This window comes from Diabrotica undecimpunctata, chromosome 4, assembly GCF_040954645.1.
Source record: "Diabrotica undecimpunctata isolate CICGRU chromosome 4, icDiaUnde3, whole genome shotgun sequence".
Taxonomy (NCBI): domain Eukaryota; kingdom Metazoa; phylum Arthropoda; class Insecta; order Coleoptera; family Chrysomelidae; genus Diabrotica; species Diabrotica undecimpunctata.
The window spans coordinates 148,779,063-149,051,178 of NC_092806.1; the positions used below are offsets into that span (position 1 = coordinate 148,779,063).

At 31.9% G+C, this 272,116-nt stretch overlaps 3 protein-coding genes across 6 annotated transcripts; all 3 read right to left on the reverse strand.

Moving 5' to 3' along the window:
• Nucleotides 1-8,144: 8,144 nt before the first annotated feature.
• LOC140438999 (uncharacterized) lies at nucleotides 8,145-55,739 on the reverse strand. Its single transcript, XM_072528633.1, has 54 exons — nucleotides 55,645-55,739; nucleotides 52,711-52,720; nucleotides 48,526-48,663; nucleotides 48,331-48,468; nucleotides 48,197-48,268; nucleotides 48,066-48,146; nucleotides 47,871-48,008; nucleotides 47,669-47,806; nucleotides 47,474-47,611; nucleotides 47,279-47,416; nucleotides 47,084-47,221; nucleotides 46,889-47,026; nucleotides 46,694-46,831; nucleotides 46,499-46,636; nucleotides 46,304-46,441; nucleotides 46,109-46,246; nucleotides 45,914-46,051; nucleotides 45,719-45,856; nucleotides 45,517-45,654; nucleotides 45,321-45,458; nucleotides 45,136-45,264; nucleotides 43,980-44,045; nucleotides 43,853-43,924; nucleotides 43,730-43,801; nucleotides 43,577-43,672; nucleotides 43,450-43,521; nucleotides 43,319-43,390; nucleotides 43,169-43,264; nucleotides 43,042-43,113; nucleotides 42,905-42,976; nucleotides 39,383-39,478; nucleotides 39,261-39,326; nucleotides 37,509-37,580; nucleotides 37,382-37,453; nucleotides 36,941-37,012; nucleotides 36,810-36,881; nucleotides 35,030-35,101; nucleotides 34,898-34,969; nucleotides 34,062-34,136; nucleotides 33,774-33,929; nucleotides 33,642-33,722; nucleotides 33,507-33,587; nucleotides 33,371-33,451; nucleotides 33,233-33,313; nucleotides 33,106-33,177; nucleotides 32,970-33,050; nucleotides 32,842-32,913; nucleotides 32,086-32,178; nucleotides 31,863-31,934; nucleotides 31,760-31,810; nucleotides 27,675-27,728; nucleotides 18,799-18,867; nucleotides 14,776-14,856; nucleotides 8,145-11,426 (listed from the first exon to the last, which is right to left on the reverse strand). Exons 1-54 carry the CDS (start codon nucleotides 55,737-55,739, stop codon nucleotides 11,220-11,222), a joined length of 5,286 nt encoding a protein of 1,761 aa, XP_072384734.1. The 3' UTR covers nucleotides 8,145-11,219.
• Nucleotides 55,740-56,512: 773 nt separating this feature from the next.
• LOC140440170 (uncharacterized) lies at nucleotides 56,513-125,244 on the reverse strand. Of its 4 annotated transcripts, XM_072530488.1 has the most exons (58): nucleotides 125,081-125,244; nucleotides 118,970-119,017; nucleotides 105,046-105,237; nucleotides 91,689-91,745; nucleotides 91,581-91,634; nucleotides 87,082-87,141; nucleotides 86,982-87,023; nucleotides 86,874-86,918; nucleotides 86,779-86,820; nucleotides 81,760-81,966; nucleotides 81,627-81,701; nucleotides 81,492-81,575; nucleotides 77,563-77,673; nucleotides 77,405-77,509; nucleotides 77,245-77,349; nucleotides 74,926-75,030; nucleotides 74,662-74,871; nucleotides 74,501-74,605; nucleotides 74,338-74,442; nucleotides 74,174-74,278; nucleotides 68,708-68,812; nucleotides 68,477-68,653; nucleotides 68,214-68,423; nucleotides 68,055-68,159; nucleotides 67,896-68,000; nucleotides 66,574-66,678; nucleotides 66,414-66,518; nucleotides 66,255-66,359; nucleotides 65,089-65,193; nucleotides 64,919-65,023; nucleotides 64,755-64,859; nucleotides 64,593-64,697; nucleotides 64,433-64,537; nucleotides 64,269-64,373; nucleotides 64,107-64,211; nucleotides 63,950-64,054; nucleotides 62,853-62,957; nucleotides 62,695-62,799; nucleotides 62,540-62,644; nucleotides 62,381-62,485; nucleotides 62,218-62,322; nucleotides 62,060-62,164; nucleotides 61,903-62,007; nucleotides 61,650-61,847; nucleotides 61,024-61,161; nucleotides 60,845-60,970; nucleotides 60,663-60,788; nucleotides 60,483-60,608; nucleotides 60,299-60,424; nucleotides 59,646-59,771; nucleotides 59,466-59,591; nucleotides 59,273-59,410; nucleotides 59,129-59,221; nucleotides 58,972-59,076; nucleotides 58,812-58,913; nucleotides 57,041-57,145; nucleotides 56,907-56,981; nucleotides 56,566-56,845 (listed from the first exon to the last, which is right to left on the reverse strand). In XM_072530488.1, exons 1-58 carry the CDS (start codon nucleotides 125,117-125,119, stop codon nucleotides 56,663-56,665), a joined length of 6,381 nt encoding a protein of 2,126 aa, XP_072386589.1. In that variant the 5' UTR covers nucleotides 125,120-125,244; the 3' UTR covers nucleotides 56,566-56,662. The 4 variants fall into 4 exon arrangements, with proteins under 4 accessions (XP_072386590.1, XP_072386591.1, XP_072386589.1 ...); XM_072530489.1 differs by lacking the exons at nucleotides 105,046-105,237; nucleotides 118,970-119,017; nucleotides 125,081-125,244 and adding an exon at nucleotides 103,758-104,019 and having other exon boundaries at nucleotides 56,513-56,845; XM_072530490.1 differs by lacking the exons at nucleotides 105,046-105,237; nucleotides 118,970-119,017; nucleotides 125,081-125,244 and adding an exon at nucleotides 103,728-104,019 and having other exon boundaries at nucleotides 56,513-56,845.
• A 19,566-nt stretch (nucleotides 125,245-144,810) lies between these two features.
• Nucleotides 144,811-160,159, reverse strand: LOC140440171 (uncharacterized). Its single transcript, XM_072530492.1, has 4 exons — nucleotides 158,497-160,159; nucleotides 147,759-147,869; nucleotides 146,158-146,400; nucleotides 144,811-145,524 (listed from the first exon to the last, which is right to left on the reverse strand). The coding sequence occupies exons 1-4, from the start codon at nucleotides 160,075-160,077 to the stop codon at nucleotides 144,868-144,870; spliced, it is 2,592 nt and encodes an 863-aa protein (XP_072386593.1). The 5' UTR covers nucleotides 160,078-160,159; the 3' UTR covers nucleotides 144,811-144,867.
• Nucleotides 160,160-272,116: the final 111,957 nt, after the last annotated feature.

The following is a 272,116-nucleotide window of genomic DNA, read 5'->3' on the forward strand; positions in this document are numbered from 1 at the left end:
TCAATAACTTTTTTATAAGAGGAAAGGATGTAAAGAAATCATCAAAGGCTGTCAAACATTCCTTGTTTTTTAGATAGTTTGAAGGTTTATAATAACTGTTTCTCATAGGTTTTTTTGCTTCGAAAACGTCTGCTTGACTTTCCAGTGTAAATATGGAATTTGCATATATAGTGTGTAATTAACTCTGCCAAACACCATATTTTATAGGCTTGTTTGACAGACTTCATGGGCATGTATTGTTTAAGTAATGATCTACCCTTGAACGCTATCATCGATTCTCTGACAGCTAAGTGAGATGAGTGGTTATACGTAAGTTGGATTGTACTGTTTAGCTTTTCCACAAGTGGTCTCACCTTATGTAGTTTTTTCATATTCAGGATTTTCTCGAGGCACAGCATTTTCACTGTTGTCTAGATAGTTTTTTTTTGTATCTCTTAAATTCAAATATTTGCAAAACTGCTGATATGCCTAAATATGGATCAGTGAACCAGTAATTGAAAAGCTTAAGAAGCGTATGTATTCCCATTATAATAGTTACTTCAATTAGAGCCTACACTTCCTATAGATTTGTATCTTGCCAATTATTTGAAGAGCCGAGTTTATTTGGCTTCTAGGTCAATTCTGCTTTACATATAGATTAGTCTGATATACTATCATATCAAGAATATCTAAATAGAAAATTTCATCCTCATCATTTTTTCATCTTCACTCTTCCGATACAGATGGTTGAAAATGTAGCGGATGAGAATTTGAAGATACCAAACAGACTGTATTCACACCAAAAGAATCTGAACAGTTGTGTTCCAAATTTTTAAGTTTTTCGAAAGCAAAAAACAAAAACACAACTAAAATTAAATGTCATAAGAATCTATCGTAGCCAGAATGTGGGTCCAATTATTACATGTTGGTAGGTAAAGTAAAAAGAAATATCTACACAATTCCTCTATAATATAAGATTACCTACATAACTACGAACTGTAGATAAACTAGAAACATCAGGAGGGAAGTACCAGTTAGTGAAATAGTGCTTACACCAAGCAACAAGTAATACTTTATGTAATTTGGAAAAAAGTAGAAAAGTAAGTCCCGAAAGAAAGAAAAGAAACAAAAGAACAACTAAAAAATTCCAAGAAAAAGCCTCGATTAAGAACAAAACCTCCAGAAAACAGAAAAAACTATTTACAACTGAACCGATAAACCAAAAGAATGGTGTCACAAAAGAAAAACGAACTATTCTAGCGAGAGTGTAAAAATGTAAAGAGATATCTAGAAGACAGTAGAGTAAGTTAAGCCTAAAACAAAAAGAAAAATCAAAAGATTTCTACCTAGCGAAACCGAATTCAAATTTTTACCACTGTGTTGCCTAAAAATTGCGAAACAAACAGCTGGATAAATTACTCGGCAAGGGAATCTAAAATTGCATTCCACATGCCGTTCATCCAGGTAAAAATTCATAGTGAATTCAGTTTCTGGTACTCCAAACAAAGTAAGTAATAAAACATAATGACAGTATTAGACTTTTGTTTTGATACAGGGCAGCGACAACCGCTTATACGTATTTCGACCTCTTTAGGTCTCGTCAGAACGGTATAGCCACTGCTCTGAACCAAAACAAAAATCTCTCCCGTCCTAGACAATAGTTATCAAAATAACTATATACGGACGTAACTACGCCATCTAAAAACAAAAGAGAAATCAAGTAGAAATCAATAAGCGGTTGTCGCTGCCCTGTATCAAAACAAAAGTCTAATACCGTCATTATGTTTTATTACTTTTCGTTTGGAGTACCAGAAACTGAATTCACTACGAATTTTGACCAGGATGAACGGCATGTGGAATGCAATTTTAGATTCCCTTGCCGAGTAATTTATCCAGCTGTTTGTTTCGTAAGTTTTAGGAAACACAGTGGTAAAAATTTGAATTCGGTTTCGCTAAGTAGAAATCTTTTGATTTCTCTTTTTGTTTTTAGATGGCGTAGTTACGTCCGTATTTTGATAACTATTGTCTAGGACGGGAGAGATTTTTGTTTTGGTTCAGAGCAGTGGCTATACCGTTTTGACGAGACCTAAAGAGGTCGAAATACGTATAAGCGGTTGTCGCTGCCCTGTATCAAAACAGAAATCTAATACCGTCATTATGTTAAGCCTAAAAGTTAAAAAAAATGTACGAAAGGAAAGGAAGATTAGAGGAAATATACACCTAATCCAAACAAAAAGTGCAAGATTCATTACCAGCAGCTGCTGGTAGAAAACAGAAAAGAATTTTTGGAACAAATTTACGAAGTTAAGAGTCTTAACAACTAATTGACTTAAAAATAATTTTTTCACTGACATTTCCCTATATATTCATAATATTCTGGTGGCTAAAATAAAACAATTCCATCTATAATGGGCAGTACATGTAGGCTTATAGAAAATATGATAAAAATAATTACAAATGCGCAGCCCTTGTGTATAAGAAAAAGGAGAGCCAACAAAGCCAGATAGTCGTGGTGACTCAAGCTACTAAGAGGATTTGTGTGGAACACACAAGCAAAGAACGAAACGGTATCATGTAGGAAACTTTACAGAACTTTGCAGAAGGTTAAGTACTACTGAAGATGATACAGTACCACATCCACAAATTAGAAGAAACTCTATGTAGTCTATGTATTTGCCTCCAACCGAAAATAGAATCTATGGTTAAAAGACACTGCTAACATGAAAGAACGTGATGAAAAATAACTTATGTAGAAAGATCACTTCAAAAGGAAATAAATAAGTATCATCCCCAAAATATTTCAAATAGTAGAAGGCAAAGCAGTTATTTTAAAAATGATCTAGAACAAAACATAAATTAGTGAAACGGTTGTAGTTGTGTAAAAATATCAAAAGCCTCTTAAAAGAAACCAAATTTTAAGCTTAAAACACGAGAAATAGTGTTAACTGATTCATCAATAAATTTTAAATAAAAAGATATTACTCTCACGGTAAAAATAATGTATTAATATATAAAATCTGATAATTTGTATATTACAAGAGGAATAAGGGGAATGTAATATTATTTTATTATGACTTATTTAATTCCGATAGGAGTTCTGAAAGTTCAGGGGGAGCCTCCACTCCCAGTAACGCAGAAAGTTGATTTAAATCGGACAATATATTTGACAGATCAACAGATGAAGTCGATTCCGGTTGTGATTCTACAGACACTTCAAAAGAATTTGTTGGTGGAGTTGATTTTGTTAATAGAACTTCTTTAGATAATAACTGGGGTTCTATCGATGTAATTTCTGGTAACGGGCAATTTTCTAACGTTGACTTTTTTGACGATGTGGCACTTTCTGATGGCAAGATAGCATCAGAATTACTGTCTTCTGGTAAGTGCGAGGAGTACTGCAATCGACGGTGAACAGTTGGATTAGGCAAGGGTGTAAAAAGTTGTAAAGGTATTGCAGACATATTTTTATATAAATCTATTAAAAAATTATCAATAGCTATAACTATTGGGTCGTCGTCCAGACTAAGCAGTTTAGTGACGGAAATATGCCAAAGCCATAAATATGTTGGTATTAGAGGAATTATTTCGAATACGCTATGCTAAAAAGAACAATTGTTATTTTACTCTACCAGTATTTTATATGAAAATACTATGAACTTTTTTCTTATAAATTGTTATATTTTAGTATCACTTATAGAGAACTAATTTAAACTGAAGAAAATTAAATATGAATATAAACAGTAGTTTAATCGTAGTATTTTAACCAATATTAATTGGTACATAATAGATTAACAAATATATGCACTATACTGATCCACTCAGTATTCTACAAAGACCACATGATCCTATTTTAGTCCATTGAAAAGTTACATTTAGTTGCATTGCATTTAGAGTTGCATGTGCATGTGGGGGGAAAGTATAAGCTTAAGTTTAAGTTTGTGGAGCCACCACCCTTATCCTCCGCCCGCCATTTTGGAAAAAGGGTTCAAATTGTCCTCGCACTATATCTCATAAACTTGCAGCCCTAAGACAATATTTCTAGCAAATTAAATTGTCTATTACATTATTCTTATTACTTTTTATCGTAAAATGAAAAAAAATTAAAAACAAGCGAAAATTGTTTAACAAATTTTCTTTTGAGCGATATAATTTTTTCTGGTCATTTAACAATAGAATGATATCAAAACAATTATATAGAGAGTTGTTTAACAAATAATTTTCACACAAATTTGGTAAATTTTATTAATTTATCTGTGATTTACAAGACTCCGAAGTTGACTGGGGTCTTACTGGACTCATAAGAATACAATAAAATCGAACCAATAAACATAGTTTTCTATTATATATCATATATATATATATATATATATATATATATATATATATATATATATATATATATATATATTAGATCGCCCATAGTTTATTTGTATAGTTACTTTGGAAGTTATAAATTATTATCGCTCCATTGAAATAGGAATAAGATTGATAAGTTATATCAAAGGATCTTTCAACGACTTTCATTTCATCGCAAATCTAGTTCTTCTCGTTAGTGCAATGACAAGTACTATTAAATTCGATAAATCACCTGTCTTTATCAATCCCTTACTTTTATTTCAACGGTTATACATTTCAAGAAAAAGAATCGACGATATCAAACGATATCTGTCATACGGATCCGCACCTTTTCCATTGGCATTATTCGCTGAGGATAGCATAAGAAAAGGTACCAAGTCATCTTTGTTTAATGCCTTCACACCAGTAGAACGATTCTCTAATAACAGTCACAGGAGGAGGTATTTTGTTATCGATGGTGGCTTTTTGTTACATAAGGAGGTTTGGGATCAGAATTCGTCTTTGAACAACAGTCTTGAGAAGTATGTTGGGTATGTAAAAGAAGACTATGGACTATCTACAAATATAATATATACGTAGCACGAAAAAGCACCAATCGATAGAGATAAAGTTTCTTAAGAGCACCGTAACAACATTATCATAAGATAATTTTCTTGGTAAGAAAACAAAACAAACTTTATAGACCTTATCTAAACTGATCTCTTAGATGTGGGTTTTAGTGTCAATTAGGCTAAATAAAATGCCGATACAGTCATTATGCGTTATGCGCTTGCTGCATCTCAATATTAACATTCTATGACTATCGTAGCAGAGGACACTGCCATTTTTATCTTGCTCACTGCATTAGGAAGAAAGCAGTCCGATGTGTTATTTTAAAACCTTCAAAAGTGTATAAGTCAGATCAATTATACTGTTCTTTATATTTTATATGTATATGGCGACGTCATTGCATAGAATTTGCTGTTTCTCCATTCTTTATCACGATGCGACACAACATCAGCAGCTTACAAAATCGGCAAAAAAGTTATTATTGCCAATATGATCTCCATCTTTCGATAATCGGACAAGGTACTAAAAGAAGAAAAGAATAGTATAGCTCTTGAATTTGTAAATTTTTTAGTTATTTACTAATAGCTGAGTATTCAGTATTGTGTATTTACTGAGTATTGTGAACTTGATATTTTACCTAGCCAGTAAATTGACTTACCTCAATTTTCATCATCAACGGCGTGAGTATTTGCCGCATTTACTACCGCCTTCCATGTTTGTTGGTTATGTGCCACTATTTCCTATTTTATGACTCTCAGTTTCAACATCCTCCTAACCAACACTAAGCAGTTCTTAGGCAGTGGTTTCCAATAAACGCCTTATACCGCATATAGCGTCACGTAATACGTAGCATCTGAATACTTTATATAATAAATAATAGATATAGTCTCTTATTCTATGCTAAATGCAGTGTACAACTGCTGTAGAAGCATACAGATGCGACGTACGGCATAACGCTTTACGTAGGAACGAATTGACTATAGCCATATGGATTAAATAGTAAAAAATTCTGAACCACCATTTGGCAGATCTTCGACCAATGGAATATGTTTCGTGATATTAGTCGAACTTATTGACACCGCCCATTATCTGATTAAAAAAGCGTACAGCTTTAGAGAATGATACATTTGTTGTGAAGCCATCTTTATTATCACGACTGACAAAATCTGTATCTCGTGAAAAGACATCATCAAATGTTCAAAATGTTTTATTACCCATCCACTAAATTGCAGCTACCTTTTGTTTTGCGATAAAAACATAAATTCTCCATTTCCCACATCTTCGTTTTACTTTTATACAGATTTGGTTGTCTCTTTCTGTGTGATCTTATTGTACTAACAGCATAAATCTTATCACTCAATAACTTTTTTATAAGAGGAAAGGATGTAAAGAAATCATCAAAGGCTGTCAAACATTCCTTGTTTTTTAGATAGTTTGAAGGTTTATAATAACTGTTTCTCATAGGTTTTTTTGCTTCGAAAACGTCTGCTTGACTTTCCAGTGTAAATATGGAATTTGCATATATAGTGTGTAATTAACTCTGCCAAACACCATATTTTATAGGCTTGTTTGACAGACTTCATGGGCATGTATTGTTTAAGTAATGATCTACCCTTGAACGCTATCATCGATTCTCTGACAGCTAAGTGAGATGAGTGGTTATACGTAAGTTGGATTGTACTGTTTAGCTTTTCCACAAGTGGTCTCACCTTATGTAGTTTTTCATATTCAGGATTTTCTCGAGGCACAGCATTTTCACTGTTGTCTAGATAGTTTTTTTTTGTATCTCTTAAATTCAAATATTTGCAAAACTGCTGATATGCCTAAATATGGATCAGTGAACCAGTAATTGAAAAGCTTAAGAAGCGTATGTATTCCCATTATAATAGTTACTTCAATTAGAGCCTACACTTCCTATAGATTTGTATCTTGCCAATTATTTGAAGAGCCGAGTTTATTTGGCTTCTAGGTCAATTCTGCTTTACATATAGATTAGTCTGATATACTATCATATCAAGAATATCTAAATAGAAAATTTCATCCTCATCATTTTTTCATCTTCACTCTTCCGATACAGATGGTTGAAAATGTAGCGGATGAGAATTTGAAGATACCAAACAGACTGTATTCACACCAAAAGAATCTGAACAGTTGTGTTCCAAATTTTTAAGTTTTTCGAAAGCACCTTCATCTGCTTCCTCTTTTGAATGTTCCTCATTGTCAGATAAAGAACAGAAATAACGTAATGCAGCCTCAGCATCTCTGGGGTTATCTAGATCCCACATTTCTAAAATAAAATAATAAAAATAAACAACGAGGATGGATGATGGGAAGCATATAACCAACCCACTTACAAATATACATTGAGCATACGTCAAAATAATAGAAAAATAATAATTAAATGCTTAGCACTTACCTTAATTTTCGTGTAAACAATTATTTGTTTATAACTAGAACATAACCGCACAAAAAAAAACCGTCAAAACGTCGTATATTCAAACATAAGTATGAAAGGTAATGTAAATACCTGTACCTCAGCTTCAAAGTAATATTTTTTATGAATTTACTGATATCAATACTAGCAGCAGCCTTAAACAATGGGAAAATGAATGTACACTGTCTCTAGACTTGATTATATCGTGGGAATTATACTTCCCACTGCCTATGAAAGGATTAAAGTATTCCTAAGTGGTAAAGAATATGACCAACAAATTTGAAAACTAATTATTATAGGATTCTTTTAGTGGGAGGAAATCCCTCACGAAAATATCCAACCCTCAAGTCAATGATTTATTTAACTTAGAGAAATAATAATTTTGTTAAATATATAAGGATAATAAAAAAATCTTATTAAAAAAATTCGTTGTTTTTTGACATTGTAATACTGCAGATAACTGGAAATTACCAAAACTAATCTTGTTGTTGATATATCATGTTACTAACAGGAGAATGTGCGATATTTAATTACTCAAAATCAAAATATTAAATTAGCAGCCGTATGTTATTACAAGTTTAGACACTATTAATTAAAATTTTACAAACTGCACTTTCAATATTTAAATTATAAAAGTTTTTTATTTATTAAATACATTTTCAGCAAATTTTGTTCAAATCCATTAACTATTTATTATTTAGTTAGTTTTCGTACTGTAATTAATAATGAACTGAGGTTCAACAACACTCTTGTATTGTTTGTTTATTTTTTATATCCTTTTTGCTGCCAATATTAAACTTGAGTTGAGATAAATAAAATGCTGAAGTTGAGTCACAAAATTTATTAACAAATGTACATTATGAGTTGGTTTAACACAATATTTTATAATTACAAGTCACAAAAAAACATATTAAGCATTTATTTGAACTTTCTTAACTGCTTAATGGGATAAATTATGAATTTTATGTTTTAAATGAATATTTATGTAAATTATAGCTGTGTCATTATATTAAAACAGATACGGTAAGTTTATTTTATTTGTTTATAGAAAACATAATGCGAATCAAAACTGAAGAAAATTATCATACTTTAAAAATGTTATTAAATAGGTATAATAAATACAATTTTATTGATATCTAATAATTTAACCATGCTATTGATGCTTACAAGTGCACAAAACGGCATTTTTTGGTGCGATATCTTAAGATGCCCTAAATGACGTCTCAAGTTACCAGACTGTTCTTATAAATTGTAAAGGAAACGTCCAAATTTGACTCAGTATCGTCAATACCAGATATCCCTATCACTGTCCAAGAAGCGTTTGTTGCTACTAAGTAAAAAAAATTTATAAGTAGCAACTTTAGTCTACTGTAACAACATCTAAACAACAATGTTTCTTTCCTTTATTGACTTCTACTAGTGATAGCATACCGTTGTCATGTGTGGTCAGTAGCAAAGATGACGTTTATGGATCCATAACGACTGAATTTTACTTTATAAGAAGGTTGAATGGCACAGGAATATTCAAAATTAATAAAGTGGATATTTCAATTTCAAACCATTAAGCGAGAACAGGAGATGGAAGAATTACATAATATAAACGAGCCAACGAGATTTTTTGTATTGATCTTTTGATTTAATTTAAACATTCTAAACAGTCTAGTTCATTTTAAGATATTTTAATAAATTTTACTTATAAAAGCTCTATTATATTGAAAATATAAAAATATGAAAGTGAAATATTAATTAACATTATAACTTCCGTAAGTAATTAGATAAAAAATTGCAAGTCCAGGTTATACTATTTTGAGGAATTATTTTGCCATTTACGACTCTTAAACACTTTACTTATAGACAATACAGCTAGTTGAAAGTTTATATAAATCACAAAAAGCGCGGACAGGCATATTCTAAAAGCTTCGCAACCCTCTTTAATTAAATCAACCATGTGCATGAAAAAGGTTAATATTTTACTGGATATATGTATTTGGAAATATTAAATTTAAAACAAAACGAGCTTTTTTCTGTTAAGTTCATTTAAATTTTATTATCATATTTAAATTATTTAAATATAAATTCTATAAGGACATCATAGCAATCTTATAAAAATAATAATTGGAAAATTTTCTTCAGAATTGTCTTATTTAATTTGAACTATTTAAGGTACGTTTATTCCCATTTTCTATACGGTTAGGATTACCTATTGCTTTACTTTTAACAAAAAATGACTTGGTAAGCGTTTCGGTCGTCAAGCGGAAGAGATCAAGATCCAAACGTTAAATTCACGGCAGTGTTGTCAAGCATTTATATATTTCTTTAAAGCTGAAACGTGTGCATCTCAGAATGATACGCAAAAGTTCAATTAAATATAAATGTTTAGTATCCCAACCCCGAGAATTTATTTTAAATGTGTTCAAATTGACTACAGAATATACTGATTGAAACAGATTTTAATAGGTCAAAAAAAAGTACAAGATCATGTGACCATTTTAAAATGTAACTAAACAATAATATGATTTTATTATTAATAAATGCTACTTTTATTTTAAATAGAAAATGTTCGAACTCCATTTAATCAAGAGCTACTTATTTTATGCAGATGTGAGCTTAAAATCAGTTCAAAGGACAATAAAATTAAGGTTTAGGGACAGAAAATGGTAGCTCAACTAATAATAAATATTTATCTTCGACTTAAAAGGAAACAAAGGATATTCAAACTAAAAGTGGATCGATTCGAATAAAAGACTAATGCTTGATACGTCGGTCCAAATTTTGATTTCTTCCACAGTTAGAATACATGGTATTCTTTACAAAAACAAAGTGTGTAGGAGAAATCGGTTACACTGGAATCAGAAAAACTCTCCACAAAGAGACTCATAATTTAGGATTTATTTGGAGAAAAAATTAAAAATAGGTAAAATCTTAATGGAAAGTCACGATATACGCCAGTTACGACTTGGTTATCTCCAAAAATAATTTGGTGTGGAAAACCGAACGATTATGTTTACAGATGAGACATGATTGCAATCGAATTACGTAAAGAAATACAATTAAACAGACAACAGTTGTAATGATCTAAGGAAGCTAGATTCCATAGGACAAAGGTTAATTATTGTTGATGGTGGTAATACGAATAAATTTGTTGAGGATTCGTATTTGAGGTAGAAATCCCAATCTAAATCTGGCAATTACTAGGACGGTAAGAACTTCGAGAATTACTAGAATTGACTTCTAATAAATAAAATATGCTGTCTGGCCTGCAACAGTAGAGATACCTGGGAATATAGAAAAGAAATTAAAACTAATTTTAAAAAGCAAGAAGCTCTTTTAACGGCCTAAGGTTTTCCGCAACTTATCTTTAACTACTATCAATAAGAATAAAAGATGTACAACAGTTAAAGGCATTTAAAATATGGTGCTATTGACGTATGCTGAGGGTCTCATAGACACACTATACGACTAACATAATTATTCTGCAGAGGCTAAGAAAAGGTAAATAAATTATAAACAAGGCAAGATTGAGGTCAAGAGAGACTCTGGACATAGACGTACATCCTGGCTGGCTAATCTTAGGAAATAAGATGGGTCATGTGATTGCCAATATCACTTAAACATAGGCACCTTTAGAAGAAGAAGAATAATCGATTCCGAAGTGAAAATAATTTTTATTGCCTATTTTTATTAGAGTAAGATGTTTCTTTGACTATTTAAAAAATAATACGTAACTATCAATATTAAAAGAACAAAATTCATTAGGTAGGCTCTTTATTACATGGGCGACTAAGCACTAGGAAGCCTTAACCGCATAGAAAATGTAGACATGTCTAAAATACATAGTGTTTAAGTAAGATAATAACAATATATTAAGGAATAAAATATTTAAAAATATCGCTTATATATTTTATTTCTGTGTAAGTGCTTTCATTGGCCATTTGTTGTTTTCTACAATTGCCCTCGCTAGGATTTCTTTCAATTTGGCTTCAACTTGCTTCATAACTGCAGGCATTCCTTTTTCCTGAACGGTTTTTATTAAATTCTTAATCCACTCAATAATTGCTTCGACTAATTTTTTTCCTTCGCCTCCTTTTATTAGAGCGTTTAGGGTGGCCTGAAAATAAGAACGGAATTTACTATTTCCAGGTCGCTAATATTCGATCTACAAACATTTAGTGAACAAATTTTACTGCGCGTTTTGGTAAATAAATAAGCAATTTAATGTTTTCCTTCGAATATTTTTCTGAAAATATAGAATCAGAGACTTTAGAAATTCTCCTGTCTAATAAAAGCTATTCGTATATTATAATTAGAATTTATACCACCACTTACTTAGTAATAAGATACTTATTATATATATATATATATATATATATATATATATATATATATATATATATATATATATATATACATAGTATTGATTGATGATATTGATATTATTGTACATCTTTCCGAGTCAAGTTCAGTTCAAGTATGATTTTAATTAATTAATAACAGTCAACAAGAAGAGGCTTTTTATTTTAAACAATAATTAATCCTTATTTTTCAGGAAGATTTCTAATGTTTCTAATTTATTTCCTTTTATGATCCATCATCTCGCCGAAAAACCAAATCATCATTCTCTTTAACTTTATCCCTAAGCGAGTGATCGGTTTCCTTGATTACATTTTTCCACACGTTTTTGTTGTAGGTCATATCAATATCATTTCCATTTCTGTACCGATATTTTCTGCCTAAGCGTCTCCCCAGGTCTTCTTTGGTTTTTCCAAGAATTGTTCCAGTCCGAACAATCTTAACCTAGGCTTTTTCATCTTTTCATCAATTGACACACCTCTAGTCTTCCCCGATTATACTCATTCTTCTTTATATCTTTTTTTGTTACTGCATTAGTTGTTCTTGTTTCTTTTCAACTGCCAAATATTTGAATTCCGTACATCATGGCTGATTTTATGGCAGTTCTATAGAATATTCCTTTTAGTTTTATTAGAATTTTTCTGTCACACAACATAACCACTCTTTTTCTTTCACTCCATCCATTCCACTCTGATTCTACTGTATACATCTCTATCTACTATCCCATTTCTCTATACTATCGATCCTAAGTACTTAAAACCATTACTGTTTACAATCATTTCACCATCCAAAGTTATCATTTTATTTGTAATAACCTCATCAATCAATAAAAACTTCAAATACCTACTCTGATTTTACCCTACTAAGTTTTAAATCTTTTTACTCAAGAGCTTATCTCTACTGTTCTAGTTGTAATTTTAAATCCCTTTTAGTATTTCCTACTAATAATACATGATCAGCATACATTAAGCACCATGTAATGTTTTCCTGTAGTTCCGCTGATATCTGATCGAATACTAATGACAATATATTATTATGTCCTACCCCATATCAGTCACCCCATTTTATTCTATCTACAGCAATTCTGAGTTCTATTGTTGTTTTTGCACTCCACTGTTTTTTGTCCAAGTTTGTCAACCAGGACATGCGTGGCCTTCCCAGTATTCTTTTTTCTTTCACTTTTCCTTGTATAACAAGGAATTTTGTTCTTATTAAGGGAGTGAATGCAATAAGATCATTTATTTCTTTATACCTGTATTTTTTATCAGGTACCTTATAAAAAAATTGATATCACCAACGCACCATCAATGAAATTAAAGTGCAGTATTGCTCCATAACCGCTTACAGCTTTTTGGCACAGACCGTACCCTCTAACATGGATGAATTAGTCAGAGCATTAGATGCACTCAAGACATGTCCCCCAAACTAAACCAGATACCGCCCGAAGTGGTCGAGGACGCGCGAAACCTTTTCCGAGGCTTGAAACACATTAAGGTTGGTACTGCTTCCCAAAACTGGGGAGCCCCATATGCTGCCTCGTTTGCATCGAGAAGTTGTACGAGGGAATGCTGCGAGGACAGATCAACGACACGATTGAGAGATCAGAAGGCATAACCCCGAGAAAATTCGGATTTTGTAAGGTTAAGAGCATAATTGACGCAATTTTTGAGTGTAATCGAGACATTGCACAACATTAGGGGCGAACAAAGCTGGACGGCTCTGCTGCTTTTCAATGGTATAAGTGCATTCAAGACTTTGTAGTAGAAATAGTTAATGTAAGCGGAAGAGAGAACGTGTCATTAAAGTGCGTCAAATATCTGGGAGTGACGCTACACCAATATGGCGGATGAGGGTAGCATATACGGGTGGTAGCAGGCAAGGCAACGAAGAGTGCACCTGCGCTAGAGAGATTCAAAAATATACAAAATATATCTTTTGGAGAAGTTAAAAAGGAAAGTCACGAAGTTTTATTTAAAGTCATCAGAGTAGATTCCTTTAATACATTATGTTGGTTTTTGAGTTTGAATCCGAAGGTACCTTCCTTGTTTGAGGATGGGCAAGTAATTTGAAATCAAAACATACATCGATTGCTTCATATAATTTGAGTTACAGAAAAGGTTTATTTATTTAATTAATATTTAACTTAGAAGACCGGTTTTGAATACCACAATTTGCTCTGCATCCTCAGGTCTCCGGTACGGCAAAATTAAATGATGTCGATACAAGAAATATTCTTAAATGTATGAGAAATACTTAAAGCTGATGGCAAGCTGGAAAATAGTGTTCATAGACTTTACTGCAAATTGACAACTATTGGCAAAGTTATTGAGAAGAAGAGTAATATTAACAATGAGGATATTAAAGGAAACTATTTATGTAATTGTTTGTGGAAAAATAAGTGTGATGTTGTATTATTAAAAGTTTATTGCAGATATTATATATTTTTTAAATGCGAGTTAGTTAGTGTTAATATATATGTTAACCAAATAAAAATCAGATTTGGGTCTTTTAGTAGAAAAAAAATGATTGTGATGTCAGATGACAAAATAATAAATTTTAAATAGATTAAAAAACGTTTATGGGACCAAACAGAAGTTAATTAATACTCACAAGACAATAAAATTTAATTTAAAAAAGTTTGTAGGTAGTGTACTACATTACCTATCTGAAGGAGAAACTGGATAAAAGTGAATTATTTTTTGTCATTTAATTAATTTTTGAGCGGCAAATCTGAAAAATTGTCAATGTCAGATTTGCCATACATGACTTGAATAGTTATCACACCACTATTTATAAACAAAATTAATGTGAAAAACAAAATATAAGAAAAAAGTTCATAATATGTTCTTTTCATTTTGATTTGTCTTATATATATTCTTGCCCAAAGGTTAATTCTTATACTTTGTATGATATGTGAAAGATTTGATATTACTTAAAATATATTGAGTTAGAAAACCAACATAAAACTTAGAAAAAAAAGTTTTGCAAAAGAATTTGTATTAAATGTTTTAGTAAGTAAGACATTCTATTTCCTAATGGCATTGGTAAACTTTATAACTAATCAAATATTTAATGCACCCTAACAATTAAGTTAAGTTAATAGTTACCTGGACGTTTTGTTGTACAGTAGCAATCCAACCTCCAAGTCCCTTCTCTTTGAAAGCCTTTTGGGCTTCTTCTGCATTTTTCTAAAAAAAATTAATAAAATAAAATAAATATTTTCAAACATTTGGTATAATTGATTAGTGTATTAAAAACTATGTCGAAAAACTCGTTAAATGAGAAAAATATATAACTAAAGGCATAGAGTTAACTGACGAATTTTAGTTTGGCTTTAGAAGCGGTCTTTGTTTGAGAGAGGTACTTTTTACAAGTACTAACTCAAAGAACTAGCGATATGAACAGTAGCGTATTCGCTTCCGTATTGGACTTTAGAAAGGCATTTGACAGGGTAAACCACAGAAAACTCATAGATCTTTAAAAACAACGAGAACAGAAAAGCATCGTCAAAGAGAAAAAACATTTACTCAGCAATTTAGGATACTACGAGGAGTTAATTAGAGATATGTTTTTTCGCCGATATTATTCAAATTTACTCTGCGTGTTCCTTTAAAAACACTATTACTTTAAGTCTAAAACAGTGGAAACAATACTACTTTAAGTCTGAAAATCTACTCTTTTGTATGGTGTCGAAGGTTGGACTTTGATGGATACACTTCTCAAGAAACTGGAAGACTTTGAAATCTGGGTGTATCGGAGAATCCTACGAATAAATTGGGTGGATAGAGTTTGTAACGAAGTTGTTTTGCATCGGATGGGAAAAGTTACGGAAGTCGTCAAAACAGTTAAAAATCACAAACTTGAATCTTTTGGCCATGTTATGCGCCACCCAGAGAGATATAATAGATATGACTTGGAAACCTGAGAGATTGACCTGTTTAACAGATCCTCTGCATCTCTTTTCCGAGCTGCCGTCAACAGAATTACTATAGCCAATTTGATAGCCAACGCTCGATAATCGTGCTTGGCACATGAAGAAGAAAAAAAGTTCTTTTAGAGAAACTTTAAAGGACACTGAAGATGGATTATCAAAAAAAATTTTTAGGTATGCTGACGACAATGCCGACACTCCAGAACCTGTTAATTGATAAAGTAGACGCTCTTAGCAGATAGTATGGTTAAGTCTGACTAAATCCCTTTAGGACATCCATGAATGCGGTGGAGATGTAAGATATGACAAAATTTAAGAATAATTGGGTCACCCAATGACCCAACTATTATCGATAACCGTATGAGTGGCTAAGACACCCACTCCGGGTTTTAGCACTACTAGAATTTTACAAGTAAAAGGCAGATATCAAGCGCAGATTTTTATTAAATCTTCCCGAAGTACTTTTGCTCTCAGAGCATCTTCAGGGTCATCTAAAATAAGCCAAGCAACGTTTTTTCAAGTGAGAGAAAACCTAGTTAACTTCGAAAAAACTTGAAGTTAATGGTTGATAAAAAAATTTTTTAATAACATTTTAGACTTTCTTCGTCAAAAATGTTGGCTCTTCTGCACGTCAATGAATGTTACAAACATTAAATATATTTAGACAAAAACTAACACTAGACAAAGGACAAACAGTTTAAAAATTGTTTTAATGCTTCATTGTGGGCAACGGCAGGAGACATAATGGCTCTTGCTCTTAACAGAAATATTAAAGTGACATCTGACATAGGACAAATTAGATGTGTAGTCACAGTAATAGTGATCTGCACATTTCAAAAAATTCTATGGCAAACTGAACATTGACCAAAAGTCCAACTAACCACTAATATATAAAAAGCCAACTGACGAAATATGAAATTATTTTTTTTTCAAACGTTAAATAATGATGACATTACTTATCTAACTTGATCCTGTCAAAGTTTGATGTCTCCGCCGGCAGCAGTTTTTTTTTTCCCATTTCTTTACGGCGGAGGGAAAAATGTTGTCATGGCAACAATATGAAACATGTCACAAAGCAACAATACAAATGTCATTAACAACAATTAAACATCATTTTTATTTATAGTAATATTAAAAGTACAATTAGTTAATGAGGCATTTTCAAAATTGAAACAGTGCAAAAATGTTCCCACTCTTGATACGCATTGGTAATTGTTGATGATACTGATGGTCGAGAACAACTTTTAGGAATCATTCCCGATGTTGGCGAACCATGAGGGTTTAAAATTTTTTGAGCATTATCGTTCTTATTTCTTATTGAATCCTCTATATATCCTTCGGCAACCGTGCTTGATTTCCAGCCCCCATGTCGTTTAAGGCATTCTAGATTTCCGCCTCCATCAATTAAAAGTGTTGCTAAAGTTCGTCGTAAAGAGTGACCCGTGTATGCGCTTGCATCGTTTAAATTTAAATAACCAGCTACTTTTTGGGCTACTGCGCTGATCGAATGTATTCCCATGACGCTTCGGTAACACTTTCCATTTTGGTACTTGATAAAAAATCGGTTTTCTGTGAAATTTTCAAGCTGCAGTGATGCATACTTTTTATACAGTTTAATGTAGTTTTGACCAATTATCGTAAAAGATCTAATTTGTCGTGTTTTACTGTCTGGGATTTTGATAATTATTACATTTTCTTTATCCTCGATGTCCACAGTCTTCATTTTTACCATTTCGTCGCATCGACAGGAGCCGGTGACCCGAATTACCAAAACAATCTGAAATATTTTTATAATTTGGTAGAGTATACTACATGCTGCAATATAATTTTTTTACCTTTAATCCTAAATACAACTTATCTGGCGCTTCAAACAAAAATTTATCAAACTCGTCTTCAGTGAAAACTTTAGACTTCTTTGCAGTATATCCTTCGCTTGTTTTTTTCAGAAAGGCACGTAACTTTAAAAATTTGCTTATATCCACATTTTTTCTATTAACTAACTCGGATTTTATCATAGAGTATCGTGACCACATTGTAGAAGATTTCCATTTATTTTCATTTTCCATTATATTAAAATATGCCAGTAAAACGTCTTCGGTAACTTGCCGTACTCCTCTTGTATCGCACCACTCTTGGAAGTGCTTGTACGCTAACCGTTACTTTATTCCGGACTTGGAGGGCCCCAAACGTGCTACTGCATCATTAGCCGCGGACTCAATTTTGTTTAGGTTTTCCATTTTCCACTAAATTTGCGCTTGCGGTTGCAACAACAATAAGCTGTCTTTAATAATTGCAAACAACTGTCAAACAACTGTAACCAGGGAGACGCAAATCCCACCGATGACTTAATTATTTTAATTTTTAACATCTAGACGACTTTGATAGTTGTCACAGTTAATTTCGAGTAAAAATAGCGTATGAATTGTACTTTTTATGGTTAAAAATTGCTGCGTTTGAAGAAAAAATAGTATACTTTATTCAGCAAAGAAGCGACTTTTCTTGACTTGCCCTCTATTACGCGCCTCACTTCGTTCGGCGCGTAATATCGGGCGCGTCAAGAAAAGTCATGCTTCTCCGCCTCATAAAGTAATATACTATTAATTACTAAATGTAGACTGTATAATGCAGATCCCACATTAAAACGTCAGTGATAACTTAAGTGTTGGTTTGGGGGCAAATGTAGTGGACACAGAGTGTGAGTGTGAAAACTAGACTTATCGATGTGATAGAGAGTGGTTGGTGACTACACTAAAAAGATCTACCAGGCACTAGTTTGCAAACTGAAGTGTTATACCACTGGTTCAGTCAAACTTACAGTAAATGGGAAAACTATAACATTGAAAATGTCAAAGCATTACTCAAGCCATCTGATCAACAGTGGGAGATGTTAAAATATACAACTCTGGAAATAGTATATCTAAATTATGAAAAGATATAAAGAGTGTAATTAACGTCAACTGTAGATCAATTTATGTACAGTTGTCATTAACTATTAACTTTGAGTTTTTTCGAAGTGCTACTAAGTACTACTACTTTCGAACTACTTTTTTCTCACTTGAAAAAACGTTTTATGGCTTATTTCAGATGCCCCTCAAGATTTTCTAAGAGCAAAAGTACTTGGGCAAGATTTAATAAAAATCTGTGCTCGACATCTGCCTTCTATTTATAAAAAAAAGTAATTAAACTAATCAGTTCTTACCTTAAAGTTAAATAGATCATTGGCAGGGAACAATGGCTTAGGATCTTCTGTCTTTGCTCCTGCATCTGTCTAAAAATATAAGGATGACAAATTAGTTACTGTTTACACAAAATTGTTTTTTTGCACGTTATTCATAATTATTTAAGATAAAGAAGCAAAATAAATGTTTTACATTTTTTTTTTAATAAGATATTATTTTAATATTAAAAAAATTTACGCTAAATTATATTTAGAGTGAATTAGCCCTGTCGGGTTAGAAGAAAAAAAGGCCTAACCTTGCATGCCGAGCTACCTCAAATTTTATTATTCTGACCTTTAGGGGGGCTCAATAGTAATATTAATTTAAAATCGCAACTAAATCCAACCGTTGCTTTAGCTGCCATCTCGAATTTTAAAATAAAAAAAGAGAACCATTTTTGCTCAATATCTCCTTCATTTTCAACTTTTCGACAAAAATGGTACGAATTCAAAATATTGCAAATGCGATTTCCTACAATTTCTTCCTTTACAAATTTTTACGTGCAATCTGTATTTTTCGAGATGTTTCGATCAAGGGGGAAAATAGTGGAATGTGGGAAGGAAGCAAAATTTTCAAATTATCTCATTTATTGTACATAAATATGTACATAAACATTTTTCCACGATTTCAGTCTGTACTACTTTTGTCGAAAAGTGGAAAATGGCAGAGGTATTGAGCAAAAATCATCCTCCTTTAAAATGAAGACGAAAGAGAAAATTAACATTACCATTGACATCCCCTAAAGGTTAAAATATTTTGGGCAGCTTGCCCTGAAGGTCAAATGATATCTCGACTGAACTTAATCAATCGTGTCCATGATTTTAATGCTGTCAAGTTTTAGGTTTTAGAAGACTCATCAAAAATATCAGAAAACATTGCTTCTTCATCTCGTACTTTATGTACATATAAATTTACTAATATTTAAAAATAATTATTGCTGATATATTCAAAGATAGCAGTAATTATTTCTTTTAGAAGACTAAATTGTTAAATAGTAGTTACGTAAGTTAAACATGCCTTAAAGAGCTACGACAAATCATAAACTATCCACACACCAGACTAGCAAAAAAATGTGTTAGAATCTTATCCAAGCCTTCTTCATTAAGTCTAGCATTTTAACGACATTCTAAGTATCTAAGTAAAATCGGTAAAGTAGTCGCATGGTAATCTATGACATTTCAAAACAGTCTTTTGCATTCGACACCTCGATTTTAGCACTTAAAATAGTTTAGACAAAGTTAAACATTTTTATAGAATGTCTAAAGTGTAAAGGACCCGCAAAAATGATATTAATATAGTGAAATATCTATATTGGAACCAACAGGCTGTGGTAATATTGGATGGAAATAGCACGGATGCGCAACAGATAAGTAGAGGTGTGAGACAAGGCTATGTACTTTTACCATTACTATTTATTATATACCCCGAAAAGTTATTTACACAAGCACTGGAAAACTGTACAGAAGGAATCGAGATAAATGGTGAAAATATAAATAAGATTCATTAATTACTATTTAAATGGGAATAAGCCACAATTAAAGGTTAAAACACGTTTATTGACGTTTCAATTTCCACTTCGGAAATCGTTCTCAAAATACAAACATACAATTCATTATGCTGACGATACAGTCATTATCACTAAAAGGGAGAAAGACCTGCAGACGCTGTTAACACACAATTTTTGATAGTAAGAAACAGTTTTGTTTAACAATAAACATAAAGAAAACAAAAACGATGATTATCAGTAAGAGAGGTGAAGTCATAGCAAGGATCTAGAAAAAATATGAAGATATTGAAGAAGTAACCAAAGAGCAGTAACCTGCAAATCAGATATCGGATGATAAAATGTTATATCCACTCAGTATGAGTTTCTTCAGCTGATTATAAATGGTAATACTAAAGAAAAAAGGGTCCGGGTAGAGAAAATAAAATTAAAATAATAGACACTTCTAAAAAAAGCAGAAGATAGAGACTCGTTTGATGAAGAAGAAAATAGTAATCGAGACCTATCGCTACTTTTAGTTTTTCAGTTTTTATTTTGATTCTCTGTCTGCCGCTTTCTTCTGTTATAGTGATCATTGCTTTTTGAAATTTAGACCAATTTTGCATAATTTCCAACAGTAACTTTATAATTTTATGGATCTTGTCGATATTATTTTGAAATTTATTATATTAAAATTTAGCTTATTTTATTTATGTAACATTTAATAAAATTTCCTGTTAATGTTGAAAATTTGATTTTAATGTAATTTTTGAAGTGACGGGATAAATACGAAAGTGACTCTAGCAAAACATACGCGTTTCATTTAGTTTTTATAAGGTCAGTTAGTTTTTATAAGGTAGAACACATTCAATAAACTAAGACTTTTTTACACGAATAGAAAGGGAATGGAAAAAAATCATGGATGCGTTAATTTTCCGGCAACATACGTATCTATTCATGCGAAGGGAAAGAATTGACAAATGACATATTACACGATATGTTTAAAAATAATCACAAAATTCAATAAATATTGCCAAATATCTGGTGGACTCATTTGAGTGGCCAGCTCTGTATACATAGAAAAGTGGCTAACCTAAATTAGGTAAGGCGTCATAAAAAGAAGACTTTTTAGATTGACTGTTCCTTTTCGGTAAATATTTCAAGCCAGTTAAACTAATTTACTTATTTTAGTAAAGCAAGTCTATTTTTTAGGCACTTTTCATATTATTCTATTTTGTTCTTACTTACTTACGTAACTAAAATTTTTGTTATGCCCTATTATTAAAAACTGTATTGTTACTTATACTAAAAATTTAAGGTTCATATAATATATTCTTTCATAAAAGATTGTTCTTAAATAATAATTAAATACTTGAAGCTTTTTACCTATGAAATACATATTTATACCTTCAATAAAAGAATATTGTTTATAATATTTTTGGAATTATCAATAGGAATATAACTTTAAATGTAGAAGAATTAGGATTTTCTCTTACAATTATTTAACCAAAATATGATCGATTTTATGATTATCAAGCAAAATTATTCTGAGAAAAGTATGTTGAAAAGAAGGTGGCTTAAGTTTATTTACTTTTTTTAAACAAGCGAATGCTTATTTTTTATTTAAAAAACTAAAACGCTAATACTTTTATCCAAAATTACCTTAAAAAAAATATTTTTAGCTGATGAACTCTTTTAAAATATTTTTAATGGCGCAATCATAGTTTTATTTAAGAGAGCGAAAAGATTCTGATTTATATATTGTGGTCAAGTTTAATCGTATTGTGATTATTTATTTTTTTAGTTTTGGCTAATAAACTGGTAAATTGATCGTAGTTAAATACTAAACATATAAAAATAATAATGAAACCTGATAAAAAGGATGAAGGATCGACGTTATAGAAATGAAATTACTTGGATAGGAAAGTGGAGTGACAAAAATAATGCTCTAACCAAAATGAACGAGTATTATTTAAGGTACCGTCAATATGGAAATAATAATGGCACTTTACTAAGGAAGATACATGCAAAGAAATTTATTTCGATAATGATATTTAAAGTGATCTCTTCGTTGTAGCATATAACTAGTTAAAGCTTCTTAACAAAAAATTCTAGTGATCTTTTCGTTGTAGTAAGTTGAAGCTTTTTAACAAAAAATTGTAGCACATCGACTTTCTCTACAATAAAATGTATTCGTCAGTTCTGTTATCGAAATAATAGTTCTTTTTTATCCCTTTCATAAGATACCTTATCTTAAACTGAAAATGATGTATCATATTTTTTCAATCGATTAGTCCTAATGTCTATAATTCATATATATCCAAAATTTTCAAACTTTTTCCAAAATATTTGTTGTTTTTTTTTCTATTTTAGATCATGCACCAGTTTCTTAAATATGTACGAGAGTCTCAAGAGTTTATGATGTCCCACCATATATGAAATGGATTTTAAAATTAGATGAAAGTAATTGATCACAATAATACTTTCTTCCCAGATCTTCTGAAAAACGAGGCATTTTGCAACAACTGGCAACAGTGCGTTCCATAAGAGCTAATGTGTAAGGGAGAAAAATCTTTCAGTAGATTCTGGGAAAAATTGTGAAAGCATAATTATCTCCAAAAGTATTAACTTTAGGTATAGGGTGGCCTAATACTATTTAAAAGACAACTGGTTTTTTTATTCAGATTATAAAATACAATATTAGAAAATGAACTGTCCGAGATTTTCACAGTCGAAAAAGGAGTTAGACAGGGTCGCATATTGCCACTGGCATTATTTAACATATACAAAGAAAACATCTTTAAAGAGGCATTGGACGAATCAGAAGATGAGATTGCTGTAAATGTCCAACTTATAAACAATATTAGATATGCAGACGATACAGTGTTGCTGACAGATAGTGCGCAGGGGCTCCAAAGGATAATGGATAACGTTGTAGAAACATGTAACAAATACGGCCTAAAACTAAATAGCAAGACGACAAAAATAATAATCATTAGTAAGAACACCAACATAAACGCCCAAATTACAATAGGCGATACACTGTTAGATAGAGTGGAAAAAATATGTTATTTGGGCTGCAATCTTAAGGATACTTGGGATCACAGCTACGAAATAAAAACTGGTATTGAAAAAGCCAGAACCTCTTTTAATAGCCTTATGAAGGTTCTCTGCAACCTATCTTTAAGCAACAATAATCGCATACGAATTCTTAGATGTTACGTCTTTAGTTTCATACTCTATTTAGTAGAAAGCTGGAGCCTTACAGAAGATGCTATTAAACGAGTAGAGGCATTTGAAATGTGGTGGTATCGACGTATGTTGAGAGTCTCATATATACACCACACAAGTAATATAACTATTCAAAGAAATCATTAACACCGTAAAGAACAGAAAATTAGCTTGCGTCGGCCACATCATTCATAATAATAAATACCGACTTTTACAGTTGATTCTTCAAGGCAAGATTGAGGGTAAGAGAGGCCCTGGACGTAAACGTATATCCTGGCTGGCCAATCTTAGAAAATTGACTGGTCTAATGTCAACTGATCTATTTCAAGCTGCTGTGAATAGAATAAGATGGGTCAATGTGGTCGCCAACATCTGTAGTAGATAGGCACATTTAGAAGAAGAAGTAAATAAAGGCTGTTTTATTTAAAATTATTGACGGTAGTTTGAAGGTTAAATAAATGGGGTATCATTTGTGAGCACTATGTATTTAGAAATTGATTCGATTTAAATTACTAAAAGAACGTTTCCTATTTTTTGAGTGCAAATGTTTTCAAGATAATATGTTTATGTAACAATAAAACACTAAAAACTTTGTTTTCAAAACTTCCACAAAATTTATTTTAAATTCTTATCACTACAGCTGTTTCGGCTGATTGCCTTTGTCAAGTGATCTGTTTTTGGCATGGGTTTACACTTTATAGTCTCTAATGAAATAGGTTGAGGAGGGGAGAACTGTTTGTCTCAAGCTGATCATTCAGAATTATATCTGTGTTTTTTAATTTGTTGATTTCCATAGATTCTAACAAAGATAGCTTAAGGCCTTTATTTTGAATGTGTAGAATTTTAAATTTGTCATTAAAAGAATGATTATGATCTAGAAGGTGAAGTGCGTATGTAGAATCTGTTTTTCTATTATTGAAAGCTCTTTTATGTTCTGCTATGCGTTTATTAAAATTTCTACCTGTTTGACCAATTTAAGTTTTTGGGCAGTCGCCACATTTAAGTTTGTACACACCACTGCGTAAGTGTTTTTTATGTTGGCTCTTGTTGTTTTTAATATATTTGCCTAGGTTGTTATTTGTTCTGAAAGCTGGTGTTATTCCTTTCTTTTTATGTGTTTGGCTATTTTTGTTGATATTTTGCCTGTATATGTAATCGAGCAGAAGGTACTGGGTTTTTTCTCTGGTGGTGGAAATACTAAGTTCAGGGCTTTCTTGTGTAGTTTTTGATTTAACATTTTATTAATTGTTTGTTCGTTGTATCCATTGTTTACTGCTATTTGCTTAATGATATTTAATTCTGCCTCAAAATTGTATTATGACATTGAAATTTGTTTTAATCTATGTAACATACTATGATGCCAGTTTATGTTGGGTGGGATGGGATGATGAATTGTGAATAGTCGTGTCAGTATGGGTAGGTTTATGAAATATGGAGAAGTCATATCACAAATTAAAAAACACAGATATAATTCTGAATGACCAGCTTGAGACAAACAGTTCTCCCCTCCTCAACCTATTTCATTAGAGGTTATAAAGTGTAAACCAATGCCAAAAACAGATCACTTGAGAAAGGCAATCAGCCGAAACAGTTGTGATAAGACAGTAGTGATAAGAATTTAAAATTAATTTTGTGGAAGTTTTGAAAACAAAGTTTTCAGTGTTTTATTGTTACATAAAATGAATTTCCATCAAGTAACGGTCGAATCCATCAATTAATCTGTTTGTAATTATTGGTTGAGCTACTAACTTTAAAAAGTTTATCTTTATCTGTCCAAATTTTTGAAAAAAGATGAATATGGACTAAAATTAGTTGTATCTTCATTTTAAGAAATTAACACGCTGGGACGTGTCAACTTTAAAATTCAAACGAGCGCTTTTTAAACCTAAATTTAAATCTACAGGGTTATTTACACAAGTGTAGCATAGTACTGTTATAACATACATAGATCTGTTATAAATAGTAATGGTGAAATTTTTGAAATTTTGTATAATTTTTTCAAGACCTTACAAATTTTAAAGTTAATAATTTATCACGCTTTATATAATGGTATTTTTAATTCAATTCAATTATTAATATAATTTATAATATATTGAGATTTGTTAACATTTTTTATTATGAAAAGCTGAAAACTGTCTAGATTTAATGCCCATAATTAAACCAAATTCGTAAGTAATATGGATTTTTATCTGTCAGCTGTTAATGTGTTGACATTTTATCTTGAAATAGTAAATTACTAATTAAAAACTAATTTCTTACTGAACTAACAATGGGGCTAAACAAAATATTTAACTGGGGCTCACTGAATTGAGTTCTTAATAATGATGGATTACGGGATTTATTGCAGAAGGCAAGTTGAAATGGCAAAGTTATTCAATCAGAGGTATCTTTAGTTATCTAATATTTCGCAAGGTACTTAGTCTAAAATTCTAGCACTATTTAGAGAAATTGAACATGTCAAATCATTAAAAAGAAAACGTTTAAGATGATATGAAAGGAGTTATTTCGTGTCGCAGAGAATCCAGCACCAAAACATAAAATCACTCATCAAAATTATGTAAGACCTAAGGTTCTCAACTGTCCTAAGGTCCTAACTTCACATACAGAAAAACTTAATATAAACTGACTTTTATGCAGGAACTAAGAGAAAACCATCCAGATCCTAGAATAGATTTCTGCGAAAGAATGATTAATAAACTGAATAAAAATGAAATTGCTATTGGTACAATTCGTTTTTCAGACAAATTAACATTCACATTGATCAGAAACTAAATCGAAAAAAACTGTATATATTGGTCAGCGAAGACTCCTCGTTGAATTCGCGAGACACATACCCAGCATCCTCAAAAGATAAACGTCTTTGCAGATATTAAAGGTTATATTATTGGCCCTATATTTGTAGAGGGAGATTGGGCGAAATATAATTAAGCATGATTAGAAACGAAGTTGTTCCTACGTTGGCGTACTTATATCGCACCAATAGATCCGAACCTACCGAATGAAAATGTCTGGTCCCAGCAGGACGGAGTAGGATCCCAGTATACTTTAATGGTAAGAACTTACTTAAACGAAATCCTCCTCACTAAATCGATTAGACAAAGAGGTATTACTGAGTGGCCAGCTAAATCGCCAGACCTTACGCACTTTTTTTGGGGTTATCTCAAGAATAAAGTACCTACAATACAGGAAATTAGCATTGCATACCTCAAAAAACGGATAACTATAGAAATAAGGAATATTTTACTTTATGGAATCTCTCAAACTTTAAAGAAAGTTCGGGATAAGTTTTATACTAGACTGTTTTGTTGCCAATAACAAGGTGGGGCATTTATTTTAATGTCTTGAAAAAAATTATAAATAAATTCAAAATTTTACCTTGTAGTATTCATAATAGTTATATGATACATTTCATTGAGATTAAATTTTTTTATTTTATATATATATATATATATATATATATATATATATATATATATATATATATATATGTATAATTAAATATTTTAAAGGAAAAGATCATCCTAATATGGATACTTTAATCATACAAATCATGTAGTAAAGAAAACAAATACTGATCTCATATTGTCTTACTGGAATATGAGATCCTCTCAAGACATCAGTTTTTTAGCCAAATTGGATGTATTCGTAATTAAATGCCCTCGAATGAATAATGTTTAAACAGATTTTATATAATAAATTTAGATATAATTAGATATATGTAGATATAACTAATTACCTTCAATGCAGTATCACATAAGGTAAGTTAAACTCTAGTGATTGGACTCGTTTTAAAGATGAAAAATCATATAACTCTAAACATAAACCGAAAAAAATTAAAAAAAAAACAAATAGAAAAAACTTATAATAAAACCCACCTTTCAATTTATTTAAATGATATTTTTTGTTGTTGAAAATGCAGCGATATATTCACTCTGGTTTAGATTACAGAATATAGGTCGAGCTGCTTTTTGTGTTTTTACCACTCTCAACATACTTTTGAATAATATATATAAAACCAATCTGATCATTTTTCTTTTACATTTAAAGTATTTTAGACTAAATAACTGAATTAAAAAGTAAATATTGTTTGTGGAATAGCATAATCTACTATAAATATAATGAAGATTACATTATATATGTTACCTGATTGTGCGAGGCACCAGGCACTGCAATGTTTATTATCTGTCTACCTTTCTCCTGAAAATAGTATCTTTTTCTTATAAATTCATTATTTCCAATAAGTTAAGACCATAAATGGCTTTTGTGAAATATTTCATTCACCAGTTAAGATCAATAGTACAAAAATTAAAACCCAAACTTAAAAAAAAAACATTTCCCACCAGTTCAACTAAAAGTTTCAGTTCTGGTCAATCCTAAAGTTCTCATTTAATGTCAATTATGTATGACTTGCATACTAACATGCTCGACATTGACTTAAATGTCAAGTCTTAATTACCTATTGAAATGTTCTTGTTTCTTTTTGAGTCCTAAACTCATTAAAATGGTTTATAATCTTAAGGGAATGAATAAAGTTTATAAAAAAAATTATGGGTGATGGAATGGTTCCGAAAAGAATTACAGGTTTTTAAGATGGTGCTGTTCAAGAACAAAAGGGAAGATTACAAAAGTTAAAAAGGTAAAAAACTATACTTGTTTTCTTTGTCTTTCAACAATACTTGAGCAAAGCGAAATGTAGAATAAAAACCATACGCATAATGGAGATGAATATACATAAGTTTAATGAAAAATTAAGGTTAAAAAAGTTTGTGTTCTATACGCATTCTATAATAAAAGTTTATGAATATACTAATAAAATCCATAGATATTAAAAATAGGTCCGGGCCAATAATTTTTGCAACCAAAAGATAGTAGCAGGATGAAATTTATTCAAAAATGTAGAAAATATAACAACGATTAAAAAAACAACATAATTCAGAACCGATCTGAAGTTGGGAAGTAAAAGGCTTACATAACCTCAAAATTTATTCGAAAATTTAAATAATCGACTAAATAACCAAACCAGAAAAAAATTATTTGTTTCACGAAATTTATGTAATTTTAATTTTAATAAACAATGTATTTTTTTTATTTAAAATATATATTTTCCCCCTGATTTCGATTGAATATTGAATAAGTGTACTTATTTTCAACCGAAAATTCTCACGTCAAAATATATGCTTTTTAAAAAAGTCGGTATGCTTTTTGTTCACTTCAAATTTTAAATTTCTGATTAGTAATAAATGAATTATATTACTATGACAAATTTTTTGAGAAATTAAAAGAAAAGGAAAAAATTCGAAACCGAAAATTTTTGTAAAATTCATCATCATTAAAAATATTATTGAGTTTGCGCTTTAATTAGCAACATTTATAAAATAAGGAAAATTTTATCGTATTTCATATTATAAGAGAAAAATTTTTCGACTGGTATGAGAGTTTGTTGCCTGGTAATTTCCGCGAATTAAATTTTGACAGTTAAATCACGAGACGCCAGTTGAGTGGTTTTGTAAAAATTAAAAAAAACTTTTTTTGTGCTCCATCGGGGATTTCCTCGTCCTAGCTTTGGATGGTTTTTAATAGTTGTTCGGTGAATAATGCTTTTAAACTGAGTTTTCTTATTTTTTTGACTACTTTGAAGCCGCCTCTGCTTGGTATCTCTGGTCATTCTTGCACATTTGAAAGATATGTCTGTGAAAGGGTCGACTTTTATGCCAAATTCCGTAAAACTTTTTCTTGTACCTTTTTTGCTGTAGTATTCAACATTGACTTTACACATGACCCTTTATAGTCTTCGCCATTGCCTGTTTCATGTTAAAGGCATAATTCTGAAAAATGTTTGCTAGTTTCGTTATGGTAGTACATTTCTCACCCGTAGAAACTCCAAAAATTGGGTCCAAATAGAGCTTCTGGACATCTGCGTGTTTAATGGACATTTTCCGAAACCAATTTTTTTATTTTTCACCTGACTGACATCCAAATCTTGATTTTTCGTCAAACTGACAAGAATAGAATTACCAGACACTTTCCTGAGAGATCTGTCATAATTTTGTCGCTGTGAAATCATGGGCAGAAAGGAATTTTTCAGTAGGAAACGTGGCGTTACTATGACGTTTTATCAGTTAAAAATAGTGTAGTGAAATAGTGTAGTGAAATAGTCTAAAAAATATGACTGCCGCAGTTTCTTTTAGTAAAAAAGTTAATTTAATAAATTTTAATTATATTTATATCATAGAGAATTACAGAATATAATAAATACGCATGTATTTCAATTCAAAAAATGTATGCTTGAAATCGTACAATCAAATTTAAATACTTTATACTAATTACGTTGTCCATTACAATAATTTTAAATGCATAAATTGTATTATATATATAAATACATTATCTTGTAATGCAACTTCTTATTCATTAGTTTTTGTTTCTTTGATGGCATATTTTTATTGTTAGACATCATCGTCTTCGTTTCCTATATTTTTCCAGTTATATGTTGGTTCTTCATTCACAATTTTGTCGACAATTTGGGAATAAATTTGTGCTTTAAAAAATATTTTCGGCAGCCTCATTTTAGACTGTTACATCCATTTTACAACTGCAGCAAAAAGAGTTGAGCAATATTTGCGGTTAATTTGGAAATAATGCCACGTTAATGTTGTTCCCAACCCCAATCTGTTGCTGTCAGTTCGTTACCCAGCCAAGTTTGAAGTTGATAATACCTATGCCCTGTAACAATGTTGTTCTGCCACAACTTCGGTTTGTGGGAGATTTTTATCATTAGATAAAAGAAAATTTAATTTTTGCCAATTATTATTTTCAGAATCTTAATTGATTCAGTGTTATACTGTTTTTTAATCTATAAATCGATTAGAATAATAGTTCCTTTTTTTTCACTAACTTCTTTGTTTGCTTTTTTTATAAAAAAATATCGGCCAAATTTGGTAAATTTTTATATTGTTTATTAATGAATTAACGATGCTTTTTAATTTTACGTATCCACGTTTGCCGATCTCTTTAAATGATAGAACGTTTTTTAATCTTGAACTAATTTTCTTTGAAATAACACTAGACACAGAAGTAAGAGCATGAAAAGTATTCTTGCCATCAATCGTAAAAGTATTATGAACTGCGTTGTCATAAATAAATTGATTGTATGAATCTGGAGAAAGCGGATAATTGGCAGAATACTTAATAACCGATGGTTCAAAAAAGTTTTCTTATATGATGAAGGTAAACATAATAAGACAATCAGTCAATCAATCTTTAAGAAACGTATTTTTTTTGTGAATCATTGACCACAAACCAAGCAAAATTGAAGATAAAAATAAATAAGTCAATTAAAAATTTTACGTAATGATTAAAAAAAAATTTCAAATTCGAGTTTTTTCTTTTATTTTTATTTTCAAAGGATAGCAAAGGCGATTGGCCATAGTAATGTATATTTTTTAACACCATCAGAGAGTAGAGATTTCAGCGTATTTTATCGATATTAAATCAAAATAAGGGAAAAAATGTTTAAATTTCGAATTTAAATCAAAAAAATTTCAGTGTATTTCAGACATAAAAGCGTAAGTTTTCACCAAATTTTTAAAAATTTTTTTTTTTTGTGAAAGATAAAAATAAAAAACCAAAAACTTGGATATTTGAATTTTTCGCATAAATTTTAAGGTTATGTGAGAAAAGTGTAAACACAAAAGTTGTAGATCTTTTATTACCTACAACTTTTCCATTTAACTTTTTTCCATAGGACTTATAATTTTGCTGGAAATCATGATAAACTAGTTTTTGCCAACAAAAATCGGTTCTACTTCCCAACCTCAGATCGCCAGTAAATTATTTTTCCTTTTATTTTTGTCCTATTTTTTTTTTCTTTTGAATAGTTGTCATCCTAATAGTATTTTTTTTTTCATCTTTTACCATTTTCACCCTGACCAAAAGACCATAATTGTGTAAAAACTTTCATACAGAAAATATTGTGAAATATATTTGTTAAAAATATGTTGAAAATATAAAAATTTATATATATATATATATATATATATATATATATATATATATATATATATAAATATATATATATATATATATATATATATATATATATATATATATCTATATATATATATATATATAAATATATATATATATATATATATATATAGATATATATATATATATATATATATATTATATATTTGTTAAAATTATGATGATTGTTACGCGGTAAATATTACCTTAATTTTGTTTGGATCTGATATTGTATTTAGTATATCTTGCGATTTATCCTAAAAATAGGTTTTATTTGTATAAATTTGTAAACGATTAATTAAAAGTTACCTTAAGATGTAACGGATCTGGAATAATGTTAGGCATATTACCAATTATACCTGCAAGTCTCTTAGGTTTTTCCTAAAAACATTATAGGAAAATAAAATCTCTGCTAATAACAAATATAAATAAAAGAAACTATTTACTCATATCAGCAACATAATTTTTAAAATTATTTTAACTTTCTTCATAAGAAATAATTCTAGCTAATAGTAAATTGTTTAAATTATACCTTTAGGTGTAACGGATCTGGCAAAACGTTAATAAAATCCGTAGTATGATCGACAACATCGCCAAGTTTGCCTGCAAGTGCTTTCGATTTTTCCTGAAAGATTCAGGAAGGTTAAAAGTAGGTTGACAAAGCGGAAAAGAAACAAAATAACCTGACGCCAATATTTTCAAATTAAAAATATTAATAAAAAATATAATACTGGAAGGACTAAGTTGTATTAGACTCCATTGGGACTTTTTAAGGCCTTCAAAGTACTTTCTATCGTCCAGTCCGTGCAGAAGATTGAATCCGAACTATCAAGCTTTCTAGGGGAGCTTGTAACCCTAACCAGTACGTCTGTCAGATTTAGAAGACTTGCTGTAATTTTGTTTTTAATAAACTAAAAAGTCTATTTCTAAGTAGATTCGTAGTAGTTTTCATAGGCTCTCAACTCTTGTCTATAATATGCAACATTTTTAAATAATTTCGCAGTTTTTTAGCTCTTTTATTAATATTTCAGTTTTGTTGACATAAAAAATAGTAGGCATAAAACTGTTGTGCCTACTAATGATGTACCTACTAATGATGTTATTCAAGTAGTTCCATCAAATCTAGATGCCTATTAGAATTTCCAAAATATTCACAGGTCCCCGTATGGTTTAAATTATTGATTAAATCGAATTAAGTAACAGATATTGTTTCACAGTCAACGAAAACTATTTATTGCCCGATAATATTGATATAAAATTATTTTGTTTCCTTTTGTGACTTAAGTACCTTAAGGTTTAAAGGATCGGGGAGATTATCGATAATATTATGGGTATTTTCAACTGCACCAGATATTTTTTCCTAAAATTTGTTTAAATTAGACTTATTTTAGTGTATTGTTAGTTATTGTCTAGTACCTTTAGGTTAAGAGGATCTAGAATGTTGCCTAGAACCTTTCCGGGATCGTGTCTATTTTCTATTATATCTTTAGCCTTATCCTAAAATAAAAAGGCAAAAATAGTACGTAATTAACACTATGTAATGAAGTATTACCTTAAGGTTTAAAGGATCTGGTAGAATACCGATAATATTGTGAGTATTTTCTACTGCACCAGATATTTTGTCCTAAAATTTGTTTAAATTATGATTTTGTTAAGCAAGCATTTATGTTGAATGGTACCTTTAAGTTGAGGGGATCTATTATGTTACCTAAAACCTTTCCTGGCTCGGATTTATGCTCTATTATATCTATAGCCTTATCCTAAAATAGATAAAGGCAAATATAGTACCTAGTTAACACTGTATAACTAAGTAGTACCTTTAGGTGTAACGGATCTAGTATGTTACCTAAAACTGAACCCTGCTCTGATTTATTTTCTATCAGATCCTTAGCTTTATCCTAAAATGTAAAAAAGCTTACTACTTTATTCATATTTATATATTTTAACTAGTACCTTCAGATGTAATGGATCCAGTATATTACCTAAGACTTTACCAGGATCGGACGTGTTATCTATAAGGTCTTTAGCTTTGTCCTAAAATATGCTTAATAGTACTACCCTAATTTTAAGTAAACAATTTTAAAGTACCTTTAGATGAAGAGGATCTAATATATTACCCAAAACCGAACTGTCACCATCTTTATTATCTATTATTTCCTTGGCTTTATCCTAAAATATAGTTACAACTAATACGTTATCTATATGGACGAAGAGTACTACCTTAAGATGCAGCGGGTCTAATAGACCCAATAGATCTCCAGAACTGGACGTTATGTCATTTTCTTTTGATTTTAGAGGATCGGTAACGTTTTCTACGATGTTATGTGCATTTTCAGCAACATCTACTATTTTTTCTGTAAGATCTTTAGCTTTATCCTAAAATATTTTAAATACTAAATTATATCTAGAATATATATATATATATATATATATATATATATATATATATATATATATATATATATATATATATATATATATATATATATATACAGAGTAGAGTAGTACCTTTAAATGCAGGGGATCTAGAATATTACCCAAAAGACTTGAGCCTGGTTTGTCCTCCGATGAGTTGAGTTTATCCTAAAATTTTTAGTGAATGTTAAACCATTAGTTTTTGTCACAAAGACAGTGTCATTAAGGAAAATATAAAAGAGTATTTAGAATTTGCTGTTGTACACATAATTGAGGTTTTAATTTTTGGGCAAGATAGAGTATTTTTTCAAGTTTTGATTGGAATTTGAGGACTAAAAAATATGTTTTAGTTTTAATACCAAAAAATCTTCAAAAAAAGGGTACTTGTTAGACAAACTATGAGTATACAGAAGGTAATTTACCAAAATAAGTATACTATTGGAAGTAGTTTGGCTTGTCAAATAAAAAAATGTTTGAAACAAGTAGCTTTTGATTCAAGGAATTTTTATCCTATGATATTTTAGTTTTGGTTTCGATTTAATCCTCTTTAGTTCTGGTAATAGTAAATCGTACCTTTAATTGTAATAGATCTAGTAAATTTTCAAGCAACTAACTGTTAATATGCTTTTTTGAATTTTTGAATTGTAAATTTTTTATATAAATATAAAAAAACATAAAATACCTAACTCAAAAGGGAAATATCGAACTGTATTGTAGAAGATAAATCGTAGAAAAATGTATGATCAAGTTAATACAAGACAAAATAATATACATGTATAAGTATATTAGTACTAATAATATTAGCAGGTATTAGCAGTATATTATAGCATGTATTGTATCGTACTTTTTAAAGCTTTCGATGTTTGTATTGTTGGTTGCATCAATTTGTATTTTATTATAATTAGTGTGAAGTAATGTGTGTTATGTACCTTTAAATTAAGCGGATCTGTAATATTTTCTACAGCACCAGCAACTTTTTCGTGTAAATCTTTTGCTTTATCCTAAAATAATAGGAAATTGTTATAAGTATCATTATCAGTATTTGGCAAACAAAGTAGTACCTTAAGATGTAGAGGATCTAGTAGATTACCAAGAATATGTTGCGGATTTTCAGTTGTATCATTAGATTTGTCCTAAAATTTTATTTCACAACTATTTTAGCATTATTTTTCTGTAGACAAATACGGAACTTTATTAAATTTGTTATTATGACTTTCATTTACTATGAGGTATTATGATGATTAACTAGAGAAAGATTGAATATTTTTGAATGTTTTAAATCTTTCTAATGCAATATCGTATTTATACTATTTGCAGTAAAGAAAATGTTATTACTCTTCAAACACTTAACAATACTTAACTATAGTCTGGCAAATATTAAGTGAAACTATAAATCAGAAATGACGGGCCGTAAGTGGTCAAATGTAGCTAAAATCACGTGCTCATTAGGAATTTTAGCAAATATTGAATTCGATCATTGGCGGAGCGTAAGAAATATGTTTCCTTGCAGTAACTAACAGTAGAAAAATAATACATTAGGTCTAGTTTATAAAATAAGTTCCTATTAACATTAATAATGTGTCGAATGATCGGATGAGCAAAAGTCGACTATATTCCTAAAGAATACTAGCAACCGCAGATGCTTGTTTGGTCTGTATTTGCATAATATCTTTTATAATCACGTTAAGAATTTATACATCGAAATGTGAAGTTCATGAATGATATTGTTACAATTACATTCTTCTCTACAATTGATTCTACGTATTGCATTGACGGCAGTAAACAGAACAGAACGAAACCAAGTTTATTTCTACGAAAAATTAAATTCTCTTGAATGTCAAATAACCGAGTTAGTCTATTTATTAGCGGAATTAATCAATGACTTGACATTATGTCGAAATGTATTTACACAGCTAAATAAAGATACAACAGATGAATCAACAGCTGACTCAGCAAATAACTCCCACACTCGTTTTTCGACCTTTCGTACAAGGGAACTAGCATTATGTTATGGTAATGGCGTAATCTCATTAAAAGCATTATTTAGCAGACGCTTCACATCTTCAATTTTATAAGTTACATTATGACGTGCCTTTATTTGTACACAGATTAGTCATATGGTGGCAGTTTTAAAACAGTAACACCACGAGCACAAGCCATTCCATCCACTACGTAAGTGATATGATTAGGGCGATGTTGTTTGATTAAACACATCAACTCTACGCTAATTGCATTCTCATAGTACGGAATATTTTTCCAAAGCCATTTTTGCAGTTTAGCCTTTCAGCTGTTTGAGTATGAATTTATTTACTCCGGCGATTATGGTATGATGCATTCTCTATAACGATGACACAGTTATCTTCAACATGTTGCAAAATACATTGAAACCAGTGTTCGAAACGATCTGCGTTCATGTCATTAAGGTAATCACCGGTTTGTATTCTGTTAAAAAAATTAAACCTCTGACTTAAAAAGCCGCTGTCACTTTCAATATGGTTCACTATGAGTCTACTTTACCTGTCGGTCCTCGGAATCCGTGAGATAGACTATTAACAAAAGCCTGCCGATACAATATTATCAGTCCACATATTTTTAACAGTATGTCCAACATTGACCCAAGTTTTGTCTAAATAATAGATTACGTTATGTAATGATTTCAGGTTTCTCTATCAACGCTGCATTATTGTTGTACTTAGAATAAATAAATTCCAATTTATATAACTGATCACGCTTATGAGTAATTTCACTTATTATTTGCCAGACTCATAACTCATTCTGTATTATTTATTGTATGATTTCATTTTTTTATTATAATTAATGTAAAAATTTTGTACTATGTACCTTTAAATTAAGTGGATCTACAATATTGTCCACAGCACCCGCAACTTTTTCGTGTAAATCTTTTGCTTTATCCTAAAATATTAAGAATTTGTTATAAGTACCGTTATCAATATTTGAAAATAAAATAATACCTTAAGATGTAGAGGATCTAGTAGATTACCAAGAATATGTTGCGGGTTTTCAGTAGAATCATTACTCTTTTCCTAAAAATTATTTAAAAACTATTTTTCTGTAGAGAAAACATAACAAAAGTTAGTAATTTGGTTAAATTTCTCAATATTTTTTTATTTACCATCAGAATTAAATTACGAATGATATTACTAAAGAAAGAATGATCAATGTTTTATAGTGCAACATCGTATTTATACCATCAGGAGTGCAGGAGATGGTACTACTCTTCGACCACTTAACAATTCATAACTGTTATAATAATTAAATAGTATTATAATTTCTCAGAAAAATTCATTCATTATTTTGTACTTTAACAATTTTCAAATCACCCACTACTGATATTATTGATAACGCGAATTCACTTTGTATTATATTTGATGAAATGTTATTGTGGTATATACCTTTAAATTAAGTGGATCTGTAATGTTTTCCACAGCACCTGCAACTTTTTCGTGTAAATCTTTTGCTTTGTCCTAAAATACAAGAAATGTTTGTAAACATCGTTGACAATCTTTGACAAAGTAGTACCTTTAGATGTAATGGATCTAGTAGATTGCCCAGTATATGGCGTGGTTTTTCAGCTGAATCATTAGTTTTTTCCTAAAATTATGTAAAAATATATTTTAAAATTTTTTTTTCTGTAAAGAAAACATATGTATCATGCAGATTATTGCTATTATATCTGGATGAAGAATGTTTTTTTTTTAAATTTTTTAAATATTTCCAGTGTTATATTATATTTATAAAATCAGAAGCGAATAAGACAGTACTCTTCGACTACTTTTCTATTCAATAATTTTTGATTAACGATATTTTATCGATGACATCAGATCCAGACAATACTATAAGAAATACGTGAGATCTAGATTCGATAAAAGGATCACAGAAACTGTAACATCAAATACTTTCCCGAAAGGGTGCTCATAATATAAGAAGATTCTTATATAATACTTACAAATTGACTATGTGACACAAAAATATTCGAGATATCCACTACTTTTTATTCAGAAACATATTTGATCAATTGAAATACGACTAAAATATTTATGTCTTCAACCTTCAATTAAGAGTCCATTTCAAACTTTTCATACAGACTGAAGGCCCTATAGTAAAATGTAGAAAAAAATATGAAAGAAAATAGCACAGCATTTCACTGATAAATGATCTATTTAAACAATCTAAATGACGATGAAAGATACCATCAAAGATTATTATCGATTTTAAATTAAAATATTTTTCCGTCGACCGTCCATTTATGATCAATTTTAACACCATCAAAACCATTGATTAATGACCCCTATTAATGAATGATTTTCTATTAATGAACGATTTCATTATAGGCAACACAACATACATTGCTTACATAAATTAATTAAACGGTCTGTGATTGGCAGTGACCTGTGGTGTAGGCAACCAAACATATACCTATTTATATTCCCACTAAAAAATTTAAAATTATTTTTTATAAAAATAACTAATGTTCCACACAGCCAGTTGGCATAAATACGTTTTCCAAAACCTTCCGTTATTGCTAAATTCTTAAAATTATAGCACCCGCATCTCTACACTGGGCATTGTTTTAGACGTTCCGTTTCCTCAATACTGTATGACAGTGGTGCAGACTTTTCAGCTATTAAAAGACTAGGTGGCTGGAAATCGACTGCTGTAGCAGAAGGGTATAATTCTATGTAGAATAAACTTTAGACGGCTGAAAAACTCTTGGGACAAAATACCACTAAATCTTGTCAAAGTGCTTCCTTCAACACCACCGCTTCTTTTTCTATCACAGAATTTACAGAGGTCCAAGAAGATTTTAATATAAATTTGTCAAAATGCTATACAGCAGATAATCATTTATCAGTACCTTCCTTTAATGTCATTAATTGTACTATTTCTAATATTAACGTTTACAACAATAAAACTACCAGTAAGGAAAATTAAACTTTGGATAAAGTTAATGAAAGCTGAAAAAATTGTTGTTTATCGGTAAGTTCATTAAAATTTAAACTAAGATATCTTTATTTCTGAAAAGTACGCTCGACGGAAAAGGTGTGTACCGAACTCGTGAATTAAAATGGCTATTAACATTCTCTAACATTAACGCGCTCGCTCCGCTCACTAGTTAAAATATCTCAATTGTTAATCGTCCTTATTATCACACTTATTAGTTAAATAACTATTATACTAAGATACCTGTTAATACACAGTTGTTATTTTAATATACTTCTTTGTGTAATTTTATAGCAGATTAATAAGTAGATATAATTCAAAAGACGATACCTTTAAAGGATCAGCTATATTTTCTACAGCATCAGCCACTTTTTCTTTCACTTCTTTTGCTTTATCCTGTAAGAATACAGAATTATTCGCGAGTTTATGATTAGCGGTAGATGCAGTCGTACCTTCAGATTAAGTGGATCTAGAATATTGCCCAAGAGATCAACTGGTTTAGGTTTACTTTGCTGTGATAGTGTATCAGTCAGTTCTTTTGCTTTATTCTGGATAAAAAAATATTAAAATCTAATTCTAAAAGATCTAGCCATCAAAATCATAATTGGTAGTGCAATGTGACATTTATTTTTCATTGATTGTAAACGATGTATGTCATATCAAAATTGTACCACAATGTTAAAGAGACTAAACATAAACAAATAATTTTCTACAATCTAGTTAAAATTTTACATTTGCGGTGATTTGTTGACATTTTTACGTCACCTTTATGTTGTGCGATATTTTAGTTCTATCAGATTGTATAGTAACTATGAATATACCCGCCTTTTGTTATAAGATCCTCATTGAATTACAACATTAAATTATTTCAGTTTCATAAACTAGACACATTACTTTTATTGATATTTGTGTTTCTGAATCAACGTAAATCAATTAGAGCATCGAGTCTAAGGATAAAGAAATATCAGGTAATTGCTTTCGCTAACTATGTTATATAGATCAAGCGAATTATGCAATATATTTGAAAGTACAGCAAGAAGAATGAACTAGTAGAAGATCTACGAAATCAAAACAAAATTCGACAGTTTTACGGAAGTCTAAACAAAATGAGCAAAGAGTTTAAGCCAAGAATAAGAGCTGTAAGGATAGAAAGGTTAATATCCTAATCAATATGGCCCTTATTTGAAACTCATAAATCTTAAATTTTTTGGCAAAATTTATTGGTCATCTTAACGAAAAAGCAGATAACATTAGCAGATCCAAATTGAAGTCTATTCAATCAAAAAAAGCCCACCTACCATTAGCGATATTTCCCAATCCATTAAAAAGCTTAAGAATAATAAATCACCAGGAAGTGATTAAATTTACAGTGAACTCTACGAGAATGGTGGCGATGCCCTTTTTATTTCTTTTGTTTATATTAATTTTTATTTAGTCATCATCTCTTTTAGGAAGGTACTATTATGTTTATGTATTTTCTTCTTTACGCACCGTCTCTTTTAAGGAGGTTGTTTATCAGTAAGGCCACTGTGCTCTTACTGGAGCTGTGAGTAGTTCTACGGAATTGCATTTATATCACTTTCTTAGATTATTTAGACAGTTCTTCAATACTCCTATTTTCCTTAATTTTTTCTTGTATCATTATCTGAAATAGCAAATACATATCTCCTTCCATCACTTACCTTTAATATTGTAACTTTCTTTGCGATTTTTAAATTATTTCTTCTTAGGATAATATAATTTTACCAAACATCTAAATACCCACTACGATGTTAAAATGAAATTGATGGGAAAATACTAAAGCAGGAAGCAAGGTTTAGATATCTGGAAATAGATATAACTAGGATATGTTGAAGAAAAAGTACGACAACAAAGTTTGAAAGCAAGTAAAGCGGCAACCTGGAAGAACAAACACCTAAGACAAGACAAAAACAAGAGTCTATAAAGCAGCAATTATGCCTATATTTACATACACGGCGGAGACAAGACCTGACACATCTAAAACGAGACGACTACTAGAAACAACAGAGATGCAAATACTCCGACGAATATCAGAAAAAAGTCTGTTGGATAGAAAGAGAAGCAAAAACATAAGAAGAGCATGCAATATAGAAGACATAAATGGATGGGTGACAAAACGGAAACAGGAGTGGAACGAACTTATTGGTAGAATGGCAGAGGATAGGATAGTACGAATAGCACGAGATAAGTCACCAAATAAACAAAAAAGTATTGGCAGACCAAGAAAAAGATGGTACGATAATTTAAACAATTTACAAGGCTAATATTGAAGAAGAAGCAGGCTTTAAAGCCTACATAGAAGAAGGAAGAAGAAGAATAACCTGAGACATTCTGATGCTGGCAGTCTGATTAAAATACAGATGAAATATTATTCTGATTTCTTTCATCTATACTCTTATTTTCAAGCAGTTGGATGGAGGTGATTATGGCAGAGCTATCAAAGGCCATATTGAAGTCCATTTATTAAATATAGAGTGGTTTATTAACATCCTTACATTTTTGAAGGTATACTTCTATACGCACGGTCGGCGTTAGAAATTTGCATGAGAGTGAATCTGTGAAACCATTACATATGTAAGATAATGAGTCAGAGAGAGGCAGAAGATATATTTTCTCTCTCTTCCACTCTCGAGAATAAAAATGTTCCTTTTGTATATATATTTAATATAATATTGTATATATATATATATATATATATATATAATATATATATATATATATATATATATATATATATATAATATAATATGTATTAATATTATTATTTATGTGATGTTTTGTATTATTTAAAATTAAACGTTTATAATTAATAATGACTGTTTTACCGAGAACTGTCAATTTTGAAATCCGTTATTGTCATGTCTAATTGGCAAACCCTTTACATGTTTGGTTCATACGCTGGTGGTTGCGAGTTCGAATCCCAATTATGAATTTCCTTTTTTATTTTTGAAATATTTAAAAACCTCACGTTAATCCTATTAAATATATGTAATATACGCAAAAAACTTAAATTTTAAAATAAAATTTACAACATAATCCGAGTTGTTTTTTTTTATTTTTGTCTTCGTAAAGTAAGTTATGTATATTGGCAGTTTTAAATACTTATGAATGAATATTACATATTTTAATTTATATTGTATTATTTTATTGAATTATGTTGCAGTGTATTTATTGTATTGTAATTTTTATATTAATAACAAAATAAACAATGAATTTTACTGTAGAGTATGTGTAATTTTTTTTGCATTCAACTTCTTTTATACATATATAAAAATAAAAATATATATTTTCATTAAAATATTGATACAATCCTTAATTTACTATACTCCTATTACAGGTAGTTTATATACAGCAAACGATGCACCATATACCTATATAACTAATTCTTTTTCTCTTTCTGCTCTCTCTTACCTATAGCATTAAATATGTAATGATTGTGCAGATTGACTCCCACATAAATTTTTAACGGCGAACGCGTGTATAGAAGTATAACTTCTACCGGCAGTCCCACTGGACTGCCACACCCGTTTTATTTAGTATAAAAAATCCGAATATTGTCCTTGTGTACCAAATATTTTCAAAAAAGAAATAAATGTATGAATACCGAAAATTTGGGAAAAGAATTTTTGAAATAATTAAAGGAAAGGAAATATATAGCATAAGAAGCAATGTAGACCTAAGATCAGATAAAGAGCTTATGGTGGCTCAAGTACACAACTAGAAAGTTTAAGATGATTGTAACCATAAGAAGGGATGACTAAAGAAAAAAGCTAACAAAAATATTGATAAAAGGACACTGTTGATAAAAAAGACAATAAATCGGAGAAAGCAAAAAAAATCCAAAAACTAGGGACTTTAAAGAGTGAAATATAGAGTCTCTTACAATTATCTCTAACAATTATCTTAGTCAATTATAATTTTCCCAATGACTTGTTATTTGAACTGAGGTGTACCTTTAACTGTAACGGATCCAATATATTCCCAAATAAGTTAAGTTTGTCTTTGGTCGGAGCATTAGCGACTTCCTAAAATTTATAAAAATAATATTTAACGACAAACCATACCATAAGTTCATTATTAGAAGAATTACCTTTAAATTTAGGGGGTCAGGAATTTTTTCTACTACATCCGAAACAGTGTCACTTAGATCTTCAAATTTGTCCTAGAACTCAATAGTTTACTAATTTTAAATTTGCAGAATCGTAGCTAAATAGTACCTTTAACTTAAGCGGGTCTAAAATATTGCCCAAGAGATCATCAGGATTTCGTGTATCGATTGTAGAAAATTTATCATTTAGTTCTTTTACTTTATCCTGCAAGTATAAGAAAAGCCTGTAGGTAAGTTATCATAAATTTTTGAGATTTACCTTCAATTGTAATGGATCTAATATATTCCCCAACAAGTTTGAGTTATCCTTAGTTGAATTGTTAATTTTATCCTAAAATATTTTATTATTTTAGAAAATACTGGTACTAGTTTACTGGCGAAATAAATTACCTTTAAGTTTAAAGGATCAGAAATATTCTCTACTACACTAGAAACAGTATTAGTTAGATCTTTAGTTTTTTCCTATAAAAGACAGGTTTAGTAATTATGGAATTGGAGAATTATATCAAAAGAGTACCTTTAAATTGAGCGGATCTAAAATATTGGCCAAGAGGTCATCCGGATTGTTCGTACTTTCTGTCGAAATTTTTTCATTAAGTTCTTTTACTTTATCCTACAAATATAAGAAAACGTACAACCACGTTGACATAATTTTTGTGAAGAAATGTACCTTTAAGTGTAATGGATCTAATAGATTTCCAAATAAATCCGGTTTACCTTTCGCAGAATCATTAATTTTTTCCTATAATTAAACGATATTTTAGATAATATTATATTTATTTAAATATTATACCTTTAAATTTAAGGGATCAATAATATTTTCTACTACATCAAAAACTTTTACCGCTATGTGATGAGCTTTATCCTAAAAGACAATGTTTTAGTAATGGAAGTATAGTGAGATGATAGCTAGGGAGTACCTTTAAATTTAAAGGATCTAATAAGTTGCCAAAAATATCTGGTTTACTGTCTGCTAAATCTTTCTCCTAAAAATATTTTAAACCTAATTATTTTGGTAATATATAAACAATCAAGAAGTACTTTAAATTTTAATGGATCTATAATTTGATCAACTACATTAGATGCTTTTTCTATTAAACCTTTGGCTTGGTTCTAAAAAATTTCTAACACAAGATAGAAAAAAAAATATTAAACAAGTCCTTTTAGTTGAAACGGATCTAGTGAAATTACCTTATAGGGTATTTGGAGAGGGATTTTCGTCTGAGGAGTTTTTTTGGTTTGAAGTTTGCAATATTTTCTACTGTATCAGAAACTTTTTCAGTTGAACCTTTAACTTTATCTCAAAAGTTATTAATAAACATTAACTGCTCGCGTAATAGTTTAAAAGAGTTAAGTAGTACCTTTACCTTTAGACTTTACTGACCTATACTGACCCTAACGAAGCTGGCAATGAGATAAAACAGAAAGATTTTCTGAGTCCTCTTTTATTCAACCTGATTGTGGATGATATAATAAAAATAGGAAAAGCTAAAAAAGTATACCAAATGGGACAAAAACAACTTAAAATATTCCGCTATGCAGACGATGTGATACTACTCTCTCAAAGTGAAGAGGATTTACAAAGCATGCTGCAGAAAATTTTAACATGTAAATTTCCTCAGAAAATATCAAATGCATGGTTATAACAGCAAATTTACACAACAATCAAGCGATTAATAATTACATACGCGGAAGAAACACGACCTGACACAGAGAGGATAAAAAAAATGTTTGAAATAGCAGAGAAATTAATGATAAAACACTATGGAACAGAGCTAAAAGTACAGATATACGGCGTAGATGTAAGGTGAGGAACATTAAGTACTGGGTAAGAAATAGAAAAATAGAATGGAACGATCATATAAGCCAAATAACAACAAATAGAGTAGTAAAAACGGCAAGAGATGGTTCCCCAACCGGAAGACAATCAGTAGAACGACCACGAAAACGATGTAACGACAACTTACTGGAGGGACATTAAAAAACAGAGTCTTGTCTATATAAAAAGAAGAAGATTTTGTTTGCTGTCTTTAGGTTTTTTCTAAATTATGATAAAATAAAAAGTTACAGAATTACCTTTAGATGCAATGGATCTAGTATATTACCAAGAATATTCAACGGAGGTGGTTTATTTTCCGATTGTTTGGGATCTGTAATGTTTCCTATGGTATCAGAAATCTTATCAGAAATCTCTTTGGTTTTATCCTAGAATTTTATTAAATATTTATTTGCCCATACTTTGTACTGTTTTAAGTTAGTACCTTTAAGTTTAGAGGATCTAATAAGTTACCCAAAAGTTTCTCTGGATCGGGTTTTTCTTCATACGAAATTTTAGCTTGGTGTTCTGCAGTATCTTGTATCGCGTCGGAAATTTTATCAGTAATGTGTTTAGCTTTGTCCTAGAATAATACCAAGTATTTATATTTGATATTTTTTATCGCGTTTTATAGATCATACCTTTAAATGCAATGGATCTAATAAATTATCTAAAAGATTAAGCTGAGCAGGTTTTTCTTCCGAACAAGGTTTTTGGTTGGGGTCTGTAACATTTTTTACTGTATTGGAAACGACATCAATGATCTTGTTGGTTTTATCCTGGAATATGAATATATAAACAATTATGTCGTTAGACAATTATGTACAGTTTATATGGCAGTACCTTTAAATGTAGAGGATCTAACAGATTACCCAAAAGATTAACCGGAGCAGGTTTTTCTTCTGAAGAACTTTTAGTTTCGGATTCTGCTATAGTTTCTACTGCATCAGAAACCTTATCAGCGATTTCTTTAGCTTTATCCTATAATAATATTACATAATTATAACTGCGTACTTAATATCTTTTTTATCACGTTACCTTTAAATGCAAGGGATCTAAAAGATTGCCCAGAAGATTAACCGGGGCAGGTTTTTCTTCCGAAGAACTTTTAGTTTCGGGTACTGCAATAGCTTCTACTGCATCAGAAACCTTATCAGTGATTCCTTTGGCTTTATCCTATAATAATATTACATAATTATAACCGCCTACCTAATATCTATTTTATCACGTTACCTTTAAATGCAAGGGATCTAAAAGATTGCCCAGAAGATTAACCGGGGCAGGTTTTTCTTCCGAAGAACTTTTAGTTTCGGGTTCTGCTATAGTTTCGACTGCATCAGAAACCTTATCCGTGATTTCTTTGGCTTTATCCTATAATAATATTACATAATTATAACCGCCTACTTAATATCTCTTTTATCACGTTACCTTTAAATGCAAGGGATCTAAAAGATTGCCCAGAAGATTAACCGGGGCAGGTTTTTCTTCCGAAGAACTTTTAGTTTCGGGTTCTGCTATAGTTTCGATTGCATCAGAAACCTTATCCGTGATTTCTTTGGCTTTATCCTATAATAATATTACATAATTATAACCGCCTACTTAATATCTCTTTTATCACGTTACCTTTAAATGCAAGGGATCTAAAAGATTGCCCAGAAGATTAACCGGGGCAGATTTTTCTTTCGAAGAACTTTTAGTTTCGGGTTCTGCTATAGTTTCGACTGCATCAGAAACCTTATCCGTGATTTCTTTGGCTTTATCCTATAATAATATTACATAATTATAACCGCCTACTTAATATCTCTTTTATCACGTTACCTTTAAATGCAAGGGATCTAAAAGATTGCCCAGAAGATTAACCGGGGCAGGTTTTTCTTCCGAAGAACTTTTAGTTTCGGGTTCTGCAATAGCTTCTACTGCATCAGAAACCTTATCAGTGATTTCTTTGGCTTTATCCTATAATAATATTACATAATTATAACCGCCTACTTAATATCTTTTTTATCACGTTACCTTTAAATGCAAAGGATCTAAAAGATTGCCCAGAAGATTAACCGGGGCAGGTTTTTCTTCCGAAGAACTTTTAGTTTCGGGTTCTGCAATAGCTTCTACTGCATCAGAAACCTTATCAGTGATTTCTTTGGCTTTATCCTATAATAATATTACATAATTATAACCCCCTACTTAATATCTCTTTTATCACGTTACCTTTAAATGCAAGGGATCTAAAAGATTGCCCAGAAGATTAACCGGGGCAGGTTTTTCTTCCGAAGAACTTTTAGTTTCGGGTTCTGCTATAGTTTCGACTGCATCAGAAACCCTATCTGTGATTTCTTTGGCTTTATCCTATAATAATATCACATAATTATAACCGCCTACTTAATATCTTTTTTATCACAATACCTTTAAATGCAAAGGATCTAAAAGATTACCCAAAAGATTAACCGAACCAGGTTTTTCTTCAGAAGAACTTTCAGTTTCGGAGTCTGCAATAGTTTCTACTGTATCAGAAACACTATCAGTGATTTCTTTGGCTTTATCCTATAATAATATCACATAATTATAACCACCTACTTAATATCTTTTTTATCACGTTACCTTTAAATGGAATGGATCTAACAGATTGCCCAGAGGATTAATTGGGGCAGATTTTTCTTCCGAAGAACTTTTAGTTTCGGGGACTGCAATAGTATCAATGGCAACGGAAACCTTATCAGTGATCTCTTTGGCCTTATCCTATAATATTATTACTTAATTATAACTGCATGCTTAATATCGTTTTTATGAAGTTACCTTTAAATGCAATGGATCTAATAGATTGCCCAAGAGATTAATCGGAGCAGGTTTTACTTCCGAAGGGCTTTTAGTTTCAGGTTCTGCAATATTTTCTCTTGCATCAGAGACTTTATCAGTGATATCTTTAGCTTTATCCTAGAATATTATTTTATAATTAGAGATGAACACACTTTACGGTTTTGAGTTTTTGAGTTCGTACCTTCACATGTAATGGATCTAATAGATTACCCAGAAGATTACCCGAAGCAGGTTTTTCTTCCAAAGAACTTTTAATATCCGGCTCTGCATAATTTTCTATTGAATCGGAAACCTTATCAGTGATATTTTTGGCTTTATCCTAGAATGTAATTAAATAATTTTATTTTCAAAAATGGTACCGTATTTAAGATAGTACCTTTAAATGTAGAGGATCTAGTAAATTTCCTAGGAGATTAGGAGGGCTTGATTTTTTTTCATCTATAACTTCAGTTTTTTCCTAAAATACTTATATTAGAACATAACACTTTTAAAAGTTCAAAAAAGTACCTCCGTTTCTATTGGGTTTGTGACATTGTCCACTTTTTCGATTACTTTCTCAGCGACATCTTTAGCTTTATCCTAAAATGTTTTACTTGAGATTTTATTACATTTGTAGAAAGTATCAAAGAATTAGTTAGTACCTTTAGATGCAAGGGATCTAGAAGATTACCAAGAAGATTTACTGGAGCAGGTTTCTCTTCCGAAGAATTTTTAGATTTGCCATCAGCACTATGTTCTACTGCTTCAGAAACTTTTTCAGTTAAATCTTTTGCTTTGTCCTAAAATACGAAAGACAAATCTGGATTCAATAAACTCGGGGCAATAATAAATATTACCTTAAGATGTAATGGGTCAAAAATATTGCCCAAGATATTTGGAGGTTTATCGTCTTTGTTATCCTTTGCTTTGTCCTTCAAATGAAGGGGATCAAAAATATTAAATCCTGGAGGTTTCTTTTCGGTGGTATCTTTATCCTGTGAATTATCTATTTTTGTTATATGTATATAATATTGCATATTATTGGTCTTTTATTGATAGAAATTTTTTTAGGAAAGCGTAAAAGCCAAAAAGATGTAAAAGTACACCTGACATCGATATTTAAAAAATAATACAAAATTGTAAGGCATTAATGTACATATGTGAAAGTTAATTTTGATGTAATTAGTTTAATTTATTAGTATACAATATTGAATTGTTTTAGAACAACATTTTTATGGCTTTTATAAACAAGCTTATATTTATTATGAAAAAAAAACTAGCTCTTAGTTCTTTCACCTAATAGATTTAAATCATTAGAAGTATAATAAAGACAAAAATAAAAAAAAATTCTTTGCTTCTAACTTCTGGATAAATAAAAGCAAATTTTAGGAAATTTTTTTAAATCTCAAAATTTTAAGGACTATGCCAAAAATTCTTGCTCTCTCACTAATCCATGTAGAATACTAAAAAAAATAGACTCACTTAAAATTGGCAGATAGAACGAATAGCCAAGATGTAAACTTTCATAAAAAAGATTAAAACTAGTATCACAAATAACGCATCCAGAACATCATTGTAACATGATGAAAAATTGATTTTTGGCTCTGTCACGTATGAAAAATATATGCTCAATTGCTATTTGAAGACCAGAGAGAGGCTAGACATACAACCTGTTAACTGGGAAAATATACTGGTCCAGAAATTCTTGAATCTGAGATTCAACAAGCTCCAAGAGAAATGAAGAATGAAAAAAGTATCCGGGTCATTATAATATGCAAGGTATTAAAATATTTTACCCTTAACATCTCACTTATTTGTGTAACTGAATATATGATTTAAGAAAAATTTCAAGTGGTTGGTTTAAATCAACTTTGTAATATTTTCGAAAAAACTACACCATAAAGACTTTAGCGACTATAGACGCATAAGTCTAATTTTTCATGCTTCAAGAGATTTGTTTGAGTTAGACACTCTCTAATATACTCAAAATGTGAATAAAATAGTGGAGTAACATTTGGTTTCTTTGAAGAGCTGGTACAAGAAAGACAGTTTTCAACTGATACAAACTGATGATTTAAAAGTGTTATGCTCAACGACAAGATGTTTTTGTATGTTTCATAGATTATCAGTAAACCTTTGATATAACATCAAACATATAAATATCCTACTAAACAGGCTCCTCGAGATAGGAACAGACCCAAGTCATCTTCTTCTTCTTCTTGTGCTCTGCCGATTATCGTGCCTTGGCTATCAAATGTGCTGTACTAATTTTGTTGACGGCAGCTCCGAAAAGGATGCAGAGGATCTGTTAAACCATTTTCTCAGGTTTTGGAGGATGTTTGTCTTTGACTTAGCTCTCTTTTTTCATCTATTTTGCCTTGGATGAATGAATAAAGTATATTATTTTTCTCTGGGTGACGTATAATACCGCCAAAATGTCCCAGTTTGCAATTTTTGACTGTTTTGACCACTTTAAAAAACTTTTCTCGTCAGCTGCATAACAACCTCGGTACCAATTCTATCTACCCAGATTGATCGCATATTTCTCTGATACACCCAGATTTTAAAAGCTTTAAGTTTTCTTAAAAGTGTATCTGTTAAATTACAACCTTCGATACTTTCTTTGCTCATGTCCAAGTTCTCTCTTGAATTATAACCAAGATAAGTGATACTGTTGTTCTTTTCAGTTGTTCTCCATAAATTGTTATCACTTCTGGTTTTATTGTCGTTTTACTGACAACCATTACGTTTGTCTTTGTGGTGTTTAGCTTCTGGTTACCAAAGTCATACAAGCATCTAAAATCCTCAAAAGAGATCTATCCACGGATACCTTTAATGTATGTAAAGCAGTACGTCAGGTTTGCATACTTTTGCTGGTACTTTTAAATGTAACTTAATGTACTTAAAGAAGATACTAGAAATGGCTCTTAAAGAAGAAGGTACCGGCTTAAAAATTAACGGAATTCTAATAGAAAATATACAATAGGCTTATGATACAAACACCAAACTGCAGAGGATCTGCAGCATATGTTAGCCACTGGTACAGGTTTTGAGATTAAGATCAACGCTACTTAGATCAAATTTATGGCAATACGTCCAGAGCCTATAATAAATCGATAACATCGATAAACATACTATAAAGTAAACATTACGATTTAATTATCTGGACATAAAGGTTAACAAAAAATAGGATTGCGATGAAGAAGTTTGCTTCTTTCGTATAGCTTGCTTTCTTTCGCAGTTTCCCGTTTGCCCTTAGACGCATTATAAAGTGCTATAGATGGTCCATTTTACTTTATTGCGCAGTGACGTGGTCCTTGAAGGTAAACGTTGTATCACTGAATCGCAGAGAAGCATTTGGAATGTGAATTTGAAGCATTCGCAGAGACTCTTAGTTGTGCCATGGACCACGAATAAAGCAATTTTAAAAACCGTAGATGGTATTCAAGAATTTCTCAGCATAGTTACGAAAAGAAAAATGTCCTACCTTAGTCATATCCTTAAGAGAAACAAATACTATATTCCCAAACTAATCTTACAAGGAAAGATACTTTGATGCCGAAGCACTGGAAAAAAACAACATGCATGGTCAAGAAACATTCAAAAGAGCCGAAAACGGCACTTTACAAATAGTTTAAAGCTTACGTACAACGTGCCAATTATGGCCAAGTACATGGCACACAAAGAAGAAGACGATGTCATACTTTTAAACCTTTTAACGGCTTTTGTTTAGTGATACCAACATTGCAATATTATTATAACAAAAGACCAATATTCCGCAATTATTTATCTATAATTATAAATTTTCCATTTTATAATTTTCTGTTTTTTTTTAATTATTCTTTTTTAATATTCGTTAATTATTATATAAAGTTTTTAATCAAAAGTAGTTTGTTTATATGATATATACCGAACAATATTAATTTATTATTATAAAACCTGGTCATCAGTGAACACGAAGACGTTTTTTAAGGAACTACAATGAAGTACCTCCGATAGGCAAATCATTAGTTCTTTGCTTAATTGGTTTATAAGTTATGGATCTTTTGTACAATTTAATAGCTTTTTTAGTATCACACGAGTATCTTTAGACCTTGTACCTACACATGAGGGCCATAAACGCCGCGTTTGCCTAAGTGTGCGTTCATAACGAGGCGCCGAACCTCGATCGGACCATAGGATGGTATTATATTATCATCGCCACGTAAAATAAATGCATTATTTTAAATGAGAGCGTTCTGTCAGTGCTATGCTCTAGGCGAGGATACCATGCTATGATCTCCGTAATGAACGCACCCTAACGCCGCGTTTCAAGTACCAAGGCACAAATGGTATAGTTTACATGCAAACGCGCGTTTAAGACCAACGTCGTCAAAGCGGGGCCCTCATCTAATACACTTTAAACGCCCCATTTGCAGCACACTTCCAGATGCTAGGAGAGGCATGTGATCGTACACATTTTCACATTCAAACGCGCGCTATTGTTCTGTTGACATCGCTGTGACAAAAGAACCCATGGTCATTCTATCATTAATTAATGATGAGTACATGACAATAATCATCATGTACTCATCATGTTTTTTGTCGTCTTTGCCTTGCTCTAAATCTACGGTGTGCCAACCAAATACATGCTAACTTCTCTAACTCCATAACTGTACTGGCTGTCGACATTCTTGTAAACCGCAACGCAAAGCGCTGTCGTGTGTACTATACCACTTTTTTCTAACGTGCGATCAACGCGGCGTCTACGCCCTCATGTTTGTATTGTTTCTCTCTAACGGAAACGGAACATTACGAGACATTAGGAAAAAATAATTAGAGGGTAGGCCTATAAACCTTGAAACAGTGTAATGTTATAGAACAGTAGTTTCAAATTGTTAAGAGTTTGGGATTAAAACAATGATTAGAACATGAAATAATGTATTAAAATTCATTTAAGCTCTTTTTAATATTTGAAAACAATAATCATATAGCTTTTTTGTAAATATTATCTTTCGAGGTACTTATTAAGAAAAAACTTGAAAACGTGCATCTACACTTACCAGAGCTATTCTGCTTTTTCAAATGTTATATCCATATTCAGGCTTTTTCTATATTAGTCTCTAGCAACGCAAAAGAAGTATCCAAATCTTCGGTCTAGCTTAGCTACGACGATCAATTTTCATGGTATGATTATTGTGGAACATTCTAAAAAACTTTTTTGCCTCTTTCACTGCACATAAAAACCCATAGGAATAGCAACGCTTCGGATAAATGCCAGGTGGGAACAAAACAGAATAAGCATTACCTAACCTGTTTGTGCGTCATAACAGAGACAGCGAAACTGTTGGTATTTTTTCGGTACATTCTACTAATTATGGAAATATAAATTTCAGCTGTAAATATTCTAAAGGCAATAAATTTTCTATAATTTTGTTTGTAAAGTCAGTCAGACTTTGCAGTCACCTAATTTCAAATTTGATTTTGGTATAAAATGGTCTAAGAGATGTTTTAAGTGTAATGATTACATTTAAATTTATCAAAAGATAACCAACTTTGTTCTTATTTAAAATGTTCTAGTAGTATTTTTAACCAACTGCTAGAAAGAAGATATAAACTACTTTTATCATGCCGCGCATATCACCAACCTCTAGTTTTCCTAGATATCAGGAGATTTGGGTGGCCTTTAAGGAATTCGTGACTGAAAATGGAGCATCAAGGCTGAAATTTCTTAAATAATCATGTGTTAACATTTGATGTGTCCGGCGCTTCATTACGAACATCAAGAAAAAATTTGTCGACGCATTCTTATTAGGCCAACATTAAAAAAGTATAAAATCATCTCACGAAAATTTCAATTTTTGCACGACATTGATTAACTTAAAAATATGTTGCTACTAAACCACACAATAGATTTTTAATCTGTTAATGTTGTTTACCACAAGAAATATCAAAGTTTATAAAAATTATGTCTACGAAGTCGAGTAACTTCCGGTAGATGGCTCTGTGCAAAACTTTTGGCGTATACCTCGTAAAAAGTAAAGATCCCTTATGTTACGGCTCAGTGCTTTAGTGGCTAGGCAAACGTTAATTAAAACTAATACCAAGAGTGTTAATATAAGTTTTAAATGTACTGACAACTTTTTACATTTTATGGTTGCCTGCCGTTAATAACAGCTTTTAGATTTTTCTCTCTAAAATTTAAAAGCCATTTAGAACTAACAAGGTAATTACATTTTCAAATGACAATTACTTTAACGTTAATTTCCGTGTTGTCTATCCCTTTACATTATGATGAAAAGGCTGTTACGAGCTGCCAAAAACAAAAAGTTTTTTAATTTATCATTATACTGAAAGTGTTACACTTTAATGCTTAAAAGAGGTTAAAGCTTTTTGTTATACAATTTTATTAAACATAATTGGGGTCAGACGTAAGCTAAACGAAATCTTCTTGTATAGTACTGCAATATAGATATAAGGGTGGGAATATAGACTAAAATCGCTTGAAATGTGAACATATTCACTTAAGACATTATACAATTATTTGTAGTTATTATTTGTAGGTAAGCTAAATTAAGAGGACATAAAGCAACGCTTTCAATGGAAGGCACATAGGCGGAGAGAGATTTTGTTTTTCGTAGCGTTAATATCCATATTCTAGTATTCCTTATTTCTACTATTTATGTTAATAGGGTGTATTTTTGATATTAATAGAGTCTCTGTACATCCTTAGATAGTAGTTATACCATGTACAAGCTGTGTTTCTTCTAGTACAATTTGGTGATTGCTTTATTTGATCATGTTTACCGTCTTATTACACCAAATATTCGAAGAAACGTCGGTGCCTACTAACATATTACACTCTTATTCACAGATGACTAGGGAGGTTACCAAAATTCAAAATCATCCCACTCACTTGAATCATAAAAAAGATCATTTGTATGCAAAGAATATATGTATATATCAGCTCTATGAAATTCTTCTAGTTCCATGACCGTTATCGATTATTGGATATCATGTTTTCTACCATATTCTACCATAATATGTCAATGAATTACTGTTCTTCTTACTATATTTATCTCTGATCTTTTATGTGTGTTGAAGTGCAAAATTTTATATTTTTCGGGTACTGTTTACTCATATCTAAAAAGATTTCAAGTATTAAAGCATGTTTTCACTTACAGTCCAAGGCTTTCTCTCATCTGGTAGTAATAAAAAAATATAACAATACGTTATTCTCAACGAACGTCAATATAAAGATCATGGCTGCAAAAAACTTTCTTATTCTAATTATGTTTAACTTAGAGACTTAGACGGTGGTTGTATCCCCGATCTTATCGATATGACTGACAAGATACACGAGTTTCTCTACTATGTCTAATACTGTACTTTCATATCTAATAGCATCATCTAGTATCTTATTATATTTGTTATCATATATCTACTTATTTTTTTTAACTTAACTTAATTTTCTTAACGTTGAGTTTTAATCCATACGGATCACTAGTCTAGTTTATTCGGTGCCTTACATAGTGAATGTTCTCACTGGAATTAGCTAGTACGAAGATATCGTTGGCATTTCTAATGTTGATCACGGTTAAACCATCTAGTATAATACCTTGTGTTGTCTGCATCAAAGCTTATTTTAATAACTCCTCTAAATACAAGTCGAAGAGTATTCATTCTACAATTCTTGTTCAACTATTATTCTTATCACTTGATGCCACAATAAATTTGTATCTAGTGGTAAGTCTTTATCAAGGTATTCAACTCTTTTAATGTTTTTTTAATTGTCTCAAAAACATTTTTAAATCAACTGTGGAGAACTATACATTTTGATACCTATCTCTGTATTTCAATCAATACTTAGATACTCACAGCAGGTAAATTGACAAGGGTATCGACATATAAATTTAAAAAATAAAGAGTAATATTATATGTGAAAAATAATCAAGAGGACCATATAATAATATAACAAAGACAACAAACATATTTACGGCAGATAATCTGGTTTACTGGAGATAACAAAATTTCGAGACACAGAAGCTTGTTCTATAAATCCAGGTTTATACGTATCCAGTCTACATGTCATGTCAGGGCTACCGTGTCAGTGCAATCGGCGCCAGTTACTGAATACGTGTAAACCTTCCTTTACTTATTAGAAAGAATAAGTGATCAAGCATTTAAAAAATTTAAGTTTATATGAATTTCCATTTATAGTACGAATAAAATTAGATATTAAGTATACGAGAATAAGTGTACGATACTTAAAAGGCCCTTTTTATGTTCTCTCAAGCTAGAATAAGTACAGGGATAGTTTATATCGCAACCAGATTTATTTTATTTCAATATTGGAACAAACATGCAAATATAATACACAACATATGGGAAAATTTGTAATTGCAATAATATTACGATTTACTGAGATATTAATAGTTTTATAAAACTTTTATTACAAATACAAAGCTCCGCAGTTTTAAAATCTGAGGATATCGAGAAGACCCCTTTGAGTTTTGGGATACAAAGATTATATTTTAAAAACGTCTGTTACAACTCTTAAAAAGATCTTAAAACTTCTTTTGAGACAACTTTTACGACCTAAGTGCCAAGCTTTAGCACCTCATAGCACATAACAACATCGGCGTATATTTCCGACGAAACAGACGGAAAGACGGGGTTCATGTTTAATTCAAACATTCCAGTTCGGAAACATTCTTTAGAAGTACACTGTAAAATGATTTGTCGACTAGCATCATTTTGTCTTTTGTACATAAATATTTCTTGGATTTAGGTTGTATATATATGTATATATATATATATATATATATATATATATATATATATATATATATATATATATATATATATATATATATATATATATATCTCAGCAGTATACTATATAACACCTTTTAAGTATAGATGAGTACATAGAGCTGAACATGATTTTTTACGTATTTAAGAAATTTTTTGTGTAGGCGTACAATTTCTTAATTTTTGTGTGTTATTATTTTTTTAGTTTAACAAGAACTTGCAGGCATTTGGTATATTTGCTAAAAATACAATATCAGATCCATATAAAATTACTAGCAGTATATTTATATATTTACGCAATTTAGTCATATGCTTAGTGATATCGGTTACCTCTAGTCTGGCTAAAATTTTATTTGATAGTTCTGTTGACTTAGCGGACGTATCCTACAATAAATAGAATAAAATTGCCAATGAATCATAGTTTAGCAAAAGTTTAACAATTTACCTCCAATTTTTCTATTATTTCATTAGATTTTTCGGTCGCATCTGATAAACTATCTACCATTTGAGTAGACTTTTCCTAAAAATTATCAGTCTATGATCTATTATATTCGCAAGATAATATATGTTTTAATTTACCAATACTCTTATCAGATCAGGCATTACGCTTTTTATGTCTGTTAATACTTTGTTGCAGTTATCTGTCGCCTTTGTAATGGTGTCTACCATCTGCTGAGACTTCCTCTAAATATAAATTAATAAATGGGACAAAATCATCAGTAGAAAGTAAGACACTTAAGCGAACTTTCACCTGTGATCTCCGCTTGACATAATACGTGACATTTGACATAAAACGTGACATTTGACATAAAATGTGACATTTGACAAAACGTGACATGATAAGTGACATTTAACGTGAAGGTGATAAAAATTTACAATCAGGAAATAAAAATAAGAATAGAAAAGGCTAGAGCAAATTTCAACAAAATGAGAAGAGTTCTATGTACCAGGGATTTAAAACTAGAACTAAGAGTTAGGTTGGCGAGGTGCTATGTTTTTTCGACTTTATTTTATGGAATGGAATCTTGGACCTTGAATACGACATCAATGAAATAACTGGAATAATTTGAGCTGTGGGTGTACAGAAGAATTCTGAAAATATCATGGACAGAACACGTCACAAACAAAGAGGTTCTGGGAAGGACGAACAAAGAAATGGAAATTTTAAATTCAAATAAAAACAAGAAAATTAGAATATCTCGGACATATTACACGTGGAGAGAAATCTACCTTGCTCCAACTGATTATGCAGGGAAAGATCCAAGGAAAGAGAAGCATAGGGAGGCGTAGAATGTCATGGCTGCGCAACCTGAGAGAGTGGTACGGATGTACATCAAATGAACTTTTCAGAGCAGCCGTCTCAAAAGTCCAAATAGCTATGATGATTGCCGACCTCCGCCGCCGAGATGGCACTTGAAGAAGAAGAACGTGAAGGTGACATTATATGTGACAAAATACGTGACATTTGACATAAAATGTCACGTGTATAAATACGTTTTAAGTCAAACGTCACGTTTTATGTCAAATGTTATGTATTATATCATGTTTTATGTCAATGGTCACGTATTACTTCACGTTTTAATGTCAAATGTTTATGTCAAGAGAAGTTTAAGGGTCAAAGTGCGCTCAAGTATCTTACCTTCTACTATCATCTTGTAAATTATAAAAAATGCTTAAGTTACTTTTCTAGCCTAATGCACAAGAACCTTGGTAAAACATCAAGTTTCAGATCGGGTTTTCAAAAACAAAAGACAAAATTCTGTAAATAAATAACCCTACAAGGTAAAAATCTATTCAAAAGACATTTGCCCCAGAATATATTTAAGAATTATTTTATTTTAAAGAAAAGGAATCGGTGTGGCAAAAAACTTTTTCAAGATAATATTTAAAATAATTTAAAAAAGACTATAATAATCACTAATAATATAAAATGAATAATTAAAAATGGTATTTTAATGTTTTGTTCTGGCTAAAAGAAAATGTAGAATCAAGAGACCACATAAGGAAACAAATTATTGCCGTTGTAATAAGCAAAACGTTTCAGATGGGTAACAGATACAGTGTAGTGGCAAAAATTCAGTGCATACTCGGTAGCTCAGAGAGTTGACAGATCTACCGTGTTGTTACTAGATTAAATAGTTTTAAGATAGTTAGTTTCGTCAATAAATTGTGTCCGATGGATAAGTAAAAAAGTACCAGAAAAACAAGTAACTTTAAAGGAAATGTTTGTAATATTGAAAAATGCCAAGACAGTTTTACGACACTTCACTAAAATTATTATGAATAATTGATTATTGCCCAAAGTTCTTTGCATTAGATATTAAATTATTTTATTTTTGAATACGACTACCTGAAAGTCCAAGTCTATATCTATGTTAATAGTGTTTTTAGGATGTTCTTCAGAAGAACTCGCGTTATTTGTTAGCATGTCGCCAATACTACTGGTTTTAGCCTAAAATAACAAACCAATAAATCCCACTATTAAGCCCCATTAATATTAAATTATATACCTGTATTTTTGTGAATTCCGGCAAAAGATATTTAATATTGTCAAATGCTTTATAAGTATCTTCAATTGTAGATTTTAGTAATGCAGTAATATCTTTAGATTTCTCCTAAAACAGTTTCTATTAAATAAAATAAAACCATGCGTGTTATTTGATTTACTTGTATGATTCCGGGATCTGGTATAGAGTTTTCCAAGTTTTCTAAAGCTTTCGTAGTGTTTTCAGCTGTGCTTTTAATACCAGCCGCAACTTGCTAAAATATTAACCTTTAAGTATGCTAATTTTGATCAGGAAAAAATTTTACCTGTATTTTGATTGGGTCTGGTAAAGACGTTTGAATGCTCTCGAATACTTGTGGTAAAACAGTCTTAATATTTTCCAAATCCATGTTTGAATTTTTGGAACCAGAAGCTAGTGCTTCAATAATCTCTTTTGACTTTGTCTAAAAGATCAATTGTAATAATTACAATAAATACGAAAATTGGAATTTTATGTACCTGTATATCCAATAAATCTGGTACGGAAGTTTGTATGTTATCAAACAATTTTGGCAAACTAGTATTTAAATCGTCTAGTTTCTTTCGCGTTACTTCGAGCTCTGCAACTACTTTATCACTTATTTGCTACAAAAGCAATATCGTTAAGTTTTTTATAAACTTTGATATTATATATTATACCTGTATTTTTTGGGAATCTGGTATAGCTGTTTGGAGTTGATCAAAAATTTTAGGTAAAGCTACGCTAAGTTTTTCAATTGACTCGGTTGATTTTGTAGCTTCAGTTGCTAGTACTTTAGATAGTTGCTGGAATAAAAGTATTTTCGAAAAAAAATATTCTAACCAAAAATAACAAGAACTCTTTAACTAGAAGAGAGGGAAAGAAAAAAACCTAAACCGAAATGCATAATTGGGAAATAAGCAAGAAGTATATCCTAAGAATTTTATTTGTTTTGAATATAAAAGTAGTCAAATACTATATCAGAATAGGCTACAGAACATACTACAATAAACGAAGCAAAAATATACAGATAATTATATCACAGTGGTGGACAAAGCATTACTCAAAATTATTGCAGGAGAATAGGCCGAAGTATGTCTTACAAGACTTTGATTTTAGGAATTTAGGATTTTACAAGTCATTTCTAGTTTTAACAAATTGTACCATGAAAAGCCATCACCGGAGGGTTAAAAAAATCAGAAGAAACAAGTATATACATCACGATGAGTTGGAGAGGATAACAGCATACACTCTTCTGGTATTCGGATACAATGACAAAAAGTAAAAAGTTCTTGTTATTTTTTTGCAACACACTTATTTTCAACAATTTTACCTCTATTTTTGTAGAATCTGGTATAGCACTCTGAATATTTCCAAACGACTTTGGTACAACCTTCACCATTTCATCGATTTCCTTATTCGACTTTTCAGATTCCTCAACAATTTGTTTCACTAGTTTCTACAATAGAGTTAGTTTAAGATCACTAGTGAATAATTATAGTGCATACAATTTGTACCTGTAATTGTACAGAATTAGGTATAACTTTCTGTATTTGGTCAAAAATGTCTGGTAAGCTACTGCCCAAATTTTCTATTGCTTCGGTAGATAGTTTTGACTTTTCTGCTACTGTGTTGGCCATTTGCTACAATTTGTTTACACCTTATTAAAAATATACCACAAATGATTGAAATTATACCTGTATTTTATCTTGTTGTGGAAGAGAATTTTGAATGTTATCAAAAACAGTTGGTATAAATTTAGTTAGACTATCAATGGCTTTGCTTGAATTTGTAGCGTTACTTACTAACTTTTCAGATAGTTCCTATAATATAATATAATCAATTAAACTATGTTACCAACATGCTGGTGTTCTATTACCTGTATTTTCTTTTCATCTGGTATAGACTTTTGAATACAATCAAAAATCAGTGGCAACCTTTCGTTAACTTGTTCAATAGCACTTTTTGACTTTTCAGCTTCAGTTGCTATTTGATTGGCAACTTTCTAAAAACTACAAGCTAAACTTTGCACTACGTTAGTATGAGTGAGAATATTACCTCAATTGTGGAAACATCCGGCATAGACTTATTTATCTTGTTAAACGCAGCTGGTATTACAGAATTAATACTTTCAATTGCGTTGTTGGAGCTTTCAGTTGATTTTGTAATTGTGTCTATAATATCTTTTGATTTGATCTAGAATGTATGGTTAAACAACTGTCTTGGAAGATGCGATATTTTCAAATGCACTTGAAAATAACTTTAGGTCATTACTTTGATATAATAGCTTTAAAATTGGAACAACTTACACCAGAGCATGTAATAATTTTGTGGAAATTACTGTCATGACTTTCAAACGAAATTATAACTGGTTTCTGTAGGGGAGTTATTGCAAACCTATTAAGGAGCCAGATTAAACCTTGGCTTGTTTTTATGAATTTAGACCTAGCTCTAAAATATTCGTTAGAATGTCATTTATAAGATAATATTTTTGTTGTTAATGCACTAAATTTGTACCAATTTCTGGTAGATGGAATGGTGACTGTATTCATTTGTGGAAGTTCTGACAACTCTTATATTGAGAGACATAGACTAATATAATCAAAAACTCAAGTTATATTTAAGTGGTATTCAAGTCATTTTCAAGTTCATTTTAAAGATTTTAACTTACTATAAATTGTTACCTGCAAATCTGGCTGGTCTTTTAAAACCTTAAAGACGTTTTCAATTGCCTTACTTGACTCTGTATTTATTTTAACAATTTCATCTTCAACCTGTTGAATTTTTGATGAATCTGGGACAGAATTTTTGATACTTTTTAAAGCATTGTTGTAGTAATCAACTGTTTTAGTTAACAAATCCAAGATTTTTTGTGATTTTTCCTACAAGTAATAAACATTTTGTTTAAATACGTTTATATTTATTGGTTCATTTTACCTGTAGTTCTATAGGGTCAGCTACATTCGCTTTTATATTTTCAAAAGCGGTATTTGAGCTTTTTGTTACATTCGCCAATATTTCTACAATTTTATTTGTCTCTTTCTAAAATCAGATATGTTAGGCCAAAAGGGTTGTTTGAATTTTATTCTACTACCTCTATTTCATTCGAATCTGGTAACATACTTTGAATTCCTTCAAAGGCTTGTTGGGATTTTCTGTTTGCTAAAGATAGTGAAGCTGTAATATTTGTATAATGATCCTAAAATTTACTTCAATTATTATTATAAAATTACTGTTATATAGCACAAATACCTCGATCTTTTTCGGATCTGGTAAACAGTTTTTTATATCCACAAAAGCTTTATCTGTAGTTTCGGTAACATCTTTAATTGACTCTGATAATTTCTTTGACGTGTTCTAAAATTTTATCCAATATATTATTTGAGTAGATATAAGAAATATAAATTGTGTATACCTGTATTGTAATAGTGTCTGGTAAAACGCTTTCTATATTTTGAAATGCCTTATTGTAGTTCTCTTCGATATTTCCTATTGAATTAATTATTTCTTTGGATTTGCTCTAGAAGTTTAATTGATTTACTGTATATAGAATATTTAATACTTGATGTACTACCTGTAATCCATCTGGTTTTGGTATTATATCATTAATTCTTTCAAACGCTTTATTTGATTCCTCACTTACATCGACCAAAGCTTTTGCAATAGTTTGTGATTTTTCCTACAAAATTAACTCTGTACTACAATAAAAAATAAATTCTAAAGTTATACCTGTATTTTTGTTGTATCTGGTAGAAGATTTGTAATGCTATCAAATGATGTGCTGGACAATTCGTTTGCCTTATTTAAGGCATCGACGATTTGGTCAGATTTTTTCTAAAATATATGTATCTTTAGCAGTAGGTTATATACAAATATGTAGTTAATACCTTTAGATTTAGAGGATCTGGTAATGAAGAATTGATTGCTTCCAAAGCTTTAGTAGAGATTGCGGTCGCTGCTGTTAAAGCTTCCGTTATTTCTTTTGACTTGTTCTATAATGTTAGGAATGCTAAGTATAGTGTTTTTAAATATTTGTTTATCAGCTACTGTATATAAAATATAAAAAATAAGAGATAGGAGATCTGAAGACGTCGTCTTCTTTTAGAAAGTGCGATAAAACATCTAGGTACAATTTACATAATAGGAGACTTAATTGATCAAAAAGGCAAATTTCTAATTTCGAACAGATTTAAGATACAATAAATATCTCACAAAGATATATGGGTATTAACCAGTCTCTATACGTCTGTTTCCTTAAATACAAAAAGACATTTGATAAAGTTCAACATAATTGCCTTCTTCAACTACTTCGGAATAAAAATCTGGAAATAAAAGACGTAAAAATGATATTGAGTACAAGTTGCTTCTATATAGTGGTAAATGAGCTATTGGATGAAATAGTGATACAACAAGGGGTAACTCAAAAGTACTTACTTAATCTGCTGCTTTTTAACATGTAAACAGAAGAGATAGTTTAAAAAGGACTTATTGAAAAATCATCACAGGAACTGTGTTCCTATCGCTATTACATGCATGATTTTGCAGTAATTAAATAAGTTTTAATTTAGATTCCAGGTTTAGGATGCAAGTGGATCCAAATTTTATAAAACAAATATTTCGATAAGTAGTACCACCGATGGATCGTAGTAATGAAATGTAACTTTCATTAAAATTATTGATTAAAACGTCAACAGAATGAAATTGTCATGCCACTGCTTGTTTAACTACTAAGGTAGAGAAGTACAGTATGGAAGTTTGGTCAGGAAGTACCGGGTAATCATTGTGACCTATAAAATATTAATACTGAACACACTTCTACTATAAAATTACGCTAAAGAAAATCAGATTGATCAAAAATTACTAAATTATTCTAAAAACAAAGATAACTCAAGAAAAATTGTAGCCGATAAAAAAAATTGACTTTTAACATGATTACAAAAAGATTTTTTTGTTATCATATACGTAGAAAATAAAATATAAGTACTTGAAATATTAACGGATCTGGTAAACCACTCTGAACATTATCGAAAGCTTTGGTAGATTCTTCCTTAATTTTAAGAAGCCCCTGTGTAATACGATCCGACTGTTCCTACAATAAATGTAATTGTGATTACTGTGTAATGTTGATAGATATATTGTACCTTTATTTTGTTAGTATCAGGCAGCGTACTTAATACTCCATCAAAAGCTTTCGTTGATATATCAGCAGCATTAACTAGGGCATCACAGATCTCTTTGGATTTGTTCTAAAATTATGGTTCCAAAAATAAATATCATCTAAATGATTACCGTTAATAATTTACCTGTATTTGTAAAGTATTCGGTAAAACACTTTTAATATTATCGAACACTTTAGCAAATTTATCATTAGTTTCTGTCAAAGCGTCCGTAATCTTAGTCGAATTTTTCTAAAATATAAACATTGATAACTTTTATATAGATATATGTTTCATGTATATAAATATACCTGTATTGCCAGTACATCGGGTACTGCTTTCTGGATGCTTTCAAAGGCTTCGCTCGACTTTTGTACTGTGTCAGCTAGTGCTTTAGTAATCAGCTGAGATTCGTTCTAAAGAATGTATAAATTTATAATTAATTATACAATTACTTGACAATTTATATACCTGTATTTTTACTGGGTCTGGTAGTACTGTTTTAATATCTTCTAAAGCTTTACTTGAATTTTTTTCTACATCTTGTAGCATTTCTGTAATTTTTTTGACGCTTGTCTAAAATATTAGTAAAAACTATTACAATATTCGTTTTTTATATTATGTGATAGCTACCTGTATTTTTATTGGATCGGGAATCCCACCCTCAATAGTACCAAAGGCTTTTAAAGTATTGTCAGCTGTATTTGTTAAAAGCTCTGTTATTTCTTTCGTTTTCGACTGCAATGTTTTTAAAATTTTGTACAAGTAAGTATTTTGTATTAAAAACTAGTTTTTACCTGTATCTCTAAGGGATCTGGTAAAGCTTTGTGAATTCCTTCCAAAGCTTTATTAGAATTTTCTGCTAAATCGATAATTGAATCAGCAATTTGCTTTGACTTATTCTATAATAAGAGGGAAATTTAGATAGCAATCATTATACCATTTATTAAACAAAATTTGCTATTACCTGAAGAACTTGAGGATCTGGTAAAGTACTACTAATGTTTTCGAATGCTTTACTCGAGATTTCAGCAGATTTCGTTAGAGCGTTTGTAATTTCTTTAGTTTTTTCCTAAAATTGTTTGTGTATGTTTTGTTTTTAAAACAGTTTTGCAACTGAAATATGCCTTTTGATAAAAAAATGTTGTCTTAGTTTTTCTGTGCTAATGTTTCTTATTGTTGTTAAAAAGAATTGAAACCTACCTTGAAAACAAACAGATAGATAGGATAGATAAAGATTCTGATAAACCGATTACCAGTTTGGTTTTCCTCTCAAATGTACCACTATGGAATGATCTAAATAATAAACGATACTGTTTCAAAACCTTCCTGGATATAAGTCAGGCTTTAACTAACAGATAGTTAGATGGATTTTTCAGCAATACACTCAACAACAGTAGGTATATTCGCAGATGATACTGTAATATTATCATCACAATAAAATGCAGACACTGCTACGAAAAATCTATAAAATTGTCTTAACAATATCAAACTTTGACTAAACACATAAAAAATAAAAGCAAATGAAGACAAATCCAAACACGTAACCATCAAAAAGCAACATCAACGTTATATCACGTGAAAAAAAAAGAAGAAGATAGGGAACAACAGATGGATCAAACGCAAGGAAAATCATCAAATTAAAAGAAGTATACTTGGCAATCTATTTCCAATAAAAAGTACTGCAATAAAGAGGTACTCCCAAATAAAGAAGTCTTGAACCATTAGAACTATATTTAAAGTCCTTTAACTTTGTAACGGTTGGTTTCTTGGCTATGTATATATATATATTTTCGGATTGCTTTAGAACAAGAATAATTAAGACTTCTTTCCATGTTTATTTTAAACCAATTTATTGATATGATATGTGGCAAATAGTCCACTGAACAATATTTCTCTTAGCCTCTTCATTTTCATTCAAAAGTGTCTATTGTTTCCTATTTTTGTGAGCATATTTTTTACGTTAGAAATTTAAAAATAATTATTTTGATTCAATTTCGAAAATGATTAAAATGTATGTATAAATTGATTTTATTATTTTTATATTTTGGTTTATCATAGTCCATATAACAGTTGCAAAATTGTTAAAGGAGTACTAGCTTAAAACACATGAAATATTATTTCCAAATGTACCTGTATTTTTAAAGGATCTGGCAAAGAACTCTCAATACTTTTAAATGCAGTTAAAGATTCCTCAGCTACACTGCTTATTGCTTCTGTTATTTTTTTAGAAGATTCCTAAAAGTAGGAATTACTTAGTAAATGATTTCCTAAGATATAGGATATCCATACCTGTATTTTTGTTGGATCCGGTATAGTACTGTAAATACTGTCAAAAGCCTTGTTTGACTTTTCCGCGATATCTACTAGAGCATTACTAACTTTTTTGGATTGCTTCTAAAATTGAGATACATAAAACACTTATCTTTTAAGTTTATTATCATTATATTACCTCAAGTTTGGTAGGATCTGGTAATGCAGTTTGAATACTAGCAAATGCTTTGATAGTATTTTCAGCTGTAGATGCTAAGGCTTCAGTAATTTGTTGGGATTTATTCTAAAAGGTCTTAGTATTTTTGAATATGATAAAGTTATACCAATTTGACAATTAAAGAGTCTTACACGTAGTGTTATCCTCAAGTACACGAAATTTTTATTTGAATTTATGTGTTGCTTTTTAAACTTGTTAGAGAAAAGTACCTAAATTCAGACCCCGGCCTCAAAACGGACCTCGAGCCTTCCTGATTCTTTAACGTGCTGCACTCTGTTGGTAATACCACTAAGCATTAATTTATGCTTTCGCTGCTCTGTATTGAAGCGCTTGCGTCACTCGGTCAGACTGTCGCACAATGAAATGACAACAACAGTTTCAAGCGCCATCAAACAATTAAGACCGACTATTGTTTGATTGTTACTGACAAGATTTTGGAAGGTAAGTGCTAATATCTATATACATTCTTTAACTGGGAGGATTGGAGATCATATTTATATCCAAATTATTTTACTTTGACGTATTTTTATTGTAGAAATGTCAGTTTCCATCGCATAAAACGTATTCTTTTGATTTTCTTTTGATTCGTTTTAGAATGCCTGAGCCAAAGCTAAAGCAGAAGGGGTGAAATCTATCAAAAATTAAAGGATAAAAGTTATAGGCAAGAAAAACTACAACAGCAATATAGGAGAGGCAATACTTATTTTTAAACGTGGAAAACATGCAATCAGATTTAGGTTTTGAGATTCAGGAAGGTGTGACAGTAAATCCATTACTGTATTATCAGGTTGTCTAATTTTCGTAGTTCTAGTAAAACGTTTTACGTGAATTGTGAAATATTACTTAAGTGGGGCGAGTTTTGGAATGAAACTCCTAAATTATATAATATCTGCAAACGAACAAGACTGTAGGGATAAGTATAGGTTCATAATTTAGTATAGTGAATATAGACATACTATAACAAACGGAGAGATCACGACAATAGAATATACCTAAGAAGAACATCATAGTAGCTAAAAATATATAGAAAAACAATGTATCACACAAACGTTAGAAAAACAGTTATATTCAGACTATTTTTCGCAATAGCACAGAAAAAAAAATTTTAAAAAATGTGTTCGTTTACTGGAGGAAAAATCTCAAGTAACGTGTTCGAATTCCACCTAAAAATAACTTAATTTTGTATTTACTATCTTTAATTTGAAAGCTGTAGCTTCAGCCGCGATAATTGTCAAATTGGTAAACTTTCAAATTTATTTTCAATAATACTGATTCAACAATACCTGAAAAGTGGCAGGATCAGGTAATGCTGTTTTTATGCTGTCAAAAGCTTTATTTGACTTTTCAATTGTATCCGCTATCGTGCTTGATATTTGAGTGGACTTTAGCTAAAACCAAGCTAGTAATAATAAAATTCTGGATAGTATTAACTTTTTTTATACCTGTAGATCTGAAGCATTAGGTATCGCCTTTTGAATATTTTCCAACCCAACACTGGTGGCTTCTCCTAGCGTTTTCACATTAGTGGCAAGTTTAACAAAATGTTCCTGGAATATAACCACTTGTTAATACTAAACACGTGAGCCATAAATCTTATTTACCTGAAATTTGCGAGGATCGGGAACCATATTATTTATAGCTAAGAGTGCCTTCACTGTAGCTTCGGAGGAAACTTTTAAATCATCTGTAATCTTAGACGCCGCAGTCTGTAGTTGAGCAGGGTCAACTACAGCTTTATTGATATCGTCAAAGGCTTTGGTAGAACTGTCAGCTACACTTTTAAGGGCAGCGGTTACTTTAGTACACTTATCCTAATAAAATTTTATTTTAGATTACTCCTGCTGCTTTTATAAATATGTTTTACCTTTATTTCTGCTGGATCCGGTATTGAGCCAGTTATCTCTTCCAAACTTTTAGTAGAACTTTCTGCTAAAGATTTTATTCCTTCAAGTATTTTCTTCGATTTTTCCTGAAACTCCAATGGATCAGGAATACTGCTGCTGATATCACCGAGTGTTGTTGCTATTTTTTTGGATGTTTCCTAAAATGCTATATTTTGCAGTTTGTCCGCAACACTTTTTAGTTTTATAAATACCTGTATTTTTAAAGGATCAGGTAGAGAAGCTGTGATCGACTCTAAAGCTTTATCAGAGTTCTCAGCGACTTTTTTTATACTGCTCACTATATTGTTAGATTTTTCCTACAATGTAATTAACAATCCGAAGTGCAATTAGTATATTTAAGTTTCTAGCAAGACAGGTGAAGTTGAAAATATAAAGTTACTAGATTTAGCCAACATTATGTTTTTAAAAAAAATGTAAATTACAAGTTTAAATATTTTATTCACTTTATTATCTTTATTAATAAATAGAAAATTTACCCACCACAAAAGATACAGAACAAAATTTTACTATTTATTGTTATATTTATTTATAGAGAATAATTAAAAGTTCTATAAAAATATTAACTGAATAAATGGCATAAATAATTAGAAAAGACTATTTAATAGAATAATTAATTTGTTTTAGCCTTAAAATCACTACTAAAATACGCGGGAGAATGAAAAGGCTGCAAATTTTGGGAAATACTAAACAAATTGTAAAATCAACTGTTTACGACTAACGTTCTAATGGATAATATAGATAAAAAAAAAAATATTCAAATAATATTCTTCTTGCTGTAGTACATATCCGTACGTGCCTATTCATTAAAAGTTGGTGATCATTAAATATTGGTGATCATTCTGGCTCCTATAAGGTTGTTTATACAGTGGCTCCGAACAATTGAAGCATTTATTTGAAAAACAACACATGTCCATTATTTGCAAATTTGACTTTATATGTAGTAGTAGTTTCTTGTCGATCTCATTCAGTTGTGTAAAAATACCAGATACCCGGAGTAAACTACCTAGGAAAATCGGATAGTTGAAATGTTCTACGAAGATTTGATAACAGCATTAGAAGAAAATAATACAAAGTATACCATCATTATAAGAGATTTCAATGCAAAATTAGGTAAAACTGAAGAAAATACTGAAACTAAAATAGGGATGCATGGTTATGGCACATGAAATGAAAGAAGAGAAAAATTATATAACTTTTTAGAACAACAAAATTTATATACCATGAACACAAACTTGTGGATATCTCCCGATAAAAAGACGAAAAACGAGATCGATTAGTTCTTGTGTGGGAACAAAGACATTTTTGAAGATATAACTGCTCTCAATCGATTCACAACTGGCAGCGATCATCACCTTTTAAGAGCAAGGATTTATATTAAACAGGCGAAAACTAGTAGAAACAGACCACATAATTGTTGTAATCAGATAGATCAAACTAAAATATGACATAACGAAGATGAGTACAGAGAAGTATTAAGAAAAGAATTTGTAGAACATTATCAACAAGGAATACTTCGACATGAACACAATTAATAAAGAAATGCAACGAAAGCTCTTGAAAGCAGGACTGAATGTTGCAAAGAAAACGAGAAATAAAGAAGACAGAATAAGTGACAAAACAAAACCGTTAATGGAAAAGAGACGCAGATTTCTAAGCCAAGGAAAGCGAAACACCAATGGTTTCAAAAAATTGAATAAACAAATAAAGAAGGGAGTAAAGCAAGATTTAAGGATCTATAATGAAAACAAGGTAGAAAAAATAACAGAAAAGAACCGAGGCCTGAGATGCCTAAGATAAAACTTAGGACGGCCTATAATAATCTCATTGAAGGATAAAGATGGAAAGGAAATAAGAAAAAAAAATCCTAAAAGTTACTCAAACATTTTACAGTCCGAGTACAGGACAGTACCTCTAATATTAATAATACCATTTGTGAAATTTAAACTACAGATCAACCACGAAAACAGAAAGGAAGAGTTTATCGAAGGGAAACCATAAAGGAAGCGAAAATATATGGAGTTGCTCACAAAACGCCTAAAGGTGATAAGGATATTTTAGCACGAACAACAGAAGATGACTGTAGGTAAGTTTTTCAATAATAACAAGTCATTTTCTCAATGCTTATGACTTCAATCTTTAGTAGATATAAACGTTACCGATGCTTCTATGTAGTAGCACAGGAACATCGTTCTGACTTACTAAATATGTTTAATAATATGAAGACCAAAGATAAACAGGATTCATATTTATCAAGCCTAATTAACGTTATTTCTATCCAGAGACGACGCAGTCTTATTCCACAAACTGCTCTACCTAACCACAGTACTACTAGTGACAGTGGAAATTAAGATACAAACAAAGCTCGACATCAACAAGGTCCACCACATGTGTCTTCTTTTATGTAGGTATAAAATTTGACTACCCGGGAACGACACAAGTATTTGTGCCAAAGCTCTTTATAGTATTTTTGAAATGCAGATCCGTCGAATTAGAAATAGTTTAGCAATGAGTGGATGTTCTTCAAAAGAATCCCGGGGCAAGCATACAAATAGGACTAAGAAGACACACTCTACTAATATAATAAACATAATAGCTTACAATTCTTCATTCAAAGGCCGCCAAAATCATTATACACGGGGACTGGATAAAAAGAAAATTTATCTGCCATCAGTGTTAAATGTAAAAAATATGTACAGAGCTTTTAAAGAACTTCACCCATAGTACAAGGTTTCTTACTTTATTTAATATAGCATATTTTAAACTCGCTTTAACATATCTTTTTCTTACCCCAGATTTAACACTTGTATATTATGTGATGAAGATGAAACCCAAATCAAACTACCGAATATCGATAAATCAACAAAAAATAAACTGATTTAAGTGAGAAACCTTCATCACGCTAAAGCAAAGGCATTTTATGATATAAAACAAAAAATTTAACATAAATGTCAGCATAGGATGTCAGCACAAGAATAATATTAATATTACGTTTTCCACAACAGACAACTTTGGTACTATGTGTGTACTTTGTATACTATTTGGTGTACACGACATTGGAGACAATATATATACCTATTACGAAGAAATGTCTTAAAGTGGCCAAAATGAAGTAACTTCCATGATATTTTATTATCTACAAGATCATAATACTCAGTAAAATGGTTTTTTTTTTGATGGTTGCCCGGTCAGAACAAAAACTGTGCTGAAATGTACTGAAATTAGCATCAGAGATAAAATACATAAACCTAATACGAGGGCATTCATACCTACCTTGCGACCGTGGCTTTAGTCTCATTTCTCCATTTAAAGTGGTTAAAGTGGTTAATACTGGGGAAAAACTGATTGGGTTCTTATAAATGAAAGTTATAACGATTTATTTTTTAAGAATCCAAAACCAAAAATTTCATTAAAACCAGCATAAATGTACCGGGTACCTGAGAAGTATCCTAAACAAGTTTTAATATATACATCAAAGTTATCACGGCCGATGGACGTTCCACACCATTACTGAAAAAAACAACACCAAAACAAATACCTCTGTAACCAAATAAAGCGAAAAATAAAATAAGTCAACCAAAGTTTCGCCATTTAATGGAGGTAACTAAATATCTCAAGAATCCTCTTAATGAAGAATTTTATCTTAATCTAGAACCAGAATCCGGTGAAACTAAGGACCATACTTCAGTCGTAGAACTGTCTTGTTAAGTTTCTACCGATTTTTGTTTAAAATATCAATAAAAACATGAAATCAACTCGTAAAATTATTTTGATATTCGTATTCCTTCCTATGAATATCTTAGTAAAAGTAAGATTTAAAATAAATTGAAGCTTGGCAGCTTTTCTTGATTTGCCAAAATTTTAATTTTTGGACAAGTGTTGTTTTAGGTTCAAAGAAAAATATTTTAAGAGTAGGAGAAACATATCATAACAATTTACTCTTACAACTGGAATACTATTTTCACCAGCAACGTCAACGCCAATGCACCCTCAGACTGAGAGTTTTGTCTACGCTGATGACCTTGGTATAGCCGTAAAGGGGAAAACACTCACACAAGTAGAGTCGACAATGGAAGAGGCTTTAAACATGATGTCAACTTACTACAAACAAAACTCATTAAAGCCAAACCCTACTAAAACCCAAGTAAGTGCATTCCATCTTAACAACCAACTGGCGCATGTAAAACTGAATGTCTCTTGGGAGGGACAACGCTTGAAACATACTGATAGGTCCAAATATCTTGGAGTAGTACTAGACCGGTCACTAACGTATAAATTCCACTGTCAGAGCACAAGACAAAAGGTTTCTACGAGAAACAACCTTCTCCGGAAACTTGCGGGGAGCAAGTGGGATGCAAACCCCCAGGTCTTGAAGACAACAGCTAAGGCCTTATGTTTCTTAACAGGGGAATATGCTTGTCCCGTCTGGGGTAGATCTAGACACGCCCAACAAGTCACCACAACGTTAAATGAAACATATAGAATAATTACCGGTTGTATGAAGTCTACCCCCCTATCCCTACTGTACCGGGTAGCTGGATTCGCATCACTAGACGACCGTAGATGCGCCTCACAATATGTGGAGAAGTTCAGGCAAACTTTCGATGAAAGTCACCAATTATACGGGTTTGACGAACCGCCAGGAATTAGCCGACTTAAATCAAGGAAAAGGTTTATGAGAAATGTCAGCGTCGAACCACCCGAACTGTTTCCCTACATCCAGAACGACCTAATGGAATGAACCTAGACTGGAGAACCTGGCGGACACTCAATTGCATACGCACAGGCGTTGCCCCTGTAAAACATAACCTCATTAAATAAGGCTTCAAGACAGACAGCGACGCACTTTGTGAATGTGGGGAAATACAGAACCTGGAGCACCTGAGAGTATGCAGACTTTGTCCATCACAGTGCACCCTCGATGATTTATGGCTCGCAAATACAAAGGGTGTAGACGTAGCCCGATATTGGGCAGAAAAACTGTAGTCGGATCCAGACACGAAAAAGTGAAGTACCAACAACGTAAAAACTAAAGTTGTGGCATTTAGTTGTAGCTGTTCTATGAGGATATTTGACAGTTGAAGAAGAAGAACTCAAAAACTTTTTCAGTGTTGAATTTTATTGGTAAATGATATTTAACAAAATTTTGTATACAGTTGGTAAAAAATAAAATGACATTGTAGGAAAAGAAACCTAAACCAATTGTGACCCAAATAAGTAACAATATTTATATTAAACATAAAAATCAGAAAATCAATAACCTTCAAGAACCATAAATTGAATAAAAATTTTTTAAGAAATTACGAAAATAAAAGTATTGAATAAAAAACAAAACAATATTATGGAATGAAGGAAAATCAGAAGATTATTAGAAAAGAAGAATTTAAAGAATTTATATAAGGGTCTATTGTAGTTACGACTACAGCGACGAAGTGAAAAAAACTTTTTATTGTACTGTAAAAGTCACCAATCACGTAAAAATAGATCTGCAGTTTATTCGTATTAAATTTAGCTAATCAGGATAAAATATTTTTTTAATAAAATAAATTTTATTTTATTTAAAAAGTAATAATAATTGGCCAACTTCTAGCAATTAAATATTTTCCTATAATTTTATTAATATGCATATATTTCGATAATATTTGCTATATATCAGTTACCTCCAATTTAAAGGAATCAGAAATATTATTCTGAATCTCATCAAGTATTTTATGCGATGCTTCGGTGGCATTTTTAATTGTAGCAGCAATTTCACTCGATTTTTCCTGGAATTTTTTAACAAAAGTTATTACCATATATTGTAATTTTTTAGTTGTTACAATACCTGTAACTTTAAAGGATCGGGAAGCACTTCATTTATAGATTCAAGGGCTTTTTGAGAGTTTTCTGCTACATTTTTTATAGAATCAGAAATCTGTTTTGACTTTTCCTAAAATTACATTAAGTTAAACGACAATTCTCTTACGTAAATTGTTCTAAAACTATACCTGTAAATGTAAAGGATCTGGGATACTACTAGTAACATCGTCAAGAGCTTTTATAGAGTTTTGTGAAGCAGACTCAATAGCTTGCGAAATCGCTTTAGATTTATCCTACGAAGAAAACAAAATAAAGTTTCTACAAGATACTTAACCATTGATGTACTTACAGTCAATTTTGAAGGATCTGGTAAAACTTTTGAAATGTTTTCAAATGATTCTATGGAAGCTTTTTCTGCATTTTTTAGTGCATCTGAAATAGCTTGCGACTTTTCCTGAAATTTTACTGGATTCGGAATAAAACCTTCAATATTTTCAATCGCTTTTAGAGACTCTTCTGCTGTTTTTTCCAGCGCAACTTTTATTTGATTTGATTTTTCCTACAAATTAGCTTTAAAGGTATTTTCCCTTACTTTATGTAATCAAATTTTTACCTGGAGTTGTGCTGGATTAGGAATAACATTTTGGATATTGTCTATGGCTTTGTTAAAATTCTCAGCTGCCTCAGACATTGCAACTGATATATCTTTGGTTTGTTCCTAAAACTACTAACTTAAAAATTTGCTATATAAGGATACGAGCCCCTGTGATTAAAATTAAAATATTTTTAAAAGAGACTAAAATAACTTAAATAATAGGATACTATAAAAAGCTCCAGATATTTTGCTAGTATATACTATATTCTTCTTCTCTGAGATTAATCTCTTCAATACTCAGCACGGACAGTCCAGGCGAGGAATTTCCTTTCTCAACTGGAAGCATTAAGGAAATTAAAAAATAGAAAATCACCATGAGAGGACCGAGTACTGAACGAACTCCTAAAGTACGGAGGACCAGATCTGACCAAACAACCACCAAAACTAATACAAAAAATAATAGAACAAAACAGAATTCCTCAAGAATGGAAATCAAGCATATCGATACTTCTCTTCAAAAAGGGAGACAAATCGGACCCGACAAATTAGAGAGGAATTAATTTATTAAACACAACACTAAAATTAACAACCAAAATGATAACAAATAAACTGAATGAAATTATAATACTAGCAGAAGAACAACAAGGTTTTAGGTCGGGAAGACCATGCACCAACTCTATATTTATAATGAGGCAAGTGAAAGAGAAATCATTAGAATACAACAAACCGGCATATCTAAATTTCGTGGACCTTAAGAAGGTATTTGACCGGGTCAACTTAAAAGACGTTAACCACTTACTGTACGTAAGAGAGATACCTCTAGGAATAATCAAAACGATCGGAAATATCTACCAAAACAACACAATAAAAGTAAAAATAGAAGAAGAACTAACCGACCCTATTGAACCTGACAATGGGATAAGACAGGGAGATTCCCTGAGTCCTCTATTGTTCAACCTGATTGTAGTAGAAGATGTTACCCCGAAGATGTAAATTGGAGCTGGAAGGTCAGATAATAGAACAAGTGATGGAGTTTAAATATCTAGGCATCACATAATCTAGCTAAGGAAAGCTTAAAACTGAAGTGGAAGATCAAGTGAATACAGCAAATAAAGCCGCAGGTTGCCTGAATAAAACAATATGGAGAAATAAAAATATCAGGAAAGAAATGAAAGGCAGAATTTACAAAACAGTCATCAGACCAATAATGACATACGCGGCAGAAACACGACATGATATACACAGGACCAAAAGGATCTTAGAAACAGCAGAGACGAAAACACTGAATAATGTATGGCAAGACACTATGGGAGAGAGCTAGAAGTACAGATATACGACGTAGATTCAAGGTAGAGAACATCCAGAATTGGGTAAGAAATAGAAGAGTAGAATAAAGCGATCATATAAGCTGAATAACAACAAATAGATTAATAAAGACAGTAAGAGACGGTTCGCCAATAGGAAGACGATCAGTAGGAAGACCACGAAAACGATGGAACGATATCTTACTGAATGCACATTAAAAAATAGACAGAGTCGTGTCCTTATAAACACAAGAAGAAGAGAGGCAGAAGAACTGCGCTTTTAAATCTCGATACATTCAACATCGTGCCCTGGAGATGCATAATAGAGAAAAGGAAAAGTTTTTTGTACCTATTCCTCATGATGGTGAATGAACTGTTACCTGAGCATTGTCCTAGAAATTTGTAGATGTATGGGAGGTTATAGCTTTGGCATGCTATGGAAACACCGCATTTCTTGACAGCATTACGTCTCAACTCAGCAAAATAGGATTCTACATGCTAATCTTTAACACAGTAAGTCAGTTTATGAAGAAACTACTGTTACAATTAGAAGGTTTTATCTCACCTTAATGGAAGAGTCCTAAGTAAACCCCAGCGTCAGCTAAAATGTCTAGTCAGGTGTGAAGAGCTTACATACTAAGCATTTGCTGAAGTCTTGAAGGCTTATACATAATAGATGATATCTATAGAACAGTCAGATTTTAAAGTACAGAGGAAAATCTTCTGAATTTCTTCCTTCAATACCTTAACACCTTACCTGCAGCTGGTCGAAAAGTTTTATTATCGTTTTAGTTCTGCTACATGTAGTTTATATTCCCTTTGTCTGTTTATATACAAAAGTAAGGTTCGTTAACAAGTTGTTGAAAGATATAAATAGTAAGGGTTATTACCATTTTCGGTACAGGCATAAACTATATTAAATATAGATTTATACAGTTTAAAAATAGCCGTTATTGTCCTAATTAGTTTTTGTATATAAAAATTAAATAATCACATTACAAGGAGCTCGTATTTGAGTATTTTCCGAAATTACCTGTATTTTTACCGGATCTGGTAAGAGTTTTTTAATATCCGTAAGAGCCTTTTCAGAATTTTCGATAGTATTTTTTACAGCATCTGCTAACGTATCTGATTTTTCCTACAATATGTCTACATTAAATAAAAACTGTTGTTACATTCTGGCTAAATGTTACCTTTAGTTTTAAGGGATCAGGAAGTTTGCTCGATATGCTGTCAAACGCCGCGTTAGCATCATCAGCGGCATTCTTAAGAGAATCGATTATTTGTTTGGTTTTTTCCTATAAGAACATATCTTAATATTGTTGTCTATAATACATCAACCTGATTTTACCTGTAAGTTTAGAGGATCTGGTAGAGATGGAATATTTATTATTGGATTCGAAGGTTCTACTTTAGAATCAACTGCCTTTGAGGCCTGTTCTTCTTTTTGTCTAGCTTTTTCCTATAATATTTATTTCGAACTATATTTTATTTAAGTGAGTCATAAATTTGCTGTCTGAATAAATATAACGGAGACTAACAAAGATGGTTACTTTAAATAAATAAAAAACTGTATAAAAATCAAACAAATTCATTAATCTAAAAAGTTTTTAATTGACGTAAATTGACGGATCTATAAAATAATATCGATTTTGAATTAAAAAATTTTAAACAGTTTTTTTTTCAAACGGAGTAAACAACTAATAAGGCCCAAAAGTTTAAGCCATTTACATATTAATTATCTGTGATTAATATGATATAAATTATACATTGTAAAAAGATTCAAAGTAAAGGAACTGAAAATCTGAAGCAAAGAAAGGATTTTCATAAAATTTTGCTAACAAACGAGAGAATTAGTCAATTGTGACCATGGAAACCTTAGATTTCAGTTTAAACTTGAAATTCTGTACCTTTTTGGCCTCTAAATTAAGTGAAAGAATTGTACAATACACAGAGGATGGTACAGTATTTACTTTTGGTAAAGAAGCTTTAACCAGCATCTTCTTTTATACTAGTCCTTATACCTATTTTGCTTGTACTGTAGGAATCTTATTTATACCATACTGGTTGGAACAGAATAGATCAAATTATTATAATATAATAAACGGGACATCCCAAGTGAATTGAAGGGTGGCCGAGCTAAGTGGTCTAAGTGAAAAAAAATTAATTTTTGTTTTGTTTTCAATCAATATGATCCTTGTTCCGATGCCAATATCCCCCTAAGAGATCTATGTGCCAACTTCACTCTAGTGGTTTCAAACGAAGCTCAAAGATGGAGCATCCGGCATCATGTATTTTGCTAATTGATCTACGTGCTAGTATGTAGGTTAACGTGTTGTCAATAGTATCGATTATTATTATGTATTTATTTGTAATGTTAGCTGCACAAACCTGGAAAAGCCGTTCCAAAACATGAGGTTAGTACGAGAATTTTAACAGATATTTCGCTTGAAATTTTAAGCCGTACGATCCGTATCTCATGGGCTATTGCAAGTTTTACCAGTTCAACGTAGCGACCATGGTAATTATGATGATTCATCAGACAGTAGACGATGGTGTACCGTAGCTTTTGCAGTTTCAGATGGGCTAGGTAACGTTAAAAGAGTTTGTAAAAAATGTTTTTGGAAATATTTACTATAATAGAGCTCTTAGCCTTTCCTGGTGTTCAGTAAATACACGAAAGTAAGAAAAAAAGACCTATGCACCATGCTACAATTCATTAACCAGGAAAATAAAGCATTTTTCACCTATATTTTAGATTTTTAATCATGTTTTATTTCTGTGGACTTGGACCATTTCCACTTTTTCTTCATTTATTATGAATTACTAAGTTTCTTCAGTGTATTAACACCAAAAATGTTATATATGTTATTTCTGTACTTCTTAATAAAGTGGAATTTCGATAAATAATTATACATTTGTTTTATTTTTTGGATGTTCAAGTTATTTTTGATTTCTGGCAAATTTTAATTTTGGCACTTAAATTACTTAACTCGACCATTCTTCAATTATTTGTACCGCAAAAATATCGCCACCAAAAATCAATATTAGAGTATAGTTCGTAAAGAAAACGTCGAGAAATTTGTGGCAGCTCGACAATGCTTATAAAAAGCTCAAATATTTAAAGAGTAAGACTATTAATACTACCGAACTTTCCGCTAAGCGAACTGCGTCTATTATGAGAACTTCCTACGAGAAAATTAGAAAAAAAAATCTCTCCAAAAGAATGTGATGGTAAAATTAAACAAAAATTGATCAAATGGTGATCCAGATGCCAGTAGTTCTCTTAAGATTTTAAAATGATTCTTAAGATCACGACAAAATGGTGTCAATCAAGTACAGATATAAATGAGTTTTCATTAAAAATTCCCAAATAAAGCTTAGCCATGAAGGTTTTTACTGGAAAGAAATTAAACACATGGACAGGTATTTTGAATTAAAAAATAATTGTTTTAAGATTCAAAAGCATTTAAAAAAAAGAGAGTAGAAAGTTGTTAAGACTTAATAACTTCCTAAACTCAAGTATGTTCTGACGTAGTTTTTAAAAGTATAGATCTAAATGCTACATTAACACGTCTTGGTGAACAAAATAAAGAATTTAGCACACAGAGTTATCTAATTTTGGGCTTCAAGCGGAACGATATATTGTATGTATGTCTCCGTGTTGACAAGGAGTCTGAAGCCGAATATAACAAGCTATACCAGAAGTTCGGTAGAAGGAGAAGAAGGAATAAGATCGAAGTCTTCGAAATGTGGTTCAATTGAAGAGTTATTCGCTTGTCCTAGACAGAACATAGAACCAATCTGTCAATTTGGGAAGAGACATTATAAAAGACAAACTATTAAAAAAAAAGTAAAACGAGCATATTTCATTTACTTCGGCCACATAGCTAGAAAAACGGAGACCATGGAAATATTGGTAGTAGAAGGAAAGGTGGAGGGCCGAAAAACAAGAGAAAGATCTTAAACACGATTGGCAGACCAAATGAAAACTCTGGTGGGAAAATCTCTACATGATTCCGTCCATACGGCACATGATCGCAGCCAATGGAGGCAGCAAGCGAATAATATTTAGAGTACCACCACCTCCTGACAAGGCTTAAGGAATGAGAGGAGGACCAGAAGTTCTATTACGAACACCATCATACTAGTTTTGTATAGCCAAATAGAAAGAAATTTACCGAAACCAACTTATTTAATGAAAGGATGCAATAAATACTGCCATGCAAGAGACTGAAGAGGAATCGAAGGAGGTGAGGGAAACTCCATAGAATCTGTGTATTATGGAATTCCATGCAAAAAATGCAGCCTTTGCTACAAAGGCATCACCACTAAATTTCAGACACGATACTAGTAATGTCTTAGATTAGGATAACGAAGGTGAAACAGAAGTATTGTCAAATCACTCACACAGAGAAGATTCTGACTTATTAGATAATTTTTTTGATGAATGAAAGATGAATCTCTAAGCTAAGGGCTAAGTCTCAATAGATCTAGTCTACTGGCCAGGATCGATCCCACCGTAAACCAATAATCACAATGGAAATAGGGGCCCTTGCGACATCGTAGCAAACTACGATTGCCTAGTAAAGTTACATTGTTTTGAGCCTTTCTTGGAACTCCAAGAAATGTCATTGCCACCTTTGACTAGAAAGAATACGGCCTTAAAGTCGTTCAGGCATAATCCTATGGATGATAGCTTCGCACCATTACCCCCTCGAGTAAGTGAGTCAACCAAATGTCCGAACTTGCGGTTCCTCTCGTACTAAGCAGGATTACTATTGCAACGACGAGTTGTCAGTAGGGTAAAAATAACCTGTCTCACAACGGTCTATGAAAGATTGGCCGCTACAAGCCAGTTATCCATGTGGTAACTTTTCTCACACCTCTTGCTGAAAACTCTTCAAGACAAGCCTTTAAGTTGACGCTCAAAACGAAGCACACAAACGCTAGCCAGGGATCCGAAAGGCAAGCCCTATGGGAACTATGAAACCGACGAACGGCACAGCGCAACGAAACGTCATTAAGTGCTCTTGGCTCAAGAATACCGTGACAGTTGCCGCGTCATGAGTGAACGACGTATGCGTTTCGCCTTACCGAGTAAATAAAGAAACAATAAAACGACGAAACTTGCTTGAAAAAATAATTTAAAATTATTAATATGGATGCTAGTTCTAATAATATGGATTATAAAATATCAATTTTATGTCTCCGTTACCTTTAAACATTAAGCAATATTTGTATTTGTTAAAGAATTAATTTTATTAACCATTTATATACCTTTAAACCAAATGGATCTGATATGAAATCGTGTATATTTTGTTTCGTTTTGTCGATGTTTTCTTGCACTTGTTTAGATTTATCCTAAAATACAATTAGTTATTTTTGAAAACTTAACATTCGATATAAATTTACCAATAGGCCTAAGGGATCTGGTATTGCCTTAGTAGTATCGGTAGCATTACTAGTTGTGGCTTTTGCAGCATTATCCTAAAAATTTTAATTTTTTAGGTTTGATTTTTTCTTTGTAAAAAACTATTTGGATTACCTTTAGGTGGAATGGATCAGGAAGTAAACCGAATTCCACAGATTTTACTTGTTTCGCCGACATAATTTCTTCCTCCACTGGTTCCGGAGAAGAAGGGAATGAATAAGAATGTCCGTTTAAATCGAACATATCTGATAGAGAGTCGTCGGGAGGTGGTTTTGATGGTTTTAAATGAAACATGTCAAATGGCTGACTATCTAGTGATTCCTAAAAATAAATCTTTTTGTATCAACTAAAGGTAATGTTTTACTGTAACCGTCTTGTATCTTGGTATATTGGTTTTTTACTACATTTTCATAAAATCTTTGGTAAATATGTGTCCGCATGATTATATTGTTGGAGCAATTTCAAAGATATACGCAATGACTCAATGTCATAATATTATCACTGATAATAAGCAGAGTGAGTATTAAGTATATGAAAATTCTCAATTATTTCAAGAACATCTTTTAAGAAGTATATAGATTTTGGTTTGTAATACATTAAGATGTTGAATAAACACATTTAATTTGAGTAATTTTTATTAATTTATATCCTGACAGATATGCAAGGTCTGTTAATAGTACATTACTAAAAAATTAACGAAATTAGTATACTATTTATAAAGTCCGTTGAAACATTTTTCTCCGACGCGATTTATAAGAGCAGTTCAAGATCACATTTACCGGTAAAATTAAGTTATAACTAAAGCTCGGATTATAGAATATGCCTTTTTTGCCTATTTTGCCTATTATAACTGTTTTCTGCACTTTTTGCCTTTTTTCGTAAATTCCGCCTATTTGTGCCCTTTTTAAAATTTCATGGTACTACCCATGATATTATTCTATTACTTAACCATTCTATAATAAAATTTTGGGTCAATAATAAAATATCAATGGTTTGTTTCTATAACAGATTTCTAGGAAAATGTACCTGATCGAGACTTGAGGGTTAACTATTTGGAAATCCCTAAGCTTTATTAGTTTATTATCAGTTGTAGAGTCGGTTACTGTATCATAGTTTACTCACAAATTGCTATATCCTAGTTTAGTTTTGTTGCGTATACCGAAAAACAAAGAACACGTTTTAAAACGTTTTAGACATTTGTGTGAAAAGATGACATCTAAATTAAGGCTATGGATCGCACCTTATTCGGAACTTTCTGTAGAAGGAGATGGAGCATTTTGTAAACCATGCGGCAAATCGGTAAGTTTTATTTTTTCTCTTTTTTTCTCGTCCCACAACATAACTAAATTCTAAAGCGGTTTTAGAATTCTAATTATCTTTTTTTAAATTCTCAGATTTCAAGTAGAAAAAAGTACTTTATTGACCAGCATTGTGGAACCCCACTTCATAAACGTAATTTGGAAAAATTAAATTCCTCTAAGTTAGCCCAAATATCTCTGCGGGATAGTTTCGGCAGTTCAAAAAAAAAGGCGGAAGACGCATTTAAATTTGATTTATGCCCAATGATGATTGCATCCAATATTCCTCTATATAAAGTTAATAACCCTAGTTTTAAATGCTTTTTCGAAAAATATCTTAATAACTTACCGGACGAGAGAACATTGAGAAAACATACTGTGGAAAAATGTTATGTGGAATGTATTTCAAAAATTAAGCGGGAGTTAGAGGGCAATTTTTTGTATATTATCGTGGATGAAACGACAGATGTATGCGGCAGGTATATAGCTAATTTAATGATTGGAATTTTGAACGAAAACTTTGCGAGAATACCTTATTTAGTTGCCGTTAAAGAATTGGAAAAAACAAACAATTTAACAATAAGCCGATTTATAGAAGATAGTTTAACAAACCTCTTTTTACCCAACGCTATACCAGTGAATAAAATAGTTTTAATGCTTTCAGAGTCTGCGGCATATATGTTAAAAGCTGCTGTTAATTTAAAAAAATTTTATCCTAATTTAATTCATTGCACGGGGTAAATAGAATTGCTGAAGAAATAAGAAATTTGTTTCCGTTGGTAAATAATTTTATAAATTTTATGAAAAAAGTTGTGGTGCAAGTAGCAAGGTGCAAAAGGGTGCAAGTATCTAAAGAAAGACTTCCCGGTGTCCCTTTGCCGCCTAAACCAGTAATTACAAGGTGGGGAACCTGGCTCGAAGCAGTTTTTTTCCTTTGAACACTGCAATGAAATAGAATTAGTTATGTCAGAATTTGATGATGATATTTCCGAAGCCATTCGAGAAGCAAAAAAATGTTATAAAATCCCAAATTAAAACAGGAACTCGCTTATATCAATGACAATTATTAATTAATAGTTACCACAATTACCTTATTAGAAAAACAAGAGATACATTTATGTGAGTAAGTAAAATTAATAGATAATTTAAAGACGAAAATTAAATCGGCACCTGGAAGTAACGGTCAATTAATTAGGGCTTAATAGGACATTGATATATTATTCAAAATCACCAATATTTTATATGCTACTTGGACGTTTGCTACCTCCGCACCGACGAGGATGAACAGATAAGAAACGCTGTTGACTCATACCAGTGCTGAACAGTTACAATAAATGTTTGTTTAGTGTTTTAGGATTTTTAAATCATTATACTGTCAATATAGCCATAGCCCTTTGGCAACCATTTGAAAATGAGGTAAATATTAACACAGAATCGAATTGTGTTGAAAGTAGTTTGGAGTTTAAAAACAACGTCTACATGTGCAGTGCCAACGTATTGTTTTGAACATAATGAGTGGTTCTGACAGAACTATTGTGAATAGAATAAGTCAACTTACAAAACTATAACTATCGACAATTTATTGCTTTGTAAGGGAAAAAAATGTTTTAAACCACTATTTAAAACGGAAACTAATGAATTAAAAATTCAGAAAAATAGACGAATTCGATAAGAATGTTATTCGAAAGATAATTTCTACATGGAAAACAAGGTACCTACAATACATATGTATTGTACGAAATATGTAAGATACAAGGACATACTATCTTACGTTTGCCACCTTATTACTGTATTTTTAATCCCGCAGAAATGATTTGGGGAATAATAAAGAGGAGCTTAAAGAAATGCAACCAGTCACCGACGTTGAGCGCAGTGCTGCTAGACAACAGGCGCCAAGCAGTCAACTAGTTCGATAGTGTATTTGGAATAATTGTCCATGTTATCAACAAATAAAATGAATACAACATAATGAATCTTACAATCGCCTCAATTGTTATTTCAGCATAGTTTGGACACTAACTCCAGTTCTGATGATTATAATTCTGATTAAATGTATAGATGTAAAACTTTTATAGTCTGGTTAATTGCTCAGTTCGTTAAATGATTTCGGAACAGAACTTTGTCAACTATACAAAAACGTAAGCAACAATAATAATTTGTAAGTAATTTGTGTAATATAAAGAATATATTGGAATTATAATTTAAATTTTTTTATATTTCAACATAAACTATTATAATAACTATTTTAATGGGAATAAGCCACAATTGAAGATTAAAGTAAGTTTATTGACGTTTCAATTTCCACTTTGGAAATCGTTCTCAAAATACAAACATTACTAAATTAAACGAATTTTGTTTTTTGTTACTTGGTGAAGAATCCTTCTAATAAATTAATTTTATCTGACTCATTTATACTGACAATTCCGACATATTATTATACATTTTAAAGTAGACGACTCTAAAATGAAATTGCCAATATTGCTGAGTTACGTTCCTGGGACGACTTTATTGAAAGATAGTTCATTCGATTACATGAAATCAACTTTAACTTGAGAATAGCTTTCAGAAAAAATTATAGCATGTAATTTGTCGTTAAAAAGACAACCGCATGCCATAAGGACATAATAGAATAAAAGAGATGAGTGCATACGGTTACCTTCGACTTATAGACCTCTCATAAGAAAAATATACTCCACTCCACCCATAAATCAAAATTCTACTGTCAGAAATGTTCGCGCCAACCCGAGCGCTAATCCCCGCACCAATTCCCACACTAACCCCCACACCAACCTCCACCTAAGCTTGGTATAAATGATCCCCGTACTCTATTATCAGTACCAGTAATGCATTGATTAGTAATCAGTGTTGTAATGTCTGGGATTTCGGGAGCCTAAGACCTCGAAAGTCCTGAAGAAGACATCGAAGAGGATGTCGAAAGCTCGGCGCAATGAAAATCGACGCGGTTCAACCCGGAAGATTGTTGACTTTAATATTAATTCCTGTAATAATGTTAGTATACGGCTAATAGATGCTATTTTGGGCTTAATCTCCTTTTTAAATCTACAGTTATATCAAGAAATACAAAAGTAAAACTCTACAAAACAATAATACGCCCAGTCCTAACATATGGTTCAGAAACCTGGACTTTAACAAAAAGTAATGAAAACATGTTAGGATGTTTCGAAAGAAAAATACTAAGGCGCATCTATGGAGCGGTAAATGAAAATGGTGTCTGGAGAAGACGATACAACTTCGAACTCTATAGGATATACCAGGAACCAGATATCGTAAAACACATAAAGATAGGACGTCTAAGGTGGGTAGGCCATGTTATGCGGATGGAGCAAACCGACCCAGCTAGAAAAACGCTCCTTGATAGACCTATTGGTCAAAGAAGAAGAGGAAGACCCAGAACAAGATTCCTAGATAACATCGATGAAGACATGAGAAATATGGAAATACGTGCTTGGCGGAGGAAGGCGATGGATAGGGACGACTGGAGAAAAATTCTTGGGGAGGCTAGGACCCACACAGGGTTGTAAAGCCAAAATGATGATGATGAATAATGTTAGTATTGGCTCTAAGTGTTGAATGTTGATTTTTTTAATTTAATAGTATATTTACCTGAGATGTTTGAATTTTATTTTAGTGTAATATTTACTTTTTAATTCAGATATGATTTTCTCAACTTATATTAAACCTAATTATAATTCTAATAGAACCCACATGTATAGTTTACCTTCCTAACTAACACAAAATCTGAGTTAACACTAACACTCTAAAATAAATATACACTTATTAGAAAGTTTCAAAAATACGGTAAAATCTATGTTACCTTTCTTGCCGCTTGTACAGCATGAGACACAGTTTTTTTGTCCTAAAAAATGTATCATTAATTTTCGATAATTTGTCTTTAAGGTTAATAAGTACCTTTGTTAACACATTTTCCTGAGAATTGTTCTGTTTCGGTTTAGTCTGAAAATCATTTCATTTTTGTGAGTTTGTTTTACGGTGATTAGATTGATTATTATTTGTTACCTGTTTTGTTTTAATTTTGTGATGCACTGGTGTTTTGTCATCCTACAAATGCACAAATTCAGTTATTTAATATTATTTTATCAACTAGAGTATTTTTTACCTTGTAGCCTTTAATAAGATCATCTAGATCTAATACAATATTGTCCGTATTAGGATTGTCCTAGAAACCACATAGTTTTATATAAAAAATGTTGTCTAAAGAAATATATTAAAATTTATTTTCTTGAAAATTATATAGAAATTGAGAAACAATTGAAGAGGTGGATTTCAAAAGGGATTAAGTCATTTTTTTCACATTTTGAGGTTTTAGTTGGGTCTTATCCTAGAGCATCATTTCTAACATTAGAAAAACAATTCATGCCATAACAGCTTAACTCAAGTATACTATATAGATTACAAATCAGTATTATTTTCCAGAAGCGCTTTAGTCATGCCTTGTTCTTTTCCAAACAGGCTTAAGTCAGCTGTTGAGTGTTTGCGCATGCACGATTCCAGCTGTGATCATATATTTTCTGTGAGTTTTTGATTATGTTAACTGTTTGAGGTAAAACAAGTGAGTAATCGAAAAAGTGTAATAAGTATAAAATGAGTTTATATTTTTTAACAAGTGATTTTTCAGTATTTGTAAACGACATTAATAGTACCAAGAAGAGGAAGCGAGAGAAAAAAAGGCCTGTGTTACAAAAATCTCAAGAAATTCGTAAGAAATAGTAAAGAAGCTCATCCAAATCCTCGCATTATTTGTGCTTATAAAGGTGATGTTTGTAAGGCATATCTATTGACTACTAATGATGTAAGTATCTTTTATCATAAAATCCACATAAGACTGCTGCTGATCAGGACAACTTCGTATTCAAATACCTTCTAAATCAAAAGTTTAAGCAACATAGGCCTAAAAATAAAACAAATCCACGATCTCAAACAGTTAAAAAGACCTCATACTACAGACAAATGGTGTTTTATTAAGTGTGTGTAATTCCACATGCCTGTTCATCACACAATTTTCATCAAAAAGATTAAATCGATTAGCTTAAGCTTTATAAGAGTCAGGAAAACGTGCTCGTAAAAGTGAAGATAGGATAAAACCCACAGATTTAAGTACAGCCCAATCAATGACTGATTTTATAAAATCATTAAAGGGCTGTGAAAGTCATTATGGTCGGGGTAAGAGCGTCCGCGGTTACCTTAGCCCTGAGTTATCTATTAAAATTTGTGGCATAATTGGAAACAGACTCAAAAAGTACAGAAGAAGTCACTTGCATCTTACTTAAAATTCTTCGAGACAAAATTCAATTTAACTGTTGGCAGTCCAAAGATAGACGTTTGTTCATTTTGTGATCTAACAAAAAGTGAAATAAATGTATGTAAAGACCTTTAAGAAAAAGTTTCCCTTATTACTTAGTACAGATTGCACAAGTTACGAGCTAAGAAATTTTATGAACTGCTTAAAATAACAGAAGCTAATATAGTTAGGGTATCGGTTGACATGGAACAAAACCAGCCTCTTTCAAAACTAAGAGTTGGTGAGGTATTTTATTCTCGACAAATTTGGGTTTATAACCTTACTTTTGAATTGATTGAAGATACACAAGATTCTACTAAAACTCTTGTGTACACATGTACTAAAAACCACAGTGGGCGAGGCTCCAATGAAGTAGTTATAGGTCTGTATAACTTCTTGGGTATTTTGGAAGACAGAGCGTTTAGTAATATTCAGAATTGCTTTCCAATCAGAGGACATTATGCCATAACAGCTATATCTCTCCTAATACAGTATTTATACGTTTTAAAAAAATATTTAGAAGAAAAGAAACAATATATAATTGAACCAAAGGAGTACTACAAAATGCTTGCATCTGCAGCTATTGTTTAAGTTTTAGGAAAAGACTGAGAACTTTTTGATTTTATGGATGCTGCAAAACGAGTTTTATTGAAGAAGCTTCCTTTAATTGATGCGTGAATAACGAGTTTTTTCATTTTCAAATAAAAGTAATAAAGACATTGAAGCTAAAAATACCTATTGTAGTGATTCTAGTACTTTTAAAGTTATAAAAAAAGGATGCAATTTGGTGGGAGTGTACAGTACAGTGAAGTATAAACCATTAGGGAATCATGTAAGTGAAAAGAAGAAAAAAGGTGTGGAAAACCTTCTCAACTTTATTTCATTATCTGAAAGTTCAAAGGACTTTTATAATACTGCACTTTCCAATGTGCAAAATGGTTCCAAAGATAATAACACTGTAGTGTATGATGAACTAGAGCCCTTTATTTGAATAATTCTTCAACTTTACTTTTCAAATTTTGACGAAAATGTGAATAATTGATTTTGATCAATAAAAATTAATTTTTAATTATGTACTCTGATTATCAATAAACTTACAAATGAATAATAATATGAAATTGTTTCCCAGATGAATTTTCCAAAAGTGATAAGTCACTTACTTAAGGTCGTTTAAAAAAAACCAAATGTTTAATTTCTTAAAAGCCATGATTTTGTGTTCAAATCTTACTTTCAATTGTCTTGAAAAAAGAATTTGAACCTGCAAATTACATAACTGATTCTATTCCAAAGTAACATTTAATGATATTTTTAAACATAGAAAAAATTCGTTCCTAAACAATTTACTTTTTTTACTTAAGACCATTTGGAATCCACCTCTTCAATTAGATTTAAGAAGAATATATGCATAATCCAGACATATACTAGATATTTACAAATGTATTTTTACCACTAACTAAAAGAACTGTGTAAAAGAAGATAGGAAATGATACATCTTGCAACTGACATAGGTGGTGTTTATTTTTAACATATACGCTGGTTATATAATGCAAAAGTCTAATGATAAATGAAGAATGGAACAGTAATAAATGAAGAATATACAATAATTTTTGCTAACTTTGAAACTGAATTCAACCCACTACTAAAAAATATATGTAAGTTTCAAAATAAATAGGAAAGTATTCTAACAATTCGAATAAATACGTAAGCACCGATAAAACAAACAGAGCAAAGATCAGTCAATAGTAGTCAAGAGAATTTTTGGTGTTTTCTGTTTGCTTCTATATACTCGTATAAAAATATTGATTAATTATTGACGCTGACAAAAAGCCCATCAATTATTTGGGGGTTGTATTATTTCGGGATTTTATAATATATTATTTATTATTTCGGGATTTTACAATTTTTTATTTATTATATCAGGACAAATATATCAATATTTAAGCAGCTGTAAATGCAAATAAAAAGATATACCTGACAAAAATTTAATTTTAATATGATTTTTAAAACAATATCTCTAAAAAACTTAAAAGGAAGAGAAATGTAAATTTCTCGAAACGACTAAGTAAAGATGTTTTAAAATAAATTACACACATATCATACACGCCAATAAAGAGAAAGTTTTCACTCGGAAAGTCATACCACTCGGCATATTATATATTATATGTTTTTTTCAAGGCGGAGTATTTGTAAGATTTTCCAGATTTATAAATAGGTACGAGATGACTAGCAGATTTGCCGAAAAGAGCCTTAGATAATAAAATGCAGGGCGCAAGACTAAAAGGAAGGCCACGGAAAAGATGGGAGGATGAAGTGGCAGAGAAGATCGGCGCGGGACCGAAAAGGTTAGAAGCATAGTTTGGAGGAGGCCAAGGCCTGATTTGGGCTGTAGGACCATTGGAGAGAGGAGAGATTCCCACAAATCTTCCACATTTCCAGCAATATTTCTGGTCGTTATTTAACCAGATTAATGAAAATATTTTATTGCTTCGGAGATTTGTCTTTGTTCATTCCTCTTAATATTAATTTAACTTTATCTACCAATACTTTTTCCACTTCTTCTTCCATTGATCTAGTTTCGATTTATTAATAGGACTTTGCAGTGTTCTTCTCATTCGTTACTACTTATTAATTCCATATTTTCTTCATCCTTTGTAACTTTCTTAGATTCTTTATGGTCTTCCACGCCTGTGAAACCCTTGTTTCTCCTAGACATCTTCCTATCTCCCTATTTTAACGTTTTTTTTTAATCTTACATATATTTATCTATTTTTTGGAGTTTTTAGTATTTAGCCCCATCTTGTAAACTGTCTTTTTCATCCTACTACTTCTTATTTTATAAGATCATGATTCTGGATTGTTACTTTGATATAACTCTTTATTTATCATTGCCGCTTGTTGAATGCAGTCTTTAATTGATTCGTACTTTATTTTCAACAACAATCACGACATTTAAAAAATATATCATTATTTCATTTAACACAAAAGATGTATTTATTTACGTAATACTTCAATTGTCTCGAAGATATCGCAATAAATAAATGCTTAACGTGCAACATAAGAAGAAACATAGAGTAAAAATTGGAAAGACAACTTTCCAAAGAATTTGGAAAATGACAACTAAATAGTTGGTAAATAAAAATAAAAGCGTAATGGAAGGAAAAACACAGCTACTTGGACCATTCTATCGAAATAGAGGCCAGGAATATTTTAAAACTACTTAATAATGTTCTCCATACATAACTCTCAAGAAAATGAATTACAATAATTATCAAAATTTAGACAATTTTAACATATTCTTAGTAATATTGCTTCTATACCTTTTTGGTTTGTTTCGTAGTCGGCTCTTGTGGCACTTTAGGGATGACTTGTTCCTAAAAATATCAAGGTATACTCTAGTGTTCTTTCATAAGCTTTTGATAACTTACATCAATTTTAACGTTCGTAATATCATCCAAGAAACTTGCCATATCATAGGCTTTTTCCTAAAAGTTAAAATTTCTTTTATTTATGACTAGATACGTAATAATAATAAGATTTCAGGTGTTGTAGTATCAGACAAAAGTAAAACCTCAGTATTAATAACCACACAGAAACAAAACTGAGAGTCGGTTTCTTTTATGTAAGGACCAAGATATTTGACCTTGTGCAGGTGCATCACTTACAAAATTATACACTGAGAAACAAGTATTTTTATTTTACGAAGAACGTGTAAATGTAAGTAAAGATACTTGTTTCTCAGTGTATATTTCTGTAAGTGGTGTACAAGGTCTAATATCTTGGTCTATACAACATTAAGGAGTTTCGCTTTTGTGTGGTCATTAATTATGTGGTAAAACTATAATAGATATAAACTTTAAAATATTTTTGTTGTAAAAATTGTGGAGTATTTTAAAATAAGTATTTCGATTTTATATATCCTTATTTCAGTCACTAATTCACTTTACTATGAATGATTTAGTGGGTCAAAGATTAAAACCCCAGCTAAAAAACAAAAAGGCTAACTTGATCGTATAAAATCTGAATGGATTTTGCTACTTGACTAAAACACGCTTGTAAATAGGATTAATTTATGGATGAGCAAGTAATACGGAATAAATGGGGCTTGCGGCTCGGTGGTACTCACTCTTTAGGTTTCTACAAGATAAACGTTTACGTAGCTTAAAAAACCAGAATATAAATTTCTGCTCAATTGTTGCGTTAGAAACCATAATAACACTGAGAGTGTTATTATGGTATATAACACTCTTGTAGTGTCTCCTAAAATTTAGTGTAATTAATTTGAAGTAACTTGTTTGTTTTCTTCTTTTCAACATTTTTATCTTTTGACCTTTTGCTCTACCTCTCTTTACTTTATAAATAATAAAATTAGAGAAAAATCATCATTAGAGACGAAAATGCCACAAAGCTTCTAAAAACCATATAAACAGGCTAACTTTTTCTGAGAATGTTATTTGGAAACTCTAAAATAGACGCATAAACGTTAACTGCTTTTTTCCTCCCAGCTTCCCCCTGAAACCTCCCTCGGTAGGGAGAAAAAAACAGACAATATCATACGCACGTGAAATCAATTTTAAATAAAATTTATATCAACTCGACTGTAAAAGTTCGATATCTTTTGATCAAAGTGTCCTATTGAAACAAAATCAATTGCGTTTTAAAGTTGAAAATGGCAGCATTCATATACAATTTTTGTATTATGCCGCAAATGACGACTGTTTCTATAAAGGTGTTAATAAACGTTAGTGATTTTTACCATTTCTTTTTTCATTATTAGATACCAATACATATAGCCTGAAATTGTTTTGAGTTTTAACAATAAATGTGAGGCATTTGAAATATGCCCAAAAACGCTAAATTTAATATTTAACATTACACGATCTAAAACATTTAAAACTGCTTCGTTTTGATTGCTTCTTCTTCTTTTTGCCTGTCTGGCTTTGTCCTTCCATTCCCGATCTCTCTTGGGCCCTTCTCGTCCATTGTCTTATACTCATGGTTTCATGGTTTTTTCAGGTTGTCTTTTACGCCATCCAACCACCTCGTTCTGGGCCTTGCTTTTTTCAGTCTTCCTACCTGCTTCCACTGTAACATCTTCTTTGTCGTTTTCATGTCTTCGTGTCGCTGAACATATTTCAGCCATGACAGTCTATGACTTTTCACAAATCTTACAATGTCATAGCCTTTATTAAATTCATTAGCCCAGTCGTTTTTCCTAATTTTCCATGTGCCGTCTCCCTCTTGCATTAGACCATATACTTTTCTCAGTATCTTTCTCTCGAATGTCCTGAGTTGGGCATCCTCTTTTTCTTCATTGCCCAGGTTTCATAACCATAGGTTACTACGGGTCTAATCAAAGTTCTGTAAATAGTCATTTTGGTTCTTTTCTCTAATAATTTCGATGTCATCAATAGTTTATTAGCATGGTATGTACTTAGTTTTTTTTCGTGTATTTTAAGCCCTCTTTTTTGTGCTTTAGGATCAATTTTTTTGAACTTATCCATTAGTCGTGTATTAATTTTACTAGTAATGGGGACATCGTCTGCATATACAGTAATTTGTACTGTTTTGGAGTTTATATGGCCGGTTACATTGGTTTTTCTGATGACTGCTTCAAGAACTAGGTTGAACAACATGGTTGAAAGTGCTTCTCCCTGTCTCACTCCCATGTTGATGTCAAATAGAGGAGACAGTTCTACTCTAACTGCTACTTTTAAACCCTGCAACGTCATTTATATGAGGCTGATATATTTTTTTGGTATACCTAGATTTCGGAGGTCTTCCAGTATTTTGTCTCTTTTCACAATATCAAATGCTTGTTTAAAGTCTATATACATATTATATAGTTCTATTTCGTATTCATAAGCTTTTTCTTGTATTGTTCTAAGTATGAATACGTTGTCTGTAGTGGCACTATTTGGTCTGAATCCATTTTTGTAATCACCAATTATATTTTCGGAGTATTCTGATAATCTAGTGTAGATAATGCTAGAAACGATTTTGTATATTTCACATAGCAATGTAATCGGTCTGTAATTCTAGCATTCCCTCTTATCTACTTTTTTATATATTGGCTGTATAAGACCAACTGCCATTCATCCGGCATTTGCTCCTTGGTTCATACCAACTTTATCAGGTATTGGACTCTTCTCCAGAGTTCGGGTCCTCCATATTTCAACAATTCTGCCGAAACTCCGTAAGTTCCTTGCGCTTTACTTTTTTTCAGTTTCTTTATTATTTAAACTACTTCTTAACTCCGCAAAATATATTGTCTCGTTTTGATCATTTCCATTGTCTGCATTTAGGTTTTCCTCAAAGTATTCTTTTCATCTTATTACAATTTTTAATTTCTTTGTTAGTAGTTCTTCGTCCTTGTTTTTTCGTATTGTTAATTTTGGTCTTAATGACAGTGTGCTTTCTTTTATTCTTTTATGGAATTTTCTGCTCTCATGTCTGTTGTTATGTTCTAGGATTTCTTGTACTTGTTTTTACAAAGCCTTTTTTTTTTCTTCTGCATATTCTAGTCGCTTATATTCTATTTTCGTTATAGTTGTTAGGTTAAGCCTAGCTTAACCTAGCATTTCTTTGCCTTTTGGCTTTTCCAACAGTTTCCTCCGCAGATTCCGTATTAGTACTTTTTGTCTCCATTTTGCCTCTGCAGTATCTTCCTGTCTGATTCCGTTAGTTTTATTTGGAGAGTATTTTAATATTCTTGTGTCTTTGTTAAACTTTTAAGTCTTTCAACATTCCATTTTTTAATTTGGCTATTTTTTCCTTTTGCCACTGTCGCGAGTTTCTTCCGGAATTTTGTACCACAAGATAGTGATCTGTCTTTTGGATTACACAAGTAAGTTTTTCGAAATTTCACAAGTTTAATTACAAATTCCACCTAATACCGTTTTCGTAGAACACATATAACTGACTCCATTTGCGGAAAATATCAAAAATGTTATAAGAAATCTGCACTTTTCACCTTTAAAACTCATTTCGAGTTTTGTCGATAGAACACTCTGATTAAAGATATTTAATTTTTACAGTCGAGTTGATAAAAATTTTATTTAAAATTAATATTGCACACGTGGACACTGAAAATCACCGGTCGCTTCAAGCGTTGCTTTTACATTCTACAGAAAAGTACTGGAAAACATTTTTGTTCAAAATTATGTCAGATACATTTTTTATTAGAAACATTTGTTTCTACCGGCGTAAAGATTCTTGGCAAATCGATTTTTTTTTTGTTTTTTTCCCTCTACGGAGGAGGGAGGGTTTGGGGAGAAGTGGGGGGTAAAAGTGGTAAACTTATTTGCATCTTTTTAGTGTCCCAAAGTTTTTTTTGTACGATTTTTAGAGGTCAAATAACTGACGACTGGACTATGATGGATGTTTGCCAAGTTTGTTAGTTTGAATCTAGTTCTACCAACAAATAGTTGATAATAGTTTTTATCATATCGTATATATATATTCGGTTTTTTATAACGTCTTACGACGTTGTCCGACTCCCAAACGCCACTGTATTCTGTCTTGAGTTAGGTCTTCGTCCAGATTTCGAGCGCTAATCGCTTTCCTAACTCCCAGGGTTCAGCTCTGTGGTGGTCTTCCCTCGTTTCCTCTTCTCTGGGGGTTGCCACATCATCGTTTTTTAGGCAATCTTTCGTCCCCCATTCGGCTCACATACCCATACCATATGAGCTGTTTTCTCTCAATATCCTCAACTATAGTGCCCTCTATACCCATTTGTTGTTTTATCACTTCATTCCGTATTCTGTCGGCTTCGACAGATCCAGGAAAATGCAGGAGAAAAGCTTCAGGAAATGGCATCCATTTCCGTGGCTTCGACCTTTTTCTTATATTTTTCGGTTATTCTCCATGTCTCAGCTCCATAAAGTAGGCTAGTTTTAACCATTGTCTCATAGATGTTCCATTTTCTTTTCTTTGATATTTCTTTACTCCATAGAATTCGTTTCAAACATGCTATAGCTCTTCGTGCTTGTACAATTCGATGTTCTATTTCTCGTCCGTCTTTTCCACTACGGTCGAAGATGACGCCCAGGTATTTATACTCGTTGCATGGATTTATTTTTTGATTGTCATCGATATCGAGTTGTTCTGCTTCAGCTCCAATTGAGAGGTATTTTGTCTTTTCTAAATTGATATTTAATCCCCATTTCTGCTATTCTTGAATTAGTTTTCTAAGGATGTATTTCATGTCATCTTTGTCATTTGAGATTACCACCTGATCATCTGCAAACTGCAAAGTATATATGTAATCCTGAGCGTTCAATTGTATACCCATTCCTTTGACTTTCCTTTTTCATTGTTTCTTAAATAAAGTCGGAGAGATACAACATCCTTGTCTGAGACCCTTAGTAACTGCAAATTTTTCAGCTAAGAGGTTTCCGAATTTCATTTGGGAGTTTGAACCATAATATAGATCTTTGAGAGCACTAACTACTGTTTGATGTATGTTTGATGTGCCCAGGACTTCCCATAGTTTATTTAGCGGGACTGTATCATATGCCTTCTCAAGATCTACAAAAGTCATATGTAACTCTCTATTTGTCACAATTTTCTTTTCTATAATTTGTTTAAGACAGAAGATGTTATCTGTACATGAACGACCTTTTATCATATCAACCCATGTTATTTATTTTTCTTTGTATCACGTAGCTATAAGCTTTCTTTTAGCCAATAGATTGAGTAGAGTCTTAAGCAAGCACGAATCCGAAAAATACTAGAATTTATATTAATATATAAATCTCATGACCTATGAGGTTTTTGGCTATAATAATAACCATTGCTTTCCCCACTATGCTATCGAGGACTACCCATTTACTACTCTCTTTGGTCATATACCAGAAGAAGATATAGATTTATAAATATTTAAGAAATGACGAATTTATGCCTAGTAAAACAATTAAACTCATCTATTCTATGAAGTTTTAAATGCGTGATCAAAGCTATGAATACTATTGTCGAAGTTTGAGCAGACTGTTAAACAATATATATTAAATTACACCTAAGTTAACGGTAATTAGTACCTATATATAATATTTATCTTAAAATTCTGTCTGTAAAATATTACCAAGGAAAAATAAAACGAAAAATATTAGACAGAGACAATTGAAGAATCAGTACGGCCCTGTCTTGGAAACGAGCCAATAAAAAGTATAAAAAAATTGAGTATTAAAGATGGAAATAACATTAAAAATTTAACACTAGAAAAGTTGCACACTAAGATGAATACGTTAATAGAATAAATAGGAAAATATACAAGACAAGCTGTGGAAGAGATAGATCTTTATCAAAATGTCCTGGAGAACACAAAAGATCCAATAGAAAAATGAAGACATTAAAAGAAAATTGCACATATTTATTCAAAAACTAAAAACAACTCGCGGAATACTAAGTCAACGATAAATAGCATTAATCCCGCGGATAGAGGATTCCGTACTATAAATTTGGGGTTAGTTGCTCGGCTGTGATTATAAATCTGCTGCTACGACGATCCGTGGATTTAAATCGCTTCTGTTACCGGTATCGGTTAAATTAACGGTGAAATTCGTAATAGGAAATATAACTTACCCACTTTCAACTGCTTGTTTTGCTCTGATTTATTTTTCTGTGTTGCACAATTTTTTTTAATTTAGAGGTAAGCTTGTTTCAATTTGAAATAAATAATGGAGGCTGTACTTTTATACAATATAACAATTGTTTTTCATGTTGTTTAGGATTAGACATTTGATAGAAAGGAGATGTATTATGATGCTCTATCTCTCCTCGCCTCGTTGGTATCCTCTTATAGTCTAAAAAGACCAAGTCTTACGCTACACTTAATAAGTATGCTATAGATTTACAGAGGTTTCTGTATGTCTTTTAAGTGATTGCTGTTTTTTGCTTTATTTCTTAATTATAGCTCTATTTCGTTTAAATCTACTATTGCAAAATTCTATCTTTTTTTATCTGTTGTAACAAAGCGTACCCCCAATGACGACGCATATGAAGTGTACGATGATCTAATATCGTCAAACCGCTACCTTGCAACATAAAAGTAGTTAGGCGAGGAATGCCTGTGATAATATGCTGCGCGAATCTTCAAGGTGCCAAGAATGTTGCTGAAACGGCGTGTAATGGACAAAAATAAAGTAGCTAGAGAAAAAGTCACTTGATAGCTGCCACCAAGAACAAAATGTCATTTTCGTCAGAACAAAAACCACAACTAGTAAGGCATATCCTAGATATTGAAATTAGAATGTATGGGCTAACCTTGCGTGATTTGCGACAATTAGAGTATCAGCTTGCTAAAAAAAACTGCCTCGCAAGTTTTCCCTTATCGAAAAGCTGCTGATAAAATTGGTTGAATGGATTTAGAAGAAGACAACCAGTAATCTTCTTGAGATGTCCTGAAACGGCCTCAGCTGCTAGGTAGCTAAGGTATCAAAGAAGCAAAAGGAAAGGCAATTAAAAAATAAAATGAAAATAATAAGAAGACACTCAAAACAAAGGAACCAAAACAACAAAAGAATATAAAAGCAAGTCTATTCAGATTTTTAGACTTGACCAACTTTTAGAGATCTTGGAAGCTAAATAGTTAGACACTCGCGATATAAGAATAATATCTACTCTGTATTATAATCAGAAGGCAGTCGCATCTAAAATAGAACAACAAATAAAATTAAAATCAAAAAAGGAGTTAGACAAGGATGTGTGCTGTCACCAATGCTATTTAATCTCTATTCGGAAGAAATTATGAAGAAAGCATTGGAGGAAGAAGAGATGGGGATAAAAGTTAACGGCCAACCAATTAATAATATTATGTATGCAGATGATACGGTTTTAATGGCGGAGGCCAGAGAAGACCTGCAAGCCATTTTAAACAAGGTAGTCACAGCTAGTAAAGAGAAAGGGTTAACAATGAACGTCAAGAAGACGAAATTTATGATTATTTCAAAAAACAAAGATTCAGTACAAACCTGTACATTCACAATAACGAAATCAAACGGGTGCACAAATATAAATATTTGGGAACAAGCGTTAATAACAACAATGACATCACAGAAGAAATAAAAACTAGAATTGGAAAGGCTCGAGCTGCTTTTGTTAATATGAAGGACATTCTGGGAAGTCATGACATTAACTTAAACCTGAAAATGAGATTGATTAGATGCTACATCTTCTCGATACTATTGTATGGAGTAGAGACTTGGACTTTAAACAAGAGCAATACCGATAAACTAGAGGCCTTCGAAATGTGGATATACAGAAGAATTTTGAAAATAACTTGGACAGACAAAATAACAAATAGTGTAGTTCTTCGAAGAATGAACAAAGAACGGGAGCTGTTAATTACCATTAAGAAAAGAAAGTTGGAATATCTTGGTTATGTGATGAGAGGGAAAAAGTACCGATTGCTCCAGGATTCAGGGCAAACGAAGCGTGGGGAGATGACGTATACCTTGGCTGCGCAATTTAAGAGACTGGTATCAATGCACATCTAACCAATTATTTAGAGCAACAGCTTCAAAGATACGAATAGCAATGATGATTGATAAACTCCGTAGCGGAGAGGGCACTTGAAGAAGAAGTAGAAATTCATATTTAGAAGACAGCCAGAGACATGCAACTTGTTTCTACTGCTACGAAGAGTGTTTTACTTAAATTGACAGATGGATTCAATGCCGAAAGTATTTGGAATGAGCTCACAAATTGTGTGCGTAAGTTAAAGAAGACGAAGATGAATTCCTTTGTGAACATTGCTACGATGCCAGAGTTTCGAGAAAGATTAGCATTTTTCTCTTGGTATAATTTTTGTTGTTTGTAAAAGGAATTGTCCCGTTGCACCAATTTTTTTATTTTGTCTATTTTTAAAAACTGAATAAAGATTTTTTCAAAAAAAATTCGTGTTCTGTTACGATAAATCACTCTTCTAGGTTTTATCCTATTGAAATACTATTGTAAAAATATTTTGCTATTTTAAAGAAGTTTTTTTCTTATGGGGATCATTTTATCCCCTCTCCCTATGTATTTTCTTCTTACTACTTTCTGCAATGTAGCAAAAAAGACTACATTTATCATGTGCTTCTAGCTGACTTGTTATTTATTTATATAGTTGTTTTTTGTTGTCTTTAATTTTCTAATATGATTAACGACAAATGGAGAAGTGAAGGATATAGAGAAATGATGGTAGTTGTCACATAATCGTTCCAACATCGGTTTTTCAATTACTGTCATCGGACGATACAAATAACGAACGTGACCATCAAAACACTACAAGCAGTTTCGTGACGATTTCTGGGCCGTACAAAAATTGCATGTTGGAGCAAACGTTATGAAGTGGCAATTAATTTTTCATGTTTATAATGTTAAAAATTTTCACGATTAAATTTTTTAATTACAGATTATTTGTTATATTAAAACCAAGAGGTTTTTAGCGATTCTTTAAGATGATAATTAAATTATACTCGGTGATTAATTTCACCTATCATATTTTGTAGCGAAAATATCTGGTTTTTGAGTTTCAAGTTATCATACTGGAGGTACTTAATTAATATTCCTTGAAAAACGTCTTTATATAAAAGTCAAAAAGTTTGGTCAAATACTTAAAAATGTCTAATTTGGCGACCGAATTTTGGGATGAAATTATTCAGTAGAGATTAATTTAATGAATCAAATAGTTTGTGTTTTAAATACTTTAAAGTTTAATGGCTAAATAATATTTTATAAGAAAAGTGTGCAAAAATAACAAAATGGAGGAAAAGCTGGAAGATACGATCAAGTGAAACAAAAAGAATGCATGTCAATTTTAGTAATAAGAATCTAGTTAATTAAATATCAGAACCAATGAAGAATTGGTATTGAAAAAACAGATATGCTTCTTCACATCGGAGAAAAATTGAATGGTTTTACTAATTTTCGCGATTTTTGGCTTTCACTTACATCTAAAGAACTTTTATACCGTTTTTGTTCAAAATAATAGTCCAAAAGTTCGACAAAATAAGGCACTGTAAAATCAAGGCAAGAATTTAATAAATGCGGTTGACCTATTCATCTTAGCTCGTTGCAAATTTAGAATGGAAATGTTAGAAATCTAAATATGACTTAATTTGGAGCATATAAAATAAATAACTAAGGAAGCAGTGATTATTTTAATGGTAGCCATATGCACTGTATCTACATCAGTGGTAAGATGTCAAAGTTTCAGCAAAAAAGTACCACATGCTTGTCTTGGAAGCAAAAATACTTTGAGTAGTACACTAGTATAAGCTATGGACTAGAACCGGTCATGATATATAGGATTTACAGCGTGTTTATAAAACCAGCAAATACGTCTACATCAGTGGTATGGTGTTCATAGTTGCAGCAAAAAAAAACATGCTTCTCTTAGACATACAGAAGTTTATAGAGATACACCAGCTCAACAGCCTCAGATACCCTGGACCTTCGTCCTGTTCACATTGTCATAAGCAAAATTAAAAAGGGAATTAAATTATATAGACCGCTAGAAAATCTTAGTAACCTCATGGTTATAAATTATACAGCAATATCATAAATGTAATTAAGGTTTTGGCAGTTTGACATCTACCAACGTGAGGGATGGTGCAAAAATATTATAAAACCCAGGCTATAGATGCATCTGGTAGATATACAGGTCATCAACTGTAAAAGAGTGTACTTTTTACAGTAGTGGTGGAAATGGTTGTCTCTCTAGCCCGATTTATATAGTCTTGAATTGTACAGGTTATGGTTACACAATGTGGAAAAAAGAAATCCAAATATTAACATATAAAACCGAGCTCCAAAGATTAGAGAATACCAGTAAAAAAACACCAAATGTATGAAAATAATAAAGCAGGAAGTAAGGCTTAGATATAGGGGAATAGATATAACTAGTTACGGATATGTTGAAGAAGAAGTACAACAACAAAGCTTAAAAGCACCTCAAAGAACAAACACCTAAGACAAGACACAAAAACAAGACGGAGACAAGCGGAGACAAGACCTGACACATCTAAAACGAGACGACTACTAGAAGAAACAGAGATGAAAATATTCCGACGAATATCAAGGAAAAGTCTGTTGGATGGAGAGAGAAGCGAAAACATAAGAAAAGCATGCAATATAGAAGACATAAATGGGTGGGTGACAAAACCAAAACAGGATTGGAACGAACACATTAGTAAAATGGCAGAGGATAAAATAGTACGAATAGCATAAGATAAGTCACCAAATGGACGAAGAAGTATTGGCAGACCGATAAAAAGATGGTGCAATAATTTAAATAATTTAAAAGGCTAATATTAAAAAAGAAACATGCTTTAACGTCTACATACAAGAAGGAAGAAGAACAAGAATTGTACAGAAGAAGGCGAGTGGTGAGTTGACTGGCAGAAATATTTGAACATTTACAGGAGAAAAATACTTAATCCATGGTAATGCATAACTATGTAGATATAGATAAGTGGAGTGACACACAATGATAAAATTTAAAATAAAGATGTTACAAATTACAGACAAAATAAGTAAACGTAAGTTAAGATAGTTAACGTATAGTGAACACCAAAATGGTAATCACTAAGTAGAATTTCTGAATTGTAATCTCCTGGAAGTAAAGGGAGGAAGACCAAAGATGACCTGGTGGGCGATTCTTATGCAAGACATGTCTGTCACGGCAATTCCGCTTGCTCCGAAGCGACGACAATGAAAAAAAATATTACGACTCATTTATTTTAATAACTTATACACACAGGCTAACCTGACATATAGGTTTTAATTTCTATGAGCGGTCATGCAAAATAATAAATGAATAAATTTTTTTTCCAGTAATGGAGTCTAGATGTCGCTACACGAACTAATCTCATAAATAGACTGTTATAACTTCAAGAGAAACTAGTTTTTTGTATTGTAAATAATCTCTATAAAATGATATATCTTGTAATTTATATATTTACTACATATTCAGTAATTATTTAAAAATAAAAACTGAATGAATTTCATCCCAAATTTGGAGTGTAGCTTTTAAACGTGTTTAATTAGGGTTCTATGACTAAAAAATATAAAAAGCTTTATGATTTTATAAAATCCTGTAGAAATTGACTAAGCTTTTTGAATAAGAATCAGGAACTACAGTCATGAAAAGTTCTGTTTCTTCGATCTTTTTTATCTAAGTTGTAGAAAGTTAAACAATTTGTAATGGTGAATATTAAAATTTTGATCATATATGTATTTTTGTTATTTGGAAAAAATAGTTCATAATTAATAGTTGCAATGTATGTTTTATACACTATAAGTAATCATTTGATTAAATGATTTGATTTAAAAGAAAACGTAGATTATACTAGTCCACAAAATGTAAAATTGCTGAAAAAAATATTAAAACTATGATAAAAGAATGTAGTATTTTTCACTTTAAACGTTAAATGAGATTTTATATGCATCATCAAAATTAGACACTACTTTTAAATGAATCTTACCATGTAGGATATATACAAAAATTAACTAACATGAATAAACTCCCACTGATTATCCATGACACTACATTTCCCTTAATCGCAATGGCATTAGAAAATTGTATAGATGTAAACACATTAACACTTTGCCAAAACACTTTTTATGACACAATCTACACTTTTTAGAAACTACATTCTCTTATTATTATACCAATGGTGTGCATTTTGAAAATATGGCGTTCGATGAACAAATATAAAAACCTGTGTACTTTTACTGTGCCAAAAGCTAAATTTTTATCATGTACATTATTTCCTTGTGAAGAAATATAAAAGTTTAAACATATTCTTGATATTTTTATTTCCTAACGTTATCTTAACGAATAAACAAGATTTTAATCTTTGCTAATTAATTGACTGATAAAGTAGGATAACGTTTTTTATATTTTTCCAGGAAGGAAATAAGTGTTATTTTTAACTTGAGTACAATGTACAGTTTATTTTTGTTTCCAATGTTGGCCCAATGCATATTAAAAGTCGCTAGGTCATAGTTTTGAATGTAGGACCTTTTTGAAGACTTGAGGATTTTTTGTGGTAGTTTGTGAAGAGACAAATTTAAATCAGACTGAATCAAGAAATTGCAAATATTTGCGAAGAAGATTTTTGTGAAAGACAAAAAGAAGTTTCTTAAAAGATCAGGAGGGAAAAATGGACATAGATATATTGGAAAAAGATTGGTGAAATAGTAGAATACGATTAAAATAAACACCTATCGGGGGATAAAACATTGCTTGACATAATATGGGTTAAGATCTTGGAAATGAATACCACAAAAAGAAATTGAATGCAGCTATTTTAATACATATACAGCACAAAACTTACAGAAGAAAATTAGCATTAGAGGAAATTGAAACTACTTTAATCCCATGAACAAATCACTCTATTATAGATACGACTCCATCTATCAAGTCTTAAAAAATATGAAAGCGACTAGCTTGAAACTCATGCATCATTTATGCAAACACATTTGGTTAACATCAAAATAGTCTGTTGACTAGAAAGCCTCGTAAATCTAGGACAAATAATCGATGTTATGTGAAAGCACCTGGTCTACCTATTTAAAAAAAGGGAAAAAATCTAAGTTAAAACGGAGAAAAAAAATTACTAATAGATAGTAAATTATTTTGTCAGCCAATATTAAAAATAAACAAACAATTAAGTTATATAAATTATTGTTGTAATTGGGTTACCGTTATGGCACATATTTGTTTTATATATATTTTTTAAAACGCCATATTAATAACTTTACACACCATAACTAACCATACTAGCATTAAGCTCTTACCTTTGGCTTAAACACGTCGAATATGTTGGGTTTAGCCTCTGCAGGTTTGGTTGCATCTGCACCTGCAGCAGCATCTGCGGGTTTGTCTTCTGGTTTTTCTCCATCTTTGGCTGCGTCCTTTGCTGCGTCATCTTTGGGTTTGAAGATGTCAAATATGTTTCCAGGTGGTGCGGCCTCCACGCTTTTTACGCTCTTAATTTTAAGCAAACGTTAGCTATTTTTGTATTTTGAATAAATTTTAAATGTTTATTTAGAATTTAAATTTGGGGTTAAATAAATTTGTTTATAGAAAAAAAAAGATATTATTTGTTTAGGTCAAGTGAAAAGTATTTTGGTATTATTTCAAGTCAATAATGATACGATCGAAAGATATATCGAAAAATATACATATGGTGCGTCGGACATATGGTGAGTGAAAACGTAACCATTTCGAGAGGGGTTAGACAGGGCTGTATTCTTTCGCCTTTTCTTTTCAACCTGTACATCGAACAAATATTTCTAGAGGCTAGTGATAATCTATGGACTATGGGATAGAAACTTAAACTCTAAATAAAAAAAAAAGATTTTTTTATCTACTGAGCCGGTAAGAAGCAGGGCAATATTTATTAAAATTAAATAACTACTCTAAGAGCCACGATACCTGGAGTCGTATTTTCGAATTAAATCGAATTTTTTCGTATAAAAGTTAACCTGAATGAAAAATTTCGTATATAAATCTGAATGTGTATTTTTGAAAGTCCCTCGAAATGTTATAAGTATACGAGAAGAATTTGCACCGGCAACACTGAAAATTCGAACAACCAAAACTTAAATAAAACAAAAAGAAGAATAATTGGCAGTTTTACTTAACCTATTTTACGGTGATTTTGTCATCTTAAACAATTCGTTTCTTGTAAATTAGCAGAAAGGAGTAAGAAAGGGCAGGAAATATGGTGGTTCAGTGTCGGTCGAACAAAAAAAGAGTCATTTTAGTCTATCAACTCCATTGTGAGCAGTTTTGTTAATTTGTACACTTTTTAAAATTGTACAAGTAAATAGTATTGAAAAGTCTAGAGGATTAAGAAAAAAACGGTAAATTCTACCTCTTCTAGAATATTTTTTCTAAAGGCTACTAGAAACGGCAGAGATGAGAGTACTAAAAAGAATTACAGAAAATACGCTGAGAGATCAAAAGAGAAGTGAAGACAGTGTATAAATGAATCTACACAAAATAGAAAAAAAAAATGGAATAACCACATAAGAAAAATGGAGGAGACCCGTGTCGTAAAAATAGCAACAGATAAGTCACCAATCGGCAGAAGAAGTATCGGACGACCGCGTAGAAGATGGAGTATGAACAAACAGAATTGCTTATAAAGAGGAAAAATATGAAGCAGAAAAAATAATTTAAACCAGTCATTTAAAACAAAGTTTAATGTAAAAATATTGTATTAATGTAAATTTTATTGTATTGTTCAATGTAAAACAAGGATTAAAAACTATCAGCTGAAAGCTTATTTGATATTGACGTGCCCAGTGACAACTGAAATGACAACAATTACTTTGATTGTAAACTAGCATGGAAATTCAAATGGTTCAAACCCATTCGAGTCCCGAGAAAATATGATCTCTGGGAAGCTTTTGCTTGGTCGTATTCGCTAATTATCTGAGGTAAGCATGGCCGATTGGAAGCGTTAACAACTTAACTGTTTCATATGACAAACCAAGCCTAGACAAAAATTTCTAAAAAATGGGCAATGTTTTTTTTAAACATTTTTCCTTGGAACATAACATGAAGACATGATTCCTTAGAATATTTTTGGCAAGATTCTAATACCAAAATAAGTATTGTTAGTTTTTAAATGTTCGAATACAAATAATATCATTTTTTTTATAATTTTAACCCCTATTTTGTTTTTAATATTTCTGTTAGATATATTAATTAAATCAACAAAATGATCAAATATTTTACACTTGATATATATATATATATATATATATATATATATATATATATATATATATTAATTTTTGAGCATAAAAATATACTGGAATTACATTTCATCGAAATAACTAAAACAGTTTTCCTAATAGGACTTAGCTAGAAATTAGTTTTAGCAAAAAATGGTGCAGCCATCAACAATATTTGATCAGAAGATGATCAGTGTCCTAATATCTAAATTATTGTAAAGTCTACAACAAATAATTCACAGATTAGAACAAAGAAGGTCCAAAAGTATAAATATCTGAATATATTTATTAATAAAAATGTGAGTTTATTAAAAATATTAGTGTAAGAATTGGACCAATAAAAAAGCATTAAAAAAAATGGAAAGGATATTGTGTAGTAGACATCCCATTGACTCTAAACATAAGACTACTTGGAAGCTATGTGTTCTTCGTTTTATATATCTATTTAAAACCATTCAACTAGCGATCTTCAGATTACCGAAAATACTCTGCGTAGATCTAGTCACAAATATTGAGAATTAAAGAAAGATGGGCAAAAACAAGAAAGTTTCAAACAGAGTTGAAACAATTGAACATAAGCAAGTTAATAACAATTTATGTAATGTAAATCTGAGGATTTTATTGGTCAGAAATATTATTAATATCAGATGGCGGATGTAGAGCTAGGTTATTTCACTGAACTGCTCTATCTTTTCGCGATGTTCTTGAATCGCAGGCGAAGGATCACACGAGTATTTCGGACTAAAGATTTTGAAATTAAAAGGGAAGTGAAATGATAAAGTAATACCTAGGATATAAGGTTTTAATCAATATAAATTATACACATAATGTTAACAAAAACAATAGAAATTAATATGAGAGTGACAGTGACCTCTGTCGAACACTGACAGCATAAAGTTGCCTACAATATTCCAAGTCCACAGCCAAAGCAATACCAAGAAACTTAATATCACATTATTCTCCAACACTATAATCTTCCAAATACCATGGTAAATGACGAATTTTTTCAGATCTTCTAGGTAGTGCTGAAGGAGGTGATAAGCTGTGTTCAGAACTCATTGGGGGTTCTTCAAGAAGTAATGAATCCGGTGGAGGGGAAGATGGAGATGTATCTGCCAGAGCTGCATAGAGCTGCAGGAGCTGCATGTTTTGCGTGGTTGTATTGGATAAGGAATCATTAAGACTCGAATTTGGGTCTTCTACGAACACTGATTCTTGACCTGGTATATCTAGTATTTCCCATTCACCTCGTCCACTCGGAGTCAGATGACGATTAGACACTGTGGTCTCCCGTCCGTCTTTTCAGTTTAACAAAAGAGTATTTAGGATTTGCCTCTATTACCTCTACTTCCTCTACGATAGACTGGTACTTGTTTTTCCATCGAACCTTTTCATCAAAATATGTCCAAACTCTTAGCAGATACATGTTCATAGCAGATTAATTTGGAAAGGGAGATTAGAAAGACAGTATCTAGCTGTAGACTGGAAAGCACAGTTATGTAATATCAAATTGTAATAAATAATCCACTAGTAGAATTATAAAAAATAGATTTAGAAACTCTAACATTACAACTAAAATTCTCATTTTACATATCAAAATAATTTAAAATTGTCAACATTGTCAGAGACAACGTCTAATATGTCTCTGACAGATATTGTCAGAATAAATAAATTTCAGAACCAGAGAGAAGAATCGTCGCAGAACAACGAACAAAGAAAAAATAATAAACAGTGATTATCTGAACTACATAGAAAAATGCTCCAAACAACTCGTACCCGTGATGGTGAAAGTGTAAAAAGTAAGAGAAGAATATCTCTCATCAATATTTGTGACAAAACACAACCAAATGTAAAGGATACTGAATATTTCACGTATGTGAATATAATTATTTATTATATTCACTTTGTGAATATAAAAAATTTGATATAATTTATTATGTATGTCATTTAATAGAAATATAACGACGACAAATGCATGTTTAGTGATTTTAAAAATGCCTTCAAAAAACTGCATCGTTAAATCGATAAAGAAGAAGAATATACCTATACAGAAGTGAAACAGAAAATGTTCAAACTTAAAAACGGAAAAACATCGGGAAAAGACGGGATATGTGCAGAAATTATAAAATACAGTGGGGAGACACTATAAAGACAGATTTATGAACTAATACAGAATATATGGAGCAAAGAAATAATGCACGAAAGAAGGGAATCATAGTGATAATCCCAAAACAAGGAGACCATAGGATATGCAAAAACTACCGAGCAATTAATTTACTGAATGTAACATATAAAGTAATGAATGGTATAATTAGAGACAGACTAACAATATATACAAAACAAAGCATATTAGAGTACTAGTACAATTTTAGAAAAAAAGGATCCACGATGAAAGCTATACGCTAAAACAAGTAATAGAGAAAACATTCGAGTACGATGGAGAAACACATACTTTTCTTAGACTTTAAACAGGCGTTTGACAAACTAAACAGAAGATAAATGATTCAAGACTTACAACGGAGAAATATACCAAATAAAATTATAAGGCATTAAAAATAAAACCTTCCAAGAGATACATGAACGTAAGCAAGATAAAGAAGACACAAATGACAGAACTGACAAGAGATGTACAAAGTCTCGAAGAGGTTGAAACATTCAAATATTTGTGAGTACTAGTCAAGAGAAGAAATGAAAGTGTAGATATGAGAAGAAGAATTCAAGCGGGAAATACAGCGTTTTAAAAAAATAGATAAAATGTTAAGAGATAAGAATATAAGCCGAAACACAAAAATAAAAATCTACAAAACGATCGTAAGACCAATAGAAGTATATGCTGCACAAACATTTACATTAACATCAAGAGAAGAAGAGTAATTAAAAGTTTTTAAAAGGAAGATTATCAGAAAAATACTGGGAGCAAGGAGGGAAAACGAAGAGGGCGCAAGACAATGGATTAATCACGAAATACAAGAATGTATGGGTCCTAGGTGGGGATGAAGGAGTCAAGAGAACATAGTTAGAGCCATAAAAGCACAAAGACTTCGATGCTATGGACACATAATGAAAAAAAAAGAAGAGCAATCCGTTAAGAGTTATAATGGAATGGATACCACCAGGTAAAAGAACCAGAGGCAGACCTAGACTGAGATGGAAACAACAAGTGGAAGAAGACTTAAGGAGTGTGGAAATTAGAAATATAGAAAGGACAATTAAAGAGAGAGAATAAAGGAGAAACATAGTGGAAACAGAAAACTCACACAAGAAACTGTAAAACCAAACCTGGAATGTGATGATCTCCCACACAAAAGGGATCTTTAACTATAAACAGCTTCAGCTTCTTTGGGGAAGTATAGCTTGTATATACATAGGTACGAACAGGGATTAATAATAATCAAGATGATCGCCAACCTTTCCTTGTTTCAACGGTGTTACATAAAACTTAATTAACTATATGAAATTATTGTGTTAACGTTCTACGCCAATAACATCAAAAGTGTAAGATCATATTCAATCGAGCAGGTCGGAAAAAGAATGAATGATGAAGAATGAATGTGAAATAAAACATCTTCAAATAGGAAACACTAAAAGATAAAATTATTATTTCACAGGAAATTATAAAACGAAAGACTGATAAACAACAGAATCGTGAGTAATTATAACTAGACATGAATCTACAAATAAAAGAAGGATGACAAGAAAACGATAGTGCGAAATACGAAAGAATAATAATTGGAAAATTGCTGGAAACTCAGTTAAGACTAAGGAAACACAATCTCAACGTGGTTGGTAATTATTTAGAGTTGTATCTTCTCTTCTTCAAGTGTCATCTCCACGGAGGTCGGCAATGATCATAGCTATTTGGACTTTTGAGACGGCTTAGAGTTGTATGAAAAATTATTTAATACAAACAAGACTTATGAAATGTAAAGTATAATTAAGTATAAAATCATTGGACAATATGGGGAAGAAACATTAAATAGAAATGGAATTAAAATGCTGGAATTCTGCCAAACCAATGACCTAATAATAGGAAACACATTCAGTGAATAAACCATTAACGACAAATATACATTTGTGGCTGAAGGGAGAAATGCGAAAAGCTTAATCGACTATATAGTCTATACGAGAAACCTAGAACAAAATATAAAAAACATCTTAACGGAAAAGGAACCCGAACTGTCTACACAACACAGGATGGTCACTGCAAAACTGGAGGATGAAAAAATGGAGGAAGTGGAAAGAAAAGAGTACAAGAAAGTAAATGTAAACAAACTAAAGATAAAAAGTGTGCGAGAATTTTACACGGAGGAAACTAACAAAAGACTGAGACAAATAGAGCGCCAAAAAGAAACATGGACAATGGAAGAAAGATGGAATACATACAGTGAAGTATTAAAGACAACAGCAACTGAAGTGTGTGGAATCAAAAAATATAATAAACAGTTAAAAAGGACAAGGTGGTGGAATAAAGAAGTGAAGACAGAAATAAAAAAGAAGAAAATAGCATGGAAAAAATACCTCGATACGGGATTAGAAGAAGATAAAGAAAAATACTATAGGCAGAGACGATTGACAAAAAAGACAGTCACACAAGCAAAAACAAAAACATGGAAAGAATTTGGAGAAGAACTTCAGGAAGAATATATAACAAATAATAGAAACTTTTGGACGACAATACGACACATAAGGCAGGGAAAACGAAAGGAAATAAACGCAGTAAGAGATACTTCAAACCAAATACAAATAAGCCCAGAACAAATAGCTAGGGTATGGAAAGAATATTATGAGAAAAAATTTGATACCGAAGTGATAAAGGAAGACAATATAATCAATGAAGGCGAAGAGAACACAGAGCCAGAGCAAATAAGTAGAGAAGAAGTAATAGAAGGATTATCAAATATAAAAATAGGCAAGGCAGGTGGAGATGATGAAATTGAACCGGAAATGGTAAAATACATGGGAGAAGAAGGAATAAACTGGCTATGGAAAATATATAAAGAGGCGTGGGAAAAACAAACAATCCCTAAAGACTGGCAGAACAATATCATCGTGCCAATATACAAAAAAGGAGAACATGTAAACTGCGACAACTATAGGGCAATATGTCTGTGATCGGTGTGCTTTAAAATATATACGAAAATAATAGAGAAGAGACTGAGACAAGAAGTAGAAATGGTATTGGGAGAAGAACAAATGGCATTTAGACCGGGAAGACAGACAAATGACAACATATATATCATTAGAAACCTAATAGAAAGAAGCATAGATACGGGGAAAAAACTAGTATTAGCATTCATAGACCTAAGAGCAGCATTTGACACGATAGAAAGACATATTATAGGGAAATGCTTGAGGAAAATTAACGTACCTAATGCATTGATAAAAATTATAGAAAGTACTTACAAAGAGGTAAAAGGAAGGGTACAAATAACAGGGGAAAGATCGGAAGCATTTAATTGGAAGAGAGGTATTAAACAAGGAGATAGTCTCAGCCCTTTGCTATTCATAATAGTAATGAACGAATTGATAAGAAACACTAGAGTCAGAACTAATCAACTACAGACAATAATAGGTTACCGCAGATTACAACCGGTAACAATAGAGTCCTTAATGTATGCAGACGACATAGTACTAATAGCAGATTCCGAGAATAAAATGCAGAAACTAATGGATATATGGGTAGAACAAATAGAAGAACTTAAAATGGAGATAAACGAGGAAAAAAGTAAGATAATGATAATCAGCGGCAAAGGAGATAACGAAGATAATCAAATAAAGATAAAATGTAAAAACTCAGAATTGGAAATAGTAACAACTTACGAATACCTGGGAAGTATAATAACTAATGATGGAAAAATAGACTGGGAAATAACAAATAGAGCAAAGAAATCAAACAAGTTATATTATGCGTTAGCCCCAATAATGGGAAAAAGAGAACTTGCACGAGAAACAAGAATAAAAATATATAACACAATAGTGATACCGACTGTGCTCTATGCAAGTGAAAACTGGACAATTCTGGAAAAACATAAGAGCAGGATAAACGCAATGGAGATGAGACATCTAAGAAGGATAGTTGGAAAGACAAAATGGGATAGATTAAGCAACGAGACTATTAGGAGAATGGCCAACCAGGAACCGATAATGAACAAAATAGCAAAGAGACAAATGAACTGGTATGGGCATCTGATGAGATTGCAATCCAATAGAATAACAAGAAAAATTTATGAAGCAAAAAACATCGGAAAAAGAAAAAGAGGCAGACCAAGAAAAAAATAGATACAGCAAGTAGTAGAGGCGGGAAAACTTAAACAAAAATCACTCGAGGAATTGAAAATAACGGCAGGAAACAGAAAAGAATGGAAGAGCTGGGTAAATGGAAATTAAAATAGCTAGCCCAAATCCGACACCCTGTTAGGGTAAAAGGAAGGGGAGAAATAAAGAAAGAAAGAAAGAAATGTAAAGTATAATTAAGTATAAAATCAGTCTTATATTTAATCTAAAATATTTGACCATTTCATTTCAAAAATTTCTTATGATTTTGATTACTAAAGTATATTAATCTATTTACTTTTTATTCGAACTTTTGATTACTTAGTTAATTAAAAAGTATATCTATTTTAATTTTCAACTCCAACTAACGTTTTTGAATACTGATACTAAAATTGCGAATTTTTTAATTAAAAAATAAATTTATTCTATTCTAAACTAGTGGTTCCTTGCTTCTTATATCTGTAATCTGCAGATAAGAATAAAAGCAATTCTGCACAAGCGTTATTAAAATAGATACTGATTTTCACCTTTAAAAATTACTTTCAACGAAGTGTGTTTTTGTATTTTTAAAAATGAAAAATGTATCTTCCATATAATTTGGAATAACTTTTAAATACTTTTTTATACTGATATTGGGTGTTATATCATAAAAGATTGGTGTTATTACAAATACCGACAGCTAATTTCTAAAATAAAACTAGGAATATGAAGTAGGTGAATACGGTGGAGAATATTCGTCAACCTATTACCCCAGGCCCATTAAGAAGATAATATCAATTGACTAATTATCCACGTAATTATGTTCAATATTATATGATAATCATCAATCTCATTACATAATATATGGCTTTCATTAGTAATTCAAAAGTTTCTACAATCATTTTTCGTGTTTATAATCAAATCTGTTAAGAAACTAATAAGAAGAAGTCACCCAACACCTTAGGGTAGAAGGGTTATTGATTATATATATAATAAGAAGAAATGGGGAATTTAGAAATGCAGGGGATACAGTGCTAATAGATGACATAAAGGAGTACCCAATTTAGCTGAATTGTATACATAAAGTAGAAAAGGAAATATTTTCTTCCTTTTTATAAGCAATTCTGCTTGTTCATTGGCAGAATAATACTTCTATAAAGGGTTGTCACTCCATTTTTTACGCAGTCGTCTCATACTTCTTTTGCCGATTGGTGACTTATCTCTTACTATGTTACGACGACACGGGTATCCGCCATTCTGCTTATATGATTATTCCATTCTTTTTTTCTATTTTGAGTCCATTCTGTTATTCACTGTACGTTACATTTTCTTCTAATGCCTTTACTTCTCTTTCGATCTCCCAGCGTATTTCCTGTAATTCTTCACAGTACTCTCATCTCTGCCGTTTCCAGTAGCCTTTGCGTTGTGGCTGCGCCGGGTCTTGTTTCTGAGGTATACGTCATTATTGGTCTTACACTAGCTTTATAAATTCTTAACTCTATCTCATTGTTTTTGTGTCTGGTTCGATATAGTGTTATTAAGGCTTCTTGTCAGTATATTTGATATTTGTACTCGATCTCTCACTTCTTTCTCCAAGCTGGACAGTGTTATTTCCAGGTATTATATTTTCATTACTTATTTATTACTAAGCATTCGACAATTGATCAGGTGCATAGAATAACTGCTATAATTGAAAGATCATTAGAGAAAAGAAAAGTCTGTTCTGCAACCTTCCTAGATGTGGCACAGGCGTTTGATAAAGTCTGGCATAAGGGTTTGATACATAAACTTAAATCATTCATGCCTAAACAATATTCAAATATATTACAATCATATCTAGCGAACAGACATTTTAGAGTTAAACAAGAAGATGCATACACTGATCTCAAGGATATTGAAGCAGGTGTTCCACAAAGGAGTGTATTGGGTCCAGTCCTATATCTAATATACACGTGTGATATACCTGAACTAGAAGACGACACCATAGCTACCTTCGCAGATGACACTGCTGTCTTTGCGATAAGTGACACCGTCGAAGAAGCTACAGAAAAACTACAAAATTCAATAAATAAAATCCATGAATGGACCAATAAATGGAAAATTAAACTGAATGAGAATAAATCAGTCCATATAAATTTTACCAATAAGAGAATTAATAATATTCCTATTAGAATAAATGATGTCCAAGTGCCTATTGCAACATCAGCAAAGTACTTGGGGATCACTCTTGATGCGAAACTTCGCTGGAAAGCTCACGTGAAGAAGAAAAGAGAAGAACTAGGCATCTGCTACAAGAAAATGTATTGGTTAATGGAAAGACATTCCTCTCTATCCATAAATAATAAACTCCTAATCTATAAACAAATACTGAGACCAGTATGGACCTATGGCTGCCAACTCTGGGGCTGTGCCAAGCCTAGTTACATCAAATTAATCCAGATATTCCAGAATAAAGTACTGAGGAACATCGTAGATGCGCCTTGGTACGTTAGGAACAACGAGCTTCACCGGAACCTCAAGATGCAAGACGTCAATCAGATAATCAAGAAATTTGCAGGGAGCCATGAACAACGATTCCATCATCATGTAAACGTCGAGGCTATCCAGCTCCTCGACAATAGAAACCTAGAAAGAAGGCTCAAAAGAACAAAGCCTTTTAAACTGGTATAATGAGTGAGTGAAAAGCAGAGTAAAGTGTTGTGCGAGTATGCATGCTAAATTTAATGCTAGTTATTAGAAATAATAGGAAAGATACTAGTGAGTAGACACCTAATTTTAAGATTTCATTAGTAATTTAAGTTTTTCATCTGGTTGGTTCTTTGCTATCTAGTATTGTTTTAGTTTCCTGAGATGTCAGGAATATTGTCATATTAAAGTCTTTTGCTCTTATGTTAAATTTGTGGACCAGTCTTTGCAGACTATCCTTATCTTGGGCTATCAATATTGCGTCGTCTGCGTAACAGAGTATTTTTATTTCTTTGTTTTCCTTTCTGTATCGTCTTTCTTTGTTAACGCTTGTAATGATTTCATCCATGATTAAATTAAAGAGCATTGGGCTCAATGAGTCTCCTTGTCTTATTCCGCTACCTATAGGTTCTGTCAGTTGTCCATCTATTCTGACTTTTATTTTGTTGTTGTAGTAGAAGTTTTCGATAGTTTTTATAATATTTAGTGGAACTTCTTTATTATACGCAAGATGAATTACATTTTAGAGTCTTACTCTGTCAAATGCTTTCTTTGGGCCAATCAGACACAGAAATGATCTACTATATTCTATTAATTTTTCAGTAATTTGCTTTACAGTGAATATTGCATCTGTACATGATCTCCCAATACAAAAACCCTGTTGTTCATCTGCTAACTTATCCTCTGATTTATTAGTACTTTTAGGGTAGTATTCAACAAGTTTGTAGCTCTGTAGTTTTCTGGCTGTTTTTTATCTCCTTTTTTGAATTGTGTATTGCGTTTTAGAATTGTATTAATTAATTTTCTTAATTGTTCTGTCATTGCTGCTTCCCAATATTTCAGTAGTTAATTTATTATCCCGTCTTTACTTGCTGCCATTTTTGTTTTTCAGCTTTTGAACGAACTTTTTGTACATTTATATTAAGTTCTTAGTTTGCGGTAATTTCTAGTGTTTCCGGTTCTAGCGTCGTTTGTTCTTCTTCTGCATACCAACCGTAAAAATCATGTTCCATTTCTTTCAAAAAGCGTTCCCAGTGATAATTTCTTATTTTTCTTAAAGTGCATGTGTTTCGTTTCTAATTGTCTTGTGATTATGGCCTCTTTTGTTTTGGTTGACGTTGATGTATTTCAGGTAAGCTTTATTCTTTTCTTTATATTTTTTCTTTATTTCTGTACAAAAACATGGAGTTCTTCGCCTTGTGAACGATTTATTTTTATTTATATTTCTTTCACCGAGATATTTGACTTTAAAACGATTTCTAATTTCACATAGTTAGAAATTATTATAACAAATCAACTGAACCCAGACATAGAAATAAATTTTAAATTACTACTACCTCCTGACCTAATGTCAACCCATTCCAATAAGTTTCGCAGCCCAGAGAACTTCTTTCGTCAGATGCCTCGTCTTCCTTCGATCTAAAAGCTACTAAAATAAGCTACTTATCTTCGCTAAACTGTTATCAATGGTTCTTTATATGTATGCATTTTTTCCATCACTTGATCATTTGAAGATGTAAACTTTTATACATTTTGTGTAGAGAAAGGAACCAAAAACTTTATTAGAAAGTTGTTTTCGTTCATGACCAACAAAGTAAATGGCACCTTTGTACGCATACCACCTGCATGGAAAACAGTTACCAGATATTTGTTGATCTACCGTGTTTGAATTTTCATTCAGCACCGCGTTTGATGAAGCCATGAGAGAGCAAAATGACGTCATAACGCGGTGTTATTTTTTAAAAGAGTACAAGACATTACAACATTTAATAGACATAGAAATAAAGATGTAAAAGAACTCGAACAATAAGAATACAAATGAAAATAATATAAACCAAATGTGTAAAGATCGACTAACTAAACAAATATTTATTTTTAAACCGAAGAAAAGAAGAAATGTAGGTCGCTTTATGAAAAAGGAGAATAAAGTTAGAGCACTAGAATCTAGAAGGATAAAAAGATATTTATACCCCAATAACCCGAATGAACATAATTCTTCGTGTGTAGCTATTTTCCATTTTATGAATGCTTAGTCGATTTTTTGACCACCATAAGCGACATTTTTCCACACTACCCGAGCATAGGATTTTCAGTTCTCCTCTGATATTAGTCTTAACTTATTTACTTCATCTACATAGTTTTTCTTCTATGTATCTAACCGAAAAGACTATGACGCATATCAGCGTCTAGACAAAAACGCTGTCAGCGAAGCTAAAAACAAAATTCTGGAAGAACAGTGTATAGAAATCGAGATATTGGAACGCAAACACGATTGGTTAAATTTTAACAAAAAGATCGAAGAAACAGCAGGTTTCTATAAATCAAAAAGACGGAGACACTTACCAAACTCTCAAGAAGAAAATTCAATGGTTGATATTGAATAAATAAAAACAACATGGATAAACGATGTAACAACAATATTTGAATCAAATAGGTGTGTCACTATCACACAAAATAAAAATGGGGATATTGGAATATCGTTTCTCATCTCATCTACTTTTATAATTCTTTTATTGTATGAGTAGAACCTGCTGTAAACAGCATTATGAAGTAAAAAACCTCAGGGCTAGATGACTAAGTAGAATTTTTAAAAATTATGGACAAAGACGCAGTAAAAAGACTTATCTTGGTCTTCAACAATATATACCAAAGTGAAAAAATACTAGTGCTTTAGACCAACTTTCATAACAATATTTAACAATACTTAAACAATCTAATGCGAAAAGATGTGAAGACCATCAAATAATAAGCCTTATGAGCCACCTAGTAAACTTTTTTTAATTTATACATAAAAGAATAAATGTGTAAGGCTCATATGACATACATAATTCGTCTTTAGGAATTCATTGGGCACCTGAAACGCACTTTTTGCAATAAAAGTTCTCTTTTAACGATGTAGAGACGTAAATTATGATATTTATGTATTTTTGTTAATTAGGAGAAAGCGTTCGATAGAATAACAAATTGTCACCTTGTTTCGTCAGACTTTCCTGGTATTTAAAAGTTATTCCAATGAGTAATTTGAATAAGCACCTACCTTGACTGGAGCAATAGTTTCTTCTACAATTTCTACAATTTCTTCGTCCTGAAAAAAATTTCTTTATTATAATACTTTCTAAATGTTTTATATCAAAATAGTCTAAAAATATTTAGGTAACTCGTCTCTACGGGATACGAAGTAAGACCGTGGTAATGTAAAAGGATAAAAATATTGACTACTGGGAGGCGAGGAAAGAAAAACAGGAGGACAAACCAAAAAAACAAATATCTCTTCTTTTTAAAGACAAACCAAAGAAAACAAATATTTCTTCTTAGATGTCCTCCAGTAAATTGTCGTGCCATCGTTTTCGTGGTCTTCCTACTGATCGTCTTCCCATTGGGGAACCGTCTCTTGCTATCTTTACTACTTTATTTGTTGTCATTCGGCTTATATAATCATTAATGTTAACCGTGGTAACAAGCAATCTTACTACGTGACGCGTTTTCTATTTTCTGTCGACAACAACAGGATTAGGCAGTTGCCACCGAGTGAGCTAGTTGGATACCTAGGTCGAAGGTATAATGAACTCGGGCAGACTAAGGTAGCCTTTACCGAGCTGTAGACCCAGCTTGATCGTATTCAACGAGCTGGGCTGAAATCAGCGCAAAAGCTGTTTGTCCTGAAGACTTACCTGCTGCCAAGATATGTTGACAAGCTTTAGAGTCCTGCAAAGTAGTATTGCTTGGTCCGTCGTTTGCCAAGTGTAATTGAATAAAGTGTTAGCGTTTACTTGAGTCTTCCAAATCTCTCGTAACCTCCTTCAGTTATATTTTCTTCTGGATGAACGTCGTGTTTCACCTTATTACAAAAAAATCGTCCTAGTACAAACTTCCTAGTTGGTAGAGCTGTGAATCCTTATTCGTTGGATCAGTAATAAGGGCACTTTTTAGAGTACGTACTCTGAATGGGCAAATAGTGATTGCTGATTGTACCTGATCAAAAGTGTGTGCCATATTCGAGCTTCTCTTTCTTACTTCGGAACTCTTGAGTCGCACCCCAGTGCTGTTACTATTCTTTCAAGTTTCTAACTTTTATGAGACTGTACAGCCTTCCAGTTTCCTGGGAGCTAAGGTTTTAGAATTAGCTTAGAATTAGCTTAGAAACTAGATCTTAAAATTTCTAAGTGGTGAGTAATGTATTGTTTTCTACTCATGCATCTTTCCAATACCATCGAACGAGATGGTCGTTTGCAATACCATCTGTTCTCTTTGACCTTTGATCATTCTACATATTTCTTTTTGTGTTCCGTAGAAATTGTGTTCCATCTGTTTTGAGAAGCTCTTCCAGTGTTTCCTTTTTATTTGTCTAACTAAAGTATTCATTTCATTTCTAATTGGTATATAGTGATTATATGCCTGCTGTGTTTGTTGTGTATTGTAAAAGGGCTTTCTTCTTTTCTTTACATTTTGTCTACACTTTCTCACTAAAACTTCTTTTTTGATATGTTAGTGTTCGTTACTTTTATCCCTACAAATGATTCTGTTGCTGCGTTAGTTCTGTATTTTTGAGTTTTTCCCAGATATCATCGATATTATTGTTTTCTAATATTTCATTCCCAGCAATGTTCTATGATATTCTTTTTCTGCATAAGTATTCCGTGGATTCCGTATTTAGTCCTTCGACTCTGATTTTTGTTTGTGTTGTCGCCGCTCTCTTGGGTGTACAGTATTTTATGATGATTGTTCTTTTACATAATACTAGGCTATCGTCGCTACCTACATCGGCTGTCAGGGCTAGAAAACTAATCAATATCCTAAAAACATCGGGAAATGATGGTGAGGATATAAGACTAATCTTAAACTTATTTCTCGAGATCGTCACAGTCGGTAAAGGATTTCGACATGGTTGCATACTGTCACCAATACTATTTAACATATACTATGAAAACATCTTTAGAGATGAGTTTGACGAATCAGAAGATCGTATTTAAGTAAGTGACCAACTTTTAAACAATATTAGAAAGATTGGAGAAAATATGCTACTTGGACTGCATTACCAAAGATACCTGGGATCGTAGCTACGAAATAAAAACTCATAAAAAAAGCCAGTAGCTTATTTGACGGTCTTGGGAAGATTCCCTGCAATTTTTCTTATACCCTTCTCTCTATGGAGTAGAAAATTAAAGTTTTACAAAACATACCATATAATAGTTAGAGGTATTTAAAATGTGGTGCTACTGACGTATATTAAGGGTCTCATATATACACCATTTTACTAATATAGCTAGTCTTCAGAAGAGAATACTCGCTAAACTATACGTAATAATAAATATCAACTTTTACAGTTCATATTACAAGGCAAGATTGAGGGCAAGAGAGGCACTTGACGCAGATGTGTAACCTGGCTTTCCAATCTTAGGAAATAAACTCCCCTTACAGCCACTAATATTTTTTAAGATGCTGAGAATAGGATAAGATGAGCCAATATGGTCGCCAACATCACAAGAAGCAGGCACCTTTAGAAGAAGCAGATCCATTCAGATTTTACACTATTACGTTATCATTTTTGTTTTCTGACAAGGGTTTAAACCATAGATCCACTAGATCATTGGCAGTGAACTGATTGCGATAATAAGTGAATTTACTATTACTAGAGAGATTCTCTAGATAGAGATTCTCTTGTACTCAGCAAGGCTGATAAGGGTAATTGTGTTGTAATCTTAGAACAAACTCAATACATAGAGAAAGTAGAATCTTTTCTTTCAGATAACAGTTTTGTAGTTTTGGAAAAAAATCCACTTAACACCTTTATTAATAAAACAAAAGCAATGGTCAAATTGTTTAATGATACTATTACTAAATATAACAACAGAAAGTTAATTGTATCTAATCCTATAACACCTAGGTTATATGGACTTCCTAAAATCCATAAACACAATTGTCCCATAAGGCCGGTAGTAAGTTTTTGTAATACTCCAGTTTCTATTTTATCAGAGTTTATTTACAACACAATTCAGTCTATCACTAATTTTAAACCTAAGTTCTCCATCAAAAATTCTTTAGATCTAATAGAACGGTTAAATAACATTAGGATAGAAGAGGGTTTTTATTTAGTTTCTTTTGATGTTTCCAATCTGTTTACTTCTGTACCAAGAGATGAAACATTACCTTTAGTACACAATCTTCTAGACAATTGCAACATATCAGCAAAAGACAAAGATGCTATCTTAACTATACTTAAATTCTGTCTGGATCAGGACTTCTTTCAATTCAATCAAAAAATATACAAACAACCAACAGGTTTAGCAATGGGATCTCCACTATCACCTTTTCTGGCTGACATTTTCTTAGACAGCTTAGAACAGAAGTTTGTTAACAACAACAACAAAATAGTTTTTTGGTCAAGGTATGTTGATGATTGTATAGCTCTCATACAGGGAACCCAAGATGATGCTTTACAGATTCTGGATGATCTTAATAACCTCCATCCCAACATCTCTTTTACTCTGGAACCAGAATCTGATAAAAAGTTGAACTTCTTGGATATGACTATTTCCCGTAATAAAGATTCTTTAGAGTACAATATTTACAGAAAACCTACCCAAACAGATCATGTTATACATGATACATCTAATCATCCAACCCAACATAAAATGGCTGCTTTCAACAGTTACATTCATAGGTTACTCAAATTTCCACTTTCTAATGATAATTTTAATTCAGAACTTAACACTCTTAAACAAATTGCTTTCAATAATGGTTATGATCCTAACATTATCTATAAGCTTCTAAATAGAGCTAAACTAAAAATTGCAGAAAAGCTTGCATATTCATCACAATGTTTTCTTCAACCTACTGCTTCTAATAACACCAGATATTTCTCCTTCACCTACATTAGCAGCATTTCCAATAAAATATCTAAACTTTTTACTTCTACAATCGATAACATCAAAATTTCCTTCAAGTCACACAACACCTTAGGTTCCTTCTTAATCAACACCAAAGATAGGATGAACACACTTGACAAAAGTGGTATTTACAAATTAAAATGTGATGATTGTGATGCCTCTTATGTAGGTAGAACCATTAGAAAGTTATCCACTAGAGTTTCAGAACATTTGAAAAGACCAAACTCTTCAAGTTTTGGTCAACACTTATTATCCAGTAAACACAATTTTAACATCAACACTGGTTCATCTATCTTACATGACATTAGTAGAAAGAAAAACTATATGGAGTTGGATTTATTGGAAGATTTGGAAATTACAAGGGAAACGAATGAAAACTCTCAATGTCTTAATACTCAAATTAATTTAAATTGTACTAAATTTAAACCTATTTTTAAAAACTTTATTACAGCTTCACCTCGTAGGGGACCCAGCTCGACTGTTTAGACTTCCTGCACTGAGCACATCCATAGTAATTTTATAGTTATACCATTGACTGTGGGTTCAACTGAACTACTTGGATTACACCCCATTTATATATTTTGCTTTCCATTTTGATTTTCAATTATTAGTATTTTAATTACATAGTCAGATCTCTTCCTTTCTATATTACAGATAGTGCTTGGTAGACCATTTTATTGTAGTCAACCACCCACTGTTTAACATATTGTTTAGTCCGCTTCTTGCATTCTTACTTTTCGTCTATTTCAGTTGCTCTCAAACTAACACCTTAATTATTACAGACATGTTTGAGTGTGAGATCTGGATTATTCAATTTACTTAAAAATATTCTATATAATTTTATATTTCATCAGTGATCTCCTATAGTAGTGTCAGTTGGACTTTTGGTCAATACTTAGTTTCATAGAATTGTAAAAGGTGCAGATCACATATCTATGATTGTGACTGCTCATCCAAGTTGTCATTTGTCACATGTCACCCCAACATTTCCGTTAGATCAGGAGCCATTCTGTCTCCGACTTCTTCAAGCAATGTAGCCTCCCTTAAATTATTTTAAAGTGTTTGTTTGTCTATTTGTAGTGTAGTGTAATGTACAATTTTATGTTTATGACATCTTGTTCTTGCCGGATAGGCCACAATTGACGAAGTAAGTCTATAAACGTTAATCATATAAAAAACCTTTTTTCAACCATAAAACTTCGAGTTTTTATCGAAGGTATTCAATTTCTTTGGTTATAAAAAAACGTTTCTTGGCTTATTTCAGATGCCCCTGAAGATGATCTAGGGATCGAAAGTACTTGGGCAAGATTTAATTAAACTGTGCTCGATATATGCCTTTTATCTGATCAAAGTTAATTTACTATTATACTGGTACTCTATTCATCAGGTAGCTTTATACATACAGCTATTGTTAGAGGTACATTCAATAATGAGTCTTCTCCTTCCTATGTCAGCTCAGATGATATTATCAGTTGGAATTATACCGGTACCTTACTTTACTTTAACTACTAAAATAGTTGTTGAATAAAACAATTTTAAACGTAAATTAGATGTAAAGGCACTAAAAATTGAATGAAAATGGAATACTTACAATATTTTAAAAATATAACAATTTTCAAGTAAGTGTTAGCCAAGATTCTTTAAAAAAAGGAGAGACAAGAGGTAGTGATAATTAAATACAATATATACAATGTCGTGCTCTCTTTTCTAGAAGAAAAATTTAGAAGTTAAAATAGATAGTTTTTTTTATTTGGTTCCCGAAAGTCAACTTTCTTCTGCTGATTCTTATTATCAAAAATTATTGACAATTACTGCGACAGATTATCAGACAACCGATGGACAAAAAGTATTGTCGAGTCGAGACCAAGACAAGAAGTACTACGGAGCAGAGTATGGACCCACCCACCAACTAAATGGACAAACACAAAACAAAATTAAAAAGAAAAATAGAATAAAAATTGAAGAAATAAAGAGTCTGGAGATTTATCGAAAGTTAACTAGGTCTTTAAGGTCAAAATACGTCTCTGAATTATTATTAAAGCTGTTGGCAACCCAAAACGGAGCAAGAGAGCCATCCTGTTTCGCGTTTTAACATAGAACACAAATTGCTGCAAAATACAGTTAGTTATCTTAACACGCATTGAAATATCAGTTTGACTGGAAAAATGATAAAATCATAATAATTAAACTGATTTTAGTTTAAATGGTAAAAAGTTTAAATTGCTTTCATAAAAATATTACAAACTTATAGTTTTACGTACTTGTTGGACTTCTTCTAAAGCTACTTCAACTTCAGCCATTTTCACTTGTTTTTGAGAGAAGATTCGAAACGAGTTAATAGTTCGAGTTCACAAGAACGACTAATTAGGCAGTTGGTATAAAAAATCTTTATCGAAATCAATTTCCGGACCTAAAGGTTAGCGATATTCGATATTTTAATCTAATTTCCTTGAAAGCTCCGCGATTTTTGGCTAGATACTAGATTTTATGCGTGATATTGATATAAGTTATATGTGATCATGATTTTTACGTATTATTAGGTTTATTTCATCTTTAGACATATTATTTTCGCTACTGTTTTACCTTCAGATTACTCGCATAGCAACTTGTTATATGGGCGGTCGCGTGGGATATACGTGTGTCCCAGGATAAATCAGGTCTAAAATATACATTCAATTGCCGTTTTAATATAAAACTAAGTTTGTTTTTATAAAGTATTTTTTAGACAACCTTATATTTTGTTATAAGTGAATAAATACATTTTATAAATTAATGTTTGATGAAATAATAACCAGATCATTTATCTTCTTCTGTTGAGCATTTTAAGTAGATGCATGACCAGTGATTCTTTCTGATGTTCTTTGCAAATCCAGTTATTGCGCAGGGAACAAATTTTTCGAGGACATATCTAGCATCGACCATTTCCTGTTTTGGCCCTCGGAAGAAGTCATAGCTTTCTCCGACTGTTCTTAGGTTCCAAGTAAAAATCCGCATTTTTCCCTCAATTGTTACCCTCAAACATTAGGAATTTAAAATATCTTTGTAATCTACGGCATCATTAGGTCCAAAGCTAAGCTGCGTAAAAAATCGCGCCATACAACTCACAGGTTCAAGTTATACATTTAGAAGAGTACTAAGGCACTCATTCCCGCAAAAATCCGCATTTTTCTTGCAATTGTTTCTCTCAAACATTAAAAATACAAAATCTCTTTCTAAGCTGCGTAAAAAATCGCGCCGTGCAACACTAAGGTTCAAATAATATATTTAGAAGAGTACTAAGGTATTTATTCCTGCAAAAATCAGCATTTTTTCCGCAATTGTTTCCCTTAAACATTAGGAATGCAAAATCTCTTTCTAAGCTGCATAAAAAATCGAGCCGTACAACACTTAGGTTCAAATTATGCATTTGGAAGAGTACTAAGGCATTTATTCCTTCAAAAATCCGCATTTTTTCCGCATTTGTTTCCCTCAAACATTAGGAATGCAAAATATCTTTCTAAGCTGTGTAAAAAATCGCGCCGTACAACACTTAGGTTCAAATTATACATTTGAAAGTTTACTAAAGCATTTATTCCTGTAAAAATCTGCATTTTTTTTGCAATTGTTTCTCTCAAACATTAGAAATGCAAAATCTATTTCTAATCTGCTACAGGTCTTATCAGTTCCAAAGCTAAGCTGCGTTAAAAATTGCGCCGTACAACACTCAGGTTCAAGTTATAGATTTGGAAGAGTATTAAGGCATTTATTCCTGCCATATTCATAATGTCAAAGAAAACAGTTAAGGGCCATCTCCTGATATTTCTGGCGACATTATAAAAACCAAACATTCCATCTACAACATCGACCCTGAACTTGCCAGGTTTGAAAGTATCCTTGTCCATGCTGTTATCTGTATGGGACAAGAATATTTTTCTTCTTCCTTAGGACAAAAGATACAAGCGTGAATTCTTTATAACATGCAAACTGACTACTGACTACTGAACCATCGTCTTTCGGTGGTTTTTATAAATTCTAGTATCTCTAAAGTATCTCTCGCTTATTTTTTTTTACTGTTCCGAACATAGTTAGCTTCAATTCATTCTCTGGTTGTATTCCTAGTAGGAAGCTATAGAACTTACAAGTCGCTTAACAACATTCGATGGGATATTTGATATTCAAAAGGAGCTTTCTGGTTAAGTTCCTGCGTTTATTTTGAGGTTTACAGTAAAGATGTTACTGCCAACTAATGTGAAGACCTTGATACTATATTTAGCAGGCTTTGAAAATATGTACTATCTTAAGGGACATCGACCTCTAAAACTTACAAGTTATTCGTAAGTTGTAAGATCAAGTCTAGGTATTACTGATTTCTGGCAGTTTCTTATAAATATCTCAAAGATATCTGTATACATATTTTTTGACGGTCCTACTGAGATCGAATCAGTAAGGCCAATTCAATGTAACAAACTACCATTCCTAAAGCATTTAACCCCTTCTGAGGCAAGATCTTTTAAACAATTTACTAATATAAAAACTTGTTAAATATAATGTATTAGAAAACTGACAACTGTTTTCAAAAGTGAAAGACAAGACTCTAACTCTTTATAAAACTAATGTTATCTACAAGTTGCCTCGTCCGGTTTGTCAGAGTTGTTATGTTGGTCAAACTTCACAATGACTTAAACAGAAAATAACATAACACGAAAGTTACCACCATTTAAAAACTGGGCACTATTTTGACTACCGAAATGTCAGGGTTTTAAGGGAAGAAAATAGTGACAAAAAAAGATTGTTTTTGGAAATGTGCCACATCAATAAAGAAAAAGAGTTAATAAATTACAAGGCAGACATGAATAATTTTTACGAAATCGACAAAATTATTAAACTATGAGGAATAAAGACAATAGTTACCCCTAAACAAAAACTTTCATGTCTTGTTCGATCAATCAAACAACATTCCAAATGAACAACACGTTTTTTAAGAAATTCCTTGTGCAGACTGCCTCCGATCTTATATAGGCTAAACAAATCATAGAATCCAAAATAGTATTTATGAAAATTCCATTTCTGTTCGCAATTCCGATTTATTTTCATCCCTCCCATTAGCTGCTATAAATCAAGAATTATCCGAGAAGCCATTAAAATTGAAAAATGCCAATTTGCCTCAATAAAAGAGGTGACTGTATCCGGTTACCTTTGACATGGAGACCTCTCATAAGGAAAATATCATCCGCTTGATCCTCCAATTAAAATTCCAACGTCAGAAATGTTCGTGCCCCCACGCCAATCTCCACCCAAACCACGTCACCATCGACGGTATAAATAAATCGTCTGCTGTTTCCAGTAGTAGTAATGCATTGATTTAAAGTAAACTTTACCATTGGTAAAGGGGGGTACTGGGGCTTTACCATTGATGGTAAAGCCCCAGGTCCAGATGAAATACCAACGGAAATCCTTAAACTAATAGAAAAAGACTCGATTCACATTTTGGTTAAACTTTTCAATAGCATTTATACATCAGGAAAAATACCACAAGAATGGCTTTTATCCACCTTTGTTACTATACCAAAAAAGATAAATGCCAAACAATGCAGTGATTACCGTACAATCAGTCCTGAGAATATCATGGACCGAGAGAGTCACAAATGTCGAGGTCTTGAGAAGAATGAATAAAGAAAAGGAAGTCATATTTACGATCAAAAAACGAAAACTGCAATACTTGGGACACATTACAAGAGGCGAAAGATATGAACTGCTTCGAATAATTATGCAAGGGAAAATAGCAGGAAAAAGGTCCATAGGAAGAAGACGAAACTCCTGGCTAAAGAATCTACGGGAATGGTATAGCTGTAGCAGCAACGAATTGTTTCGGTCAGCAGTTTCGAAAATACGTATAGCCCTGATGATCGCCAACCCTCGGAACGAAGATGGCACTTGAAGAAGAAGATTGATTAGTGATCAGTGTAGTAGAAGTGTCTGTGGTCTCGGGAGACTGAGACCTCGGAAGCCCTGAAAAAGACCTGTCTGCTGTTCCCAGTGGCAGTAATGCATTGATTAGTGATCAGTGTAGTAGTGTCTGGAGACTTGGGAGTCTGAGACCTCGGAAGACGCGAAAAAGACCTTAAAGCGAATGTCGAAAGCTCGGCGCAGTAAGAATCGACGCGGTTCTTAATTCTTTTAATAGTATTATGCTTAGCTTTATATTTGATGAAAGTCCATTTTTCGATCACTGTTTCCAATATTTGTCGCTGTATATCGGCAATAATAACGCGGCGAATGTTGTCCTCCAAGTGGTTAATTGTTTAATGTTTATCGGCGTAGACTAGCACCTTCACATATCCCCACATATAATAGTCTAGAAATGTTTAATCTTACGATATTGGAGGCCAATTTACGCTCCAAAACGTGAAACCATGCGGTTACCAGACGTTTTCTTCAATAAATCAATTGTGGTATGAGCTGTGAGACGTTTTGTGTCGTCTTATTGAAACCAAAACTCGTGCACATCATGGTTATTCGATTGGGGAATGAAAAAGGTAGTAATCATGGCTCTATAGCGGTCACCATTGACTGTAACGTTCTGACCAGCATCGTTTTTGAAGAAGTAAAATGATTTCACCAGACTATAGAGCACACCAAACAGTCAGTTTTTCTGACATAATCACAACATAAATCACTTGACAGCTTTTAAAATGGCCGACAATTAAAAAAGTATTACCAACTTACATTTCTATACCTTTAAAAAATACCCTTTACTATACAATTCTATACAATTGTTTGATTGTATCGTATGTTTTTGGCATTTTTTAATCTAGGAATTCTTGTAAAAGTCTCTTATAGATTATTCATGAAGTAGTCCTATAATTTAGTCGTTTTCAGTTTCGTGTATGTGTATTTATGTCTTTTTATTTTGCGGTAGGATATGTCTTGTTATAAGGCTATAATCGTATTTCTTTATCTGTTGTCGGTGAGAAACGATACGATCCACGTTCTCTTCCCTTTCGTCTTCTCATAATATTTCTTGATTTATTTTTTGGTACTATTGTCTAGTCTATTATTGTTTTATCTTTCTTGTTTCTTAGGTCTGTATATACTTGGGCTTTTTTTTTGTCCATAAAATTCGTTTTTAGTCTGTTAATGTTAAATTTATATGTTCGTGGCTTTCGTGTTGTAAGTTGCTATAAACATTTATTGTCGACCATATCCCCATGTCGTTAAAATTGACATTTTTTTAACTTATCAATAGATTTTTGCGGATTTTAACTAACTCCATATTGAAAGCCGAACTTGCCAAAGACAGCTGCAAAATAAATGGAGTTCCTTATCCCGAATAAAACAAATTTATGACCCATTCATAAGCTTTTATAGAAAACCTAAATATTTTGATCTCGATGTGCTATCAATTTTTCTAAGCACGTCAGTTCTTTTAATAGAGTTATAAAATGCCGTGATATATTAAGTCATAAAAATCTCGCTTCTTATAAAAGTCCCTCGGTCTTCAATATCGATGTATCGTGATTTATTGAAAGTCTTTTCGATGGTATTATCTCGACAAAAAGTTTATATAAAAACTTCTGAAATAAAAAGTCTGATTCATTTTTATTTCGCATGAGATATTTTGAATTCTCGGTTTTAAGTCAATAGTTAAAACCGAATTTTATTGACATTTTTGCTCTTTGCCTGGAGGCTTTCACTTTGTGAACTTAACGTTTTTTATTTTCGTTGATTATGCTGTATTATTGGAAGTAAGATTCGGAAAAAAGATCTGAGTTTTGTAAAGTTTATCAAGAAAAATGACAAGAAGTAATGGGAATGATATACAGCTTTAATACTTTATTAAAACGCCCTAATATGGTTTTGAAGCTATTTTATTGTGCAGTTGTTTTTTTTACCTGTTACATTTTTTATATTAAAAATTAATTAGTCACAAATATAAATTAATCACAAATATAAAAAATATAATCAGAAATTTTTAAAATACACAATTAACGCTCCGGCGGGCGCACTATGGGTACTTTATGAGACAATTTTACTATGTTTCAAGATGCCGTAAAGTAGAGGTTCTCAAAGTGGGTGACGCGGCACCCTGGGATGCCACAAGCATTTGCCAAGCGTGACGTGGAACATTTAAGAAAAGTGATACTGATGATGATTTGGGAACACCCTATATATTTGGCATAGTACACAAATTAATAATGTATCTAAACTTTCTTATTATTTAATTTAGCCTTATTTTAATCATAAAATAAACTTTTTGTAGCTGCCATTCTTGCCAAGATACTCTTTTTAAAGAGAACCGAAAAATAAAACAGACAAAAAAATAATGCACCCTTGGCTGCACAATACCAGCGATAGCTTGTGTTTTTGGAAAGACACCAAGTAAATCGGCAGTCCCAGTTGGAAAATGGATCTGCGATAGAGATTTCATTCAAGTGTCATAAAGTATGCACTGATGCATATAGATTCAAGTGTAAGAGGCACATTTTGGGCATGCAGTCCCAAAATTCGCTAGGGAATATGACAAGATTGAAATGTCGCTTGCCATCAGCGAATATTGAAATAACCAGAAAAGGGTTATCGACATGGTCGGCGTATAGAAAAAATTGTTAAAATAATGGTATAAAAGAAGCGGTATTATTGTTTTATTATCTTATATTATTATATAGATGAACTTCTTAATTCGTTTATACAACTGATCTATATTTCTGGTGAAAGTCATATAGATAAAACACAAACTCTACATAAAAGAAATTCATTACCATAGAGACACGCAGACGTATTGAAAAATGTGAAATATATCTGGAAGTAATGCCTATAAAAGGGATCCATTCCTATGCAAAAATAAACAGATAGTAACATCTAATAACGATATAGCAGATTGATTAGCAAAATATTTTAAAACTCTAGCTAGAACAACTTTTCCAAAAAGTTTATTAATACTAAGATGATTTCAGAAAATCAGTTAATAGATTTTAATTGCATTGAAGATAATCCTCTTAATATAGCATTTACAATGAAGGAGCTTATTTATTTTTCAAGTAAAAGCAAAAAATCGGCGCTGGGACCAGACGATATTCCTGATAGTTTTTTACAAAATCCACCAGATAATGGAAAAAAATATCTTCTTAACCTATACAGCAGAATTTGGACTAATATTGAGTTCCCCACAAAATGCAGGCAAGGCAATAATACTTCCATTACTAAAGCCAAATAAATTACGAATTGATCCTGATTTCTATAGCCAATTTCTATTACTAATACAATGTGCAAAATCTTGCAAAAAAAGGTGAATTATAGACTAAGGTGGTTTTGGAAAACATTAAATTATTAATCAACGAACAAAGCGGCTTTCGCAGGAACAGATTTACCATCTTCTTCAAGTGCCATCTCCGTGGCGGAGGTCGGCAATCATCATAGCTATTCGAACTTTTGAGACGGCTGCTCTGAAAAGTTCATTTAATGTACATTTGTACCACTCTCTCAGGTTGCGCAGCCATGACATTTTACGCCTCCCTATGCTTCTCTTTCCTTGGATCTTTCCCTGTATAATCAGTTGGAGCAAGGTGTATTTCTCTCCAAGTGTAATATGTCAGAGATATTCCAATTTTCTTGTTTTAATAATATTTAATTTTACCTTTTACTTTAAATTTAGATTTACCATAGATAATTTAATAGACCTAGAGTCCGAAATACATTGACCATTTGCAATTGGACAGAAATATCTTGCTATATTTTTCAATATAAGGAAAACGTTTGATATGGCTTGGAGATACGACATTTTTAACACACTGAGTAATCGGGGTATTAAAAGTAACATTTGATATTTTGTTCATTATTTTCTTAACATTAGACAACTTAAAGTTAAAATAAATGGTACAGTATCCAGAACGAAAGACCAAACAAATAGAACATCTCAAGGATCTATTGTTAGTTTAACACTATTCTTAGAAACGATAAACAAAATCTTTTTTTTCAAAAAGATTTTGTTTCATATAAATAAAATTATTCATATAAATAACAAATGACGAACCCTTCCTTTTACGAGAGAATCAGAATATATCTCTCTCCATAATAATCAATTCCCAAAGTTTTTGATCAGACAAATATAGTCACGCGTCCCCCTTGGATCTTTCCACCTGCAGTATGTGATCTAACTGTTTCTAAACACAATACGCTTTAAACATACTTACTTTTTTTCCAGATCATTGTCATATCTGTACGATTTCATCCAAAAATTGATGATGCTAGCCGTTATAGCTCCGTATATTGCATTCTAGTTTAAATTGTCTTCCTATTGTAATATTTACTCTGGAGAACTATATTTAATTCTGCAAGCCCTCATTCATATACGTACCCAAAAAAATTCCAAATTCTGTCATAATTACCCACTCTTTTAGTGCATTATATATGAAAGAACAGTTATATACCAGTAATTATATAGGTATTTTAATAAAAGAACAATTGCATTTACTAAACAACGTAAGGCAGCAAGTACGAATTATGGGTTCCATCACATATTGGACTTCAAGGAAACAAAAAAGTAGATTTTTACGCCAGAGAAGCAATACATAGTGCCTCTTCAGTGTTAGTGAACTTAGTGTCGGTTTCCGACTACAAATTGTTTCTTAAAGAAAAACTGACAAATGAATGGAAAACTAGTGGAATATTTCACGATCAACTCTTCACATCGTAAAGCTCCAAATCAAATCTTGGTGCGGGATAAACTTAAATCGCCAGCTGTTTGTTAACCTAAAATATTTGCATATAGTAATAGATTATAACAGTAAACTGTGATATTAATGTAACACATGTCTTAATAGAGATAATATCCTAAATATATTAGTGTAAGACAAAAACACTCAATACCTAACAATATAAAAGCAGTCTTAGGATCACGTTGTAAATTCACAAATATGGTTAATTACTTAAAAGATATTAGTACATAGTACAGCTTATAACCCAAAGTGGTTGATGCTGTTATCAATACAATAAAAAGAACGTGTCTTATTAAGTGGACTTAATAGGGCACGATAAGAACAAGAAAGATTTATTACCCTGAAATTCAAATAAAATATACATTAAAAATAATTTACATGAATGAAGAAATATATAAAAAAATTCTCATTAGTTATTCCTTAACTCAGTGTTTCTTATTTATTTCGGTATCAAGATATTGCTTTAATGCAAGTAATTTCCTAAAGTAATTTGTGTTTCCCGTAGATTAAAATAATCTTAAAATGATAAGAGAAAAGAGTATGATATCTATATGCGAAAAAAAACTGGCTGGATTACAGAGAAACAATGACTATTTTAATAAAAAGTAATTGTTTATACAAATACATTTTCCTTCTCATTCTTATAAATAGGAAAAATGCTTGTTCAATCTTCGGTAACTTCTAAACAGGCATTCCAGCGTTTTTTAGATCGTCCAATACTTCTTCGACATTTGTCTTGAAATATTCTTACTATTCCTTTTTGTGCCATTCTAGTAATCTGTTTATTCCATTTTATTCTTTTTTGAAGTTATACTTCTATACGCGCATTCGAAGTTGGAAATTTGTACGGGAGTGAATCGGCAAAATCATTACATATGTAAGATATAGGTTAGAGAAAGATACAAGATATATTTTCTCTCTCTTTCTCTCTCGAGAATAAAAATGTTCCTTTTGTAAATATATTTAATATTTATTAATATTATTATTATTTGTTTATTAATAATATTATCATGGTAAATTAAACATATGCGTAAGTTATGAATATTGCATTTTAATTTGTATTGTATTATTATGTTCTAGTTTATTGTATTGTATTTTTATATTAAGAGCGTAGGCGTAAAATTTCGGGCCAATGCTTTTTAAATGCATTCTTTTTTTTCGAATCCTGAGAAAACTAATAAATATTTTTGAAAAATTTAAAGGCAGAATGAAAGAATACGTTATTACCGAGGGCCGAATATCCCTGAAAACTTCTATAATGTTTATTTTAATAAGTTACAGGGGTAAAAAAAAGAGAAAATTTAGTGTGATTTTTAATTTCAAATATCTCATTCAAAAAAACTTTGTGTTTATTCTAAGGGACTTTTGGCCCTCGTTAATAATGTAATCTTTCATTCTGCGCTTTTTTCAGGATTCGAAAAAAATTAGTGTTTTAAAAAGCATTGGCCTAAAATTTTGCGTCTACACTCTTAATAAAAAAATAAACAATGAATTTTACTGCAGTGTATGTGTAAAAATTTTTTTTGCATTCAACTCCTTTCATACATATATGAAAAAAAATATATACATTTTCATCAAAATATTGATTCAATCTTTCATTTACTATACTCCTATTACAGGTCAAATGTTGTTTATATCCAGCAAACGATGCACCATATACCTATATACCTAATTCTGTTTCTCTTTCTGCTCTTTCTTACCTATAGCATTACATATGTAATGATTGTGCAGATTGACTCCCATATAAATTTGTAACGGCGAACGCGTGTATAGAGGTATAACTTCTACCGGCCACAACCGTTTTTTTTTATAATCACATGTTAAATGAAACTATTTTGTAATATCTTAGAATGTCTTGACTTCTTTCGCTATCCTATAAAGTTTTGCCGATTATCTTTCTGAGTATGTTCATCTTTGTTGTTTCCATTATTCGTTTTATTTTACTTCTGTAAGGCTTTATTTTTTTAGAGTTTGTTATAATGGGGCGTATTGTAGTCTTGTACACCATAGTTCTCATTTCTATATCGAGATGTTTATTTCTCCATATAATGTCATGTTACAGCCTGCTACTTTATTAACTTTTGCCACTTGGAGTCTTACTTTACTTTCAGTACTGCTCAAATTTGGCATCTCTATTCTTAGTTAATTAAAACTAAATTAAATTAAAACAATGTATCAGTTCTTTACAGTTGGTCAGGCATTTTGTTTTTCAGTTGCTACTCTTGTATTTAGACTTTTCCATTTTGTGTTAAAACAACTACATGTGCATAGGGGAAGTTAAAAACGATGAACCTAACTTAGAATATAAAAAAGATAACAATCATCAGGTATCGAATATATTTGGCTTAATTAACTCATCTTCAGCGGTTCGCATCTCAGAAGCCATGAGGACCACTCCTACAGCGACTCTCGAGGCTCTGCTAAATTTACCTCCTCGGCATCTTATTGTAAATCACGATGCCATGATAGCTGCTCATTGTCTTAACTGCTCTGGATACTGGTTGGGAATGAATGGGCGGATGTGCCAGTTTGACATTTGGAGACAGGTCCTCGATTGTTCTCCTGTGTTCTCTATGGTACAGGACAGCATGGCCCCCAATTTGAATTCTCATCCTTCTTTGTCGTTTAATTTCCTGTATGGGATGAGTGGGTGAAACCAAAGCCTGCACTGATCAGTCTAAGTACGCTCACCTAGTTCAAGGATGAGTCCAAAATAGACGAGCGGGTAGATACTGAAGTAGACTTGGACTTGCTTAGGCAGGACCATCTCTATTTGCTCTGGCAGTCACGCAGCGCTAAGGGCTATGGAACTACCGACAGTGAGCTCTAAGGGTACAAGAGAACACTTGCTAATATTGCACTGATCCAAGGGGTTAACTTAGTATGGGTACCGGGATACACAGATATGGAAAAAATGACAGGCAAGACCTTGGCCAGACAGGGCTCATCCACTCTGCCTGTGGGTCCCGAATCTGTGATTTAAGTGCCCTTCAGTACTGGTCAGAGAAGTCTCAAAAAGCTTCCTCTGCGTAGATTTCAGGACTTTTGGGCCAGTTGTGGAGATATAAGGATGGCTCATTTAAAATTCTTACAGCCCAACTTCTCCTTCTAGATCGTACAAGATGCTCTATGGTGGTCAGTATGCTTACTGGTCACTACAGCGGATGGCCCACGGTGCCGTCTGTGTAATTAAGAAGACGAAACCTTCTTACATGTCCTAAGGAAGTGCTCAGCACTGGCCTATCAGAAATGGCAGATCGTGGATTCAGCCCTTATGCAACCAAGTAAAATGAGGGCGTGACATTAAAAGAGACATGTAGCCTCGTGTGAGGCCACAACGTAACTTAAGGATTATACATTTGGAATGGCAGGAAGAACTCAAATTTGGAGCCCCTGCTGATTATAACAGATATGAGAACCTGAAGTTAGACAACCATATCTACGAATATGCCTCTACCTTTCCTTACCTAGGCTTAATAATAAATGACAGCAACAACGTCAGTCAAGAATTACAAGCACAAATTCTTAGCGGTAATAAGTACTTTTATACTTACAAACACTAAATAAAAAGTCACTGAATCGCGAGTATAAGATTCGAATCTACAAAACAGTAATTAGACCAGTGGCCATATATGGATGTAAAGCGTGGACCCTTTCAAAAACTAATGAAAATGAATTAAGAACATCTGAACGCAAAATATTAAAAAAGATATTTGGACCTACCCATTTTAACGATGATTGGTGTAGAATAAAAATGAACTATTAGCTAAATGAATTATTGCAAAGCGAATATCGGCCCTGGCCGGCAAGGTACGGTTAAGTTGTACTGATAACGTACTCCTAGTTTTTAATAAAAACAAGTGGTTTTATTAAATAGTTTTTTAAAATTAAAGTGTTTATCTACTAGATACTACTACGTAAGTCATCTATACGTAATTATTATTTTATTATTGTGAAAAGAAAACGTCAAATAATAAATATACACCACCGTACAATCATTTTGTGAGGTTAGCTGCTTTAAGTAGCTTATAGTAGCATGCGATTGGTTTTTCATTTACCAGAGTCGGAGTAAGGCCTTCGCCACCGCAGCTTAAAATGACTTCACACAATGTAAACACACCTTCCGATCTAACCAGTCCAGTAAATCAACGTTCGAATATCACAAACAGCTATGCTTCAGCCGCTTCACATTCTTTTCCGAGTAAGAACCAAGCAATTGTATTTAGTTGTATCGATAATGCTAAACTGCAGGATTATCTCATTCCTTTGGGTACAATCATCAACCCAAAAAGTATTATTTTTTCATCTAGATTATCTTATAATAGAATCTGCATGTATTTGGCAAACAAAACCGTAGTAGATAACTTCATGACACAACATGGCTCTATAGAAGTACTCGGCGAAGTTGTAACAGCACGAAGACTTGTCTCTCCAGCAGAAAGACTAGTCTTGTCTGAAGTCTGCCCGTCAATTCCTCATCAAGTATTAGTTGAAGAATTACAGAATATCGGTTTAAAGCTTATTTCCCCAATAACATTTCTGAAAATTAGCTCGACTCTTCCCGAATATAGTCACATATTGAGCTTTCGGAGGCAAGTTTATATAAGCCCTATAACATCACCAATTCCAGATTCTATTCTAATAAATTTCGACCAAACACCTTACCGCATATTTTTGTCTCAAGGTACACTCACCTGCTTTATTTGCAAAAATACAGGACACATATCATCTCAATGCAAAACCAGTTCAGTAACGGAATCAACTCATATTGAGTCAAACAATAAAGTACCAAATCAAACAGCTTCAACAAGTATACTACACAAGGTACCAAACACCCAGCAGTCATTTAGTTATCCATTATCAAATCCGAGCATATCACCTACACCTACAAATCTCCACAACAAAGAAACTACTAATACTCCTACTCATAGCAACACTTTTAATCAACCTCATTCAGCGGCAATACCGTTTTCACAAACTTCGGAAGCAATATTTTTCAATCTATCAGCTCCTTTTCCATTAGATACAACTGCAGAAAATTCTAATAAAACTGATACATCACCACAATTTTTTGAAACAACCAATTCAGTACCTCCAGTACTTCCAAATGTAATAAAGCCACATCATCTAAGTGAAAACTCTAATAGCAATTGCGAAAACGCAAGTTCTTCCATAAAACGCAGTATTGGTGAGATCGACACGCCTCCCTCAGATTCAGCAATTTCATCAGAAAATCTGTTTGCAAAACCCAAACTCTCTAAACCAAAAAAACCGCGCTCATCTAAAGTACAATCTACACGGGAAACTCTTGAAAATTTCATTGATAATCATACCCCACCATTCGTTTTCAATTGCCACCAATTGTCCTTACTGATTGATAATGTCCAAGGCTCCCCCGACACTATTAGCGTCGTTAAAGAATTTACAACTGATATGGTTGGTTTACTCCGTCTTTTACAAAGCAGCTATTAATATGCAAATGATAGATCTACAAAAAGCAAGTTTACAAAACTTCAAAATAAACTATACACCCACTTAGGGAAAGAGATTTCTGACTTAGATAGTAACTCTTCTGTAGACAATCGTTCAGTATCATCTAACTCCGAATCTGTTAACAACATTCAACTCGATACTTCAATGCAACATTGATGGATTCTTCCATCGTCTCCCTATGCTACAGCTTCTTTTATCTGAATATTCTCTAGATATTATTTGTCTACAGGAGACAAACTTAAAGACCAATCAGTTGTACAATTCAAAAAATTTTACTTGTTTCCGCAAAGACCGTACAGATGCAAGTCGTGCAAGCGGTGGTGTAGCAATACTAGTAAACAAATCCATCGAGGCGATACAAATTCCAATAGTCAGTGATTTGGAGGCCGTTGCTATCAGAATCATATCTACCAGTTTAGTATCTATTTGCAATGATTACCTTCTTTGTGACAAACAAGTAAGTTCTGATAGCCTTTGCAGGTTATTTGAGCAACTGCCACGTCTCTCTACATTCATTAAAACACATTTTTCCGAAACATCCTTTTGAAAAGTTGCTAAAATACCAGCTTTCCCAAGCTCATGAACATGGAAGAAGCGTCCAGTTTTTATGGGTTCCCTCACACGTCGGAATAACAGAAAATGAAGAAGCTGACAGGATTGCACGAGAGGCAATTTTAAGTGATTTGTCGGAGCCGATAGACAAGTGTGTTTCCAGTGACTTAAAAGCTTATTTTAAAAATAAAGTGTTGTGTTTGTGGCGAAATGAGTGGTCTCAAACTAATTCCAATTTAAATAAAATCAAAAATAATGTGTCGCAGTGGTTTCCATCGTCGCGCAATAGACGAGAACAAATTGCGGTTGCGCGTTTACGTCTAGGACATATCAGATTAACGCACTCCTACCTCTTCACAAAGAAAAATCCACCTATATGTGATCAGTGTAACGTCCGATTAACAGTCGAACACTTTTTAACAATTTGTAGTAAATATGACCAAGAAAGACAGCGCTACAAGATCCCAAACGCTCTACCACAGGCTCTAGGTCAAAACTGTTCCTGTGACAATATAGTGAATTATCTCAGATCCATAAACATTTTCTATAATCTGTAGGTGTTTAACTTTGTTATTTATATTTTGTTCCGTCGCTAATAACCTTTTGGTGGATGCGACATCTTTTTCTAATAAAAAAAAAATTAATGCAAAGCGCAGATACCGTTAGATTTTTAAAGTCCGAAAGACTAAACTGGCTTAGCCACTTCGAATAAATCTCAGGTAATTGAGCTGTAAAGCTAGTCCAGAAATGGAAACCAAAAGGAAATAGGATAGGATGAAAGCCCCATAAAAGGTGGATAGACGATTTAGAGGAAAATCTTAAAACAGTGAACATCAAGCAGTAGCAAGGAAAAATATCCGAAGAATGGAAAGTCAGAATGAAAGAACGTTGTTAAACAGGCCAAGACCCACAAAATAAGAAGATGACTCTTTTGTGATGCTTTTTTGGCCCAATTGAGGATTTGGATCCCCCAAGATTCATGTTTTATATTTTTGATTACTATTTTACTTTTTCTTTTAATTCTATTCTTATCTAAAACTTAAAGCACCGCCACCACTGTGAAATCCCCAGGAATATCGAAACATTTTCCGAATAGGAGGATATCCGACACAGTCGCGATATCACCAGCCACGCTAACGTCGACACCGGCACAGCCCCGGTGTTACATGAGCAATTCGTGTAATTTCATGGAAGAGATATGAAAACTTCAAAGTACGAAAGCTGGAAATATAGGGAAACGAAGAATATTGGAACATATTTCAGTCTATCAGGAATTCATTAAGGACTCGTCTGCTTCTACTTCCAATACACTTCCATATTTATGTCGGTCTAAGTGATTGATGGTTTACGTGTCTATTGAACGACTACATACTTTATTGAATACGGTGTTTTAGTTTTAATTTATACGAAGTTAATCTGTAACTTGGTATTTTTTGCTGCAGATGCACTTATCCTAGTTTCCTCTACAATAAAACTTCTTAAAGGGAGTGAATAAAATGTCATCAAATGTTTCCCAATTCGAGAGATGGCTGCGTTATATGGATACAAATTATGGATAAGTGTCAAAGAAATAAAAGTTTACTATTTAATATAAGTTTATTCATAGTTTTCTCATTTCTACACGATAAAACTGAAAATTAAAATTTCTAAATATTTTGTTAAAAAATTGTTTTTTGGAGTTTTTGATAGTTTATCCTTACATTTTGTTAACAAAGTTAAGAAAAATGTTGACTTCCACCATTTGCTAATACGAGAAATGTGGTATGTGTCTGACAACTCAACAGTGTCAACTCTTATACGAGATTGTCATATGTCATATTGCGTAGCATCTCCTGTTAATGGATCAATTGTAACATCATGATTAAATGTTGAAAGTAAAAGAATATTTTTGTTTTTCTTTGGAATATAAAACACTAGGGTTGTATTTTATTGGAAACCAAAAATTTTTGATTACTCTTCACGATTTTTGGTATTTTTCATATTGGAAAGAATTTGCTTTTTATTTTTTCAGAGAGACCTCACAGATGTTACCTGGTGTTCTACAAGCAACTGTTGCATCAATGGATCACCATTAGTTAACAAAAATCAATTTTTTGTGACATAAATAGTACATGTCGTTCATTTAATATTATACTATTAGGAAACCGAAATAAACTTGAACTTCTTCTACACACTTTATTTATTACGAAGAATTGTATATTGAGGTCCAGCAGTAATCGCTTAGCAGACTAGGACTCCACTTACCTCGGTAACACTTTTCCATGCCCAGAAAATTTTAGTAGAAGCATTCTCCATGTTCATCACTTACAGCACCTAAAGTTTTTGGAAAGAAATTCAGATGATTATCTAGTAAGTAAATTTTTAGAGAGATGTAATAAAATTTTTCTGGCTGCTCCTGGTATACCAGAATCTTTACCTGCACATCTATATACGTTAGTTGCCAGTTGACAAATTGTTCCGGTTTTGGCTAAGGTTCATGTTTTGACTAAGCTCTGTCGGTAATGCAGATCCAACGGTTATTGACACTGGCGCCAGTGATGTCAGAATTGGATTTTAGCAGTCTGGATCAAGTGTCCCATACGCTACTACAATTCCTCTCTAGACGCGTAATAGTTGCGTCACAATATCTTTGTAATTGTTTGCTTTGACATTGCCAATAAAATTGGACACAACTATTTTACTCTCTATGCTGTTTCTAAACTTTATTTTGCAAGTTGTCCAATTCAACATCTTTCATTACTCGTACTTATAAATCCTCTTTAATTTTTGCCTCACTAACTTTTGAAAATATCTTTTAATATACAAGACGCTCGTCCGGTACGATCTAGTCCTTAAAAAAAATTTTCATTAAGCCTAGCTTTATATATAGTGGTTAGTAGTCAACCAATGGTTCATTGGTAAGATTTTTTAGATTCGAAGTTGGTGCTTAACGTAGTGGTCATTCCTTCTGTAGGCAGTAATGACGTATACTCCAGTCGTCGTATAAAAGAGATATTTATATAGTACTTATAATATTTATACATAAAGACCGTGACCATAAACGGTGAAGAGGGAGATAGGCAAAGACTAATTGTTTTCAGCCCAAAAAATTATCTATCTCTGGATTATGATCTAAGTTTATGTCTGCATCGGAATATATCTTATAAAGTTATTTTATATATATATATATATATATATATATATATATATATATATATATATATATATATATATATAAACATCGGTTTAGAACGTCTTTCGACGTTGTCCGATATCTAAACACCATCTCTTCCTATCTTCGCAGTCGTTGGTTGTTAAATTTCTTTTGCTCATGGACTTGTTTCCGCCGTGTTGCCATTCTAATCTGGGTCTTCCTCTTTTCCATCGACCTATCGGTTGCCATTCTACTACTTTTTTGTGGAGTCTTGTTGCTGGCATCCGTTGAACATGCCCATACCACCTTAATTGTTTCTTCTCTATATCTTGAGTTATATTTCCTTCTATTCCCATACGTTGTTTTATTACATCATTTCTGATTCGGTCTCGTCTGGAAATACCTAAAGATCTTCTCATTGTATTCATCTCTACTGCTTCTTTTCGCTTTCTGTTTTTTTCACTAATTTCACTAATAAAAAGAAGAGTAGTTTTAATCATGGTCTCATATATATTAAATTTTCTTCTTTACGTTATCTCTTTACTCCACAGTATAACATTGAGACATCCTAAGACTTTCTTTGCTTGAGTGATTCGTTTTTCTATTTGTCGTGTATCAGTTCCTGTATTGTCAAAGGCAACACCCAAGTAGTCATAGCTCTGACAGCAGGAAATATGTTGTCCGTTTTCGAGGTCTATGTTATCTGACTCGTTTCCAATACAAAGATATTTGGTATTTGTTGTATTGACATTCATTCCCCAGTCGTTATATTCTTCTATCAGTTTTCTAAGCATGTACTGCATGTCTTCCCTGTCGGTGGCTAATACTACCTGGTCATCAGCAAACTGGAGTGTATGTACATATATATTCATTACTAAGCTCTATACCCATCCTATGCACGTTTCTTTTATATCTTTCCAATGCTGCTGCAACATATATCTTGAATAAGGTTGGTGAGATACAGCATCCCTGTCGCAAGCCTTTTGTAAGCAGGAATTCTTCCGTTAGATATTTTCCTGTTTTTATTTGTGCTTTTGAGTCTCTATATAGTTCTTGTAAAGCATTTATCAATGTGTGGTTGATGTTAGATCTTTTCAACGTCCACAATTTTGTTAAGGGGATGTTGTCATATGCTTTTTATGTCATATGCTTATAAAGTTATTGTCTTTCTAAATGTCTTAATCAAGATAAAATAAATTTAACTCCTGACTATGGTATTTTAAATATTTTATTGTGATCTTCACATTATCTTTCATTTTCAACCTTGACATTAAAGTCTTCCAAAATTCAGGTTTAGGAATATCTAGTAGAACTGCTTTCAGGTCCTTCTTCTTTTCTTCTTTTTTTAGTTCAGACGAGCCTCGTTAATCTCTGGCACTTGATTGTAAGACTTTTGTACCATACCTTGTTTTTTCCGTTACACTCGAGTAAGTCCTGTGGTCTCAACAACAGTTAACAGTTTCCTTGTTAGTAGTCTCGTCTGGTGCAATTCTCAGTAGATCAGCAAATTCCTGTCTTATATCTATTAGCGCCTTGTATTGGCATTGGATGTGTACAGCAGTATTTTCTTTTATTTCGCATTTTCTGCACCATGGTTTATTCACCTTATTGAATTTATATATGTCTGTTTTTAAACGATACTGTCCTGTCACTATTCAGGTGACCATTTTAACCTCATTTATTGAAGTTCATTAAGTTGTCTAAGAGTTTTTTATCAAAATTTTTGTTTATTTTTTAGTCTGGCTTCTAAACTCTTCAGTGGATCTTTATTTCTTTTGATGATTCCTTATCAGCCTCTTCTCAACCTCTTTTTTGTAGCATCTTTAGTAATGCCATAAAATGGTACTTGTCCTACAAATGTTTCTCTTGAACCTTGTTTTGCCAAAAAATCTGCTTGAATATTCCTATACACATGTTCATGACCCGGCACCCATTTTAAAGGCACGTTAATATCTTTTGCCAGATTGTTGAGGAGATATTTGCAGTTCCACGCCAGTTTTGATTTGGTCAGTAAGTTCTTTACTTCTTTACTGCTAAGGTACGGAACTTCTATACCTACTTCGTCGTTTGAGAGAAACTATGTCAGTTAAATATCATTAATTAAAAAAACTCTAAAAAGTATTAATGTAAGACTTATTTTATTATTTTAATATAATTGACAATATAATATTTAAAATTACTTGCATTCAGTTTTACCTTCTTCAGGTAGTATTTTAGAAATCAATTCGACAAACTTCGTTAATGGACATAAAGTTTGACATCCAGACAATTTTAACAGTCTGGGACCTTTATCATCCCAGTTATCCCAGAATAGTTTTATTCCAGGCACTCCCCCTTTAACATGGAGTTCAATTAAAACATAAGATCCATAATTGGGCGTATGATTGTTGTAAACTCCAAGAGATGCCAACAAGGCGGCTACATTGAATTCGTGAGCTGAGTAAAGGTAGATCTTCTTTCCAAACTTACCATCGTTGGCAGCCATTTTCCTTTTGATATTTTCGAGCACTTGTTGTAGGAAATTTCCAGCAAACATCTTCTTTAATTCAGTGGTTCCCGTCAGTTGGTAGTAATACTTGGCTGACAGCTCATCCATGGGTTCAGGATATATGCTCTTTGTCCAATCTGGGAGTTTCAGACCTAAATCTTCTTTTGCTTGGAAACCTAAATATACACGATTGACGGCTTCAAAGTCGGTTACGTTTACGCCAGTGTTATCTGAAATATATTTGAATATCTTCTTGTTTCTGCGGAATACCAACTTGTTGTTTGGTGATTGTAATACTTTTTTGTATTCTGGTTTGAACTTAGGACAGAAATATCCCATTAGTGCCTAAAAAAGATCTTATTAGTCATTATTCCAAAACTAAAAGCAAAAAATAGTTAAATATTTATAATATTTATATTTATATTAATATGCATATCTTGCATATTTTGCGTAATTTGCATATTTTTCATATTTTGCCTATTTTGCATATTTTACATATTTTACATATTTTGCATATTTTGCATATTTTGCATATTTGGCACATTTATCATATTTTATGCAACTAGTAAGTTTTTGCATATTTTTATATAATGGAGGTAAAATGCATAAAAACAGTATCCATATGGATAAAATCCATATGGTATATGGATTTTACTGTATTTGATATTTTACAATAGACAAAAATAATTACAGGGAGAAATACCCATTATTCCTTCGTAGTTTAAATGAAAATAAATGGTGCTGTTAACTTGTTAATAAAACTTGTTCTTGGTATCTTACACTATAACAACAACAATATAATCTCGTCAATGACTTTATAAGTCATGATTCTTTACATGACTAACAAGTAAAACATAAACAGCATTGAGAGAAGAATCAAAACTAAAGCTTCTATATAAAGTAATAGAAAAAATAAGCTTATAAAAACATTGTGTTTTATTATTAATAACTACTTATATAACAGTAACAAAACCTTACCGGATCCTGTGCCAAAGGCAAATAATTGAACGGAATAGGTTGCCAACCCCGAAGATCCCTACTAATTTCGTCATCTTTGTTAGGTGGGAATAGACCAGCTAGTACCAACTCTAAAGTCATTTTTGTTCGATTCATATTTGTACTTTGAGCTTCCACCATTTCTGGATAAAATACATCTCCCAGAAATTGTCTGTAACGTCTTCTTAATCGGCGACCAATTTGAAACGCCCTTTTCTTACCATTCTACAATAAGAAAAAAACATATGTTTAATATACCTATATTGGAAAAGCGAAAAACAAAAAATTGATGGAAATAGGAGAAGAGATATAAAGAAACCAAAAAAAAATGATAAAGCCATGGCGTAATTGTAAAGAAAAAAGGAATAGTGTTATTCAGTGCAATGTTATGTCTCAAAATGATCAAAAAACAATATCTGATCAGTTCTGGACTTTTACTTGAAACGAAAAACGACTTTACATCGATAATTTAGTAAAAGTTATTTATACAAATAGACAAAGAGATAGGAAAGATCCAGAAAAATCTAAGGGAGTTAATACTTTTATTTATCATCTAAAAAAGGCGAAGCTATGGTCCTAGTCTGTAAAACTTTATTCCTAAACACTTTTTCCATCGGTAAATCATGTATTTGGGGTTGAAAGCTTTAAACTATAGGAAATAATACCAGTGAAAAATTAAAAACAAATAAGGATTTGATGACAAAAAAACGACTTTTTAGATGGTTTGTCTAAAATGCGCATTATTGTAGAAAAAGGACAACACAGATATATTTAAAATCGGAAATTTCATCCAAGCAACAATTTTACAAAATGAACACAGATTATTGTAAGTCAAAAAATAAAAAGACGAATTGCGAATTAAGGTATCGATATTGGTCATGTTCTCAGACTCATAATTACTTAGGCTTTTGTGGTTTTGTGGAATAAATATATGCAGCCCTTACTTCTTTAACAATAGTAGAGTAGACCATAGTTCATAAAGACATGGAGTATTAGATAAGTGAATTAATTCTTCTAATACTAAACTATTTTGAAACTTAAGATTTTTCTGTTCTAGAGTAGCTCAAAAAATTCGGCCAAAATATTCATGATCCAATAAAAACTATCCCATAGCCCCTTTGTTGCTCTGATTCTGAGTTAAGATCTTCTTGTTTTTCTCAATACGTAAGTTCTGTTAGCGCATGTCCTTTGAATACACATTTGGCCATTTTCTTGACGAGGTGTACACTCTCAGTGAGAGTTGTATTGCTCAGAACGTATACTCCGATGACCTTGTACACAGTCTTTGTTATGTTCTGCTAGTTTATCGAGTTGTTCTCGTCATTACAACACTAGCGTAGATTTTGTCTTCATCATAGAGCCCAATATATGTGCATATATTCATCCAGTTAAGTTTAAAAGCCCATGACAGATGATAATCGAATTTCAAGACTAAACTAAACCATAGTTTGTGAACTTTATGATGTAGAGCTTTATTTGAGGCATTGACACATTGGATAATTTATGATGTTTTAAAAGTGGCATACAAAATATTATAAAGAAAATAAATTATGCATGGATAAATGGATTTAAAGTGTATTTACCTTAGTAAGTTGACCAATTCCAGTAGGAAAATAATCTAAATCTTTATAGGGATCATTTGGATACCTCTCGTATTGTGTCCTTTCTACTGTTCGATTTCCATGTCTAAATAACTAAAAAAATCAAAAAGAAGTAGACCATTAAAATTAATAAAAATACACAAAACATTATTTACATAATAATAAATCTAAAATCATGTTAATTTAAATTCTCATATAATCCAATAATATTGAAATCCCATTAAACCGCTAGTAAAATTATGGAGGAAAATTTGCTCTATTGTAATTATTTTATAATATATTGTTTTAGGGATTATAGTTCGTGGTTAGAAAGTATTTGATCTTGTCAGCAAATGTAGCCGCTGAGACCGCTTTTTAAACATGTGAGCTTATAGCCCTAGCGTCTCCTCCGGGCTACATCGTAGGCAGAACTGAAATATCTAGAAAAGAGTGAAGATATAACAAATGTATACTGTAAATGATGTTAGAAAATCTAACATTTTAAAAACCGATTTAAAAGATTTAACTGAAATATAGACAAACAACCAGCATCGAGTGGTTAAGTGTTTTTACCGGATATTTAAAATGTAATAAAAGGAAATTACAAAATATTATCAAAACCTGACGACAAATATATTCTCAAACCCATAATTAATGTAAAAGTAAAATAAGCATAGACCAAACAACAATATAAGTATTAATGTTTGTTTACTACCCATATCTCGAATAATTTTCATCGTTTTCTTTTCTTAGCTGTTAGCTTCCAATCTCTGATTCTTATCTCTCTGATATCTTCCATCACTATATCTCTCCATTTCTTTGTTGGTCTTTCCCTCTTTTTCCCCCCAGGTACTCTCCAACCAATATTCTTGACATGTCTACTACTCTGCATTCTTTCTAGATACGAGCCATTCTAGTCTACGTTTTTTTACCATTTTCCCATATCTTTTTTTTCCCATGCTTCCAATCTGTTATGTGTGGTTTTGTTTATAGTCCAAGTCTCGGCAGCGTTGTGGGTCTAATCATAGTTTTGTATACTCTTATTTTTGTATTATGAGATATACTTTTCTACTTATGAAATTATTTTATTCATGGTTTCAGCATATCTGTTGCTCTTGGTTAGTCTCAGGTTGATTTTAGTTTCTTTTTTATGTCTGATTAATAACGGTACATATTCATCAACCTTCTTGAATTCTACAACTGATCCATCCTCCATCTCTTTAATTTAAAGGAGCCCCTGGTGTTTATTCCTTATTTGCTCTAGATTTTCATGTACTAGGATTCATAAATATTAAGTCTCAGTCACATTTTAGTGTTTTCCCGAATCAGTCTTTTTAATATACTTGCTAGTTCTTCTCCATTTGGAAGGAGAACTACGTCATCATCACATGCTAAGCATTGATTCTTGTTGTATAAAAGGGTGCCAGACCTATTTATCCCACTTAGTCTTACAATTTTTTCTAGAACTATATTTATTAGCAAGGTAGACAAGGGGTCTCCTTACCAAACACCTTTTCTCACTTCAAATTCTTCTGAGACTGCACCATTGCCTTTCACAGCACATGATTTATCTAATTGTCATTTTTTACTAATCTTACATTTTTTCAGGCGGTATGGTAGGCGGCTTTGTAATTAATGAAAAGTACTTGTGCTGAAATGGTGTATTCATAGTGTTACGAAAGATTTATCCCATATAGAAAAAGTCCTTTGAAAAAAAAAAGAATTAGTTCGAGAACATTCAAAATTACAGTCACAATTTATGAAATGTCTAGTAAAATATATATAAATCGATGTTTTGACAGATTAGAGTAGTAGTAGTATTGTGAGTTTTGAAGTTAATACTTGTCATTGTATTAAGTATTGTAAACAATTTGGTAAATAAGTTATTTTTAAAAAGGGTAAAAATAGTAATTGATAAGAATTTGTTTTCGCATAAAAATTTAATTGGTTGTAGATCTTCCTTTACGAAATTTTTCCTGATATTCTCTTAGATTCATCTTCACATACATTTCCAATCGATTTTTAATTGGCATGGTGAGTACGTTGTATATTACCTATAAGAAAGATATTCTTCTATAGTTTGCGCATTCATTTCTAACTCCATTTTTGTGTAATATAATAAGGATTATAATGGACTTGTTCCATTTTTGGAGCATTTCTTCCGTATCCCACAAGTCTGCTATTAGCTCACAAAGTTGGTTTCGTAAAGCCTCTCCTCGATATTTTAAGTTATCTGCTACAATACCGCTATTTTACATCTTTGTAGAAGTTTTTTATTTCGTTTTTTTTAGTAATTTTCTTCTATACGTTTTACTGTGTCATCCATATGATTTCTTTTCCGCGCACTTGAAATTTTCTTTAATTTTTTTCGTTTTTCGACATACATTTTAAGGTCGTCTTGTTTTTGCGATCGCAAACTTTTTAATCTTAAATCTGATCTTTTTTTCAACTCTGTTCTTCATTTGTCATCGAATCAGTGGTTTTTCTAAATTTTGTTTGTATTTGGTATGCTCTTCGACGTTGCTTTCTAGACCAGATCTCATACTAGTTCATAAACTACCTGGACAAACAACACTAATGGATGTGGTGAAACCTAACAACGATAATTTGTGTAATAAAAACAAGAACATCGCCAAGTTCAGAGATCAGGAGATACAATTAAAAAGACAATGGTACTACTGGTGGCATTTCAAAGAATCTCTTAGGGAACATTAACCAACTGGGTCTTAGTGAAAATCTTTATAATACCATGCAATAAAGACAAAAATATTACGATAAGGGAGAAAATAATGAAAGAAAAAAGTCAAAACAGAGAGTTCAGAATTTAAGGAAGTAAAACAGTTTAAATACTTGGAGGTGGCAATACGCAAAACCAGAGAATTAATGCCAGAAATAAAATAAAAGTAGTCGCAGCAAATATAGCTTATTTTACAAATAAAATATTACCTAAAAGCAAAAACACTAACAAAGAAAACTAAGACCAAACATATAATATAATACGATAAGTAGACAAATATTATTATAAATAGGGGAAACAATAACAGTGACTAACAAACATGAAGCAGACTTAAGACTAGTGTAAACTAAGATCATGAGAACCATATACCATATTGGGACTAATTAATATAGATCAAAATGAATGTAGAAGCAAAACAAATGCAGAGATTAACAAAGTAATGAAATAAGATATCGTTACCAAAATAAAGCAATGCAAAACTGGATGGTTAAGTCATATCTGGTGAGAGGAAGATGAAGTAGTGCCGTACATGATGATAGAATGGCATCGGGAAGGAAAAGAGAAAAGGAGAAGACCAAGATCAAAGTGGTTGAAAGAAGCTGAAGACAATTTACAGAAGCAAAAATAAAAGGATAGCAGGAAAAAATATGCATTTCAAAGCAAGAAGTTTATATGTAATCGAAAATTCTTGATATTTTTTGTTTAATTTAAGTTCAAATTTCATTTTTGAGTGAGGTCTTTACATTGTCCTTTTATTTTAATAAAAGAACTGATAAAATATAACATACCAGACAGTATAAACAAGATAAAATATTATTTTGTTTATTTGTGTGGCAGCGTATAAGAATAATAGCGATAATTTAATTTTTTAGTATTGCTGTTTTAAGGCAAATCCGTTTAATATTCTTGCATGACAGAAAATAGAAAGCTTTTTATAAAAGGGGATGTGATTTGTTATTGACTTGTTTCAATTTATTCATTTATTCACCAACTGATGAGATTGATTCTACTATTATTACTGTTATCAGAATTTATAAGAAAGGTTTAATTATGTTTTCCATTTACCAATTTACATTTCAATTCCTTAAATCAAATGGTTAATACAGCGTTTCCATGGATATTTTCAAGAAATTCTAATAAAAGCACTTGTAAAACATGTACGTTCAAATTTATTTATTTATACGACCTCACATTTTGCGAAAATATAGTACGATCATAAACAAGTTAATGTCAGTATATGCACCCCGTTAAGTTAAAACACCCTCACTCTCAGAATTCAATTTTTTTCATTTTTTTTACGTTCTTTGTTATTAAAAAATAAGGCTCAAGGTAACAACCTGCAGTCTCCTCAAAAAAAAAGTTATACTCTTGCTGTATAACTTTTTAAATATGCTGTAAAAATATCAGAAAATTTATTCAGGTTGTGTCGATGTCAAAAAATATATTTAACCCCGGCAAAACCGTTAAAAACCGTGCAAAACATGGTTTTTTGAAGGGTTAAAACGTGTTTCGCCCAATTTCTAGTGTCCTAAAGGCTTTATCTAATTTGTAATATATGTAAATATTTAATTTATAAAAAAAATTAATTCGATTTATTTTGAAATCTATGAGATGAAGAAAACCCCCCAAAAACCCTAAAAAAACAGTTTTTCGAATTTATGAAGACGGCGCACCATACGCAAAATCTGATAAAAGTCAAAGATATAGTTCTGTAACCCTTTTTTTTAATTTCAACATGTACATCTTTAATAATCAACTTTTATAACTTTATTTAGAAGAATAAAGCACTAGGTCCTAAACCATTTGCTAATGAAGATAGTGACCTTTAAAATAACACCATAAAAGTCCATTTTCACTTAGAGCGATAGAACAACATGAGGACTTAATGTTTTATTCCTCTACACATGTGAATTACCGCCGCACATAGTGTTGCATATCTCTATGATGACAGGTACTTTTACCATTTATGGTGTGTTTACAGTTGTTTTTACTAATAATTATAACAATGTACCACAATTCTTTGTGGTACATTGCGAGAAAGATTGTTGAACTGCTGAAAAGTTCTGCGAATTCTTCTTCTTCGAATGCATTTACGGGGGGGTAAGCTACCAATATTTTTAAATTATTAAAAAAAACGTAACCTCAAAAAGTAACTGTAGTGATTTGATACGAACCTTAGACTAGAAGTAATATGAAATATTTTACAACCAACATTATATTATTCAGAATCAAATAATAAAAAAAAAATTAAGTTGACTGTCAAACCACCAGAAATAGACACATATTTCAAACAAAACTGAAAAATAATTTGACTTCAGATGAAAAAATTTGTGGATGAAGAATGCACATTTGGATGCATCTAAATTAACGCATGATTTAAAAAGCGAGGACTTTAAAAAGGCTAATAATACCCTTGATCTGCAAACTGGTGATCTGCAAAAAATGTTTGCCATCACACCTTGTAACAAATTGCTTAAGATTTTACAAGACAAAACTTTGGACATTGAATTACACTTGTATGATTCTTCTGATTCATCAGTCCATTGCATTATGTGAGATGAATTCAAAAGAGCTCGTAGTGGAAATGAAATCAGATCTGCATTACTGAAATAGGAAGATACCGTTATTCCTGGTAGTGAGATAGAAGAAATCGTACTATGGTCGGAAAATTGTTACGGCCAGAATAAAAATGTTAGCATTATGTGTTTCTTTTGGATATTTAATAAGTATCCTCAAGTAAAAATCATCACTCAGAAGTTTCTACTAATGCGCTGATAAAGCGAAAGAGAAAATAACTTAACATGTCTATTTTAACGGCCTAGGACTGGCAGCAATTAGTCAGACAAACCTAAATGAAATATACCGTACATAATATGGAACTATACTAAAATAACAATCAAGATAGACTAGAAATAAACAAACCTCCTCCTCCTAAGTGCCTTCTCTGTTGAGGTTGGCGATCAATATGGCAAATTTCTCTCTGGGATACAACACCATGTCCATTACACGCAGAAACATTTGTTTTTATTATAAATACATTATGTAAATAACAATAGGTAGAATATCAAGATGGCCGCTGTCGAAGACGTACGGCCAATTGATGGTGAAAACTTGGAAATAAATTTTAAATGCTGCGCTAAAAAAGAGTGTAAAATAGTTGTGTGTAAATATTGTTATAGTGTTTTTCACTCTAGCTGTGCAAAAAGATGTGGATTTGAAACATGTGAGAGAAATATCATAATATGCTGTGACAAAAAAGGCGGTGATACCAAAACAAACGAGATGTCAACTACAGAAGAATTATCCAAACTGAGATTAGAAAATGACCTCTTAAAAAGACTAATTATGGAAATGGAAGACAAAAATGTTGTATTAAAAGAAAACAATAATTTATTGCGCCAAAAAGTAAGTTATCTAGAGCAAAAAACCGCAAAAAAAACTGAATACGAAAGTGTAAATAAACAAGATCAGATAATGGAACACTCTGTTGATAAAAAATTCTCAAGGTCGGTACCACCTCCTACACAAAATAGATCATTCACAGAAGTGGTAGCTCAAACGTCAAAAAGTTTAAGTAGTTCCTCTGTACAGAAGACAAGTGACAACATTAATGTCAACCTCAAAAATAAACAAACAACTGAGGTTAATGAGCAAATAAAAAAACATAAAATAACTGAGGAAAACAGCAATAGTGACTCAGATGGGTTCCAAAAAGTTATACACAGGAGACATCGGTACATAACTAAAAAAAATATAGGAACGGCAGTAAGCGATGACGATAGCACAAGTGGTTTTGCAGGGGAAAAGAAAAAAGTGTGGCTATACTTGTATAGAGTGAAGAGAACAACAAAACAAGAGGAGATATGTAAATTTCTAATAGAAAAGAGGAAAATGCAACAAGATTCTATTATGGTAAAGGAATTGCCAAGTCAAGAAAATATGTTGAAGAGATTTGTTGTATCGGCTCCCTTTGAATATAAGGATGACATGTATAAACCAGAGTTTTGGCCTAATGGTGTTGGCATAAAAAGGTTCCAGATGCATCGTCATAAGGATTTTCTAGATAACCGAGGTGGAAATTTTTCATAGGAGAAAATAGAGAGCACAAGACACATCAACACAAGGAAATTGAAATACAAAACACAGTCACACGAGCAAAGAATATAAGTATCATCCACCAGAACCTCCAATCCATAGGAAATTGTATTGATGAAATAGAAGAACTTCTAACAAACAACAGTGACTGTAAAATATTGTGCACAACAGAACATTGGAAAACTAAAGAAGAATTAAGTGAATATGGAATTAACAATTTTGTGCTGACAGCTAGTCATTGTAGAAATAATGTGAACGAACATGGAGGAACAGCTATATATCTTAGTAAAGACATCATTGGCCAGGAAAGAAAGGATATACAAGAGTTATCAGTAGATAGGGTAATAGAGTGTGCTGTATGCGAAGCTAATGTAGGTAATAACAAACTCATTATAGCATCAGTTTACAGACCATCAGGTAGCGATGTGGCAGTTTTTTTAAACAAATTTGATATTATACTGGGAAGAATTATGATAGAAAACACAATTATAATTATAGGGGGAGATTTCAATATCGATCTTAAGAATAACACATTAGATAAAGTAAAATTTTGTATGTTAATTAACTCATATAATATTTGTCATGTAATTGAAGACTACACTAGAGTAACTGCCACATCTAAAACTTGTATAGATAACATACTAACAAATATGCAATCATATGTGTCAGTAGAAGTCTTGCACGCTGGAATCTCTGATCATTCTGCCCAAAAATTAACTTTTCAGGTAGAGGAAGCAGAAACGAATACTCTTGAAATGAAAAGACATTTTAGTACAAATAATATTGAAACCTTTATAAGTAAATTACATAATCATGACTGGCTTAATTTAAGTTACAAATGTGTAAATGATCAATGGAATACTTTCTTAAATCAGTTTCTGTATATATTCAATCAGTGCTTTCCTTTTAAGAAGTTAGATTCTAGGCAACGTAAAAAAGGCCTTAATAAAAGAGATGATCCAGAGATAATAGAATGTAAGACTCGCTTAGACATCTTGTTGACAATGAGCAGAGTTAACCATAAATTCTATGATTCCTATAGACAGGTAAAAAAAGAATATAATAAGAAACTAATAACAAAACGATCAAAGCTATATGAAAACAGGATGTCTGAAGCTGCCAACAAAAATAAATGCATGTGGCAAATTGTTAGTGAAATTAATGGTCAATTAAAAAGTGTAAATTCAATAAAAGTAGGGGGTAGTCCTCAAGAGATTGCTGATAAATACATGATCCACTTAAATACTGCTTTAAATAACACTTTATCTCAATTACAATACACTGAATATAAAGACAACATTGCAACTAACATAAATTCACTGTTTGTCGCACCTGTGATAGAAACTGAAATTATGGATATAACTAAAAATTTAAAAAACAAAATGAGTTGTGGAATTGATGAAATACCCACTAAAATCCTTAAACTGTGTATAAAGGAGATAGTGAATCCTCTCACTACAATCATAAATAATTCACTAAAATCTGGTGTATTTCCTGAATGCCTGAAAACTGCCATAGTAACACCTGTTTACAAAAAGGGTGATCCTAAATTAATATAACTATAGACCAATTAGCCTTCTATGTTCCTTTTCAAAAATCTTAGAAATGACTATGTATAGGCCGATAACAGAATTTTTAACAAAATGTCATATTATTAGTGCAAATCAGCATGGTTATCAACAGGGAAAATCAACTCAGACTGCGATTTTTCAATTTGTCTGGGATATTTTGAAATGTACTGAGATTGGTCATATGGCTTTGGGTCTCTTTTTGGACCTATCAAAGGCATATGACTGTTTAGTGCATGACCTATTATTTGATAAATTGGAGAAATATGGTATACGTGGACCAGCATTGAACTGGTTTAAGTCCTACTTGGCAAATAGGAGACATTTAGTAAAAATACATAAAAACACTGAAATAGGCATCTCATCTGAAAGCACTATCAATATTGGAGTACCACAAGAAAGTGTGATTGGTCCTTTACTGTTTGTGATCTATATCAATGATCTTCATGGTCTAGTGGCTAATACTACTTCCAGCATAACAAATTATGCAGATGATACAAACATTTTAGTCAGTGGTAAAGACATGTCTGTTCTAAGCGTTAATGCTAGTTTAGAGTTCCAGAAAGCTAAAGACTGGTTTTCTATGAATAGGTTGGTTTTAAATCAAAATAAAACAGATCTTCTTTTGTTTAAGACAAATTATGCACATTCAGATATGCCAAACAGTATTATTGTAAATAATGACACTTTAAATATTAGCAGCAGTACCAAATTTTTAGGATTATATATTGACAGTTTTTTATGTTGGGATAAACATGTTGACCAGTTATGTATGTCTTTGAGTAAAGTGATTTACAGCTTTAGAGTTCTAAAAAAATACATGAATAGTAACTCATTAAAAACAGTGTATCATGCTAATTTTGAAGCAAAATTTAGATACGGTCTAATAAATTTTGGCCACAGTAGGGACATAAATAATGTATTTCTGGTTCAGAAAAAAATAATCAGAGTTATGTTTGACTTAAAAAGTAGGGAATCATGTAGAGGGCATTTTAGGAGTAATAATATTTTAACAGTTTACGCTGTATTTATTCAAGAATGCTTACTGTTTCTATATAAGAATAAAATACTCTTTAGGAACTTTGAGCCCAATAGTATAGTAAATACCAGGTTATATAATTATAAAATTCCAATACACAGGATAAGTATAACAGAAAAAAACGCTCTTTATTGCTGCATCAAATTGTTTAATAAACTGCCTGAACCTATTAAAAGGGAGGAAAGATTAAGTTTGTATAAACATCAAATATTTAAATTACTGGTAGCTCTTGAGCCATATTCTGTGGAGGACTATTTGTATATGTAACGGTTAGGAATAAGTAAATAATATTTTCGTTTGTGACACTGTTTTTTTTAAATAATTTTATGTTCACGGAATGTATATTATTTTCTAAAAATAAAGATATTGTTATGTTATTGTTATGTTATTGTTCATATAAATATTGTTACAATATCTAAATAAATATCTTTTTTTGGTTGAAAAAAGTTGCAGAAAAAAAATGCTCTTCTGTAAAATTATGAAAATGGACAGTGTTGTTTCCATCCAAGGTACGGAGTTATTAATTTTGAAAAAAATTTTACCTTCAGCCGCCTCCAAGAAAAGGCTTAACCGCCTCCAAGAAAAGGTTATAAGCTTTTTTCAAAAAAAAAATACATTTATAGGTTACACTCAACACTCAACTCAACCCACGGCTCTACATAAATCAAAAAATTGGGCCGAGTCTTATTTTTTAAACACATAAATAGTAGAAAATATGAGAAAATTGTTTCAGGTTGTGCCGATGTCAAAAAATGTGTTTTTGACATCGGCACCCCTAAAATCTTCGAAAAACTTGTTTTTTTTTTGGGGTTTCAAAGTGGTTCGCCCAATTTTTGAATATCCTAAAGGCTTCATTTAATTTAAAATATATATAAACCATAAAAAACCTTGATTTAATCTATTTTAAAGTCTATAAAATGAAAATCCCCCAAAACCCCTTAAAAAACAATTTTTTCAATAAAAATAGACAAGTTTTGTAAAAGCCTTAGGTATGCGTGTAAATTTTTTGAAATTTTTAAATTTATTCCATAAAAAGAAATAGAAACAAAAATTCACGTTCTTGGGGATAAGGAACCTAGTTAAAAAATTTCTTTATATTTTCTTTTATTTTTTTTATAGAATGAGGAAAAAAGACAGTTAAAGTGGATTGGATGAACATGACGAGAAAAGACAGATCACTTAGGAAGATATTGAATAATGAATGAAAATTATGTAAATTGTACGTTAAATAATTATTTTTTAACCAATAGACGGTTTCATACATAGCAAATTTAATAATATACATACGATTTAAATACTCACTGCATTGACAAGTAGTAATGTATCAGTGTCATCAACATACGATTTCACTTTTTTTCTTCTATCAGAACTTGTTTCTTCCACTGCAGATGGTAAACCTAAATCTTTAATATCTTCATCAATATTTGAGGACAAAGTTGTTACCTTCGTACCAATATTCTGGCGTCTTCTTTTTTCTAAATCCACTAGAGAGTTATTCTTTGAAAGTTCATCGTAACTTCGCTTATATAAGTCGCGTTTTCTTACATTTGTTGTAGATGGTGTTGTTGCAGATGTTGTTGTTGTAGCTTCTGGTGTAACAGCTGGTGTTGCCGTTGTAGCTTCTGTTGTTTTAGCTGTTGTTGTTATTGTAGCTTCTTCTGTAACAGCTTTAGTTGTAGCTTCTGTTTCAGCTGCTTCTGTTGTTGTTGTTGCAGCTTCTGTTGTTGTCGTAGTTGCAGCTTCTACTGTTGTTGTAGTTGCAGCTTCAGTAGTTACAACTGCTGTTGTTTTAGATTCTGTTTTAACAGCAGTTATTGTCGTAGTTTCTATTGGTACTGCTGTCGTAGAAGGCTTTACTTCCGTAATTTCTGTTTCAACAACGATTGTTGGCGTGGATTTTTTTATAGAAGGGTTTATGGTTGTAGCTTCCGTTACTACTGTTGTTATTGTGGATTCTTTTGTAGCAGGCTTTGTGGTTGTAGTTAATTTTGAGGTTGTTTGGCCTTCCTTTGCTGATTCTTGTTTATTTGTGTTAATTTTTGTTGTAGTTCTCTTGTTTGAGACTTGTGTATTTATATTCGTAGATTCCGATGTTTCTACTTTGGTAGATTCTTGGATACCAGTAGTAGTCAACCTTAAAATTTCAGTTTTATTTATGATGTCTGGTGTTTTATAGTCTAAGGAGCTATTTGAACTGGGACTAACTGTTATATTTTTTTTTACTTCTAAAATATTACTAGTTGATTGGGACTTGGAACCAGTAGTAGTAGGATTGTTAGTCTCTGTGGAATTATTGATTATATTTGACTTAGTAAAACCTGTTCTAGATTCGGATGTTTTTCTATTTAAGTTTGTAGTAGAAGAAACGATATCATATTGCGCTGTATGATCTGATGATCTTAATCGTTTTGGTGATATTGTGCGACCTCTTTGTTTAAGATACCATGTTACAATCTCCAAGCTTGCATCTGTCTTGTATATGTCATTAGGTTTGGCTTTTACGTACCATCTCCATTCCTCTTGTTGATTTTTGTCTAGATCTTTTCCATTAGACTCTTTTGGTGTGTTAGTTGAATCATCTTCTTCAGATTCAGGCTTTTGATTATTTGAATGATGTTTTATATTTTCTTCATCACTTTTCACACTTCTTGGTTCAATATCCACAGTCAAGTCTTTATATATTTCTTCAGATTCTTCACTTCGTTGGGAATCTTTGCCTCTTCTATTAAGATACCAAGACCAGTTATTATCACTAGGAGGAAAAGATTCACTAAGTTTTATATCTTCGGGATTTGTTTTAATATCCCTTTTTACTTTTGGCTTAGCGTCACTTAAATTTATCACTAGAATAGTTAAAACTAAAAAAATTACTTTGAATTTCATTTTTGAGATTACATCTAAATCGACACGTTTTCTTTATACTTTTTAAAGGAACTACTAATTTTATTAACTAGTGTTAAAAACTTTATCGTTTATATAAATGTGATACTAAAGATTTCTTCGATTATGTGTTACTTACTATCAGTTTTCCTGTTATGAAGGCTAAATTTAAATATTTATCAATTGAGAATTATTTTTGAATCTTAAAGAGTATACTGGGTATTATTTGTGTGTAAAACATATTTGATATCAGAAAAAGACACAACCAAGTAATTTAGGAAATTTTTTTGTTTTCTTTAAAACAGAAAAAAAGTTGTTGTCTGTATCTATGGCCTACACTCAGAGTCAAAATTTCAAAATTTTAATGCCTCATACAAACAATCAACATCGACTGCGGACACCCATCGGTAGGGATTTTCTGTAACGGTCTTTTATTCTTCTTTAGTTTTATGAGAAAAATAGTTACACCATCTTAGCAAAATAGCTCAGAGAAATAAGCTTTTTTTTCGTGACACTCGTCCGGTCAGACAAACGACAGTTGTTTTGAGTAGAATGGGCCTCTATAATAGGGTGGAACGAAAAAGTCGAAGTCATTATTTTTTTTGGGGCTAGTGCGGAAAAGTTGCGTTTTGATGTATAATAAAACTGTAAAAAATATTTTTTGGATTTGACCCTATCTTCAGGTTCTATATTGAATTTAAATTTTTGGAAATAACAAAAAAAAAATAAAATTTAAAAAATTTATTTTTTTATTAGTTTTTTTAATCAAAATAATTGTTTTATGATACAATATACATTTTATGATTGGTAGTCTGATTTTATGTTAAAAAACGGCATAATATTTCTAGACTGCAACCTTGAACGAATAAAGCCATCCCTTGATTCTGGTCCATAAATAGCAGCTGATGCTTCAGTTACTAACTTAACAGTTCTTTCGACAGATTGGGTATGACAGGGGCAGTTTAAGACCTCTATTTTGTTGTGATTCCCGGAATCAATCATATCCCTTACATTTTCATTGGAAATATGTTTTAGCAAAGGCGGAGCCGTAACACTGCATTCAGAAATAGAAATTAAGTCAATATAATCTTCAGCACTAAAATTTAATGTTGGTATTTTAAATCTCCGGATCTTTTTTTCTTTCTGACTTTGTCTAGCTGTCAGCACTCTGCGTAGTCCTAGCTCCCGTATATGTTTTCGTTCATCTTTTATCATTCCGAGTAATAAATTTTCGGGATGGGAAAAATAAGCATTCCTTTGGATAACTGCATCGACAATTTTTCTTTGGTCAACTGGTAGAAATCGTAAATAATGGATCATTCGCCATAAATGTTTCGAACCATCAGAACAGCTTGGATACAGTTTTATATAAAACCAAACTGGTGCATACACTTTTTGGATGAAACTTACTAACATAATTAATTGAGGGCTGGGACATTCAGTGCCAACATACAATCGAAGCAACCGATTAGCAACTGTCAGCCACCTTGCGTGTGATATTTTCCCAGGTTTTTGAAGGCTCAAATCGTTAGGACATTTTCCTGCAGAAACTGCTTAACTGATTTGGTACAAGTACTTCTGATCGGTACTAAGGTCTGTTGTTTCTAATAATACTGGTAGGTTGTTTTCTATTGCAACGAAATTGACGACAGCTTTCTCTTCACAGCGTTCCAGAAGTTTTTCTATTGGCCCCGAAAAACCAAGTGGTCCACTGGTGCGTCCATCTAACTGTTGTATTAAATGACGTAGAGGTAGTTCGTTGCAATGAAATAAGCATACTAGCCATTGAAGTGAGGTGCCGCAGTATTCTTCCAGTTTTCTTATAACGCCTACTTGAGGGCTAGTGTTCACTACCGTACCATCGCATCCAACTGCGCTTAACTTCGATATATCAATATTATTTTTCAGGATGAATGTCTGTATGTAGGTATGTGCCCTAGATATCGAAAGCCTGGTTCTTCAATAATTGTTACATGTTCTTCTGTAACTACTTTTCTATAAAACTTTTTGCCTTTTTTTTTGTTGCAAGACAGTCTTGTCTTTACGCCCATCAAAAAATATACTTCTGATTGACAGTCCCTCCTTCTGCTTCTGGAGTGAACGTCTATGAGATGCACGCTGTCGCCTTATTTTCATTCTATCAATTACTTTCGATGTATCAGTCACAGTTATAACTCCCATATCTTTTAAGACCGCTGATGCTATAATTGCAGCAGAACGATCGGAGACCCCGGTTCTGTCGCACGCCGAAGCTAAACTTGGCAAGCAAATCCGCATTTGTGACATAGATGGTTGGACTGTAACTGTTGACAAATGGGCAATGAATTCTTCTTCATGATCATCTGCATTGGAAGAATTTGAGTCAGACAAGTTGCTACTTATGGAACGATTTGAGGAATCAACGGTACATGCTTTAAGAACAATTTTTTCAGTATTATATTTTTGAGAACTTGCCTTTGCCTTCGTGGTTCTTTCCATTTTCTTCCTTATTGCAGCAGATGCTGCAATATCCACTGGTCCAATTGCCATTTTTCTACAGGATCGTTGATCTTGAAGAAAAATTCGCTCATTTTGTGGTACTTTCTTGGTTTTATCACAAGTACACTCACACAGTGTTCCACTCATGTTGCACTTGCAAGCCGCGATATCAAATAACTTTTCACACTCATTTCGAAACTGGCAAATCTTTTCTTTGTATGAATTAGATGCTTGCTGAGTTTTTGTGTATCGCTTCAGCTTTTAATACTCTGTATAAATATTTTTGATCATATCTTGAATGTGCTTATGCGATAATGTTGGAATAGAAGCTTTTATCCATATTTGTTCTACTTTCGTTGCAACGGCATTCGAGGCGTCAGCGATAGATGGATCTTTATTATTACTTGTCAACTTAAGTTCATTACGAATAAAGAGAAAGCACTTTAGAATGTCACACTTAGTGGGTAAAACACGATCATTGAAAACACCAATAATTGTTCCTAGTATTTCACAGTTCAAACTACTTCGCGTTGACATTTCGAAGAATATGTTTATATACGACACGTCTGTGTGAGATAAGAAACTCAACATTACTGTTATCTGTTGTTGTGTCACTATGCCTGAGTGAATGGTTGCAAGATTGATGTAACATCTGCGTCCGCGTTTTTCCCTTCTCTACCTACTTGATCTACAACTGGCGTTGTTTGGAACACGTACTTCATACCATCAAGCTTCAATGGCATTATGGAACCTGACAGGAGCGTCATTTGAAATTTTGATATGGGGGTGGGGCAAGCATTATATATACCATACATTATATATGCAAACATAATACAAAATTGATCTATTTTTTGTAAATTTCAGTCATTTTCAGGGCCAGGGGGAGGGGGCAAATGCCCCCTTGACCCTATCAAATGACGCCTCTGGAACCTGAAAACATCGTTTAATTTCAAAATAATTTGGCATAAGATGCTTTTCAATCCTAAAGACGACTGTTGATCACAGCCAAATCGATTTTTTCAACAAAAATATTTTTTTTGTTTTTTTCATTTTTCAAATCCAATATGGAACCTCAAGATTTTTTTTTATTTCAAAATGCTTTCGCACCGTTTGTTTTCATTACCTGACACAACTTTTAAACGATAGCCACAATCATTTTTCTTTTATTTTATTTTTTTGGCCTTTTTCGTTCCACCCTACTCTATAACAAGAATCTATATGTTTCCTGCAGTTGATTTTTTGGACTTAATTAATTATTATCAAATTAAGGTCAAAAAAGGTAAATGTTCGCTTTTTTCGTCAATCAGCTAAAAGTAAAGCGTTTTGAAACAAATTTTAGAAGAAAAGAAACTTATAAGTCATATAAAAACCTTCAAAATGTCGTTTTCTAAACGTTCCTATCCTTATTTGTTGCTTAGAAAGTTGTAAAATAAGTCAAAAATTTCGGTTTTTTATAAATAAATTTTTTTAAAATAAACTAATAACCTTTATATTACACACAATGTTGGGTCTTCTGATGCTTAAAATCAAAATTTCAAGTCGATCGGTCAATTTTATCCCAAATTAATTTAATTTGTTTATCCCAAATTAAATTTTTTTGCAATAATATAAGTCAGAAAATTAAATATTTATATTAAATATATTATTGTATTAATATTATTAAAAAAAAGTAAGGAAAAATAATTTTAAATATAGCAAAATAATTTGTCAAAATCATGTCAATTTTTTGCTTATTAACAATTAAAATAACTTTTTAACCATTGAATGCAAAAAACTGATTTCATATTTTGACAACCTGAATTTTTTTACAAATTTAAAAGAAAAAAACGTTTACCTAGGACACTTTGGGACGAAGTTAGTGCCTTTTTTTATAAATTGTTAGCAGCTTTGTTTATACCAATTAAGAAACCCAATTAGGGTCATCTAAAAGAACATACTTTGAGGTTTTAACGTGAGAAATTAAAAAATAAATTGCATTTTAATGAAATCGTTCAAAAAACTTCAAAATTGTGGTCCGCAAAATTGGTCTTTGGGCTTTAAAACTAGTGAGAGCGCAAGAGGCGGAAGGAGCTGTTATAAAATTTTTAAAATGTATGGAATAGTCTTTTTATTGTCTAGTAAAGAAATAAGTAAACGATTTGTTATAAAAACTGGTCAGTATTATTACCAATAAACAAATAAATATATCTAATGCAGTATTATTAATAAAGCTATAGACTTTTATGTTAATAATATAAATAAAATGGTCTACGATCGTACTCAGTTTACCACGTGCCCAACAGAGGGTTAATGCAGGAAAGTGTCAAGAAATTTTGAAAAATACTCTTATACCAAGTGCTCAAGACTCTAGCAGGACTTGAGTTTTATTTTCCAACAGGACGGTACTGTATGTCATGAAGCAAAAACAACTAAAAAATGGTTTGAAGACAAAAACATTAAAGTCCAGACAGTGAACACTCCAGACCTTATTGTTATTGAGACATCGTGGCACAAAATGAAACAAAAATTTCGTAATGATTGCGTAATGAATAATTGGCCGCCAACGCTACAATTCAAAGTCCGAGACCAGAGACCGAGCCATTTAATATTTTGTTATTCATGATAGAGTTTAATTTATTATTGTCTCGTCCTTTGGTTCAATAAGACAGATCGTGAATATGAACGTTTTTAACTTTTTCCGACACGAATTTTTTAAAACGATATATAATTTTTTTTTAAGTTTTAGCGATTATTAGAAATATTTTTCTACAATTTTTAAGCTCCTCAGGAAATTTGTCAAATTTGACATTCTGAAGTTACGTTATGTACACTGCAGTGTACACAATGATTAACAGACACATATCAATATGAAATGATTTTTATTTATAAGACTGTAATTGACAAAAACTATTTATTTGGTATGAAAATCTGTAAAACAGTTTTGATTTCGAGCAATACATAATGATACTTGACATTTTGTGCAACGAATATACGTTCTTGATCCACAGTTGCTTCCTTTACAACGAGCGATTTTGTCACAGAAAGTCGGTAAATCGCCAAAGTGATAACGAATATCTTCAATCGGACGCACTTGTTTACCAGAAGGACCTGCTGCGTTACCTACAGGAGAACTACCTTGAGGATGTAGAGGATTATTTGAAACTGGTATCCCCAGTTTTTGGCTGGGTATTTTTCCTGCCAAAATAAGTGCCTCAGCAACGTGTTGTCGAAAATGTATAAGGTCCATGACTTTTTTTGCGGTATTTTCAGCTCCTCCGATTGCTTTCTATATTCCAACCAGCTGTTGGTGACAGCCATGTCAACAGCATGTGAAATTAATCGAACAGTCCATTTCTTTGTTCTGATAAACGATCTGTACAAATAAATAAGAAAATCGCACTTGTCAACACCTCCCATCCCATTGTTATAAAGAGCACTTCAATATACTCTTTTATCTTCTTATCCCATCTTCGACATACATCAGAAGAACTTACTCCACCGAAATTGGAACCCAGAGTAACAACTCCGCTATCAATCCACTTGGTTAGTACAACACCAGATTTTCTGCAGATAACGTTCTCGACGAAACCCCTGGTAAGTTTCTTTTTATTTTCTTGGCACATAGTAAAAGGTGGTTTAGAAAAGCGGTCCAACCGAATTGTACCTGCGGCATATATTGGTTTCTTTGACAACCATTGAAATAACCAATAAGAACTGAAATGATTGTCAAAATAAAGTTGTGCTCCTGGAGGTATTTGCTCGGATAGGTGCATTACTACAGCCGGAGACTGGCCAAACAACATATACTCTGCCTTCAGTTCTGTATTTGCACCTTGGTAGACGATGAAATCATATATTGTTCCACTTATCTCACATAATAGGAATAATTTTATACCCCATCTCGTCGGTTTATTTTTAATGTATTGTTTAATATTCACAGCACCCTTAAAAGGAACCATTTGTTCATCGATACTATATACCTCCTCCGGTTCCAACTGCCTGCATCTTTTTCTTATGGTATTGAAAAGGGGGCGTACTTTCCACAGTCGGTCTTCCGGCTGTTGATATTCGTTGGAAGTGAAATGCATCGTATTTCGTAGTTTGAAAAATCTGTTTACTTGCATATTTTCAGATATTAGAGGAACTGCAAATTTTTGTTCCCAGTACATTCGGACTCTCGGATAATTCAAATTACCTATTATTAACAGAATTCCAAAAAATGTCTTGACTTCTGCAATGTTTGTAGCGGGAAAGTTTGGCACAGAGCTAACAACAGCATATAAGTTTGTTTTTTCTACGCAGATATTGAGGAGCTCATCCGTGAAATACTGGTAAAAAATTTCTACTGGACTGGGTAAACTTATCACTTCTTGTTTCTAACTTTTATAAAACTGAATATTATTTGACATTTCATAGATCCCCTTTGTCCAACTGATCTGCTCTTTTTCAATTAAATTTTGTGACTTCAGGTATTCGCTTGCAAATTCGTGTGCTGTCTGATATGTGTGTATTTCTTGCATTTTCGTGTCTTGAATATCATGTGATTCGGACACAATTTCAATCAGCGCAGCTTCTTCTGGTTCCTCACATATATCGCCTTCCACCAATTCATTCTCATCTACAAACAACAGTACTCTAATATCACACAATTTTGCTAAAGAAAAAGGAATAAAAAAACTAAGAAGAGTCCCACTTACCCCTAGACTGCATATCACGATCATCAAAGTAATTATCCTCTTCCATATCAAGTTCCTCTAAATCGGAATTATCTCCATTGATGATTTCATAAAGTTCCTTCTCAGTTAACTGTTTTTTCCAGTACCGTCTGTCAGTCATCATGTACACTGTAAAGTACATATTTGTAAACCTTCATGCTATCAAAATATTAGAAGTTTTCTAAGAAACCAATAATTCATAACTTACCTGAAATTACAATAGACTCGAGAAAAATATAACAGTTTGATAAACACGCAAAAAACACCAGAAACACTTATAACTAATTTGAGGTTATACGCCAACGTGATATTCACTGTACTAAGAATGGTCACTTTACACAAAACAGTAGAAGGTAAACGTTTTGATGTGATGCGTCGATTTTATATGCAATTTGTCATACGACACTACAGTGTGCCGCATGACTTACAGAGAGTTGATTCGGAAATAGCCCATTACTAGCATTTGAAGTATATGTACACTACAGTGTACGCCGTGTCGGAAAGGGTTAATAAATTTACGTGAATACGTTCCCAGGTGGCGTTAGGAGCAAAGATAATAATTTATGTAATTTGCTTAAAATATAAAGAAAAAATAAATAATAAAATTACTTTATTTAATCTGAAATATATTATATAAATTTTAAAAGTACACAACAACATAATATGAAGCTTCGATCTAGTCTACAGTACCACCTACTATTCCACTTCTTTTTTGATTCTAGTTAAAGAATTTTGCTTTTTAAACATGCTTTTTAAACACATAAATTGCTAATTAAACACTTTTTAATATGTATTATAATAGTGTTGAATTTTATTTTTAAAATCTTATAATTGCTTTAGTTTGATCTTTATTTATAGAATACAGTTTTAAAAAAGTATTACTTTATATCTTGTTCTATTTTAAATAATTGTAATAATCCACTTCAAAAGACGTGCATTTTAATCACTTTGTTTTATACATTTTACGCTGGATTTACAAATTTTACTTATTTGATCAAATATAAAACATAATCGTACATAAAAATCGACCACTTTTATAAAAAAAAAACTAGCATTAGGGACTAAAAATTCACTTAGTAGACGGTTTAAAGGACACTAATCCTTGAAAATCATGGCTTTATTCTCAAGGCGTTAAATCGGATTGGGGGAAAATTGTTACTTTTTCTGTCCACTTTCATTTCAACTAAGATATCACGGTTTCACTTTCGAACAAATTGGATCGAAACAAAAAGGGTCAAAACAAAAAAAGAAATATTAAACGACAATATCCAGAAGTTGGGATATTAAATCATTGACCAAATTCTACCGAGTGATTCGATAAGATTTTACGGCATTTTTTTTTAATAAAGCAACTGACTTCCATTAATTATTACAGTTCCACCAAGGTTGGTGTTTGTAAAGAGCTTGTATATACAAGCTCTTTACTCGAATACTGACAAACAGATTAGAAGCCAAACTCGATTTCTATCAATCAGAAGAACAGGCAGGATTTCGAGCGGGACACGGAACGAACGACCATTTGCAATGCCTTAAAACTCTAGTTGAAAAGTCTATCGAATATAACAGACCCCTTGCTCTTATCTTTGTCGACTTTCACAAAGCATTTGACGTAGTCGAAACAGTTGCTATCTTAAAAGCACTATCAGAATGCAGAATAGATCACAAGTATGCAAATATTATTCGAAATATATACGAAAATGCGACAACAACCGTTAACCTCCATTGCATGACTGAGAAGATAAAAATTGGCAGAGGGGTGCGGCAGGGAGATACCTTGTCGCCAAAACTATTTATAACAGTTATGAAGTACGCATTTAAACGGCTAGAGTGGGAATCAAAGGGTATTAGCATCGATGGAAAGATATTCAATCATCTCAGATATGCCGATGATATTGTTCTTATAACAGACAACTTAGGAGAAGCCAGAGTTATGCTACAACAACTACAGCAAGTAACCCAGAAAGTCGGTTTAAAAATAAACTATGGAAAAACAAACATGATGACCAATCTCGTCCCCAATGAGCTAATAGAAATCGAAAAGTCGCCCATAGAACTTATGGAAAAATATGTGTATTTGGGTCACGAAATAAGGTTAACGCGAGATAACCAAACATGCGAGCTACTCAGAAGAATAAGTCTGGGTTGGGCTGCATTCGGAAAAATAAGAGAGGTAATTAAAACAAATATACCGATCCATTTAAAAAGAAAAGCTTTTAACCAGTGCGTTCTACCAGTCCTCACATACGGAGCAGAAACCTTAACTCTCACAAAAACATCAGCCGAAAAATTAAGAAGGACAAAACGAAAGATGGAGAGATCAATGCTTGGAATAAGCTTAAGAAATAGAATAAGAAACGAGGAAGTTCGTAGACGAACCGGAGTGGAAGACATTATCGAACATATTACAAGGCAAAAATGGAGATGGGCAGGCCATGTTGCAAGAGTGAAAGATGACAGTTGGACAAAAAAATTGCTTGAGTGGAGACCACGGTCTGACAAGCGAAGCCAAGGAAGATCCCCAACGCGATGGATCGACGACCTCAAAAGAATCGTGACCAATTGGATAGCAGAGGCGCAGAACAGAAGCAGATGGAAAAGTCTAGAGGAGGCCTACGTTCAACAATGGACAACTCAGGGCTGATTGATGATGATGAAGGTTGGTGTTCGTGAGAGCAGCTTGGCTTTGCTGAATCCACCATCTTGGCTAAGCATTGTTACAGTTAGGGAGTTTATTCACAACAATCTTCCACATAGATTTAAAAGCAATAATAAATCTGTTGAAAATAACATAAATAAAAAAAAATTATGAAGTCTTATAAGCAGCTCTCTTTTTATGGATATTATATTATTTTGAAGTAGATGTGGCTTTGCCTGGAAATTGTTGATGCTGAACTTAGCTTGAATGGCTTTTCCATATTTACAAAAGATAGAGACTCTATTCCTACTGGCAAAACACGTAGTAGTGACATTATAATGCTGTAAGTAACTGCTTTTTCTCATCACAAATTAACATTCCTAACAGTGATATATATTGTGGATAACTATTTTTAATTATAAAGAATAAATGTTTTGAATGTTAGGAAAATAAGTATTCTACTCACTATCAGTTATAGGTTTCACTAAAGTTGAAAAAAGAGAATGGGCTACTGGTTTCGCTGTTTACAAACTTTTACGGCATCTTTAGGTCTTCAAGAAACTAAGGATACTAGTACAATTATTGAGGGCCTAAAAATGCTCTAAAAATTTGTAAACAGCGAAACCTATAGCCCATTATCTTTTTTCAACTATAATAAAACCTATAACGCATTGTGAGTCAAATGCTCATTTCCCTAACATTGATAAACATGTGGTTATACCAGCAACCTTTTCATCCTTTAATTATTGTTGTATTTGCAGTGTTTACATGACATCTAGTTCAAAGTCTAAAGTATATTATACATATTATGAGGCTTACTGCTATTTTAGAATGCGTATGTGCGTTTCTTGATACTATTATATACTGTATTTCTGACTATAATCTTTCTGGTATTTCCTGAAATACCGAGATCGCTATTGGAGGAGGACCATCAGCATTAGCCGATGTTATTGTTGATTACTATTCTCTTTATAATTTTTACAAATACACAATACAATATATTTATAATGGAATGTTAGATTTATTATTCAGTAACTTGTTTATATATAGTGTTGAGGTTGCAGAAGATGTCCTGGAACCTTGTGATCTTTTTCATCCGTAACCTCGATAGAGAACTGATGCATCTGATCTCTTTAAGAAACGCTTGCCATACACAGTATAAAATAACATGCTGCGTTAGCGATTATGATCAATTTTGTAGGTTGCGATCTTTATGTTAGCAAAAAAGTAGAGACTGTTACATCTCATTAATAGAAAATACCAAAAAATCGCTGAATTACAATACAAAATATTTTTGGAATTTGGTTAACTGTAAAAGAAACAGTTGACTATTTCTGTTTTCTTTTAAGTGAGTCGCAGTCAATTGTTAATGCTTTACACAATTTCTTTAACAGTGTCCATAATCCTTCTTTTTCCTCCCTACTACACGCATGAGTCACAACCATATATATACACCTTAACCGTTAAAGTTTGGGACATTCTACCACAGTCTCGTCCAGTTAGAATATCTAACTTGTTTTTAATCCTTAATTTAGCAAGCATTAATATAACAGTTATTTTTGTGAAATTTTTGTCTAGGTAATGTAATATAGTATATTACAAGGCATTTTGACCATTTATTATTGTAAAAGTTTATTATGTATCTTATAAGAAACATAGTCTAAGATTGTAGGTGAAACCTCACAATAAAACTAAAAGTAAAAGTAAACTAAAAGTACTAAACTAGTTTTTTAATAAAAAATAGAAGCAAAAAGTAATAAAATAAGATATTAATTTTTTATTCTGGTCAAAAACACCAACCTGTTGTAAAACTTACATGTGTGCTATTATGAAAAGAATTAAAACAGTTTCTATCCTTTACTAAACGAAATCTAAGAGAACATGTTGAACATGACCAGTGTGTCTCTACTGATTTGCAATACCTACACCTGCCTTTGGTATTATAAATATAAAAATGATCAACTTTATTAAATCATATTTCCTTTGATGGTCTCAACAGAACGCAATTTTTAATTTTTTAAATTTCCTTGGCTCGGCAAACACTCTTTTATTTTTTCTGTCCTTTGCTGTCAGAGCCTCTGATAATCACTGCCTAAAATATTTAAGAGTATAATCTTTGGACGTGTGTTGTAAAATATTTTTTCCCTTCTATACAGAATCTATGCGTTATTTGTTCAATTATCTAGCATTTGTGCAAATAAGGAGAGGTATACCAGCGACGAGTTTTTAGGGGAATTCTGTAAAGACTTGCCAGCATATCCATCATATCTACTTCGCCCATGTGTGAATTATATGGTTTTATGAGAGACGGACAAGGGATTTCAATTTTTGTTCGCTGACTTTTATCATACCTTTTAATTGTTTGGACTGGTATAGAAGATATATATGTAGTAGCTAGGATAACAGGTTTGTTGTCAAACCATTTCACAACATTTATTTTATTAATATTGTCACTTCTTGAACAAAACGACCCTCTTTCTTTTTTCTTCAGAGAGTTATCATCTTCGAAAAAACAATTTTTTAATCGATCCTTTTTTATTGTTCCCAGGGCTAAAATATAATCATAATCATGGCGAATACTGTAAAAGAAATCAAAACTTGAAAAGAAACTATGGACATAGATAACACAGAGCGACGGTGATTTCATTGATTGTGTTAGAGCAAGAACAACTTTATCCCATATCAATCCTAAGGATTCTTCTTTTCGTGAAAAAGTATGATGCCTAAAAGTATCATCCCTCCCGCATAAACTATAAAATCGTACACAAACCCTAAAATGCTGGCTCTAACAAATATTTTAAAACCCCATTTTTGGTTTTTGATTTTATGTACTGTCGTCGTGAACCAGCCTTTTTCCCTTTATAAGGGACCATGATCTCGTCGCTACTCTGGCGTTTTTCTGCTTCTATAATACAGAGGTTCTTCAGAGATACTTATCCTTCATTTTGTACATAAATCTTATATGTAGCAAGGCTATGAAACAGCTTGGTTTTATTAAGAGGCTCAACGAAGATTTTGAAAAGGTGAAATAAACTTATCTGAAGATAAAATTTTGCTTATTTCCAGTAACAATATTAAACAATTGAACTGTTTAATACGCAAATCAAGCTAGATTGATTTCCATTATAGATTTCCAACTTCTACGAAGAGATGGAACTTACAGAAGAACAAGCATGCGTAACCGCTGTTTTAAAATTCTGTCACTGAAAATCTACGCTCTCAATAAATGTTTTTTTCAATATTTGACAACTTTCTGTACATATCATTGACGGAGACTAAAATTAAATTATTTACGAAAATTAATGAAACCAATAAAGTAATTACTAAAAACCCCTAAGGATAATATTGTTAAGTGAGCTTGATGTTGTATGTCATGTATAAGAGATACAAATAAAAGCAGAAACCGTTTGTTTGTCTCATATAAATCCCATCACAGAGAAAAATTAAAATTTTTTACTTAAACTTTTCATATTAGTACTTATTTACTCGGCGAGCATTTTATTTTACCATATCATACATAGCCTTAATAACTCCGATATTTAATTTCGAAGGAACAGCGGATAGCAGCCGCTGCTTGTTTGTAAAAGGAATCCTGCATTTGCCTTTGAATGGCCATGTGTGGCCTGGAATTTAATGAGTATGTAAAATCTGTGAGTGCCGATAGGAACATTTTATGTGGATTTCAATTTGTTCGACAACTTTCAGCGATGGAAAATTTAGGGATAGTCTTTGTCTTTATTCGTAAAGTTTGTTTTTATTTGCATAATGATTATAGGAGAAGTTTACACAAAAAAAAAATTAACAGTATAAAAAATGATCTATACCATATATCTAGGGTTTAAGTGTTTGTAAGAGTATCTATGAAAACAAAAAATAGTTCCCTTTTAAAGTATCAATGTACAGAATTTCATCAAATTGTGTTGATTAAATAGTGCTAAAAAAGCTTGCAGCTAAACTTTTTTGTGGATGTTGTACTTTGGATAATTTCAGTCAGAATTTATCTAATATCTAGAAATATTGAAATTGGATATTCCAAGTCAATTGTTCGAGCTAATTCAGATTCAAACCCGAAAAGTCAAACTAACGTCTTCAAAATACTTCCCACTTTCAGTGGTTCGCATAGAGGGGTGCCATCTGATTTGACAGCTAGGTACAAAAACGATTAAGTAAAATCGTATTCTGTTTCTCTGGGTTATCGAAATGTGAAAACGATTGGAATTTTCAGCAAAACCTTGCTACTTCTCTGATGAAATAAATACCAAATATTATAGCATTGGAGCATGTTCCCACTAAAAATGGAAAGTATTTTGGAGACATTAGTTGGATTTTGCGATTTTGACTCTAAATCAGCTCGAGCGACTGACGAGGTAAATATATCGAAATAACAGGTATATATTTTTATTGATTTCGATTCAAACGTGAAAAGTTTGACTAATTTTTGCTCCATCGCCATCATGTTTAGCTTTTATTTCATCAGAGCAGTAGCAAGCTTTTACTGCAAGTCTTAAACGTGTTGGTGTACAGTGGAGATATGTTATGACTCGATTGAAACAGTTGAAGATTGACTGGTTTCACTGATATAGACACCTTCACAGTTATTACAACATGGTATCTCGTAAACAACATGTGATTTTTTGAGTTTGGGAGTTTGTGTTTTTAGTTTAGTGAAACATTTATCTAAAAGGTTGTTGCCTTTGTGACCCACTGTTATGTTATGTTTGGCTAAAAGATTTGTTAGTTGTTTGGATAAATATTTTATATATGGAAGAGTTGTATACGTAGTCTTGATACTGTTGGGTTTATTGTTATTTGTATTGTTGTAAAATTTATTAAGTCTTGATTTAAAAATAGTTTTAATTAGATGTTCAGGATATGCATTATTTAGAACGGCATTTTTGCTTTTTTTGAGCTTTTTTATAGAACGACTTATAATTACAGACCTCTTATGGAAGAATGGATGATGAGATTGATAGTCGAGATATCGTGAAGACCATGTTTCTTTTGTATATCACATGGTTGAAACTGTGTTATTAATCCAGTAGATCATGAGATATCAGATATCAATCTTTGCTTCTGTCAATTTACTAACGTCGGTGTCTCATTTTACGTTTTGGTAAGTTTTTTTTATATATTTTACAATAACTTTTGTTAGTAATCTTGGACATTTTAGAATCTAGTTACCCACTGAAACGTTGATTTCAATGACACAAAAAATCTTGTTCCAAATTTAATATTACTTCTTGAACCTAAACCCCAAAAATACTAATACTAAAACATTGATTTTTTTCGCAGTCGCATAAGTTCTAGATCTAACTCTAGATTAACCATACTACTAATTTCGATACATCAACTTTTTTGTAAAAATCATTATCGGCCCTATTTAGTTAATTGTTTTAGTTTTATCTATAAATTTTCATGATTTCTATTAAGGTGTAATTTGTGTTTTCGTAATAAAAAATAAGTTGCAATAAAATTAAACTTTACGCTTTATTAACGTAATAGCGAAAACCTTACATTAAAATCTTTTAATGTAATAATACGAATTTTATTAAGCATTATTATGTAATGAAGGAAATAATATAAATTTTTAAAATTATCCATGAAAATAAATTGCACTTATTTATTATTATATTATAATTTTAATCATTTATTATGGCATCCCTGAAGACGAATTGTGTGTTTTGTCATGTGTTTTTCACACTTTTTATAGAAAAATTTACATTAAAGTAAAAAACTTTTGATGAATAATGGCTAACCTAAACTAACGTAACCTATACGTGAGTTAAAAGAAATGTCGATACAAAGAAATGTTAGGAGACGGAAAATGCACATCATAATGACCACTACACTCCATACGGGGGGTCAGAAATGAAGAGGGAGATAATAGTACTTGTTTATTAAAATTTTAAATTATTCAAAGTAACATTTCAGAACACTTAATGAGATAATCTGATCATACAGACAATCATCAAAGCATACAGAGCCCTGCTCGAAACAAGGACAATAAAGTCCTATAGAAGATAGCAGCCAACTTTTTTATATATTCCTTTAAGTATAAATTTTAAAAAAATTGGGAGATGGCTCATAAGGCTTATTCTTAAATAGTCTATTATATAGATTATAATAAAATATACTGTATATAAAATATAAAAATAGAATCGGACCGTCATCGAGCAAAAAGACAAAAGAGGGAATGTAAAGGTAGTGGGGGCAAAAATATTGTTAGACAGGAAGTGCCATCTTGAGAGGCCAAATTAAACAAGGAAAGAGAGTATTTCCTTGTTTAAGAAATCAAATTTAGTTGGGTTATGTTATTATTTGTCCCAACTGTCGCATGAAATCTTATTTATATTGAAGTTTTTTAACAATTGTTTCACATTTTAGACTGTTATCGTTAATATTTAATTAAAATTTTCTCTTCTAAGACACATTCTGAAAACTATTTTATAGCTACTGTTAATAAGTGTCGGAAAATTTAAATTTGGCGCATTCGCATTTCCGGATATGTCCGCCATCAGAGGCCACTTTTTTGGTCGCCTTTTCATAACGATTAGATTCCCTCTTTTGTCTTTTTGCTCGATGCGGACCGTGCAAGTTCGGAAGAGCGACACCTGGTGTCGTAAATCAGCAAAATTTACTGCGCTTTCATGTTAGATCGAGGTTACCGGATAAATATCAAGGACGTAGCCCCAAAAAAGAATAAGAAGAAAAAGTAAGATTGAGGTTATGTCGGTATGTTATTAAAAGGTAAACGTTTTATGTAGTGTAAATACAAATAAATATACATATTATTAAATTACAGCATTACTGTTAATATGGATGCAATAAATTTTTTCAGGGGAGACAAAAAACTTTCTGTAAATTTTTGTTTTAGCAAATAGAAAAAACCAAGATACATTTGTGTAAATATAACAAATTTGACATTTGAAGATATTTTTAAAAAGTTCTTTTGATCTTTTTGATCTTTTTTAATGGCATAGATATTAATCATTCAGCCAGTCACAATCAGATTATAGTGTAATTATTGAGTAATTGTCTTGTTACTTAGCTGAGTAAACTTCACTTATTTATTCTTAATAAATAATATTATTAAAATATATAGAATAAAACTTAAATTCACAATGTTTTATTGTATTTTTACAATTTATAACGCAGCATTTATTAAATCCCATTGTCTTCAGTGACAGAAGGTGTAAATAAACAAACGAATATGAAATATGACAATTTTGACAATATGAATTTATGAAATCTATGAAATGTGCAGTAAAAAAAGCAAGATTTGTCCGCTACTTGCGCACGATCGTTTCTCGTATCACATCCAAGTACTTGCACGTCGCCTCTCAAATTAAAGAATATCTAAATATTTTATTTGTATTATAGATCATTTTCCTCTTTGTTATTTTTCTATTTATACCTGTCACTGTTTTAATGTATAAAAATCATTCTTCGTATTGGTATTGAAAATACATATTATTGTAAAGTCATAAATCATTGCGCTAGAACTAAATGGCCTGTCTATTGCACGTTACGTGACCAATATGGAAATAACAATTATTATCGTTAAGCTAAACAAATACGATTGTTAAATCAACAACGAGAAAAGTTGAAAAATGACAAGAATTGTTATGGATTACTCAACAATGAAACACGCGCAATTATAAATGAGTTTTATTTTTAATAACATTTTCATCAAAATGCCGAGGCTGTATTTCAAAATCTCATTCAGTTCAATCATATTTAGTTGTTGTGTTTAAAAAGAGATTTTAATGCATTTTATTATAATGTATTAAAAGGAGATTTTAAACCATTGGAGAAAACAACATTAAATGAAAATAAAATATACGAGAACGATAATATTGTGGAACGCTGGGAAAAACTCAAAAATTTCATAACGTATGTCCCTAAAGTTTTCGGAAAATTAGGAAGCATTGCCTCAAGTTGCCATTGGAAACCAAAGTTAGTAAACAACTTAAACGATATAAACAATGTTAGTTTTGACAAATAAGGTTCGTTAAGATACAAAATGTACAAACTTAATATTCGTCAAAGTATTTATCGTTTAGATGGACATGTACCAAAAAGGTTTTTGTAAGCATTATTAGTGCTTTAAATATGTCTGTGTCAACAATTTACCAGACAATTAAAGAGTGCGAAAATGGTGTACCATGTCTTAAGTGGAAGACCAAGAGTTTTAACTCCTGTTCGGGAACAGACATTAATTCAGTGTGTGGAGAACGAGTTAGGAAAATCTTTGCGAAATGTTGGCCACAGATGTAATGTTTCATGAATGACTGTAAGTAGAACAACTTTTAGAAATAATTTAAAACTATATAAAAAATAAATTTCAAAGTATACACCAGCCCAATTAGAAAAAATTCCTAGATGTTGCCGTGCATTGAGACGTGTTCATTTTCCTGGTAAAATTCTCATTATTCATGATGAAAAGTATTTTACTTTATTCAATTTCTAATTAAAGCGCAACGACGGATTTTATACACGCAATGCACAAGATGCACCAGACGAAGTTGGGTCTAAGGAAAAAGTGAAATTTGCCGATAAAATTTTGGTATGGTGTGCCATCTCAGAAGGTGGTGTTTCACAGCCGTTTGTTGGGCGTGTTCGCGGTGAGGCTCTCAATACTGACAATTACGTTGACAGGTGTCTTACAAAGCTTGTTCAATTAATAAATACTCATCACTAGACTTCGGCAAATATGCAAATAAAAATGTAGAAAATATTCGCATAAATATGCACGTGTTTACCCGAAAATATGCAAATATTTTACAAAATATGCATACAAATAAATAAAAAAATCGTAAAATAATAACAATTTTATTTAAAAAAAAAGTGTACATAACTAAATATTTCCTACTATTCATTAAGATTTACATTTATTTTAAGTAACTACATCATTTTTAAGTATGAATAAACTTATTTAGAATTATGGTAACAATAAATGACCAAGTGGTGTTCAAAATTTTCTAACAAAAACTTGTGGCTTCTGTCTGAGTACATATATTTATATATGGAAAAACTTCGTTCAACATCAACTGATGTAACGGTAGCATTTTTCAAACTAACCAAAACATTTGGTTCTAAATTAATTGTTTCCAAAATATTTCCAGCTAGAACACTGACTACTTCAGAAAGAATATGGTAACCTTTATTTTTTTCCATAGTAGCTTCAAATTTTTTTAAAATATCTTTTCCAATATTACCTCTAACGTTCCGACAACATGACGCAAATTCTTTTAATAATGCTGTACTTTCGAACAATGACAGTTTTGGTGATTCTAACTGAGTAATTGTTTTTTGAACAAAACTAAAATTTGATATTTCACCACATAGGTTGTGGTGGAAGAGGAATGTTAGGTAACATTTCTTTATAAAGTTGAATTTTTATAGGAGATTTAAGAAATTCTTTTTTGACACTGGATATCATGGTATTTACAAGAGGAAACTTTTTTCGTATTTCCTCTGCAACTCTGTTTAATCCATGCGCTACACAAGTAACATGTATTAAATCTGGGAAAAATATTTTTAAATTTTGTCCTGCTTTCACCATATAAGGAGCAGCATCCGATAAAATAAGCAGTAATTTATTAGAAGGAATAGTTGTCGGAAGAAAAAAAGTTGCTAATGTTTCTTGTATAAAACGCGAAATTGTTAAAGCATTTGTTTTCTCAAGTTGCTGGCATGAAATAAGATGAGATTTTGGTAAGGTATCTTCTTTAAGAACACCAATCAATAAATGAGCATTATACTTTCCTGAGGAATCAGTGGTTTCGTCTACAGATATGTAAAAATAATTATCTGCAATTTCTTCCTTAATATTAATTAACACCGACGAGTATAGCCCGTTCACATTATTTCTTCTTAGGGACCGATCACTTGGAACATTAAGTTTGCAATATTTTTTTAGAAACGAACTAAAATTTACATTTGCTAATTTTGAAAGCGGTATGTTTGCAGACACTAATGCGCGACACAAGTCTTCATTAAAAGTTTCTTGCTCATCTAATTTTTTTGAAGTAGATTGGAAACATTTAGCCATTGAAGTTTGATGTTTTCCTCCTATTTTTCCTTTTTTTGCAATGTGTGAAGCAGTTCTCACATGTTGGTCTATCTAAAATTTCTTCTCACATGCTATCTATAAATAAAAATAAAAACCTTTATTTTAACCCAACCTTTAAAATATAAAAATATACAAGGTGTTTTTGGTTAATCAAATAACTGGTTTGGAAAAAAAAACACTCGCTAAGTGTTTTAAATGCAGTATTAATCCACAAATTAGTTTTTGTTACTAACCATTAGTACATCATATAACTTATTTTAAAATTCAACAAAAGTTTTTTTTTGTTAATTCAATTACAATAAAAATAATTGTGTTTTAGAATAGCTGACTTCATAAAAAAAAGTAAAGGTGAAAAATTTTTCTAAATACACACCATTGTATTGTACCATGGACAATTTTTTCTCACTAAAGGAAGCTATTTTTCATTTAAAAACAACCTACGAGTACTAAATTTCAAGTAAATACGTTTATTGGTTTTAAAGTTATTGTTGTTATTAACTAAAATAATTGAATTTTTTTAAATTTTAACACCCTGTATCTCGAAAAGTAAATAAGTTTGACCCCTCATTAACTATATCGTTTTGTTCAATTTTTCGAGAAGTATCTACAGTCAAACGTTGTAAGTGTCATTTGGAAACACCCTGTATGTATGAAATATTAGATATTTAATAGAAAATATTAGATACTTACAATTTTGCCACAGACTGAACAGTAGATTTTTCCCATATCCATAGACAGCTCTTTATAAGGTTTAATCCAAGTTGAAGCACTGGTTGTTTTAGGCATTATAAAATCACAATTTTCCTTTTTGTTACGCACAACGAGTGTTTACGCTTTGAATATCAAAACAAAAATGATTTACAAATCTGAGCATCAAATTAGAAATGTTTAGGTACCTAATTCAATAAACTGTGAGATTTTGGAAAATCCCTAAATTAGGAACAAAACTATTAGCCGTTTACCTGCTGTTAAGATACAATAAATTGTAGATAGATTTGGGGATTAGATCATAAAATGCAAATGAGCGAACCCTTAGCGATTATCCAATAACTGAATGCCTCAGTGACCGAGACTTTCTAAGAATGTTGAAGGCTACTTAAATTGATCTTCTTTGAAATTGTAAATGTTTTGTACCTGTAGAGATTACGTACTTAGATCATTTCTTGATTAAAATGACTACAAAATTTTATACAAGAATTGAAATAAATTCGTATGTTTAAAAATTTTCAAATACAGTATAAAAATCTGAACTTTTATGCACTTTATGCAAACTTTTATACAAATATGCCAAAATATGAAATATTTGCATAAAATATGCACAATATGCAAAATATGCAATATGCATATTTGCCGAAGTCTACTCATCACCTTAATAATGAAATCATATTTTGGCCCGACCTAGCGTCATGCCTTACGCCAGGAGAACGACAGATTGGTTAACTGCTCAAAATATAAATTTTATTCCCAAACGCGACAACCCTCCAAATGTGCCTCAGGCGAGGCCTATAGAAGAGTTTTGGGCTGTTTTAAGTCGAGTGGTGTATAATAATGGCTGGGAAGCCCAAAATGAAGATCAGAAGGCGAAGAATTTTGCAAAAATTTCTCGAGATCGACTTAGAAACGGTCCAAAGGCTACTTGCACGTGCAAGACCAAATTTTCGTGCCGTCGTGTCGGTCGGAGATCACGAACCACTTTCTGCTCTATAAAAATACATTATAAAGCTTAAATATATAGACTTAAATTCCTGTATTTAGTTTTTTTTAATGGCTTTGAATTATTGATCCATTCAGCCACGATATATATGTATTAAGTTAATAATATAAATTTAATTTACAATAAAAAAATCCATATTTATTTCTTCCTTAGAGACATGTTTTAGTTAACGCAGCAACAGAATCACTTGGAGGGAGAAAAGTAACAAACATTCAATATTTAAAAAGAAAACCTTATGGTTTAGAGAGGAAGTAAAGACAAAAGATGAAGAAGGGAAGAAAAACTTTTTACAATACAGAACACAACAAATACAACAGACATACAACCACTATAAACGAATCAGAAATCTAAGTAAATACTTTACTTAGATAAATAAAGAGGGAACACTGGTAGGGCTTCTCAAAACAGATGGGACACGCATTCTACGGAACACTAAAAGAAGTATGGAGAATGATCAGAAACGTATATCGTTTGGTGTCGGTTTAAAAAAAAACAGATTATTTTTTCGTAAACATACTTAAAAATCTACTTATTGATTTTTTTTTTCATTATGTCGATAATCTTAATGAATAATTAAATCTATCGTGTATTTCAAATTTTGTAATAATTCTATTTATACCAATCTCGAACCGAAAACTTTCGACAAAGCAATTCAACAATGTTAAGTGGTTTCGACAATTTCTCATTTACTTTGTCATTTGCATTCCTACTTAACGAACTAAACTGACGGGATAGCTTGAACCCTATAAAATGTAGTAGACATTGGGCCAATCCAATTAGATTTTAATTTAGTACTTCAAATAGTGTGTTCTAATTATTGCATTAAAGTTCAGTAAACGCCATTTCTTTTGTTTGTTTTTAAGAAACAAATTAGATTAAAAAACATTTCCAGCTATTTTAGTTTACGAGCTTTATCAACAATTAATTTGTTTATAAAAAGTTTTTGACCACTTAGATCGAAATCCACCCTTAAAATTCGTAATCAGCCAAAAATACACAAAATGAATTTTATTAGATTTAAAAATGGAATTAACAATATCCTCTTTGAATTAATCTGTTGGTAGGTTAAATGGTGTATATATCATTAAACATATTTAATAAGAAATCTGTTCTTCTTCTTCTTCTTCTTTTTGGCTTTTATTCTTCTTATTTATGTTTTCTATTTTCTTATCGTTGGTTTAAATGGTAATATTGGATAGGTTATTATTAAGGTTATAATTTTATATGGTTGATCTGTAGGAATCTGATAAGAATTTTGATAATTTTAGGGTTAATCTCGCATAGAAGCATTGGTATGTTAATTGGGGTTTTAATATTAATTTTGATCAGCTCCTGATAGACATCATAATCTTTTATTTTGTTTATTGAGCATTCCCAAAATATGTGTTCCAGTGTATCCATTTGCCCACATTCACAGTATGGGTTATCGCGAATGTTGATTTTATATAAATGTACTCCTGTCAGGCAATGACCACTCCTCATTCTAATAATGGTAGTAATATGCCGCCTATCTATGTATGGGATTGTGTCAAACCATGGTTTATTAGGAAAAAAATTATGTTGTTATACCACTTGCCTTTATATTGAAAAGAATTTAACCAATTATTTTGATGCATAGAACATATTTTATTTTTTAATAATGGCATGATATCCAAGTTACTTAATCGAATTTTAGCAGGAATATTTAATTCAGCCCCAATCTTTGCCAGTTTGTCAGCTATTTCATTTCCCTTGATATCATTATGTCCAGGAATCCAACATAATCTAATATCTTTTCCATATTTATTTAAATAGTATAGTTTCTTTTTAACTTGCAAGACTCTGTAATCTTTTGTTGCAGTTATCATATTGTTATTAATGTTGTCTATAGCGCTCTTTGAGTCCGTAAATATTATAGCTTTATCAAAACTTTTTTCCTCACAAATCATTAGACCCTTTTGAATAGCTATTATTTCTGCTGTACAGATATTAATAAGTGAAGGAATTTTTTCAGAAAAGGAATAATTTATACTAGGTATGTGTATTCCTATGCCCGTTTTGGCTTCCTCAAGGTTTTGATTTTTTTGTTTTTTTGAAGCATCTGTAAATATTTGTATGTAATTATAGTAATACGAATTTACAAAATTGTAATATTCCCAAAGGTTATGGGAACTATTTTTTTTTAATAATGTTTTTATAATTGGTACATTATAAGTGTAGATATCATATTCATTTGAGTAGCAGGCTGGTATGTCACTTGTGTTCATTGATGGTAAAAACTTTTTAACTTCTGTTAGAGCGTCAATCAAATATGTTGGATTTTTTCCCTTCCAATATCCTTGTTGATAACCATGATATTTTTTTAAGTCTAGAAGCATATTTAATAATAAGTGATTTGGAGTTGTGCTAATCTTTGCTATGTATTTCGTGGCAATCCATTTAAATCTATGGTGTAGATCGATAGTTGCACTTTCTGCTAAAATGACATTAGTGGAAGTAGATTTCATCATCCCATGTGTTGTTCTCAAAGCTTGGAATTGTATTCAGTTTAATTTCATAAAATTTTGTTGAGAGAAGTTATTAATTATACTAGCGCCATAATCTAATTGTGATTGTATTAAGCCATTATATATTAATTTTAGTGTTCTTGGGTCTGATTCCCACCATACTCTACAAAGAGCACGTATTATATTAATGCCCTTTTGGGCTTTATTAATCATGTTATCTATTTGGTCTGACCAATTTAGATTGTGCTTAAATATTATACCTAAATATTTTTTCGACAGAACATTAGGGATTATATAGTCATTAATTTTTATATCTGGTGGATTACTAATAGGACGGTTGATTTTAAAACACAAAGTCTCGCATTTTGATGAGGATAGTTTAAGATTATGTGTATCAAACCATTTGGATAATTCATATAGTATAAAGTTTACCTGATTTGCTATATGGTTAAAATTACTACCTTTTGTTAAGATAATTAAGATAATTTAAGATAAATATTGAATAATATTGGGCTTAAAGGTGAGCCTTGTATTAGACCTTGTGTAGTATGCGATGGTCCAACCATTTCATGATATTGATTTTTAACATATAGAGTCCTATTGTTTAAGAATTGAAATATAAGGTTATTGATGTCTACTGGAATATGAAGATTATTAAGAAGTCTGTATAGTATGTAAATATTCACATGATCAAAAGCTGCTTTAATATCTAAGAAAGTAGCATTTACATATTGGTTTTGTGAGAAAGCTAATTGAACATAAGTATTTAAATAATTTAAATTATCGTTAACTCCCATACCTTTTCTAAATCCTACTTGAAATTGGCTAAATGTTTTTTGATTTTCCACGATCCAATCCAGCCTATTTTTAATCATTGATTCCAGTAGTTTTACTACACATGATGAAAGTCCCAGAGCTCTATAATTTTCTGCTTTTAAATTATAATTTTGAATTTTGTTGTTCTTAGGAATACTTATAATAATCTGAGTTTTCCACTCATTGGGAATCAGTTCACCTTCTTTAACCTTGTTGTATAAATTTAGTAGCCATATTAGCCCTATTTCAGGTAAATGTTTTAACATATTAAAGTTAATATTATTAAGGCCTGGTGATGTGTTTTTCTTTAAAAATAGACTATTTTTTAATTCCGTGAGATTGAATTCACTAGACAAGTGATGAATGGTCTGTAATTCAAAATCCGGTTCAATATTAGTTACTGAAAGGTTAGTTAATATTTCATAATTTATTTTTTAATTGGGAAGTTTATTGTTTGAAGGTTGAGAGAATGCATTTTTTAAATTTTCTTATAGTTTGCCAAATAGAGCTGATGTCTACGTTTCTATTAATACTCCCACAATATTCCATAAACTTTTGCTTCTTTATTGTTTTTAGAAGTCGTTTTGATTTAGCAATTATGTGTTTTGCATTGATATAATTATTAAGATTAAAATTATTTTTAAATTCCTTTAACGCTTCTTTTCTTTTATTTATTATTTCAGTGCATTCCTGGTCCCACCAAGGTAAACCTGGTTAACTTTGAGGTTAACTTTGTATGTAAATTAAAAACAAGCGTCTTTTTTGTACCTATCTCTTTTCGATAACTAGAGCGTTTATAAAATAGCATGTGTCTTTACCTAATAACAGGCGGTAGCTGGTTTATCTTTAGTTTTATGCGTGAAATACAATGATGCTAGATAAAAATGATGTGTTCTCTCTCGCCAAGTATTAATAACGCACAAGTAAAGTTCCATGGACTCAACTGTATTTATTTCAACCAAAATTCAGCTACTGATCTGCTTTGTAGGAGTCCACGCATGTAATGACTAATGTTGAAATATGCATAGTGTTATTCAAATATGGGCGAAGCAGCGCTATATGCTTATAAGCATTGTGTCGGATAAGCATTTTTGGTATCAGCCATATATGTCCAATATGGTAATCTTCTTCATTTTCTTTCTTTTTGTATGTAGGCTTTAATGCCTGTTTTTTCTTCAGTCTCCTAAATTGTTTAAATTATCGCACCATCTTTTTCTTGGTGTGCCAATACTCCTTCGTCCAATTGAAGAGTTATCTCGTGCTATTCGTACTATCCTATCCTCTGCCATTCTACTAATGTGTTCGTTCCAGTCCTATTTCCGTTTTGTGACACATCTATTTATGTCTACTATATTGCATGTTCTACTAATGTTTTCACTTCTCTCCCTATCCAACAGACATTTTTCCGATATTCGTCGTAAGTATTTTCATCTCTGTTGTTTCTAGTAGTCGTCTCGTTTTAGATTTGACAGATCATATTAAAGACATATTAAAGATCTTTTCTCCGCCGTGTATATTAATATAGGTCTAATCGTTGCTTTATAGATTCTTGTTTTCGAGTCTTGTCTTAGGTGTTTGTTCTTTTGGATTGTGTCATTAAGAGATCCCACCGCTTTACTTGCTTTTAAGCTTTGTTGTCGTACTTCTTCAACATCTCCGTAACTAGTTATATCTATTCCCAGAAATCTAAACTTTGCTTCTTGCTTTAATACTATTCCAATAATTTCGATTTTACATCGTAGTGGGTATTTAGATGTTGTCACATACATTTTTTCTGCTGATACCTATTATTATATTGTATTTCTTGGCTGTTGTATTGAAGATGTGTGTTAATCTCTGGAGCACGTTTTCTGTCTCGGTGATTAATGCGGCGTGGTCTGCATAACATAATATTTGGATTTCTTTGTTCCCCATTACATTAGCATGATCTTTACGTACTGCTTGTGTTATTTCGTTCATTATTATATTAAAGAGATGTGGGCTTACCGAGTCACCCTGTCTGACTCCGCTTTGTACTGGTATACACTGGTTTATTGTACTCGATGGCCTTTTCTGTGATTTGTCTTAGTACAAATACGGCGTCTACGCAGGATTTTCTGGATCTGAATCCTTGTTGTTCATCTGATAAAGTTGTTAGTTTATTGATTATGTTAGTTAGGACTTTTGGGGTAAGCTTAAGTGCGGTATTCAGTAGATTTATGCCTCTATAATTATTGGGGTCTTCTTTATCTCCTTTCTTGAACAATGGTATCATTATGCTGTTTGTCCATGCGTCTGGTATCTTGCAGTGCAATACTAGTTTTTGTATAAGTTTTGTCATCTCTAGGGTTATACTTTGTCCTCCGTGTTTTAGAAGCTCGTTGGTTATTCTGTCTGGTCCTGGTGACTTTCTATTTTTGAGTCAATTTATCCCTATCTCTTCTTCCTGAAAACTGATTTCATTTCGTGTCTGAGTTCAGGTATGTTATTATGTTGATTATTATTTTCCTTTAAATAGTTCCATCAGGTATCTTTCCCATTCGTTTGATCGTATGTTATTGTATTGCTTTAATTCTGCCATTTCTTTCCGTTGGTGTCTTATGAATCTCAATATTTGTTTTTGTGTACCGTAGAAGTCGGTTTTTATCCTTTTTGTAAACTGTTCCCAGTGTTCATTTTTTGTTCTTCTTACCAACTGCTTTATTTTATTTCGTAGTCTTCTATAGGTTTTTCGGAATTCTGGAGTATTTAGTGTATTGTACTTCGCGTAGGCCTCTTGTTTTTCTTAACGTTTCTTTTTTATTTCTTTTCTGAACCATGGTGTATTGTTGTTGTTTCTTTTGTTCAGTATGACATTGTGTTCATTTTTTGTTCTTCTTACCAACTGCTTTGTTTTATTTCGTAGTCTTCTATAGGTTTTTCGGAATTCTGGAGTATTTAGTGTATTGTACTTCGCGTAGGCCTCTTGTTTTTCTTTACGTTTCTTTTTTATTTCTTTTCTGAACCATGGTGTATTGTTGTTGTTTCTTTTGTTCAGTATGACATTGTGTTCATTTTTTGTTCTTCTTACCAACTGCTTTGTTTTATTTCGTAGTCTTCTATAGGTTTTTCGGAATTCTGGAGTATTTAGTGTATTGTACTTCGCGTAGGCCTCTTGTTTTTCTTTACCTTTCTTTTTTATTTCTTTTCTGAACCATGGTGTATTGTTGTTGTTTCTTTTGTTTAGTATGACATTGCGTTTTTCTAGTCTTCTGTTGCTGCTTCTTTAAAGTTGTTTTTAATTTTCTCCTAGCTCGCGTTTATATCCTCGATGTCGGTATATGTACTCATGGTAATCAATGTGCTTAATTGCCAGAATTAATTTTTATAGCACCCAAAAACAATTGGTGTATTGTGTGACAGGAAGTTTCCAATGAAATTGAAAGGAAAATTCTATACAACTAGTCATAAGATCAGCTTGATGTACAGAATGATGTACGGAACTAAATGTTGCGCATTTAAACAAGAAAGAAAATAACAAATGCATTTGGCAAACATGAGAATGCTTAGACGTTTGCTTAAATGCGAAATAAAAATGATTTTTTTTTGGCCATGATATCTGTCTTTGGAAAGCAAAACTTAATAATAATCTATTCTGAAACATATAAAAAACATACTTTATTTCCGTAGTCTAAGAGACAGGTTGTCTTGTTTAGTTATTAAATCCTTTAAACAAACCTTGTTTTTAAATATATCCTATACAATATCATCTAGTTTCAATTTTCTAAAACAGTTTCCACTCGCTAAAACGAACTTGTGCAATCCAACACCGAGAAAATAGCGAGTAAACATGGATACTGTTACAAGAAAACATAATACGATGGGGGTGTCACGTAAGGCGTCTGATAAAACTTTAAAAAGCGATACTTCGACTTCTAAGAATTTCTAGCGGGAATTCTTGTAGCTAAGGACAGCTAAAAAGAAAGGTGGAAGTTGTGATGGAAGTCGTTCGAACAAAGTTTACAAGGAATATAAAACTCTTTTTGAAAGTTACGATGAAATAAATATTGTTCTTAGGGTACGAACATTTGGGATTGTACTACAATATTTATCCTACGTCTAAAGTTTTATAGTTTGCTCTAGAGGTATGTCAGGAGTAGTGTTATAGTTTTTTAAAAATAGAAATGTTAAGAATTTTACTGAAATTACGCAAGAAAAATGCTAAATTGAAATTAGACAAAAAAAAACTAAAATGCAAAAATAATTTTCGTAGAAGTTGTTAATGGTAATATTAATACTGATATAAACGTTAATGTTGATAAAACATTTTCAATTCAAGTCCTTCCTCTTCAGGAAATAATTTGAATAACATATCAAATTGTTCATTATTATCTATATATATAATAAGCTAATACGACAACTTACAGTGTTTGTCCGGTAAGATAACTTCTAGCGCCACTCAGGAAAGAAATCTGAACTACCAACTTACTTTTCAATCTACTAAGCAAATAATATTTTGCTCTTCAAACGATACGTTTAATTATTCATATTAAGATAATATTATGGTAATAAAAATAATATTGGAATTTATGCATACCTACGCTAATTTACTGGGCAGCAACAGCAATTTCTAATGCTATGGGCATTAAGTTTACGACGGAATACTAATATCGAAAGGACAGATAATAGAGTTTGGAAAAACGGTTGCCATTGTATTGTTCAAATTACGGAATATTTTCGAGGAAGAACAAGTAGAAAAGTAATCAGAAGAGCTAAAGAAATAATGCTAACCACCGCGAGACACTCATTATTAGACTTCGGCAAATATGCATATTGCATATTTTGCATATTGTGCATATTTTATGCAAATATTTCATATTTTGGCATATTTGTATAAAAGTTTGCATAAAGTGCATAAAAGTTCAGATTTTTATACTGTATTTGAAATTTTTTAAACATACCAATTTATTTCAATTCTTGTATAAAATTTTGTAGTCATTTTAATCAAGAAATGATCTAAGTACGTAATCTCTACAGGTACAAAACATTTACAATTTCAAAGAAGATCAATTTAAGTAGCCCTCAACATTCTTAGAAAGTCTCGGTCACTGAGGCATTCAGTTATTGGATAATCGCTAAGGGTTCGCTCATTTGCATTTTATGATCTAATCCCCAAATCTATCTACAATTTATTGTATCTTAACAGCAGGTAAACGGCTAATAGTTTTGTTCCTAATTTAGGGATTTTCCAAAATCTCCCAGTTTATTGAATTAGGTACCTAAACATTTCTAATTTAATGCTCAGATTTGTAAATCATTTTTGTTTTGATATTCAAAGCGTAAACACTCGTTGTGCGTAACAAATAGGAAGATTGTGATTTTATAATGCCTAAAACAACCAGTGCTTCAACTTGGATTAAACCTTATAAAGAGCTGTCTATGGATATGGGAAAAATCTACTGTTCAGTCTGTGGCAAAATTGTAAGTATCTAATATTTTCTATTAAATATCTAATATTTCATACATACAGGGTGTTTCCAAATGACACTTACAACGTTTGACTGTAGATACTTCTCGAAAAATTGAACAAAACGATATAGTTAATGAGGGGTCAAACTTATTTACTTTTCGAGATACAGGGTGTTAAAATTAAAAAAAATTAAATTCTTTTAGTTAATAACAACAATAACTTTAAAACCAATAAACGTATTTACTTGAAATTTAGTACTCGTAGGTTGTTTTTAAATGAAAAATAGCTTCCTTTAGTGAGAAAAAATTGTCCATGGTACAATACAATGGTGTGTATTTAGAAAAATTTTTTACCTTTACTTTTTTTTATGAAGTCAGCTATTCTAAAACACAATTATTTTTATTGTAATTGAATTAACAAAAAAAAAAACTTTTGTTGAATTTTAAAATAAGTTATATGATGTACTAATGGTTAGTAACAAAAACTAATTTGTGGATTAATACTGCATTTAAAACACTTAGCGAGTGTTTTTTTTTTCCAAACCAGTTATTTGATTAACCAAAAACACCTTGTATATTTTTATATTTTAAAGGTTGGGTTAAAATAAAGGTTTTTATTTTTATTTATAGATAGCATGTGAGAAGAAATTTCAGATAGACCAACATGTGAGAACTGCTTCACACATTGCAAAAAAAGGAAAAATAGCAGGAAAACATCAAACTTCAATGGCTAAATGTTTCCAATCTACTTCAAAAAAATTAGATGAGCAAGAAACTTTTAATGAAGACTTGTGTCGCGCATTAGTGTCTGCAAACATACCGCTTTCAAAATTAGCAAATGTAAATTTTAGTTCGTTTCTAAAAAAATATTGCAAACTTAATGTTCCAAGTGATCGGTCTCTAAGAAGAAATAATGTGAACGGGCTATACTCGTCGGTGTTAATTAATATTAAGGAAGAAATTGCAGATAATTATTTTTACATATCTGTAAACGAAACCACTGATTCCTCAGGAAAGTATATTGCTCATTTATTGATTGGTGTTCTTAAAGAAGATACCTTACCAAAATCTCATCTTATTTCATGCTAGCAACTTGAGAAAACAAATGCTTTAACAATTTCGCGTTTTATACAAGAAACATTAGCAACTTTTTTTCTTCCAACAACTATTCCTTCTAATAAATTACTGCTTATTTTATCGGATGCTGCTCCTTATATGGTGAAAGCAGGACAAAATTTAAAAATATTTTTCCCAGATTTAATACATGTTACTTGTGTAGCGCATGGATTAAACAGAGTTACAGAGGAAATACGAAAAAAGTTTCCTCTTGTAAATACCATGATATCCAGTGTCAAAAAAGTATTTCTTAAATCTCCTATAAGAATTCAACTTTATAAAGAAATGCTACCCAACATTCCTCTTCCACCACAACCTATTTTAACGCGATAAGGAACATGGTTAGAAGCAGCTAATTTTTATGCAGATCATTTTGTTAAAATAAAGAACATAATTAATACGTTAACAGATGAAAGTTCCCAATCTCTTTTGGATTCTAAACAAACTTTTCAGAGTAACTTGCTTCAACAAGAACTTTCATTTATAAAATCAAATTTCAGTTTTGTTCAAAAAACAATTACTCAGTTAGAATCACCAAAACTGTCATTGTTCGAAAGTACAGCATTAATAAAAGAATTTGCGTCATGTTGTCGGAACGTTAGAGGTAATATTGGAAAAGATATTTTAAAAAATTTGAAGCTACTATGGAAAAAAATAAAGGTTACCATATTCTTTCTGAAGTAGTCAGTGTTCTAGCTGGAAATATTTCGGAAACAATTAATTTAGAACCAAATGTTTTGGTTAGTTTGAAAAATGCTCCCGTTACATCAGTTGATGTTGAACGAAGTTTTTCCATATATAAATATATGTACTCAGACAGAAGCCACAAGTTTTTGTTAGAAAATTTTGAACACCACTTGGTCATTTATTGTTACCATAATTCTAAATAAGTTTATTTATACTTAAAAATGATGTAGTTACTTAAAATAAAAATAAATCTTAATGAATAGTAGGAAATATTTAGTTATGTACACTTTTTTTTTTAAATAAAATTGTTACTATTTTACGATTTTTTTATTTATTTGTATGCATATTTTGTAAAATATTTGCATATTTTCGGGTAAACACGTGCATATTTATGCGCATATTTTCTACATTTTTATTTGCATATTTGCCGAAGTCTACTCATTATATAATCCAGAAAACAACACAACAACAGTTCCAGGATACATTAAAACAAAAACTTTCCATTTATTCGGGCCGGCTAAGGAGATAAAAAATACGCAACAAACGGAAATCCGACAATAAGCTTTTTGAGAATCTCGAGAAGGCATTCTACCGGAAACTTAATTCTACTGCAGAAAGTGCCAATAGATCGTACCCAAGCCAAGAAGAAATTCATGATTTTTGTGGAGATCAACTTTCTACACTAGCTGCTTTTAACACCAATGCTGAATAGATCTAAGACACTAAGGACAACTGCCAATACTACGTTACTGATTTCTACGAATCCTTCACTGCTGAAGAAGTTTCAAATATTATCAAAGAGCTTCATAACTGGAAATCTCCTGGACCAGACTGAGTTAAAAACTTCGGGCTTAAAAAGTTCTGGAGTATTCATAAGTGCTTTTCAGCATTTATTAATCACACTATTTCTAATCCGCAGAAAATATCATTTTTTCTAACCTAGGGTACAACTTATTTAATACCAAACGAACAAAATAACCAAGATCCAACCAAGTATCGCCCAATTATTTGTCTTTCAACTCTGTTTAAATTAGTCACATTCTGTGTAGCCTGGTGTATCTAGCAACACTCTACTCTAAGAGAACTCAGAGAGCTTCAAAAGAAAGGATACGCTAAGGGCTCCATGGGCTGCAAAAACAACTTACCATTGACTCTGTCATTTCTATCCAAGCAGATAGCAAAAAAGGAATCTCTTTACTGTTTTCATTGACTACAATAAAGCGGTTAATTCAGTGTCTCATGGATGGCTTATAGATATAATAAAACTATATCGATGATAACATAGTGGCCTTTTTAAAACATATAATGTAAGACTGGAAGACAAAAATTCACCTCCAAATACCTGGTGAAAACAATATCGAAAGTAAAAATATTGCAATCAATTAGGACCTATTCTAAGGAGATTTATTGAGTCCACTGTGGTTTTGTCTAGCGATGAACTCCCTATCCCATACTAATCCCAACTGAGACAGGTTTTAGTATTAAAAATAATACTACTATTGTGGCAAACATTAATCATCTATTGTATATTGATGATTTAAAACTATTGGCTTTCACTTGAAACCACCTCAATCAAGGTGAATCAAATATTGAAAACAGTAGAAAATTTATCTAATGCTATTACTATGCACTTTGTTTGTCACAAGTGCTGTGGCTTAAATATAATCAAAGGCAAAATTCAGCACGGCGGATTCGATATGCAAAATGGCCAGAACATCGATGGGTGAAAATGATAAGTACAAATACCTTGGAACAAAGCAAGTGCTGAAGCTGACAATTGACTATAAGCAAATGAAAACAGGTTACTACTTCGTTTACACCTCAATAGTAAAAATTTGCTTAGCTACTCATTTGGTATTGTTAAGTGGACAAAAATGAATATAGAAAATCTTCAGATAAAAGTACGAACACAGCTCACAAAGGCGAAAAAACACCATCCTCGAAGTGCAGTAGAAGGAACGACATTACTGCGGTATTTAGGAGGACGAGGACTTATGGATATAAGTGAACAATTAGAAAAACAAACTATTAATTTAGGAACTTATTTTCAGGTGCAGGCTGAGACATCTACTCTACATCGCGCGATTTGTGCAGTAGATGACACAGCACCGATCAAACTGAGAGAATTATTAATGCTCATTAAATATCTTACTAAGGACAAAAAATGTACACCTGGATGGGTAAATTTTTGCACAGGCTACATCACAATGAAGTCAGTCAGTCAAGACTATATCGACAATATAGCGTCGGACTATTTGTTGACATCAGAAAAGATGTTCACTGAAACAAAAGATTCATCATTTGCCATTCAGAATTAGGTTATGCCAACAAAAAAAAACGATTAATAGATGTCGAGCCCAAGAAACCATCCAACATCTTACTGGAGGTTTCCAGGCATTTTCCGCATAAGGAACGGCATGATTTAGTAGGGAAAATCCTTTAACGAGAAGTAGCTATCAAACTAGGACCTCTTCAAGAAAATCATCTTCCATATTATTAATAGGTTTCAGAAAGTATGCTTCAAAATGACAACTTCAAGCTATATTGGGACCATACTGTGCTCATAGACCAAACAGTATCACACAATACACCAGATCTCGTACTAGCTAATAAACTAACAAGACAAACAACACTAATCGATGTGGCGATACCTAACAACAATAATCTGAGTGTTAAATACAACGAAAAAACGCTAAGTACAGAGATCTAAAAATACAAATAAGGAGGCAACCTCCGAAGAACGTCCTAGAAAGCATAAAAAGCTGGGTCTGAATGAATATCTTAATAAAACCATGCAGAAAGCTGTACTACTCGCGACGTCCAGATGTGTACGAACATTTTTGAAACTTGCCCAAAATATTGGTAGCTGTAATTTTAAGATACGATTTAATAAACACAATAATTTAAAACTTCATGTTAGTTTAGATTTAAACACCTAGGGCCACCTAGGAAAGAAAGCCGAACTACCAACTGACATGAATAAACTTATCTGACAGACAAAATGTAAAATATTTATTTTCCAAATAAAGAACCAAATATTATTGTTTATTGTAGGTGAGACACATGAACCACGTATTAGAAAATGAAATCGAAGAATATGATGTTTAATGTTTATAAACTTAGTGTGAGAATTATAATATTTGAGGCAGAATCGACCATTTTAATTTTCGTAATGATAAAGGCTTTTTTAAGAGGTTTACATTAGGTAAACCGACCGTTATCTATATTCTGAGAATATATTGTAAATAGTTGTTAATAAAAGATTATAATAGTAAGTATTCTACCTCTTCACATGCAATGTTTTCATAATCTTGATAAATAAAAAAATGGATTAATTAACGTTTTCCAAGAGATATTGTTGCAATTACTGATTCAATAATATTTAAAAAGTATAAGATTCAAAATTGAAAAATATACACATAGTACATAGGTTGTCAGATTCTTTTAATAATTATAAAATACATTAAATTGTAAAAAAAGGTGTATACAAAATATAAACAGTATTTATATTTATTTATTACAATTTTAATTTATGAATTTGGATTTTGTCTCTAAACAAATTAGTCCATTTTATTATATTTGGTAATAAATAGAATTTATTATGTATGTAAACAATATAAATCGAAAATTACCAAATATGCCATAAAGCATATTTTCATTGATTAGGTGAATATTTGTATAAAATGTAGTAAATATTTATTAATTATTGAAACTTTATTTGTGTATGTATATTATGCTTATAGCATTTTTCATTAAAAATGCTTGCACGTCACAATTTATATAAGTGACGTCACATATTTAAAATTTCCAGAACGTCAATCTTAGAGTTCAAATTTTCCTAACATAGCTAATAATATGAAACTCATACGGAACTGCTCGATCTTTCATAGGCGTCGACATGGTGTAATAATCAGAAAAATGTAATCATCATTATATTGGAAATTTTAGAATTATATTGATTAAATAACCAAAAACATTTGTTATTATTAATATTATAAATTTTATGAAATAACTCTGTAAGTCTTATAGTCCACTAAATAATAATTTTAATTAAATAGATTAGACAATTGTACGCAACTGATACAAGAATACTTCAAATTTTATTGACAGTTCAGCGTGTGGCAAAAGTGTATAAAGTGTTGCCGCTTTTTTAGAGTAAGAATTTTGTTTATGTTTTGATTTCTTACACAATTTGATCATAATATAATATATATTAATAAATTGTATTTATAAATACATATTAAATTTGGATTAATAGCTTTAAAAACTAATTATTGTTGTGTATTGTGATTGCGCTATGCCAAAACAAATAAATAGTCTGTAGAAAGCTGATAAGCTTTTATATAAGATAGATTATTTTGAAAAAGAAATAATGGCGGAACGTTTTTACTATTAAAGCCCTAAAAGAGGTAAGTTTAAAATTTAGAATATATAATTTTGTATGAAAATATTTTCTTATGTATTTTAGTGTGTTGCAGTAGTCTTAAAACTAGGTGTATTTACTGTTAATATAATAGTTTGACAAATAGTTGACATTTTAAAAATTCCTCACTTACTAACTATTCTGATGTTTTGGCAACGTCGTAAATCTTGAATGACGTGCATGCATTTTTATATGAAAAATGCTATATATATATATATATATATATATATATATATATATATATATATTGTTATGTTTCTTCTTTCCCAACCAAAGAAAAATAAATAAAAAAAATCCATCGAAATAAAATTTTAAGATATCAATATAAACAAATTGTATATAGTAATTTAAGATAAGATTTAGTGTAGATAAGAATAGAAATTTTTCCGTTTCAAACAAAATTATCAAAAAACCTTTGTTTAGAATTAGAAGACATTTTACCTGTAAGTTAATCTTTTCATTGTTTGTATAATCGAGTATTAAATGACCGTATTCTAATCTTTTGAAATATGTATAAATTGTGTATTGACAAAACCAATTTTAAAGTAAGCTATTTAGTTTTTCTCTGAAACCGAAATTAGGCTTTTCAAAATCATGGTAAACACAATTTGAGCTTTTGATTGGACGGTCGTTTTTAAATGGGAATTTGTGAGCCGATCATGAGAACCGGAGACGTCAGTGATAATTTGTCATCGAAAAACAGTCGTTTGTCTCAAGATAGGGTGTGGTTCGTGAATTGGATACCGGCATTGTGAAAAGAATTAAATAGTTTTGCAGAAGGAGATAGCAAGTAGATTGAAAGAGGTCCTTGTATCTACCGTTGGCATTTTGTGAAGATTTGTGAAAGTAGTTTTACGGCATCAAGTTGACAAAAGGAGGTCCTTGTGTCATTAATAAGTAGTTGAGTTTTTGGAGAAGTGCATCAGGTGTTTTTGGTTAGTGCAGCAGGTTTGCAGAGACGTCAAGAAGGAGCCTAGGTACCAAAAAGGAGAGATCACATCGTCGAGGAGACTGGATTTTTCTAGGTATGTTCCAACATACAACTCAATAAGAAAATAAGCTGTAAGTGTTTTGTACAATTGAATTTTATATCTGTGAAGGATCGGTTTGACATCATGGTCATTAGCATTCAAATTTAAGAACTGAGGTTTTGTTAGGCTAATCAAAAGTTTAAAGTTTTGTTGTTTTCTTGTTTCAAGTAAAGAAAAATTTAAGTAAAATTGGTTTTCACTTAATATAAATGTATGTACATTTAAAATCTTATTATTATAAAAATTTGATTTATTTTCTTGTATGCTGATTGACAAGATAACGACAGAATTTGATAATTGTTTTATTCGTTCATATAAAATAAAGAAACGTAAATTTTTGTACTATAATATTTTTTTTTATTCTTATCCTTCTTCTCTATCCCGATAAAAGACAACTAGAAAATCTTTGAATCCATCGAACACAGGTAATATAAGGAGTTTATTTTACTTTTGATAACAAATAAGTTATATTTTTTTTATTGGCTCAATAAACTAAGATTAAAGTCAAAATAAACAATCATAACAATATATATATATATATATATATATATATATATATATATATATATATATATATATATATATATATATATATTGTTATGATATGTAAAATCGAGAAAAATATTGGGTTGATTAAAATATTTCAAAGTTCAAAAACATTAAAATAATTCAGATAAGTAAGATAATAAACAACAAACATTTCAAAGAAGGAAAGTTATTAAATTTTTGGATTACCTGTACTAAACAAAATGTAAGCTATACATAAATTATTTCTTTGTTATACTTGAGTGACCCGCATAATTTTAAGTGAAATCCAAAGACAATTGAAACGGGTTTTCCAAAATACATTAATGCAGTGATTAGAGACAAATAGAAGAGATTTTAGAAAGAGGTTTTTGTTAGTTTTTAAGAATTATAGAAAATATTATTTGTAAATAAGTTTTAGGAAATTTTATAATTATAGGTAAAAATTTGTTTGTTATCGAAATGAAAAAATGGGGGAATTGTGACGAGTTTTGATTGGCGGAGATTGAAAAAGGTGGGATAAGTATGTAGGAAAAAGTTTAGCGAGATTGAGGAGAGAGAAAGGAGGATCAGTTGGTTTTCCAAGTCTGTAAGACGAACAGTGATTGTTCTCTGGTGGTTCGCAAGAAGTAGCAAGCAGTAGTGTTGAATGTTAGTGAGTTTTTGTGGAGTTAGTGTATCTGACAGAAGCTGAAGCAGCAAAATATTGTAAGTCATATTTTCCTACTTATATTCCAAGAGTCACTGTTCAGGCCAACGAGAGATTCAGTTTATCGTAAAGAGAAGATATTCCAAGAGTCATTTTTTCACTCGGGCTAACGAGAGATTCAGTTTATCGAGAGGAGAAAGGCTATCATAATTTGAATGATTGTTGCTTTTGAAGGAGATCATTAAGCACGATATACTTGCAACAATCTGTTGTAAGATTGCTGATTACATAGGGAGCGGTTGAGAGGAGATAATACAGTCTACAAGGAACAAGGATTTGGACCACTCATCATCAGAGAGAGATATTTTTGTTTTCTGCAGTTTTTTCTTTTATTGATAACACAATTTTTACACGTAATTTAGAAAGGATACAAATATTTTGATTAGGAGAGTTAGGAGAATAGTTTGGGATTTTGAGATTTCAATTAATATTGTTTGTACCATTAATTTTGATTGTTCACGTACGGAGAACAAAATTTTGAGAATCCTTATATGAGATTTGTTTATTGAAAACTTTTGAGTGTGAATTATTTCATTATTTTTATTTCAATATATAGTGTTAGATCATATGTGTTTTTTATTATTCCGGTATTCTCTGGACCTTACCTTTCACATGTAATAGCATAGATATTGAAGCACGAATTTAACCCTGAGATAAAAGAATTAAAAATTGTGATAGAGTCATAATCATATCATTTAAATAATTTTAATTAATCAAAAAAAATTAATTAGCTAATTATTGCTTGGCGCACCAAGACTTTAAATATCACAATAATATATATATATATATATATATATATATATATATATATATATATATATATATATATATATATATATATATATATATATATATATATATATATATATAGGGAAGTTTAACGAATCTGTCCTCCTAGGCCATATATTTGGCCATTTAGTTCAATAAAGCGGTAGCAGCTTTCGCTAAAAGACTTAATCTTTTACACATTTTGCATAGCGCAGAGGATACAGAAAACGATATTATCATATCCTTTTCGTTCACGGCCGCCAAAACAGGTGGCGCCTTTGTAAGCTAACTACTGTTGTAGTGAAGTTTTGGGAGACATTCGTTGGACTTTCCGAGTTTGAATTTATATCAGCCCAAGTGTCTGATGAGGCTGGGATAGGCCGAAATGATCATAACACTTTATTAATACCGATTCGAACACGGCAAGTTTAACGAATTTGTCCTCCTATGCCATTATATTTCGCCATAAAGCTTTTACGTATATATATATATATATATATATATATATATATATATATATATATATATATATATATATATATTCCCCGTATATAATTTAATTATTAATTTTCCTTTATATAAAATATTATTAGATTTAAAGGAATAAACAAAAAGTTGTTGGTCCATTCTTGAATAATTTCTCGCGTCTGATATTTTATCTAATTAAAAAAAAATTAAAGGAATAACAGTTTCCTTTATTTTATTGTGTTATAGCACTAATATACATCAACAATGACAGACTCCCATTCTGGATAATTGAATAGACTTGGATTTAACGAAGCGATATAATGTATTCTGTTTCAGATGCGTCAGTTGTAGGTAAATAAAACTGCCGCTATGTACTTCATTAAACAGTAGAGTATATAATTGACTCTAAAAGTTTTAATTTAAAATTTTCACTCCTACTACTGACATTTGTTAAATGCGGCGTAATAAAAAACGACGTTCGGAAAAGTTCATAAAAGAGTGGCTGTGAATTCAAACAGACGGTTGACAACGTTTCGACTTTATCAAAGGAAACAACCCATGTGCGTTCCCACAGGATAATGTCGGGGGGACGGGTGTATGTTTCAGTGGAATGAGTTAGAAATTTAGTATGAAGCATCTTCATAAGCAGCTTTTGTTGATCAATATGTATTTGTATTACTATAATAATATTATTATGTACCCTTCGTTTTTATAACTTATTTTTTAGCTTCTCTATTCAGTTCTCTAAGAATCTATCTATATAAAAGCCTATGATGACAAATCACACCGTTTGTCCAGTAAGGTAACTACGCCACCTAGGGAAGAAATCTGAACTACCAACATCTGACATTTCAATCATACTTGTTGTTGAAGCCATACGTTTAATCAAAAACACTAATAACATTAATTACATTTTAGTTTAATTATTAATACGATTATATTTTTCGCAAAATTGACAAAAATATTGGTTGCAGTAATTGTAGAATAAGATTTAATAAACAAAATAATTTAAAGCTTTATGTTAGTTTAGATTTAAACACCTTCCTTCTTTCCACCAGCAAAGAAATCTGAACTACCAACTGACAGATAAAAAAATAAATCAGATAAACTGTAAAATAATATTTGCCAAATAAAGTACCGAATAAGAAGTTATATTTTAAAATAAATTGTGGTTATTGCAGTTTGTTATTATGTTGTAGGTTATCGCAAAATAAAAAATGTAACCTAAATGTTGTTGTTTACTGTTGACACAGTATAGGTAACAACTATTAGATTTTTAAACCATTATAATGGAAAATAAATCTTTTCTTGCATTGGCTTCCGGACTTTTAATACGCCGGCAACAACTTCGTACAGCTAATCATAAGAAGGAAAGACCAGACACTTTTGGGCTCGAGGTTGGCTCTTACGAAGAAATAGTGAACTGGGTATATCAATTTTAGTGTTAATATTATACCAAATTAAAAATAATTAATAAAGAAACTAAACTAAAGTTATGACTAAGATGACTATAAAACACTAAATTAAGAATAAAATAAACTAAATAAATAATAAAAGAAAAATACGACACAATAGCACAGATTAGAAAATAGGCTCAATATCAATGCAACAGACAAAAAATAAATAAAGGATGTTGTCTCTCGGTAAGGGAATGTCGCTGAATTGACAAAAGAATAAGGCGCGATATTTAAATAGTGGTGATTACCGGTATAATTACTGAAAATCATATGATTTTATCACGCGGAATAGGTAGAGGTAATGGATTTTGACAAGATCTATGCGTCATGCGGATACAGTACACAAGTTTACCTGTTATTTACAAGGTCATAGCTCTTGTCAAAATCGATTACCTTATACCGTCCTATTCTAGCTATGACGAGCCGTATGACAGTGCTTATGACAAATCACACAGTGTAAACATGGAAATTAGACTTCATGATCAAATCATATGACAAATCACATGATAAATCAGGTAGTGTAAAGTCGACTTAAGTAAATCGACAGTGATCTATATTCTGAGAAAATATTGTAAATAGTTTGTAAATAAAAAATTATAAAAGTAGGTGTATACCTCTTTTTCTTTACTTAGTTTGGGCATTCAATGTTTTTATAATCTTGATAATTAAAAAAATGGATTAATTAACGTTTTTTAAGAGATATTCGTGCTATTGAGTTAATAATAGTGATATAGGATTACAAAATGAAAAATATGCACATATATATAGTAGTAGGGTTGTCAGATTCTTTTAATAATTATAAAATACATTAAATATTAGTATTCACAGTGTAGTGGGAAATTTTTAAAACTTACAATAAATCTTCTATATAATATATGAAATATTGATTTTAAATTCTGACAATTTCGTTACACTTCGTAGATATGTTATTCTAGGTACCTACCAGGTAGGTATAAATAATTCTGTATTCTTGATAAGAAGTTGAAATGGAGATAATAGAAATGGGTTCTTAAAAGGACATTCTGATTATACAGTGAAGCCATTTTTAAGGAGTCCACTAACCAATCTACGAAGAAAATTTCTAGAATGAATTCCATATTAAAACCGAAAATGTAACTGAACTTTTTATGTATAAACGAGAATGTTTAGGTACTATTTCATCTAATGGTCGTGGCTGTACAGTTAAAAAGATTCAACCGTTCTAATCTACAGCAACATTCTACGTGTATAACCTAGCGAGAGATCAAAATGAAGACAATTTTGAAGATAAATTCCTTCTGAAGTTAGAAATGTTGGAGCTAACCTTATATCTCCATAACCTTTTTAGTATTATGGAGAATCCTTAGAAGAATTATTAATGTACATGCATCATTTTTTATTAGAATAGAATAGAAATATGCTGTATTGTTACTGAAAATTTTACAATTTTATGGACAAAGCTTACATAAAGTCAGAAAAATACGACGCCCAATTTAAAATTTACTGAAATTACATAAATCGTCAATAGCACAAAATCAAAGGTAATAAAATAAACAAACCATTGCAAAATTTAAATAAATTGTAAAAGTGTAAGTTGCTGCATTTGATACCCAAATATAAATAAAAATACTTTAGCTACATAAGGTACTGCAATTTTTTAGTTATTCATTAAGAAACTCTTCTACTAATTAATATAGTCTTTTAGATGGATAGGCTTTTGTCATTTTACGAAATTTAAGAGAATATGTTGTAGATTGAAGTTGTAAAGGGAGCTGGTTGTATAATTTGTTTGCCGAGAATAATATAGATTTTTTACTAACTTAGTGGGCGGGATAGGTAAATACACATCATAGGTTGAATTTCTGTTGGAGTAGTCATGATAAGATCTTGCTGGAAAACATGTAGGTGTTTACGAATTAAGCAAACAGCTACCAAAATATATAAAGGGGAATGCAATAAAATCCCGTGATTTTTAAAGTAGCTTCTGCAATGTGTTGTTCTTCTGAGGCAGATACTATATTGCTCTTTTTTGTAATTAAAAAATAACATGAGATTGGCAGCTATACTAGAACCCCCAAAGAATTAGGCTGAGCCTAATTTATTACTTAACAAATTAATAATATGAAAGGGCCATTTACGGTTGCTTTCTATAAAAATACCAAGAAATTTTACAGAATCAACGATACTGATCTGGCTGTTATTCAAAAGCAAGGGTGGAAGAGCTCCTTTATAGGATAGTGCTACTGTCTTATCCACGTTTAAAGAGAGTAAATTAGAGTCAGACCAAGTTTTTACTTTAACTCTATCAGAAGGTATAGTTGCATAAAAAGGTGCAATATTAGAGTTCCTCCAGGTGATACTGGTATCGTCAGCAAAAAGAAAATTTTTTTTATCGATTTTTAAGTTGATGTTATTTGTAAAAATAAGGAAAAGTGTAGAGCCTTGTGTAGAACCTAGGTGTAGAACCTAGGTTTAAGTTTAAGTATTATTGTGTAAAATCATATATTCCACATATAATGTACAGTATGGTACAATTTACATATCCCGGATGCATGCCTTAAACTCTTAAAGAATATCTTAAACTTTGGAGTAAATCACATAAATTTTCTGGTGTGGCTGGACGTTCTATGTTAGCAGCTTCAGAAGCTTCATTGTCTTCCAATGATATCTGGGAGACACTTACAATGATATTCTTATACTGATGAACAATTAAAAGGGTAATAAGAGTAGAAAACGACGGAGTTACCATCTATTCTTAAGAAAAGCAACAAAACAGAACCAATTGTTGTCGAGGTTTAAGTTTAAGTATTATTGTGTAAAATTATATATGTAATGTAATAATCCTCTATCGTAAAATTTTAAGTGCTTGTTAACGATGACATAGAGATGAATCAAGTGGCAAAGCTCAAATATATTTTGGCAGACTTTTAGCGGTAGAAATGTATTGTATAAGAAAAGACTGTGCAAGAATATTAAGAATATAAAGGAAAAGTAACAAGAAAGTACAAACTGGACTGAAAGCAGAAGAAACAACGAACTAAATAGAAAAATGAAACTTCAAGAAGTTTGGACATTTATTATTTTAGTGGAGGCCATCAGAAAGAAGAAAAATAGGCACGTTATGTAGATCACTGAATGAAAACATCAGAATAGTAATGTAATGATACATTCATTACATTACATTACAATGCATGAATGAAATCTCTGAGAAGCGGATGCTTTGGAGAAAAATGGTTGGCAAAGGAAATGCATCAATTCGCTCTTAATGTTTCTGGACTTGGTGCACTGTTATCAACAGACTACTTAGTAAATGCCAGTTATGACTATTCCAGTGCAGATTCTTATTTTCGTACCGATTTAATTTGAGTGCCTAGTTTACACAATTATCCAATTGATCAGTAGCGTAGCGGTAACCGTTTAGTATTTGGTATAAAAGTAGTAAAAAGCATAATTACGCCACTATTCCTTTTCGATTAAAATCAACACACGCAAAATAAGCGCGGTTAAATCTTTGTATGTGGCTTTAAGGCCAGCTCTACACATGGAATCTAACGTTGGGTCAACTGTGTTCCCACGTTCTGTGAGGCATCCACACAGTGGGCAACACCAGTGTTAGTGCCAATCCCTTTGATGTGTACGCAAAAACCGACAGTCCACGGAATACTCCCAACGTTGGATCAAGTGATAAAAACGTTGGAGCCAACATTGGCTCCAACACTGTTTTGTCGGTACACACATTGGACGAACGCTGTTGGGGCCAGCGTTGGTCCCATATATGGAGCCGGCGTAACAGTTATTTACGTCTACAACTAAAGACACTATCCAAACTGGTAATTTGATTAGTTGATAAAAAATGGGTAAATATATTTTATATTAATTCTGAATTATTTTGAACTGTATCCCTTTTAGTTCTACGCCCTTTAATTGTCATTTTATTATAATGCTACCGTAACGGAGTACTTTTTAAAATAAAATAGAAAACCATTGTTACACTTTTTTAAAGAATGGGCTGGTGGTCCCTTATGCTGTAAATCGCAATTAATATACTGATATCTCTTTGGCATAGTCAGCACAAAAAGCTACTTTGAGAGAAAAAGTAAACAAACAATAAACACAAGGATCAAAGACAAATGTTTGTAATTTCTTTTAATACAGAAACATTTATTTTATATAATTTATATGGACATTTAAAAACCTCTTTACCATTGTATCTTTTAGAATACTATGATATTATTCAAGATATCTCGAAACGTTGAAAAGACCTAAATGCATATTTCTAGAGTTAGTAAAGGCAGAAAAATGTATAAATAAAAATTAATAGAAGCAAGAATTTTATGGAGTATTTCTAAATTATCTTTACAGTTTTTTTTAAGTTGACATAACAGAGAGGCGTAACCTCTGGTATTGTTTTTTTCATAGCCTTCTTTTAGTCGTGAAATATTGTTGTGTTTTGGGGATGTCAAGAATTATTGCGTGCAATTTGCGTGCAAGATCTGACGGCTAGCAGTATTGTATTAGCCACATATGCATTAGTCATTAAATTAAAGTGGTATTTTATTGCAATTTTAAATTTATAAAGAAATCTTGTATTTTTACTAACTTTTGTATAATCCACTGGAAATTAATATCTTGATTGATATTGATATGGTAATTTTAATTATACATAGAATATCAACAATAAAGTTACGACTGAGTATACATGAAATATCTGCTAAGAGATGAACATGGTTGAAAGGATATCAGACACACCAAATCACAGCTCTTACGAAGCTATTTAACGAAATATCATCGAGCAAAAAGACAAAAGAGGGAATGTAAAGGTAGTGGGGGCAAAAATATTGTTAGACAGGAAGTGCCATCTTGAGAGGCCAAATTAAACAAGAAAAGAGAGCCTTTCCTTGTTTAAGAAATCAAATTTAGTTGGGTTATGTTATTATTTGTCCCAACTGTCACATGAAATCTTATTTATATTGAAGTTTTTTAATAATTGTTTTACATTTTAGACTGTTATCGTTAATATTTAATTAAAATTTTCTCGTCTAAGACACATTCTGAAAACTATTTTATAGCTACTGTTAATAAGTGTCGGAAAATTTAAATTTGGCGCATTCGCATTTCCGGATATGTCCGCCATCAGAGGCCACTTTTTTGGTCGCCTTTTCATAACGATTAAATTCCCTCTTTTGTCTTTTTGCTCGATGCGAAATATACACGGTGTTTCAAAAAAAGGTAACCCCGTCTCTAGAGTAGGTAAAAAACTGAAAAATAATTGGGGTTTGCTTAGTAAAAAATTTTTTTTACGCCACCGTTTTCAAGATACAGGGCGTTGAAGAAAAAAAAATTACGCATTTTTTACGATTTTGCCGAAACTACTAGCAACATTGTAATGAAATTTTATACGAATATGTTTTGGAAGCTGATACATTCCATGAATTTGTTTTTATATCTGATTATCATAGAGGGCGCTAGTTACACAGATCGTACTAAGTATTAGTCAATATAACTTTTTTAAGAGTATAATTATTAATCAAAATTTCAAGTAAAATTAAACATTATTTAATTTTACACGAAAAAGGTACTCTTGATAAAACTCGATACTGTGTACGGTTTTCGGAATATTTTGATTTGAAAATTATAAAGTAATAATTGATGCTGGTATAAAATAGTTAGTAATGAAACAAAACTCACAAGAACATAAAATAAAATTCAATTACAAAGTGCCCTCCGTTTTCGCGAATACACAAGTCTATTCTTTTTTTTAAAGATTCCATTAACCTTCTAAACGGTTGGGGATCAGCTATGATGTCATTAAATTGACGTTGAATTCTTTATTCCAATTCTTGGCGTCAATTTATCTCTGTAGCATAGACTTTTTCCTTAATAGGCGACCAAACTGCGTATTCTAAAGTGTTAAAATCGCATGACCGAGGAGGCCAATGAATCGGAGCTTCTGCACCTCTACCAATCCATCCATTCGGAAAATGATTACTTAACTAATGACGACACCTTCTATCAAAGTGTGGTGGAGCTCCATCGTGCATAAAAAATAAACATCTTTACTCGTTTTGCGTTAACTCTTCTAATATCACGAATAAGGAATTGTTTAAAAAATCAAAATACATATCACCATTTAAATTTGCAGGTAAAATATAATAACCTATTAATTTGTTACCTAAAGTTGCTTCCCAAACATTAACTTTAAATGAGTGTTGGTAATGTGATACCCTTTTGACTCGTGGATTCTCATCACACCAGTAGTGTGCATTATGGGAGTTAAACATACCTTGTCGCGTAAAGGTGGCCTTGTCCGTAAAAAGAATGCATTTTAAAAAATTTGGATTGTGGGCTGTCCTTTGTTGCAATGTTTCACAAAAATCCACTCTAACCGGTAGATCATCTGGCAAGAGCTCTTGGACTTGTCTGTAATGATAAGGATGTAATTGCTGTTTTTTAAGGCTCCGCCAAGTCGTTGAAGGAGAAGTATTAGTTTGTTTTGCTATATTCCTTACGCTAACTGTTGGATCTTGATCAAGTAAATTTAAAATATTATTTTCTTTATTAATTGTTCTTGTTGTTCTTGGTCTACAAGAATTTATTTTATTTTGTCTTACATTCCCAGTTTCTTGACAACGTCGTTCAACGGCTCGAAATGTTTTTTTACTTGGTACGTTTCTTCTAGGAATCTTTTCTGCATAACGTGTAAACATGTTAACGTGTAACAGTGTATTCAACATTTGAGTACATTTTGATTTGATTTTACTAATAACAAGGTTTCAAAACTCTAATTATTGTTGATTTATCGTCATAAGAATCAATAAATGTCAGATTTCCATGGCACACTTGGAGAAAATAGAGGTATACCTATTAGAACTTTATCATTACTACCAACATCAATTATTACTTCATAAGAGTTGTAAGACCTTTTTCGTGTAAAATTGAATGATGTTTAAGTTTACTTAAAATTTTGATTAATAATTATACTGTTAAAAAAGTTATATTGAATAATACTTAGTACGATCCCTGTAACTAGCGCCCTCTATGAGAATCAGATATAAAAACAAATTCATGGGATGTATCACCTTCCAAAACATATCCGTATAAAATTTCATTACAATGTTGCCAGTAGTTTCGGCAAAATTTTTGACAGATGACAGACATTTGACAGATATTATTCGCGACACATAAGAAGTTTTTCCTTTTGAAAGCACTTTACTAAAATATCCAAGGACTTGTTCCTGTCTTCTTTAAATCTAAGATACCACTTCTCCAATTCTCACAATACTTGCATCTGTATCTAAGGTAAACTCCCTTTTGGCAGTAAATACCCTAATAGTGGTATTGCTTCTTCAAGGTTTCACAGACAATTTGGCAGTCTCCATCCTAACAGTAAGCTCTTGCTTTTTCTGTACTTCACGTTAATGTCTTAGTGATGTCTGCAAACTTCTTAATAAACCTCCGATAGTAAATGCACAGCCCAAGAAAACTTTTCACTTGATGTTTGTCAGTCGGTTCTCTATCCACGGCTGCTTCTTCTTTGCTGAATATATGACCCAGATAATTAACTTTTCCTTGAAATAGCTATTACTTTTTAGATTAACCATCAATTGGGCAGCTTTTAAACGTCTGTATCACTTAAGACTTCGATTAAAAACATTTAAATTTTTCAGATGGTCTCTAAAAGTCTTCCCAAGATTATTCTTAACATGCCATACACCAAAGTGCGTAGGCGACTATCTCATTACTAGAATTCTGTTCTTGGCGGCGTGACACAGCTCGCCTGTATTGTGTATTCCTGTCCATTCTTTAATATTTCTTAACCAGGATAATTGTTTGCGGCCGGCTCCTCTCCTACCTTCGATCTTCCCTTGTAGGATTAACTGTGGTATTTCATATTTTGCTCCTCTCAATATGTGCCCAAGGTAACCAATCTTGCGTTTTTTAATTAATTTAAAGAGTTCTCTTTCCACGCCGACTCTCTTAAGGACGTCATCGTTTCGAACTCTATCCACCCAAGGCATGCGCATCATTCTTTTTAATGACCACATTTCAAATGCTTCAAGTTTGTTGATAGATGTTTTTTTCAAAGTCCACGTTTCCATGCCATAAAGCAGGATGGACCATATGTAGCACTTGACCATTCTGTAGCGTATTTCGAAATGTAGGTTTTGATTGCATAGGAGCGGTCTGAATTTCACAAAAGCTTGTCTTGCCATTTGTATTCGGGTTTTTATCTCTTGTTGTGGATCCGATTGGTCATTGATTGTGGTGCCAAGGTATTTAAAAGTTTTCACGCGTTTTATGCGATCGTCACCTATACATATTATCGGGTTTTCTGGAGGGTTTCTGCTAATAACCATATATTTCGTTTTCAAAATGTTGATTTTGAGGCCATATTTTTTACCTATGCTATTCACCCTATCAAGTAATAACTGCTGATCTTCCAATTTATCAGTTATAATCACTGTGTCGTCCGCATAGCGTAGGTTGCTAATTGGTATGCCGTTCACCTTAATGCCTAATTCCGTGTCTTCTAATGCTTCCGCAAATATATTTTCAACATATAAATTAAAAAGTATCGGAGAGAGTATGCAGCCTTGGCGGACACCTTTCCGGATTTCAAATTCATCCGTATATTGGTCTTGATCAATCCTCACCTTTGCCATTTGGTTCCAGTATAGATTCTGAATAATTCTGATCTCCTTCTGGTGAATGTTGGCCCTATGTAGTAGTTCCATCATGATATCATGTTTAACATTGTCAAATGCCTTCTCGTAGTCGATGAAGGTGAGGTAGACATCTTTTCGTTGATCTAAACAGTTTTGTATTAAAGTGTTCAAACATAAAATTGCCTCTCTTGTTCCTAGTCCTCCCTTAAAACCGAATTGTGTTGACCCGCTAAGTTCTTCTAGTATCTTGTACATTCTTGAGTGTAATATCCTAAGGAAGAGTTTCAGCAAGTGACTCATTAAACTGATTAAGCGGTGTTCATTGCATTTTGTGGCATTAGCTGTTTTTGGGATCATCACAAAGGATGACTGCAGCCATTCTCGCGGAATGTAACCAGTATCATAAATTGTATTGAACAGCTTAACCAAGATTTCGATATTCTCCTCGCCTAGTAGTTTTATTGCTTCTATATTAATTTCATCTGGACCTGTTGCTTTATGCATCTTTGTGATTCTAACTGCATATTCTATTTCACTTCGCATTATTGATGGCCCTGATAAGTTTTCGGAAGGAAGTTTGCGCGTTGGTTGTGTTGGTCTTTCGTCATTAAAAAGCCTTTCTGCGTATTCTTTCCACGCCATTGCTATCTCCTCTTCTGACTCTATGTATTCGTTTCTGTCGTTGCGTATTCTTGTTCTGTGGTGGCTTTTGTGTATATTCGATATTTCTTTGATCTTCTTATGTACCTAGTCCAAAACTATCTTCTTTTTCCTGCAATTGTTCTATTTCGTTGCACCTTTCCACCATCCAACGTTCTTTTGCTTTCTTAATTTTCTGGCGAATTTCTTTGTGTATCTGTTTGTATTTGTCTTGATTACGTTGTTGTTTATGTTGCCTTCGCTTTTCCATTAGATCCATAATTTCGTCCGTCATCCATTCGTTATGCTTTCTGTTCCTGATCTGTGTTTTAACTTCCCTGTTTACTGCCAGAATCGTTCCTTTAATATCATTAACTATCTCTTCGATATCATCATTTTGTTCTATTATTCGCATTCTTTCATTAATTTGATTTGCATAACTCTTCTTCAGATTTTCGTCTCTCATCAGTTCTCTTGTATTTATAGGCGTGCTGGTGTTTGTATTACAAATACAAACACCAAGATTATTACGTTGTCTAAATACACCTGGCACGTTTTCCAAGATATTCCTCTTAACATAGTTATCATAAGCTTCTTTTCTGTCGCAGGAGCATTACGTAACGTAGCAATATATAGGGTGCTGTATTTGAAATAAGAAAGTTGGTATTGACTACTCTTAGATGACACCCCGTATAAATTTTTTTTGCAAAAAATGCGCAAATAAAAATACTAATCGATATGTCTGGGCGTTTTTATGTGTTTTATGTGTTTATTCTATTTGGCTGTTCCACTGTGTAGAATGAAGTAAGAAGCGAAAATTAATACGTATTATTAAAATATTTTACTTTTCTTAAATTTCTACCCTGATTTTTTAAAACCTCTTGAGGTTTACCTAAATTGACGGGGGCTTCGTAATGCTCTATAATTCGATCACCAAGGAGTTAACTCCACCGAAACGCCGCAATGAAAATTAAGGATGTCTTCTTCCCTCGGGCCATCGAAAATCAATCAAATTTTGTTATGTTGACGTCCTAAGAAGCCAACGATCTTGACCTTTTTTTATTTTAGGGCTACGTTGCGTTTAGACGGTAAATACGATATGACAGCACGTAAAGGATAACAAGAGAATTTCTCTCTTCTATATTGCCTGATAGCTTTTTTAAGGCGTATTCCGTGTTTTTCCATGATATACTTAAATATCTACTTGAGTAAAAACTGGTGTAACATTTTTATGTGCGTTGTTAAGTTCATAAAAGCAGCTGTGAACGTAAATAACAGTAAATTTACCATTAAATTGTTATAGGGTGTGCCATGCTAAACCACGTCAAGTTCAGTGAGACTACAAAAATATTCTGAGGACTTTTACTATACAGGGAGAAACTTTAAGAACTTCTTACCCATTGACATTGTAACGAGAATTACACTAAAAATTCATTTACAATACATTTATTTTATTTATCTAATAATGACCTATCGTCAGATCATTCACTAATCATTGCAGCAATAATGACAAATTCATCGAAAAAATGTTCACCTCAAGACTAACGAATAAAACAACAGCCGGCAATATTTTCAAAGGTATCCTACTATAATAAATTTCACTAAAACAACAACATGAAATAGAAATAGCCATAACAACATTAACAAAACAAATACACGAAGCTGCATGGAAATATACAAAACATTATATCAACAAGCTCAGAGCTTCTGCATTAGTCGCTCTAGAAACCTAATAACCAACCTAACCTAACCTTTTTTTTTGCTTGCTCAAGGTGGTGGAAAGACTTTATGTCCGAACTGCAGAGCTGAAGGCTCCACAGAACAGTGCGGGACTCAAGCCATAAGGTCAAATGCCAGGCTCGTTACCAGCTAAAACCACCACCGCCATATTCTCCAGAGAACGCCAAATGGGACCATCCTGTTGGGACTTTTCTCTCTTTGGCGCCTCCCAGACTTATGCAGTCACCTCTATGCAGGTGTCTGCATAAACTTAATTTCTAAATTTCTCGCTCTAACACACAGTCTGCAAGGTATCGATAAGGTGTACCCCTGACGAGTACATGCCACATCTCTCTACTATTGAAGGAAAAAACCACGCACGCTCGAAGTAATTCCTCTCTACAAACAGTCTGGGTATATGCCCAGATTTAACTGGGCAATGCCCCTCTCAGGTTACATACACACATATACAACACACATACACACCTGGACAGCACAACATATATTTGCAAATGTAAATAAAAAAACGCTGGAAAAAAATTTATATATATAAAAAAGCGCGCGTATAGAAGTATAACTTCAAAAATAGTAGTCAAATAGAACATCCTCATGATTGGGCTCAACTAATTCGGCAAGTTGGGAGAATACAGCAATTTCAAGTTACAGAAATGCAGCGCTCTGCGTTTCTTAATTTTGGTAACTTATTTAATTCCATACTAGTTAACCGCAAAATTGATACTCTGAATAACAAGATAAATTGGAGACAGTTCCGTTGGTTGCGGTATGAAAAATCCAAACAGTTTCAATACAAGTTGTCCTTTGAAAAAGAAGAATCTTTCAATACCGCAGATTTAGGAAATAGGGGAAAAGCGGCTACAAATTGATTACCCCAGGAGGCATATATCAAGCTTGTGTATATAACGATAGAAAAGAAAAAGACGAACTTACTGCCGTACATATCAGAATCACTGTGAAACTTTTACAAAAATCTACCCACAGATAAAGACTTGGCTGATGTGCTCCCGGATTTAACAACTTCTGACGACGATTAAAAGTTGAAGTAGCTTTAGCTCTACTACTTTTGTATGCATAGGTATTAAATGTTTAATGTTTTTAGAAATTACGTTTCACTTAAGTAAGCTTGTACTAACGTAAAAAAATTTTATATTGCCCTCTGTGTTACCATTATTATCTTCAATTACAAAGGGGTAAGTCATATGCTTATTTGTGAAAAAAAAAGATAAGTCAAACAAATATGGCTTTAAACATATTTTTTTCCCAAATACTTAGCAAAAATATGTTCATCCATTTAGGAAAAGTACATGTAAAAAAATTTCAAGTAGATTATCATTCTAAACAACTTAGTAAAAAATTATTTTTTTTTTATAAAATTTTAAATAGTGTTTTCAAGTTTTATGACTTGTCCTCTTTTTCATGCGCAAAAGCAAAATTTCTATTTTTATTTTAGAAAAAGTCGGTTTGTTTGACCGACGTTATCAAAAATTTTAAATTTTTTCACGTTATCTGCGGAAAGTTATTTTAAACTAAGATAAATAAATAGTTTAAAAATATTAAGCATGGTCATCTCACCTAGTATGGCCATCTATCCCGGACTGACCCCAATGGCAAATCCATATCTACGTTGTATGTCTATGTTTCCCGAATAATATATTCGGGAATATTATATTCGGGAATATTTCTTTCTTTATATTGCATGTATCAGAGTTTATCATCTTATGTCGCTATTTCTTAGTATATAGATCTTTAATATAATGTTTCTTTACTCTTCTTCAACCTCCTTTTTAATGTTTCTTAATTTTATGGATATTTACATGATTCTCACGTTCCATGTCGCAATTTTGAGGTTTTCATGTATATTTAATAGGCACAGATTTTGCTGATTTACGACCTGGGAAGCCCTACTCTCCGTGTCCTCTGTTCCCTTGCCGAAGATTGGTTTCCGAGGACCATAATTAGTAACTTGTTGTTTGTTATTCATCGCCATAATAGCCATAATGATATATAACTGGGGATAATTAATTGGGGTGGTTTCTCCTTGCCTTTCCCAATATCGGAGTATTTTGCGGATACAATAAGAGCTATTTACTAAGTATTTAAAATAAAATACTTCATTCTTACTAGGCTAAATATATGAACGATAAAAATATCTCAACAGTCTATAAAAATAGTTTGGTAGCCATTTGCTTTTTACCAATTCATATACAGTGAGGTCCTAAAGTTACGGATAAATTTATTTTTTACAATATTATGAATACAAATAGAAAATCCTGAAGGAGGTCAATTTTTATATATGCAAATACAATTTCCCTATCACATTATTCAAATATATCTTAAACTCCCTAGGGGTATGAGTTACACCTGAAAAAATTTTAAACAAAAAGAAGTAGCGTGTGATACAGCCTTTAGAAGGGTTTTCAATGCTCTATTCACCAATGTAAATTGTACAATAGACACAGGACAAAATTAATCCATATATTTTTTAGATTTAAAAATTATCAGACTTAAAGACAAACATTACTTCTCCATATTTCATAAACCTACCCATACTGACACTACTATTCACAATGCATCATCCCATCCCACACAACATAGACTGGCAGCGTATTATAGTATGTTACATAGATTAACAGAAATTCCAATGTCAAAATACAATTTTGAGACAGAATTAAATATCATTAAGCAAATAGCAGTAAACAATGGATACAACGAACAAACAATTAATAAAATGTTAAATCAAAAACTACACAAGAAAGCCCTGAAATTAGTATTTCCACCACCAGAGAAAAAACCCAGACCTTCTGCTCGATTACAATACAGGCAAAATATCAACAAAAATAGCCAAACACATAAAAAAAAGGAATAACACCAGCTTTCAGAAGAAATAACAACATAGGCAAATATATTAAAAACAACAAGAGCCAAAATAAAAAACACTTACACAGTGGTGTGTACAAACTTAAATGTGGCGACTGCCCAAAAACTTACATCGGTCAAACTGGTAGAAATTTTAATAAACGAATAGCAGAACATAAAATGGCAATAGAAAAACAGATTCTACATACGCACTTCACCTTCTAGATCATAATCATTCTTTTATTGACAAATTTAAAATTCTTCACATTCAAAATAAAGACCTTAAACTATCTTTGTTAGAATCTATGGAAATCAACAAATTAAAAAACACAGATATAATTCTAAATGACCAACTTGAGACAAACAGTTCTCCCCTCCTCAACCTATTTCATTAGAGACTATAAAGTGTAAACGCATGCCAAAAATAGATCACTTGAGAAAGGCAATCTGACGAAACAGCTGTAGTGATAAGAGTTTAAAATAAATTTTGTGGAAGTTTTGAGTGTTTTATTGTTACATAAAATAAATTTCCATCAAGTAACGGTCGAATCCATCAATTATTCTTATGGAAATGCTCAACAACTCTACAGAGATCACAAGAACTATACAGTTTTTAAAAACCGCTCAACTCTACCACAATATTTAACCTAATAGACATTAGATAAAATGATACAATTACTATTGATTTCCTGAATATTTATACATTGTTTTTGCAATCGCCTCATTTGCGAAGAGCTATAGTTTGTGATTACGACTTTGGAAAATATTACTTTTCTCTGAATTCTTAAAAACAATTTCCAAAATATTTCTATATAATCTTCTTTAGGTGTCGTCTCTAATAGAGGCTTGCGATGACTTCTGCAAATTTATCTCTATTCTGTGCTTTTCTTATTAGGGTTTGGAGATAAGTTCTGTCTAATACTTGATGTTAGCAGTTAGGTTATTTGTCTGCCAATAATAAGCTTTCCTTCTATTTTTGCTGTTAATATTAGTTAAAGGAAGTTGATATCTTTCTTGTCTAAGTATTTGTCAAAGATAAGACGCTTTCCGTTTTTAAGCTTCCTATTCGTACGTCTAAAAAGTCTTAATTTATTAACATGGTTAGTCAATGAAATGTTTAGAATGCGGCGGAATAATCACATCTTAAAGTTTCCCAGGCGCCTTAACGAGCATAACCATTTCAACTCAAGAGCAAATCGATCACTATATTCCAAAAGAAGGGCCTAGTTCCTTTTCCAATGGGGCCTAGTATGTGTAGCCCTTGCACACTTCACGGTAACTCGTCTATGCCACATCATAAACCGGAACCACCGAGTGACTCGCTCAGGGACACAGCAGCACCATTCAGCGCTTCAGCAATTTGAAGTCTACATTGTCAAAAGCCCGCTCTGTGTCCAATAAGTTAAATTCTTCGTCAAATTTCGCTTTATAAACTATTGTTTTCATATCTTATTCGTACAATGCTTTTGTGTTGTTATAGCAACTTAAAATTTCTATATTATTAGAAACTATCAGGTTGATCGGTTATACTAAAAATTAATTTATTTAATTTCATATTTGCCTCCGCAAAAATAGTAATGTTTATTTTATTTTTATTGCAATTTGATATCAAATGTTTAAGTGTGCCATATTTGATATCACAATCATTTTGATATTGATTTAAATTACTATTCCCTGTATAGTAAAAAGTGTCTGATCATTATTTCAACATTTTAAATTATTGCTGCGTTTATATCATGCAATTATTTATAGTTTTTGGTACAATGCTTTTTGAATTTAAATTAATTTATTGCCCTAATTGAAACCTATGGTTTCATTAATTTATACGTATCTAATTGCTTTTATGTATGGGAAATTTATTATACAATATACAGCGTACTCAATAAGTAAATGTGTTAATGTGTATTTCCTTATATTAAAATCATGAATGTGTTGCTTGTGTGAGTCCATTTCAAAAGGTGAAAGAAATAATAAGTTAGACTTACTCACAATCAATTTAATTTAACTAATCGGACGACCGGTTTCGCTTTCTATAATATGCAAAGCATCATCAGGTCACGATACAAAGTTAAAATGCTGAAAACAATAATCCCATATTAGGGTGTTGTCTAATAAAGATAAAAAACATAGGTAGGTGATATAAATTATATAAATTACAGTAATTATGCCAATATTACATGTCTGTGGTTTTATAAATGAATAAAAATAATAATAATAAAATGTTAATAATAAAATGTTTAAGCAGACAAGGTAAGACCCACAAATTGGTAACATCGTCTATTAAACTGTAATGAATCAATAAATAAATAAACAACTAAATAAACATTACTTACATGCCGGTACTCTATTAATTGATGGTTGAAAGAACATGGTTCAAACTATCTTGGATTGTTGATTGGAGAATTCAGGTTAACTATTGTAATTGTTTAACGGTAAACTGGGAAGTTCTTGAGGAGACAGATTTTATCCAATGAAGTAGAGATAGGTGGAATGTATTGTTTGTTTTATGAAAGTAATGTTCTATACCATTAATTTCTTTAAAGTTATTTAAGTTTATTCTAGAGATATATTTATGAAATGTGTGTTATTTATTGAGATTTTATGTTTTGTTCTGGAAGGTGACAGTTGTAAGACAATGAATAGGAATGGATGTACAGATTGTGTGGGTGTGCAATTGTATAATCATGTAGTTATCAAAATTTCTTTGATAAAGTTGTTGAAATATCTGGCAAATTACTGCAAAGTCCAGAGATTTTTATGTTAAAATTAAATTAAGACACTTTTACACACACAGAAACACACAGAAAACACTTTAAAAAACGGGGGACGAAACAAACATTTAATTTAAAATAAAAGGAGAGGATTTCAAAAGGACTACATTTCTTACTAGGAGACAATGAGTTTTTTATGTGCTGTATATCAGAATTTTAGAGGTAAACTTGACAAATGTAGGTTAAAGTGTGACAGTTCTTCTTCTATTTTAAATGCTGTAAGTTAAGTTATCCAGTTTATGAAGCAAGCTGATATTAATAAAAATCTAAAATTTTTTAATTTTAGATATCAAAGTTATTTGATGTGTTAATATTGGCATACTTTAACAAACTTTAAAAAATTGATTTCAATGTAACAATATAAATAATTGTAATACTTATTCTATGATAACTAACTCAGCTTAGTCAAAGTTACAGAACAAACTTAAGTGATTATTTGTTAATTAAATTAAATTAAAATATGTACATTTGTATTGAAAATGTATAATGTATAACTAAATTACAAACTTTCTTTGAAAATAATTGTTGGTGTGATTCATCTGTCATGGTGTGTATAAGTATTTTTAAATATTTATTCCAATTCTGATATGTTAATATGGAAATGAAATAATAAGCTAATAAACCATTGTTGATAAAATTATTGATAAATTAAAGAAAATTAAAGAAATTGACTGAAATTAAGTATTCAAAGGTTAGTTGGTAATTTTAATATCTGACAGTTGGGACCGGAAATTGGTTATACCGACAGGTAAAAGGTTCTCTATTTAAACCGGTGTAAAGTAAAATTATTCTTATTTCAATTTTCCAATACCATGAAGAGGTATCATCACACCGACACGAACATTGGTGAGTTTGTACAATAATTTCTGTGACACTTTAACAATTTTAAATTTAAAACAGTTTATAGTTAAAATATAATATTTCTATTAGAAAATGTAGATTTGCTAATTATTAGGATTAACAAAATTCTATTTAATTAATACTGCCAGTCTGAACGACTTTACCATGTTGTGTTGGGAACAATCAAACCACGTGTTAATTTGAAATTAAATATTTTGTAAAATGAGTGTATGTCGCAACTGGATGGGGTGTAATAATAATTTTGGGTTAAATAAGTTGAGGTACCATACCAGTTCAATACTGATGTTTTATATAGTTTTAGGAAAATGTAGTTTAAAGTAATATGTAAATGAATCCAGTGAACAAAAAACTTAATCAATGGGGACCGTATTTTAAACTTTATGTAGAAATTCAAATAATCCGAGGAGTATATCAAATGTATTTGAATGTATATGGGATACTGGAATAAAAAGTTTGACCATGATGTTGAAGCTAATTCCAGAAAATGTGCATGAAGACAATGGATACTGTATGGAAAACCTCATATTGATTACCCAATATCTTCTTTTGTATGCCGAGATATTTACAATCACTATTAATATAAAATTCAATAATTTATTTACCGTTGCATTAGTTTGCACAAACATAAACCGTATAAAAGGCTAATAGTACATTAACATTGGTAGATAAAAAATCATTCAAAAGTCCAACCCAAAACCTACCACCAATAATGTTCAAATTTGTGCAGTGAATGGCTAAATTATGGAATATTATCATTATTTCGAGAACCGTCGAGTTTTGAGGGAAATTCCGAAACAGGTCGATTTTTGTTATAAATACCCTTCTTATAACGTACATGGAGTAGGAATGCCGTCACCAGTGTGGGTGTAGTGACATAGCCGTTAATTTTTTTAAATAGAAATTGGTATAATGCGACACCTCATTTGAAGGAGAATTTAATTCTCTACATTCTTACATTTTTAACTAAAATATATTTTTTAGGGGACAAAAACAATTTTTTTTTTATTTAAATTCAACTAAATTACAACTAATGATTTAATTCATAATGTGTTTTAAAGTAACCAAATTATGCATAACAATTATTTTAAATTAAATGTTCGAAATGCCATTCTTTACAGCTACTAACTAGAAAGAAACCTAAGAAAGACACATGCGGTACACGTGACAAATTAAAAATGAAAATTAATATGTGCAAGAATGAGGATGAAATAATACATATAAAAGAAGAGTTAAACGAACACCATTTACAAGCTGATCAAGGATATGCAAGCAAAGAAGAAGATAAATTTCTGACTAAGTATCATGCTAAAATGTAAACTATTACTTTTGATCCTCAGCAAAACCTGCCAACACCAGACTTCCAAAGAGGTGAGTCGTTTTACAAGAGATAATTGTTGAGTTTTAATCTTAGAGTTCACGACTATGACAACTCACAAGCTCACTGCTATTTATCTCATAAATCTTTAACACAACGGGGTGAAAATGAAATAAGTTCCTGCCTATATCAATACCCAACAAAAGATTTAGATCCTATTATAGAGTCGAACACCTAATAGCGTATTCAGACTGCTGTCCTGGCCAGAATAAAAACAGTTTTATAAGAGCAGGTTATTTAACTGCTTTACAATGCTCTGAAATTTAAAAATTATTGACCAAAATTTTTAATACTAGGCCATACATATATAGAGTGCGATTCGGATCATAGTTTAATAGAAATAAAGAAGAAAAAAAAAATAGTAGTCAAATAGAACATCCTCATGATTGGGCTCAACTAATTCGGCAAGTTGGGAGAAAACATCAATTTCTAGTTACAGAAATGCAGCGCTCTGCGTTTCTTAATTTTGGTAACTTATTTAATTCCACAAAACTGATACTCAGAATAACAAGACAAATTTTAGACAGTTTCGTTGGTTCTTCTTCTTCTTCTTCGTCTAGCCATTCACGTCCACATCTGAACATATGCCTCTTCAAGTCTTCCTTTCCATTGTTTTTTATTGTACGCTACTTGTAGCCAATTTTTCCCGGCAGTCCTTTTTAGATCATCTGTCCATCTCATAGGAGATCTGCCTCTGGGTCTTTTGTGTTGGTATGGTCTCCAGGTTAAAATTGATTTGAGCCATTTGTTTAGATCGCTCCTAGCTACATGTCCAGCGTATTCCCATTTCAACTTTAATGATTTTTGCACCACATCGGTGACTTTGGTTTTCTGTCTTATCCATGTGTTTGTTTTCTTGTCCTTAAGTGATATACCTAGCATTGCTCTTTCCATCGCGTGTTGAGTGACTCTAAGTATATTCATATTCTTTTTTGTGATTGTCCATGTTTGTGCCGCATAAGTTAATATCGGAATAATGCATGCATCAAAAACTTTAGATCTAAGATGTAATTGAATTTGTTGATTTCTGAGTATATAGTTCAGTTTACCGAATGCTGCCCAAGCTAACTTTCTTCTTCTTTTTATTTCTTCAGTTTGAATTTCCCTATTTAGTATTATTTTTTGTCCTAAGTATATATATTCTTCAACTTTTTCTATAACTTTACCGTTTATTATTGTCACGGTGTCTTCGGAGTGCATGACTTTTGTTTTGTTTAAATTCATTTTCAGTCCTATTTTAGAAGATTCGGTATGTAGTTCTAAAAGCATGGTTTGCATTTCTTGTAGGTCAGTAGCTATCAGGATTATGTCATCTGCAAATCGTAGATTACTGAGGTAGCGGCTATTGATGTTTATTCCCTTATATTTCCAATTTAGGTTTTTAAAAGCGTCCTCCAAAACTAAGGTGAACAGTTTAGGTGATAAAGTATCTCCCTGTTTGACTCCCCTGTTTAATGGTACAGGGTTCGTGTGTTCAGTTTCATTTAGGTAGTATGTAGCTGTAGCTTGGTTCATAGTTTCTTTTATTAAGTTAATATATCTGCTGTCTATTCTACAATTTTGCATTGCGTTTATTACGGCCGTGTGTTCTATGGTATCGAAAGCTTTTTAGTGAAGAAAATTTATATTGCCCTCTGTGTTACCATTATTATCTTCAATTACAAAGGGATAAGTCATATGCTTATTTGCGAAAAAAAAGGTAAGTCAAACAAATATAGCTTTAAACATATTTTTTCCCAAATACTTAGCAAAAATATGTTCATCCATTTAGGAAAAGTACATGTAAAAAAATTAAAAAAGAAAGTAGATTATCATTCTAAACAACTTAGTAAAAAATTATTTTTTTTTGTAAAATTTTAAAGTGTTTTCAAGTTTTATGACTTCTCCTTTTTTTTACGCGCAACAGCAAAATACAACTTTAATACCATTTATTCCTATATCTGTATTATTCATTAAATAATCTAATTCACAGAAAATATTATACGACCGCATTATCTCTTACTACGGCATTACTATTTAGTCCACACAGGAAAATTATTAGATAATTTCTTCGTAAATATTTAAATTTTACTGTTTCATAGAATTGCAACAAAGCCAATTCGCAAGTGCTTCTGCTAAAATTAAATCCTTCGAGGTTTGAAGTAACAATATGTATAGAACGCTCATACTATGGGCACTATAGATACCATTTCTTAATTAGATTGCATTTAATATTTAAATAGATCCTCTACAACTTTGCAATTATTGGCCACAAAGAGATTGGGATTTTTCGAACAAAAGAAACGAGATTCGAATCAAAATTAAACTACGCTTTTTGCAAAAATTTGTAAATAATAAAATGAAATCTTTAGGTCTTAAAGTAGTTTTCATAGTTAGTGTATTTTTTTGGTCTACACTCGTTTTCTTCTCTTTATTTTGCGTTGCACGATATTTTTCAACAGTGAATCCCTTTCCTCCCTCATATTATGTCTCAAATACAGAAGTGTTTTTTTATTTTTTTTTGTTTGTTAATGTTACAATCTATTTATTTAATATGTAAAGCTTCTATTGCCTTTTTTATCTATCCACGATATTTTTAAAATACTACCGTAGCACCAAAAACGGTAATTTCAAAGGCGTAAATTTTTTTATTTTATATCTACAGCAAAGTACCAAAATTGTAGCAAATATCTCATGTTTTAATAGTATTTTATCTTCTTCTTAGAGTGCCGTCTCCCTATGGAGGTTGGCACTCACAATGGCTATTTTTATTTTTGAACTTGCTGCTTTAAACAAATCAATCGATCTGCACTGACACCAATCACGTAGATTCTTCAACCATGAGTTTTGCCTTTGGCCAACAGATCTTCTTTCTTGAATCTTTCTCTGTATTATGAGTATCAAAATTTCATATTTTGGTCGCCTCATCAAGTGGCCTAGGTATTCCAGTTTTCTGGTTTGTATAGTGGTGATTAGTTCTCTTTCTTTACCAACCCTCTGCAGTACTTCTTTATTTGTAATTGTATCAGTCCATGATATTTTTAATACTCTGCGGTATAACCAGAGTTCGAAAGCCTCGATTCTTTTTAAATTGCATTTTTTTAATATCCAGCTCCATATAATAATATTGAAAATATATAACAGCGAATGGTACGTAGTCTGATCTCGATCTACAAATTTACATTTTTGCACATTAGGAGTGGCTTCATTCGTATAAATGCTGATCTGGCAAACTCCTCCAAGCTAATCCTGTTTATTTCTGCAGTATATTCATTGGTTTCATTGATCAAAGTTCCCAAGTACTGATATTTTTCTACTTGTTCTATTACGTTATCCTTGATTGTCAATAGGTGATGTATATTTTGTAGTCTTTTTATACTTCGTTTTTTTAGCGTTTGTAGTAATTCCGATCTCAGCACTATTCATACTTAAGGTTTCGATGTTATAGATCTTCTATACTCATTGCTATGATCACAGCGTCGTCTGCATATCGTAAGTTGTTAATTAATTTTCCGTTAACGGTTACTCCCACATTGATATTATCGAGCGTGTTTTGGAAAATTTCTGCAGAATATAAATTAAACAAAAGTGGCTATAAAACACATCCCTGTCTAACTCCTCTACAGATCTTCATTTTTTCTGAGTGTTGCCCATCAATTTGAACTATGGCACTTTGGTTCCAATAAAATGTTTGCACTATATTTATAATTTTACTGTCAATGCGCTTGTTCATAAGAGTATTGATATTAGTTTTTTATATCTTTCTTTACCGAAAGCTTTTTCGCAGTCAAAAAAGCAGAATACATCCCGAATTCTCTGAATCAATATGTTAATGGCAAATAGTCCTTCTCAAGTACCCATTCTATTTCGGAACTCGAACTGCGTCTCGCTAATATCCTTCTCTAGCCTTTCGTATATTGTCTTATGCATTACTTTCAGCAGTACTTTTAAAGTATGACTCATGAGGCTCAGTGTTCGATAATCAGAGCACTCTTTTGCTGCTTGTTTTTTAGGTATGGTTATAAATGCTGACTTCAGCTACTCTTATGGTATTATTCCCGTATCGTAGACCGTGTTGAATAAATCTGCCAATACTTCCAAGTTATCTTCTTCCACTAGTTTTAACAGTTCTACTGGTATTTCATCTAATCCAGCTGCCTTATTGTCTTTAGAGTTTTTGATAGCATATTTTATTTCATCTATCGTAATCTTCTGTCTCCCTAAAGGATTTAATTCTTGTATTTTCTGCATATCACCTCTTTCATCTTGCAAAAGTTCTCTAACGTACTCCTCCCATAGTCTTAATTTCACTGGTCAATCCATTAGTACTACTCCTGTTTTGTCTTTTATGTGTCTTTGATGTCTATTTCAACCCATTCCAGTCACTTCTCTTATTTTTTTGTGCATATTTCTAATATCATATTTTGTTTTTAGTTCTTCTATCTCTTAACATTGTTTCATTAAATAGATTTCCTTAGCTGTTTTCATTTTTTTCTTAATTAATTATTAGTTGTATTTCTTTAAACTTCTGTAGATATTTTTCTTTATATTTCCTTCTTTTTTCCATCTGTAATAGTATTTCTTCTGCCATCCACTGTTTTTTAGCCTCTGACCTAAGTTATATCAAACTTTCTTGAGCTGGTTTCAGCAATGTGTTTTTTATATTATACCACTTTTTATTTACGTATTTTATAGGCCAGTAAAACTATACGTTTACCTTTTAGAAAAAAATATTTGTGTTCCGACAAATAGAGAAAATTTAATTATAATTTATTAAACACATTAGTGGATTATTGCAGAATCTGTTTAATCTTTTAAAACTGTTTAAACTGTTCAAATGTTTTGACAAAGAATTGGGTTCTAAGTAAAATGTAATATTGCCAGCATTATGTTCTTGATGTTGTAGATTATATCTTTGTCTAACGGTAGATAACGTCTGAGATCAACAATGGCGATGTAACTTTCTTATTGTATAATACCTGTAGATCAGTTGTATAAGCATACTGACACTGGTTTCATAAAGCAGAGAACAGAATTGTTTGTAGTGTTATTAGTGTAAGGCGCTTTTACGTTTACTTTTTGTGAGTTGTAAGTAATTTAGTTTAATTCAATTTCGTGAGAAATGATAAATATAACCGACAGTAATAATAGTAAAGCGTGTATAAAAAAATGTCACAATTTACCACGCGAAGAAAAAGCTATGATCGGAAATGTCTTTGAGGGACTTCTGAGCCAGTGAACAAAATATGAATATAAACGATATATCTACATTATGTAAGATAAAAATACGTTTGAAATAAGAAATGTTTAATGAGCACAGCATGACACAATACTTAAGACAGCTTCGAGGGGTCGGTGGTGGTGACATCATCTCCTTCTCCTGCAGGAGCCATCCTTGGTCTATGTACCAATTCCTTCGGCGGATTCGTCTTCTTCTTAGCCATCCGGTTCCCATCTGCGGTGTTTCTTAGTCAAGTGTACCTGGACCTACGTAGTGACTTGGACTCCAGAAACTTCCGTAGCTTCTGAGGCTTCCAACTTCAAAGAATCTTTTCTCGTCGAATGTAGGTGCACTGAAAGCATCAGGTCTGCAAAAGGTCTCGATGGAATGTTGAATTAGCACGATGATGGTTCTCATCGCTGTCGCGGGATAGGTGCGAATTGTTGGGTGCTATGTCGTCTCTTTAGAGAGAAAGGGGTCAAATCCCGTCTGCAGAGGGCTTAGACAATCGCAGGTGAATAATCCTCTTCTATGTCCATCTTTGGCTATGGACTATTCGATGTATTTGATTTGGTGTAGCTTGCCTTGAAAAAGACAAGCTATTTCTTACATGACAAAGTAAAATTAAAACACCAATTGTAGTTACATAATAAATCAGCCTCAGAGTCTGGAAGCAGTAGAAGGAGCAGTGCCTCTAGAGAGGATGAGCGTTGTGGATCAGAGTGCTCACTAGTCCACAGACTATAGCGCTCGATGCCATTAACACATTGTCATAAAGATAAATATATTAAATATGTAGTAGATAAATTAGCGCGAGAACAAGGCGTATTTATTGTTCGATTGCCAGCATACCATTCTGAGTTAAACCTGATAGAACTTACACGGGCTCGAATAAAAAATGAAGTAGCAAGAAACAATGTTACTTTCAAATTAAATAATATAAAAATTCTGCTTAATAGTGCCGTTAGAAATGTGACCTCGCAGTTGTGGATAAAATGTCACCAGCATGTTGTGAAAGAAGGGCAGAATATGTGGAACCTTAAAAGGTCATTGAAATTATCATGAAACCCGTTGTTGTGGATCTAGGTAAAGATACTTCTGATGAATCTGAAGATGACATAGATGACTCAGATTAGATTATATATAATGTAAGCTTTTATTTAAACATATTTTTTATATTTAATGGAAATAAGTATTCAGTTAAGATAAACAATCAGATATTCGAGGAAAATCACCTTGGTGGAAATCTTGTACTCTCTAATAGTGGTATGGATGTGAAGTTATTCCCAAAATGTTTTATGAACAACTTTTTCGACTTTCAAATCATTATAGCCACCGTTAGTGTACCTACATTTGTATTATTTTCTAGATCATCTAGACATCAAATGTCGTCTTCTACATTTAATCACTAGATACTTCTTCCCCTATTTCTATTTTTCGCTACAACAGAACTACTACTACTACTAAGGATTTCCACAGTTTTCACTGTCTTCCTTCACTCAACCGTTTTCTCCAATTTTCCCTGTCATTCCAGTCTCCATCTCGCAGGGTTCTTTTCTCCATAGCCTCGTCGATTTTATCTCTGAATGACCTTCGGGGTCTTCCTCTCTTTCTTTTTCCAATCGGGCTCCATTCTGTGATTTTGTTTATCCAGCGTCCTCTGTCCGCTCTTCTGACGTGGCCGTACCAGGATAGTCTCTTCTCCTCTATATAGTCGATTATGTCTGATTGCACTCCCATTCTCCGCTTAATCTCTGCGTTTTCAATTCTGTCTCTTTTTGTAAGTCTACAGCTTCTACAACAGAACCTGTTTCTAATAATCTTTAAGAAATATTTACAAAAGTTTAAATATTAGGAGTTTGCCTTTCGGGATACCGATGCACATAAATTTCGACAGCTAAATTATTATTACACTGAGCTTCTCCATAAATAATCAACATATCATGGGACTCACGAATCGAAAACATTTTCGCGGTGACACTAAACACGATTGTTCCAAACTATCTGTCTACTAAAGTTTTGACTGTCTACATCGGCGAGCGAACTTTCGACACCAAATTGTCTTTGTACCCTGGGTAATCGAAGGGTCAAATTTTATTATAGGAAATTTCGACACCGCGGCGTAAAGCAGGTAGGTAGGTAATTAGCGGCGATGGACATTTGCACCCAAGCAGGACAAGCGGGTTTTCCCAATATTTATTGTCACGGCGGGGATCGTGGCACTTGTGTACTTGTGACTAAATTATTTCAGTTGTAATTTATTTCTTGTTTGACGTTGACTTGTGCACGTATACGGATATTTAAAAAATGAGTTTAATAAAAAGTTCCCGTGGTCGAGATTTATTAGTGGTGGAGTATCATTCGTTCTCGAAACAGAAAGTGTTAAAAAGCGGCGAGATATTTTGGCGCTGCATCCAAAGAAACACTAAGTGTTCCGCAAAAGTGTTTACAATAGGCTGTGAGGACCTCACCATCACAAGAAGTGATTTGGTACATAATCATGAAGCCGATCCAAAAAAGCTTGAAGTAAAGATGGTAACCAATGCATGTAAAAGAAAAGCCCAAGAGGACATATCGGAAAAGCCTGCCAAAATTACAAGAACTGCTGTTGCTAAGTGTGATGCCAATTTGCTGACGGTTCCTGACATAGCTAGCATAAGAAAGAACATTTACAACTGTCGTCGTAAACTGTTACCAGGTCCGTTACCAAGAAGCATATCAGAAGTCCATAACGCGGTTAGTAATTATTCTCCTAAAACCTGTCGCAATGAAAGTTTTTTGTTTTTAAATCATCCTGAATTAAATGTAATTGTATTTTCATGCGAGACAAATATTCGTTTGTTGTGTAAATTAAAAACTTTGTATATGGATGGTACATTTTCATACAGTACCAAATATTTTCTACAATTATTTACTATACATGGCTTGGAAAATGGACATTATGTTCCTTTAGCATACTGTTTGTTAAAGGACAAATTGTCAATGACATACAAAAATTTATTTTCTTTATTAAGGTCTAAGATTTTTGAAACATTTCAATTATCATTAGAGCCAACTGAAATATTTGTGGACTTTGAAAAAGCAATTCACTGTGCTTTATTGTAAATGTGGCCCAATGCAAAAATTAGTGGATGCCGTTTTCACTTACACCAAAACTGGTTTAAAAAAATTCAATCTTTGGGTTTGGTACAATAATATAAGGATACAAATTCAGAAATTGGAAAATGGTTAAGGCATACGTTTGGTTTAACTTGAAATTAACTTGAAGTTGAAGAATGCTTTCTTTATAATTTAATGTCATATAAACCTATAAACGCAACACTTGATATATATGCAGATTATTTACTGGAAAATTACATTTTCGATAGCGCTCTATTTCCACCACACATATGTTCTAATCAGAATCCGTCTATTGCGAGGACCACAAATGCCTGTGAATCCTTTCATTCGAGATTTAATTCTTCTTTTTATTCAACACATCCTTCTATTTTTATTTTTATTGAAAAGTTAAAAGGATTTCAAGTAGACACTTATGTCAAAATAAATAGTTTACATATACCAGCAAAAATCAAAGATACTACTGTTAAGGCTAAATTGGCATTTTTGGAGAAAATGATGGATAAACTACGATCCCAACAAATACGTAGGTTAGATTTTATAAAAGCTGTATCTTATCATTCCTATAATAGCAAATAAATCATTGTATACAAGTATATTAACGGTAAAATGTACAAAAATTAGGTACTAGTTGTATTATATTTAGATATTATTACAGTTATAAAGAAATAAAATGCACATTATTTTTATTAAAATAAATAAATAAATTAATTATGGTATTTTATTTATGTCGCAGCTATATTTATTTGGTGTCGAATATACCTGTAAGATAAAAACGGGAATTGGGGCTGGTGTCGAAAATTGCCATTAAATTTTAGTCGCTACCTGCTTAGTGTCGAAATTTCCTACGCCCGTCTACATTTAGATTGTTGTACTGAACGTAGTTGACCATATCAAAATGTATTTTCGTGTTTTGGTAAAACGGTTGAATTTAGAAAAAAATGTTATAAGACCTTTTTTGCTCTACATAGTGCCTTCTACCTATTCCTTTAGGGAACGCACAATCTTCGGGGACACCCTGTAAATAAAACATAATGAGAAACTAAAATAATTTTGCATGTTGTTGAGTTTTTATACTGGTTTGATCAAGGTTTACAGGTCGGTTATATTAACTCTACACAGTTTCATAGTAAATAGCCCCAGCATACAGTAAACGTGCAGTGTAAAGCAAAAAAGGCGAATAGTTTCCAGCATTGCCACACTCTACTCAAAAATAAAGCCAATACTCCAATCCAACCCTTTCGCGGTCTCCAATTAGCTCTAAACAGATGCAACACATTCAACCACTAGCTTGTTTAGCCCTTTAAATTTCAGTACGAAACGAGTGCGGCCATTCACAATTATCCCAATAAAGTTCATTAGTGGGAGGTAATAAAGTATGTAAATTGCCCCAGCTATAAACAATATTTATTAGTTTTTACTTCATCGACTGCAATTAAAAACTCAATTATTCGAAAAATAATTTTTGCTTGGTCAATTATATCTGGCAGCTACACCTATATATTCATTACAAATTCAGATCTAATCGATTTAGTGACTTGATATGGATGTGGCTTTAATTTTTTAATCGGATGTTTATAATTCATTGACTGTTTACACTTTATATTAATTCCCCCTTTTTGCAAGCGTATATTTTCTTTAAATATCTTTCATTTTTCTTGTTCAATTTATTATTTCATGCTTCTTTCTGGCCTTGGTCTTTTTTTTTCTCGTTTTCTTCTTATTATTTTGTCTTTCCATTTTGTTTTGCAATATTGTTCTGAAGCTATTTTCTTGTGGCATTTTAAATTAATTTATATTTAAATGGGAACAAGCCACAATTAAAGGTCAAAATACGGTTATTGACGTTTCAATTTCCACTTCGGAGTGGAAATTGAAACTATTTTTTTATTTTTCGTCTTTTGTCATGGAAAAATGTGTAGTGTGGTAGCAGTTAAATGTAGAATTTAAGTAAGGTTGTTGGATTTGAAACTTGGAAAGGTAAAGACCACGGGTGTGTAATCTTTAAAAACAACCGGCATATTTCTTATTGTGGAGAGGAAAATTTTATACTTAAATGTAATGTGTCAGTTTTTATCTGAGTTAACCACCGATTGTTTTGTGCTATGTTTTACCTGAGGGATTTGTAAGATGTCGTTTTGAACAGTTTAAAATAGGTCCACATGGTTTCAAGCAGGAGCTTGAATTTTTGAAAAGCCAATCTTTAAAGATTGCGACAAGATAATCCAGTGCCCAGCTTACATCGTCTATTTGTTGTCCCTGGTCAATCCAGACCATTTTACAGCTTGTGAGATGCATTTGTGTTATTTTGCAATGTTTTTGAGTGCAGTTTCAACACCAAAACTTTTAAAGGAGATACGATAGTCAGTGATATCAGGTACATTTTTTTTGTTAAAAATTTTTAAAGTAAAAATAGACATTTTTCATTAATAATTGCTTTCATGATAAGTTATAGAAAATTGTAATAAACAAAATTATACATTTTAGGGATTGGCTAACTGTCATATTAATTAATCTTATATAATTTTAATATTTAATCTTGACATAATACGACAGTTAGCATTATTTTCTTCGGATATTTGGTATATACCTAATCATAAATTTTAAATTTGTTTTGTTTTCTTTAAAGTTTAACCTGTATGTTCAATTAAAAGATCTAGATGATTTCAATTTACTAATAATTTAAGTTCTTATAGTGTCCTCAGCATCTAGAGTTTGATTTAAAAAGATTCTAACCAGTTTTTGTATTTTTTAGAAAAAAAAAACGTTACCTTTCCATCCAGCAGGAAGATTCTTGTAAGTGGCGTCTAATTTAAATTGCTCAGGAACTTTCTTGTGTTGTTTTGTCAAATAGATCCATGTAAGTACTCTTTTGATTTACTCTTTGTAGTTATCCTATTTCAGTCCCCTTTTTATTCACTTTCTCACGACCCAGCTCTCCAATCAAACCAAGAGTAGCCGTTCCCAAACGTTCCGGTTTGTTTTGCTTACGCTATATCCACAATTGTCAAGCCCCTACAAGTAATACCCTATGTGGTAGGCAATATACCCGCTACAATCTAAACGTCAAAATAAACTTATTTTAAAGTAGAATTGTGACTGACTTATTCCTAACAAAAAAAGTAAATTGCATAAAGTTTCTTCTTTTTTAAGTGCCCTGTCCGTTGCGAACGTTGGCTATTAACATGGCAATTCTGATCTTGTTTGCGGCGCTTCTGAATAGTTCGACCGATGTGAGACCGAACCACTTCCTCAGATTTTGGAGCTACAAGTGTCTTCTCCTGCCTGGCCCTCGCTTACTGTCTATTTTTCCCTGGACAATCAATTGCAGTAAACGGTACTTATCGTGCCTCAATATGTGGCCTAGATATTCAAGCTTTCTTTGTTTAATTGTATTCACGATTTCTTTCTCCTTTCCGATTCTTTGGATTACCTCTATGTTGGTGACATGTTCGGTCCAGGATATACGAAGAATGCGTCGGTACACCCACATTTCAAATGCTTCTAGTTTTCTCGTGAGCGTCTCCGTCAGCGTCCAGGCTTCCACACCATACAGTAAGATCGGAAAATGTAGCATTTAACTAGACGTAGTTTTAGGGGAAGAGACAAATCCCTGCTTATGAGGATCTTTTTCATATTACTAAATGCTGCTTTAGCTCGTTCTATTCTCGCCTTAATTTCTGTGGCCTGTTCCCATTTTGCATTTACGTTGGTGCCAAGGTACACATAAGATTCTACATGGTCAATTAGTATTTTACATATCCGTAACTGTCGATCAGGCTGTTGCTTCCTGCTTATCAGCATCCACTTTGTCTTGTTGAAGTTGAGGCTCAGGCCGTATTCCTCACTAACTGACTAACTCTTTCCATTACCTGCTGTAATTCGTCTATGGTACTGGCAAGGATCACCGTGTCGTCGGCATATCTTATATTGTTCGTTAACTCGCCGTTTATTTTTATGCCTTTATTTGCATTTTCCATACATTTGTTAAATATTTCTTCGGAATAAATATTGAATAGGAGTGGGGATAATATACACCCCTGACGGACACCTCTTTTGATCTGCACACATTCAGTGAGTTCGTTGCCAATTTTTGCTCTTGCTGTTTGACCCCAGTATAGGTTTGCCACAATTCGAATGTCCTTGTCGTCAATACGTCTTTCGCAGAATATCTATCAATTTTTCATGATTGGCATTGTCAAATAATTTTCTAAAATCCACAAAGCACAAATACACGTCCTTATCAACGTCTCTACACGGCTGTATAAGCACCTGAAAAGCGAAAATTGCTTCTCTAGTTCCAAGTGCTTTCCGAAAGCCAAACTGCGGTCTATCAATATTTGACTCACATTTATCATATATTCTTCTATGAATGATCTTAGTGAACGCTTTAGTGACATGATTGATCAAGCTTATAAGCCGGTAGTCATCACAGATCTGTGCATTTGGTTTCTTCGGGATTGTAATAAATGTTGACTGCAGCCAGTTCTCCGGGATTTTACCGCTATTATATATGTTGTTAAAAAGTTGAACTAGATTATCAAGGAACTGTTTGTCTGATTTACATAGGATCTTTAATGTTTCGCAGGGTACATTGTTCGGACCTGCTGACTTATTGTTTTTTAGTGCTGCAATAGCATCTTCTATCTCCGATTTAAGGATTAAAGGTCCTGTTTCTCCTTCTTCATGTAGGTGATCATCAGTCCTGTCAGATGCAAATAATTTTTCTATGTATGATTTCCATGTTTCTAAGATCATTGATGGCTCCCAGATAAGATTTCCATCCCCATCTTTTATACTGTTGGGTGACTTATTGAATTTCCTGTTGTTCGTCATTGATTTTATTTTTTTGTGCATATTGTAACTGTCGTATTTTCGTTCGTATTGTTCTATTTCCCTGCATTCGTTGGAAAAAAACCATTTTTCTTTGGTTTCTCGAATTTTCGATCTTATGATTTTGTGGATCTGCTGGTATTTTTCTGCATTTTTATTCTTGCATAAAGTTTATTATAAATAAATATATATATATATATATATATATATATATATATATATATATATATATATATATATATATATATAAAGTACATTTTTTAAAGTGTACTACTCTTAAACGTGCCGAATTGTCACGCTCTAAATGAATATATCCCTTACCTTAATATCTAATATTTTTGAAGATCTTGCCACCAAATTTCCGTCGCTTCTCTTAAATAATTCGAGAACTGTAAAACAACCCTAACGCTTCCTTAGATAATGTCCAAGCTGTAATAGCCCGAAGCCTCATCTCAACTTCCGATCCCGTGAATTGCAAACTTAGGGACACATAGAGTTAACTCTGCATCCCATGGGCGTATTAACAAGACAAAAGACAAAGAGGAAATTAATACCGTTAAGAGCTCAATGTAATAATGTGCTAGATCACTTTGTTTTATTGATGCTTTAATCTACAATTTTGATATTAATGAAACCATAAAACGATATATAATATTAAAATATGTAAAATGAAATTTTGTTGATGCTTTCATTACTCCAGTAAATGACCGTTTTGGAGTGTAATTTTCCTCGTCACGACGCGACGGGTTTGCTTGACAATTTGGATTTAGGTTCCTCTTACAATCTTCTTCACTTTTGGATTTAAGTTCAGGGTTGCTTTTACTTGGGGGGTAAAAGCCACCCCATCTCGAGGATGAAAAAACATACGCTAAAAATAACTCCGTCTATGGATACATTGATTAATTCTAAGAAATTTCTGTTGTATAGAGTCAAGTCAATCAAGTCAAGTCAATAATTTTTGTGTTATCTCCAAGTGAAAATGTCATTTTTCAAAGTAAAAACCACGTTTTTAAACGGTTTTCAACAAATAATTCAAAAAACAAGTAGTTATGGAAAAACTATTTAAATAAGAAAAAATGTAGCTTAGAAAATAACAAAAAAAAAATGATGTACTTATGAAGTATATAGACCCTGTAGAAGCAGAGTTGTAACTCATGAAAAGTATATACTTATTTGTTAAATATAATGTTATTATATCGTGTTTTATTTCCTAAAAAAAACAAACCAAACAAACTTTTTAAAAAAGAAAATTGGTCCATTAGAAGTCGAGATATTGCCAATTTTTTATTAAACAATATCACATTGTCGACTATATCAGATATTTATTATTTTATGCCATGAGAGGCCAACACGGACTCACACATAAAAGGTATAATAAGCGCCGCGTTATCAGAAAATGCTGTGTAGCTCAACGGCGTCTTCTCGAACTTATTTAAAATACATGTAAACTAAAAATAATTTGATTAAAATCAGAATTTGATATCACATTGAAAAGCAAATCTTCAATACTTACAATACCTTGTTCAAAAAAAAATAAATAAGATCTATGACATTCTAACCTTTCGCGAATCATGGACAAACTGGCTCTATGTAGAATGTTTTTCAACCTTCTGTTTGAATATGCTGGACGTAACTTCAAGCTCTTTGGTTTTAGGGTGTTGTCTCTACATCTTTGTAAAAATTTGGTTGAATTTTGACAATGCGCCAGTTTCTTGTAAAGAATTTCCAATATCCAAAAATTTTTAATAACTCTGGGCCCATAACGGTAATTATTCTACACAAATTATTATTCTACAAACAATAGTTAACAATTTGAAATTTACAAAAGACACATAAGTTATTTTTTTGTAGAGAGATTATTATTACAAAGTGCGAGTACAGTTGCGCTGGACGATGTGCCAAGTGCGAGTTAAGCTGCGGCCACAACGGCGCACCGCACATCGCATAGTAAAGATAGTTCAAACACTCCTGACCATGGAGCTGCGCGAAGGCGGAGTCAAATTCACGTAAAGGCAGAAAGGTTTTATTGTAAGTGGAATTATACAGTGCATAGTACAATGCGTTTCGCATGGAAGTGGGGACTAAACCAAATTTCGTCTACTGCGCCGTGGTCAGGAGTGCTTGCACTATCTCTACAGCACCATACCCCGCACCTAGCTGAGCCTTTGCTTTGCACATTAGTGGCCGTATTGACGCACCGTGCACCGCACATTTATTTGATAATGATAATGAAAATATACAGGTTCCCTCTGGAAGGCTCAATAATGAAGCAAAATGGATACGAGAAAACTTTAACTTATTTCTGTAGTCAATAAAATATAATTTATTATACATTTTTATTGTTTTATTTACCTGTTGTTTCACATTTTTCTGCCACTTCTTTTCACAGTTTTGATAAAACCAAACTATTGTGGTAGCTTTTGCTTTTTTGTTCCAAATTGGTTAACGAATAAGCACACAACTAATAATAAATTTGTCTTTATCCATATCCATCCCTAGAATAATCACTGTGCGAAGTGCGAAAATCAGAAAATTCTAAGCTCAATTTACGTAGGCGAGGCGTTGGTACCCAGCCATGTGCGAAGGAAGGAGCGGTGCGTCGTTGTGGCCACGCACATTTACGGCAATGCTTGTATTTGCTTCAGCGAGGCTATGGTCAAGGCTAGGTGCGATGCGATGTGCTATGCGCCGTTGTGGCCGCCACTTTAAGCGCGTCAGCTTGCGTTCTAATTAACATTATATAAATGTTTTTGATCTCGTACCACTGAAAAACCGTTATAAACAAATTCGATTATTTTTATAAACCTAAATGTATACTTTAAGCTTATATAACTGCAGCAAAAATTGATAAATATTAATTTTTCAAAATTTATTCTAAATCCTATAGTTATAGCTTTAAAATGCATTGCATTAAATCTTTTTGCATTAAACAGAAGCAAAGTTATAAGCAAAAATGTTTGATATAATCGATAATTTGTTATTTTTTAGAAATAAATTTGCCATATTTCGGCCTCTAATGGACCGACTTTTATTTTTCAAAGTATGTTTGTTTGTTTTTTAAAAGAAACGAAACATAATTGGAAAAAAGGGTTTAATTAGTTATAAGCATTCAAACAATTGAATTGTTAATAACGGGTTAAAATACATAAAAGTCTCATAGACCTCAATCGGCTAGGAAACCCATCTTTACCACTAGACTATAAATTGCACTACTTATGATTTAAGATTTATTGGAAATCACAAAACTAATCATTAATAAAGGGGTACTCTTTTAAGGAGTGGCCGAAATGAAGTTTTACTGTGTTGGTTTTTTTGTAAATATTTTTCGATAATAATATATTTGTATTCCACAAGTATTTTATATTTTTTTGTTTTATTTGCTTATCCTATCCTCAACTGTTTGAATAAGAACAACTTAAAGCTGTCGAAACTATTTATAACATTAATGGTATTCTTTTCAGAAGTTTTATCGTCCGCCAGTGAGTTGATCTTCTTCGAAATGTGTCTGAAACGGTCACATTACACATTCTATTGTCACATAACAGTTGGAGATGGAGACTCCTCGCCTCAGGGGTTTAACCCAGTCAAAGTGAACGGACCGGGTTTGATAATTTATTTCCAGTAAAGATGCCTGTCAATGTTAGAAAGCAACTTTGGTCAATACGGATTTATAGGAGAGGAGATTCTGATTCACAGGTTTATTCACTCGTTAAATATTGTGAAATTTCTTAAGCAATTAATTAAAAAGAATATAGAATGGAGCTTAATAATAACCAAAATTATTAAGCAGTAATTAAAAAGATGTGGCACGAAAAATTATGCTGATACACCTCTTCATCATTCTCATCATCATGTAGCTGTTACTGTCCACTGTTGAGTAAAGACCTCGTCTAAGCTCCTAAATGTCTCTCGATGTTTAGCTGTCATTATCCAGTTTTTAAAAATTCTGTTTAGGATGTCGCTTCAACAGGTCAGTGGTGGACTCTACTACGTATGTCTACTCGTGGTCTCCATTCTAATATTTTATTTATTTTATAAATCTTGTGTATCTGCCATCTATTTTACATTCTACAGTTTATACAGCTCTTCGATAAATAAAATTTAAATCTCATGAATTATCATTTTTTTTTTTTAATGACGAAAAGGTTACCAATGTGAGTCCATAATACTAATATATGGGCAATTAGTCAATACTTACAATCTTAAGTAGGTAGTTTTTATTTAATAAAGTTTGTGAATTTTGGGTTGCCGGTTCCAAGGCTTACAATATTTGCCTCATCATCAATAATATAATAAAAATAAAAATAAAAAATAAAAACGTTTATTGCCATACTAAAAATATATACATGTCAAAAACTTAAAAATTTTTGCCTTCTTTCTTCTTCGGCGTCCCGCTCTTGCACCGCCAGCGCTTGTAGATTTTTCCTTTCGGCTTCTGGATTTTCCTGGGTGGTGTCCTCGTCTGCTTCTGTAGGTACTTGAATCGACAAACGTACCTACTTACCTGCACGCCTGGTTAGACCCTGATCAGGTGGTCGATCAGTCGGTGGGTGGATCTAAATATCCTCTAGATCCTGTTCTTCTCGAGGATATCCCTGGTCTTTCGTAGTCTTCGTGTGGCCTGGTTGAAGAACCACCTGGTTCTGTTCTCGGCCACTTCCCTTAGTGGCGTGTATCCTAACCTGTTCTTTATCGTCGCGTTTGTAACTCTATCCTCCCATGCTGCTCCGTCGATGATTCGGTAGCATGAAGTCTCAGTTGCTTCCAACTTTTTCCAGTGTGATTCCGCAATGGAGCTCCACACTGGTATAGCATACAGAATCACCGACCTAACATATGCTTGGTAGAGTTGAATTTTCTTCGCCTTCGAGAGTGGATTGGACCTAAAAATGAAAGGAAGTATTAGTTTTTTAGCTGCATTAGCTTTTACCTTAGTTTTTTGTGTATGCACCCGGAAGTTGAGTCTTCTGTCGAGGTGGACTCCTAGGTATTTGACCGTCTCTGTTTCCTGAATTCTGTTGTCTCCTACTGTGACTGGTTCCGTAGTGGTCGTTTGTCCTGGCCGAATATGATGAACTGCGTCTTTTCGGCGTTGATCTTGATTTTCCATTTTTCGGTGTAGTCAGTGATTTTTTCCAGGTGGTACTCCATGTCATCTATGATTCTTCCTTCGTCTTTTCCGGATGCATACACTGCTGTGTCGTCTGCATACAGGGCTGTAGAAGTCCTTGGATCTGTTGGGAGGTCTGAAACAAAAATGTTATATAAAATGGGTGATAAGATACTGCCCTGAGGCATTCCTTCCTGGATTTCTTGGATCGTCGACATCTTTTGGTCAGCTGAAACTTGGAATATTCTATTGGATAGATACATCATCAAGCCTCAGCACGTTATTTTTATATGTATTAAAAACTAAAAGATGTCAGATACTTCTGAAAATCACTTCCCCCTTTAGGAATACATTCACTTGTACTTATGAATTTCAAGATAATCTTCAAATCAAACTGAATATCAAAATTTTATTATTATTATTTTTTATTTTTACACTAGACTTCCTCTTAACCGGTCCCGTATTAACCGGCCGTCGTGTTAACTGGCCATTCCCCCTTCTTATTGTTTTGCGTAAGAGACGATCATCAAGTTCTGTTTTTGCTTGCGAGGAGGATTGAATTTGTCTTGTGCGAAAATGAATGAGAAGCTTAAACTTGTAGTTGTGACGATGTAAAAACGTCTAAGTGTGCTTAGACGGATCGACAAGGGTAAATCGGTAAAGCAAATTTGTTCAGGTTCAGAATCAAATAAAAATTTAAAAACTAGATCCACTAAAATAACGAAATTCGAGATAGTAGATGAAACTCTTTGGTTATCGTTCCTTCAAGAATGGTGGAGGAGCACACCTATTAGCTCCCCGATTCTAAGGGAAAAGGCTTTATGTATACACAGCAAAATTATAGACGGAGGCGAATTTATTGCAAGTGAATGTTGGTTGACTCGCTGGAAGGCACATCACGGAGTTAATTATGCACACGTAAGTGGAGAAAAAATGTCCGCGGACGCTTTAGGTGCAACCGATTTTACCTCCAAGTTTGTAGAAATTATAAAAATGGAAAAATTAAAACCCGAACAAGTATATAACATGGATGAGACGGGTCTCAATTTTAAAATGCTTCCATAAAAAACATTTTTGGGAAATCATGAAAAATCGGCTTCTGATACTAAAAATAATAAAGAGCGAATTACAGTTGCTGTTTGTTCAAATGCAGCAGGAACACACAAAATTCCTCTTTTCGTTGTCGATGAGTCAGCTAAACCGCGTGCATTAAAACATTTATATCCATCGTCCGTCCCCGTATTCTACAGATCACAAAAATCAGCATGAATGAGCGCTGATCTATTCAAAAAATTTGAGCGTGAAATTGTCCCGAGAGTGACGCGCAATCTTAAGAGCGTAAATTTTCTCACTAAAGCAGTCCTACTTCTGAATAATGCTCAAACTCATCCTGGAAACTTAACATGTGAGACAGATGACATAAAAATTATCTTTTTTCCTCCTAATGTGACAAGCTTGGTGCAACCGATGGATCAAGGGGTGATTGAAATACTTTCCGAAATTTTGCCACCTTTATCAAGGTCTACAAAGACCTTTGTAGACCTTGATAAAGGTGGCAAAAAACCACCGAAAGCTTGGATTCAGAATAAATAGTACGCCTTAGCAAAGCTCTGTTTTTATTGACTACCACACCCAAAAGAAAAGAGTATTTACATATATTTTTTCCAAACTAGTCAAAAATTTTGGACTACTTTTTCTTACTATATATATATATATATATATATATATATATATATATATATATATATATATATATATATATATATAAACTAAGGTACACTCGAAGAGTGGTGGGTGTTTTTCGGTCAAAGTGGAGAAATAAAAGACAAAGAAGGTGGCTACTTCATCTATTTATTGAAGACGTTTCGCTTTCTGCTCAGAAAGCATCATCAGTTCATCTAAAAAGAACAATATGAAACCAAACATCCATAGAGAAGTTACAATAAAAGTGTGTTACCTTACAAAGACATGTAGCAGTCAATGATGTTAAAAATATGAAAAAGCTTACGAAACTGGACATTTAGAGTAAAGTTGTATAAATCAATTAATTGAAACTTGGTATAGTTTGCAATTTAACAAAATTAGCACAGCAAAAGAACATGTGATAAACATACATGTATATAAAAAAGTTATTATAAAAACTTAAGTAAAAAACATTAAGATGAATCTAAGTTTAAGAAAGAATAATTTATTTTATTTTATTTTTGTTTAAATTTATTATATGAAAATATGATAAGAAAAAACCCATTGTGGGACAAAATTTAAGTAAACAACATATCAGGCCTAATTCTGCAAAATTAATGCATGATAAATTTGGCTCAAATTACTAATGTCGGTTCTCTTATTAAGGGTATTTGGATGTTTTATTATTGAACACATTTCTAAAAACTGTCTTTTAACGAGATTACGTTCAGTGCCAAGAATTTTAACTTCATTAAAGTTTACTTCGTGCTTAGTGCTAATAGCATGTTGGGCAAGAGCACATGTATGTTTAGATAAATTAATATCACTGCGGTGTGTCGTAAGACGTCCTCTCAGTGATCTCCCTGTCTGACCGATGTAACATGAGTCACACTCAGCACAAGGTATATGATATATTACATTAACTTGTTCCAGAAGGGACAGAGGTGTTTTAGTTTTAGAAAACCAATTCCTGACAGTCTTAGCATTCTTAATTGCAATTTTAACCGGTACGTTGTTATGTTTGTACAGTTTAACGAGTTTCTCAGTAACTTGAGGAAAATAAGGTAACGATGAGTAATGGGTAGTTGGATTCCCAAGTACAGTATTAGGCAGAACAGTGTTGTTAATTGAATTATTTGATATTATTCTAGGTTCTTCTTTAAATGACATACCCAATGGTAACCAACTTAGAATAATATCAAATAATTCAATTAACAACACTGCTCTGCCTAATACTGTACTTGGGAATCCAACTACCCATTGCTTTGATCTTTGTTGACAAATCAATCACTGTAGGATAAATGGTGATCTTAACCACCTTTTCCTTTCATTGTTTGATTTCTTAACGACAAGTTGTCAAACAAATTTATCACATTCTTTGAATATACCGCCCTTTTATATAGAGGTTGGTAGTTCGCCTTGCTGTTCTTGTCATTTTGACCTCAAGGCCATCTCTATTCACGTTGTTTGCGTGGGTGTTAAACCTGTAAATTCATTTATCGGCGAGACTCAGTAAGCTTAAGACTGGTAACTTCATTTTATCTTTATACTAAATTTATTTAAATAACTTATAATGTTACCTAAAGTTAAATTTAAAATCTAATTGATTAAATAAATTGTTGAAAGTGCTTTCTCATGATCTTTCTAGTTCTTTACACTTTAAAATAAATCTTAATGTTTCTTACTTAAGTTTTTATAATAACTTTTTTATATACATGTATGTTTATCACATGTTCTTTTGTTGTGCTAATTTTGTTAAATTGCAAACTATACCAAGTTTCAATTAATTGATTTATACAACTTTACTCTAAATGTCCAGTTTAGTAAGCTTTTTCATATTTTTAACGTCATTGACTGCTACATGTCTTTGTAAGGTAACACACTTTTATTGTAACTTCTCTATGGATGTTTGGTTTCATATTGTTCTTTTTAGATGAACTGATTCGCCATGCAATGTTTTGTTATTAAAGTACCACGACTCGTGAAAATCGTTAGTAGTTAAAAAAAAGTATCTTGGATTGGATTCTCTGAATTATTTTGGAAGAATGAAATTGTATGAATTTAAAATAAATATTTTTTTACGAATTCGATAACGATGAAAATCTAAAAATATCTATATGGAATTATAATAAACTAAATGGCTTCTGAGGTCTTTTGAATCGACCCAAATTCCAGTTAATAACAACAAATAAGTAGCAAAAGATATTTTTAAAGTATCGATTTAAAACATAAAGGTATTAAGGTCAATGAAAAATTTAATTATCGCATCGTAAATATGGAGATTTTCTTTTCAAAAACAGATAGAGTGGAATATTCTCAAGCCCCACACAAGGCTTTTTGAAACGTTACTATAGATATAAATATACGACTCGACAAATTTCAGTTCGTTGTTGTCTTTACAAAATAATTTGTGATGAATTATCTGTTGAATTGATCACAACTTTTAATACTGCTTTTAGGCCATTCTAATACTACAGAACTTTATTACACTTCAAAATAAAATTCGTAACTGGTGTATTTTTGGCTTAAATTACCTCTGTGAAACCTACAAAAACTATTGTGTAATTCGGACATTTGCAGCTGGCAAATAACTCTCCTCTATTTACGTTCGAATGAACTGCAGATTCAATCGCGGCCCTTTTTTCATTTTCTCTCAGTTAAGCAATTTTTGCACGCGATCTGTCCCATAAATTAAACATTTCGAATTTTAAATAAATGCTTTCAACGATTATTTTTCGTTTTGCGTGAATCGTGAGATGGAAAATTTCGAAATAAATACCTTTACTGCTGGCGTAAAAACAAATACAACGAAAATATATTGTATAGCAAAAAATGTAGATATAGTATTTTTCATATAAAAATGCGTGCACGTCACAATTTATATAAAGTGAAGTCACTTTTATTTAAAATTTCCAGAACGTCAACCTTAGAGTTCAAATTTTCCTAACACTGCTAATCATACGAAACCCATACGGAACTGCTAGATCTTTCATAGGCGTCAACATGGTATAATAATCAGAAAAAAGTAATCATCATTATATTGGGAATTTTAGAATTATATTGATAAAATAACCAAAAACATTTATTATTATTAATAATATAAAATTTATGAAATAACTCTAAGTCTAATATTCCACAAAATAATAATTTTAATTAAATATATTAAACAATTGTACGCAAATGATATTGGAATACTACAAATTTTTTGACAGTTCAGCGTGTGGCAAAATTGTTTAAAGTGTTGCCGCTTTTTTAAAGTAATAATTTTGTTTATGTTTTGATTTCTTACACAATTTGATTATAATATATTATATATTAATAAATTTTATTAATAAATACATATTTAATTTAGATTAAGAGCTTTAAAAACTAATTATTGTTTTGTATTGTGATTGTGCTATGCCAAAATAACTAAATAGTCTGTAGAAAGCTGATAAGCTTTCATATAAGATAGGTTATTTTGAACAAGAAATAATGGCGGGACGTTTTTACTATTAACCCATTAACGCCGAGAACAAAAATTTTTGAATTTACGATTTTTTTTTTGAACTTTCATAAATAAAGGTGTAAAATTAACCTACGTTTGGAAAAAAATAAATTTTTATTTCAAAATATACAAAAAACATGCTATCACCATATGGGCCCTGTAGGCGTTCCAGGGTATACACAAAATATTATCTGAATTAAGTGTTTGTGTGAAATTTCATAAAACATTCTAAACATAAACCATCATCGCACTTGATACACATTGTACGCCCTTTGCTTATACAATTGAACACAGCACATCTTCTTCTTTTTCCTTCTGGCACTACTACTACGTAATGGTTTAGCCCATCAAATCTGACATCGTCTCCAACACGGCTGTTACTTCCAGCAGCTCTAGGCATTCGACCTGGACCTTTAGCTGTCGTTTTGTAATTTGCAAAATATGTCTAAAAATCACAGTAACATGTAAGACTACGTAAATATGTAGTAAATTATAACATTACCTGGGTCCTGATTCTAATTGAGATTTCGACTCAAAACATGTCGAAATTAATATGGCGACGTCGAAATGCGACTTTGCGAACCTTGTGGATTTCAGCTGAACTAACCAAACGACGTCACTAGTTTTCGACTTATCGAAATTAATTTCAACCACAAGAAAGTGGTTGAAATTTCATTTCGAGTCGAAATTAATCTGACATGACTGACTGGACTGGGAGAAGTGAACTTAGGTTCAGTTTAAGTAGGCGGTGTTTTGATCCTTGCAAGGAAAACTGAGGCAAAAAGTATCAATATGGCTGTGTTTTACGGACATTTGCTAGTTTTGGAGGAATTAGAGAGGTTAGATATCCGACGTTCATAACGGAGGATAAGAAGAATGTTACGGGATACTCAAAATTCTTTTTCACTAAGTGATGCTCAATTTAGGCAGCAATTCCGGCTTAATAAACAAGCTGCAAATTATTTAATAAGGGTATTAGAACCATATTTGGAAGAAGGTGTTTATGCCTCTAGGATACCCAAAATGTTTAGGGTTAGTATTACTAAGCTGCAGTAAATTTAAAAATATATTAGAATATAACCACTAAGTCAAATCTTAGTGGTTATAACTTAAGGATCTCCCACATCGCCTTTTTTTTTTCTTGCCGTCTTTTCTTTCAATTCAAAATATAATTGAGAATGGCCAATATTTATGATTTAACAACTCAAACAAGAAAAAAAAGACGTTCACGTAACGTAAACAAAACAAACATTCAACAAGCGTAGTGCAGCCAATAAACAACAGGGCAGTGCCCAAATTTTCAGCAGTGTCAAAATGATAAAGTAAATATCCCCAGTTTTAACTACAATCGAAATGAATGAGAATCGCTAGCGATTGCGACTGTCATGGCGTAGTCGCTTTTAAATTTCGACATCGAAATGAAATAGAATCAGGGCCCTGAGCAATACTTCGCCTAAACTCCAACTGGCTGATATTTTTGCCACTTTTGCGGTAGAGAATCCAAGCATTTTGTATAGATACATCAATAAGATATGTGAATATCGGCCAGTACCACTTTTTTGATCTTACACCAATACGATAACTGAAGCAATGTATGTTATTATATTATTATAATCAATATACTTTACATACCAAGATACATTTGCATCCATCAGATCCATCATTTACTAAATCTTCAGATGTGTCCTCCACTTTCGTACCATTTGAAAATACAACTTCAGCTGCGAGCTAACAGTTGACGACTACTCAAATTTTCAACAGTTCCACCCTCATCTTCATCCCCTGAATCCTCATCGGTCAGATCCTGACAGTCAGGTGGCTGTATGTATATATCAGTGACTTCGTTATCAGATTCGTAGGCGATATCTAACGGTTCTTGAAGAGTTATTCCTCTGAAACTAAAATTATCGTATAAAACTATAGGCTAATACATATTGTCCGTAGTACGCCTTCTGGTCCCATATGGTGACGTTTTTTAAATAAAATCGATCGCCTAGATATACAATAAAATAAATAAGATCGACATAATTTAACTTACCGTAACGGGATGTCCATATTTTCGTCGTCGAAAATAATCTGTCCAATAAAAAATAGCACAACCTCTCACTCGCGAGTACAACAAGCAACTGATCTTGTCGTCAGGTGCATCCGATGAGCATTTCGAACGATTAGTTCTCAGTCAGTGGCGTTCAAATTAAATTTGTCAGTTAGTACACGCACATAAATAGAGGGCGGTTTTGTGTCCCCGTATAGGACCCGTAGGCGTTAATGGGTTAATGCTCTAAATAGAGGTAAGTTTAAAATTTAGAATATAGAATTTTGTATTAAAATATTTTCTTATGTATTTTAGTGTGTTGCAGTAGTCTTAAAACTAAGTGTATTTACTGTTATATAATAGTTTGACAAATAGTTGACATTTTAAAATTTCCTTACTTACTAACTATTTATGATGTTTTGGCAACGCTGTGGGGTTCTGACGTCGTAAATCTTGAATGATGTTCACGCATTTTTATATGAAAAATACTATACTGATTTATCAGAAAATTTTATATCAGCAAATAGTAAGTCATATGTTAACATGTAAACATAAAATGTCAATTACTTTTAAGCTTAAGGTAATGTTTTTTTATTAAAAAGTCCAATCCTAATAAGCGTTCATTGTCTGCACTTTTGAGAAATACGTAGTTTTCCATTCTTCACTTCTCTAACACCACATTTCGAACGCTTCTATTTTTCTTATGTGTTGTTTCTTCATTGTCCAAGCTTTCATTCCATATAGTGAGATAGAAAATATGTAACATCTTAGAGCCCTCAATCTGAGATGCAACTGAAGGTCTCTGTTGGTAAGCATTATCTTCATTTTTACAAATACTTGCCTTGCAGTTTCAATTCGGACTTTGATTTCTCTGCTTTGGTAATTTTTGTCATCAACCCATGTTCCCAGGTGCATAAATTATTTGAGCTAATTAATGTTTGATTCTTTAAACAATTTTACTGTTACCTATTACATCAACACACTGTAAATAGTGTTCCAAATATCTTTTGGTGTCGGTTTTTATTTAATTTAGTTAAAAATATAATCCAGATCTGCTCTGGTTTTTGTTTGAAAATACGTTTAGTTTTAGCGGGCCATTTTTGGGTATACATAAGAAAATTTTCGTAACTGGCTTGATATTTATATAAAATAACATTCACACAATAACAATTTAACAAGAGTATTCATTTTTATTGCGTTGTTTTTTTAAAAAACCTTTCCGGTTCCTTAAATTTATAACACAAATAATCTGCTACACTGTGTACATTCTAACTTATAATCAACTTCCCAAACTCATCTTATCTGGGTTTAAAAAACAAGCGAAAACCGCTAACGATCTAAGCCCATTATTTTATTCTCCTCAAGATTCTTGTATGAAAATTACCTGTACGTTCACTTCCTGCCCTAAATTGCCCTTTAAGGCAGCCGTAAATCTAGAGGTAGGTCCTGCCCCAGTCTCGGTCCCTTCCTTCTTAGAGTAAACAGGAAGTTTGGGAAGTAAACTAGATAATTCCCTAATCAGACGAAATCCTACTTCATTACCATATTGCCATTCCCCGTCGGATGTTCTGAAGCATTTCGCTAGAGCGAATTGTTTAAAATATATCCTGCGTTAAGAGACTGACTTTGAGAAGTTGTTAATGAGGACTACTAGTTTTCAGTTGTTACGCAGTATTTCCAATAAAATAATAGTTTTGGTTTGTAACAATGTTTATTTATACTATGAATATAAATGTGAATAAATATGAATATTTATATATATTAGGTAAATATAATCAACATTTTGATTTAAATGTGTTCTTATTTTTAATATTATATGGCAAGAAAAAGTTCTAGACAAAATTGCATCAGCTAATGTTCTAAACGATTTATTACATATTTTCGTAAAACAAAGACAAAATAACATTATTCAACCCTAAAATTTTTAGTGAACCGATTCTCTATCTATCTAAAAATCCTAAATTGTCCACTATTGAATATAGACCTCACCAAGTTTTTGCCACTCCCCTCTTCTGGTTGATTGGATTATCTTTATGTTGTCGGTCTATCTTCTGTATGTTATAGTTATGGTTATGGTAGTTCGGGGCAGAACCTATTTATGAGCCCTTTAGAAACCTAGACCCCCTAAGACGGGTCCATTGTACCACCCCTATCTTACGAAATAGGACCCATAAGGACCTATTCTTTGGCGTTTCTTTTGGTAGTTATCAGCAGAGGCTCTAAGTCTGAGCTCTTCCTGTCGTTCTGAACGACTAATCATTTAGTAACCTTGTGGCCTCACAGAAAGCTACAAGTCTTTAAGGATAACCCTCATTTGGCTCGGTTACATGAAGGCCACCTTTGCTAGGCCAGTACCGACACTTCCAGAGGACGTGTAAGGAGGTTTCCTTCTTATTACAAAAAATAGGCCGTGGGCTATGTGCCAATCCAAGCAGAGGAAGGTGTCGCCTGAGTCTACTTCTTCTTCTTTAAGTGCCATCTTCGTTCCGAAGGTTGTCGATCATCAGGACTATACGTATTTTCGAAACTGCTGACCGAAACAATTCGTTGCTGCTACAGCTATACCATTCCCGTAGATTCTTTAGCCAGGAGTTTCGTCTTCTTCCTATGGACCTTTTTTCTGATATTTTCCCTTGCATAATTATTCGAAGCAGTTCATATCTTTCGCCTCTTGTAATGTGTCCCAAGTATTGCAGTTTTCGTTTTTTGATCGTAAATATGACTTCCTTTTCTTTATTCATTCTTCTCAAGACCTCGACATTTGTGACTCTCTCGGTCCATGATATTCTCAGGATTCTGCGATACATCCACAGTTCAAATGCCTCTAATTTTTTGGTATCAATCTTTTTCAACGTCCATGACTCCATTCCGTAGAACAGCACAGAAAGTACGTAACATCTCATCAGGCGAAGTTTCATTTCAAGGCTCAAATCTCTTCCGCAGAACACTCTCTTCATTTTAGTGAATATGGATCTGGCTTTTTCTATTCTTATTTTGATTTCTGCTGAGCTATCGTTGTCTTCATTTATAAAAGTGCCTAAATATTTGTCTAGTCTACAGTGGCCGGTAAGCATACTGACCACCAGAGAACACATTCTACGGTCTAGAAGGAGAAGTTGGGCTATAAGACGTTTGAATGGCCCCACTATGTGGAGCATAGCATGTCTCATACCTCCACAACTGGCGCAGGAATCCTGGAACCTCCACAGAAGTAGCTCTCTACTGAGAATCTCTCTGAGACTACACCTCCCAGTACTGGAGGGCACTCCAATCACAGGTTTGGGTTCCACTGACAGCCCGTTTGTTCTCTTCCACGCCAGATAGGGGTGGTCCTGCCTGAGCAGGCCCTATCTATTATCTTCTGGGCACATATCAGGATTGCAAAGATCTTCTGGATAGCCTTCTTATATTTCTACAGAATTCGCCTCTTTAACGCTATTCTACTATCTTTCTTATCTATTCCGGCCCAATTCCATTTTTAATGCGAAATAGCCGAAACAGCGTCTCGTATTGTTGCTAATTACTTGATTTACACCTTAGTTCTTTTGGATAATATATTTTCCTATTTTCATCTTTCTTTGCATTATATGAATTTTTTGTATATTTTTTTTTGTCATAGTGACTGTTTTAGTACCATAAAATATATCTGTGAAAATATCTTTCATTTTCACATCGCTTCCATGATTGGCTTTTATATTGTCTAAATATCAATCAGACTGATGTTGAATTACTACTGAACACGAAGAAGTATCTGTTGTTGTAACTTCAGACAAATTTGGATTTACTATTTTTGTCTGGTTTTTTCTTTGGACGTTTTATCTGTGGTTCAGAGGAATATCATAATCAGAATCGTCAGAATTCCCAATCACTTGTATTTCATATGTACCTGCAATATCCGATTTTATTGATCCTTTACAAATAATATTATCATCAATGTCTTCTACATCAGAAACTTTCTAATCTAATCTTTGCGGCAAATAGACCACATTAAGTAAGTCAGCATTTTCACAATCTGAGTCTTCTTCAAACAAAGCTATTAACTCTTTAGTAGTCAGTGCCATCTTCATTTCATATTTCGAGAATTTACTGAAATAAACAAATGCACTACTATATACACGCATTCACATGATAATAGTTTAGCTTACTTCATTTTAATTTATATGAACTTCATAATATATTTTTATATTTATATAAACAAATAAGCACAAGGAAACTTTCAAATTAAGTTAAAAAAACAAATATAACGTTTACAGCACACAGCAATTCTATAAATAGAGAATTATGATGTGTAATGACGAGATCGTATGTTAAAATTTCAGATTGTTTAGCCTAATGAAAAAATAAGTATTTTCCAAAGTTTTCTTTTTTTTGAAGTTCTGTATTACGTACTCTGTAATAAGAATGAAATTTTACTTTAATTTGTTAGACAACTATAAGATAGGGTAGAGGCACCACTTATGGCCACCTTAAGAACTTTCTTTATTATTTTTCTATTGAGAAACATGTAGGATTTGAATAAAATCTTTCCGCTCAATGCCATTTTGACTTTCGAATCTGCTCTGCTAGGAGATCAACTGATCATAAAGATTCAATTCATACTAAAATTATTATAACGTTTTATATTTTGAACAACAAAAATTCCTACTTTTGGCCATACACTTTCCCCACTTTTGGCCACCCAAGAACTAAATAAAAATAGAGATACAAGTTGATATTTGTGCTTAAATATTTATTGAACTACAAAAATAGGTAAAACAAAATAAATTTATGGTAACACAAATAAGTAAAAAGTATTGAAAATAATAATTAAAACTTTTATAAATAGTACTTATGATTTCATATTTGTTCATAAATGTCTAATTGTCCTGGAAAAATAGTCTTAAATTTTCTTCCTTGTTCCTGGACAATAGGCTCAGGTAGTTTTCCCAAAATATCGCCTTTATACTGCAAACGTCATTTTCTATAGGACAAAACACAGTTTTTTCTTCATTGGCAGTTTTGAAACATTGTATCTCATACTCTTCTGATGAAAGGACATCTATAATTTTGGCAACATATTTATATGTTGTCGTCGATCTTTTACCCAGTTGTTTAAATCTGGCAAGCACAAAGTCTCCCAATTTCAGATCATCGGTATCGTACATTTGAATATTTTCTGGTTCTGGTTCCATGAAGTCAACATCGTCTCCACTACTACCACTTTCCTCCCAGTCTTCATGTTCTTCTGAAGAAGAGCCTGAATCTAGATCGTATTTTTTAGGTTTCGTCGTTTTAAGTTTTGTTGTCTTTTGTTCAATTTTATCGACTTTTTTTGTGCCTTCATCTGTTTGTTATGCTCTCGAGCCTGTTTCCTTTCTTGCTTTTTTTTTTCTTTATCATTTTTAAGTTTCTCGCATTCTTCATGATACTCCACCCACTTATCAGATGTGACAACACTTGGTGTATATTCTTTTTTCCTTTTTTTCTTTGAGTCCGGTTCCTTTTGTTGAGGGTACGGGAGCACATTGTAAAATACTGTTGAAGAAATCGGTTTTTGTGCAAAAAAAAATATTACGTTTGACTTCTTCTACCTTATCTGGGCGAAAACTGCTATCCATCACAATATTGCTAGCAGTCGATGTGGTCGGAACTTGATCGGCTAAATAATCAGAATTGGAAGATTCCGAAAACACAGCATTTGCCATATTATCATTTGTAGTAGATACCAGGGGACATATATTTGGAAGCATTATGTTCAGAGCATTATTATCAGGTTCTGGATTTTCTCTCGCCAGAACCGGATCTCTACTTTTGGTTGGTTGAATTTCTACTTCGTTTGCTATTTGAAACCAAATATTGTACAGCGATTTATCTTCAACATTACCTTCCCATTCATGGTTTCTTCTTTTTGTTGTCTTAAATTGGTCCAGGACAACCACATCAATTTTTGATTCTAAATATTTAAGGAAAACTGTGGCTTCAGTGTTAATATCGTTAGTTTGAAACATATCGGATTTTCTCAATATAATTTTACTGTAGTCCACATTATTTTCTGAAAAAGGGTACAGACCTGTGGCTCTAAATCCTGATATTATATTAGGGGTCATTTTTGGATCATCAATCAACTGAGCCAGTGCCATAGGTAAAAATGATTTAGTAATCTCCTGACCATTGTTTTCTATCTTATATTTTCTAACAACATGTTTCCACTTTTGTTTTATAGGCCCAAACACAGAGACGTCTAAAGGCTGGAGGATATGAGTAGCATTAGGGGGCAATGCTATTAAAATTATTTGATTTTCTCTGCCAAATTTACTTAAATATAGGGTCAGATGGGATTTATGTCCATCTAAAAAGACAAGAACGGGGAACTCTATTTGAGACTCCTTTAGGTAGGGTACAAAAACGTTTGAAAAATACTCAAAAAAACATTCTGCAGTCATCCAGCCTCTTTTACTTTTCCCTAATCCCCAACCTTTAGGAGCTGCTTTGCATACAGCGGACGGAATCCGGTCATACTTAAAAAGTGTCAAAGGAGGAGCGAATTTTCCTTCTGCATTTACTGTGAAAAGCGTGGTTACATTTTCCTTATCTGATGAGGTTCGTTCATCATAGATGTTTTTTCCTTGCGGTCCAATTACAGTACCAGTTTTTGGGGCTAAACAAAAACATGTTTCATCCATATTGTAAATCCTTTTTGGATGATCTAAAACACTGGTAGCACTCATATCGCTTAAATTCATACGAACCTCGTCGAACCATTTACGTATTTTCTCTTCAGTTACTGCGCCTCTACCACCGTGAATGTATTCTGCTTTCTTCTGGGACAGTTGCTTGTGCCTGTTAAGGAAGCTGTAATACCATTTTTTTCCTGGACGATCGTTGACAAAAGGAGTTTTAATATTTGACTCTCGAACAAGTTTTTGTACCGAACTCAATAACCCGTCTTTATCAATTGGAAATCCCATCTTTGCACAATTTAATATCCATTCAACTAAGAGGTCTTCAGTTTCTTTTCCCAAGTGAGAATCGAATCCACAGTGCACTGAATCTCTTGGAGACTTTCCGGATATTTTGTTGCGCAAAGTAGTTCTCGGAACTTTAAATTGACGACTGGCTGTGGCCACGGATATGGCATTTAATGCTAAATTTAATTTTGAAGGTGAATACTGAAATTTTGGTATTCTTACTTTTTCTACTCTGCTTTTATTATTCTTAAGGGCGTTTGGCATTTTCACTAAAAGAAATAAAATAGCTATATTTATGTAAACATGCTACATTAGTAGAAAAGTAACTTGGCCAAAAGTGGATTTCGTTTACCTACTTGTGGCCAGCAGATTGGCCATAAGTAGGTAAATAGTGATTTTCGGTTTCCACTTGTGGACACCTTCATTTTTTCAAATATCATACTATTAATTATAATGAAACATAAAAAATATAAAATAAAAAGTGTCTATTTACCTTATCTCTTACTTCTAATGAAGAAAAAATAGCATATAGTATTGGATTTAAAACGATGATATCAGATATGTTTCTTAAGAAAATTTGTTCGTTAGCTCGGCACGTGCAACACACTACCACTCAAACATCAATAATGAAATGAATGGATCAGTTAGGTAGGTTTCTGTCACTGTTCCCACTTCACCTTAGATTTAATTTTTACGTAATTACTTACGTGTTTAAATAAATAATTAAATTTTTTCTTGGTAGACCTCTGCAAAATTTATAGAGCTTTGTTAAGTGCGATTTTGTCAAGTTATTGACCTTCAATTTAAAATTGTTTTAGTATATGCTGCGTCATATGCAAACGTTAATTATATCCACTATCTGCTAAAGTTAATCTTAAGTTTGTAGTGACCGGTGAGTAGCGACTGCGATATAACTGAAAAGTTACCCACAGAAACAACGCAAAGTCTTCCCGTACTATAACTTGAAGCTCCGCAGGCAGCAAATAGTTGAGTAGAAAACATAATTAACATGGCGTGCAACCAATTTACATGCAACACTGGACTTGCTATTTGCTCTCTAAAGGAAATGCTTAAGATGGTATTACACTATATAAATAGTTTGTCCTAACTTTGTAGTAGCAAGTACATTTTGAATCTACGAAGTTTGGAAACTTGAAAAAAACGATAAATTATCGATATTCGGTTCGCATGTTATAATTGTAATTGCATGTTGCAATAACTAACGAACTAGTTAAAACGGATCGCTGCTTTTGAGATTTAGTAAACTTTGAACTTGGATTTGTAGTTCAACAAATATTATGTGTGTTGTTAGTTGATAATAAATGAGATTGAAAACTATGTTCTAATCTTTAGTAAACAGACTAGTGAACAAGAGTTTTCATTACAACAGGAACCAGTGTTAAATTTGAGTGCACTGTTTGTTCTTCTCGATTGATGATGAAAAATAATACTCAGTCGACTGTAGTAGCGTCAAAAAACAATTTATTGGCAGCTGATACAAGTTTTCCACGCAACTATAATTCTGTGGCTTCGTACAAGAAGTGCTCAAGTCACCTTTTTGCACTTTTGACATTTTTGGTCTAAGAGTCTTAAAAAACCACAACGGTTTCAATGCAAGACATGCCTAAGTCTATCTAACCTTATAAATCACATTTTCATAAAATCAAGAAATATCTATCTCTCAAAGTCTCGTTTAAAATTAGTACTAGAAATACCTATGTAGACATAGTTTTTGTGGTTAAACTGAAAATTTGTAAAAGAAATGCACAAGTAGACTTGGCATTATTAAGATTTAAATTTTTATTTTCAGTAACAGTCACTTCTCGTTTAAATGTATGATTTTTGCACCGGCAACATCGCAATGTTTCCTTAAGGGTCATTTTATATTTGAGATTTGTGTAGTCTCTATGTCAAATTTGAAGATAATAAAGTGCTCGATGTGATTTTAGTTTTTGCCATTGATTTGAATTTATTTTTGTAACTAAATTAAGTTCGGTATAAAAAAATTGAAATAGACAAGAAGTGTAAAAAATGTATTAACAGGGAAAAACTTTGGAGCAAATGTGTATAAGGAATTCTGATAATGGTCAGTTGATATCATCATTCATCTACCTCAACTGGATTACATTAAACATCATTAGATAATAAAATAGACGAAGAATATGAGGACGCTGACGTGCACAATAATGTGTATTTGTCTGATAGTTTAAATGTTTATAAACCATCTCATGAGTCTTCATCTCGCGATGAGTTAGTTCAGAATCCTTCTAATACTCGAATAAAAAAAGGCAAAAGTAGAAATGCATTGACAGAAGAAGAGAAAACAAGGAAGAGAAAGAGAAATCCAAGTGGTTGGCAGCGTAATAAGCGCCGAGATCCAAGAAATAAAGGAAAACCTTATTTTTCAACGTCAAATAAGTTTGTTCCTGAAAAATTTTTTAAACCTACTCTCCTGTAAACAGAAATTTTATGCACTAGACGTAAATTCTTAAAATCAGTTTATTGCTCAGAATTTTAATGAAGTTGAAAAAAAGTTAAAAGACTTCGACACAATCGCCAAGTAAAAGACAGTTTACAATTTTTTATTTTCTAAATAATGAGGGATAAAAAGGTAATGTTCGCCGTACTATGTTTTTTTACCCTTGATATAAAACCAGGAAAAATAAAATTTTAGCTAAGAAGAAAAGAGACTGTACAAGTAGTATCTGCCCTGAAGACCAAAGAGGAAGGCATGAACGCCAACAGAAAGTCACTAACGAAGAAGTTACGACAACAAAAGACTATATTAAAAGTTTTCCTTTGTATGTAAGCCATTATTCAAGTTCGCATACTGAAAAAAAATATTTGTCTAAAGATTTAAATGTTTTAAAAATGTATCGGCTATACAAAGATCATTGTAGTTCCCACAATGTAACACCTGACCTAGAGTCATTTTATAGAAAAATATTCGCCGAAAAATTTAACCTGTCATTTCACACTCCTTCTAATAATACTTGTACAAAAAGCGATCGGTACAATTCATTAATTAATACAACTTCTGATTTACAAGAACAAGCAGTTCATAAACAGAATTATAGCTAGCATCTTGCCATGGAAGATCGAGTATACAAGGAGAAAAAAAAATGATAAATTCCGAAGCTGTAATTCTGAGTGTTGCATTTTTGTCATTTGATTTAGAAAATGCTTAGCTAGATCCATGCTTCAAAACATTATTTCATTTTATAAAAGATCATTATGGACTTTGGATCACCGCTACATTGGACATACCAGCCACTCTCTTTAAGGTCGACCAACTTCCCATAAAAGCGCCATTAGGATTTCCAAGCCTTATTGTGCCTTAGCGCAACATGTCATCTTAACATAACATAAAATCAACTTTACAAACATCAAAATATTAGCCAAATAAAATTATCAAACGATTCCTCCTAGAAATGTGCTATATTCTTAGGCATCCATCAGCCCTTAATAAACGAACTGACATCAATAATTTTTTTTTTTTAGCCCTTTTTCTATCCGAATTGTCGAATAAAGGCCTCTCCCATTTCTCGCCATTCATCCCTGTTGTGTGCTAGGCGTTTCCACATTGGTCCTGCGACTCTTTTGATATCGTCGCTCCAGCGCATTTGAGGTCTTCCTCTTGGTCTCTTCGCATCGTACGGTCGCCAGTTTCCGACTTCTTTGTTCCATCTACCATCTTCGAGACGTTCGTTGTGTCCAGCCCATTTCCATTTTAATTTAGCTGCTTGTTTCGCGGCGTCCTTTATTTTTGTTCTGTTCCGGATTGCTTCGTTCGTTTGCCGATCTATTAGTGAGATACCAAGCATCTGTCGTTCCATGGCTCGCTGAGTTTTTCGAATCTTGTCCATGTTCTTTTTTGTGAATGTCCAGGTTTGAGCTCCGTAAGTGAGAACGGGAAGGATACAAGAATCGAACACTTTTGTTCGAAGGTTTTGGGGTATCTTTTTGTCTTTCAGTATGTATGAGAGTTTTCCAAATGCGGCCCATCCCATTCTTACTCGTCTGCTTATTTCGGTAGTTTGGTTTTCTTTGTTTACCTTGATATTCTGACCCAGATATATGTATTCTTCTATATGTTCCACTTTTGTTCCTTGGATGGTTATCGTCGGTTGATCATCTTTATTCGACATTAGCTTAGTTTTAGTCAGATTCATTTTCAGTCCTTTTTTTATGGATTCCGTATGAAGCTCATCGTCTTCAGTTCTTTCCAGCTGTCGGCTATTAGTACTACGTCATCTGCATATCTTAGATGGTTTAAATACTTTCCGTTTATCGATAGTCCCTTCGTTTCCCAATTTAGTGATTTAAAGATGTCTTCAAGTGCGGCAGTAAATAGTTTTGGAGATATGGTGTCTCCCTGTCTTACTCCTCGGTTGATTTTTATTGGCCTCGTTTTCATTCCGTTATCCATCGTGACTACCATTTCAGCGTGTTGATATATATTATGTATTAATATCCTATATCTAGAATCTATTCTGCTGTTGACCAGTGCTTCCTCAATAGCCCATAATTCTATGCTGTAAAAAGCTTTCTCGTAGTCTATAAATGCTAAACAGATTGGTAAATTATATTCGTTAACTTTTTCTATTAGGACCTTTAGTGTGTGAAGATGGTCACATGTACTAAACCCTTTTCTAAATCCGGCTTTCTCTACTGGTTGATATACATCGAACCTTGTTGTCAATCTATTTGTAATTATTTTTGTGAATGTTTTATAAAGTTGTGATAGTAGTGATATTGGACGATAATTTTTCAGATCTGTATTGTCCCCTTTTTTGTGTATTAATATTGTGTTAGCAGTATTCCATTCCTTTGGTATGTTTCCTTCAAATAGGCATTTATTAAAAAGTATTTTTAGGTTCCTGATGACTACTTCTCCGCCTTCTTTCAACATTTCTGCCAGAATTCCATCACTACCCGGTGCTTTATTTCTTTTCAATTCTTTAATTGCATTTTCTATTTCTACTTCGCTTATTTCGGGCATTACTTCAGAATTTACGTTTGTTATTTGTCTTTTCAGATTTTGCTTTGAAGAGTCGGGGGGATCGTTTCTTGAGCGGTATAACTCAGTATAGAAGTTTTCAACTATGTTTGATATCTGAGCTTTGCTTGTTTCTAGTTGGCCTTGTTGATTTTTCATAGTTATAATATTTTTCTTTCCTAATTTCGGTTTGGTATATTTCAGACTTCGATTTTTCTCTATCACTCTTTCTACATGTTCTTGTTGATGTTTTTTAATATCGTCTTTTATCTGTTTTTGTATGGCTCGATTAAGTTCTTTGTATTCTGTGGTATTTCTTTTGTTTAGTGACAGGAACTCTTTTCGTTGTTTCAGCATATTCTTCGATTCTGCACTTATTTTGGATTTTTTGTTGTTATGGCGGGTTGCTACTTCTGAGCTAGCATTCAATAGTTCTTTTGTTATAACTGAGTTAATTTTATTAACGCTAAGTTGTTCTAGATTCAGTGCTTGGGCGGTTTTTAATTTGCTAGCATATTTTTCTTTATCGACTTTTAGCATTTCTGTGTCTATTTGTACCGTGTTATTAAAGTTAATTCTACGTTTGCTATACTTAATCCTTAGTTTAGCTCTAACCATTCTGTGATCACTACCCAGAGAGACATTATTTATTACTGTTATATCTTCTACGATATCTTTCTTGTTACACATGATGTAATCGATTTCGTTCCTTGTTTTTCCGTCTGGTGATAACCACGTCCACTTTCTTTGCGGTTTTTTCTTATAAAATGTGTTCATTCATTACCCACTACTAAATAGAATTAACACATGTGCTGATGCTCCTATTTTATATACAAGCACAGAATACTCCGATACAAGCAAGACGCAGTATCTTTTTGGTTGTCACCACAAGAAAACCAAATCAAGCCGTCAGAAAAATTTAAATTCACCGGGCAATTATTAGATTAATGGACTTTAGTGTTTTGTAGTTAGTTGTGGTTTTTGTTAGGATATTTCCTCTATAATATGTTGAATAACTTTACAGTTTCTACAACATGTAAAAGAATACAAACTGTTTTATAGGTACAGTAACTTAATATGGTACGAGTTTACTTATAAACTCCTTTATTATATTTGTAATAACTGACGAAACTTTTGAAAAACTGTTTTGTATTGATTTGGACCAATCCAATATTTCTTTGAAAGAAAATCGATTTTGTAGCAGTTTCTTGGTATCTTCATTACTTTCCAAACGTAAATGCACACAAAATAATTTATTTAGCACTTTTATTTCGTAATAAAACTGAAATCTATTTCGTCTGCCTGTATAAATTTTCCAACTGTCGTCGCAGCCTTATTTATCAGATAATATATCACTTGATTTATTTTTGGCTTTAATTTAAAAATACAGTAAACGGTATTGAATCTTAATTGGACGCCTCCTTAAATTAAGGTGATGTTCTTAAAAAGACAGGAACCGTTGTAATTAATTTTTATTTAGGTGAAAGCTCTGTCAGGATACTTTTAAACTGGTTAAGAAGGCTAAGAGTCCGGAAATGTCATCACCCTGACGGGTTTCAGAGTTATTAAGAGGGCCAACACGAGATGTATTTAAAATAAAAGCTCCTTAAATGAAATATCGATATATTTTTGTGACAAAACATGAAATTTCATGTACAGAGATGCCTCTCTAATAAAACAAGAAGCAGTGAGGTCTTGATGTTGGTGGAGAGGCATTTGTAGTATTATGGTCTAAAAGAAGTTGTAGTTGTAGTAGGAGGAATACTAGGAAAAAGATTTTTTACGTCAAATGGAATTAATCTGTAGATGTTAGGTAATTGAAAATGTTGTATTTTATTAACTAGTTCTATTGTAATTTTTTACGGTAAATTTAGGTAAAAATTAAGTGTATTGTAAAATAATTTTTAACAGTTTTTTTGAAAGTTTATATTATGACGGAGCTGTATAAAAAGAAACTACAGGTCTTATGGGGTGATCAGGTTTGTGTAGTTTAATAAAAGAGTTTAAATTGGGAAACTGTGGGTTCATGATATTGAGGTGTTTCTGTTCTATTGAATTTACTATTGATTTTGAATTTTCTAACGCTAGTTTAATTTGTTTTTGATACTTTTCCGTCAGATTTTTGTTGACCGTTTCTTCCTATAATATATATATATATAAACAACACATATATATATTTATATATATATATATATATATATATATATATATATATAATCTTTTGACTTTTGGTGGAGCTTTCGGAATTCTTTTATTCCTTCTTCAAGACACTGTAATTAGAAGAAAGTGTAAATATTTACAACATATCTCAAATTGTCATTACAAATTACTAGTCGTTGACATTATTTGTGTAAAGCTACGACACTCAACATTAAAAACACACATATAAAATATAACATGTAAAATAATGGACAAAATACATTTTAAAATTTAGTTGGAAAGTTAAAATTTTGTTAGTGGCATCTTTTAATGGTGTGTTTTGACTGATTCATAGAGAACAGAAAAAAAAAAACAAAAATAGTGTGATTAAAAATTAATTAGGAGTTCTTGCTATTAAATTAATGGAAGTAGTATATTAAACCTGTCTTGATAGTATGCAACATGTTTTGTATGCAGGTGTATTATGGTGTGTATATGTAAAAGTAAATCTTTACTTTATTTTTGATGTTTTGTCAGTAAGTAACAATAAATGTTGCTCAATTCATCTATGTCTGACTTTTTATTTATACAAGACGTATTAGATTTTATGAAACACATTTCCAAGAAAACACGTTTTATATGGTTTTTTTCCTTTGCCAAAATACAGGAATCTTCGAAATTAAATTCATGTTTTAAAGTTAATGCATGTTCTGTGAGCGCACATGCGTTTATCTTTTTGGTTTTTATATAACATCCCGGCCAAACCTACTGACTGCAGCCCTAATAAACTGTGTTGTTTGTTTATATCGACAGTTAATAATATCCAGTATATATATATATATATATATATATATATATATATATATATATATATATATATATATATATATATATATATATATATATATATATTGTTATGATTCATTTTATCAGCCAAGGATAAAATTAAAATTACTAAATAGACCATCCAAATAAATTTTCAAGATATCCTGGAGAGTTGTTATGCTATGTAAAAATTGAAAATAATATTACTTTGCTCTTAATATATTTCAAAGTATAAAATATAATAATTCAAAATATTTCAACTGATAAACTATAAAAGATATTCCGAAGAAATGAAAGTCCATTATCTTTGGATTACCTGTAGTAAACAAAATTTAAAGATATGCATAAATTATTTTCTTTGTAAAATATATTTGAGTGAACGTAGTGAAATAATAGAACAATGCAAGTGGATTTTCCAAATAGACTTGTACGCCGATACGGTGAATAAGACAATAGAATCGAAATATTTAAAATGTATAATTCTCCGTTAGTTTTTAAGAATTTGTAGAAACGATTAGCATGTTAATAGTTTTTAGGAAAGTTATAATTGTAGGTAAAAATGTTGTTTGTTATCTAAATGGTAGATGAGGATAAATATGACGAACTTTGATTGGCAGAGAAGGGAAAAAGTGAGATATTTATGTAGGAATGAGAGTTTAGCTAGATTTTTAAGGGAAAAAAGATAATCAGTTGTTTTCCAAAGGTGCAAGGCGAACAGTCGTTGTTCTCTGGTGGTTCCCAAGTGATAGTAAGCATTAGAAATGAATGTTTGTGAGTTTTCGTGGAGTTAGTGTATCTGACGAAAGCTGATCCAGAAAAATATTGTTAAGTTATACTTTTCTACTTATATATTCCAAGAGTTACTGTTCAGGCCGGAACGAGAGATTCAGTTTATTATGAGAAGAAGAGGCTAGCATCTTTTTGAACGATACGTGCATCTAAAGATCATTGAACACAATAGGCTCGCAATAATTTGTTGTAAGATTGCTGATTACCTAGGGAACTGCTAAGAATTGATAGTGTAGGCTACAAGGAACAAGGATTTGGACAACTCATCATCAGAGAGATAGTTTTTCTTTTACCATTCATCAGTTTTTCTTTATCAACAAAGTTTTTTTTTATTGCTTCAGAAAAGATAGAAATATTTATCAGGAGATATAGAACAACAATTTTGATTTGAAATTTTAATTTATATAGTATATAACATTAATTTTTGAAGGTTCATGTACGTAGAACAAAATTTTGATAATCATTATATGAGATATTTTTTGTTGTTGAAGATATTCGAGTGTGAATTTTATTTCACTATATAATTTTGTATCATATATGTTTATTATTCTGGTATTCCTTAGACCTTACCTATCATATGTAAAGCATAGATATTGAAGCACGAATATAACCCTGAGATAAGCGAATTAAATAGTGTGATAAAATCATAATTGCATCATTTAAATAAGTTTAATTAATTAATTAATTAGCTAATTAATTGCTTGGCGCACCTCTGAGTTTTAATATCACATTATATCACATTAATATATATCGTAACGTTATAAACATCACATGTTTGATATTTTTTGGAGGTTTGGAAACGTTTTTATTAATTAATATTTCTATTAAATGGGACTTCTTGAGACGATCATATTGCTTTATCTCCCCAATCCTCAAAAATTGCATTTTTTGTGCTTACTTAAATTACATCTTAATTTGTGCGCCCCTGAAAACCGAAGATACTCTAAGTTGCAAAAAACCTTCTTAGGGCTATAAAACAATTTGGACCTAAACACGTTTTCATTATAATTTTCTTTGGAGGCTTTTTAATGAGCATCTCCTCGACTGGCTTTACTTCAGATGAATAAGTAATTTTACGACAATTTTTTCGGCGGTCCTCCTGTGTTTGCAAAAACAATACGAAATTTTAATGAAAGATATTTACATTTTAAATTGGGTCAATTAGAAAAGATCTCGTTATAATTATGTGGGACGTATATCTAATTATAAAAGGTTGAACATTTTTACATAAAGTGAGCAGCATGAGTTGGGATTTGTTTATGTTTTGTATGTAAAAATATATATATATGTATTAAAACAAATATAAATGTTACTGTTTGTGCTACACGGAAAGTAGTTTTTAAAGAAGGTGGTTCAGCTTTTTCTTCTTAGAGTGCCGTCTTCCTACGGAGGTTGGCAATCATAATGGCTATTTTTATTTTTGAACTTGCTGCTCTAAACAAATCAATCGATCTGCATTGATACCAATCACGTAGATTTTTCAACCATGAGTTCTGCCTTCGGCCAACAGATCTTCTTCCTTGAATCTTTCTCTGTATTATGAGTCTCCTCAAAAATTTCATATTTTGGTCCCCTCATCACGTGGCCTACGTATTCCAGTTTTCTGGTTTGTATAGTGGTGATTAGTTCTGTTTCTTTACCACTCCTCTCCAGTCCTTCTTTATTTTTGCCCATCAATTTAAACTATGGCACTTTAGTTCCAATATAATATTTGCACTATATTTATCATTTTACTGTCAATGCGCTTGTTCATATATATATATATATATATATATATATATATATATATATATATATATATATATATATATATATATATATATACAAGGATTTCCACAGTTTTCACTGTATTCCTTCACTCAACCGTTTTCTCCAATTTTTCCTGTTTAGCCAGTCCCCTTCCTGTAGGTTTCTTCTACTCATTGCTTCGTCCACCTCATCTCTGAAAGATCTTCGGGGTCTGCCTCTCTTTCTTCTTCCTATCGGGCTCCACTCTGTTATTCTATTTATCCACCGATTTTGGTCTGCTCTTCTGACATGTCCGTACCAGGTTAACCTCTTCTGTTCGATGTAGTCTATTATGTCGGAGTTCATTCCCATTCTCCTCTTAATCTCCATGTTATTTATTCTATCTCTTCTTGTTACTCTGCAGCTTCTCCTTAGGAATTCCATCTCTGTTGCTCTTATTTTGTTTTTGGTTTTCTTATTTATTGTCCAATTTTCACACCCATAAGTGAGGATACTTCTTGTCATGGTATTATATATTTTTTTCTTTGTTTTCATGCTGATGTTCTTATCCCATAGTACCGGGTTCAATTTTCGTATGCAGTCTCTTGTTTGTCCTAGTCTATTTTTTATATCTTCCTCCTTTGTTCCTTTGTTTGATATTATGAAACCTAAATACTTATACTTGTCTGTTCCTTTGATTTGTTTACCTTCGTCTATTTCCAGCTGTTTTATTTCTGTATTCTCCGTTGTTAGGTATTCAGTTTTCTTTAGGTTTATTTCCATCCCATTCTTTGTACATTCCTGCTCCAATTTTCTCATCATAAAACTGAGGTCATCCTCGTCTTGTGCGATCACTATTTGGTCGTCGGCAAAACTTAGCGTATATAGATATTCGTTCCTTACTGGTATACCCATTCCTTCGCACTTTCTTTTCCATGGTTTCAGGGTTTTTTCCAGGAATATTTTGAACAGGGTGGGGGATGTGGAGCAACCCTGTAGTAGTCCCTTTGTCGTCTTAAATGGACTGCATATTCTATTGCCCGTTTTGATAGCTACTTCGTTATTCTTGTAGACTGCTTTTACCGCGTTTATTAATCTTCGTGGAACTTCGATGTCTTCCATTGCTTCCCATAGCTTGGTTCTAGGTATTGAGTCATATGCCTCCTTAAGATCAACAAAAGCCAGATGGACGGATCTATTTTTGGCCATTCTTTTTTCTATTAGTTGTTCGACCGTGTAAATGTGATCTAAGCACGCTTGTTCATAAGTATTGATATTAGTTTTTTATGTCTTACTTTATCGAAAGCTTTTTCGTAGTAAACTAAGCACAAGTGTAGATCAACGTTTACATCACGACATCGCTGAATCAATATGTTGATGGCAAATAGTCGTTCTTAAGTACCCATTCCATTTCGGAACCTGAACTGCGTCTCGCTAATATCCTTCTCTAGCCTTTTGTATATTTTCTTATGTATTACTTTCAGCAGTACTTTTAAAGTATGACTCATGAGGCATAGTGTTCGATAATCAGAGCACTCTTTTGCTGCTTTCTTTTGTAGGGATGGTTATAAATGCTGACTTCAGCGACTCGTCTAGTATTATTCCCGTATCGTACACCGTGTTGAATAAATCTGCCATTACTTCTAAGTTATCCTCTTCCACTAATTTTAACAGTTCTACTGGTATTTCATCTAATCCAGCTGCCTTATTGTCTTTTAGAGTTTTTGATAGCATATTTGATTTCATCTATCGTGATCTTCTGTCTCCCTAAAGGATTTAATTCTTGTATTTTCTCCATTTCACCTCTTTCATCTTGGAAAAGTTCTCTAACGTACTCTTCCCATCGTCTTATTTCCTCTGGTAAATCTGTTAGTAGTACTCCTTTTTTGTCTTTTATGTGTCCTTGCTGCCTATTTTGACCAATTCCAGTCACTTCTCTTTTTTTTGCATATTTCTCATATCATATTTTGTTTCTAGTTCATATATCTCTTTACATTGTCTCATCAAATAGATTTCCTTAGCTGTTTTGATTTTTTCCCTAATTATTCGTTGTATTTCTTTATACTTCTGTGGATCTTTTCCTTTGTATTTCCTTCTTTCTTCCATATGTAATGGTATTTCTTCTGTCATCCACTGTTTTTTAGCCTCTGACCTATGTTGTATCAAACTTTCTTGAGCTAATTTCAGTAATGTGTTTTTTATATTACTACTACTACTTTTTATTTACGTCCATAATTTGTTTCTTGTCAGTTAGTGTTTTTTGCATATTAACATTCACATTATTTTTTAATTCGTTTTTTATTAATTCGTTTTTTAGCATTCTTACATTAATTTTTGGTTTTTGTTTTCTGAGTTCAATTCTCTTTAATTTTATTTTCACGTCAGCAACTAACGGATTGTGGTCTGAGTTAACATTTGCTGCAGCATAAATTATAACTGAGGATGTAGAGTTTTTATATCTACTATTTACGTGTATAAAGTCTATCTGGTTTCTGACAATGTGGTTTTTTGTATGTGAAGGAGACGTCTATGTAATTAGTCTTCTCTTCTCTTTCAGAAGCTGAAACCAAGTATGGGCAATTACCATATTTTTTTCTTGACAGAATTCTACGAGCCTTTCTCCTCTTTCGTTTCTAGTTCCTAATCCGAACTGTCAAACTATATTTTCAACTGTACCTACTCTAATTTTTGCATTAAAATCTCCTAAAATGTATCACTGATTTTCAAATAGTGTTGCTTATGATGAAAGCTATTCCGTATTAATAATGGTTCAGCTAGCTAGCACAAATTAACCTTCTATCGTGATTTCCATTTCTAATATGATTAAATTCTAATAGTTGACTATTACAGATAGTTTGACTGATAGATCTCACGAAAAGAATCCAAATGCTGAATTCAGTCATTGAATATCAATTTATCTAGCAAACAGTTGAGTAAAAATATGCACTTCATTTATTTTACCATGTACAGTACGACAGACATTTATCGGTAAAAATTCTTCCATAAAACACTTCTGGTAATTCACCGGACATAGATTGGGAGTACTACCTCAAATACGAATTCTTAACTTATCCATTCTCATTACCAGCTGCAACAATAATCAACATTTGTCCTTTGAAAATTGGCTTCACCGCTTAGACCACTGCAACTATTATCACTTCAGTTCTTTCTTTTACGAAATTGGAATACACGCTAGTCTTATTAGTGAAAACAATCTTTATGTTTTCCTTATAAAATTGTTTAATTTTTCGGAAGTAACCTAGTCTTAAATTGTGTATATTATGCCTTTCCATTAAGATGTGAATTATGTTTGGTTTTCTTACAGCAACATTCATATTATAAATCTCATTTTGGACAAATTTGGTATGTAATACAAAGTTTTATTACATGTAATAAAAATTACATGTAATTATGTAATAATTTTAAGAGTTGGAAGCATTTTTTTTTAAGTTTATCTACTCTAATGAAAATCTATCTGAAATATCTTCTTCTGTAGAGAACATGAACATATTAATAGTATATTAATTTATGAGGCGGAGAAGCATGACTTTTCTTGACGCGCCCGATATTACGCCGCGAACGAAGTGAGGCGCGTAATAGAGGGCAAGTCAAGAAAAGTCGCTTCTTTGCCGAATAAAGTATACTATTTTTTCTTCAAACGTAGCAATTTTCAACCATAAATAGTACAATTCATACGCTATTTTTACTCGAAATTAACTGTGACAACTATCAAAGTCGTCTAGATGTTAGAAATTAAAATAATTAAGTCGTCGGTGGGATTTGCGTCTCCCTGGTTACAGTTGTTTGACAGTTGTTTGCAATTATTAAAGACAGCTTATTGTTGTTCGCAAGCCGCCAACATCTGTAATGATTGCTGAAAGTTGTTCTCGACCATCAGTATCATCAATAATTACCAATGCGTATCAAGAGTCGGGAACATTTTTGTACGGTTTCAATTTTGAAAATGCCTCATTAACTAATTGTACTTTTAATATTACTATAAATAAAAATGATGTTTAATTGTTGTTAATGACATTTGTATTGTTGCCTTGTGACATGTTTCATATTGTTGCCATGACAACATTTTTCCCTCCGCCGTAAAGAAATGGGAAAATAAAACTGCTGCCGGCGGAAACATCAAACTTTGACAGGATCAAGTTAGATAAGTAATGTCATCATTATTTGACGTTTGAAGAAAAAATATTTTCCCGTATCTGTGATCCCAAATAATAATTTTTCACTAACTTTTCCATTTTAATTCCAAAATTTACGAGCTACGCTTTAAAGAAATATTTAAATAGTTGACAACACTGCAGTGAGTTTATTGTTAGTAGGTCGATCTCTTCTGCTTGATTGTCAGAAACGAAATAAATTATGTAAAAATATTAAATTTGGTCAACGCGTAATAAGTTACTATACTGAAATTTGTATTCAGAGTGCAGCGTTACAGAGATAGGCATGTGCCTTTTATACGTCAGAAATAACTACAATGTTGTCAAATTTTTGTCAAAATTGTACGTTATAGGTCGGCTCCTATAAAAGAACTAGTGATTTTCCCCGCCACTCCACTTAATTGTTTCTGTCTTTCTCCTATTTAAGGCTAGGACGACAACAGAATAATATTTTAATCTTATGTATACCATTCATAACAAATAAATTACTTTTGGAGAGTCGCTGAACTTTGTGTGTAAAGTCGTCTTATGAAATCGACCTACGCATAAAACCAGCGTAATTCTAGTTTGGCAATTTATTTTTAGGAAAGCTCGAGTTTTGTATTATATCTTTTACCTATCACCAAATTCGCAGCCAATTTTTTATAACTAAAAAAATTTCAAACGAAGTAAAAATTAAATTTTTAAAATAATAAACTTCTTGCATAAAAGGGCCGGTCCTTTTACCTCCAGATAAATATTGTCCTATCAGGCAGATAGTTATCTGAAGGATAGACATTTATTTATAAAATAAAATGTACCCATCTTTTCACGTCAAATTATGTTGCGGAGACTTATCTTTAGTAGATGGCGTCGTTAGTTTACTGAACAAACGGTGTGATTTCTCGTCGTAGAATTTTATATAGATAGATTATAATTTGGGAAATATTTATGAATGTAAAATGGACAAATATTGCACTTTTGTGATTTTTTTTTAATTATATAATTTTTCTGTTGGTATTTTAAAAATACAAAGTTATATTTCGGAAATCTGGTCATTTCGGTTTTACACCTTTCGTATTGGTTTAATTATATTATACATATTTTCCTGTAAGTGATTTCCCTTCTTCAATCACACGATTTATACAATTTTTTTTAGCAGCTACGGGTAACATTTTCAAAAAGTTGAATAAAACTTTTATTCATCTTGTAATTTAATTATTTTATTCCGCTAAATTTGTTAAAACTGATTTTGTTCAAATATAGAAATTAATTACAAAAACAAAAATAAAATAAACTTAATATACCTAAACGAAATTGCTGGCATAACCTCAAGTAGAAATGAAAATATAGCGTGCTACGCACGCCACTGATGTGACAAAAAAATAGACTGAATGTTACCTGTTTAACATTAAAATATCGAGTATAACTATATTCACATTAATCGCTTGTCAAATTAACGTCGGACATTGTGCCAATAAGGTGACGTCAGTTCCGTCATTGATCACCTACATGTAAAAATGTCAAAATGTCAAAAGATTAATAATGATTAGAGAAAAAATTTTATTAATAAAGTTATATGTTTTACAATAAATTATAAGATTTTCCTTAACCTGTATTTTGGAGTTGTCTTTAAACAAATTTTTCAATTTGTATATGCAGGAAAATGAAAAGTATAAATTTTACAAATGCAAGGAGAGATGGGGTCAAATGTAAACTATCAAATAGAGACGCGTATTGCACATTTGCAAGAAAATGGGAATAAGGTCAGCTATACAGTCGCGGTATTATAGCACGTTTATGAGAATTTCATAGAAATTTGTAGGATGTAAATTTCCAATAACAGGATATGAGAAACTTGGATGAAAGTACTGTAAAACAACGTTATGAAGAACGAATAGTTTGGATCAAATTTAGAAGTTTTATTATGTTGGTAGAATTTGTGAGGGAATAGTATCTCTTATTATTTCGGACTATTAGTCTGAAAACGTTCTATGATGTGGCTCGAAAGGGTCTTTTAATTATATCAATTTTTCAAAGGATTTTTAAACAAAACTTTAATAAAGTATTTTGTTCAGAAGGCGCTAAAAATATATGTACTTCTAGTTAAATTATTACATATTTAACTGGTTTTAAATCTCTTGCTATAAGGACCATTCTCTCTCTCTCTCTGCAATTCTTGTAATATGCTGGTTCCATTCTGATCTTCTTACTCAACGTAATATGTCTTGTATGTTAAAGAGATTTCTTCTATTTGGTCGTTGGGTATTCTATCTCTCATTGTTTTCTCAGTCATTGACCTCAACGTTCTCATTTCTGATGTTCCTAGTATTCTCTTAGGTTCCGCTGTATCAGCTCTTGTTTCTATCGCGTAAGTTATTATAGAAAAAAATTATAAAAATAAACAAAAAAAAAATCGACGTAAAAGACGAGAAGCAAGTCATCAAGTCATACAGTATCATGAAATTAAAGAACTCGAAAATAGATACGACACGTTTAACATGTATATAAAAGTGACAATATCACAGATAGAATAATCTGCATTCCAAAAACGCTAATCTAATCGCCGTTCCCATCGTATGGCTACTAACAGCAAAAGTACTTCCTTTTCGAGACGGGTGCTTCTGATTTCTCCTTCTATAAAATAAAACTCCGCCCATCTTTGGCTTTCCATCGCTCTACTAGCAGCATACTGCCACTATCCACTTTCAGCGGATACTGCTCTTTTCCCTAAATCTCCTGCAAAAAAGGGGAGACTCTTTCTTGAAGAGGCACACCTACTAAATGACGTTCATAACGTTCAAGATTCGATGCTACATGATGAACACGGTAAATTAATATTTTAAGAAAAGGATAAACTTAAAGAGTGCGCACATTACGAACCTGTTCGAAGACGATACGACCTTCACAAATTAATTCAGTCATTAATAGCCTTGTCTCCAGATCAATACGCCTTTGTGATGATGCAAGTAGATCCGCTGAGCTCTCCGGTTTAAAACAGAACTTTGTCCTAAACTGTTACTATGAGAATCACATCAACAGGAGCATCCACAGATATCAATCTCCCACTCAATCTCAACTTAATGACTCAGAACCTCATTATACGAAAGCTTTTCTTCCTTACATTAAAGGTGTCACGTAAAAAATCGACAAAATTCTTAAATCAAGAGGGATAAAAGCACTATGTCCCCTTCAACAAAAACTTTTATCTCCTGGCCGATCAATCAAAGACAACATTTTAAATGAACAACAATGAAATTCCTTGTGCAGACTTTCTCCGATCTTATATAAGCCAAACAAATCGTAGAATCCAAAATAGGATTTATGAACATTCCATTTCAGGTAAAAGAAATAAAAGGGGAGAAAGACTGGTTCAGTTTCCACACTACCAAAACAAGCCTATCGCACATACATTCGTTAAGAAAAAATTGAACACAAAATGGACTTGGTTAGCACCAAATGGAACCACTAAGAACAAAATTGACTTCGTTCTAACTAATACAATTACTACAATAAAATATGTCAGTGTAAAAAATTAATTTTAAACAGGCAGCGGCGATAGACTCTTCAGAGAAAAAATTGTTCTAAATCTGAAACCAGAAAGAATAAAATTAATCACACAATCAACAGTAACCGGTGTACATATTCACAATCTAAAATAAAACTCAGATCACTACCAAATAACAATTATTAGAGGATTACGTGACCAAATCGACAGCTATCAGTTAATGAAAATCATCCTTGATAGTGCCAAAGAAATCGGAGACCCGCAACTACAAAATAAACATAGTAAACTGTCTGATGAGACCAAAATAATGCCTAAACAAAGAAGAGAAATGGAAGTAAGCAGCAACATACAGAGAATACAATACACAGAACTTTGTAAGATAATAAGAAAAAGTATTAAGGAAGACATATCAGAAAAACTATAAGAAAACAGGAAAATCATTAATCATTGGAAACAAGCAAATCGTTGCCCTAACATACGAAAACACCAGAATTACAGACGGAAATAAAATAATACAACTCGTGACTAAATTCTACAGAAATCTATACAGAGCCTTTGAAACGCTTAAAAAGTGTGAAGCTACTTAATCTCTGAATCAATCAGTACCTAAGAAGATGTACGAGAAGTCCTTACGGAAGAAGTAAAATCGACAATTACAAAAATAAAAAGTGGTGAAGTAGCTGGAATAGATGGCATAACAATAGAACTGCTTAAATACGCTGGTAAAAACCTGGAAAATCTTAACAGGCATATTAACAAACTGCTTAAGATTAAGATATATACCAGACCACTAGAATACAGGAAGCATAATTCTCATTCGTAAGAAATGTAGCAAAGGGAAAATCAAAAACTATATATTTTTAAGTCTAATATCAATCAAATACAAGATATTACAAAGATTATCAACAACAGATTAACAAATCCATTGGATGCTGCACAGCCAAAAGAGCAAGATGACTTCAGAAGCGGATTTAGTATCCTGGATCATATCCATACGATTCGAGAACTAATGAGTAGAGCTAAAGAATATGAAATACCGCTAGCATTAACCTTCATGCTTTGACCAACCAAGACATTGACAAACCGTACATAGACTTT

Coding starts and splice junctions, on each gene's coding strand:
- LOC140438999 (XM_072528633.1), bottom strand. CDS start 55,739: ATGACATGTAGACTGGATACGTATAAACCTGGATTTATAGAACAAGCT. Junction 48,009..48,065: donor TAGATCCTCTACATTTAAAG/GTACTATCTTAA, acceptor ATTACATTCTAG/GATAAAGCCAAAAATATCAC. Junction 43,522..43,576: donor TAGATCCGCTCAATTTAAAG/GTACTCTTTTGA, acceptor TGTCTTTTATAG/GAAAAAACTAAAGATCTAAC.
- LOC140440171 (XM_072530492.1), bottom strand. CDS start 160,077: ATGAAATTCAAAGTAATTTTTTTAGTTTTAACTATTCTAGTGATAAAT. Junction 147,870..158,496: donor CATTACTACTTGTCAATGCA/GTGAGTATTTAA, acceptor TGATTTTTTTAG/TTATTTAGACATGGAAATCG. Junction 146,401..147,758: donor GAATTGGTCAACTTACTAAG/GTAAATACACTT, acceptor TTCTTATTGTAG/AATGGTAAGAAAAGGGCGTT.
- LOC140440170 (XM_072530488.1), bottom strand. CDS start 125,119: ATGGCTGAAGTTGAAGTAGCTTTAGAAGAAGTCCAACAA. Junction 65,194..66,254: donor CAGATCCTTTAAAAATACAG/GTACATTTGGAA, acceptor AAACAATTTTAG/GAAAAAACTAAAGAAATTAC. Junction 62,800..62,852: donor CAGATCCTCTAAATCTAAAG/GTATTAACTACA, acceptor CATATATTTTAG/AAAAAATCTGACCAAATCGT.